Genomic DNA, 288,358 nt, shown 5'->3' on the forward strand with positions numbered 1-288,358 from the left:
GCGCCTCGTTCATGCACTTCGTGAAAGTGTGGGGAGCTAGAGACAGCCCAAAGGGAAGGACTGTATATTGGTAAGCCACACCCTCGAACACGAATCTCAAGAATCGTCTGTGATGGGGGGCTATCTGGATGTGAAAGTAAGCATCTTTCAGGTCCAGCGAGAAGAACCAGTCCTCGGGGCAAATCTGCGTGAGGATCTGCTTCAATGTCAACATCCTGAACTTCCGTTTCATGAGGGAGAGGTTCAGGTGTCTGAGGTCTAAGATGGGTCTGAGACCACCATCTTTCTTGGGGACAAGGAAATAACGGCTGTAGAATCCCGATTCGCTTTCTGAAGGAGGAACTATCTCTATGGCTCCCTTCCTTAACAGCGTCATCACTTCGATGCGGAGGACCTGAGTGTCGTCCGGCTCTACCAAGGTGGGAATCACCCCGCGAAAACGCGGGGGTGTTCGGGCGAACTGCAGTGAGTAGCCCAACACCCACTTGGACACTCCGGGGATGGCCTGCCAGGCCTCGGCCCGCGTGACAAGAGGCTGGATGGTGTCGGATGGCAGGCCGCTGATTAGGGGCCTGAACACTGACGAGTGTGGAAGAGGAAAACTGCTCTCTTTTTGAAAATGTGAAATATTCATTGTGTTCGCCATAACAATGGCACTTTGCGTGGACGCAACAACGGTGGGCCCAGGTCGCATAGCAGGCAGGCGAAAGAGCTTCTGGGGTGGTCCGGCCGTGGCAGGACTTTGCCCCTTCCTCTTTCTTCCCCAACGATCAGGAGGATTTAGAGGGCATCGGGTCCAGCACAATCCTTTGCCGGGGGCCCTGACGTCTAGGTGGTTTAGTGCGCCTAGTGGGGCGAGCTGGGTGCTGCTCCTCAGGGGGCGCCGCCTGGGGGGTAGAAGGGACAGGTTTGCTCTGGTGCTGAGTCGGCGCAGTCCTGGGGCGACTCAAGGCAGAGGTGGAGCGCTTGGGCAGGAAGTGTCGCATGGCTTGGGACGACTTCTGTGCTGCAGTGAAATGCTCTGTAAACCCTTCTACGGCTGGCCCGAAGAGACTGGATGGAGAGACTGGGGCATCGAGAAAGGCCACTTTGTCGCTCTCCTTAATCTCTGTTAGGTTGAGCCAGAGGTGGCGCTCCAGCACAACCAGGTTGGCCATGGATCGTCCGATAACCTGGGCCGTGGCTTTCGTGGCGCGCAGGGCCAAATCTGTGGCACTGCGGAGGTCGCAAAAAGCAGGGTCACTAGGACTAGACTCATCCAGGGAATGGAGAAGCTTTGCCTGGAACACTTTTAATATGGCCATGGTGTGTAGTGCTGAAGCGGCTTGGCCCGCAGAAGTGTAGGCTCTGCCAGCCATGGCAGAGGTCGTCCTGCAGAGCTTGGAAGGAAGGGCTCTCTTGTTTTTCCACCCCACAGCCGCGGGGGGACAGAGGTGAGAAGCCACGGCCTCGTCCAGGGGCGGCAATTGCTCATAGCCCTTCTCCTGAGAGCCATCTACTGAGCTGAGAGCTGCAGAGGAAGTGCGTAGGTGGGCCGAGTAGGGGGCGCGCCACGACTTTGTCAGCTCATCATGAACCTCAGGGAAGAACGGGGCAGAGCGCTGGCGGGGGGCCTGGCGGCGTCCTGGCAGGTACCACTCGTCCAGCCTGCTGCGTGTCGGCCCTTCAGGGGGGGGCCCACTCCAGTTGGAGTTCCTCAACGGCCTTTGAGAGGATACGGAGAAGCTCGGCATCCATCCCAGCTCTGGCGTCGATGGGCTCTAGTGACGGCAAGTGGGCGGGGTCAGAATCACCGGCCCAGTCCTCCATTTCAGAAGCCGCGAGTGACATGGAGTCGTCAAGCGGCTCGTCCTCCGATCCGCCAAAACAGACACGGTCGCTCGCTTCAGCCGAGGGACGCTGCTCTGGGCGTGAGAAGAGGACAGGGGACGGCTCTCTCATTGGAGAGGGTGGCCAGTTGATTCCTGATGTCATTGTTTGTTAGCTGGTTTGACCATTCAATCACCAGCTTCCGTTTCCATGTGCCTCTTTTCCTTGTTAAAGATAAAGAGTGCATGTTTGAATTTTCCATTAGTCTCATGCACCAAATGTGAATAAAACAAAATCAGTATTTGTGAGTAAACAGTATGAACCAGTGTTAAATGCCAGTCGGTCGTAAATTTTTATAATAATCATAACAATGTCTTAGAACATAATATGGTTTTGTGTGATTATGAAGTTACAAAAACTGTTTTCAGTTTGTTGGGGTTAGTAAATGCTGCTCCACACAAACTCCACTTGTGCTGTGCATCTAAGGCACTAAGAATCTGTTGTCAAATCTATCATCAATCGAAGAGAAACATTTCTAAAGAGAAGTTTCCCTGCTGCTTTTCACCAAAATAAATTTCTACGGTTTAACATTTGAAGACACAGAAAAACACAACAACACTACGAATTATTAGTAAATTTTATTTATTTATTTCTTTATTAGTTTTATCTTTACAGTTGTGCAAACAAATTCACTTTTCATTGATGATGATGACATGAAAAAATGTGCCAAAAATCCTTGTAGAAAAGGCTTTTGAGATGACAATCACATGAAATTACCATTATACCCACTAGATGGTAGCAGATGATCACTCATTAATGATTTAATTTAAAAACTAAATTATAAAACTTTGCCTTAAAAAGGACATATGTGAAAACAGTTTTTTTAAGTTTTAACTGTAGAAGCAGCTCAATACACTGAACAAAATTATAACACTTTTTATATAGCCCCCATTTTTCATGAGCTGAACTCAAAGATCTAGGACTTTTTCAATGTACACAAAAGGCCGGTTTCTCTCAAATATTGTTCACAAATCTGTCTAAATCTGTGATAGTGAGCACTTCTCCTTTCCCAAGATAATCCATCCACCTCACTGGTGTGGCATATCAAGATTCTGATTAGACAGCAGGATTATTGCACAGGTGTGCCTTAGGCTGTCCACAATAAAAGGACACTCTAAAATGTGCAAAAACATGTGAACATCACAACCCTTACAAAAATAAACCATGGTTTTATCCAATGCTTAATTTGTAAATTGCGAGGTACCGGAACAAAGCGGGGTAACGGATCCGGCACGCGATTACAGAAGGGAGAGGTAACGGGGCACTCGCGAAATCACATTGGTGGACCAGTTTAAGTGATTAAGAGCGTGCATCAGTTGCTTTTATAGGGTCTGTAAGGTCATGAATGACATGGAAATGCCATGCGATTTTAAACCAACAATTTCCAGGCCTAAAAACTTTTCTAAGGGGGACTATGTCGCATGGTTTTAATCGCAGCTTTCAAGTTTACAATGAGGGAAATACCTGCATTTATTCAACATAGCTTGTAGGTTTGAATAATACAATAAATCCACACAAATTCTACGATTAAATCAGTCATTTGAATCCATGAACTCTCTCAGAGTGCACTTCTCATCAGCGCATCAGTGACTCACTCGCATTTCAGGACAGCTGAAATTGACTAATCAACTTGACTAATCGGGTCATTGTTGCATTGTCACAAAAATGTATAATAATTTGTACACCTTTTTAAGAATTTTAAGCCATTTGGTACTCACGTGCTCCAAAGGCTGTATTATGTTCCCTCACAGTCACATCCAAAGCTGGTGAGTATAAAGCTTACTCGCGAGTATTATATAAGAGTTATTTTCCGTAGTTTGTTGAGTTTAAGCAACCAAATACAAGCAATATGATTTCTGATGGGTGTTGACAAATAAAACAGTTTCATGGCACACTCTACTAAAATACAGGGGGAAAAGAAAGAAGAGGGGGACAAATCAATAATTAAACAATGCGTCGTCAGTGTTGGTGTTGTATCAGACACGTGCAATTAACATCAGGCTATATGAAAAACAAGCTTATATGAAGTTAACAAGGTCTTTGGCCGGCGAATGAGGAGATCTGTGTTTTGTCCGCATCTGAGGAAAGTGCAGCGCATTATATGTCATTATCACCTTTTACAGGTTAGGATATAACGTTTATTTTTTATTTTTGCTGTTTAGTAAACTTGGCCAAAATCTTGATGATATAAACGATAAAGCGCTTATGCACAGGATATTTTGAACGCACAATAGTATATTGGCTGGATGGCAAAAACTACTTCTCCAGTCTTCAAACACACACAAGCAATAGCCTTTACAGACATAGTGTTTGAGTAAAGAAATGCTGTACTATTCAAAGTTATTTGTTTACCCTTGCTTTGGGAATAAGCGGAGATCTGTCTCCTGCAGACTGTGCGCGCGCGTCAATCTGAGTGGAGGGAGGGGGAGTGAAGAGGTTTCGCGAGAGATTGAGGATCCAATGGCGTTACGAAGTTTTACAAGCTCCTTTAAATACTTATCGTTGGTTAAATATTTCTAAAACCCTGTGATTTAAATAATAATAACTAATTATAATAGAGATATGAATTTTGGATAGTTTTTCATGGGCTATTCTGGCTATTCTCTGTCTGCCATACTGAAACGCCGCCCCTGGAGGAGGGGGATCCGCCAAAATGAGGTGCCAGATCAGATTTCGGAGGTGTTGTTGCGGTACAAATTAAGCCCTGGTTTTATCATATTAAAACTACTTAATTTTCTTTTGCATGATTTCTGTATGCTGGAGACTATAAAATAAGTTCATAATAAAGTTATAGCCACAGGTAAATGTTGAGAGCTACAATTGTAATTTGTAAATAATAATTATTATTAAATAATCATTTATTCATTTATTTACTTTTTTATTTTATTAAAGTTATATTTTCACCCTATTATATATTTTTTTTCTTCATCATCAAATTTGAGGAAAGGGGGCACAACAATACAATCCTGCTTAGGGCACCAATTTGGCCGACAGCAGCCCTGGCATTAATGGTACTGTAAAAAGACCTGGCTGGTCAATTTTCAAAGTCGTCCAGCCATTGGCAGATGTGGAAAAATATTAGTTTTAGGCACTGGTCAAATTTGTAACCATGTCTACTGTAGATTCAGAATGGAATACTATAAAACTGCTTTGTGAGCAGTTTGTACTATATAATGCAAATTAAAACTCAGTGAATTGTTTACTTGAGTGAGTTGTGTCCAGTTGCCATCGCAAAAAAAAAACAAATGTTGTATTTGTGATCCAGTATTATGACATTTGTCAGCTAAAAGAAAAGCCATGGTTGATATTACTTTGTATGACACTGTATATTCTGTAATATTCTTCAACAAATATGCTCTGGTTGCACATTACACCTTTTGTCAAATTTAGTAGATCATTATGGTATTCCTAGACACAGAATATCTCCATAGCGTGCACTGTGTACTTACTGCATCATCTAATTCACTACCATGATTAGCCCTAGAAACTGTACATGGATATTCTTATTCCTGATTGTCAACAGCACCATCAAGTGGCTTCATGAGAGCAGTTAAACTCCAACAATTCACCCAAAGATTAAATTTCTGTCACCATTTACTCACCATCATGTTGCTCCAAATCTGTACAACTCATCTTCTGCAGAACATTAAATAAGATATTCTAAAGAATGTTGAAAACCAACCGTTCAGTTACCTTTGACTTAACTTTGATATTGTATGGACAAAAAAAAAACATTTCTATAAAAAAGTCACCTTTATTTATATAATGCTTTAAACAAAATACATTGCGACAAAGCAACTGAACAACATTCATTAGGAAAACAGTGTGTCAATAATGCAAAAAAAAAAAATTGTCTATTATTTTATGTAAGTAGAAAGTAAGACTCATGAAGGGTTTTTTTTTTTTTTTTTTGCTGAACTGTCTGTTAAACATTTCAACACTGAACAATGTACAACAATTTGAGGCAAAGTTCAAAACTGCTGCTCATATAATTATCCAGAGCAGCCAATACTCACGTGAGGCAGCAACCTGTGCAAGATCGAAACCTTCCTCTGTATTTACTAAGAAAATGGTCTCGGTTGGGGCTGGACTGCTCCTACACTTTAAACAAGAAAGTTCATGGTTTCACAGACTCCAGCTCTTTGAGAAAATGACACATTGGTAAATGTGAACATTGCAAACAAAGGCCTGTCCTTAATTACAGATACAAAAAAAAGGTGTTAATATTAAAATTGTTACTGTACACCCATATAACCAATTAGAAATTAACCATTTATCATTTTACAAACTAAAGGTCCTATAGTAAACATGTAAAGTCCATATGTCTTTAGTGGTTTATTAAAATACATACAAAACACATTTATTATTTTGTTTTAAAGCTTCTGCGTGTAAGAATTGAAATATAATATCACTAGCCTTTTCAAAAACTTTGTATTTTCAAAGACTACAACTGCATTACAGAGAAAAAAAAAACTCTAGATATGCATATTGAAAATGTCATTTTTTTTACAATAAGACCTTAAAAGCCATAAAGTATTTTAGATAACAAAACAAATCATTGTGAAATCATTCCTTTTCATTGCTATTAATTGTGTGTAATTTCATGTGACCAAAGCTTTAACAATAATGAAATATGCAGATGAATAAACCATTACAGTTTTTGCCTATTGCTTACACACGTTTTGCTAAATTTGGCTCATTGTGTCAAAACTCTACACACAAGCAAATAAGACACAACACTGGGAAAAAAAAAAAAAACCTACCTATGCGTTCTATACTAGACTAACTGAGACTTGTCATGGCACTTGTATACTGTTGTTGTTCTCTTGTTGACCTGACTGCTTCTATTGTTCTCATTTGTAAGTCGCTTTGGATAAAAGCGTCTGCTAAATGATTAAATGTAAATGTAAATTACTTATTATTATAGTAAAATTTTTGCCCCCTTACTTGTATGTGATTTGAATAATCCCAAAACTGGGATTATGCTAAATTTTCATATCTCAGTCTATACAAACCACATAATATATTTAAGATTAAAATGAAACAACATAAAATAAATATTTTGGGGAAAAAACATACAAAGAAAAAGTAGGGGAGTAGGAGGATTTTATATCATTAAACCAAAATCCTCTTATGACTCCAAATATTACAAATTCCTCTTTAAAAATCACTAATTGTGGATGGATTTAAAAAAAATAAATTTATGAATATAACATTTTAGCAACAAATTATTTATTATATAAGATATATTTTTATCCAATAAACAAACCAAACTTAGTAATTTCCCATGAGTGGATCAGTCTTGCAGGTACAGGTATGCATTATTCCAGAATGCATGTACAGTAGGCCTACCAAGTTACAAAAGTGTTCAACCGTTTTTCTCTATTATTTGCACATGTATATATTTGAGTCACTTCTTCTTTTTGAATCTATTCTTAAAAATGTGTTTGCAGGGTATAATAATTGTAAAAAAAATTCAGACAATATTTTCTTTTCATAATGACGAAATATATAAATTCACTTTATGGGTCCTGAGACCTGTTTAAGAAAACAAGTTAATCATGGTCATTCATAATCTGACATTACACTACATTCCTTGGGTTACTGTTATTATTTGCACATTTGACAGTGTCAAAAGTGATGAAACACAAAACCACATTGGATAGATTTAAACCATTCAAGGCTTTAAAGTGCCCCTTATTATGCCATTTCCAGTATTGTCTTCCGTGCACTGTGTAATGTAGCTGTATATGAATATAAAAGATTAGCAAAGTTGTAAACCTGAAAGTGCACAATAAATTAAATTTATGCATTTAGCAGACGCTTTTATCCAAAGCGACTTACAGTGCATTCAGGCTATCAATTTTTACCTACCATGTGTTCAATAAAGTTATTGTCTCCCAAAATAAAGAATCGACTCTCTACAGCCTAAACAAGTGGTTAATAAATTTGAATCCCACTACCGTGGCAGCTACACATCACGATGTAACACATTTACATAATCCCCGCCTATGTTCTACATTGGCCAGCAGTGAACAACTTGACCCCGTCCACAAACACGTCATTTTACATATGACTGCTTCTCTATGGGGAGTAAAAAAAAATAAAAGGAGGGTTTTAGGCAGACTGAGTGTTAAAACTGCTTTGAAAAAATTGTTTGAGAATGGCTGGAAAATGAGGTGATATTTAAATACATATTTTGAGAAAACGAATGACTCCCAAAACAAATATTAAGGACCTTAAAAAATAGCATAATAGGGGCACTTTAAAAATGATGATTCCAAAAGAAAAGTTTACAGAATCTAAATTCATATTAGGATGACTTTAATTTTGTTTGAGTTACAACTTACAAGCATGCAAATTTTGGAAAATTAATATTTATGAAACTCAAACAGGTATGTCCTATACAACTATTATTTTATTTTGTATTTATTTTGATAGAGGGAAACAAAATACATTTCTATTTTCAACATGGCTTATTCTTCAGACATTCCACTTTAAATACAATAAGTATCAGCTGTATACAAAGTGACCAACATTTGGTTTTGAAACCTCTGAAAATTGGTATATAGTCAACAGTCTGTACAGTATATGTAGCCTATTGTTGGCACTGAACAACGTAAGGCCTTGAAAATTAAGATTTCAAAAGAAAAGTTATTAAACTTCAGTGAGATCATATTGTTTTAGATTTTTTAGATGTATGCACATTTTCTAAATAAATGGGTTAAAAAGTGCTGTCGTTAATCAAGATATATTACTATTATATAATTTGAATTGAATAGACAGTGAGTACTGTATGATATCAAACATACAAGACAGCTGATCCAAACCTCACAAACCTATATGGATAACATGGACACTAATTATTGAGTTTTAAAATGTTCTTTATTATACAGTAAAAACAAAAATGGAAGCCTTTGTGTTTACATTGCATGTGTAAATCTCAAAAATCAGACATGCCGATTGAACCCAATAGATCTCCATTCTCTACTTTGTCTACTTGTTTTCTCTACTTGTGTTTAAGACTGTGATTACATAACAGTGAAGGATCTAAACCAGAGTTTAAGAATTAAGCTGGCTTACTTTCTATACATAAAGACTACAGTCTAAGTCCTACTAATGGTTTGGGTATAAGTCTGAATAGATGTTTGAAAGTATGCTGGAGTGTTTTTTTGTGGTTGGAATATTATGACATAAGATTTTGGTATGAAATAACTGAAGATAATTCCATTTATACTGGTTATTTGGGCCACTGCATTAAAAATTATGATGTATTTGCTTTTGGTAGTGAGGTATGCTGTGAAATATGCAATCCAGGTCAGATAGTACAAAATGAGACTGAATGTTATTGATTTGGCCTCATTGTAATTTTTGGGCAGATCTCTTCCCATATAAGAAAACAGGAGACACAGGAAACCAAGAAACCAACTTATAAACATGTCTTTGGAAAAGGATATAGGGTTCTCTGTTTCACAGATGAGCATAATTTGGTCTTTAAAAGTCCACGAGTCAGCAATGACTTTGACAGGATCGACAGTCATCCATACCACACAAAAAAATAAATTAATGAAAGAAGAAAATGCAATGACAAGCCACTGGCCATTGTGTTTTACCCAAAGGCTGTGTGCTTTAGGGAACTGAGCAGCCATTTTAAAAACACAAACAATTTGAAAGGAACGGACAGTCAAACAGGAAATACAGACAGTGAAGAAAAAAGCAAATATGCCATTTCTCAGAAGGCAAAATACAAATGTGGGTTTTCCAAAGAAAAAGAACACACTTATGCTAGACAGAATCAAACTGGCCAACATGAGTAAACACAGGCTGCCACCAGCAGACTTTACCACTGGTGTGTTGTAATTGTATGCAAAAAGCCAAAATTCAGCAATTAGGAGAATAATTAGGCATGCGGCAGAAAACATGACAATGATGGAGGGGATTTCTGTGAACTGAGGATAGACAACAGAACGTGTCTTGCATGTCGTGCTGCCCTCATCAGACCATTCACTCTCTGCACATGGAAAACAGCTATAGGGGTCGCCTGAAAAAAAGTAAATAATATGAATGTTTAGTACTAGAATTTGCAGTAATTGTAACTGGTTGTTGGAAAATATTTTGTCGTCATATATAACACTTCAAATAGCACCAAAACTCCAGTAAGGCTAATTTCGTACACAATGGTAATTCAAAGTGCTTAACATAAAAGAAAGTAAAATAATAATTTCAGTCCTAGGTCATTGAGTGACTTATAGATGATTAAAAGTACTTTAAAATCAATCCTAAATGTAACTGGAAGCCAGTGTAATGACTTGAGGACTGGTGTGATATGCTCAGATGTTCTGGTTCTAGTCAGAATCCTGGCAGCAGCGTTGTGGATGAGCTGCAGCTGTCTAATGGTCTTTTTGGGAAGGCCGGTAAGGAGCCCATTACAATAGTCCACCCTGCTGGTGATAAAAGCATGAACAAGTTTCTCCAAGTCTTGACTGGATACAAAAGATCTAATTCTTGCATTGTTTTTTTAGATGACAGTATGCCGATTTAGTTACTGCTTTGACATGACTACTGAAACTAAGGTCTGTCTCCAGAACCACACCAAGATTCCTGACTTGATTTTTAGTTGTTAGACCCCTAGAGTCAAGGTATGCATTCACCTTTAAAAACTTCCTCTTTGTTTCCAAATGCAATAACTTCAGTTAAACAAGAAAAAAAACTGAAGAAAGTTCTGGCACATCCAACTATTAATTTCACCAATATATTGGCAGAGTCAATGGGGCTGTATTCATTTGGAGATAAGGCTAGATAAATCTGGGTATCATCAGCATAGCTGTGATAGGCAGTTTGGTTCTTTCTCATTATTTGACTTAGTTGGAGCATATACAGGCTAAACAAGACCGTTGCAAGAATTGAGCCTTGTGGGACTCCGCATGTCATGGACGTCCACTTAGACTTATGCTCTCCTATACTCACATAATAGCCCAAGTTTCTAAGTATGACCTTAACCAATTTAGTACAATCCCAGAAAGCCTGACCCAGTTTTCCAGTCTCTCTAGTAGTATGTTATGATCGACAGTGTCAAATGCAGCACTGAGATCTAGCAATACCAGCACTGAATTTAAGCGAATATCATTTATCATCTTAATGAGTGCTGTCTCTGTGCTGTGATGCGGTCAGAAACCTGACTGAAAATTGTCCAGGTATCCATTTGAGTTTTTGTTCAGCTGATTAGAAACTACCTTTTCTATAATTTTGCCTATAAAAGGAAGATTAGATATTGGTCTATAATTGCTCAAAATGGTGTTATCAAGATTGCTCTTTTTCAGGAGGGGCTTAACAACTGCAGTTTTCAGGGAGTTTTGGAAATGTCCCAGAAAGAAGTGAGACCACTTCTAAGAGATCTGCTTCTAGACAATTAAGCATTTTTTGGGGGGGTTTGTCAGTCTCTCAACAGTGGCAAAAAGTGTATGAGTGTTGTTTAAGTTACTGTTTATAAGGTTTGAGAAGAAATTCTGTCTGTCAGTAAACTATTGTTGTATTGTATAATGACAAAGCTTAAAGAGATCCTCAAAAATGTTGTTCTTGTTTATTTTTATAGCACATTTAAAGCAACCACTGTTGCGCAAAAGGCTTCACAATCATATACAACAAATGCATAGATAACATGAACCACAAAACTGAAAAAGACTAAAATACAGAGAGCAACAAACAAAGTTGTTGCTAAGGTAAACAATGAAAACACACCATCATAAAGATGCCCCAAAAGTATTTAAAGTGTTAGTTCACCCGAGAATTAAAATTAGTCCATCTTCTACTCACCCTCGAAGCATTCCAGGTGTATGTGACTCTCCTATTTCAGAATAATCCAATCAAAGTTATATAAAAATTGTCCTTGCTATTCCAAGCCTTTCAGTGGAGATAAGTGGGTGTTTGTTGTCAACTGTTCAGAAGACTTGAAATAAAGTGCGCACATCTGTAATAAAACATCCCTCACACAGCTCCGGGGGGGAAAATAGGCCCCCTGTAGCAAATCCATCCATTTTTGTAAGATAAATATCCAGATTTCAAATGTAATAAACACTTTTTTTCTCAGTTCTGCTGACTGTGGGGAACTGAAAGACATGCAGGCGGATGTTAGTTTGTCAGCACTGCATGGTTAGTGACGAGCGTGGAGAGAGAATAAAACAAAACGCTGGTCACGAATTAGAAGCACAAAACGAGAATTTGTAAAGAAAAACATTGGAGGATTTCAAATTAAGCCAAGAGAAGACTGGTTTTCCTTTGATTAAGTAAGGAAACTTTGTTTAGATTATTCTGAAAGAGGAAAGTCACATACACCTAGGATGTTTCGAGGGGGAGTAGAAGATGGACAAATTTTCATTCTCGAGTGAACTATCCCTTTAAAAGATATACTTTTAACATGGCCTTGGCAATTTCAATAGTGAATGTACTGAACTTACAAAAAGAGGGAAATCATTCCACAGTTTTGGCTCAACACAAGAAAAGGCACTGTCACCCTTTTGTAAGTATTTATTTCTTACAACAAAAAGAAGATTTTGATTTTCAGATCTCAAAGATCTAAAAGGATTGTAAAATGGCAACAAACTCGAAAGATAGCACCTTGTTTTATGTAGTGCCTGTCTCACTAGAAGAATACATTACAGGTGCATCTCAATAAATTAGAATGTCATGGAAAAGTTAATTTCAGTAATTCAATATGTATTCAATATATAATACTTATCTATTAAATAAATTCAGTGTACACAGACTGAAGTAGTTTAAGTCTTTGGTTCTTTTAATTGTGATGATTTTGGCTCACATTTAACAAAACCACACCAATTTACTACCTCAACAAATTAGAATACTTCATAAGACCAATAATAAAAAATAAAAAAAAGAATTTTTAGTGAATTGTTGGTCTTTCAGAAAGTATGTTAATTTACTGTACATGTACTCAATACTTGGTAGGGGCTCCTTTTGCTTTAAATACTGCCTCAATTCAGCGTGGCATGGAGGTGATCAATTTGTGGCACTGCTGATATTGTATGGAAGCCCAGGTTTCTTTGACAGTGGTCTTCAGCTCATCTGTATTTTTTGGTCTCTTGTTTCACATTTTCCTCTTGACAATACCCCATCAATTCTCTATGGGGTTCAAGGCCTGGTGAGTTTGCTGGCCAGTCAAGCGCACCAACACCATGGAAATGTAACCAACTTTTGGTGCTTTTGGCAGTGTGGGCAGGTGTCAAATCCTGCTGGAAAATGAAATCAGCATCTTCATAAAACTGGTCAGCAGAACGAAACATGAAGTGCTCCAAAATTTCTTGGTAAACGGGTGAAGTGACTTTGGTTTTAAAAAAAAAACACAGTGGACCAACACCAGCAGATGACATTGCACCCCAAATCAACTGTGGAAACTTAACACTGGACTTCAAGCCACTGGGGCTATGAGCTTCTCCACCCTTCCTCTAGACTCTAGGTTAAATGGAATACAAAACTTGCTCTCATCTGAAAAGAGGACTTTGGACCACTGGGCAACAGTCCAGTGCTTCTTCTCCTTAGCCCTGGTAAGTCGTCTCTGACGTTGTCTGTGGTTCAGCAAATTCCTTAACACGTCTGTGTGTGGTGGCTCTTGATGCCTTATCCCCAGCCTCAGTCCATACCTTGTGAAGTTCCCTCAAATTCAGATTCGATTTTGCTTGACAATCCTCATAAGACTGCGGTTCTTCCACTCAACTTTCTGTTAACATGCTTCGATACAGCACTCTGTGAACAGCCAGCTTCTTTGGCAATGAAGGTTTGTGAAGGGTGTCAATGATTGTCTTCGGGAAAACTGTCAGATCAGCAGTCTTCACCATGATTGTGTAGCCTTGTGAACCAAACTGAGAGACCATTTTGAAGGCTCAAGAACCCTTTGCAGGTGTTTTGAGTTGATTAGCTGATTGGCATGTCACCATATTCGAATTTGTTGAGATAGTGAATTGGTGGGTTTTTGTGAAATGTGAGCCAAAATCATCACAATTAAAAGAACCAAAGACTTAAACTACTTCAGTCTGTGTGCATTAAATTTACACAATTTCACAATTTGAGTTGAATAACTGAAATAAATGAACTTTTCCATGACTTTCTAAATTTATTGAGATGCACCTGTATATTAAAAAAAAATGGATCCTAAAGGTAGCAAATAAAAGGAAAAAATATTGGTGAAAGAACCGAACCCTGAGGTACCCCCAAGCAAGAGGCAAACTGGATAAATTTTGCAGACAGAGAAGGATATTTTCATGAGATATGATTTAAACCACTTAAGCACATTTCCCTTAAGACCAAGCCAGTGTTTCAGGCAGTCAATCACTATATCACGATATACCATAGTGAATGCCGCACTGAGGTCGAGTAGAATCAGAATGGCATTTTCACCATTGTCAAATGCCAGAAAGTGATTCGATACTTTCACCAACCAAGTGTGCCGCACCTGTCCTGATAAATGAATCCAAAACTTTTTGATTGCCCCCAGGTGGCTGGACTGAGTATAGGTCATAAATGCTGCCCTCTCCATGTAGTCTAATGGGACGTGAGAGAAACTAGAGAGTGACATCATGATTGACAGCCGAGATTGATAAATTAATCTGAGGTACCAACAGACTTTTTAGGAATCTTCAGGTGAAGATTTTAGTTTTATTTGCCTAATTTTAACAAGCCTCTTGTTTGGCAATCAGCAAACAAAAATTGGAGCATTCTAATTTAAAAACGATAATTAAATATTTTAAGGGTTTTGTGCTTTTGATAGACTCTGCAGAAGTGTGGGCGGGACCTATGAATTGATGGGCAGTGTTGCCAAGTCTGCAGTTTTCCCGGCAGAATTGAGCTACTTTTACACTGTTGCAGAGGTTTGTTTTTCATGTCTGCAGGTTGAAGTGACCCCAGATATTTAGCCCCTGAAATGCAAATTTTACCTGGGGAACCTTACTAATAACATGTATTTTACCCCCCAGAACACATTAGGTCTAGTTCTGAGTAGTAATTCTGCTGCACAGACTTGGGTCTCAAATCAGCACAAGATGTTAGCTCCCTATAAGGACACTGGCGGCTTCCCTTTTTTTCATTGGAGTGACGTCCATCTTTTTTTATCATCTATGTCACCAACACATCTCAGTGCTATGCAGGTGTAACGGATATGCAGGTCATCGATTCATGGGTTCTGAACTAATGAATCACGGTTCGTTGAATCTAAAACAATGTAAACCCCAAAGTTTGTAGATTTTGAATCCAAGCATATAAATGAAACCGCTTTAAACTAAATGGCCTGGCGCCAGCCTGGCTGGATTTAAATTATTTACGACACAGGATGAGACATTCCAAAGTCACGTGAGCAGCCTCAAAGGAGAAATTAACTCTCCTTTCAACTCACACACACACACACACACCCACAAATGTTTTATCTTACACTCATCATATAAATCCTTAATAATGTGTATTTTGAATAGGTTTGTGTATTGCATAAAAATGGTTAATCCTGTGATGTGAGGATTATAAGTATGACTTGTAAATAGGAAAGGTTTCTCCTCATTTTAACTTTCTCAAATAGAATCATGAGCTGTAACCCAACTCCTTCAGAGTCGTAAACTTTATGACTGCATCTGGTAGAAACAGGGAAGCCAGCTCTCGCTGGAATTTCTATAAGGAAAGAGAAAAGCACCCTTTTATGTGTATAAAATATATCGCTTTTTGTGCTTAGATGTCTCCCCATATCAAATTGGAGTATCTGCAATTTTATCATGTGTTAATCAAATTTTAAATGTGTTTAATTCTGCATTTGAATGTAATTTCAGGTGTTGAGCATTTACATATGCCACTCTTGGTGTCTTTATAATCGTCATGCTTTGACGAACTCCTTTATCTAAAGCAAATTAATGAAAAATGTATTTAATCTTGAATTACGAACTGGCAAGAGTATCACTGTTGAAATCTGATAAACCCTAATTTATTAGGGTGGGTGTTTCCACAGAGACAAAGGAACTTTTTCCCGCTTCAGATCGCGGACGTTCATTGGTTGTTCACGCGAACAGAGGCGTGAACCATTTCAAGCTATAAGGACTGACCCAGGAAGGTCCATCCTCTCTCTTCACTTCTTCGCTGGTCCGCTCTCTTCTGATCCTCGTGCTGCTCGTCCGTCCGCACGGCCTTAGGCCGCACTCCTACCGCCCTCCCCCTCAGCACATGGGCTGAGAGGACAGCCATTCTCATGACTCCTTCAGAAGCTTTCGTTTTCGTTGTTTTGTTTATTTTCTTTACTAAGTTTATTCACCTATTCGCCTCTCCACACGAGGAAGACGAACTCTGAAACATTGTTTTCTTTGAACTTTCAAATATCGCGCAATTCCGCAGCAGCCCGGACACCGAGAGGACAAAGCCCAGATTGACGCACGCTACGTGCATACACGGCTCCAGCACACACACAGAACCCCATGCAAGTATTCATTCTCTATGGAGATCTTAAATGCTGCTGAAGTGGTCTATAATCTGAGTTCTATGTTGTCTCTCAGGGGTTAATGTCTGTTGGTTTCTCTCATTTATCATGCCTTTTCTCTCATTCTCTTTCTCTCCCTCTCCCTCATTTAGATTTCGTTATGTCTTGTACAAAGTTTACTGTATATATTTGTCGTACACGTATTTACTCTGTATAAATCGTAGTTGATGTATTATTAGTTCAATTATTAAATTCCATATACTCCAGATTGTCTGTCTAAGTTGCTCATGTTACGAAGTCAATGAAATGCCGATCTTAGCTACAAAGCTCATCTGTTACTTTTAAGTAATATAAATTTTTATAAGGACAGGATAATGGTTTCATGGCCAGAAACTATTCGTCCTGGAATTATAGGAAGTGATAGCGTTACTGAGAATTAATAAAACAAATCTTATGGCCGTTTGCTGGACGAACCACGTTTGATTTACATTAATTTCTAGTAAAAGATATCACAATAATTGATATGAAGAATAGAATATTGAAATATTAATGAGTAAATTACAGTGCCTTGTGATGAGTTATTAATATATACAATTGACCTATTTTTCATCTTCAATAATTTGAATGCAACTGTAATATGATATATATATATATATATATATATATATATATATATATATATATATATATATATATATATATATATTAATCATATTTCTGATTAATTACCCAAATTCCCTTTATATCATTTGAGTTAATTATTATTTACGACCCAGTGTTGCTACACAGGGTTCGAAATGACTTAGGACTCTTGGGGGGTCCCCTAAAATTTAATTATTAAAGGTTCTGAAGACTACCTTGCTACACGATATATTGTAGGCAAAATTATATGGACCAGTGTTGAAGGTGGGATAATGGTCTTGGGATGTTTTCCCTTGCCCCGCTGCAAATATCTAGATACTTACATTGCCACCAACCCCTGCCATCCCACCCCTATAGGCACATAGATTAAAATGAAATTCTGAAAAACTATCACTTCTTTCTTTACTACTCCTTCCTCTTCTTCCTGAAAACAATATCACCTGATGATTTGAGTAGCTCTTTTTGTAAAGTTCTAGGATGATTGGGGTAATTTTGTAGGGTAGGCCTAGTGCCTCTGCATAGAAAATAATAAACCAAGTACAAGCATATATAAATGCAATAGAACAAAAAATACATGTAAAATAAAAGCAGTGCTTTTGGTTTATCAAGTAAATTAACTGCATTAAGTTACAGACATTGAATAATCAAATGTAAAATAACACTGCCTTCACTGTATACATTAAATATGGTTCATACTATTAATACAGTTTACCTTTAGCTATAAAAATGTTTTTTCTCTCTCTTTTGTTTTTTGATTAACTTTGGTGACACAAACAGCTGCAGGTATATTGGGTTGCTGTCCCTTTAAGACGAATGCATGTATCTATGGTAATGACACGCATCTTTTTTCTTTCTGTGACTGCGTTTACGGGGAAATTCGTTGAAACTGACACTTTGACTTATTTTTTCGAGCACATCGTAATTATTTTTTTTTTTCGTTCAAACACAAATTGATAAGAAAGACAAGGGAATTCGGTATTCACGAACTTCACATGCTGTCTGCGACTGCGTGGCTCTGTGCGCCGACAGACAGACCAGTCTAAATTTGGATGTTTAACATAAATATATAACCTACTGATTCTCATCCACATCAGAATGAATGTTATCATTGTTCAATCACCTTGGAAAAAACCTTTTGGCGTGGCGAATCCATGCTTGACATTGGTCTACACTGATTTCATCACATGCATCATCCATGGCCTGAAGGAGGGTAGCACGCTCAAGGGGTTGGTGATCATAGACCTTCCACCTCCATGCTGAAAAACATTCCTCAATAGGGTTGAGGAAGGGAGAGTATGGAGGCAGGTAGAGGGTCATGAATCGGGGATGGGCCTGAAACCATGCTTGAACTAACTCTGCGTGGTGGAACCTGACATTGTCCCACACAATTACATAGGTGACCCCTTCACCTTGATAGGCTGGCTCAATTTCATTGAGAAACTCAATAAGATATGCATCATTATAGGAGCCAAGTAATGGCCTACGTCCTACAATACCATCTTCAGAGATAGCTGCGCACTCCACGTTGTCCAGGCACTTGGACATAATTTATATGTTCGTACAAACATGAATTTTTATTTCTGTAGTTCTCAAAATCCATATACTGTATATTGCTGACAAACCAATTTAAAATCTATAGGTTTACCAAATGGTTCAGTGATTAACCATTAAGATCAGTTAGATTAAATAATAGACAAATGTATTAAACTGAACAAGAAGAGATGCAAATCAAAAGTTTGATAGTAAGAGATGTATGAAAGGTGGTTACTGTGAATGAAACATTTATAAAGATGAAACACTTATTTTGTGTAGTGAATAGGATACTTTGTGGCTTTGTGTATTGTACTAACACAATCGAAAATATGCTGAAATGTTTGAAAAAAAAGTGCACTTTTGATGATCTGTTGTGATATTAGTACTATGAGTTGTGAAAATGTACACCTTGCTTGTGAAAATAGTACCAAAGCGAATAAAAAAAAACTAAAGAATGCTGGTATTTGGTAACTAAACAGTTTTCACTGACTTTAATTGCATGGATAAAAAAATACAAATTAAAAATCAATAGGAACCAAAACTATTTGGTTACAAACATTGTTCTGAATATCTTCTTTTCTTGTGTTCTGCAGAAATGTATGTATGTAAAGGGAACGTAAATTATGACAAAATTTCAATTTTTGGGTGGACTATCTCTTTAAATTCCAAGCTGTCATTGTCTGCTGATGAAGGTACTTACGAGAAAAATCCACATAGGTGTTAGGTGGGCATTTTTCACATGAAAAGCAGCAACTATGAAAACCTTCATGTTTCCTTGAATATCCCGCCTCACACTCAACAGAGCAGTTTGAGAAAGGAACCTGAGAAAGGAATGAGAAAATGTGTAATTAAAGTTAATATTCATCTCAACTGATTTTAAACATTTATCCTAACTAAGATTGGTGTTCTCAAGCTTAACAAACTAACACATCCTGAAACCTGAACACAATACAAATTTAAACGCACATGCATTTCTTAGCTCTTGCTTTCAAAACAGTTAAAAGTTTGGCAGGCAATTTTTTCTGTATACTGAATACTGTTTGAAATCCTGATAATCCGGACAGCAATCAGTAATTAAAGTTGTCTTATAAGCTAAATCGAAGACAGACAATGCTGTAAAACAAGTGTTTTTTTTAGTTGTATTTATGTTTGTTTTTTTGTGTTAGGAAAGGCATGATGTGTGAAAGGGGTGTTTGAAAATAGGCCTATGCTTTATTTTTGTAGTTTCACAATGCGTCACTAGAATGGTACATTCAAGTCACTTAAGAAAGAGTTGATTGCACATGAAAACCGTCATGAAGTTATAATAATGAGTAGGAAACCGAATATTCTTTTTCATTTTATTTTAACTTTTATATTATTGACTTGAACACTTATACCCCATACTTATTATGCTTTGTCACTCATCGACAAACTGTCTGTTCTGTCTGAGGGCCACATATTTACCACCGGTACAGCCTGCTCTGCTCTGGTATCCACCTCAGTGCAGAACAGGAACGCTAACGTATTGCGATCCGAGGTGAAGAATTTACTGGTAAAAGGAGCCAATAGAGGCGGTTCCACCAGCTCAGAGCAAGTAAGGCTTCTACAGCCGTTATTTCCTTGCCCGCTACACAGTGTTCATTGCTCTCTACTCCCTGAGCAGGGGATATCTGTTGAAGTTTACCTCACTTCGGAACATTTATTTACGGATTTGCACTGTGCAATGTCTGCACACACGGACAAGCGTGACAATGCTTTCTCTTCTAAGAGAAGAGAAAGCATTTCTCCTGTCCTAGCATCTCTTCATTGGTTACCAGTGCAACATAGGATCCATTTTAAGATTTTATTATTGGTGTATAAAGCACTAAAAGATTTAGCCCAAGTATATATATCATACTTGTTGGAATTTCTCAGCTATCAGCAATCCTCTCGCTCACTCAGATCCTCTGATAAATTATTCTTGCATATACCTCTCTCTTGCTTGAAATATAATGGGGATTGGGCTTTTTCTGTGTCCAGTCCTAGACTTTGGAACAGCTTACCTCCAGATATTAGATCTGCGGCTTCCCTTCCTGTTTTTAAATCCCTCCTGAAGTCTGTATTCCTTGGCATTTGTGTTTGTTATTGTGTTTTTGTATTGATTGTGTTTTGAGTCATTTCTTTTTATTCTCTTAAATCTCTATATTTACTTCATTTGTATATGTACAGCACTTTGGCATACACTAGATGTTTTTAAATTTGCTCTATAAATAAACTGACCTTGTCATCATATACCTCTGTAAATAAATTCATTTTAAACTGACGTCTTGTACACTTCAATGAGCTTTGAATGGAACATATGATCTCTTCAAACCAGAATAATGGTTGAGTATCCTGTGTTGTCCACTTTGCAGGGCACTTACCATCAAATAGAACAAACATCTAAAGCCATAAAAAAAAAAAAAGTGCAGACTAGGGGACACAAGGGCTAGAATTGAGAACCGCTGCTTCACTCAGAGACAATGGCAAAGACATGGCTACTTATAGCAAACAATGAGGGTCACATGACAAAGACAAACCAATGGGAAACACGGCACATGATTAAAGCAACAAATGAACAAGTAGAACTCATAATCAAATGACAAGACAATAACCAATGAGAACATGACAATGAACAAGAGGAACCAATAGCATGAAGACAAGAGGGCAAGGGAAGCATGACAAAAACAGCATCAATCAAACTACAAAATAAAAGACATGAAAACAAGCGCATGAAACAAAAATCCCAAAACAGACATTACAGCTGTCCACCAGAGAGAGCTTGGCATGTCTGTTTTCCCAGATCTCATTGAAGATTGTGTGCTCTGAGCTCTAATGCTTCTTTAAGAAAGCCTGTTGTTCTTGCTGAATATTGTGTGCTCTGAGCCTTAGTGCTTCTTCAAGAAAGCCTGTTGTACTGACTGTAGGGACTGTGTTATTTTTGCCTGCAGACACCATAAGGAAGTGGGTGCCACTTTTATTTTATCAACATTTGCTTTTCTCCTGGTTTTGCTGGGACAACGTGGAAGTATTGGAAGAGACATGTTATTTGTTTTGATGTTTTGTTTGATAGGTAAGTTAGATAACCTTACTCCCAGGAAGCATCTTCCTTTGTGGGTTTTTTTTGCCTAAGCCCCCTCCAGAAGCTAGAAGCATCTACTATTTTCTTTTTGAATTATCCATACCATTTCCCCTTTTCTTTTTCCCTTCCCCTTAACTGGTGTACAAAGACTTTACATCGTTAATATCTTGAACATTAAAAACTTACAGAACCATTGTTATGCCAGAGAAGGAGAGAGTTGTCTATGGTGAAAGTAATTTCTGGATTATTCTCATATGAGCCCACCATCTCAAACTGTGGAGGATTCACATCAGTGCGCCAGAGAACAACTGAAAAACTGATGGTTGGATCAAGATGATCATCGTATTTAATGTGACGGCCACGGAGTGGAAAATCCAATTTCTTTATTTCTCCCAGAAGCTGTTGTGAATATATTTTAAATATTATATATTTCTATTACTTTTGTTAAATAATTACACAATAATTAAATAATAAATCAATCAGGTATAATATACTAATTTATCAAAATACAATATTATTCATTATTTAATTAATTCAAACTTTACTTCAACAATGAAAAATAAAATAGTTATTCAACTTGTCATGGATTCACATGAATTCACTTACCATGTATGGCTTGACCATTGTATTTTTGTTGCATTTATTCATATCACACTGCAGAACTTTATGTAATGCATGAGCTATGGTATATATAGCAGAATAGATGGCAAAGGAGTATGTGGGATTTTCATTTATAATCTCCTCTGCGGTCAACAATGAGCAGTAATCACAAACTTGATTACATATTTTACTCTTCCCCTGGACTTCATTCTCAGCTCTATCATTATGGCCAACATCAGTTGTTCCTTTGGCTTTATAGACAAATTCATTAAATCCAGGCAATGACAACAGGTTCTCCGTAATGCCAATGATTGTGCCAATTTTCCTAATTCCTGGCTCACTTGGAAGCTGTTTATTCATTGCCCAATGTTGACTTGCAATCCATACTTTGTCTTGGATGTTGTTTGCTATGGCTGCTTTGATTATTTTGTCTGCATATTGTGGCCAAGCAAAAATTACAATGACATTGATTTTGAGCTCATCAATCTTTTTAAGCGTTTGACTATAGTTTGCATTTAGACTCAGACCCTCTTGATAGGCCAAACAAATGCCAGTATTTCTTATATATTTGTTAAACAGATTTAGTCCATCCAAATCCTGTTGACTACTAAGAAAGGCAACCCAGTTCCATCCAAACCATCGTAAGATTTGAATAGTCATCTCTATCAGGTCTTTGTTGCTAGGAATTGTTCTTACATAAGAAGGATACTGAAGTTTATCGCTGAGCACATAGCTAGAAGCTCCATAATTCACCTTTGAAAGAAAAGAAAACACTTACAGTGGAGGTCAAAAGTTAACACACACCTTGCAGAATTTGCAAAATGTTAATAGGTTTACGAGTAAGAGGGACCATACAAAATGCATGTTATTTTTTATTTTGTTCTGAATAAGTTTAAAAAAAAAAAAAAACATTTACATATAGTCCACAAGAGAAAATAATTTAATTTCATTTAAATGTAAATTTTAATTTAAATGTTCAAAGGTTTCAATATGCTTGGTGTTATTTTTGTTTGTTTGTTTTTTGTTTAGTGATAGTTGTTCATGAGTCCCTTGTTTGTCCTGAAACGGTTACTGCCAGCTGTTCTTCAGATAAATACTTCAGATTCCACAAATTATTTGGTTTTTCAGAATTTCAGTGTATTTAAACCCTTTTCAGCAATTACTGTATGATTTTGAGATCCATCTTTTCACACTGAGGACAACTGAGGGACTCATATGCAACTATTACTGAAGGTTCAAATGCTCAGTGATGCTTCAAAAGGAGAAACAATGCATTAAGTGCCAGGGGGTGAAAACATTTTGAATTTGAAGATCAGGAAAATGGAACTTATTTTGTCTTCTGGGAAACATGTATCCTCTGAAGGGCATGCATTAAATTGATAAAAATAAATTAATAAAAAAAAAATAATAATAATTATATATATGTATTAGTTGTGGTCAGAATTACTGGCACACTTGGTAAATATGATCAAAGATGACTGTAAAAATATATCTGCATTGTTTATCCTTTTGATCTTTAATTTATAAAATGAGCAAAAATCTAACCTTTCATTGAAAAAAAAAATTGAAAGTGGGGGGATAGTCACATTATGAAATAAATGTTTTTCTCCAAAAAACGTTGGCTACAATTATTGGCACCCTTTTGTTCAGTAGTTTTTGCAACCTCCTTTTGCCAAGATAACAGCTCAGAGTCTTCACCTATAATGCCTGATGAGTTTGGAGAACACCTGACAAGAGATCAGAGACCACTCCTTCATGAAGAATCTCTACTGATCCTTCAGATTCACAGCTCCATGTTGGTGGTGCTTTTCTTCAGTTCACTCCATCATTTTCTTTAGGGTTCAGGTCAGAGAACTGGGACGATCATGGCAGAAGCTTCATTTTGTGCTCAGTGACACATTTATGTGTTGGTTTTTATGTTTGTTTTGGATCATTGTCCTGATGGAAGATCCAACCACGGCCCATTATTGGATTGCTAGCAGAAGTGGTCAGGTTTTTTTTCATATCTGTTGGTATTTGATAGAATCCATGATACCATGTATGTGAATAACATGTCCAGGACCTCCAGCAGAAAAATAGGCCCACAACATTAAAGATAGAGCAGCATATTTAACTGTGGGCATGGGGTACTTTTTATCTATGTGTGCACTAAACTCATCTGGTGGGTTTGCTGCTAAAAAGCTCTTCTTTTTTTTTTGACCTTAGAAGTCAGTCCCTTTTGAAGTTCCAGTCATGTCTGACAACTGAATATGCTGAAGATTGTTTCTGGATGAGAGCAGAGGATTTTTCTTGAAACCCTCCAGAACACCTTATGGGAATGTAAGTGCTGTTTGATATTTTTTTTAGGTTCTCTGAGACTCAAGACTCAACTAATCGCTGCAATTATCAAGCTGTGATCCTTGGAGAGTCTTTGGCCACTCAAATTTTCCTCCTCATCATGCATAAGGACAATTTAGACACACATCCTCTTTCAGGCAGATTTGTAACATCTTTAGTTGATTGGAACTCTTTAATTATTGCCCTGTTGGTGGAATTGGGTATTTTCAATGCTTTAGCTAATTTTCTTACATCCTACATATATTTTGTGAAGCACAACAATCTTTTTCTGCACATCAGAACTATATTATTTGGTTTTACTCATTGTGATGAATAATTAAGGGAATTTGGCCTTTGTGTTTCCTGATATTTATACTCCTGGGCAGAGGTGGGAGTAAGTCACACATGTGCAAGTCACAAGTAAGTCTCAAGTTTTAACCTTCAAGTCTCAAGCAAGTCCACTTCAATTTTTGGGAGAATCCAGCAAGTCAAGTCAATTCACTGCTTTTGTAAAGCAATTTAAGTCGAGTCATAGCTTGGGTCAAGCAAGTCACTGTCAAGTCATACAAATGTTTGATGACTTAACAGAATTTATATATTAAAATAACTTAAACCTACAATAGTTATGGACTATGTACGGTGCCCCGCACATAACATGCAAGAAAAAATAAATAAATTGTGTGCACAATTTACTAATTCGTTCACTCAATGTACTAAAACGATCAGACAATAACTATTGCGTTCTAACGACTGGGTGAAGGAGTGGCAGGAAGCAAGTGCGAGATTAATGAGATTTAATGAAGACAATGAGACAATACAAAACTGAGACACAAATAACGCTGGGAGGAATGCACAGTCCAAGATGGTGGTGAGGAATGACAAATCTGGAAGGCGAAGGAGAGTTGGCAGCAGGAGAGGGTGACACAGGAACTGCGGGGAAGCGAGCCGAAGGTAAATGGTGTTGCTTGGTGGTGGGTTGCATAGAGTGGACGGGGTTCCAGAGAGACACGGACATCCAACGCAGAAACACACAAGAAAGCAAGGCATAGGTTACAAACATGAAACAACGCTCTCACGAACACAAGACGCTAGACAAGCCAATATATAGGGATGAGTAATGAGTGACAGCTGTTGCTGATGACAATTAACGGAGACGCCCACAAACTAATCAGTGCTGACGCGTAACACACAGACTTCACCCACAAAGTGCAAAACCCAGAGATCACGGTTTACCAACTGTGACACGTTCCCTCTATTAACTATTCCGCACAATTTATAAATCGAGTGAACGAAATAGTAAATTGAAGGAATGCAATAGTAATCGTGTGCACGTTTTAGTACATTAAGGGAACAAATTAGTAAATCGTGCACACAATCATAGCCCAGTTTCCAGATCAGTCTAACCATGGATCCGTTCGACCAGCTGTTAAACCTACGACAAGGTAATCAATCTATTGAGGATTATGTTCAACAATTCTGTGAGTTAGTGTATCAAGTTCCTTTAAATGATGAAGCTTTGTTTAAGGACTTGTTTCGGTTTGGACTCAATGAACCTATTAAATCATGGTTACCTGGAGGGGAATTTAATGGCCGCCTAAGGGATCTCCTAGAATACGCTCTTTTGTTGTGTGGCCCTTCGTTCACTGTGGGTGAGGCCGAGGACAGTGTTGAAACCCCAGAGCCACTACACAAGATGGCCGCCAGCCCAGCGCCGCTGCACAAGATGGTCGCCGCCGTCGACTTTCCAGGGTCAAGTCAGGTCCCCGTTGATCAGGTCCCTGTCGATTTCCCAGAGTCTATTCAAGTCACTGCTGACCGTCCAGAGTCAGGTAAAGTCACCACTAACACCCATGAGACAAGTAAAACAACAGTTAAACTTCATGAGTCAAGCCAGGTCCCCATTGATCAGGTCCCTGTTGATTTCCCGGAGTCTAGTCAGGTCACCGTTGACCATCAAGAGTCAGGTCAGGTCACCGCTGACTGTCCAGAGTCAAATCAAGTCACCATTAACACCCATGAGTCAAGTGAAACCACAGTTAAGCTTCATGAGTCAAGTCACCGTTTATCTCTATGAACAAAGTAAAGTCAACCAATGATCCTTGCGAATCAAGCCAAGTCACCATTAATCTCCATAAGTCAAGTAAAGCCACAGGTAAACTTCATGAGTCAAAGCAAGTCACCGTTGGTTTTCATGAACAAAGTCAAGTCACCAATGATCTTCATGAGCCAAGTCAAGTCACCAATGATCTTCATGAGCCAAGTCAAGTCACCAATGATCTTCATGAGCCAAGTCAAGTCACCAACGATCTTCATGAGCCAAGTCAAGTCACCAACGATCTTCATGAGCCAAGTCAAGTCACCAACGATCTTCATGAGCCAAGTCAAGTCACTATTAACCTCCGTGAGTTAAGTCAAGTCACCAATGATCTTCGTGAGCCAAGTCAAGTCACCAATGATCTTCGTGAGCCAAGTCAAGTCACCAATGATCTTCATGAGCCAAGTCAAGTCACCAACGATCTTCATGAGCCAAGTCAAGTCACTATTAACCTCCGTGAGTTAAGTCAAGTCACCAACGATCTTCATGAGCCAAGTCAAGTCACTATTAACCTCCGTGAGTTAAGTCAAGTCACCAATGATCTTCATGAACCAAGTCAAGTCACCAATGATCTTCGTGAGCCAAGTCAAGTCACCAATGATCTCCGTGAGCCAAGTCAAGTCACCAACGATCTTCATGAGCCAAGTCAAGTCACTATTAACCTCCGTGAGTTAAGTCAAGTCACCAATGATCTTCATGAACCAAGTCAAGTCACCAATGATCTTCATGAACCAAGTCAAGTCACCAATGATCTTCGTGAGCCAAGTCAAGTCACAGTTGATCTTCGTGAGCCAAGTCAAGTCACCAATGATTTTCGTGAGCCAAGTCAAGTCACCAATGATTTTCGTGAGCCAAGTCAAGTCACCACTGATCTTCGTGAGCCAAGTCAAGTCACCACTGATCTTCATGAGCAAAGTCAAGTCACTATTAACCTCCGTGAGTTAAGTCAAGTCACCAATGATCTTCATGAACCAAGTCAAGTCACCAATGATCTTCGTGAGCCAAGTCAAGTCACCAATGATCTCCGTGAGCCAAGTCAAGTCACCAACGATCTTCATGAGCCAAGTCAAGTCACTATTAACCTCCGTGAGTTAAGTCAAGTCACCAATGATCTTCATGAACCAAGTCAAGTCACCAATGATCTTCATGAACCAAGTCAAGTCACCAATGATCTTCGTGAGCCAAGTCAAGTCACAGTTGATCTTCGTGAGCCAAGTCAAGTCACCAATGATTTTCGTGAGCCAAGTCAAGTCACCAATGATTTTCGTGAGCCAAGTCAAGTCACCAATGATTTTCGTGAGCCAAGTCAAGTCACCACTGATCTTCGTGAGCCAAGTCAAGTCACCACTGATCTTCATGAGCAAAGTCAAGTCGCAGTTGATCTTCATGAGCAAAGTCAAGTCACCATTAACCTCCGTGAGTTAAGTCAAGTTACAGTTGATCTTCATAAACTAAGTTTATCCTGTCCTATCCTGTCACGGCCATGGAGGCCGTCTATGAGCTCTCATTCGTTCCAGTCATGGCTACGGAGGCCATCCACCAACTCTCTCTATGCCCTGTCACGGCCACGGAGGCCAGCTACCATCTCATCATGGCCACGGAGGCCGCTATTAACCTGTTTATGTTCTCTGTTAAGCCCATGGCGGGCCCATGAGTTAAGCCCATGGCGGGCCCCTGTTCCCGAGTTAAGCCCATGGCGGGCCCCTGTTCCCGAGTTAAGCCCACGGCGGGCTCTTGTTTCCCGAGTCGGGCCCAGGAAGGGCTCCTGTTTCCTGTTTTCCCGAGTTGGGCCCAGGAAGGGCTCCTGTTTTCTGTTTTTCCGAGTTAGGCCCAGGAAGGGCTCCGGTTTCCTGTTCTCCAGAGTTAGGCCCAAGAAGGGCTCCTGTTTCCCAAGTTAGGCCTCGGTCCCAGCCCCTCATCTTCTACAGAGATCTGGGCCTCCATCCCTCCCCCTGTTACGCCTCCGCTCCACAGCCCTCCTAGATTGTTTTGAGTGCCTGGAAGCTGCTCCTTTGGGGTGGGGTGGGGTGGGGGGGGGGGCTATGTAACGATCATTAGCTGGAGTGCCCACAAACTTCAGTAGAGGGCACTCCACTCAGTACCATTCCACCCATCAACCACCGGATGTCACCATATCATCACTTGGACACTAGCACCTCTCATACTGTTGCATCACATCCGAACTACATCTCCCATGATTCTCTGCATCACAATAACCTTACCACACCTGCACCTCATTCAGCAGCCAATTTCCTTGCCACACCTGCACCTCATTTACACACACATATAAGCACCACAATCACTTTCACGATTCTGGGCCCGGTTCCCCAAAACGTTCTTATCGCTAAGTAGTTCTTAACCTATTCCTTAACCTCTCTCTTAACCTTATGGCACGGTTCCCGACACGTTCGTACGCTAAGTATATCTTATGTAAGTCACACTTTTGTAAGGTTGGTCTGGACCATTCATAGCTCTCTCTTAGCGTTATTTGAGCTCATGACGCTACTGTACAGCAGTCTTTAGAAACCAGCGCAGCGAAGTACAAGTCAAACTATGGTATGTTGACAATTTTGTGGCTCAACAATGATTTTCTGTTATTTTTTTAAGACTCATAATAAATTATGTTCGCAATGGATACAGGCCTATTTATGAAGTTGACTTTATGTGGTTACAGAACTAATAAGGTGGTAATTAGCCTAGGCTTTTTCGTAATGTAATTAAAGCAAATTGGCAATCATTTTTTTGATAATTAAAATCTGGCAAACAATTTGGCTCTAAATGGCTAAGATCTTTAAATGGGTAAGCATTGTGGTGTCCAGTAAGCGACCAACTATGGCAGCGATCCAACGTGTCCTTGTATTGAATCAAAGACGGAGCCGGACTCGGAGCCGTTTAGTCCATGTCAGTTTTTTTATTCGGCAAAACTTAAGCCCTTTTGACATTTTGCCTGACGTGGCTATATTAAAAAAAATCCCCTCCCAAGACAACTCATTGTGGAGCAGCTGGACCTTCCCAGACCTGCGCTGTCCAGGCTAACGCGGCGGAATTCTGCTTTAAGCCCTGAAGCCCAGCGCTACTTTTTTTTTTTTGCTACAGAGAGATTCATCGAGTTCGTGGGAGAGGGCTACAGCGTAATCAAGACCTCTGTGTGGAAGTGCGTCCACACTGTCACCAACGCCCTTCTGCGCCATGCCGGGGATTGCATCCTGGTGGATGGCACACTCATCCCTATCGCCAATCCATCAGTGAATGATCAGACGTAGGCTACTTATCATGAAAGGAAGACGCGGCCATAAATGTGCAGGTTATAGTGGACCATAGGGGTGTGATATCTGACCTGGTGGCAAGGTCCAGCAACACTTCCTCTGACGAGAGGCTTGGTGCCCTTTTTTTACATTGCTTCCCCAGCATATTTTGTATCTAACTCTCTCTCTCTCTCTCTCTCTCTCTCTCTGTTCATTGTAGATAGGTTGCTTTTTATAAAAACATAAACCATTTGCAATCAATACCGCATTAAACAGAAGTAACTGCAGCTGCTTGCCATTCAATTCTAATTGTGAAGTACCTTGCCATTAATATAAAAGTGTATTATATAATTTTTATAAGTTGTTAAACCCATGTCAAGAAGCGGCACAAGTGGCACAACGGGATGGATGATTAGCGAGGGATACCCGGTTTGTCTTACCGTCACAACATATCGTGTTAACATTACTGACCCTTTGATAATTTAATTTATAGTCTATATTTTACTGGTAACTTAAACTATGTTAAAATAAATGTTACTGTAATAATTTGAGGAATGTTTCATTTGCATAGAACGTGTTGTCTTTCTTAACGCTGTATTGCGCCTTCGCGTAAAGTGGAAAATTGATTCATGAGCAATCGATGCCAACTAATTCAGCACCCTCACTTTGGACAGCGCTCTTGTAACGTTGGACGTAAGAGGCAGCGATCTAAGAAGCTTCCTAAGGGACACTTCGGGGAACACACTTAGAAACATCAACAACTTTGGTAAGATATATCTTTCGATGTCTTCTTAGTGCGCTAAGTGTGAACGTTATGGGGGAACCGGGCCCTGGTTATCCCTGACACACCTGACGCCATTCCTGATCTCTGCCTGTCTGACCAATCTGTTTAATAAATGCTGCACATGGATCCAAATGCCTCTGACTCTCACTTCATAACATGTATCCCTTTAAGTTAGATCCTTCCTGTTTAAAAAAAATAATCAAAACAACAAGAAAAAATATGAATAATTGAAATCACACAAACCTTACACCGGTTTATAATGTACATTATTAGTCTCTCTCTGTGTGTGTGTGTGTGTGTGTGTGTGTGTGTGTGAGGGAGAGAGAGCGAGAGATAGGTGATTTGAGCGAGTGTGATTTCTTAATATTTGTGAGTGAAGGTGTGTACACGTAAGTGTGCATGGTTGTGCTTGCAAGGTTTTTGTTGTTGTTGTTGTTATGGTTAGTACGGAGACTGAGAAGTCACCTATAGGAGAAGAAAAAAAAAATTCAGTCGCCTCAGTTTATAAACCATACTCACAAATTCTTATATTTCACAAAAATGTTCCCCGTCGTTTAATAAATCGTACCCAAGAATTTCCAATCCGTGCGCTCAGATTTTGTAAACCGTAGGCTACTTCGTTTTTTAAATCCGTACCCATTGAAATAATTACACATGCTAAAAAAATGAAACATATGGTGAACATATGACATTTCATAGGGCCCTAAACATGTAATTTTTATTAAACTTTTAATAAATTGCTGTGAAAATGTATAAGTGTTATGATTTTAATTAATTAGACATTCTTTTTGATGAATACAATTAAATTTAACCATTAAAAAGGAGTAAAAAATAAAGCAGATTTTATAGGGCCCTAAAAAAAGTAAAGTAAAGTAATAAGTAGTGAAGTTACTTTTCAAATGCAGTTACTAGTAAATTAATCTCATTACAATTTACAGAAGTAACTAGTAACTAGTAACTAATTACCTTTTTTGAGTAACTACCCCAACACTGTCCGAGAGCTCTCAGTCCCTCCATTGAAACTGTATGTACGGTATACTGTCCATGTCCAGAAAGGTAAGAAAAACCTCATCAAAGTAGTCCATGTGACATCAGAGGGTCAGTTAGAATTTTTTGAAACATCGAAAATAAATTTTGGTCCAAAAATAGCAAAAACTACGACTTTATTCAGCATTGTCTTCTCTTCCTTGTCTGTTGTGAGAGAGTTCAAAACAAAGCAGTTTGTCATATCCGGTTCGCAAACGAATCATTCGATGTAACCGGATCTTTTTGAACCAGTTCACCAAATCGAACTGAATCATTTTAAACAGTTCACGTCTCCAATACGCATTAATCCACAAATTACTTAAGCTGTTAACTTTTTTAATGTGGCTGACACTCCCTTGGATTTCAAACAAACCAATATCCCGCAGTAATTCATTTACTCAAACAGTACACTGACTGAACTGCTGTTAAGAGAGAACTGAAGATGAACACCGAGCCGAGCCAGATAACGAACAAAAGACTGACTCGTTCACGAGTCAAGAACCGTTTCTGTCCGATTCGAGAACTGATGATACTGTGCATGTGTGATTCAGCGTGAAGCAGACTGAACCAAACTGATTCTTTTGGTGATTCATTCTGAACTGGTTCTGTGCTAATTTTATGAGCCCAGGTAAACCGAAGGGCAATCATTGCCAATGACGCCATTACGTAGAGCGCAAGAGAACCGGTGAACCGTTTTCTTCAACCGGTTTATTGAATCGAACTGTCCGAAAGAACTACTAGTGATCAGAAAACCGATGCAACCAGTTCTTGACTCGTGAACGACTCAATGTTAACTGATTCCATTCACAATGCCATGTTTATTTTACAATAATAATCAAGTGCTAAGATTATCACAAATTAAACAAGATTTTGATGCACATCTTTCTTAATAAATCGTTGTATTCCACCTCGTACTACACTTGATAGAGAATCACTTAAGACACTTTGCTTTAGGCCTTTTCCACATAATAATATTCAATAAAACTTTATGTTAACATGGAGGAGCTTGCTTCATGAATCCGTTAGTTTACAAATCCGAGGGAACAGATTGCGAAAGCGTGTGCACGGATTATGAATTTGTGGGTATGGATTCAAAAACCGAAGGTACAGTTTACATAATCCGAGTGTACAGATTAGAAAATTCATGGGTATGGTTTATTATTCCGTGAGCACGATTTGTTAAACCAAGGGAACTGTTTAAGTATTCGTGAGTACGGTTTACAAACTGAGGGGACTGATTGTATTTTTTTCTCCTGAAGGTGACCTCCCGGGCTCCGTAGTGTTATGGTGGGGTTCGCAACAATATGATTTTTTTGTCTTCTTTTATGTATCCCTATAAATTATCCATAGGCTTTTCACTCAAAGATTAACACTGAAGACCAGTTATTAGACAATGTACTGTACACGTGATACTGCCAAAAAAAAGAAAAAAAAAGGCTGACATTTCCTTATAAACAGTGAATAACCATTTACAATGCATTCCACTTGCAAAAATAAATACATTTGATGGGTCATTCTTCAATTATGGTGGCAGGTGGTGTCCTTACTAGAGTTGAAATAAATTATAAAACGTATAATTTTATTAAATTGTTTTAAAAAATACATATTTTGTTATATTTGAGAAAAAAGTTGTGTCCCCCAAATTCATGTCTGTGGTGTTACCACAATGGATTTTGCCCCTTTAAGAAAAGGGGGAAATCTATTTAGACAACTTTTTTGTGCAAAGGTTACTGCAGGTGCTGGTTGATCTGAGGGGTGCATGGTGATTACATTCTTTCTTATTAGTTTTCTTAAAGTTAGCTAAATGTCTGACAATTTCATGTATTGCACTGTATTAGTGTTATGTTGATAACTTTCAGATTTTTACATATATTAATAAAAATTGATAAATACATACTTATTAATATTTCCAAAATATCCCCTGATCTTGAAAACCTCATAATGGCAGCCTCCATTTTAGAAAAGTCTGGATTAAAGCTGATTTGTCTGTGGTGTTACTGTCTTTTCACCACAGAGCCTATAGTAACTTGCAATATAAAGTCTGTGGTGTTATAATTACGTCTGTGGTGTTACTTCAAGATGACATAGACATAAGTGGCTGTGTCACCAGTGTTTGATTGAAATTATTTAAAAATCACTAAATATATTGACAAAGTCACTCTGCTTGCCTGCTGAGTCATTCGGTTAGGTTGCAGTGCGTACAAAAACAAACATTTATTGAACGAAAGACTTGTAGTTATTTTAAGTCATTTAACTCAAGTCCGAGTCAAGTCTCAAATCATCAGAATCAGAATCAGAATCAGAATCAGAATCAGAAAGAGCTTTATTGCCAAGTATGCTTGTGCATACAAGGAATTTGTTTTAGTGACATAAGCTTCCAGTAAACAGACACACAACAACACACAGAAAAAAAAAAAAAAAAAAAAAAAATAAAAAAAAAAATAAAAAAAATTACGGGAGAATTACAAATTGGCAAATAAATAAGTGTATAAACAATTGTGCTATAAATGATAATGGGATAGGATCGAGTGAGATGCAGGAATGTTCTAGGATGGAGGGGTAACAAATAAATATAAGGATATTGCACATTTTTGCATAAGCATAAGTTTAAGTGGGAAACATTTAACTGTTCATGAGGTAGATTGCCTGGGGGAAGAAACTATTCTTGTGCCTTGCTGTTCTTGTATTTGCGGCTCTGAGGCGCCGGCCAGATGGCAAAAGTTCAAAGATGGGGTGACTTGGATGTGAGGGATCCAGAGTGATTTTCTGAGTCCTTTTCCTCACTCTGGATGTGTACAGTTCTTGGAGGGTGGGCAGGGGAGCACCAATAATCCTTTCAGCAGTCCGAACAGTTCTCTGTAGTCTTCTGATATCTGATTTTGTAGCTGAACCAAACCAGACAGTAATTGAAGTACACAGGACTGACTCAATGACGGCTGAGTAGAACTGTTTCAGCAGCTCCTGTGGCAGGTTAAACTTCCTCAGCTGGCGAAGGAAGTACAACCTTTGTTGGGCTTTTTTCACAATGGAGCCAATGTGATTGTCCCACTTCAGGTCCTGAGAGATGGTGGTTCCCAGGAATCTGAATGACTCCACTGCAGCCACAGTGCTGTTCATGATGGTGAGTGGGGAAAGTGCAGGGGGGTTTCTCCTAAAGTCCACAGTCATCTCCACTGTTTTGAGCGTGTTCAGCTCCAGGTTGTTAAGACTGCACCAGACAGCCAGCTGCTCAACCTCCTGTCTGTAAGCAGACTCGTCACCGTCCTGGATGAGGCCGATGACTGTAGTGTCGTCTGCAAACTTCAGGAGCTTGACAGAGGGGTCTTTAGAGGTGCAGTCGTTGGTGTACAGGGAGAAGAGCAGAGGGGAGAGAACACATCCCTGAGGGGCACCAGTGTTGGTGGAGCAGCTGTTTGACATGAATTTCCCCAGTCTCACTAACTGTTGCCTATCTGTCAGAAAGCTGGTGATCCACTGACAGATAGAGCTAGGAACAGAGAGCTGGGTCAGTTTGGTCTGGAGGGTTGTTGGGATGATGGTGTTGAAAGCCGAACTAAAGTCCACAAACAGGATCCTCACATAAGTCCCTGTTTTGTCCAGATGTTGCAGGATGAAGTGCAATGCCATGTTGATTGCATCATCCACGGACCTGTTTGCTCGGTACGCAAACTGCAGGGGGTCCAGTAAGGGTCCAGTGATGTCCTTCAGATAAGCCAGAACCAGTTTTTCAAACGACTTCATGACGACAGACGTTAGAGCCACAGGTCTGTAGTCGTTAAGTCCTGTTATCTTGGGTTTCTTTGGAATGGGGATTATGGTGGAGCGTTTGAAGCAGGAAGGCACTTCACACAACTCCAGAGATCTGTTGAAGATCTGTGAAAAGATGGGGGCCAGCTGGTCAGCACAGATTTTCAGACAGGCTGGTGTAACGCCATCTGGGCCTGGTGCTTTTCTTCTTTTGTTTTTCTTGAAGACCTGGCGCACATCATCTTCACAGATTTGAAGAGCAGGAGGTATGGAGAGGGGGATTGCAGGAGGTGTTAATGGTTGTGCAGGGAGATGGTCAGAGTGGGTGTTGGGGGTTTCAAATCTACAATAAAACTCATTCAGGTCGTTAGCAAGTCGTTGATTAGCCTCAGTGCAAGGGGATGGTGTCTTGTAGTTTGTGATGGCTCTCAGTCCTCTCCAAACTGAAGTAGAGTCGTTGGAAGTAAACTGGTCTTCCAACTTTTTAGCATAGGTCTTTTTAGCCGCTCTAATCTCTTTGTTCAGTGTGTTCCTGGCCTGATTGTACAAGACCCTGTCCCCATTTCTGTAGGCATCCTCTTTGGCCTGACGAAGGTGTTTGAGTTTTACTGTAAACCATGGCTTATCATTGTTGAATGTTAAATAAGTCCTGGTAGGAATGCATATATCCTCACAGAAACTAATATAGGATGTTACAGTCTCTGTGAGTTCGTCCAGATCGGTGGTAGCAGCTTCAAAAACGCTCCAGTCTGTGATGTCAAAACAAGATTGTAAATCCTGCTCTGTTTCGCTGGTCCATCTCTTCACAGTCTTTACTACAGGTTTAGCAGATTTAAGTTTCTGCTTGTAGGTCGGTATAAGATGAACCAGACAGTGATCAGAACGTCCCAAAGCTGCTCGTGGAACAGAGTGATATGCATCCTTTATTGTGGTGTAACAGTGATCCAGTATATTACTGTCTCTGGTGGGACAGGTAACATGCTGTCTGTATTTTGGCAGTTCACGGGAGAGATTGGCTTTATTAAAGTCCCCAAGAATGATTAAAACAGAGTCCGGGTGTTGTTGTTCTGTGTCTGTGATCTGATCAGCGAGTTTCTGTAAAGCTGAGCTCACATGTGCTTGAGGTGGAATGTAAACACTGACCAGAATGAGCGAGTGAAACTCCCGCGGCGAATAGAACGGCTTGCAGTTGATAAACTGCGTTTCTAGATCAGGACAGCACATCTTCTTTAACACAGTTACATCTGTACACCACCGTTCATTGATGTAAAAGCATGTCCCGCCGCCGCGCGATTTCCCCGTTGATTCTGCGTCGCGATCCGCTCTAAACAGCTGAAAGTCCGGCAGATGGAGTGCGCTGTCCGGTATGGCGTCATTCAGCCAGGTTTCCGTGAAACACAGAGCAGCAGAGTGAGAGAAATCCTTATTTGTCCGAGAGAGCAAAAGGAGTTCGTCCGTTTTGTTGGGTAGAGAGCGGAGATTTGCGAGATGGATGCTAGGCAACGGCGTTCGAAATCCGCGCTTCCTGAGTCTGACGAGCGCTCCCGCTCGCTTTCCCCGTCTGCGCGTCCTGAAGCGCTTGATCAGCGCCGCTGCTCCTCCGATAACAATGTTCAGTAAAACGTCTGTATAATAGAAATCCGGAAAAATATCATGTGGTGTGTTCTGCCGAATGTTCAGCAGTTCATCCCTGGTGAAACTGATCGTGTTTGTTAAACAAAAAACAGGAAAAACGAACAAAAACAGTACAAACACTGGAGAGCCAAGCACTGAAGCAGCCATGTGCGGCGCCATCTTGGATTTGCCATGAATTCCAAGTCAAAGTCAAGTCTTTTATAAATATTTGTAAAGCAAGTCTCAAGTCCTAAAATTTGCGACAAGTCTGACTCGAGTCACCAACTTCTGCTCCTGTGAAACGAAGTGATATTTCATGTTCATGATCACCCTGGTGTGCTAAAAAATTATAAACATGAATGGGAATATACCTCAGAGCTATTTTTCTCATAAAAACAATTCTAGGAGTGCCAATAATTGTGGCCAACTGTGTTTTGGAGAAAAATATTTATTGCATAATGTGATTTTCTCCCCACTTTTAATTCTTTTCCTTCAATGAAAGGTTAGATTTCTGCTAATTTTATGAATTAGATCAAAAGGAAGGATAAACAATGCAGATTTATTTTTACAGTCATCTTTGATCATATTTACCAAGGGTGCCAATAATTCTGATCACAACACTTTGTGTGTGTGTGTGTATATATATATATATATATATATATATATATATATATATATATACATGATATTTTGGCGAAACTTCATTTTGTTCAAATGTTTGCTTATATATATATATATATATATAGACACTCATAGTAACTTGTTAGTCCTGAACAAAAGGTGGGGAAAAGGTAGTGTGTAAGTCTTTTGTTGTGTATACTGAATAATTTACCATTGGTATAAGGTCCATTGTGATCAGTGGTGCAACAGATATAGTTCTTGAGCTTCCATATGGTCCTGTTAAAGCAATCACTTTAGGCTGATAGTTGAGTTTTTGTTGAGGTTTTATTGAGCCATTCTTTGAGATAAAACTTAAGACTGAATGGAAATTCCTTGTGTTAGAACAATGGTCAAAAATGTCATAGCCCAGAGAAACATTAGGCAAAAGAGTTGTGGAATTATTAATCTCCTCAACAGCAAACCTCATTAATTGCAACATTTCATATCCAGATTTTGAGGTACTGTGCCTTAAAAACATCAGTGAGGAAGTTAATAGCATGTAACTGAATATTCAGTTCATAACTGAAATTTTAAATTATTTAAAATAATCTGTACTAATAACCCTTAAGTGGTAAAAGATCCTTGCTTACCTGAAACATTCAGTGGTCTCCGGGTTGAAAACAGGTGTCACAGTGTCAATTTCATGTAAAGCAAAAAGGCCACCCAATAAGTAATCTCCCTCCAATCTGAATTCAGATGATGAGCAAGAAACTTTGAAAAAGAAACAATTAGTAAAGCACAAAAGGAAATTGTAAATGCTACTGAGAAGCATGGTTAAAGATGGACTGCTGGTCATGAAGCAGAAATGTGCCAAGCTGTTTGAGAGTAGTCAGTCTAATATTATTTAATTATAACTTAATTTTCTTAAAACACTATTAAATTTGCTTAAACCACCATTTTCAAGCATGATACACATGTCAATTTCCATGTCAAACTCACAAAGTATATGTTAATCAGTTATTAAATAGAGCATTACACCACAACGGTCTCCTCATATAGCAAATTATACAAATTTTTGAATCTACAAATGAAACAAGCTGTAAACTTCTAAACTCTATGCAGGGCTTTACAGTTGGATTAGGATCACAAAGGTTTTCCAGTTTAGAGATAATTAAAAAAAAACAACCTGTGATCACTGTGTGAGGTGAAAATATGCAGCATCTTTTGGGATAAAAGTGAAAAATGTAATCATTTTTGAGTATAACTGTTAATGTTCTCCCTGGAGGCTGGAAACCAATGAAGCTGGAAACCAAGCAATAATTTTGCTTAACCTAGTTAGTGCATATATTTAAATGTTTTACATATCTGACATTAATCTAGATTTGTGACCTCATAAGTGTCACATTTAACCACCCCTGCCACATCCTAACACAGACTTCTAAAAAAAATTCTATCTGAACTGTGAAGCATCTGTGCTCTATTATTTGTAGCTACACCACTAGAAATCCTGGTTTGTGTAACAATCCTGAGACATAATTGACTTATTAAAATGTGCTGTGCATTACACAACCCTGTATGTATATCCCAATTTAATATACATTTAGTGGTTTAGGAGACATATATACACATACAGTGGGTACAGAAAGTATTCAGACCCCCTTACATTTTTCACTCTTTGTTATATTGCAGCCATTTGCTAAAATCATTTAAGTTCATTTTTTTCCTCAATGTACACACAGCACCCCATATTGACAGAAAAAACACAGAATTGTTCAGATTTTTGCACATTTATTTAAAAAGAAAAACTGAAATATTACATGGTCCTAAGTATTCAGACCCTTTGCTCAGTATTTAGTAGAAGCACCCTTTTGATTTAATACAGCCATGAGTCTTTTTGGGAAAGACGCAACAAGATTTCTCACCTGGAATTGGGGATCCTCTACCATTCCTCCTTGCAGATCCTCTCCAGTTCCGTCAGGTTGGATGGTAAATGTTGGTGGACAGCCATTTTCAGGTCTCTCCAGAGATGCTCAATTGGGTTTAAGTCAGGGCTCTGGCTGGGCCATTCAAGAACCATTTTAGCTGTGTGCTTAGGGTCAATGTCTTGTTGGAAGGTGAACCTTCGGCCCAGTCTGAGGTCCTGAGCACTCTAGAGAAGGTTTTTGTCCAGGATATCCCTGTACTTGGCCGCATTAATCTTTCCCTCAATTACAACCAGTCATCCTGTCCCTGTAGCTGATAAACACCCCCACAGCACGATGCTACCACCACCATGCTTCACTGTTGGGACTGTATTGGAGAGGTGATGAGCAGTGCCTGGTTTTCTCCACACATACCGCTTAGAATTAAGGCCAAAAAGTTCTATCTTGGTCTCATCAGACCAGAGACCTTCAGGTGTTTTTTAGCAAACTCCATGCGGGCTTTCATGTGTCTTGCACTGAGGAGAGGCTTCCTTCGGGCCATTCTGCCATAAAGCCCCGACTGGTGGAGGGCTGCAGTGATGGTTGACTTTCTACAACTTTCTTCCATCTCCCGACTGCATCTCTGGAGCTCAGCCACAGTGAGCCACAGGCTTTCCTAATCAAGTCCAATGAAGGTGTAGAACCATCTCAAGGATAATCAGAAGAAATGGACAGCACCTGAGTTAAATATATGAGTGTCACAGCAAAGGGTCTGAATACTTAGGACCAAGTGATATTTCAGTTTTTCTTTTTTAATAAATAGGCAAAAATCAACAATTCTGTGTTTTTCTGTCAATATGGGGTGCTGTGTGTACATTAATGAGGAAAAAATAACTTAAATGATTTTATGGCTGCAATATAACAAAGAGTGAAAAATTTAAGGGGGTCTGAATACTTCCCGTACCCAGTGTGTGCGTGTGTGCGTGTTTGTGCGTGTGTGTGTGGTGGTTTTATAGGCTAACATTAATGCCGTGAATTTTATGCGAGCAGATAATGGTAGCCAGTTGTCACAAACCAGGATAGAGACAGAGGGTTAGTGAAGCAGATGGTTTATTAACAGGATGCAGTATGACAACAATATGGAAAGTCACTGAATTGATGAAGCCCAGAGCTCTGGTGAGTGAAACAGGAGTAGACAGCAATGGAGATCTGAGGGCAGAGAAAGAGTAAGTTAGAGGAGATGAGTCTGGCAACAGTTCAGAGTAGTGAAGGTACACTGGACGCCAAAGTACTGGCGTGATGATGGCTTTATCCAGGTGAGTGATTGCTGGGTGCAGGGGATCAGTACTCTGGCGATTGGAATCCAGAGTAATTAGGATCAGGTAATTAGGATCAGGTGCTGGTGATGATTGGGGTGGCTGTGACTGTGAGTTCCTGACAACACTGCAAATTGATGAACATAGGTGTGATGTGCATTTCTTTCAGCTCATTAAATTAATCTTGTGGCATCATTTTGGATTAATTGTGGAGATTTGATAGAAGTGGCTGGAAGGCCTGCCAAAAAGCATTGCAATAGTCCAACCTGGATAGAACAAGAGCTTGAACAAGAGTTGTGTTGCATTTCCTGAAGGAAAGGGCCTGATCTTCCAAAAGTTGTATAAAGCAAATCAGCCAGACCAGGCAGTTTTAGTAATGTGGTCTGTGAAATTCAACTTATCAATCACAACTCCAAGGTTTTTAGCTGTTTTTGAAGGGGTTATGGTTGATGAGCCCAACTGGATGGTGAAATTTTGATAAAGTGAATGGTTTGTTGAAACCACAAGCAGTTCTGTCTTAGCCAGGTTGAGTTTAAGGTGATGGTCCATCACCCAAAAAGAAATGATTTTGCATTTGCATTGCGGGACTGCCCAGTTTCGGTCTGCTAAATAGTGATGCGTGGCCAGCTGACTTCAATAACAGTTAATCAGGCAAATATAAAAGTGGTAGTTTTCACCTCCGCAGCCCTTGTGTGTAAAGACCGATGAGTGTAAAGACCATCAACTCTACCTGCATGATTCCACCAAGCAAGGACACTGACAAGGCACTTGAGTATTGCTTTTCTACACTTTTTTTACTTTTTGTATAGCTTGTTCTCAAATACTTGGGTCATTTGTACTCACTATGCGCTTTCAGATCGCTACTATCACTACAAACACTCGGAGAGCACGCAATGTACGTCGAAGGAAGGCCTATCCGAAAAAACTACGGCCTGTCACTCTGACCTCTACTACTACTCTCTCTATTCCAGTTGGTCTCTGGAACTGGCTGTCTGCTGTTAACAAAGCAGACTTAATTTCTTCTATTGCTACTCATTCCGGTCTCTCCGAGTCATGGCATTAACTAATACTTGGATCAAATCTGAAGACACTGCTCCTCCACTAATTTCACTTGTTCCCACACTCCTCGTACGACTGGGAGGGGTGGAGGTACTGGTCTCCTTATATCAAAAGAATGGAACGATCATCTACAGGTAACGGTTCATTTGAATCACATGCAATTACTGTAACCCACCCTGTTAAAATCCACTTTGTGGTCATTTATCGTCCCCCAGGTCAATTGGGAAGCTTCTTGGAGGAGTTGGATGTGCTGCTATCAAACTTTCCTGAAGATGGTGGTAGTCTGGTACTGCTTGATGACTTCAACATCCACCTAGTTAAACAGGCTGCTGAATTCAACACTCTTCTCGCCTCATTTGATCTCAAGTGAGTGTCTACTACAGCAACTCACAAATCAGGCAACCTCATTACTGCTAACCTAGCACTTACTCCTGAAGCGGCACCAACTCCAATGCAGGTCACCTTTCGATGGAACCTACAATCTATATCTCGCCTATACTCTGTGGTTTCATCCTCGCTTCCTTCACTCTCTGTTTTTAGCTCTGGACATGAACCATGCTACTGGCACTCTTTGTTCCACTCTAACCTCTTGCTTGGACAACTTTTGCCCACTGTTGTCTAGACAGCACGCACCACCCTATCTGCCCCCTGGCTGTCAGATGTTCTCTGTGAACATCGCTCTAAACTCAAGGCTGCAGAGAGGTAATGGCATAAATCAAGAGACTCTATCGACCTCAGTGTGTATCAGTCTCTCCTCTCTTCCTTCTTTGCAAATGTATTCACTGCTAAAACATCATACTACCACAACAAAATTAACAACTGTTGTGACGCTCGAACACTCTTCACCATCAGTGACAGACTGAGGATTACTTCACAATGACTAATGCACACTCTCTCTCCTCCTTCTCTCCATTTTCAGAGATGGACGTTTCCAAACTTATCCGGTCCAATCATCCTACTACTTGTCCACTTGATCCAATCCCCACTCACCTCCTTCAAGCGATTTCTTCTTCAGTCATACCTTCACTTACTCACATTATTAGCTCCTCTCTTCACTCTGGAAAATTTCCCTCAGCATTTAAGCAGGCTCGGGTAAGCCCACTGCTTAAGAAACCATATCTAAATCCAGAAGTTCTAGAAAACTACAGACTGGCATCCCTTCTTCCATTCATTGCAAAGACCCTTGAGTGAGCGGTGTTCAATCAGCTCTCTGTTTCTTGTACAGAAAAACCTCTTGGACCACAACCAATCTGGCTTCAAAAGCAGCCACTCAACTGAGACTGTCCTGCTCTCAGTTACTGAAGCCCTGCGACTGGCAAGAGCAGCTTCAAAATCCTCAGTACTCATCTTGCTGGACCTGTCTGCTGCTTTTGACATCGTTAATCACCAGATTCTCCTGTCCACCCTCAGAAAGATGGGCATCTCTGGAATCACACTCCTGTGGTTTAAATCCTACTTCTCCGATAGATCCTTCAGGGTGTCTTGGATGGGTGAAATTTCTAAGTCAAAACAACTTGATACTGGGGTTCCTCATGGTTCAGTACTTGGACCACTTCTCTTCTCCATCTACATGACATCATTAGGATCTGTCATTCAGAAGCATAGCTTTGCCTATCACTGCTACGCTGATGACACTCAAATCTACTTCTCATTCCAGCCAGATGACCCGACGGTAGTTGCTCGCATTTCAGCTTGTCTGAGTGACATTTCTAGCTGGATGAATGACCATCACCTCCAGCTCAACCTTACTAAGACAGAACTGCTGGCACAGCACCAACATACCTAAACTCACTAGTTCAATCTTATGTGCCTTCCAGAAGTTTGTGCTCTGCAAGTGAACGACGCCTTGTGGTGCCATCCCAAAGAGGTTCAAAATCACTCTCATGGACCTTTGTGGTATGTGCTGTGTCAGGAACCATGTTGAGGTTAAGAGTGAGGAGGAAGTGATCCAAGGTGTGCAGTGGAGTAACAAGTACATGTGTAAATAAGGTCCAGTTGGTTGCCTGATTTCTGAGAAACCGTAGTTAAAGGAGTCATATTTTGCAATTTCAGTTTTTCCTTTCTCTTTGGACTGTTACAAGCTCTTGGTGCATGAAGAAGATCTGTAATGTGCAAAGACTAAAGTCTCAAACCCAAAGAGATATTCTTCATCAAAGTTAAGACTCTGCCATGCCCCCCTAAAATGGCTTATTCAAACACGTCCCCACATGTCTACGTCACTATGTGGACAATTTGCATAATGCCGCCCAAATGTTTATGCAAAGAAAGGAGTGGTTTCAGTAACCACAGTTAGTGTTGAAGCAGCCATGGCAGGGAGATGCTGTGTGTATCTAGGCGAAAACAAAAGCACTTTATTTGGCCTTCCAAAAGTAGATGCAGTTAGGAATCTTTAAGATTACTTGCAACAGTAATGCATATTATGGACAACCATTTTGAGAACCTAGGAGAGGAGACAAATCTGACTTTGCTATGACAGTCTGGTGCTTCTGAATCAGCTACTGTAAGTATGTTTTGTTATTAGTTTAAATATTTGCTATTGAATGTTGAAATGCTGAGTTTTCCGTGTTGTGAGCGACATAGAGATAGGGTCACACAGTGGAGTCAGTTGTCTTATCCGTCCATGGCTTGTGTACTGCAAACACATACAAGCTTCATCAATGTGGCGCTAACATCACTCTGTTCCCCTTTCGGGCTTGAACTGATGGTAAAACTAAGGACATTATTAACTGTCTTTACATTTATTTTGAAAGATGAAGCTGTTTGTTGCTGTCATGTGTATTGAGTTTGAGCTCCGTTGCATAATTTTTTTTATCTGGTCACCTCTTTATGAGGTCATCTCATTTATCACCAGTAAAATGTCTGTCCTAGGTCCTCTGCTATTTTCAATATACATGTTGCAAGTTTCCACTGTTATGCTGATGATACTCCACTATATATCTCAACAAGACCAGATTTTTAAATTATCTAAGCTAAAACTTAGTGTGTGAACTTGCAAGCAAGATGTCAGACACTGTAATATGCTCTGGTCCCCTTCCTGCTAACCGTGGTAATGAGATACCCCACATAGCCACCAAATGTGGCCTCAAGCTGACACTGCTGGCCTTTTGTTGGCAATGGCAGGTACCCTTTCAGCCAGAGTTGGGCCATGTGTGGCAATGATGGCACGGTGTGGATCACGGCAAACAATCTGAGGGCCAATTGTTGGTGGTAGAAGTGTGGCCCAGATCAATCCAGTGATAATGTGGCCCAAATCAGGCTTGTGATCTGAAAGCATATTATGTAAACCATGATAAACAAGATAAATACAATATTGTGTAAGGGAAACCAGTAAATTTAGCTCAAATGGAATTATTTAAGATTTTAACAGGAATTTGGACAGAATCACTGTTTTACGGCTTACGACCAGTGATTTCATTGAACGAGCTGTTTAACATCAACTCTGCGCTGGATATTAATATCAAAATATAGTGAAAACACTATTAATTAGCACAGTAACAAGATCGGCATTAACTTGTAAGCACAAAACACAAGATACTTATCTTTTCAATATGAATATGGCTTTATTAGATAAATCTAAGACATATAAACTAATCTAACACACAAGCACACGCACTCACAAATGAATACAAGTTGCAGGATGAGAGAAAGTAAGGAAAGAATGAGTTCAAGAGAATGAAAACGTGAAATCCCAAGTTTACAGCAATAAGTGAAATTGCATAGACATGAACAACCATCAATCACTTAATTAACCATTGCATTGTGTTCCTCAATGAAGTTAAAGTTATATTAGATACACCAGTACATATCAGTCGTATTTCTTATTAATATTTAAAATATGTATTTAAAATACAAAATGGTATTTTGTAATTTGTATTCGATAGGGTTGATAAATGGCTTCGTATTTTGTATAAAAAAATTTTGATTGTTTTGTATATTTGTAGTTTTAAAGTACTGTAAAATACTTTGTAAGAAGACTACATGATGACATAATTAAAAGGCACTGCACCGTCTGATTGGTGCCTACGCAATAGGCTAGTTTGCCCAGACTGGTTGAGATCAGAACAGAAAATTTATATATACTGTATGCAAGAATGTGGTCAAGGTAAGAAATGTGTAGAAATGTTTTTTTTTTTTACTTTTGCATAAATTGCTATAATTTTTAACAGTTCATGCAGTTCATGTCCAGTTTTCGTTTAAGTAGCCTAGGCTAAATAGTTTACCAATTTAAATGTTCTTAAACTATTATACAGTGCAGCAGCCCCACAATTTATGTTAGTTTGCTACTTTCAGCATATAAGTTCGTCAGTTTTAAATTAAAATATAATAATAGAGCTTTTCAGTGTTGTACAAGGTTACCGGTTAATGCCACAATATTGGTAAAATGGTATAAACTCGCATGGAGCAGCAGATTTTACTGTGAGCCGCTCTGAGAAACTGGTTGTGCTTAAAGGGATACTCCACCCCAAAATGAAAACCTGTAAAAGCTTTAACGCGGCTGACACAGAAGAGAATACACAGCATACGGTGACAAAATCATTATTTTTGTTTTATTCGCATTGTATTATTACATTAGACCACCCAATAAGTAATCTCCCTCCAAACTAAAGTCTGATGTTGACCAATACATAAAAAAAGCAATTAGTAAAGTCCACAAGCAAAATGTAAAATTCTACTGAGAAGCATGGTTTAATAGAAACTGCTGGTCATGAAACAGACTATGTGTGTAATGGCTGATCATTTGAAAAATGTCAGGCTCATATTCAAGACTTAATTTTATTAAACCACATTTCAATTTGCTTAAACCACTAAATTCGCTGATTCAAATGTCCATTTCCATATTTAACTCATAAAGCATGTCAATCATTTTTAAATAGAGCATTACACCACATGTCTCCTCATATATACTGTATATGTGTGTTTGTGTGTGTCACAAATGTTTGAATTTATAAAACAAACTCTTGTAAAACCAGCTTTAACCTTCTGAACTACCAGGGTTTTTACTGTTGCTTTAGAACCACAACGTTTTTCAGGTTTACATATGGTTAAACAAATAAACTCTGATGACTGTGTGTGTGTGTGTGTGTGTGTGTGTGTGTGTGTGTGTGTGTGTGTGTGTGTGTGTGTGTGTGTGTGTATTTAGAGATTTTATGAAGCATCTGTTGAATGAACGCTGAGGTGAACGCTGTGATGTTTTTATTTTTTTAGTATTCAAATGCTCCCCCCGGAGGCTTAAAACTAGTCAATAGGAAATTCATAGATTCCACATGGACCAGGGAAAAATCAGAAACATGCTGTTGTCATATACTTTACATTTTGAAATTTGCTTAACCCAGTTCATACATTTAAATGTTTTGCATACCTCATATTAATCCCAGTGGTTAAAGCAAAAAAATTAAAATAAAATTTCCTTGGCCAAATACCTGCCACACACTTAGTTTCAGAGCAGTTTTTTTCTTCTTCTTGTAATTTGGAGTATAGTGAGTGCATGCTTAACCTACACAAATTAAATACTATTAGAACATTGGCATTTAAAGAAAGGCAATTTTGAAATGCAATTCTATTATTTACACACTTTTGTGCAACCCAAGTTTTTATTTCTCAAATAATAAAAGCTGACAGAGAATGCTTTTTCTGCAAAGTGAGCTCATATCACAAACTATATATAATATAATTTAATATCTGTTTTTAACCTAGCCATTGTACCCTGGACATTATACTAATAATAATAAATTAAGTTTAAGCCTGAGCATTATGAAGAAATTATATCACATTGTTCTAACTCAGCCTGTTAACACTGAACAGAAGAGAGATGCCTTAGAGAACAAACTTCAGCTTGAACTGCACATGCTGGATGTATTTTGTTTCTTTTATACTGTGTTATACTGTATTCACAACCACAAGTACTAACAGTAAAAAAGTTTTCTTTGAATCTTGCTTTTGGGTTTACCATGAATATTTCAACTCTCTTTGTCAATTACTTTCAATTTTATACCGAACTGAACGCAGATAGGAGCTCATGAGAGATCTATAGTCTTAAAAATAAAGTTGTTTCCCAATGCCATAGAATAACCTTTTTGTCTAAATGGTTCCATTAAGAACCTTTAATAGCTGAAAAACCTTTCTGTTTCAAAAAAGGTTATTTGTGGCAAAAGAAGGTTCTTCAGATTATAAAACGGTAAGAAAGAGATGGTTCTTTGAAGAACCTTTGACTGAATGGTTCTTTGTGGAACCAAAAATTGTTCTTCTATTGCATAAGCACCTTTATTTTTAAGAGTGTATATGATATATCCAAAAATACAATATATTGGCAAAGGTGGATGCAATGTGATAAAAATTCTTCAATTCAATTGTCAATTCTTTGTCATCAGTTAGGAACCTAGGTGTGCTATTTGATAGCAATCTTTCCTTAGAAAGCCACGTTTCTAGAATTTGTAAAACTGCATTTTTCCATCTCAAAAATATATCTAAATTACGGCCTATGCTCTCAATGTCAAATGCAGAAATGTTTATCCATGCATTTATGAGCTCAAGGTTAGATTATTGTAATGCTTTATTGGGTGGTTGTTCTGCACGGTTGATAAACAAACTCAATCTAGTCCAAAATGCAGCAGCTAGAGTTCTTACTAGAACCAGGAAGTATGACCATATTTGCCTGGTCCTGTCAACACTGCACTGTGCTGTGTTCTCAAAACTCAGGCAATTTGATAATACCTAGAATATCAAAATCAACTGCAGGCGGCAGATCCTTCTCCTATTTGGCGCCTAAACTCTGGAATAACCTACCTAACATTGTTCGGGAGGCAGACACACTCTTGCAGTTTAAATCTAGATTAAAGACCCATCTCTTTAACCTGGGTTACACATAACATACTAATATGCTTTTAATATCCAAATCTGTTAAAGGATTTTTAGGCTGCATTAATTAGGTAAACCGGAACCGGGAACACTTCCCATAACACCCAATGTACTTGCTATATCATTAGAAGAATGGCATCTACGCTAATATTAGTCTGTTTCTCTCTTATTCCGAGGTCACCGTAGCCACCAGATCCAGTCTGTGTCCAGATCAGAGGGTCACTGCAGTCACCCGGATCCAGTACGTATCCAGACCAGATGGTGGATCGGCACCTAAGACCTCTACATCCCTGAAAGACAGCGGAGACCAGGACAACTCGAGCCCCAGATACAGATCCTCTGTAAAGACCTTGTTCAGACGACCACCAGGACAAGATCACAGGAAATGGATGATTCTTCTGCACAATCTGACTTTGCTGCAGCCTGGAATTGAACTACTGGTTTCGTCTGGTCAGAGGAGAACTGGCCCCCCGACTGAGCCTGGTTTCTCCCAATGATGAACTGCCTGCATTATTGACACACTGTTTTCCTAATTAATGTTGTTCAGTGCTTTGTTGTGCTTTGACGCAATCCTTTTTGTTTAAAGCGCTATATAAATAAAGAGTCCACAAATATTTGCTCTCAAAGCTTTGACTAAGTCCTCATCAAGCGTGTCCATTTTTATGTTCTTTTGTCTCGTCACGATTCAGAACTCTGTGTTACATTGAGTTGAAGGTTAGAAGAGTCCCAACAACACCACTTGTCACATCTGGCAATCACTCCCAAAATCACTGATATTGTATTAAAGCAATAAGGCAACCTGTGTGCATTTCGTTTTAACCTAGTATTTCCCATTAATGTGGCTATTGTGGTCATGCTGACTTTCCACATTTGACACTCACCCTTTGTTGCAGAGATTTAAGAAAATGAGAAATCGTACAAAATGGCATATAGCAGGATGACTAGGAAAAGCTCCAGCAGCATGTCATGTCAGCCAGAATTCAACCTTTCAGATTTATTGTAAAGAGATATCAAAGAAATCTCTGGTACCTCTGATATAAGATATCAGAGAAAACCTGTGAATATACACAGTATTTTACTCACAGCTTGTTGGTTATTGAATTACACTAGTGTTAATTTTGTCAGCCATTTTTAAATTAGTCTTAGTCCTTTGTTGAATACTTTTTAGTTATCATCCAATTAAATCAACCCTATCCTGTTTTTGTTTTATCAAATTTTTTGTCAACTAAATGTTTGAGCATTTTAGTCTAGTTTTTTGTCAATTAAAACTGTGACGATAACAATGGAGGACAGGAGGCAGATGCAAGTAAAGTTAGTTTATTGACAGGAGGTGTGATGGATGAATGCTGGAGAGTGACGCAGGGACCACGATGGCAGCACAGACAGGTGAGTAGGTGATTTGAGTGCATTGGTAGCGATGACGGTGGTGGTAGATCGGTGATAGGCGGTGATAATCCGTGAGTGACTGTGATAATCCAATGAAGACCGAAACAGGAAACTGAGCAAGGACAGGAACACAGGAACATGAACAGACATCAACACGAGGACCTCAAACAACGATCTGACAAACAGGAGACGAAAGACAGGGCATTAAATAGGCGGTTGGAATGAGTTGCACCTGCCGCTGATCAGACGATCAGCGGCAACACCCACATGAACCAATCAACATGACGTAACATGGCTACAGCTGGAGACGGTGCATTCGCAAACCGTGACAGTACCCCTCCTCCTAAGGACGCCTCCTGGCGTCCCCAGAATCTCTTACCTGTCGATTGTAATCATCGATAAGGGAGTGATCCAGGATGTCCCTAGCAGGTACCCAACTTCTCTCCTCCGGACCGTAACCCTCCCAGTTCAAGGGAGAACGTTGAGATAACACCGCTCCTACCCCCACCTCTGACGCGTCGACCTCCACCACGAACTGACGTGTAGGGTCAGGGGTAATCAGAATAGGGGCTGAAATGAAACGGCTCTTCAGTTTGGCAAACACAGCCTCAGCTGTGTCTGACCACCTGAAGGCAGTCTTGGCGGAGGTCAAGGCGGTCAGAGGTGCGGCTAGTTGGCTGAAGTTGCGAATGAAATGCCGGTAGAAGTTAGCGAACCCCAGAAACCTCTGTAGGGCCTTACGGGAATCTGGGCTTGGCCATTCTACCACAGCCTTAACTTTCTCGGGATCCATGCGTATTCCCTCAGTTGACACGATATACCCAAAAAATGGAATTGACTGTGCATGAAACTCGCATTTCTCCGCCTTGACAAAAAGCCCATTCTCTAGCAACCTCTGAAGCACTCGTCGGACGTGCTGCACATGTTCCTGGAGAGAGGAAGAAAAAATCAATATGTCGTCCAGGTAGACATAAATGAACTGATCAATCATATCTCGCAGCACGTCGTTGACGAGTGCCTGGAAGACTGCTGGGGAGTTGGAGAGCCCGAAGGGCATAACCAAATATTCAAAGTGCCCTCTGGGGGTGTTAAAAGCGGTCTTCCATTCATCCCCCTCCCTGATCCGAACCAAATGATATGCATTGCGTAAGTCCCGTTTTGTGAAAATGGACGCTCCCTGCAACCTCTCGAAGGCCGAAGACATCAACGGCAAAGGATAAGTATTCTTTACCGTGATGTTGTTCAGTCACCGGTAATCAATGCAAGGTCGCAGTGATCCGTCCTTCTTTCCCACAAAAAAGAACCCCGCCCCCGCAGGAGAAGAGGAAGGGCGGATGAATCTAGAAGCTAGAGAATCAGAAATATATTTCTCCATAGCCTCCCTCTCTGGAACAGAAAGTGAATAGAGTTTGCCCTTAGGCGGAGACTTACCTGATAGTAAATCTATGGCACAGTCGTAAGGACGATGCGGAGGAAGAGAAGCAGCCCAAGACTTACTGAACACTTCCTTCAGATGGAGGTACTCAGCGGGCACGTTAGACAAATCCACCGCCTCCTCCTGCAACACAGACACAGACACAGACGGACAGGCAGACACTAGACAAGACTCATGACACTTTTTACACCAAGACAAAACTGAGTTAGAGAGCCAGTCAATACTAGGGTTGTGGAGGATGAGCCATGGGTGTCCGAGGACAATGGGTGCCAGGGGAGAGTCAAGGATGTGAAAAGAGAGTGATTGCCAGATGTGATGAGTGTGATGTCTTCCGTAATGTATGAGATGGTAGGAAGTTGCTGACCAGTGAGGGCGTGAACCGTGATGTGGTGCGGAAGGGGTCTGAGGGGAATGTGGAGTTTGTGGGCTAATGTGCTGTCCATGAAGTTACCTTCTGCCCCAGAGTCCAGTAGTGCTTGACAGTGATGTGTCTGTGCTGACCACCGCAGCCATACCGGGAGGAGCGTAGAAGATGATGGTGATGATGATGATGATGAGGTCTTCTCGGCGGAGATCCCATCCGATAGTAGCCTCATACGTACTACCGGGCCTGGCCTTTTACCGGACAGGCATGGGCTTGATGTCCGGCTCCCCCGCAGTAAAGGCATAGGCCCAGGGACCTCCGCCTCTCCTTCTCCTCCCGGGAAAGCCGAGCTCGCCCTACCTGCATGGGCTCGTGATCGTAGACGGGGCTGGCCACGTCCCCGCCGCTGAATCGCACGTCTGCCGGTCCCCTGGATGGGGTGCTGAGTAGACCCCTCCTCTCCATCTGTGTCAGACGTGCATCGACCCGTAGCGCCAGCTCAATAAGTCCATTGAGGGACGGGGGAAGATCCAGGGCGTAGATCTCCCTCTGGACGCGGTCAGCCAGCCCATGCAGGAACATGTCCCACTGCGCCTCCTCATTCCAATGGCACTCCACCGCCAGGGTCCGGAACTCGATCGAATAGTCCGAGACGGATCTCTCGTGCTGGCGTAACTCCGCCAGCTTCCTGGCCGCCTCCCGTCCTGCGGCGGCCCGATCAAAGACCCGTCTCATCTCGGCGGAGAGCGCCTGAAACGAGGCGCAGCATGGGTCCTGGTTCTCCCACACCGCTGTTCCCCACAATGCCTCCCTCCCAGAAAGCAGGGTAAGTACAAAGGCCACCTTGGCCCTCTCATTGACTCTCAAGGGCTGGAGGGCAAAGTGCATATCACAATGGTTAAGAAAGGCTCTACAATAGTCGGGCTCACCCGAGTACGCCTCCGGAATCGGGAGGCGTGGTTCCAGCTGGGAGGGGGCCTCAGATGGTGCTGGTGGAACAGGCGGTGTGAGTGGCGCAGTGGGAGCTCGTAATAGCTGGAACTGTAGGACGAGCTCGGACACCTGCGTCACTTAAGCCTGAACCGCGCGACCAGTGTCGTTAAGAGTCCTCTCCTGGGAGTCCATCCTCCGAACACTGGCGCTGAGGAAATCTTCGAGGAAGGAAGGTTGATTACTCGCTGCCTCCATGTTGGTCAGATCGTTCTGTGACGATAACAATGGAGGACAGGAGGCAGATGCAAGTAAAGTTAGTTTATTGACAGGAGGTGTGATGGATGAATGCTGGAGAGTGACGCAGGGACCACGATGGCAGCACAGACAGGTGAGTAGGTGATTTGAGTGCGTTGGTAGCGATGACGGTGGTGGTAGATCGGTGATAGGCGGTGATAATCGGTGAGTGACTGTGATAATCCAATGAAGACCGAAACAGGAAACTGAGCAAGGACAGGAACACAGGAACATGAACAGACATCAACACGAGGACCTCAAACAACGATCTGACAAACAGGAGACGAAAGACAGGGCATTAAATAGGCGGTTGGAATGAGTTGCACCTGCCGCTGATCAGACGATTAGTTAGCGTGGTGCAAGGGGCACTTTATGTCATCACAGGTGACCTATGTCCCAGGCATTCTGAGAAGGGCTGCAGACCTGTTGGTGAGGGGAAACCCACTCTATGGAGACTGGCACCTCCACCCTCAGATATTGAGTCTGCTATGGAAGAGGTATGGCCAGGCAGCTGTTGATCTCTTTGGCACGCACAAAAATGGCCATTATTATATATATACTGTATATGGTCCTATGTTCTTCATGCCATAGGACGAACCCCCCCCCCCCCCCCCCCCAACCAGCCTTCGGCTTGATATCCCCACTATTCAGAATGTTAGAGCTTTTTCTACACAATCCTTATATGATTTGATTTCAAGTGGTGTGTGTTTGAGGAGTGGTGTGACAGGTGACGGCTGCTATCATATGAGTTCTCAGTCTCTGAAATGTTGGGCTTTTGCAAGACTTTATTGATGGTGGAAAATCTTCTAATATTAAGTTCTACCTAGTGGCTATCACTGCGTGTCATGCTGGGTTTGACAGCACTATGGTGGGGCATATGTTTTCATAGGTTTATAAAGGGCACCTGCCATTCCCTTCCAGTCACAACTATACTGATAGCAAAAAAAAAAAAAAAAAAAAGTATATTCTTTATGATGTCCAATAAAGCAGTGGATCTTGACCAGCTGAAAATCAACTGCTATGAACAGAATGATGTCGGCCTAAATCTTCTGTCTTTTGTATGTTTCAGTAAAAAAAAAACTTTATCTTAAATTGACTTTGTGACACACGACTTCAGTGTAACATTAGGTGACAAATTCTGGTCTTTCCCACAAGCCACACACAGACAAAAACAATGCTTTGACAAATGCAAGTCTTGTCAAATGTCAAAAACAAATAAGATGTGCACTCTAAACAAAGTCCTTGTTTTTCCATAAATGACACGAGGAAGGAAAAATACTGTGGTCACAAATACAATACAAAATAGATAAAGAATAACAATTCACATGGCTTTTGGGGGCCACATATTAATGTAAGTAAATGATGGCTACTATTAATTAGAATCTTTCAGTTCCCATGTGTCCCATGTGAGTTCAATTATGTTTAATGATAGATACCTCATAATAGACTAGCATATAATAAGACTAATAAATGAGCAGGCTTTTAGCAGAAATTCCCCATTTATTTAGAGTGCAAAGCTTTTCTGTAAATTGGAACTTTTTTTTTTATTTTTTTAATAATAATAATTTAAAATGGCATATGGCTGATATTTCTTAGGGATGGGTTGTCCTGGGATGCCTTGCAGTAAGGTTTGGACCCATAAGTTTCATTGTGCGTCGTCCTGAAGTCATGTTTGCTGTGCCGGGGCTTGATATGGCTGTCTTTAACCTAGTAAGAGATTAGTTAAAGGTTGAAGGTCAGCCCTCAAGTGGGGAAAATAGTTCAGAAATAGTTACTAGCATCAGGCAAAAATGCCTTATGTTGACATAATCATTGCAATTTAATGGACACTTAAATAGTGCTGTCAAATTATTAATTGTGATAAATCGCATCAAAAATAAAAGTTTTTGTTTACATAACATGTGTATGTGAACTGTGTATATGTGTTATGTTTATATAAATACACACACATGCATGTATATATTTCAGAAAAAATGTTATGTTTATATATTAAATATATTTATTTAGAATATAAATTATCTGAATGTAAATACAGACATGTAAATATTTTCAAAATATATACTGTATATGTGTGTATTTATATATACATAATAAATATACACAGTACACACACACATATTATGCAAACAAAAACTTTTATTTTGTATGGGATTAATAGAGATTAATCATTTGAACAGCACTACTTTGAAGTAAACTACTTGTCCACTATAGTTTTAATCAAATTTGGGTGGGAACAGGGTTAGTCTTATGGACTGGAGAATAAATGTAAAATGTTACCCGCTGAAGCTGACTAGGGCTCAGTTCCTGTCTTCTGGAGTTCATGGGGACAAAATCTTTTTGCATGGTTGTAAGCATCCGATCCGACTCTAAAAATACAAGAAGATTATGTGATAAAAATCAATATTATATTACAGAGACTAACAAAATTTACATTTTTATTTACATTTATATTTTATATATGTTTTTTTATAGAGTATTTGTTATGTATGTTTAGTCTTTTTTTTTTAAGTCAGGTGACCTAACAATGTGCTTTTTGTAGTAACATTTAAATGAACTGCTTTTATTCTACTCAAAAACATGACTAAACCAACCTGGACATAGGTCATTTTAGGTGTTTATAGTGAAAATACAGGTAAGCAAACCAAAAGTACCTTGCTCAAGCAGCACGTGGCTAGGTGGGTAAACCGATGGCTTGGGACAGAGCACTTTTTTTGATGGGAACTGCTCCTGTGATGTTGTGCTGTAGTATTTTCCTGCTAGATCAAGCCTCCCAAATGTAACATTGCTCAAAGTCCTGATACTGGGTCCATCCACATGCACTGGGAACTCTGAGCGGTGTATCTGATAAAACAAATATCCCTGAGTTAGAAACAACACGCTTTGTATAATTGTAATCTTTAGGCAAGAATAATTTGCAGTGGGTCACACCTCTGAGAGGAAGGACTGGTTCGTAGTTGACAGTGTCTCCTGGTTGCCTGCAAGGTTCTCTCCTTTGAACACAGAGCTGAGAGTCGGGCATCTGCGCTCCAGGTAAATAGGGCCTGGTAAAAAACAAACTTATTAAAGTGACACACTTGATACGCTTGATGAATATTTCAAATGTTTACGTTCTGGAAAACTTGTGAGGAGCACCCTTCAAAAAATATAAAGGTAGCTACAGATTTTAAAACACTTCTGAAGTTAAAATATTACATTTGATAAATATGTTCAAATATTGCATTCCATTGCTAACATTTAATTTAATATTTTAAGTTTTTAAGCTTTAAGTACTGTGGAAAAAGGGTGGATATTCTGCATTGAAGAACATTTTCTATGGAATAACGAAAAGTTATTTTCCATACTGCATTTGTGTGAAGGAAACTCCTCAGATGATATTGTAATCCATTCATCATTATGATGTTCCCGAAGCTTGAAAGGCTTCTTTCTCTTGTAAAGCAGACTTTCAGGGCTGTTGAAAAAATAAAAGTTACTGATTCTCTACATGGTTTCACATTTATCTCAATAGAACAAGGTGTGATAAAATGTTATTTCTAGAGCTTGATGCTGCATCAGTACCTGTGGTCACCTGACTGTCTGCAAAAGCTGGAATAAGTTGTTTGCTTGTCTTGTATTTTATCTCGGTCTCCCATTGGTATAGCTGAATACTGAACTCGTTGCTGAATGAAATACAAATAATACATTAAATTATTGAACTGCAACTTTAATGGCACTCTCTGAAACCACCACCATATGATTAATCTTTTTAAGTAATTAATTACTAGATAAATACATCTTCAACAGTGTAAGATTAGTGTACTAAATACTCTAAAAGTATTGGATTACTTATTACTTTCATATCAGCCTCAACCTGCTGAACAATAAATACAAGGATAGACATGAAACTGCTCTTTCAATTAATAATATAAAATGCATAAATTAACCAAAGGAAGATGGATGCATTACAAACATACATTTTAACATTAAATGCTACATTTTGATGTTAAATCCATTATTTCTATAAATAGTTACATAATTGTTTCATACTTTGCACAGTATTTATTGCAATTAAATCAGAAGTAACTAATTAAATTACTGACAAATTAGGAGTAATCCCTTATTAATTCATTCAATTACAGTAATGAATTACTTACAAATGCACTACACCCAACATTGCAAATGATGTATTTACCTTCTCTATGGACTCCAGAGGAGAAAGAGGAGGACACCCGCTGTAAAGGAACTGCTCTTGATAGCTACAGTCATATCTGTTCTTTTTCTCCTGCCTTAGACTTGATCCAACACCTTATTAATAAAAAAATAAACATCATCTGTTCAAAAAACAGCAAAAAACCGAAAAAGTCAATGGACAATGTGAGTGTGCAGTACTGACCTGCGCTCCCTGAATCCTTTGCGATAAGGATTGGAGACACCTCATGTTTGGTGTAACTGGATCTGTATGTCGGCTCTGGATATTTTCCTTCCGGCACACTTATTCTGACTTTGGTAACTGGTCGAACAAGTTTGGCTTTAGACATTGGCAGGGTCTTGAAATCAGAATGAGTGGTCACAAAGTCACCACTCCTGTCCACAGAAGTCATTTTAAAGTTTGTCCTTTGCATTGTGAGGCTGGTTATCTTAGGTTGAATGACAGGGATGGAGGTTCTGTCAATGAGTCTAAAGTGGCTCTTGGTGGTGGATTCACAGATGCCATCTGGTTTATACAAAAATGGCAAATTTGAAATTCTTGAGCAATACATCTTCACAGTTCTTTTTGCAGATTGAAGATAAAAAGTAAAAAACTTTGACTGGAATCTTTTGGAAGCTTTGAAGCAGCTGTGAATCACTGATCTCTGTAACCAATAATTCCAAATAGAACTGCAACGTCATAATAAGGCTGGTTATTTCTCGGAGTGGGCGGGGCGACACAACAGTCAATTTAATTGGCTTATAATACAGCAGATCCTTGAAAATGCGCGCATCCAGCATTTCATCTAATCTAGGCCTACTGGACCACTATAGCAAATGCCAAATATAATACAACATAAGCCTAGCGTAATGGTATGAAGAATATCAAAACAAAGAACTAGAATATTTAATTGTAGACTAGTAATTGGACAATAACACCTAAGGTAATTACGAAAATTAAAGGTTTGACATCTGGAATGTAAACTCCAGTCCGGGTTTGTCGCAGCGCCGATGACGCGGGACTCCAGCCCGGGGTTTCCGGCGTCGATCCGCTGTGGCGCGGTAAGAAAACAAAAGACAGTTGGCCATAGCTCAACCTGCATTACAGTGGATATTATTTTGTTGGAGTTTGTTTTCTCATCGCATAAACTCGATTTCCTCAGTATTGTCTGCATTATTCAGAAGACCGTTCTTTGGACCGAGATGACATGAAAGGAACCTGATACTGAGCAGTGAGTATTGTGAAAAGAGTTAGCCTCCGAGCTAATAGCCTGCCAGACCATATTATAGCACTGTAACTACTACACGTACACGTTACCGGTTTCCTACGCATTGCTTTATAAATCGAGCAATACAGGCGATATTTCAGGTAATTTATTGTGATTTAAAAGCTCAAGTGTAGCAAACTGGCATGGATGTGACGGACTGTGTAGCGCGGGCCATTAAACACGCCCAGATCACATCGCCACTCATGGCCCCCAGCTGAAAATATTACATTAAAACACAATTAACCGTCATTTAACTAAGCAAAGCGCTATAACAACAACCACCTGCGTATGCTGTGGTTTAAGAAACTACTTGAGTATTGTATGTTTCTGTTAAGAAACAGCATTTACCATGGTAAATTTGTTTCTGCTTTTGTTGCTACAGTAAACGTGTTAAGTTTGCATTAGCCACCGCTGTCATTAACAAAATGAATGCTAGAAAGATCTAAACAAAGATCTCAGTAATTTAGCACTTTACTCAAGTAGAAATAACTATTAGGACCTGTGGTATTTTAGCAGAAACGCTTATCGTGAAAATAGTGCCCTTAACTGTATTTAATGTGCACTTGTTGTGTAACGTTATTTTAAAAGGTAAACGTAGAAAAAAAAGTGTCTGATATCATTACATTCAGTTTACTTTGCACGTAAATGTTTTCTTTTATTTCCATAAGTATATTATTTCCATTATACCTCATTTGTGACACTGGTCATTACCAGTCATTTGGGTCAAATTATTATTGTTATTATTATTATAAATTAAGATTCATGGCTATACACATTAATCTGAAAGTAAAATAAATAAGTGTTCCATTGATGTATGGTTTGTTAGAATAGGACAATATTTGGCCAAGATACAACTAAGTTATTTGAAAGTCTGGAAACTGAGAGTGCAAAAAAAATGTAATTATTGAGAAAATTGCCTTTAAAGTTGTCCAAATTAAGTTCTTAGAAATGCATATTACTAATAAAAAAAAATGAAGTTTTTATATATTTACGGTAAAAAAAAATGTCTACATCTACATGGAAAATGATCTTTACTTAACATCCTAATTATTTTTGGCATAAAAACATAAAAATTGATCATTTTGACCCATATAATGTATTGTAGGCTATTGTTACAATTATACCCGTGCTATTTATGACTGGTTTTGTGGTCCAGGGTCGCATTTTATAAAATGCAGTAAAGTGCGTAATGATGACACTAACATCACACAAGTGCAAATGCTTTATTTAACAGGATGCTAGATATTGACATATTGTTTCATTGCAGGGTGGATGTTTACGGTGCAAGCATCCCATTTTTGTGGGAACCGCAGAGCCTCCGTGCAGGGCTAGAGGACCATGTTCCGTCCTGTAGGAGAGAGAGACTTTCAGACCTCGGCTCGAAGGATGGGGACGTCCCTGCTCTTCCAGCTGTCGGTTCATGAGCGAGAGTTGGACCTCGTGTTTCTTGACCACAGCTATGCCAAACCCTGGAACGCCCACCCAGACGCCAGCAGCGCGCGGCCCACCCGCATGCTGTTCGTCACCCCGCGGCGGCAGCCAGAGCCCTCTGTGTGAGTGAAGAATAGAAGAAGGATATCTTTTACCTTGTTTGCACTTGTAATTGACATCGGTTTTAAATGATGCGATCACAAGTTATCAAACGAGGCAGCTGTCCACACCTGGTATCAACATCTTTAGTATCTCAAGTATTCTTGAGCACAAATGTGTACAGACATTTTGGCAACTGAATTGCCATTGGCTAGTACATTTTTTAGTTTACTTGCCAGACTGATATACTGTACATGTTTGTAAAATGCCACAACTTTTTAGATATATGAAAGTACGCTCTTAACATTAGTCAGTCAAGCATTATAATATGATATTAGGATAATCAAGTATTATTTAATGATAGAACTTAAGTAATTAGAATTAAAATTTGGTAACCATGTATGAATGCATAGACATTTTAACTGAATTTAGTACTGGTGGTGGTGCTTTTTTGGTCATCCAATGTTTCTGTAAAAAAAAACTACCAATTATTCTGATAAGAATTGTTGATCAACAGTGGTTGTGCTGAAAACTGAAAAAGCTAGTTAATTCATCATAATTTCAAAATCATATTATATAATGGGTTGTGATGTTATCTGCTACAGTGATTCGGACATTTCCATCGACGTAGAGACGGTCACACCCACTCCAATGCCTCTCTATGACAATCAGAAAGCCCGCAGTGTGATGAAGGAGTGTGAACGTCACGTTCTGTTTGCCCGAACCATCGCTGATGGACCGCCTCCTCCCGATGATTGGGAAGAGCACATCAACAAGTAAGAAAAGCTGCTGACAAGATATACGAGAATGAGGGAGTTCATATAAAAGTATAGTTTTCCTCTTATGTCACAGATGTCTGTTTGTGATCAAATTTTCTTCAATCTGTTTTAGGACTGGCTGGTCATTGGCTCAGAACAAGCTCTTCAATAAAGTATTGAAAGCACTGCAGGCAGAAAGACTCAGCCGACTGGCCAATGAGGGTGTGAGTTTTCAAAACTGGGTTTAACTTGCATGCTCTTTTTTTTTTTTTTTTTTCTTTTTCTCAGTTAAATGTTGTTGTTTATCAAAGGCTGTTTCACTTGCTATAATAGTGATGGTCTCAGACTGACCAGGTGCATCTCAATAAATTACAATGTCGTGGAAAAGTTCATGTATTTCAGTAATTCAACTCAAATTGTGAAACTGAAGACCTTCATCACAACATGTCAAAGTTTAAATAAATCAGAAAATCCAGAAAAATAAAATATAAAACCAAGAACAGCTGCTGCCAGAACAGGCCTGTCATAAAACCAAATGAGAAACATGATGATGCATAGATGGTTGTTCTAATGCAAACGTTCTCTCACTCACTCTCTGTGTCTCTGCTCTTCATAGGCCTGTAATGAACCTGTCTTACGCAGAATAGCGGTGGATAAATGTGCTCGTAAGGTCCGCCATGCTCTGGCCAGCATCAACTGGGACATAAAGCTGACACATTGGCTTCACAGCACACTTGTGGAGTCTTTGAGTCTTGCTATGCTGGCTGCTTACCTTGATGTACTGCAGACACTCAAAAGCAAGGTGGGATGCCTTATTATTATATTACCACTGTTTGTGTAGAGTCCATAGTTACAGAAGATGGTTTTTATTTTGATTTTATTGTGACATCTCCACATTTACCCTTTTAGGTACCATCCCTGATCGACAGGATGTTGCTGTCATCCTCTGTAAAAACAGGAGCGGCAGGGGCTGAGGCTCTTTCTCTGCTCCTTAAGCGGCCATGGGACCCTGCTGTGGGTGTGCTTTCACACAACAAACCAGTATGTACTGCTCTTTTTGTTGCTTTAGTTCCTCTTATCCCTATACAGTATCATATTTGATTTTTATGGCATCTAAAATATCAACACAATCAAATTTTTCCTAATAAAACTGTGTAATATAATTTACAATATGCCTTCTGTCATCAGATTAGTAGTACATTTTTGGCAAATAAAAGGGATCTAGTAAGAGGTGTAGTTTCTTTTAGTATAACTGTAAAAATGTCCCCTTTCAGGTTGTAGTGCATTGGATTATTTGTTTGCATATGAATTTGTATCAGCATATGCACCAAATTGTTTATTTGTGGTAGGATTTCTGTAATATAAAAGACTTTAACTGGAAATGTCTGTTTTCTGAATATTTATGTTTATTTTTTCAGAGTAAACTTCCTGGTTCCCCCCTGATCCTGATCGCTCCATCAGGACCAACAAACCCCGCCTTCTCTACCTCTCGACGAATGAGATTCTGGCAATCTCAGCTGTCCTGTCTAGGAAAGGTATGCAAAATAACAGGCAAATACGGCTGTCACATACAATTTGATTTTGTGTACATCATAATTTTTGATTTAGGCTTGACTTCATTTAGATTAGCATCATTTGTAAATTAAAATACTTTATTAATGTTCTCATTCATAGAGTCACTTTAGGTTCTGATTCAAATAAAACTGATTTAGTGTTTTGTTTTTGGTGATTCAGGTCATTCCCATTAATGTTCATGTGGGCAGTGGAGCCAACATCGGAATCGCGCAGTGTTTAGAGCACATGATTGGCACAGTCAGAGGAAAAGTTATTGAGGTATAAAACAACACACAAGTCATTTATTTTAAGCATTAAGCCTCATGTACACTGGAACAATTATCACACACTCTTATCGTTAGCATTTTTCGAGACATTTTTCTATGCGTATTTGTATTAATACCCCGGTACACATTGAATCCTGTTTGATCTGAATTGCCAGTCTCATTGGTCGGCCAGTTTTTAATGCAGTGAGCCCGAGTCGTTTAAAAAAAATAACGCTTTCACACCTGCCGTCTTGCGTGTCAGTGTGAACACTCACATTGGCACCTTTTGTTTAGTCACAAGGTGTTAAACGTCGGCGATAATCGTTCCAGTGTGCACAAGCCTTTATTCGACTAATCGCATGTTTATTAACAAACCATTTAAATCATTATAATGTGCCTTTAATTGCCTACATAGCCTACAAGCTCTCAAGCACATGCATAAAGCTTGCCACAGCACACCGGCAGAGTTTCGTGCTCAAGTTCACAAAGACAGAGACGGCAGAATGCGCGTTCTGTTTGCTTTCATTATTTTACAAAAGCACAATGTTGTGTTGTTATTGTGAGTGCACTCAAATAAACAGTCTTTACAGATTCGAAAGATGTATTACTGTTATCTTAATGACTAAAACTGACAGAGTATTTTAAGAGCAAATGATCGCACTGGCACCTCCATCTGTCCTGCAGCGAGTACTACTCTTCAGCTTCCACTCTCCGCACAGACACTGAAGTGCACATTTCTCTAGGTTATCATTATATTGAGCGACCATGTAAAGTTGCTAATACTTACATATTTCAGATCATAAGCCATATTTAAAGTCGATGAATGATAGTCAAGAGTTTGGATGTCATGCCCAATGTACTGTATTACCATAGACCAGCCATTAATGATCTGTCCGTCATGAACTGCGTGACTTCGCCAGTGTTTTTTTTTTTTTTTCTTTCTGCGACTAATCAAATATTTGGTTGACCGAGCCTTTTCTGGACGACTTTTGGGGAGCAGCCCTAATATATATGTTGTTTTAATTCTTGTATATCATTTATCAACTAATTAAGTATATTTTATAAAAATGTCCTGCATTTAATTTCCAAAAAAATATATTAAGTAGTTTATATTCTTAAAACTCTGCACACATTTATTATTTGTCATTGTGCTTTAAATTATTCTGTTCTTGCCATAAAATTAATCTTGGGTGATGACATGGCAAATAATAAGCAAATCATGTGGTGTATTTAAAGATTTGTTTACTTTTTGCTCTAGGTTCACAGTCACTTTCCTCACAAGCCGATTATCTTGGTGGGCTGGAATGTGGGCTCATTGATCTCTTGTCATGTAAGTCTCTCTTAACATTAGTCTTCTGATTTGTTGTCTATGTTCTGCTGTAAACTGAGGAATTTATAGATGTCTGTGTTTGCATCCAGGTGTCCCTTATGGAGTACGTGACTGCTATTGTGTGTTTGGGTTTCCCTCTCCAAACCGTCAGTGGGCCCCGAGGGGTAAGAGGAAACAGTTCATAGTTTCTCACTGCTTTTTGCCATGATGAGCAGCATGAAAACATTTAACAGATACATTTAACATTGCTGGCTTAAGCATATAATTGAAGTATTGTGTTTGTCAGGATGTTGATGATCCTCTGTTGGACATGAAGACTCCAGTGCTGTTTGTGGTCGGTCAGAATGCTCTTCAGTGCAGTCCTGAGAACATGGAGGAGTTCAGGGAGAAGATTCAGGCTGATAACAGCATGGTAGTTGTTGGGGGGTCAGATGACAACTTGAGGTTTGTGTCTTCAGACATTCACAGGTTTTTATACATGTCTGTTTAGACTGGTTGAAAGTAGGGTTGGGCGATAATTCGATAACGATAATTATCTCAAATTTTTTTATTTTTTTATTTAACCTTTATGTAACCAGGAAAGTCCCATTGAGGTTAAAAACCTCTTTTTCAAGGGAGTCCTGGCCAAGAGGCAGCAAAATCACAGTCAATTACATTTATAAAAGTTATACAATACAAATAATTAAAAACATTTACAATTTAAACCGGTCATTTCAGGTTCTCTCAATCTGGACCTAAAAGCATTTAAGGAAATAAGTTCAGATAATTTCAAGTCTTTTTGCAAAAAGTTCCATGCAGAAGGAGCGGAGTAGACAAAAGCCCTTTTTCCCAGTTCTGTACGGGCAAATGGAACAGAGCAGCAAGTGATCATTTGATCGCAATGAATAAGAACCAACACTTCTCCATGTGATTAAACTACAGATGTAGGATGGCAAAAGACCAAGCATGGCCTTATAGATAAAAGTATGCCAGTGCCCTGATCTCCTGTTGGACAACGATGGCCATCCCACTCTGGAATATAATTCACAATGATGGGTCAAGTTTTTACAATTCGTAATAAATCTCAGAGACGCATGATAAACAGTGTCAATCTTATACAGACATTGTGCTGAAGCGGTCCTATACACCCGGTCTCCATAATCTAAGACAGATAAAAATGTTGCAGTGTCTAGCTGCTTTTTTTGCTTTAAAAGAAAAACTAAATTTATTTCGAAAGAAAAAGGACAGTTTAAGTTTGAGTTTCTTCACAAGGTTGTCTATATGAGGTTTAAAAGTGAGAGCATCATCAAGCCAGATACCAAGAGACTTATAAGAATGAACCACCTCTATGACACTTCCAGTCAAAGTGAACACGGGAGGAGGAGCTTGAGAAACCTTTTTAGTATTACTAAACGGCATCAGTTTGGTCTTATCAGCATTGAGAACCAGTTTAAGCTGCATAAGCGTACGTTGAACCAAATCAAAAGCTTTCTGCAAAGACTCAACCACTTTAGCTGGGGACGATCCAAAACAATAAATAATCGTGTCATCAGCATAGAAATGCTGTAATGAATTAAACTTCATAATCATCGGGAAGAAGGAGGCAGGAACCGGCGGACAATCAACATGCAACTTTAATAATCAAAATAAACACAAAACAGCGCACCAGCCCCTCACGGACGACTGATGCGCACAAAATAAAACCAAAACCTAAAATAAAGTCCAGGCCTAATCCTCTCTCGTCCTTCACTGTCGTCGCTCCAGTTTTATATCTTTCCATCTCCTACGTGGGACTCGAGACCGGCGGTGGGTCGCAGGTGTCACTGATTTGCCCAATCATTGCCGGCCTCACTCCTTGTTCCCACGTCCCTCGACCCCGCCCCACTCGCCACAAATGCATATTAGCATCCGACACATTGTGGCCTAGTTCATTTATATACATAATAAACAAGAGAGGACCTAATATTGAGCCTTGTGGCACCCCCTTGTGGACCTTCACTAATGCAGAACATAGACCATCACATTTAATGCACTGATTCCTGTCACTCAGATAATTCATGAACCAGGAAACTATACAATCAGACAATCCCAGACAAAGAAGCCTTTGCTTTAAAACAGCATGGTCCACTGTGTCAAAAGCTTTCGACAGATCAAGAAAAAGTGATGCACAGAATTGCTTTCTATCAAGAGCGACAAGTATGTCATTAATTACTTTTGTAACAGCAGTGATGGTACTGTGCTTTTTCCTGAAGCCTGACTGCAGTTAAGAAAGCAGTTCATTTGAGTATAAAAACTCTTTTATTTGGTCTGAAACAAGGGATTCAAAATATTTTGACAAAACACACAAATTGGATATAGGCCGATAGTTAGTTAAAACTGCTGGATCACCTCCTTTAAACAAGGGAGTAACAAAAGCTGACTTCCAAACTGATGGTATTTCATTGTTTTGAATTGACAGATTAAAAAGAATTGTAAGGGGCTCTGCAACAAAATCAGCCACCTTTTTCAAAAAGTAAGGCTGTATTAAATCTGGTCCAGGAGGTTTTCTGTGATCTAACGCTTTAAGAGCTCCATGCACCTGCTGCACAGTAAAAGAAACAAAATTAAAAGGCTCTCCAGAAAACACTGAGGAGTATGTGCATGGAGTGACAGCGACTACTCCTGTCGACTCGGACAGAGAACCAACTGATACAAAATGCTCATTAAAGCAATTTAAGAAATCAACTCTGTCGTAGACTGGGAGAGAGTTTTTTAAGACAAATTTTGGGAGGGCTTCATTACTTTTATTCACAGAAAGGGACTTGATGACTTTCCAAAATTTCTGTGGATTATTGAGGTTTCTGATTTCTATTGAGGTGGATTATTGAGGTTTCACTTGTGACTGATAAATAATATTCTGATTTAGCCTTTTTGATAAGAGAAGTACATTTATTTCTTAGTTGTCTGAAAATGGACCAGTCAGTGGCAGAATCACCATTTCTAGCTTTAGCCCATGCCACATTTCGCTGATGGATAATGTCTGACAACTCTGGAGAAAACCAAGGGTTTTCCCGTCCCTTCACTCTGTGCTTTGTCCAAGGAGCATGTTTATTTACAATTTTCTCAAAATTCTCCTTAAAAAGTGTCCAGGCAAGCTCAACGTCAGGCAACAGCCCTAGCTGTCCCCAGTTAATCAAAGATAGATCATGATGATAGGCTTGTTCATTAAAGTTTTTCAAATTCCTCTTTCTAATAATTTGCTATTTACATTTGGGTATTTTACTGCCTCTTGAAGTAGCAATAACACAATGATCACTTAGATCATCACAAAAGACACCCATTGATAAAAATTTATGAGGGACATTTGTTAGAATCAAGTCGATTAAAGTAGATTTTTCTGGATTTTTTAGATTAGGCCTTGTAGGTACATTTACCAACTGGCTAAGACTGACAGAATCACAGAAATATTTAAATTCATCAGAAACAACATTTAGCCAATTCAAGCCAAGCCAAGCCAAGTCCCAATTCAAATCCCCGGCCAGTAAAAGTTCCCTATAGTTTAATCTGAACAAAAGAAGCTTTAAAGATGATAAAGCCTCACTGGAGGCTGATGGAGGTCTGTAACACCCCACAACAGTTATTGAAAGGGACTTAAATATTTCAACATTTAAGGCCAAAAACTCCATTTGCTTTCAGAGAGACTCAGACAGAACAACTGATGCACCAAAATCTTGACTTAACATAGATAGCTACGCCACCACCTTTCTTCGGCCTGTCACTGCGAAAAACATTATACCCATGCACATTTATATCTTCATTAGTAATTGATTTTGTCAACCATGTTTCCGAAATTATCGCTATGTCTGCATCTGTAGATTCAATCCAAATTCTAACCATGTCCATTTTGGGTAGTAAACTGCAAACATTAAGATGAACAAATTTAAGTCCAGGCATTGATTTAAATTCAGCAGGGGTCAAGACACATTGCAAACAGGGGCCGGGATTGGGCTGCACATTTCCAGATAAAAGTAGGAGTAGTGTAATAATCAATCTGCATTTCACAGTATATTTTGAAGCCGGCCTATCATATGCTGAAACCAGGTAATGCCTGTCATTAATTGAGAGAGACAAATTATACAAAGCAAAAAAATTTTGCAGTTTAGGCAAATCCCAATACAGATTCATCCAGAAGTCCAGGTTCCAACAAAAGTGTAATGGTTCCTGGTGCATGTCAATACTGGTTTTTGTGCCACTATAGTAGGTATCCTGTATGCCCACCATATTATTAAAACAACTCACCCTAGGATCAGTGCCCGGTTTCAAGTTCCAAGTAACCAACAGGGATAAGAAAATTAAGAAAAATGCCATCGTCATTAATTTACTAATAGTAAAGTTGACTAATAACAGTACCAGTTTATCTTGTAGAGTATGACCCAGCTTCCACAATGATGTTGCAGGCTTAGGCTTGTTAACCCAAGCTCCAGAAGAATGTAGCAGGCCAGGCCCGTTAGCCTATCCTCCAGGATGATGGGTGAGACACAGGCTGGTTTGAGTCAGTATTTGCTAGTGTTGTCAAAAGACCCGGTACTTTGGTACCAAGTCGGTACTAAAATTTTTTAAATGTGACGGTACCAGGTTTCTTTAAGTACCGGTAGTACCGAGGATCCGTTCAAACCCGGTTCAGCGCTATGATTTCCGCGAAGCAGAAAACGAGGACGGAATCTCAAAATCCAGTCATGAAAATGAAACTTACATTTTAATATGGACAGTCATGGAATTTGTCAAATTTAGCATAAATAAATCAAATCTCCATATGGACCAGTATCTGTAAATGTTAAGACGCAAAAGTTGTTTGAAATATGAATCCGTGTTCTGCGCGTCTCTGTGTGAATTAATGAATGGCAGAGACGTGCGGGTTTGTTTACTACATAGACCGACGCGCATGACGCTTGCATTAATTTCAGCATCTGAGCTTCAGAGTTCTCTCTCCATCAAGCGATCTTTTCAGTTTCTCACACATGCAAAAGAGAGAGAGAGCGAGAGTCTTACCACGCTGAATCGACACGCTATATGTAAACTATTCTTTATTGTCTTTTCCTGTAATGGATCATCTGGTTCATTTCAGAATTATTCATATTCATTTTTGAACAAGCAGAAGACATACCGGTTTCTCCGGTAGTGGGCGGAGCTAATGCGCAAATGGCAATTTCATTGGCTGGGGCTGATTTAGTACCGTCCCTGTTTTGATTTCGTCAAATCAGTTTGACCGAACGCAGACAACGTGATTAATATTCATGAACCCAGCAGCTCATCAATTCATAGTGCATTGGATATACATTAGTATGATAGTAGAATTAGTAGTAGTATTATCTTTTAATAATAATTAATATGATCTATTACTATTTTTTTTTTTTACAGAAACCATCAATGACCAAAAATATCTTAAGCATCACCACCAGTCTTAAGTTCAGTTAAAATGACAAATATGCATTCATTAGGCCTAAAAGTTAATTTTTACATAAAGGCATAGTGCTAGAAATATTACTATTATTATTTTTTTAAAGAAATAAATCACAATATTTCTTCCATGTTTTAATTTGAATAGAAAATCCCTTTACCAGAAATAAAATGTTTAAATTTCATAAATTAAAAGACAAATTAAATTTGGGTGAAACTTGTTTACTGTTTTTCATAATTATATAACTTGTAGAAAAACTTTAAACACAATTGTAAATAAGTATAAAGAATGGCATTGGTTTTATTTTTAGTGCTAAAAAGTTTTTTTTTTTTTTTTAATTTGCATATTTTTGTGTTTTGCTTTGGTACCGAAATTGGTATCGAGAACCGTGGATTTTCACTGGTATCGGTACCGAATACTGAAATTTTGGTACCGTGACAACACTAGTATTTGCAGTGTTGGCCCTTCTTTTTCAGGACCTCTGCAATTCGACTGGACATGCTCTCAATCAACTTCTGGGCCAAATCCTGACTGATAGCAACCCATTCTTTCATAATCACTTCTTGATGTTTGTCAGAATTAGTGGGTTTTTGTTTGTCCACCCGCCTCTTGATCATTGACCACAAGTTCTCAATGGGATTAAGATCTGGGGAGTTTCCAGGCCATGGACCCAAGATTTCAACATTCTGGTCCCCGAGTCACTTAGTTATCACTTTTGCCTCACGGCACGGTGCTCCATCGTGCTGGAAAATGCATTGTTCTTCACCAAACTGTTGTTGGATTGTTGGAAGAAGTTGCTGTTGGAGGGTGTTTTGGTACCATTCTTTATTCATGGCTGTGTTTTTGGGCAGAATTGTGAGTGAGCCCACTCCCTTGGATGAGAAGCAACCCCACACATGAATGGTGTCAGGATGCTTTACTGTTGGCATGACACAGGACTAATGGTAGCCCTCACCTTTTCTTCTCCGGACAAGCCTTTTTCCAGATGTCCCAAACAATCGGAAAGGGGCTTCATCGGAGAATATGACTTTGCCCCAGTCCTCAGCAGTCCATTCACTATACTTTCTGCAGAAGATCAATCTGTCCCTGATGTTTTTTTTTTTTTGAGAGAAGTGGCTTCTTTGCTGCCTTTCTTGACACCAGGCCATCTTCCAAAAGTCTTCACCTCACTGTGCGTGTAGATGCGCTCAGACCTGCCTGCTGCCATTCCAGAGCAAGCTCTGCACTGGTGGCACTCCGATCCCGCAGCTGAATCCTCTTTAGGAGACGATCCTGGCGCTTGCTGGACTTTCTTGGACGCCCTGAAGCCTTCTTTACAAGAATTGAACCTCTTTCCTTGAAGTGCTTGATGATCCTATAAATTGTTGATTTAGGTGCAATCTTAGTAGCCACAATATCCTTGCCTGTGAAGCCATTTTTATGCAACGCAATGATGGCTGCACGCGTTTCTTTGCAGGTCACCATGGTTAACAATGGAAGAACAATGATTTCAAGCATCACCCTCCTTTTAACATTGTCAAGTCTGCCATTCTAACCCAATCAGCCTGACATAATGATCTCCAGCCTTGTGCTCGTCAACATTCTCACCTGGGTTAACAAGACGATTACTGAAATGATCTCAGCAGGTCCTTTAATGACAGCAATGAAATGCAGTGGGAAGGTTTTTTTGGGATTAAGTTAATTTTCATGGCAAAGAAGGACTATGCAATTCATCTGATCACTCTTCATAACATGCTGGAGTATATGCAAATTCCTATTATAAATACTTAAGCAGCAACTTTTCCAATTTCCAATATTTATGTAATTCTCAAAACTTTTGGCCACGACTGTAGAACATTCTCTCCTGCCAAATGCAGCGACTGGATGTCTATACAGCTGTATTATACAGCTTTCATTTGACTTCTTTCATTGAAATGCTGTCTCATTTTGGAAATTATTTGTACGTATGGCGTATTTACATCTACATGCATAACAATGGCTTCTTGCATGTGTGAACAACTCTGTGCAATTAATGCAGCCTTAAACATGAGATTTTGTTTAGTTGCATTTTGCAAACCACTGTAACCGCTGAAAATTTCCCACAACCTGGATGCAAATGCTAGAGGATGCTCTCCAATTTGCATTGTCACCACAGTTATCTTTTTCAAGTTAACCAAATTAGTCCCAGCAAGTTTAAGTAGAGAATCTCTCCTTGCACCTTTGTCTGCTCTTTTGTCACGAACCTCTGGTGAGAGAGCACTAGTTAATGAGCGAGGAATGCAGATCATAATAAGTCTACAAGCATCTTCATCTGACACACTTTAAACATCCACCGCCTTATCCAGTTTTGACAAAAACTCTACAGGATCCATGTTATCAGAGTCAAAAGTACCCACTGCTGTAATAAGACTTTGGAAGTCTATAAAAGACTTTTGTCTAACAGCTTGGCCATTGTCTTTTCTTTGATCAAGAACTCTCTCATTTCCAGTCTGTCTTGTTCGCACTGGTGCTATTGGGAACCTCACAGAATAATCTAAAGAATGATGTTATTGACTAAAGGCTTCCTTGCATTTATTCTCATCTTATTCAGATTTGGAATGGGCATGTACTAACTGTCTAGCTGTCCCTTCATGCAAACATCTAAATGTTTCGGACTTTGAAATTCCTTTTCTCAATTTCACTATCTGTTCCTTCAAAATGATCTCTTCAGCCTCAAAGTTTCTCAATGATGTGACATAGCCTCTGACTTAAGAATTTAGCCACTTGTTTTCGGTTTTCATTTTTTCAGATCTTTTCTTAGTTGCCTTGTATGAGGCAAAAAGTGCAGTAGCAACTTTTCCCTCTTTGTTTTTAGGTATTTTGGGATAATTTTTGAATTGAGATATAGCCCACTCATAGGGGTCATCTGTCTTCTCTATCCCACCAAACATTCCTACAGAGCTGTGCTTAGCTATGTATTTAACCATCAGCTTTTACATTTTCAATCAATTTTCAATCTTTTCCTTCACTGACTGAACTTTATCTAGCTACTTTTTTTTTATCTGTTAGTCTAATTATTCACAGTCCCTGTGCTTTGGACGCAAATGAATAAAACAGCCATGCTACATCGGGCTTCTAAACCAAATTTTTCACTTCTCCCGACACGGCCATGCTCCTTCGGGCCTTAAGGCCTTTGCATACGTCTGAGTCTGAAATTCGCATGCAAAATTTTTGCACGTCAAAAAATAAATTCAACCTCATGTTATGTCAGTCACGCTTGCACACTGCCTCCGAAACTTTTGTCCATCAAAAAATTTTTCGGAACATGTTCGATTTTCTGCGTTTTTCTCATCCGTAAAAACCATAAAATGTTAAAAAAACGCATTTTGGTGGTATAATATTATTATATCACAGCTATAATTATAGCACACCAAGTCCCTGTAAACCGTGTGTGTGTGTGTGCGCACGAGGGGTCCATACCTTAGACATACTGCCAGTCTCTGTTCAGGATTAATTGATTTTAATATGTGGCTCCAATATTGCTAGCAAAACATCAAACCGAGCCACTGACATTCTGAAGTAAACTTTGAATCGGTCTAGATAATCCCGCAGCTCCTTGATAAGGAGGTGGAACTCTCCTTCCTCTCTACGCGATTGCAGGAGTGGATGGACCCAATATTTCCTCTTTCTTTTTCTCTTTTTAAGAAGAGAGAGGACATAAAAATCATACTCACTACTTGAAGACGACATTTTGTATTGGTTTGCATTTTTTTTTTTTCGTAACGCATTCATTAATACGCATCGGACTCAATATGCAAGGTCTCTGTGCGTGACAATTTTTCGGATCACGAATACAAAAAAATGAATACAAAAATTTCGGACTCATTGTGCAATGACCTTTACACCTCTCAACACTAAACTGTTAAAAATGTAACCCTGTCACAGTACATGGACATTGGGTTTTATGTTATATTTTTCAAACTGTTTACTTTGCCACAGTATGTCGGGCAAAACAACACTGCTTCAGGTTTTAAACTTCACAGAGTTATGGTGCATCAGATACAATACTCTATAACACACAATTATATAATTTTGTGACCACACTAAATCGGGTCGATTCAGTTACTTTAGAATTTCATCAGAATTATCACAACAACTAACTCGGTTTCATTTACGTTAGAATCTTACAACTCTGTTTCAGTTACTTTAGAAACAATAGGTCTAATACAACTCTGCTAAAACACTGCGTCGGGCTGATTCAATTACTTTAGAATCTTAATAGAAATATAACAGACCAACAACACATTTCAGTTTCCTAAGAAACTTTAAACTCAAACACTTTACTTCAGTTACTTTAGAAACAACAATTCCAATACAACTCTGCTACCACACTGCGTCGGGCTGATTCCGTTCCATTAGAATCTTAAACAGAATTTGTACAGAATAGGCTTAAGAACTCCTCCTGTCTATACTGAATAAACTAGATTCTCTTCTATCCTTACAATTTCTTTTCTAGATTTATTTATTTTTTTAAACAAGGAAATTCCCTGACAACACCAGCAAAAAGAAAGAAACCGCTTTCATACCTTTTTCTGCTTTTTGGAAATCCCTCGGTGAGTGGCTCGCCAATGTAAGAAAAAGTGATGAGGATGTTGAAGATCTTGATAAAGATGTTTAATGCAGCATAGCAGTGACAAAGTACATGTAGTACCTTGGGTTCAACGGAGTCAGAATGAACCCAGAACATCCTAAGTTAAAACCTTTTATACATTTTCAGTTTACTATCCTTCATGTAAATGAAGTTGCTCCTGTTGTAACAGCTGTACTCTGTGTGTTAGTTAAGTTCTGACACCTCTTTGTCTGAGGTGGTTCTCCGTGTCCCACACCTGCTCCCATTCAACAATTGGTCACCAATTGCTCAGAATGTGATCATCCCAAATGGTCTACAAACAACATAACTATTGACTTTCTTCTTCACTATAATAATTAAGCCAATTTGGCAAATGAGCATGATCAAACATATTGTGGAGTGGAATCTGGGTCAGTGCAGACTATAGATTCTTACTATATCTATATATAATTCAAGAACTTTATTGTCATATGTACTACAGTACAATGAAATTCTTACTTTGCTCACATTATTGTGTATATATATATATATATATATGTGTGTGTGTGTGTGTGTGTGTGTGTGTGTGTGTATATATATATATATATAATAAATGTGAGCCAAAATCATAACAATTAAAAGAACCAGAGACTTAAACTACTTCAGTCTGTGTGCAGTTGAAATACTAAAATGAACTTTTCCACAACATTCTAATTTGAGATGCACCTGTACATATTGTATGTAAACAAAAACTTTTATTTTGGATGTGATTTAATCGCAATTAATTGTTTGAAATCACTAATTAAAAAGTAATGGAATATAATTACTGTATTTGTTGTAATTAAGCTACAGCATGTGTGAATTTAGCCGTTTAGACTACTGTTTTTTCATACAAATACCTAAAAACCATAGTTATAGTTTTACCATGGTATTAAAGTATGCTATATGTGTTGTTTTAACTGTTTGTCATGATTTTAAATTATGCTACTATAGCATCCTAACTCAAGCTGCTACTACTATCAAATGTGCATTCCTAAGAGACAAAAAAAGTAATATTAATATAAATATTATCACGCAGCACAAACCGGTTTCTTGATTTGAAATGATATTAAATACAGAAACTAAAAAATAAGTTTTTCTATTAAGATATTCATTTCCTTAAGGAAAATCAATGGTCTGGTTTCTACAAATTCCACTTTGGAGCAACAATCTGGCTTTAAACTTGAAAGAAATAAAGATTGACATTTATCGTGATTATCAATATCGACTGATATGAAAAAAAAATAGTGATAATTTTTTTGGCCATATCGCCCAGCCCTAGTTGAAAGCATTCTGCTTTCTTTACAGGATTAACTCCACTAAAATGAAGACCGAAGGCCTGACGCAGACCATGGTGGATCGCTGCATTCAAGTCAGTACTTCTCACTTCTCTTCGCCACATTTCTAGTATCCAAATCAGTTAAGCATGATTTCACAGGTCATCCAGAGTAAAAACATAGGCAAATTTCAGGGAAAGCTGAATTTAAATACGTGATACGTGATCAGTCTTGTGTGTCCTCTATAGTCTTAAGCCATAGTCTTTTTCTTTTCCTTTGTTTTCAGGATGAGATAGTTGATTTTCTGACAGGAGTTTTGACCCGTACTGAGAGCCATGGCCACGGCTCTGGTGAAACTCGAGATTTGGATGCTGAGAAGAAGAAGAAACCTCGCCGTGAGCTGCCTTTTGACCTTGAGAGGTCCCGACCCTCTTCACCTGCTGTGAGGGTACCTATCTCTCCATCTGGGTCAGAGGTGAATGTTGGATACATCAGGAGATAGGTGTAAACTTTGTCAGCTTTATCTTCAACTTCATAAATAACTTCTATTCTGTTCTGTTTGGCTTTATTTTCCCTGGCTTTATTTTTTATGACATTTTTCTGGTTTCCGTTTTAATGGTAAAATTAAGTAATAATAAAAAAATCTAATTAATTGGAAAAAAAAAAAAACAATTTATTACAAGTTTAATAAATAATACACTTGTGGAGTTTTTTTTTCCTCTAAATTCCATGTTTTCCATTTATTTTTTGGATTCTGTTTTAATGGTTTACTTAAATTGTAATAATCTAAAAGATTGTTTAATTGAGTTTATAAAGGCTTTTTAGAATTTTTATCTGGATTTATGTTTTTAAACAAATGTGTTTTTTATTTTATATTTTTGGCAAAAAGTGTTGCTGAACAGAGAATTGCACTTTAAATGTAAAACATTGAACAAAAAAAAAAGATTTTTCCTTAAAGTAATAATAATAATAAAAATTATTATTATTATTAGATTACAATTCTTTTTAAAGAAGTGTACAGCTCTGCTTTTGATTTATTCATCCAAAATTCGCCAATTTCTTTGGTATAAGGCGAAAATTCAGTGTTTCTCTCCGCCTTTTCCACATCACCGAATTCATAGGGCCCTACAAAAACTCTAGTAACCACCTGTGAACATGCCTAAAACCAATCAGACCTTAGTTTTAGTTCATACAGAGAGGCAGTGGATCATGTGAAGTAATTCAGACCTCTGCAATCATGTTTTCCCTGCAGGATATGTCCAGTGTCTGCAGCAGTCCTACAGCCAGTCCCAAACCCAAGATGGTGGGACTTTCTCCAGCTCAGAAATCCAGTCTCATTACTGCCACACAGCTGCTGAAGACCCACATGCAGCGCTCAGGAACTGTGCTCACACACAAGCAAGCACAAGGTGTGTAAACGCACAGATTCAGCCCCAGAACCCCACACACAGGATGCATTTTTGAATGTGCTGTTATTTGTGGTTATTTTTGGCTGGTGGGATACAAATCCATGAAATATAAAACTGGCAATCATTTTTTTTACATTACTCATAAAAAATCCAGTAGTAATGTCTCTTGTCCCCTTCCTTTAAATCTATTTTTGTATTTGAACGCGAGTTTGTCCTGTGTGTATCTGCATAACCGAGTCATGGTTACACCTGATGGGCCTCTTTTAACCCCTAGCTGTTCTGCCGATGCCTGTGCATGTTAAATGATGAGGGCTACGCAGTTTACAGTTGAAGAGCTAACGTTAACCCTCTGGGATTTACAGGCACGTCCTCCCTGTATTGAGGAGAATCTTAGATCCCATAAAGCTGTAATGTTGTGTGTGATTCCTGTCTTTTCTATCCCCTCTACTTTCGTTCTTCACTCTCTCCATCTTTGTCTTCCGTTGGCTACAGCTCAGTTCGCTGCTTTTATGAAACATAATATGCTGGTGAGGAAAAGCATTCCTCCTGGCAGCCCATCATGTCTCTTTGGTGAGTATCTATCAATCTCTTTTTCCTTCTATCGTCCATCAGTCTGCCCCTTTCATCTTGCCTTCTCTACTAAAAATTGTTTGTCTTGTCTGTGTCACATACGTCACTTTTACGGTTTCACCAGCTTGTGTTTGCTAAAGGCACTAACAGTAGTAAATGCTTAAAGTAATGACTGCTTGCAAACCTTACATTCTTGTCAAAATGCATCTTAAATCAAATCAATAAAAAAAATACAACTAGTCATTGTTTTTTCTTCCTAACAGAACGTGTGCATTGTTAGGCTTTTGACCCTTCAAAACATTTAAAGTAGTATTTGACTGATAAATCACATAGGCCTGTTTATTAATTTTTTTTTAAGCAGTGTCTATTTAAACTAAGTGCAAATAGCCTGCATTGTTGGCAGAAGCTAATCGTACCGCAGTCTTTTTGAGTTCGAATCCACTTTTGCAAAACTTTTTTTCCGAGACCTTTTCAAGTCTCGTTTCACTTCGGAAAGGCATTTATTTTCAATAAAAATGACGGAAATTATCGAAAAGTTGAAAATAAAGTATCGGGTCGAGTTAGGGTAGGTGTAGGGAGGGCTTTATTGTCCCAGTAAGGTGGCATCCATTTAATAATTTGACTTAAAATGATAATTTATACTCAACATTATTATTGCATACTGTTTTATTATGTATATTATATGTTTTATAATATAACTGTTTTATAAAACTGAGGTGCAGATCATTGCCGCTATTTGCAATAATTAGTATAAACAGCAGAAAATCCTGTTGTTTTAACATAGTGTAAATATAATCTATAGCTATTTGCACGAGTTAAAAACACATCACAAAAAAATGCTATACTCACTTAGTGCAAATAGCCACTGCATTTTTAAACCATTGCCATTGACCAAAATGTTTATCTGTTTGGCTGATAAGAGTCTAAAATAAGACTTTTATTTTGACAGTTGAAACCCCAGCTCTCATTCTCTCTTAATTAATGTCTTTGTTTAAAAGATCTGTCTAATAATTGAAAGGTATTCCCTATAGTACTTTTTCATATGTTTTCGGCATTCTCAAGTCTTTGAATATCTAATGAACAATAATGAACTGTTAGATCTTCTGGTGTGCATTGTAACCTGTATTAAATATGTGTTATGGTTCATCCATGCAAACGATCCTGTGTTAATTAGATGCAGACAGGAAAGTTCAAATGTCACTGAACATGCACATGCAAGCAACATTAAATCCTTGGTCTCAATCTATGCTGCGCTCATGTAGTTTGCCACTGTCATATTCACTGTGTGCTGTATGTAAAATGTCACCTGGCTAGTGCCCACCGATCAAGCAGATTACAGAGTACATTACTGGTTAGTGTTTACCTTGTTTTTATTCAGGTTTTTAATAACTTTTGTACTTGTTAAATATACTAATAAAATTCTATATAAAGTTAAAGTTTTTTTCAAATTAATCTGTACATTACTTGTAAGTATCTCAGCAATTTTTTTGTAAAAAAAGGAAAGAAAAGAAAAAATAAATACATTTTATATATATATATATATATATATATATATATATATATATATATACATACACACACACACACACACACACATATATATAAATTTAATTATTCATGCTATGATTAAACTATCTTTAAATTAAATATTGAGATATTGGCTTTATATCGGCCATTGGCCACCCTGCTCTCTAAGATATCAGCATCAGCCAACAGAAAGTTTATATAGCCTGAACACTTTTATGTTTCAGCTATTGTTTATGTTTTTATATTTGATTTAAATGCAATTTCCAAAATTAAGTTCAATTTCACTTTTCTCCACTTACAGCAACAGATCTGTCACACTGTATTATTTAGTGGTACAATAACTATGATGCACCAAAATGAAATTCCTTGGTCAAAATGTAAAATGTTAGAAACTAGACATTAAACATGGATCATTTCACACAAACATTTCTCCAAATCCTTTTATCAGATTTGAAGTTTTTACTACTTTGCAAGACGCTCGTCAAAAGTACAAGAGATGTACAGTACAGTATAATTTTGATTTACTTCTGCAAATAAGGCCAGATCATTTTCATATTAAAATTGTGAACTTAATGGTCCATAAGAACTATGCACCCGTTGTTAAGTTATCTTGAGTGCATTTCCATGTTTTTCAGTGGAGTTCAAAAAGCATCTTTCACACAAACCAAACCCTGTTGTTGAAATGACTTTGGTTCTGAATGCATTGGAAGCATCTTAATCTGTACCCACAGACCACTGCAGTATTTCAGATTGCCTGTATTGGCTCCTTCTGAACCCTCAGTGAGCTAGAGACTGTTGATGCTTACCCCTTCAGCATTTTTGGTTTCAGTGCCGGTGCCCAGTGAGCAGGTGGAGGGTTTGGACCGAGACGACCTGAGGCTCAACCTCAAGAGAAGACAGACTCCTAGTCCCACTCCCACCAAAGCCTCCAAAAGAGCCAAGATCAAAGTCACCATCGTCTCCCACGGAGACGCGGCGGGAAACACGGCTGGATCCACTTCTCAGGAAGGTAATGAAACCATTCAGCCCACTGAGCGCTGGTTACACTGTATGAGGTGTGTTGATTGGGCGGAATGAGACAATATTCATTTATGCAGTTTTCGGTCAGATTGATGACTTTATAGTTCACAGAAAAATGAAAATAGTAATTTACTTTTCCACATTTATTTTATTCAAAATATCTTGTGTTCAACAGAAGAAAGAAATTCATACAGGTTTGGTGCAACGTTGACGATTTTCGTTTTTGGGTGAACTATGCGTTTCAGGTCTGTTGTTAAGCCATTGTTTTAATCATTTTTGCTTGTGTAAGCTAGGCTTAGACATCAGATCCACACAACATACACGTTATCTCCTTTATGAGACAATGTCTCACCACTGTTTACTACTTCTAGTTTCCTGTACTAATACATTATTTGAAATATACTATATAGGGTCTTGTACCATTCACATTTTAACTCAAATTCGGTGTTGGTTCTCAACGGTCCCTTGTTTTGGTACTTTACACTCTGTGTAATAACAAAACATTTATTTTCCAAACCGCACAATTTAATTAAGTTACTTATTTAGAAATTTTACACACTAGACAAAATAATTCTAATGTCACAAATAATATTCTCATGGTTTACTGGGTTTCCTATGATTCCTATGATTTTTTGATTATTTTGTATTGTGCTTTTTGGTGAAGTCAAGTGTACTAAAAACAAATAAATTTCACAGTCTTCCAAATCGACCCACGACCTAATCAGTTTGTACATAAAGAAAGAAAGAATGTCATTCATCTACTCATTCATCACGTGAGTTTTGAGAGTTGTACTACTACTGTAGTTCTCACTTGATACCCGATGGTTTTAGAGGACAGTTACTCCTAGTTTTCCCATGTCATTTCAAAGAATAGTGCAGTGGCTAATGTAATAAGTATTAACAAGTATAAACATATTGCATGCGTACACAAGTGCAATCAGCTGAGGCTTGCGATGCGGAGCCAGACAAATGTATAAACAAGGCGGTAGCAAACCAGACGAGAAGCACCTAGGACAACTCGTGGGTATCCCAAACCAGATTCACATTCAGTTAAAAAAGACAGCAGTCCAAAACAGTGCTTCTAATAAGCAAACACGTGACTTGTGGCCAAGTATGGTGTCCCATAATTTGTGCTCTGCATTTAACCCATCCAAGTGCACACACACACAGTGAGTAGTGAACAAACACGCGCACACACCGTGAGCAGTGGGCAGCCAATGCTGCGGTCCCCGGGGTGCAGTGGGGGGTTCAGTTCTTGCTCAAGGGTCTCACCCCAGTCGTGGTATTGAAAGAAGAGAGCACTGGTTATCCACTATGGGATACATCAATGGGACTATTGGGATTAATCAATGCATGCTGATTAACTTTTATCGTAGTTTATAATTAACATTTAACACATTCATTTTCATCAATAGCATTATTTGTGATTTGATTTTGTGAAGGGGAGTTCCCCTTTTGCTGTGTTATAAGACTGGCTTCGGACATTTTCACTTTCGAATTAGCTTGTTGCGAAAAAAGATAAATGTCTGTTTTGCTCGCATCTTCACACCTTTCACTTTTTAAGACTAAAACAAAATATGGATTCATTGTTATTCTAAATTTTATAAAAACACAACTACAAAACAGTAGGATACAATGACAAACAAGCTTGCGAAATGTTTATTAGCAAAAAAGATTAAGATGTGGCATGGCATAATCCAAATGCTGTATTATGTACTGACTAATAAATTACCGGCAGAAAACACGGTGGTCGCAGTCTGGAGCCCTGAAATGACAATCAAAAAGCAGAAAAGCTGTGAAATATGATTAAACCTTTTAAATATCCTGTTTTATTTTTTTATATATTTTGAAGTTTATCATTTTCAGCATCATTACTTCAGTCTTCAGTGTCACATGATCCTTCAGAAATCATAATATGCTGATTTCCTTCTCAAAAAGCATTTGTTTGTCCTGCATGTTGTTTTTGGGAACCATGAGGAATTTTTCAGGATTCTTTGAATAGAACAGCATTTATTTGAAATGGAAATCTTTTTTAACATTATAAATGCCTTTACTGTTATCTTTGGTACCAATCCTTGGTAAAAGGAAAAAAGTATTACATAAAAAAGATAAACTTGTGAGAACATAAAATTAAGGTATTTACATTTGTATTGGTGTTCTGTGTGCAGTGGGTTTGTCAGGAAAGCCCCTCGGACTGACGGTGGGCCAGACGGTGTCGGGGGCCAAAGAGCTGTCGGAGCTTCTCAGTGCACAAAGGTATTTTTATCTCTTCACACCAGACTGTACAAGAGAAACAAAGACACTCGAGTCAAGGATCTTTACACCAACACAAATGCACAAAAATCTAGTTGAAATTCATATGCCATTTGTCTGTTCAAGAAAATGCATACAAAATTGAATGAAAATGCAGACTCCTTCTGATAATAGTTGGCACTTACAGAAAAGCAGAGATACCCAGGTTACTCTGGTACTCAAAATGATTCCATCAAAGTAGGATTTACATGCTTATAACAGCTGTTCAGATTTTTGTATTTGTGTCGGTCTGAACAGTGCATTAACAGCACTTCACTCAAATTAAAATGGTTCACAGCAAATTTTCCCACGGTACATTCCTGATGGTGTGAACAGGATTTTAATCTTAAGGAAATGACCAGTGCTGTTAGTGTTCTTGTGTAATGATGATCTTGATACATCACCTAATTGTTGTATTATATTTTGATAGCGGTTTTTCTTGTGACATTTGTGTGATTTATGTGATGGCATGAAATATGTGACCCTGAATCACAAAACCGGTCATAAGTAGCATGGGTATATTAGTAGCAATAGCTAATAATACATTATATGGGTCAAAATTATAGATTTTTATTTTGTCAAAAATCATTAGGTTATTAAGTACAGATCATGTTCCATGAAGATATTTAGTAAATGTCCTACTGTAAATGTATCAGCTTAATTTTTTATTAGTAATATGCATTGCTGAGAACTTTTTGGACAACTTTAACAAATTTAGAGGCTATTTTCTCTAATTTGGGGATTTATTTATTTCTTTTTATTTTTTGCACCCTCAGATGTTGTATTTTCAAATAGTTCTATCTCGGCCAGATATTGTCCTATTCTAACAAACCACGCTTATTTATTCAACTTTAAGATGACGTATACAGTCGTGGCCAAAAGTTTTGAGAATTACATAAATATTGGAAATTGGAAAAGTTGCTGCTTAAGTTTTTATAAAAGCAGTTTGCATATACTCCTGAATGTTATGAAGAGTGATCAGATGAATTGCATAGTCCTTCTTTGCCATGAAAATTAACTTAATCCCCCAAAAAACCTTTCCACTGCATTTCATTGCTGTCATTAAAGGACCTGCTGAGATCATTTCAGTAATCGTCTTGTTAACTCAGGTGAGAATGTTGACGAGCACAAGGCTGGAGATCGTTATGTCAGGCTGATTGGGTTAGAATGGCAGACTTGACATGTTAAAAGGAGGGTGATGATTGAAATCATTGTTCTTCAATTGTTAACCATGGTGACCTGCAAAGAAACGTGTGCAGCCATCATTGCGTTGCATAAAAATGGCTTCACAGGCAAGGATATTGTGGCTACTAAGATTGCACCTAAATCAACAATTTATAGGATCATCAAGAACTTCAAGGAAAGAGGTTCAATTCTTGTAAAGAAGGCTTCAGGGCGTCCAAGAAAGTCCAGCAAGCGCCAGGATCGTCTCCTAAAGAGGATTCAGCTGCGGGATCGGAGTGCCACCAGTGCAGAGCTTGCTCTGGAATGGCAGCAGGCAGGTGTGAGCGCATCTACACGCACAGTGAGGCCAAGACTTTTGGAAGATGGCCTGGTGTCAAGAAGGGCAGCAAAGAAGCCACTTCTCTCCAAAAAAAACATCAGGGACAGATTGATCTTCTGCAGAAAGTAAAGTGAATGGACTGCTGAGGACTGGGGCAAAGTCATATTCTCAGATGAAGCCCCTTTCCGATTGTTTGGGGCATCTGGAAAAAGGCTTGTCCGGAGAAGAAAAGGTGAGGGCTACCATTAGTCCTGTGTCATGCCAACAGTAAAGCATCCTGACACCATTCATGTGTGGGGTTGCTTCTCATCCAAGGGAGTGGGCTCACTCACAATTCTGCCCAAAAACACAGCCATGAATAAAGAATGGTACCAAAACACCCTCCAACAGCAGCTTCTTCCAACAATCCAACAACAGTTTGGTGAAGAACAATGCATTTTCCAGCACGATGGAGCACCGTGCCATGAGGCAAAAGTGATAACTAAGTGGCTCCGGGAGCAGAATGTTGAAATTTTGGGTCCATGGCCTGGAAACTCCCCAGATCTTAATCCCATTGAGAACTTGTGGTCAATCCTCAAGAGGCAGGTGGACAAACAAAAACCCACTAATTCTGACAAAACTCCAAGAAGTGATTATGAAAGAATGGGTTGCTATCAGTCAGGATTTGGCCCAGAAGTTGATTGAGAGCATGCCCAGTCGAATTGCAGAGGTCCTGAAAAAGAAGGGCCAACACTGCAAATACTGACTCTTTGCATAAATGTCATGTAATTGTCGATAAAAGCCTTTGAAACGTATGAAGTGCTTGTAATTATATTTCAGTACATCACAGAAACAACTGCAACAAAGATCTAAAAGCAGTTTAGCAGCAAACGTTCTGAAAACTAATATTCATGTAATTCTCAAAACTTCTGGCCACGACTGTACATTTCAATTTTTTTTTATTACCTTTATGACTGGTTTGTTGTCCAGGGTCAGATAATGTTCCAGCACTTAACTCCATTACCCTGCATCTGCTCTGTATTTTTTTAAGTTTCCACTTATACATACAACTCTTGTATAAACTTTTAGAAAGAAAAAAAAAATCATTCAATTGTCTTGTGTTCTTAGGTCAGGTTTGGCAGACGTGTCTGGAGCTTTGGGTTCAAGTGAAGGGCTGTTTCACAGCCTGCAGGGGAGCGCGATGTCCGGTTCTTCCTCTCCTGTCCAGGTTCAGGCCCCTGCCACTGCGCAAGGTGCCACCACCGTTACATTCTGCCAACAAGATCATCTCAAAGACCTTTGTTTCAATCAGTGTTCATTTTATGAAAATTATGATAAATATAGGTTTGTTGATTACCTAGACGAGACAACAGTGATATCATTAAACACTCTGACTATATCAACATGTGGTATTGTTGATGGAAAAAAGACAAGACAAACTTGATTTATCAAAAAATAAATAAAAAAAAAAAAAGTCAACAACAAAAAAAAAAAGTGGAAGTCAAAACAAAAAGCGAGCCTCTGAGAGTTGTATTGCTTGGGGTTGCCAGATGTCAGGAGTTTAAATCCATGTATCTTTTCTCTATGATGAATAAATACTATGATGAGTAAGCAAGTTGGATATGCCATGAGTTGACATCCTCAAAATTTGCATACAATATTGAGTAAAATTAAAAGTAAATGTGACTGCGCCTTAAATGAATAGCTCAACTTTGGAGAAACTAAGCATTTCATCACTTACTCACCAATGGATCCTCTGCAGTTAATGGGTGCCGACAGATTGAGTCCAAACAGCTGATAAAAACACTGCAATAATCCCCACCACTCCATCCATCGATTAAAATCTGACCGCAGCCATTCACTGCAGAGGATCTCTTGGAGAACAAGTGATGGAATACTTCATTAACACTAAATTTAAACCTCTCTGACTCTTTTTGTGTGTGTGTGGTGTGTGTGTGTTTAGCTCCCTCTGCCAGTAGTCTGCTGCAGGGCCTCAGCCTCAGTCTGCAGGAGATCAACACTAAATCACCAGGCGTCCCCTCCACCTCACAGGTGCCGGCCGTCACACAGCACACTGCTTCATAACACATCTCTGACTAATACCTCTATTGCTTTCTTTATAACACACTTGATCGTGTCTGTGTGTGGTGGTGTTCAGGTGTCGCTCAGCTCGGGCGGCAGCGGCACACTCGTGAGGACGGTGCCGATCGTATCCACAGGATCCGGGATGACCAAAACCACAGCCATCCATCAGCTCCTCACCAACGGCGGCCTGGCCAAACTAGCCCACAGCCTGCCAGGACTGGCCCACGTCTCCAGCCAGAGCACGGGTACGTCCTCGTCGTCACTGATGACACAGCGAACCAAACAGAGGCGTCCGCGATGAGTAGAGACACCAGAGTAGCTGCAAGGTCAAAGGTCGAGTCCATGAGAAGCATCTGAGCTGAGCATGTAAACGTACCATTAACGTTTGTGTAGATTTGTACTTTTTTATTTTAATGCATTTAAAGAGCTTTATTGGGTGATCTTCTACAATATCGAGCTGGTTCAGCTTACAAACTAATGTAATTTTATGCAAGTTGTTCATTTTAGGGGTCTGCCTTTAACTCAAACGGCTGTAACGTCCAGAGGACCAGAATATTTATATGGCAGTGCTGTTAAAATGAGAGTCGTGATCAATTCCCACATCAGCGGCTTGGTTCGTGCTTAATGTGACCACTTCACTGTTGTGTTTTATGCTCCATTTTTTCTGTTTGCTTCTGTTCTCAGTTTTGCTATTTGTTTACCTGTTGTTGTTGTTGTTGTTTTTTTGATGAGTATGTAAATCATAATGCTTGCTCTACTCACAAAGACATTCATTAAATCCCCAACAGCAAACCATTTTTTCTACCTCTTCTTTGTGTCATTATTTTTCTGTTTTCATCTCCCAACTGCATGCGTAAGTGTTCTCTATTTTTTGCAGCAGTTTACAATATCTAAAAACATTCCAAATAAATAACAAAAAAAACTAATTATGGATTATTAATACATAGTTGTTTGGTCGAATGCAATACAAAGTGTTGGACTGTGTACGGTATGCTAATATTTTGTATTTTTATGTTAGGCGGTGTATACTGTGCAGTATGCAGGATTGCTCTTATTGACAAGATTTAAGACAATTTGATTCACAATGCAAACTAAAGGGTATTTAGATGTGTAGCATTATTCTAGCATATAGAATATTTAAAAGTGATCGAATCATGTGTGGAGTATGTAATAGTATGCAGTATAGTGTTACTGTTAATACGCTCATTATTCAACTCTATCTCTGGCTCCTTCAGCTGTCCTCATCACAATGCGGTCACATCCCACAAACATACAGACATTGTTCACGAAATGGATTATACACAACATGAAAAAAAAATGGTATCATTTTATCAATTACTGGAATGTGTTGGACTAAACGCTACAAAATAATTAAATCAGCAAGGATTCATTTTTATGTGGTAAGTCGTGCGCATAAACTATGAAATGCCTCCACAAAGGAAGATCAACAAAAATGTTAGTTTCTGCTGTTATAGTTAATTGTACTTTTGTCTAGTCTTTATAGGCGGTGAATTAAAATTAAAATTGTTGCTCCTATGAGTTGCATTCACCTGCTTCATATATAACAACATGAATTTATTAATTACTTGTTCATGGTAAATGTGCTTTATCACATTACAAGTTGTTGCTGCTGAGGTAAACACTCGCTCTTTCTCTGCTGTCTCTGCTATATCTGTAAAATGGTTGTTAATTCTTAATTTGGGTACAGAACATGTTACAGGTAATGTAATCAAAAAAATCATGGCAACAAATAATGTAAGTCAGTTTAATAAGTCACAGTCAAATTGATTCAACTTAACTCGTGTTTAACCGTTGTTTCTTGTAATTGTTGGCTTAGGCTACTTTTTTTTAAATGAAATTTAATGAGTATACAAATTAATAAAACATGTTTTATTTTGATTAGGTTGTTCTTTAATTTATTTTTAATAGTACACTCCCATTTTTTCATGGGTTGTACCCCCTGGCGTGTTTCGTTTTCTTTTTATTATGATATTTCATAGTCTCAGATCCCTAATGTGAGGTCTTGTTATGCCCCCACAGGTATAATAATGCATGTTATTTTTATTAATTAATTTATGTGTAAACTGCTTATAAACCATTATGGTTTTTTTTGTTTTTTGTTTTTTTTTAAATGTAACGAAATGCGGGAAGTGGTTGAGTTTAGGGGTAGCCTATACTAAAACCTTATGTTTGTACGGTATAAAACTCATTACTGGGTTTCACAGACAGGGTTTCGACTAAAATAGGATTAGGCCATGGTTTAATTATGATACTGAAGTCATTTTTATAAACATCTCTTTAAAAAAAACTTACTGGTGTCCATCTTGAGACAAAACCAAGCCAATGATATATTTTAAGGTCAGTGCAAGTTTCTTTCAGTTGAAACAGCTTTTAGTCTGGGACTAGGTTTAAGCCTTGTCTGTGAAACCAGGGGATTGTGTCTATCGAAAGTCCCCATGAAACTGAAGTATGTGAGTGTGAGTGTGTGTGTGTAATGTTAATATGTGTGTGCTGTGTGCAGGACTGAAAGCCCCCACCACTATCACGGTGACGTTGCGCGGGCAGCCCAGCAGATTTCCCGCTCTGAGCCACACGGGGGCGCCAGCGCCGCTCGCAGCGCACCAGAGCACCAGGTGTGTGTGATCCGCCGCGTCAAAACGACACACACACGTTTCTTCTATTACTTTTATACTGGCAAAACGATATTTGCTATCCTCTAACCCTAAACCTACTCCTTACAGAAAACCTGTTTACATTGTTACAACTACACACACACACACACACACACACGAGTGTCTGAGTTGCAGAGCCAAACAGAACAGCAGGTCGCTTCACCGTGGGTTTAGGCCTCCCTCTGCTTTGACTCACGCTTGACAAATTAGACGAGCTCATCAAAGTCATTTAGAATTTTAATTAACATTGATTAGTCCGTTTAGTGGAGTTTTCTCCTCTCTCTCTGTCTGTCAGATGATGTTATTGTTTACTCGCTCTGCAGTGTGTCGTCAGAGCGGATGCAGTAGTAACCGTCTCATTGACCATGCAGAGAGATGTGCTGTAATTATTTGCTTAATCACTCAGAAGAGCATAATTATATGCTTGTCATTTTTGTTTTGGATCAGCTTAGGTATTCATAATGGTTTGTTTATGAATGCTAAAATACTATGGCTGGACTGACCACAGTGTACAGTCGTGGCCAAAAGTTTTGAGAATTACATTAATATTAGTTTTCAAAAAGTTTCCTGCGAAACTGCTTTTAGATCTTTGTTTCAGTTGTTTCTGTGATGTACTGAAATATAATTACAAGCACTTCATAAGTTTCAAAAGCTTTTATCGACAATTACATGACATTTATGCAAAGAGTCAGTATTTGCAGTGTTGGCCCTTCTTTTTCAGGACCTCTGCAATTCGACTGGGCATGCTCTCAATCAACTTCTGGGCCAAATCCTGACTGATAGCAACCCATTCTTTCATAATAACTTCTTGGAGTTTGTCAGAATTAGTGGGTTTTTGTTTGTCCACCCGCCTCTTGAGGATTGACCACAAGTTCTCAATGGGATTAAGATCTGGGGAGTTTCCAGGCCATGGACCCAAAATTTCAACATTCTGGTCCCCGAGCCACTTAGTTATCACTTTTGCCTTATGGCACGGTGCTCCATCGTGCTGGAAAATGCATTGTTCTTCACCAAACTGTTGTTGGATTGTTGGAAGAAGTTGCTGTTGGAGGGTGTTTTGGTACCATTCTTTATTCATGGCTGTGTTTTTGGGCAGAATTGTGAGTGAGCCCACTCCCTTGGATGAGAAGCAACCCCACACATGAATGGTGTCAGGATGCTTTACTGTTGGCATGACACAGGACTGATGGTAGCGCTCACCTTTTCTTCTCCGGACAAGCCTTTTTACAGATGCCCCAAACAATCGAAAATGGGCTTCATCGGAGAATATGACTTTGCCCCAGTCCTCAGAAGTCCATTCACTATACTTTCTGCAGAAGATCAATCTGTCCCTGATGTTTTTTTTGGAGAGAAGTGGCTTCTTTGCTGCCCTTCTTGACACCAGGCCATCTTCCAAAAGTCTTCTCCTCACTGTGCGTGCAGATGCGCTCACACCTGCCTGCTGCCATTCCAGAGCAAGCTCTGCACTGGTGTTACTCCGATCCCGCAGCTGAATCCTCTTTAGGAGACGATCCTGGCGCTTGCTGGACTTTCTTGGACGCCCTGAAGCCTTCTTTACAAGAATTGAACCTCTTTCCTTGAAGTTCTTGATGATCCTATAAATTGTTGATTTAGGTGCAATCTTAGTAGCCACAATATCCTTGCCTGTGAAGCCATTTTTATGCAACGCAATGATGGCTGCACACGTTTCTTTGCAGGTCACCATGGTTAACAATGGAAGAACAATGATTTCAAGCATCACCCTCCTTTTAACATGTCAAGTCTGCCATTCTAACCCAATCAGCCTGACATAACGATCTCCAGCCTTGTGCTCGTCAACATTCTCACCTGAGTTAACAAGACGATTACTGAAATGATCTCAGCAGGTTCTTTAAAGATTGCAATGAAATGCAGTGGAAAGGTTTTTTGGGATTAAGTTAATTGTCATGGCAATAAAGGACTATGCAATTCATCTGATCACTCTTCATAACATTCTGGAGTATATGCAAACTGCTATTATAAATACTTAAGCAGCAACTTTTCCCATTTCCAATATTTATGTAATTCTCAAAACTTTTGGCCACGACTGTAACTTTAGTTCAGTAAACTTTGTAGAGATGTATTTTAGTGGTTTTACAGGACAAGAGTCACCGCTGAATGGATTAAATGAATGAATGAATGTCATATTTCACCTAATGATAAAAAAAAAATAATAGACAAAAATCTAAAATTATTATTAAATTCACATCACTATATTTCCCCGTGGGTTAGCCTACTTTTGAGGGTTTATTTATAATTATCTTTAATTTTACAATTATTGTTGTGTGGGTCACCCGATGTTGTTATTATTATTATTATTATTATTATTATTATTATTCAAATAATATATTGTGTTTTTTAATTGCGTTATAACAATTAATCTAAAATCTATTAAAAATATATATTACTGGCTTCAGAATGTTTGGTTCCAGTAATATATTTTAATTAAATCAGTACTTTAAATCTGACGCATCAAAAATCACACATATACAAATTGATATTTATTAACTTATATAAATATATTTACATTTATATACAGTACAACATATTTAGGCTAAATGGCTTCTTATAATAAATGAATACAAAATAAAAAAAAATAAAAAAAATAAAATGTAAGTTGGTCTATGTTAAAAAAAAAAAATCTGTTGTCATTATAAGAAATATGATCACTCTAGGAACATCACTCATCCAGAGCACTGTATTATATAGTTATGGTCATGTGATCAATCAATATTTTATCTTGCAGTGACCAGAAACTCTGAAATGGACGATATAAAGCTGAAATCGGCATCATTCTCACTTCCAATGATCATCCAAAAGATGAACCAAGAGGAATCAAAAGCAGAAAGCGGGGCTGAAGAATAAGAAGACTGCTGATTTGCCTTTCAACCTGCAAGAGCGCCATCTATAGACACTTTCTTGCAAACATGTGACTGAAAACCTGACATTCATTTGTCCATTTTTTTTTTTATTATTTCCCTTATTCTGTTACACTCTGGCTGTACAACATGATGGGAAATTTTCCTATTGTATTTGTTATTATTATTATGTTTTCCAACATTTTAATATATATTATCAACACAGCAATTCTTTATGTGAACAAAATGATTTATTGGATTTATTCTTTAAAAAAAAAAAATTCCCATTCTATTTCCTAAAAATTTTGCCAATATGAAATGTTAGATTTGTTTGATTTTTGCCAGCAGAGCCTGTGCTTTATTTCCTCACAGCCATAAAGAGCCTGAGAGAAATGGATGTTTTAAACTGTCAAAATACTGATAATAAATTCAAGACGTTTAAAAGACATCATGAGAGCTTTTTAATTGATTTATTATATTTTTTCACATTTTGAATGTCATGCATCAATACATCAGTCTTTCCTCACGACATCAGGATGTAGCTGTCCTTCAAATAACTGTAATGATTATGCCAGTGGGGATAATAATGCGTCTGCCTGATTAAGTCACAATTGTTTTGATTGCTGATTGTTTTTATTGCCCCTTATGAGAGGAAACCAGTGGAGGTTGACAAGCATGAAACAGAATGATAGACACTGATTAATGCAGCAGTTTATGTCCTCAAAACATTATGTGAGATGGGATGATTGTGAAGCACTCAGACTGACTAGATGGCAGAGGGTGTCAAAACTGTTTGATGCCATGGACCCAGAAATATCATTATAGTCTGTGAACAACAGGACTCCTTTGTGGCCCAGTTGGGTGTTACTGGGATGTCCTGGGTGATCGTTCAACCTTTCGTCCCTGCATTCATCTCGTTTCTTCAGTCCACATGTTCCCGTGGGAATGCTACTATTAAAACCACCTGTCCTGGTTTTCCATCATGTCCCTCTTAACTAAATTGAAAGGTTATGATATAATGGTGCCATTGTTTTATTTCCAGTCTCAATACAGCTTGCCTGGAGGGCATTCCTGGATGATCGTGACACACTAATGCAATGTTTCTCTTCTGAGAATAATAAATCCAGGTTGACATCCAGGATTATTTCCAGAGTTGTGTACATCAGAATTGATGATACTTCCGAAAGTATTCCCAGTCGTGTTTCCAGTGAAGGATTTGCATAATGAAATTTGTTGTGCGACACAAACATGGTTTTAATCTCAGAAACGCTGCAGTTCTAGTATAATCTGTTGGCAGGAGACTAACAGGGCTTTCTAGACATGAGATTTCCACCTGAAGGATAAAGATGAAACTTAAATCAATAAAATCTTGAGGTGCAAATGCTTGACCCATAGTGGATTTGCATGAGAAACATAAAAAAAATTCAGAACAGAAATACTAATAATTCCCTTGCTTTAACCTCTGATTCACGTCAAACAGGATTTACACACTTCACTACAATCACAAAAAAAAAAAAAAAAAATTGTTCATGTCAAATTGGTTTATTGTCCAAACACTGACTCAAAGTGGGAAGTATGTTACAATCAGTGTGTCTTTCCACATCTTAGATTAATATTCACATTATGACCTCTATTTTCCCAGAATTCAAAATTTAAGCCGTTGTTTCAATATCAACAATCAGGACAGACACTCAAACAGTTATGATTAACAGGTTTCCCATATTCTTTATTCTACTAACTGAAAATGTTCACCACACTAATGGCTCTGAAATGTTTTTATAAAATATATATATTAAAAAAAATTATATATTAATTATATATATATATATATATATATATATATATATATATATATATATATGATGCCGTCAAGCTGAAGAAGGAGTCCTATCGGGCCTGGATGGCTTGTGGGACTCCGGAGGCAGCTGACAGGTACCCGCAGGCCAAGCGGACTGCAGCCCGGGTAGTCATGGAGGCAAAAAATCGGGCCTGGGAGGAGTTCGGTGAGGCCATGGAGAAAGACTATCGGTTGGCCTCGAAGAGATTCTGGCAAACTGTTCGACGCCTCAGGAGGGGGAAGCAGTGCCCTACCAACACTGTTTACAGTGGAGATGGGCACCTGTTGACCTCAACTGGGGATATCGTCGGGCGGTGGAAGGAATACTTCGAGGATCTCCTCAATCCCACCGACTTGTGTTCCATTGAGGAAGCAGTGGCTGGGGACTCGGAGGAGGACTCGTCCATCACCCGGGCTGAAGTCATCGAGGTAGTTAAAAAGCTCCTCGGTGGCAAGGCACCGGGGGTGGATGAGATCCGCCCTGAGTACCTCAAGTCTCTGGATGTTGTGGGGCTGTCTTGGCTGACACGCCTCTGCAACATCGCATGGCGGTTGGGGACAGTACCTCTGGACTGGCAGACTGGGGTGGTGGTCCCTCTTTTCAAGAAGGGGGACCGGAGAGTGTGTTCCAACTATAGGGGGATCACACTTCTCAGCCTCCCCGGGAAAGTCTATGCCAGGGCACTGGAGAGGAGAATTCGACCGATAGTGGAACCTCGGATTCAGGAGGAACAGTGTGGTTTTCGTCCCGGTCGTGGAACACTGGACCAGCTCTATACCCTTTCCAGGGTGCTGGAGGGTTCATGGGAGTTTGCCCAACCAGTCCACATGTGTTTTGTGGATTTGGAGAAAGCATTCGACCGTGTTCCTCGCGACATCCTGTGGAGGGTGCTCTGGGAGTATGGGGTCGGCGGCCCCCTGCCTAGGGCTGTTCGGTCCCTGTACGGCCGGAGCAAGAGCTTGGTTCGCATTGCCGGCAATAAGTCAGACCTGCTCCCGGTGCATGTTGGACTCCAGCAGGACTGCCCTTTGTCACCGGTTCTGTTCATAATTTTTATGGACAGAATTTCTAGGCGCAGCCAAGGGCCGGAGAGTGTCCGGTTTGGGGACCATACGATTTCGTCGCTGCTTTTTGTGGATGATGTTGTCGTGTTGGCCTCCTCAGACCAGGACCTTCAGTGTGCACTGGGACGGTTTGCAGCCGAGTGTGAAGTGGCTGGGATGAGAATCAGCACCTCCAAGTCCGAGGCCATGGTTATCAGTCGGAAAAGGGTGGATTGCCCACTTCAGGTTGGTGGAGAGTTCCTGCCTCAAGTGGAGGAGTTTAAGTATCTTGGGGTCTTGTTCATGAGTGAGGGAAGGATGGAACGTGAGATTGACAGACGGATCGGTGCAGCTTCTGCAGTAATGCGGTCGCTGTACCGGTCTGTCGTAGTGAAGAAGGAGATTTACCGGTCAATCTACGTTCCTACTCTCACCTATTGTCATGAGCTGTGGGTCATGACCGAAAGGACAAGATCCCGGATACAGGCGGCCGAAATGAGCTTTCTCCGTCAGGTGGCTGCGCGCTCCCTTAGAGCGAGAAGCTCGGTCACTCGGCAGGGGCTCAGAGTAGAGCCGTTGCTCCTCCACATCGAGAGGAGCCAGCTGAGGTGGCTCGGGCATCTATTTCGGATGCCTCCTGGACGCCTTCCCAGGGAGGTGTTCCAGGCACGTTCCAGGGAGTGGTCATCATTCTTCAACCGATTCGTTCGAATCACCGATTCATTCAGTGTGTTGAATGTGGAGAAGGCTTCAGAACGCATTCTGGCTTCACTTGGAAGTTATTATCGTGCTAAGAACTATTATCTATTATTATAAGAACTATATTCGTGGTGGATAAAAAATAACATTGTGGCAAAATTGTGCTTAATAATAAAACATTTTCATTGCAGTCATTCTTGTTCATTTTATTAATTTATTTTTTTAAGATCTGAGGTAAATTATCCTAAATCGCCAGCCATTATGCCACACAAAATGATATTCAAACTCATATTTTAAAGCATTCATGAACACAATCACTGATTTGACTATACAGATATAGAATCTGCTATTGTGTGTATTAAGGTAAGAAAACATTACATTAAAATAACAGACATTTGGCTACATTGACTAACTAATAGATGGATATATTTTTGATACATAAACAACCAAAACACTGATATATTCTAATAAAATATCAATTTCTTGATTATATTGGTTTCAAAGAGGCAACATACAACAACAGACCACTAAACATATGCAGTTGAGTTTATTTGCATTCATGAAAATGCTTTGTTCAGTGTATAAGATACATATTATGTTATTGAAACCATGACCTTGCTGTTGTGAGCATTTATGTCACAATAAAGTCTAGACAAGATGAACAATAAATGGGGAGTGGAAGACATTCTTAACTTGGAAAACGTAAAATTCACTCTACTTGACATGGACTCAAATGCAGGAGGGATTTTCCTTGAAGTATCATTATGATGAATTTATGTGAAGAAAGGAAGTGACTAAAGACTTATTAGATTTTTTGGCATCTCTAACAACAATTTTATGGGAACACAATGTCATCTGGGATCTCATATTGTATCAGATCCATTCAAACAGTACTGTGATTCAGTGTGGGTCAGATGTTAAGCATCATTACATACTTAATAAAGAAACAGCACGATCCCAACAGATGCATGTGAGGGGAATTCCACTATTCCACTTCACAGATGATTGTAACAATGGCTCTGAGGATAAAAATATATATATGGAATTCCCCTTAAATAGAAAGAAAAGAAGCAGGCACAAACATAGTACACCACATTTCACTACAAAACGGAGTTTTGTTATATATCTGGATTATGATGGTTTCGGTATATGATTTGAAACTTCCATCCAACATAAATCATTACACGAGGGATTTAGAAGAAAGAATACTATTCCCAGAGAAAAAGGGAATACTAAACTAGACAAATGGATCATGTAATGTCTGAACAACACAATTATTGATGGTGAAGACATTGTAAGTAATAGAGAACAATGCGCATCTGTTACAAATTACATGCTTGGACACTCTCACTCAATGAAAACCATGCCTTCGCAGTATGAAATGTGCTGTGAGTTTGTATGTTGACTTGGGACACATTTTTATGCAATGTGATGCCACCAATAACATCACTTACTGAGATGGATTTGCACTGTGATATAGTCAGTCTGTAGCAATGTGGTAGACTTGATGGCTTTATTCAGCTTCTATGAAGGTAAATTTATGACTTTTTGAAGACCTCATAAGACCAAATGAAGAAAATGTAAGGAATAAATGAAAGGGAACACAAAACCTTCCCTTTATGTAAATTAATCTTGAATAACTCTGCTCCCAAACACTAGAATACAGAAATAACTTCTACCTTACCACTTAAAAAAAAAAAGTCATTGTTTTCCAGTGCAAAAGTCTGAAGATTCATAAATCAAGATAGATTTACTTGAGAAGCGAAATGACACAAGATGAAGTCTTGATTTAAGAGAAATTGATCAAACCGGTTTGATTAGGATTAAAACAAGAACAAGCATCAGCCAATAGTCTCCGATAAATCGACATCATTCAAGTTTGCCTACTCCACTGACAGATGCTTTGTTCTGGTTTTGAGCATAAACTCACTTCATTTGGTTCAGTTTTTAAAACTTCATTTTACACTCAATACTTTTTTATGAGCTGCAGTAACCCTGTAAATAAATCAGACGACTAAAAATATGTAGAGATGAACATAAAAACAATAAAATCAAATCAAATAAATTCTAGCAAATGTTATCAGGATGCAATCTGAGATTAAATTACTGAGTGATACACTTGAAATGAATCTAGAATTGTATTGGAGATGGTTCAGATAAAGTATACAGTTTATTTGAAAAAATATTTACACTAAAAATACTTAATTGCAGATTAACTCAGAACTACAGCTATTCCAGAGAGACATATGGCTTGTGTCTAAACTTCTTTTTTTTCACCTATATATTAAATATGTATTCTCCATAATCTTTTCAGACAAACAGTGAACACTATGTAAGTGGCTCCTCGACCTCAACATGCTTTCATCATAACATAAACAATAATTCTGATATATTTCATTTGACCATTATTGATTTAGATAGATGGATAGGTAAAGAACATACATGGAACACTTTTCTGTAAAGACCGAAAACACACACAGAGAGTATTACTAACTGAACTTTATACACTAAAAAGTCCTTTTGAAACAGTAAAGTATACCTTACCTTACATTTTCAGAAGAAAAGTTACAAAAGCTGTCACTGCGGCGATACACTAAAGGTACACCTTTCTACCTTACTCTGGTACCTTGAAGGCACATAGCTCTAGTGTAAGCCTACACAAAAGTACCTAAATGGTACACATTAGTACTTGAAGTGTACATATTAATACCAAAAGTGTACATATTAATACCTCAAATGAACACATTAGTATATCTACTAGCAGCAGAATGTACCTACATTGTGTATATTAGTGCCTTTTGAAGTTTAGTTTTTTTCCTAAAAGTGTACTATGCACAGAGAACAGCACACAGTGAACGTAGCTATAGAAACACAGAGACCACACTGGAAACACAACATAGGTAGCTTACACCGGGATCTCTGCATACATACAGCAGAGGCATGTCACAAACCAGTGTGAGAAGCACCAACACCTCTCTCCTACAAAGTTTCTAAGCTATGCACTGGCACACAGCCCTGCTGCACAAATCACTTCACTGCTATGGGAACACAATGTGAGTGTGTCCCTGTGTGTGTGGAGGCAGAGCTGCGTTTTTAAACCCGCCCTCGAGAGGGATCTCATTTCCCCTAAAACCTCCCATTTTTCCTCCCTCCCTGTGCCGATCATCTCCGTCCGTCTGTACCTCTCTATTCCTGCTCCACTAGCCCAATCATGGACCTCGCAGCGAGGTGTGTGTTCCTGCTCTCCAGTTTCGCCGTGCTCGCAGCGCTCGATCTGGACGCGATTGACCCAGGCTACTATGTGGAGACCAGCAGCCCGTCAGATGTGATCGACTACAAAGATCCCTGCAAAGCTGGTGAGCCCGAGAGACATCTATTTCCCCTGCTTTGATAAGATGCAAGCTTTCGCGCAAGCCACGTAAGGCTGCTGTGATACTGTGCGAACTATAAACCGTAGATGACAGCGCAGAATAAACACGCGATCCGCGGCGTCAGTAAACACCAACATACTCTGTGCAAAGTGTTGTTGACACAACGATTTCTTAAAGATTACGCGATGGTTTTGACACCAGACACGAAAATATTTACCTGGCGGTGTTTTTTTTTCTGCTTCTTCTTTCCTCCTCCAAATCACAGCCGGAAAGTTTTCGTTTTGTTTACGAAAAGTTTCGCGAAAGTTTGAATTTGCGAACGGTGCGCCAACGATTGACATGCATTTATTTGTAAGTGTAAATTGCAGTTAGAAGTATCAGGAAAACTTTAATTTTTTATTATTGGATGGATTGCAGATTGGGTTGCTATAGCAATGCATTTTTATTCCTTAGATAGTGTTCTCTGTTTTTTTTGGGGGGGGGGGGGGGGGGTTCCGGAACATCCCCCCTTTGCCATGTCACTCTGTTGAATGACGTATTAACTGGCCGGCTTGGTTTTCCTGCACTACCTCATCCACTAGAGAAACTGCATTATGAGGTAGGGGATGTAATTTAACACCGACAGTTATTACTGCATACTTTTTTTCATTTTTGAATATGTGTTCAGGAGCAAGGACCACACCACAACCAAATATGTAATAGTATAGTTTATTGTTCAGAATTTTAGGGTTGAGTTTGAAGAGGATGGAAAGATAAAGTGGGTAGGATGATGGTAAGCTTGATCTGGGCGTCTGGAATTGATGGCCTGGAGAGACTCGAGGATGGGGATTTCATCTCATTTGTATATTTAGGCCAGACAATTAAGACCCCCGATGCAACCTGAAAAGAATAAGGATAGCTGATTTGATTAAAGGGGAGGGAAGGGTGGGTTCAAGAGAACGAGACAAATGGTGCGGTGTGAGGCGGCTGATATATGAAGGATTCGGGAAGTTAAAGTAAAAAGCGCTCAGCTGGATGTCCCCATTTTCATGGCTCGACCAGACTTGTATCATATCCACATATTCCAGAGGATAACTTTATCTCGACCTGAATTCAACCAATTATGTCTGATATAATTATGGTTTAGTAGCTCTAGGGAAGTAACTAATTCTTTGGGTCCCAAGAGAAGCACTGTCTATTTTCACATTCCGTGTCGTCAGGGCAAGCGCTCTTATTTTGTCGTTCGCCAAGAAGAGGTTAGAGTTTGAAAGCTGAAAATGTTTACTTAGAAGGAATGGTCCCAAATATGGCATGCCTAAACTTTGAGCATCTAACTAATACTTGAGATTTCTTAAAGGTGCCTGTCTAAATTTTATATTGAGGTGATGTTAAAGTACTTTCTCCAATCCAAGTTAATATGCGGAGACAAGTTGAAGTAATCCATTGGAAGGTTGATTTCCCTAAAGAGTCTAACACTGTGACTTTGTGGTGCTATAAAAACATTGCTGTTTGTTTGAACATCCTGACCCAACAGAGCAAAATTGGCCTAACCAATGGGGTGAGATTGGGGTGGCATTACTTTTTTAGTCAACCAATTACAGACGAGGGGAGTTTTTGGGAAACCAGTTTATTTTTGCAATATATGATTTAAGGCTGGACGATTATGGCCTAAAATCAAAACCTCGATTAATTGAACATTTTACCTCGATTACGATTAATGAACGATTATTTTGTTTCTGTTTTTTTTTTTTTTGCCCTCATAGTTCACTGACAAGGTTTGTACTGTAAGCAGGGCCGTAGCTGGGGTTTGCGGGGCCCCGGTGCAGGCTGTACCAGTGGGCCCTGTTTGAAAGTGTTTAAGTTGTATGTTCGTTCTGTTTATTTGTTTGTGCTATTTACACAGTGTTTAAGTTTTTTCAAGTTTGTAAGTGTCCAGGTACAGAAACCGAATAATTAAATGTAAAATAGCACTGTAAAAATTAAACATACAGTCAAACCAAAATTTATTCAGACACCTTCAATATTTCTCACATTATCAGTTTATTTGCTATAGTTTAGAAAATGGTAATAAAATATGACAAGAACTCAAGAGTTAAACTGTCAGAACAAATTCATATTGATAATATCAGATAACTTTGATAGAAAGATATGTAATGGATTACGATCAAACAAAACTTCAGACAACAGTCAATAATTTTGTTGGCCAATTACCAAGCAATGTTCAGTCTGTGGTGTGAAAAGGTTGCATTAGCTTTTCCGCAAAGGAGAGCTCAGTTCAGTGTTACTGTCTCTCTGTTACTCTCCGTTACTCTCTTTCTGCATGCGCACCGAGCACAGCATGAGTAACCAGCTGCTAAGTTCAGCTTTTTCGCGTCTTGTGTTTGAATGCTTTAAAGGTATTTTAAATGGTTAAATTGGCATGTGACAAGGCGTAATAACACGTGAAAATGATACGCTTTAATGACGACATGCAGCAGCTTTCTGTCAACCGTCTTGAACATCTTTTTAGACTGGCCTCAGCCAGACGGTTGAGATCGACTATTAAAGGTGGGATATTTTTTCCTATTGAAAGAACGATCACTATCAGCAGTAATTTTATCTATGTTTGTAACTTTTCTTATGGATTATTGCTCGGTGTAAGAGATAAATAAAGATCAGATAGAGATAAATTAGCACATTACCAGTACATGTGATTGCGTGTGTGAATTAGTCATACTGTATTGTGAAGCTGTGGGTTGTAAACAGCATAGTTCCTTCAAAAGTAGAAAAATATGCTATAATAAGTTTTGAGATTCTAAGCTACTTTAGTAATAAATCACAGAACAGTGCTGATAAATAGTTTCTGCGTTCCTCTGTGTGCGCGATCTTCAAAGCTACTATTTATATGAGTGTTCATGCCACAATGCAGCTGCGCGAACAAGGGAGCTCGAAATAATAATACACATCCTAGCGTCTAATCGCTTGAATATCCAAACCATAATACAAATACAACTGACAAAGTTTAGTGAAGACGCAAGGCTCACTGCTCGCGCGCCATCACTATGTGTTGAACCGGCATTCACCTCCGTGTTTTGCTTTTATGCCACTGACTGGACGGGACAGAGTCATGTGGCTACACACGCGCTAGTATGCTTTTAAGGGGGAAGTATTAACAGGATTAAAAAAAATACGATATAACCGACATGGGAAAATTACGTCGGTTAGGGGTTCTGAATTTCGGTTTCGATTACTTTTCGATTAATCATCCAGCCCTAATATGATTCTAGAATGGAACTTTATACTTGGTGCCGTAATGATGATTAATACAGGTTTGGAATGACCTGAGAGTGAATAAATAATGACAGAATCATCAAGGTTGAACTATCACTTGAAGAGATCAACCATTAACTGATCTAAAACTTGAATGTAGTTTCTAGGGATGAAAGCACATTAAACCTAATCTTCAGCTTTTGGTGGGATGTTACGGATTTCCTTTGTTTTGCCACCTGCAGGTTGACATTTGATTGGTTTTTACACCGTTAAGTGGATGGATTGAAATGAATCCAAGTTTCTTGAAGCTCACACAGGGGTCACTCCAGAGACGTGTAAAATCCCAGGGATCTTGGTCTCTATTAACTTGTCTGCAACTCCTCTCCACCTCCTTCCTAACTCCCTCTCTTTCATCTTCCTCTTTTTTTTTACTCTTTTAGGCCTGTTTTTTCTATGTCCTCATTTGCAGCTGAATGGGGCCCTTGGCTGTTCATTTTTACATTTTCACCCCTCTGAGAGACAGCCTTTCCTCTTAACCAGCAACTATAGGACAATAACGCAGGCCACCAGCTGAAATTGGTATTCCAGGCAGATTTGGCTGGTTGACCCGCAAAGGCTCAGGGGGCGTCGATCTCATACTAGGATTAACTTCCCGGATTGTTCTGTCACTCTGTGATTCAGGCTCTCCAGCGATGTTAAGCCAAAGCGATTCTGTTTTGGTTGGTGACTCCTCGCTATCCCATTTCATGCATCATTCAAGTTAGCTTAGCTAAAAGAAGTGGCCCTGTCTGCTCTTTCTCTAAATTTTTTATTTTATTTGGTGCGTGAACCAAACTTTTTGTACTTTTTGTAAAAAGGAAGTGATGTATTTACACAGGTTGTGAGTCAGAGTTCACTCGCGATACACCGAATATCTGTTCATTCACAGCTGTTTATCTCCTTCTTTTATAAACAGTTTAATAGCTCCATCACCACGGTTTTCGAACAAACAGATTTAATGAGTTGACGCCACTGTGGAAGTAATGCCCTTAATTTTTGTGTCAAAGTTTGTGCTGGTCAGTAGAGAGTATTGGCCGATCCTTCATTACCCCTAATACCTTAACTGTGATGTCAATACCCATAGTGCCTGGCTCTCTGACCTGATTGGACTGTTGTAAACACATCTATAACTTTGGAGAACAACACATGTGCACTCTCAGATCTGAGTGGTATAAGAGGACGGGGTTTGGGATTGGTTCTGGATGGGGCCCAAGTGGCCCAGCTGTAGCAGAGATTATGCGAGACGAGAGGCCTGCGTGTACAAGAGAGGAGTAGGAACACAGATGTAATGTGCCGTGTTTACACTTCATACAAATAGATGTGGTAGAATGATCAAGCTGTCAAACAGAGTTGCTGTTAAAATGCACTACATATTGATCTGCTTATTGAATTGCATTCTTAACACTAGCTAAATGAAATGCTTGTTTATAATTCAGGTTTTAAGGAAAATGGTGCACTGAATTTACTGCAAATATTTTCACCCGAAAATGGCAATTCTGTCACTTTTTATGACATTCTTCTTATTTCTTTTGTGGGACACAAACAAAAAGAAGGACATTTTAAGAACCATTTTTTCCATGCAGTGAAAATCAGTGGACTCCAAAACAATGTTATTTTGAACCCTCACTGGCTTCAGTGTAGAGACATAATAATAAAAATAATTAAATAATTATTATTCTTTTGTGTTCAAGTATACTTTTTAATTTTTTTAATAATGAATCTTTGCAAATTGCCTTTCCTAATAGCGTGCTAGTTTGCAAGTTTCACAATGAATGCGGCAAAAGTTATCCGTCTCTCAGAGAGCGGTTCGGAAAAGAGGTGCGGGATGAGCACACCTCATTTGCATTTAAAGCGGTAAACTGAAAAATGCGTGCTCTGAAAAGAGTTGTTTTTGACCGGGTAAAAAGGGTTTTCTTTTACACTTACATTGAAAAAAATTAACCAAAGTATGTTATAGACTTTTCATTAAGACCCTAAAGAATCATATCAACTTGTGGCATCCAGTGATCCCTTTAAATCCTGGCTCTTCAAGCTCACCTTCAACTGAATCCACTTTTGAGTGCAACGTCCACATCTCAACAACCAATCAACAATCAGTGCATAGAATCCGCCCTATTCCCATTAAGTCCCACCCTACATTTATTCTTTGTCGATAATCTGTTTGACTCACATGTATGGAAGAAAATATCTGTCTCTAATTCCATTCCATTGCGACTTTTTACAGCTCAATGCATGGCAAAATTATCATGAATAACTATTTAAATTTTAGGCATTGTTTTCATATATTCTAAGAAGACTTGGGGTATAATGTAGGAGTTGTATGGACCTCTTTTGTGATGGTTTATTTGCTGTTTTTTTGTTTTTTATTTGGTCATTTTTGGAGCTATTGTTATGAAGAAGCAACACTGTGTGTAGATTCTTTAAAATATCACATCATTGTCCACAGAAGTTGTACAGGTTTGGATCATGGAGGATATGATGAGTGCATTTTCATTTCTGGTTGAACTATTTCTTTAGGGAAGACAAAAGGATGAATTCTGATTTCATGTTGACTTAAAATGTGAAAATTTAGACTTAAACTGTAGCTTTGTCCTCGTTTCTCTAACGTCTTAAGTGGTTAATTCATAAACTGAAATCCACCAGACAACAAATATACAGAGAGGCTGCAAATCTCTGACTGCTGGCTTGCCCTCAGCTGTAGTTCTCACGTGGCAAATGTTGTTCCCTGTCTCTTTCCCCAGTATGGTTTTAATAAAGCACTCTTTGACCTGATTCCCTGTTGCACCACTCACCAAGAAATGTGGTGCTTGAATTCCTTCTTTTTGCGTCTTCAGAGTCTGTCTCATAGCTCTGCGTGGAAAACCACAAGCAAAGACGGTTTAGCTGGAGCTGCTGGCTGAGCGCAGAGCCTGTCATACATGCACAACTGGTGACATCATACACTCCCATGGTTCATTTTTCATTTTGGAGAAGATTAGTGGTTATTTAATGACTTTTCAAGTGATTCTGCCTAATTCCAAACAATTTCACTGTCGGAATGTGTTATTTGGCAAACCAATAGGAGATTGGGGGATTGCTTGTGGAAACCTGTTTGAAAACAGTTATTTATGCAGTTCTGTTTGGTGATGCTAGTGGCACAGAAATACACTTCCTGGAATCTTCACGTTTGTCAAGATTTAGATAAAAAGCAATTATATTTTAATTATTATATTTTGTTTTAATCAACATTATGCCAGAAGAGCCATTGATTGGGTTTAACTTGTAGTTGAACCTGGAATATTCCCTTAAATAAAATAATTTTTGACCCATGCCACATCTTTTAATTTTTTTTAATATTTGCCTTTGGTAAAAGATTTAAAGTGCTTTGCGACAACCGCTAATCTCAGCTAAAACACTGGGTCTTAATTATGGCTTTTACAGGACACCATGACAAATGCACTTGTATGGAGCCAAAAGAGTCTCAATAAAGATAAATGCACACACTACATTCACATATGCACACATAGGATTCATACATGCACACACATAATTCATAAATACACACACAGGATACACAAATGCGCACAAAATTCACAAATGCACACACAAAATTTAAAAAGCACAGAAGATTCACAAATGCATACAAAATTCAGAAATGCACACAAGATTCAGAAATACACACACAATTCAGAAAATCAAACAACATTGACAAATGCGCTCAAGATTCACAAATGCACAGGACAAGATTCAGAAATGTATTTCTGATGCACACACACATATATCTTGATTTACAAACTGCTTGCGGTCTGTGAACTTCACTGCATTTGTGTGTGAATTTTGAGACTCCCCTGACTTGGCTCCACACACAAATGCCTTTTTTTAAACAAGGAATGATCTGCAACCAATCAGATATCTCCCTTGTTTTATCCAATCACAAGAATGCACCCCACGTGGGGGATTGTTTACTTATAAGCCATTCAGCGAACGACTCACTTTCCTCAGCGAACGATTCACTTTCCTCACGCAGCGAAGACTCACTTTCCTCAGCGAACGACTCACTTACCTCACGCAGCCGGCGACCCACTTTGCGCAGCAGGAGACTCACTTTCCGCAGCCGGAGAGTCACTTTCCTCTCGCAGCGAACGACTCACTTTCCTCACGCAGCGAACGATTCACGTTCCTCACGAGTCATGCTGCGAACGACTCACTTTCCTCTCGCAGCGAACGACTCACTTTCCTCATGCAGCGAACGATTCACTTTCCTCACGAGTCATGCAGCGAACGACTCACTTTCCTCACGCAGCGAACGATTCACTTTCCTCACGAGTCATGCAGCGAACGATTCACTTTCCTCACGAGTCATGCAGCGAACGACTCACTTTCCTCTCGCAGCGAACGACTCATTTTCCTCACGAGTCATGGAGCGAATGACTCATTTTCTTCACGCAGCGAACGATTCACTTTCCTCATGAGTCACGCAGCGAACGACTCACTTTCCTCACGCAGAGAGCAACTCACTTTCCTCAGTGAACGGTTCACTTTCCTCACGCAGCGATCAACTCACTTTCCTAAGCGAACGACTCACTTTCCTCATGCAGCCGGAGACCCACTTTTCGCAGTCGGAGAGACCCTCTCGCAGCGGACCACTGATTCTCTCTTCATGTAGGGACCGAATATTATAATTAAAGTGACTTCTATATTGCATCCAAAATAATATTTAGATATATTTAAATATTTAAAAAGGTGTAATTTTTTTTTTTTTTACTTTCATTAAAATATTGCAATAAAATGAAATAATTGCCTATTGCAAATTTATGAATCCATGGTTAACTTTTTTTTCTGCAGTCACTGGGCTATATGTATTGAGACTTTTTTAAATTTATATTTTGTAAAAAATAATAAAAAATAAACTTGAATTGTAATCTAAACATCTGTATTTTCATACAATTTCATAGGCTATAATATGCCGCACCACAGGCATATCGCGCTGTGTGAACGCGTTCTTGTGATTGGCTAAAAGAAGGGAGATATCTGATTGGTTGCAGATCATTCCTTGTTTAAAAAAAGGCATTTGTGTGTCGAGCCAAGTCAGGGGAGTCTCAAAATTCACACACAAATGCAGTGAGGTTCACAGACCGCAAGCAGTTTGTAAATCAAGATATATGTGTGTGTGCATCAGAAATACATTTCTGAATCTTGTCCTGTGCATTTGTGAATCTTGAGTGCATTTGTAAATGTTGTTTGCATTTCTGAATTGTGTGTGTATTTCTGAATTTTGTATGCATTTGTGAATCTTCTGTGCTTTTTAAATTTTGTGTGTGCATTTGTAAATTTTGTGCGCATTTGTGTATCCTGTGTTTGTATTTATGAATTATCTGTGTGCATGTATGAATCCTGTGTGTGCATATGTGAATATAGTGTGTGCATTTATCTTTATTGAGACTCTTTTGGCTCCATACACTTGGCCTGATTGTAAGGAAAATCTCTCTCAGTATTATAGGAATCTCAGGAACTTAAATAGTGAATCTGGCTGCTTAAAAATATAAGGCTGTATTTCTACCCTGAAAGCCCTCCCGGGAACTTTCGGTGCATTCATCTAGATAAATTCTGCCGTTTATGGAATGAAAAATGAATGAGATGTAGTCACGCACAATTACTGTATGTCTCCAACTGCAGTGTCTTTTTCCTGAAGGAATTGGATAGCTACATTGCTTAACATTTGTCTGTCAACATTATTTCCTTAATCCAGCCTCAGGACAACAAATGAAAAAAAGTTTAATTTGTAAGACCTCATTTCCATGAGCTCCAGGATTCACCTAAACTCTCTAAGTGCTGTTGTTTCCTGGCTGGTTCATTGAGCCAGTCTCTGCTGCTTGTGCAATGGACGTTTATAACTGTAACCGAGCCAAAGTATCCTCTCTTTCCTCCACCTCATGCCCTCTGGGTGAGGATCACAGAAAATGAGGGCTAGATATAGGAGAGTGAGATGAGATGAGGTGAGCGTGCCTGCAGACTGTAGGTCATTCAGTGCATGCCAGCATGGCCTGGTGCTGCGGGTTTCTGCGTCTGTCTGCCAGCTGATGTGACTGCGGTGCATTCAGACCCCTCTGGCAGCTAAACCGTGAACCACACATCACCCCGCTGCATGTCTGAACCCATTTCAGATGCTGCTTTTTTTAAATGATTGAAGTTAGAACTGATCTGAGACCTGCACTAGTTATATGTCACCCCCAGCCATATGCATTGTTGGGGAAGCTACTTTGACATTGTTAAAGCTATAAGCTACTTTTAAAGGTCAAGTGTGTCCTTTCTGTGCCACTAATGTTATCAAATGAATCAGGGCCATGATTTAATAGAGATGTAAATGAGTTTGTTTCTTCATGGAAACAGATTTGGAGAAATGTAGCATTACATCACTTGCTCACCAATGAATCCTGTGCAGTGAATGGGTGCCGTCAGAATGAGACTTCACAAAAACATCACAATAATCCACAAGTAATCAATACGACTCCGGCCCATCAATTAACATCTTGTGTAGTGAAAAGGCTGCATCTTTGTAAGAAACAAATTCATTATGAGGTCGTTTTGAACTTCAAACAGTTGCTACCATCTAAAATATGAGTCTTTTATCCATAATAACACTTCCTCCAGAAAAAGTCCATCCTCTGTTGACCCTTTAGATCAAAATTCACGGAATTGTTTTGTTAAAAAGATGCTTTATCCATGCATATTTCTCTCCTGATTCAGATGAGATGACATATTCACTGGAGAAAGCAATATTATGGATAATGGACTCTTATATTAGACAGAAACAATATTTTGAAGTTAAATTCCTTAATGAGGGATTTTTAGTTTCACTCAACATTATTTGATGGACTGAAGTTGTGTGGATTATGTGTGGATTATTGTGAATTTATTTTATTTTTTTATTAACTATGGACTCTCATTCTGATGGCACCCATTCACTGCAGAGGATGCATTTGTGAGCAAGTGATGTGATTCTACACATTTCTGTTCCCATGAAGAAACAAACTCATTTACATCTTGTACGGCCTTAGAGTGAGTCCATTTTCTGCAAATTTACAATTTAACTATTAAATTGAAAATAGTTCACCCAATTTTGTGTTCCTTTAAGAAGGCAATATTTTGGAAACAGATCAGATTTTATCATTTCATTTTAAAGACCAGAAAAAATATTTATCTTGCACAAAACATAAATTTAGTTATTCATTTTTTTATTTATTTTTTACTAAATTAGAATAACAGCACCAATTTGCACACATACATTTACATAGAGTATAATAATATAACAGCCGTGGAACAAAAACTTCTTGATAAATGGCAGTTCCGTAAAATGTTCTGAAAAACAGTTTGCCAAAACAAACTGTCCAAACCAAGCGATTCGCTAAAATGAATATGACCTCCCAACCCTATACTAAAGAGACAGAAGGTGCATTCCATTAGACCGTAAGTTCTTCACAGGGTATTCCGCCATCTTAAGTGAGATTCCAATCCGAAGGGAGCGAACATGTTCAGTTCGAAGGGCACTGCGCACGCCACAGGGAATAAGGGAACATCGATACATCACTTCACAGGAAGTGGAGAGCGATTATCCCCAACTGTCATTGCGCGCAGCACGTCATCACCAGTCAGAACTGTCTATGGTCAGAACGGCCGTCTTCGCTGTCTTCGTTCATATTCATTACAGATTGTAAAAAGGTATGATAATGTAAAATCGACTAGAAGCAGATGAGGCTCTGCCATTTTTCTTTATTTTACTTTATTTACCTCAGTGTTTACTATACGGCTGTGCGCTGAAAGAAGGCGCACGAGACCGCTATGCAATTATATGACAATTTATTAAAAACACATATATACACAGTTAACCAAATAAAAGTTTATTTTCATATTTGCATGACAGTTACAGCAGGGCTTAAATTCTGTTAATAGTCAAGTAATAGCAGCAATAGTCAATTAAAGTGTATAATAAACATACGTTTTTCATTATATAGTACTCAATGTTTTTTCTCTTTTTTATTGTATAGTGTACATATTTTAAATGTGATTGTAAATAAAAATTAAAATATGAATGTAGTCCTATATATTTATGTTATATCATAATCTGTGCGACCCCATCGTTGACTTTCTTTGATGACGTTTGCAGGGCGTTCCAAATAAGCGGTTATTGTTAGTGAAGTCCACTTCAACTGATATACCGTGCTCAGGGAGTAGGGAGCAGTGAAGGAGGGACGCTGTCGAATGGAACGCACCTAGAGAGGAATCTTCCAGAAGATGGCGTTTGATTATTGCCTCAGGTTGCTCGGTTGAAAAGCTCTGCAATATAATGTAATAAACAGTGTGTGACAGGCTATAATCTTTGTCACGCTACTCTGCTACCTGTTACTGGAAATGCTTCACAATTTAAAAAACTGCTGAACTGCTGTAACAAAAATTTAGTTATCGGGATAGTTCACCAAAATATAAGCATTTTTGTTTACCCATACCCGTGTCATTCTGAATCTCTTCCACTTTCAAAGAGAACATTTTTTAAAGGAATTTTTCATTCAGTTACAGTGATGTTTTCAAGCTTCAGTAAGGATGAAAAAAACCCCATAAAGATATAATAAATGTGTTCCATATGAGTTGAAACTCTGCTTTTAGGTGGAAAACGTCCAGCATTTAAGCAATGCTAGCATGGGTGTTTCTAACCCAGCGGACTCAGGCTGTCAGCTGAATGTTAGCAAACAGCTTGAGTTTGATAAGAGAAGGTTTGAGTCAGATAAGAGAAGGTCAAGAGAGGTAAAAAAAAGAGCGTGGAAGAATCATGTGGAGGAGGAGGACATCTGGTTTTCATACATCTGCCATTCTAAGAAACTATATGTTGTGATACTGGTTTTCAAGTCAGGAAGTAACTTCCTGTTTCTTTTCTCCTCTCCCTAGTATGCTGCTTTCTGCTCAATGAGTTATAACAATCTAAATCCATTGCCCGGCAGCAAAAAAATCATCTGCCAAGCACAGTGAGGTCCAAAAGCCTGTGTCCTCTGGTTTAAATGCTTCTATTTGGCACTCTTTTTAAAGTTTTGAAAGAATAATAAATTATATTAACAGCATAACAGTTTGAGTAGAAATATTTATTTCATAACAGAAGCACTAAAGCTGTGTGAGCTCCACACGTTGATCGAAATATCATGTTCTCTGGTATGATTTAATAACGATCCAAAAAGAGCATCTTGTGCTTCAGTGGAATCCAGAACATCTGTCTGTACAAAGTCACATGATCTGTGTCCTAGAAATAGTGCACATCTGAAATGTTATTTTAAAAAGTTCTTTGAATTTTTAGTTATAAATATTATTGATGCTTTCTTGGACTTGGCATAACAATCATCGTAATTTTTTTTAGATCATGACAGAGATACACTCCACTTTTTTTAGGTTTAAATAGAACATTTTTGAGTTCTCCAAAGAACCTTTCTGTGAGAAGTTTGAAGGACATTTTAGTATTCTAAATAACCCTTTTCCACTATTAAAGAACCTTTTGTCCAAAGGAAAGATTAATTGATGTTCCTCAAGGAACCTCTAAAGAACCTTATGTCCAATTGTTTGGCTGTTAGTGTATTTTTGTATTTATTCCCCATTAAGTACTCACTCTTCCAATTTTCTTCCCAAGCAAATGAGCAGAGAACATGAAAGAGAGAAACTTCAGTTTGAAGATGCTCTTCACATAATTCACTAGTATGAGCCTGTTCACCACCTCCAGCATTGCACTCCATTTGTTCAAGTAATGACACAGCAGGATCTAACAAACAACGCGAGCCCTGTCGATGTCTTCAGCATGTGTGTACACAGCGTGAGCGAGCATGTATGGATGTTTATGTGTGTGAGCCGAGCTGATCTGAGCAGGCAATGAGTAATGAAGTGATCTGAAGAGTAAGGCATGTGTTCCTCGGGGAAGTGTTTAAGCAGGCTTGAGAGCTGATGTGGGTGTTATATGTGCGGTAAGAGGATTTCATTGTGTGTTCATTGGCATTCTGTAACCTTCGGTCACAGGTCAACTTTTATTTTGGTTTTGGCAAATTTGAGCTCTCAGCCAGAGATTTAATCTAGAGTAATGTCTTCCTAGCCAAGCAGATATCTTCCCACAATTTTATGCTGTTACATGCAAACATTACAGTAAGATACCGTTGTCGTCTGTTGTAATGTGCCATTCATTTCTGCTGTTTCTACTATTAAGATTTGTCCAGTGTTGTAGAGTAACATTTGAAGGAGTAGTTCACCAAAAAGGAAAATTTGCTGAGTATATTCTCATCCTCAGGCCATCCAAGAGGTGAATGAGGGTTTCTTCATGATAACAGATTTGTAGAAATGTAGCATTACATCACTTGCTCACCAATGGATCCTCTTCAGTGAATAGGTGCCGTCAGAATGAGTCCAAACAGCTGATTAAAACATCACAATAATCCACAACTAATCCACACCACTCCAGTCCAGTCCATCAAATTATGTCTTGTATAGAGAAAAGCAGCCTGTTTGTAAAAAACAAATCCATCAAGACATTTTAAATTTAAACAGTTGCTACTGGCCAAAGTTTATAATCCATTATAACATTTCTTCCAATGAAAAAGTTCATCCAATGTTGTCCTTTTACATTAAAATCCAACTTGTTTATAAATGTTTTGGACTGTTTTCACTTAGGGCTGGGCGATATGCCAAAATTTCAGAACACTTCACCGATTGTCTTTTTTTTTTCCTAGTCAACTTGAAAAAGTAACTACAAGATGATTCAAGTAACTATTTCTTTATTAACCCTCTAGCTACAAAAAATATATATTCCAAGTGCTTCACGCATGTTGTTAAATATCTTTGCAGAAAAGATGCATGAACTACAACTACATCTTGTACTAATGTGTCTTATACATATTATATGTTCAGAAATAATACAAGGAAAATGCTTTAAAAAAAATCTGAAAATTTCAAGGTAATTCAAAAATTACTAAATTTACTGATAAAGCCCCTTTCACACTGCGATTTGGGAAAATACACGTGTAATGTGTCCCAGCAATTGTTCCCGTGTTGCTAGATTTTGCCCCTTTCACACTGCCAGTGATTACCCGGAATATGTGCGTGCGTTTACACACAACCCGTAGAGGTCCCGTAAAGACACGTGACATCAGGGCGTGACGTGTAATGCACGAGTCGAAAACACTAGGCACGTTAACTTTCACTGAAGCTGGCGAATGTTCTTCGTTACAGTTTGCACATATTTTTTCCGTCGCAAACGTTGATCTGCCTTCAAAACACCCCCTAAAAGATTTGCACGATAATGTGCGTCATCACTACAACACATCCTCTACGGCATTAGTTCTGGCTTTTGTTCACACAGCTCTCGTTCTGGGACTAAACCCGGCAATGTTACTAGGTCCCAGACACGGGATCAATCCTGGAATCAATCTGGGGACGTGTTTGCGTTCACACTGAAGGCAATCCGGCAATTTTCAGACAATTTTCCGGGTCCAACGTGCAGTGTGAAAGGGGCTTATGTCCCCAACCCGGGATCGATCATGGAATCAATCCCGAGACGTTTTTGCGTTCACACAGAAGGCGACCCGGCAATATTCCGACAATTTTTTCGGGTCCAACGTGCAGTGTGAAAGGGGCTTATGTCCCCAACCCGGGATCGATCGCAGAATCAATCCCGAGACATTTTTGCGTTCACACAGAAGGCAACCCGGCAATGTTCTGACAATTTTTCTGGTCCAATGTCCAGTGTGAAAGGGGCTTATGTCCCCAACCTGGGATCGATCGCGGAATCAATTCCATGACGTTTTTGCATTCATACAGAAGGCAATCCGACAATTTTCTAACAATTTCCCGGGACCAACGTGCAGTGTGAAAGGGGCTTCTGAAGGTTTCATCTAATTAGCCTCACAAGAGTGTGTGCATTGTCTTCTAAATAAAGATGAGCCCTGCGTGATGCACTATAGGGAACAATATGCTTTGTTGTTGGTGTGAAACGATCACAAAAACCTTTGGAAGGTCTCTGTCCAACAATCTCGTTCACACCTAATTAGCCACAATAATGAGAATGCAAACTGACCATGAAAAGCGAGTGTTGGTTCGCTCACTATGTTAGCAACACCTCTGCCATGTTTATGTTGCTCTCTGAATAATTCATCCCGTCGTCCTAGCAGAGACTTTGCAGAGTATAGTAAATGCTAGTACTTAGTTCTTTACATAAGTTTGTAGAGTACTAAGGCTTACTAAGGTTTAAAAATGCAAATGTAATGAGTGGTTAAGTGTTTGGATGGTTAGAGGAATCATTATTCACACATTCAGATCTCGGATCAAAATAATGCAGCTAGCATATTGAGAGTGAGGAGTCACGTGCCAATTTGGGTTGATTTAGGCAGGGTCTGAGCCGGTCGGCCATGACGGTAGGAGACGCTATCGGTTGCCAGGGGCAACGCCTTCAGAACTTCACAGAGGTGCGACTAAACATTCCAGAGCTCTTAAATTTTTATGCATTCATTATTTCGGCGGGACAGAAACAGATCTACGAATACGAGAAAGAAAAGAAAGAAAGTAATGCAATGCAAAAAGATAAGGCAAAAGAAAAGGGACCTTACAGGAACAAGCTCACACCAAGCGCAAAACAGCAGTATTTGGAGAAGCTCCAGGCATCCAAAATATCGACCCATACGAGCTCCCTCGACCCATACGAGCTCCCTGCAGCGGAATGGCACAGAGACCTGGACCATTTACCTCCATGCACATATATGGACATTGTGAATTATCTTGTTTTTGGTGTAAGTTACTTCACAATGCAGGAGTTTAAAAGCCACAAGTCTTTGGAAAGTTACGAGGTTTTCTGTTGTGGCTGGGTGCAGGACTTGGCCATCTACAAGCCTCCAGGTGGTGAAAACAGCATTGTACTGGCCAGGGTAAGTTTATTCACATGCGTTTTAGTGTCTTGTAATTACGTTGCATTTAGCAGACACTTCTTGACTAAAATGACAAAGTAATGAACTGCGACTGTTTCGTAAACACTAGATTGTAACGAGATGTTCAATGTACACAAACGTTTCCAACATGATTTGATGTAGGATAAAGCTGTTTATGTTTAGGTATTTAGTTGTAATTTGATTTTAGCCCAATGACACATACTGTACCAGGTTTTTGTGTTGGGTGTTGGGGGCTGCAAAGTGGACAAACCAGTTCTGGGTTGGCTAGGGTAGTTAAATGTGTGATTGCAAGATGTAAATGTCCTGATGCTATGTCCAACATGGCGGAGAGGGGGAGATACCGTGATGTCAAGGGGAGGGGCTCTGTTCCAACTCCTCACTCTCAATACAGTGAAAATGAAAATTAAAGCAAAAATTGGTCGTACACGCCGACATTAATAGCTCTTTCCACTCATCAGGTGTCATTAATATTGGTGTGTAAAATGAGGGCAGTCTGGCTGATGGTTGGATCAATAGCTCTTTGTAGGCAGTAAATGGTTTGTTATGGTTAGACGGGCCGCAGCCACTGTTCTGACCCCCTGCTACCCTACAGCAACTGTTTCCATTTAACATGCCCACACACACATACACACATTTAAGTGTGTGTTTAATTGCACATGTGCAGTCGCACACACCCAACCTGGTGAAAATGCAGAAACCTTTTACAAATATTCACTTAAAAGACCAAAAGAAACACATTTTGGGTTATTTTACTGTATTTTAGACACACAGTTTGCATGATATATGTTTTTTCCCCATTGGTGTAGGTAGATATTGGGTATTGTGGCACTTAAAAATAATAATTTTGTAAAATTTTTACTTTGTATTTTTTTTCCTGTAGCTTGGCTAGCTACAGTTTCAAAGTTTTAAAAATAAATTCTATAGTTAAATGATTTATTAAAAAATATATTGACCCAACAGATTCGATTTAGTTAATAACTTTTTGTTATAAACTTTTAACTTTTAACACTGCACGTTGCTTACCACATTGAATATATTGAATATAAACTGGCAAGAAATAGTAAACTCTCTTTTATCTATCAGTCTAAAATAAGATTATACAGTACAAATATCAATATAAAATATGTTTTCGAAACTGTGATACGTTTATTTACAGACAATGTTCATGTAGTCCGGGTTGCAGATCGCCTGATGCTAGCAACAGCCAAATTATGGTAGAAATTTTGTAAACTATGTTATCATTGTTCCCCCCCAATTTTTTATTATTTTGAAAAGTAATACCACAGTAATATTCTGAAAGATTATTGCAATTTTTAAAAGTTTTAATATATTGTAAAATGTAAAGCCTTCAGTGTCACATGATCTTTCAGAAATCACTCTAATATACTGATTTGCTTCTCAAAAAAAAAAAAAAAAAAAATAATAATAATTTCTTGTTCATATCAATGTTGAAAACAGTTGTGCTGCTGCTTAATATCTTGGTGTAAATTTATTATAGGCCTACATTGTATTTTTATTTTTTTTATTATTTGATGATTAGAAAGTTTAAAAAACGGTGTTTATTTGAAACAAAATCTTTTTTATAACAATGTACTGTATTTGTAAAACAAAGTTTTTACTATAATTCTTATTCAGCAAGGGTGCGTTAAATTGATCAAAAGTTCTTAAGAAAACACCTTTCTGACCCCAAACTGTTGAATGGTAGACTGTACTTCAGAAACTAATGTGGAGATCAAGTACGACTGGGAGCACGATGAACGACCTGTTTGTTTTCCAAATGGCTGGCATCTCTTTGGTCGTGTGCCTTCAGAAGTCAAAGACTATCCCACGGGCCGTCTGAGAGTCTAGCCGTCTGAAAGCAGTCGCCCTTCTATCGCACTTTCTTCATCCCGGCCTCCCTCGGACAATCCCTGAAGGCGACACATAAAGCCCATTCCCCAGTCCGTGGCTGGAGTCTAGTCTGGGACACAAACTCTGATTAGGCCCTTCAAAAGCAGCAGCCGAGTGGGCTTCTGCTGCCTGATGTCCAAATTGCAGTGTCAGGAAATGTCAAGGTAAGCATTTGCTGAGGAAAAACAGCTGGAAGTGTTTTTACAGGAGAGACGAGTGAAGGGGTGCACTGTTTACAAGATTCCCTCATCCCGCGGTCCTAACACGAACGCTCAGCACCATCTGTGTCTGTCCAGAGAAGAAATGTGTTTAGAGATGCCGTTTTTCTCCAGGGAAATGTCAGTTTATTAACGGATTTGTACATACTTGTAAATATTTCCTTGACACTATTTCTTAATCGACAGCATTTTCCTGGAAATTATCTGAAGGAATCTCACTAGTCTATGTCCAGGTCACAGTTTCACAGTTCACTACAACATGAAATAATAATAAATTAGTTAAATAATACTTTACTTAAAGAAAAAAGAAAACGAGAATTTATATATATATATATATATATATATATATATATATATATATATATATATATATATATATATATATATATACACATTATGCCTTATCTGCCTCCCCAAATTCTCATTACTGCAATGCATCTGAACATTTTACTTGTGTTTTATTATTATTTACTTAATAGAGAATCAAGTATTTTTACTGCATTTCACTTATTTATGATCAGTATAAATATTTTTGTTGTAAAAATATTATTTTCATATAAACGAACGACATTTACAGTGAAGGGTTTTTAATAATTATATAATTTAATTATATACTGTGTGTATAACATAAAGTTTTTTATTTTATGAGATTATAATAAAATTATAGAAAACTTGAAATTTAATTGCATATAAATTATATCTATACATTAAGATGTAGCAGTGATCCTTTAATGTAAATCGTAAATGTCTTTATATTTATAAATAGATAATGAAAAAAATAAATGATATGAAGAGTAACTGACATAAGGAATACTTGAAATACTTAAAATATGTATGTATAGGTATGTATGTTAGTATTTTAAGTAGGTTAAGTATTCTTTTTTGGAGTGGGGAGGGGGGTTTAATGGTGTTGTAATAAATATTTTTACTGTAAAAAAAAAAAAAAAGAAGTAATTAACAGTTTATGTTCAATTTAATTTACCATAAATAAATATACTAAATCCCGGGCTGCTTGATTTTGCACCTACTGGTGACGTTAAGTGAAACTGGGATAGTGAACCCAGACCTGCCTAATAGCCGAGGTCCTGATGAATGTGAATAGTGCGTTTAGATTTCAGGAGGTGACAGCTATTCTCATGCGCAGCAGGCCTGTAGTCTAACGTGCGTCTGCCTTACGACCCCCAGCCCAGACGCTCCCACTGTTCACCTCAGAGATGCTGAAGGCCTGAAATCTCTGATATTGTGGGTGGTAACTTCAAGACCTGTCTAGACCTCACATGTGATCCCCTCGGGCTCTGAATAGAAACCAGTCTAGGTGAAACTGGTGCCAAACTGGCTTTTGTTAATGAAAGTGCTGTTGTGTTTGGAGCCAACGTGATCATCAAGAGAGGTCAGGCAATGAAAAACACATGAGACAAAAAGCTTTGCCCAGCTGGACCACAATTACATATCCTCTTAAAAGTATCAAATCTAGGCGTTCAAACCCAATCAATCTACGGGAGAGCTTGTGTTGTTCTTTTTAATGGCTTTTACTCTCTGTCTCCTCAGCAAATCTCTCTTCATGGGTGGTGGAGGGTGTGATCGACAGTCATAATTGTGTAGATTACTGCAGACAGACAATGAGTTGTGAGCAGGAGACCATGATTAAAAGGCCTTGCACATTTTGAGGTCTGCTTAGATGAGAAAAATAGCTTCCTGAGTGTCAGTTTTCGTGATAGACTGATATATTTGCTATTTTGACTTCAGTGGCATCAGATCATAACTGTGACTGATTAACACAGAAGAATGCTGCTCTTTTAAACTTTCTATTCATCAAATAGAAAAAAAAAACAATCACGGTTTACACAAAAATGTGAAGCAGCACAATTGTTTTCAACATTGATAATAATAATAAGTTTATTTTTGAAAGTTAAATAATATTTAATGATATTACTGTTTTTCCTGTATTTTTTATCAAATGCATGCAGCCTTGGTGAGCAGAAGAGTCTTCTTTTAAAAGCCTTACAAAATCTTACAGACACTTAACTTTTGATCAATAGTAAATATGTTTTATTTTTATATTTTTCATACAAAATCTTTGATTTTGCATTAAGCACCATCCATGCCACTGGTTGTCAGTATAGTCCAAGATTATTGTCATATCAGCTAGTGCAACATAAACAAGTGCACATTAAAATGGCAAAACGAAATGAAAACTTTCGAGCCCCAAACAATTGTGGTTAAATCAAAAGCATGCAGTGGGTTCTGAGCTTCTGCTGCAGCTGTTGAGTGTCTCTGTAATAAATGTGTCTGGATAAAGACCAGCAGCAAACCCCAATCTGCCACCACACTCCTTTATTCCACGTCCAATCTTTTCTGGTGTCATTTATAGATCCTCTTTTGGTACATTCGCTGCAGTTCATTAGTTCACAGCCATTGTGCTTCAGATTTGTAACGTGAATCCTTTTAGGCCTCGTGCTTGCGCTCCGATAAGATCTTTTTCATTTGGGTGTATAGAAAGCTGGAGGATTGGGATTTTGTTGGTGAGGATTTTGAGCTAGAAAGACAGAGGGGATTAAAACAGGAATCCCTTGAGGAAATTCAGATAAAATGCGTCGCTGGAAGAACTGGACGGAGAAATGAAAGAAGAGGGGCTGGGCTGCTGTTTGGGCACTTGTTCTCGCCAGTCCTGGCATCTGATGGAGCACAATTACACGCTAGATTAAGGGGCTTGTGCAGATATGGGGGATTGCGTCCCTGGGTTGGGGATCTCTTGCAGGTTTGGCTGTGTGTCGCTGGCGCTCTCTGGTGCTGCTGCTGTCGGTGCCTTTGGAGTCCAGGTTTGTGAGATCAGACACAGGCTGGTGGCCTCGCAACTGTTTGTTTGGGTTTTCAGTCGTGGGGGGGGGGGGGGGGGGGAGGGGTACTTTTTCATGTACAATTTTTGTGGGTTCCTTTATACACCCTATGCACTTAAATACTCTTATTTTATATACAGAATATGTATATGTGTGTGTGTATATGTATATATATGTATATATATATATATATATATTTATTATTATTATTATAATCTGTATGTATCATATATGTGTATACACACTACAGTTAAAAGGTTTTAATGGTATGAAAAAAATGCATGATGTATGATTTAACTTTCTATTCATCAAAGAATTCTGAAAAAGAAATGTCACGGTTTCCACAAAAATATGAAGCAGCACAACTGTTTTCAACATTGGAAAAGAAAATGTATTTAAAATGTATTTAATTATTATTTATTTTATTTTTTCACACAGAACTTGACTGTTTTATTACTTTTCAGTTTTGCAGATAAATACAGTGAATAACAATATAATTTAGTAATTTTATATATATATATATTATGTTGCAGTCATCAAAAGTTATGAAAAAATTAAATAAAATGAAAATGAAAAGTTAATTGCAACTTTTAATCTCACTTTTCTGATTTTCTTTCTTAAAATTCTAAGTTTATATCTTGCATTTCTGAGAAAAAGAGGTAAAAAAAATAAATAAATACAAACCAGTGAAGCAGCATGTTACTGTTAGTGTTCTCAGCGCTGGTCAGGATGGACCAATCACAGTCATTTGTGATTCCCAGATAAGGATTTATTTATGCATCATTTCACGCAGTAGAGAGTGAAAAACATCTGCCTGCGTCCACAGTCTCCAGAGTTCTCCGTGTACTCTCTGACATCTGGTAGCTGGCTCTTATGAGAGCATGCTTTGGAGATCTCACACTCTTATGGTCTGATCTATTAATGCCACGCTGTATGGCTTCATCAGTCGCTGTTAGCCCCTTCTCTTTCATCAACACTCTTTTATCTGTGTGTGTGTGTGGGCGCGCGCACATTTGCGAAGGATGTTAGGGTTAGTGAGAGGATCTTTTAGGTTCTGGCATGTTTCTCCAGAACCATCTTCTGATCTTGTCTGGTCTTGTCAGTGATAATTTACACCTTTGTTTTTGGTCAGTGTTAGAACGCAGCCTCATATAAAGTAACAAATCATATGAACTACTCTCAAACGAGAGACACAGAGAGATTGCAGTTCGCAAACAAAATCACATCTTCTAGAATTCCAGAAAAATATCTAGTGTCATCTTAAAAGCAAAATAGTCCAGTTAATTCAAGACGATTTACAATATCATCAAACTGTTCTTGTCGCAGCTGTTTTCTTTGGAGCTTCATCAGCATTGCCTCTCATGGCCTGTGGTTGTCTGTGGATGTGCTTTGAGAAGTACAACCCTGTCATTTCAGCTCTGTCGACTGTTTTTAGTTCTGTTTTTAGACCGGGGTTCAGTGAAGTTTGTCTGCAGACCTACAGAGCTGGCCAGATCCTCAGCACTGATCTTCATACTAGAAATGATTCTAACCAGTAACAGAATAGATTAGCAAAAAGCTGCTTTGTTGTTTATATTGTGTAGTTTTACACTCAAGCGTTCTAATCGTTTACAGTGACAGTGATTTGTGAAGGCAGCACAAATCTAGGTCTTTCAGTTTTCTGTGGAAATAAGGAAATTGAGTTGATTGTCAGAGACTGTTGGTGATCAAACAAAGTTGATCTTTTATTCCCACATGCTCTGTGATGTGATGCACAACTACCAATGAGTTCAGACAGCATTGCTCATGTGATGCTTCAGCTTGATTCAGATTGAGTAGGAACACCTGCTCGCAATAAGTTCATTAAAACAATTATTCAGTGAGTCATTTAGATTTCATTAGAAATCATTCTAATATGCTGATGTGCTGCTTGAGAAACATTTCTGATTGTCATCACTGTTGAAAACAGTTTTGTGGTAATTTTGTGGAAAGCGTGATGCATTTGATTTTTCAGGATTCTTTGATCAATGGAAAGTTCAAAAGAGCACCATTTACTTGAAATATAATTATTTTGTAACATTATCAAAGTCTTTACTCTAACATTTGATCAATTTAATGCATCCTTGCTGAAAATAATTATTAATTTCCTAAAAAAAAAATAATAATAATAATCGTACTGCCCCCAAACTTTTCAACTTTCCAGTTATGTACTTCTTTAGTGTTATATTGTCACATTGCAGAGCATTTTCAATGTAAGTGTGAACAGACAAAACATTTCCAAGTCTTTGGAAACTGGGTTAGAACAAGCTGTCTCATAGCTAGGCAAACAGCCGTTTCAGTGTTGCTTAATACTGTTACGTGTGTGACACCAATAAATAAGGTATCTGAATACTCTGACACAACCCTGCGGCAGCAGACTGCTACTCTAAAGAATAATTGGCTTGACTGTGCAGTGCAGGAAGCTGCAGGTCTCTGCCCCACTGCCCCAGGGTGGGTTAGAAGGGGGTGGACGTCCCGTTTGATCCTGTGCTTTCACATGCACACACATCTCCTGGAATACACCGTAAATCCAGAAAACATGCTAACGTTCATAGGCTTTTAAAAAACACTAGCCTTGGGCCTCACACACACACACACACAAATACACACTGCCACTGCACTGTGCATATAAAAGCAAATAGCCTGTGTTACGAGTCTTATAAAGTGTCTTTATTTTTTTTGTAACTTTTTTTTTTGAAACTTAAGAAAAAGATTGTGTGCTACTTTCCAGGTGTAGGCTAGCTAAACAATGTGTAGCATTGTCTTGCCCAAACAAGATATAGTACACAGATGTATTTGGATAACTGCGTTTATGACTAAGACACACGTTTTCTTTTCTTTTTTTTTCTTTTTTTTTTAAGATATCATTGTAATACCTTGTTTTTTTGGAACAAACTTTGAAGCACCTTGGATACGAAACATTGCTGATGCTTTAAAACTGATAACTTGTGAAAGCCTCATAGGGTATTAGAGGACATGGGAATATTATTCATTATGAATTTACATTAGTCACAAAAACTAGCTTATTTTTTTGATAGAAAATGTAATGTGGTCATTTGTTATAATGGTTAACCTTAGCAGACAAATTTGTGGATGACATGCACGTGTGTATGATCATGTAATCGTTCATTGAGCGGTTCTGGAAAAGCATTCAGTGTTTCTTAAGGCTTTGTGTGTTTTTTTTTCAGTGTCTTTTAACTGGCAGATATACTGTCATCTTTATCTTGCTGGCTGGGGATTTTAAAGCCATGTTCCCTGTAAAACCGCTTTAAGATGATTACAGTAACAGAAAACAGTAATATAATATATCATATTAATATGTAATATTATATAATAATATATATATTACACACACACACACATATATATATATATATATATATATATATATATATATATATATATATATATATATATATATATATATATATATACATATATATATGTATGTACAGTATGTATGTATGTATGTATGTGTTTACATATATTATATTATATTACATTACATTACATTACATTACATTATATTATATTATCAAAACAGGTGAAACCAAAAAAGGAATGCCACAAATGTGAAGAATATGCTTCCATTTAGTTGTAATTTATTGAATCATTGTTGCACATGTTAATTAGCTGCCCTTAAATCTGAAGATTCTGTTGATTCTCTCAATCCCAATCAAAGTGGCACTGCTTCTAAAGATGCAATTAGCTCCTGATGATTCTCATGTAGGTCAGCAGCATCCTGTTGTGTAGATCTTTAGAAGCGTGCAGTCATCGTCAACGTCGCTAATCAGCTTCTCTCTTTTGATGGATGATTTATCTATCATGGCATGAGTGATGACCCCAGCTATAATTGGCATCGTCGAGGATCATTTAAAAAAGATTTGTTGTCTATCAGCTCACTGGACTCTTGTAGGAAAAAGATTCTGGTAAATGTGCAATATTAGATTTCACACCAATCACTACTCATCAGTTAGCTCACATAAACAAATGCACAAATAATGTGAATGATGCAAAAGGGCTTATAGTTATTTGAAGTACAAAAGTTGATTCATACTAAAGCAAGCATCACTTGTACAATTGCTCATACTTGAGGTTAGTTATTTGAACTAACCAACCAAATGTACTTAGAAACGTACTATATATTATATGCAGCTCACAAGTTTGGGGTCAGTAAGATTTTTAAAAGTTTTTTGAAAGAAGTAATGTATCAATAAAATCTTATCCCTCTTAAACTTTAAACCAGTAAAGTATACATATATAATGCATATATTTGTGATTTATTTATTGGTTTCAAAACAATTTATTTATTTATTTTGTATTGGCTAACTAGATACCACAAAATCTGTTCCTTTTTTAAAAATTAGTGTTTATGATAATTAACATAATTGTTACTTTAAAAATGAATGGCTATGGAACCATTCTTGAGAAATTGATAGCAGTCTTCTCTGTGTTTGTTTCAGTTGCTTATCTCGGAGATATTGCGCTGGATGAGGAAGATATGCGCATGTTTAAAGTGGACCGTATTGTGAATTTAGCAGAGAGAACAGTCACAGTTCTGAATCCCACAGATGCGGGTAAGTGTGCATGTTTGAGTGCATGTGTCTGCTTTATATAAACTTTGTGTCAGGCTTAATTGGCTTAAATCAAAGACTCAGGAAGAGAACTTGAAACCATACGTTATTGAACCAAAAGAGAAAAGCCTGTCGAGAAACAGTTCCCACATTCCCAAACAGAACAACATGTAGTGGAACAGGCCCTTACAACTTTGCATAAGTGGGTTTGCATTTATTTAAATGTAAATGTAAGATTAGAAGGTGATATATAAGCTTTCTCTCTCTGAAACTCGAGATGATGATGTTCCAGATGATGGTTTCCTAATTAAACCCTCATGTTGGAAATGGTAGGTTCACTTTCCAATGAGACGAATACAAACAATACAGCTTCCCATCGCAAGAAGAGGGCAGCGACGTCCAGATCTGAGAGGGTTTGGCCCGAGGGCGTCATTCCTTACGTCATCAGCGGGAACTTCAGCGGTAAGTCATGTACACATGCACAGCTTTTCATGCTTAAGATTGAGTCGAAAACAACAACATGTGATTGATAACATCTGTTTGATTATTAAGTTCCATGATTATAGAGAGCTGGATAGATTACTCACAAACTGTAGTCTATTACTTAACGTAATCTGTTTATTTTAGGTAATGTATTCTGACTAAGTTTTAGATTATTTATTTATTTATTTATTTATTAATCAAACTTGTTTTGAACTTACCATACTGATATAAATAAAATAAAAATAAAAATCACAAATTCATCTTTTTTTTATTTTTTATTTTTTGGTTGACTTTGCGAAAAGAACCACAATATTATGACATATATTATTACAATATTGTTATTTAACTCTTTTCCCTCCAGAATCTTTTGAAAAAAGTTGCTAGTTATCAAACAACATTTCATTGCACCTGGAATACTTTGTTGATAGTATTTCTGAAGATGCAATATGTCAAAAGAAAGAACTGAGCCTATGGAAGTAAAATAATGACTTATGTCTTTGAAACAAAAAAGCATGCCGAATAGCACTATCTGAAAAAATAATGCATTGAATTAACAGTTCTTGCATTTTAATGCCTTGTATTTCCAGGGTTTTGCATCTTTAGGTCCTGAAATGTAATATAGTTGTTCGTTTAAGCTGTGAATATTTCAATTAAAAATATTTCACACACTTTTTCATAATAAAAAAATCAATAATTCATATTCACGTTCCAGAATTCACTTCCAAAATATTAAATCGGTTAAAAAATACGATGTATAATATTCAACAGGCAAATTTCGGTCCATTTTATTTCACTTTCCAAATTCGCTTCCACAAATTCAGTGGTTAAAATTCGGCAGATAATTCGCCCTTTCACATCCGGGAGCTGCAGGAATAGCAGTAGAGCACAGAGGCATGATCTCCATCTGCTGTCAGTCGCTCACCAGCAGGTGGTGCAAGCGGCTTCTGATGAAGACCAAAGCAACAGGTGGATTAAGTAATACAGTTACAAAAACTGATCTGCAGAAATTAAGCAAGCGCTAAGTAGAAGTTTTGATTATCGGGGCATGTGGAAAAGCTGATTGTGCGTATGTTTATTTCAACCTCTTTTCTGTTACCAAGTAAGCAGCATTCAAATGAGATTATTATGGTGTTTTACCCAACGCTGAATTACAGAACTAACATTACATCTAAGGAAGACATATATTGCTTTCGGTTGTTTAGTTTGCCTAACTTTGTGTCATGGCTTGTGAGTCGCTGTGCTGTAATACTGGGGATCCCCTCACGTCACACTCCAGAATTCCCCAATGACGAGTAATGCTTCTCAGTCAAATAATACTGTGATATAAGACCTCAGATCTCAGAAGACATTTTATTGATGATTATGCAAACTATATAGACAGTTAAGCAGATGTAAAATATGAACGAACGCTCAAGGTTTCACGCGGTTTCCCTCAGAAATCTGTTAAAGAAAAGAAAACACGTGGCTCAGCGCACTAACAGTGACAGCGATTTAAAGACAAACTCACATCTTACTGATGATGCAAACTATATACAGACAGATGTGGATATGAACGCAAGTTACGGAACAAGAAAAAGTGCATGTTATATATATAAAATAATTTAATTTATTTAAAAAATAATTAATGAATGAATAAGGGGCCATTCACATATCGCGCCTAATAACGCGTGGAATAGGCTATGTGCGCCGCTTTCTCCTTTTTTCCAAAGTGCTCGGGCAGAAGCGCTCCTGAGGCTAAGAAACAATGACGCGCTCTCTCCATGAAGACGCGGAAATTTCAGCAAAGGATAAATGGATTTGCAGCACAAAAAAAATCGCTTTCAGTAGCTCTGCTACTAAATTTATTTCAAAATGGCAATCCATTCAAAGGAGATTATAATGGTGTTTTACCCAACGCTGAATTACAGAACTAACATTACATCTAAGGAAGACGCATATTGCTTTCGGTTGTTTAGTTTGCCTAACTTTGTGTCATGGCTTGTGCGTCGCTGTGCTGTAATACTGGGGATCCCCTCACGTCACACTCCAGGATTCCCCAATGAAGAGTAACGCTTCTCAGTCAAATAATACTGTGATATAAGACCTCAGATCTCAGAATAGATTTTATTGAGGATTATGCAAACTATATACAGGCAAGCAAATGGGATCAAAAAGAATCCAATGCGCTGCATTTTCTTTATAATTGATTTCCATTACCACTGGTCTATAAAGTCGACAGTCACACAAAGATATCAATACCATGATTAGTTTTAACAATATGCAACCAATTTATATTAACATAAAAAAATGAGTTAAAAACAATCTAGGTATATTCTGAAAATGTAAACTGAAGAAATTATTGACGTGCTACCGCACCCAAGGGACCGTCTGACAATTCCACTGACTGGGTTAAAAGGTCCAATGTGTTTTAATTAAAATTCTAAATAACACAGTCAAATTCTTAATCTTGTATTTCTCATAGTGATTTTCTACAGGTGAGATTTTGCCAATACCTCCCTTCATATATTTACAGTATACAATCATTTACATATTAAAGATCCCTGGAAAGGGTTTTCATGTTCCAACAGTTGTAGTACATTGCTAGATACAAGACTGACTTACTAGGGATGGGTGTTTTCCACAAATATCACATTCGACTATTTGAGCTCACAAAAAAAGAATACTCGAATATTCGTTTATTTAAATTAAGTTTAATGAGTCAGACATTTTTCAGCAACATTTGTTTTCGTCATTTTGAACAAGCTTACACACAATAAGCTTGAACATTACACATCGTGTTTTGTAGCTGAAAACCTTTAACAATGCGTGCAAACAAATAAAAGTACAGATTAAAAGCAAAAAAATAATAATAAGTGAACAAAGAAAAAACGTAAAGCAGCCTGCAGCAATTAGGCTATTGTACACTTAACTTTTAAACTGTCAGCAAATCTTTTTTTCTTTTTTTCTATTCTTTCAAATGTTCTTGTTAAGAAATACGGGCATGTAAACATGATTGGGGGAAAGTCGGCTCCTTAGTCTGTTAACAATAAGGCCAGCCGCGGAGAAAACGCGCTCTGACGGCACAGACGTTGTCGGGACTCACAAATAACGGTGTGCTAAGCGAATAAGTTTTGTGAAGCGCTTCGTGTTTTCGTTTCACCACTGAATGGGATCCTCATCTGGTGGAATACATGGAATACATGGCTACAGCAAGACCTGTTCCCACTCGTCTCGGCTGGACTCTCTGTAATCATCGCTGAAGTACTGGCTCAGCCTTTTCCAGCCTTTTCCTACGAGTTGTTATTGCATCCTCTTCATCGTTGGTGATGGCGGCTGCATCCGCACCACTTGCATCAAGGAAAATGTTCTGATAATGTTCAAATAAAGTTTTTTTTCTTAATTCTCTCATGTTTTCATCGAGAAACCTGAGATGTTTGTGCCGAGGGTCTAGGGCAGACGCGAGAGGAGGAGTTTTCACTGTATTCTCCAAGTTAGCGGTGTTTATTCGTTGCATGAGAGATGCTGCAACAATGTTCTTGAATTCGGTCACTTTCTGTGATTCTCCACGGCATATTTGAAGTACTGTAGAAGACCGCAGTTCTTAGGGGGCGTTCACTTATCGCGTCTTTTGCATGCTCAAGTTCGTTATTTCCAATGTAGGCGCGCGGTATGCGCACTCATAATGGAAGCGACGCGGTCGCGATGCGCACGCGGTGCGACGCGCCCGTTTTTTCCAGGCGCGTCCGAACAGCATCGAGTTAAATACATCTCAACTTTCAGAATGCCGCAAGCGCACCGCAGGTCATGTGACAAGAACTAAACATTCAGCTTCATCCTTTCCCGTAACAACGTTGAAAGCTCAGCCAAGATGAAGGAACTGCTGAACATAGCTGCTTACTTGGTAACAGCAAAGAGGTTGAAATAAACATACGCACAATCAGCTTTTCCACATGCCCCGATAATCAAAACTTCTACTTAGCGCTTGCTTAATTTCTGCAGATCAGTTTTTGTAACTGTGTTACTTAATCCACCTGTTGCTTTGGCCTTATTTAACAGCCGCTTGCACCACCTGTTGGTGAGCAACTGACAGCAGTTGGAGATTATGCCTCTGTGCTCTACTGCTATTCCTGCAGCTCCCGGATGTGAAAGGGCAAATTATCTGCCGAATTTTAACCACTGAATTTGTGGAAGCGAATTTGGAAAGTGAAATAAAACGGACCGAAATTTGCCTGTTGAATATTATACATCGTATTTTTAACCGATTTAATATTTTGGAAGTGAATTCTGGAACGTGAATATGAATTATTGATTTTTTAATTATGAAAAGGTGTGTGAAATATTTTTAATTGAAATATTCACAGCTTAAATGAACAACTATATAAAATTTCAGGACTTAACAATGCAAGCCCTGGAAATTCAAGGCATTAAAATGCAAGAACTGTTAATTCAATGCATTATTTTTCAGTTAGTGCTATTCAGCATGCTTTTTTGTTTCAAAGACATAAGTCATTATTTTGCTTCCATATGAGCCTCTGCTTTAAACAAAACAAACAGAAAACTTCATGCATTCTTCTATCAACATTTGAAAAAAATCAATTGCGAAAATTGCGTTTTTGTCAAAAGACTGTCTGGATTAGATTCAGAATGATAATCAGAAAATATATGGAATAGATCAATTCCATCAACACCTCAAAGCTTTCACGGTCCTATACCATTTCCTGGATCAACATTTCATTCGGTAACATTTGGCCATTATGATTTATATGTTTTTTGATTGATCACATTATTTTACATAAGCATATGCTTACATATGCCATTGCTTGTTTCTACTTTTTCGCCATGTTTTGATCCAGGGATTCAATGTTCTTTTCAGAAGATGCATAATAGCACCTCCTAGTGTATATCAGTGAAAATACAGGAAGCTGGAGTATTCCATCAATTGCAGGGAAAGAGTTAAAATTATTTATACTGTGGGGTCCAGACAAATTCATTGTTGTTTGACAATTTTTGTTGCCAAAATTGCGTTACTTTCATAGGAATCCACATGAATTTGGAATTCTGTGTGGGATTTATATTTCGCAACAGCTTCAAGTCGTCATGCAAATTTGCTATCAACTATCTGAGCTCTGATTTATATAATAGCTACACTATTGACAACAGATAGTGGTTGTTTTTGTCCACAAGAAATCACAAAAATGTCTCAGTACCTTAAAGTTTGATCGCCCTGCTCACTGCTAGTCCTATGTGTGTTGTACAGGTAGCCAGAGAGCCATATTCAGACAGGCCATGAGACACTGGGAAAAACACACATGTGTGACGTTCATCGAGAGAACAACAGAAGAGAGCTACATTGTCTTCACCTACCGGCCCTGTGGGTAAGTGCATTGTTGGGAAGGTTACTTTGGAAATGTTATGGGTTACAGATTATAAATTACCCTGTTCAAAATGTAATGTCGCGTAACAATTTCAATTTATTTTTTAAAGCAATGTAACTGATTATATCTGCTAATTTTTGATTACTTTTTTCTAAATTTTGAACGTTTTTGTTCTCACTTTTCAAATGTTTTCAAATGTTAATCATTTTCAAACATTTAAACTATCCAGGGTTAACCTTACAGTAGTACTCAACACTAATTATGTGCGCTGCAAATTCAAACATGAAAACCAATCAATAGCATCACTTAAAGGGTTAGTTCACTCAAAAATGAAAATTTGCCAATGTTTTACTAACCCTCAGGGCATCTTATGCGTATATGACTTAATTCTCCTCAGACGAATCCAACGGGAGTTATATTAAACAATTATCCTTGCTCTTCCAAGCTTTAGAATGGGAGTAAGCAGTTTTTTTTTTCAACAGTCCAAAAGACATCAAATAAAGCCCACGCATTCATAATAAAATGTGCCTCACACAACTCTGGAGGGTTAATAACGGCCTCCTGTATCATATTGATGTGTTTTTGTAAAAAAAAAAAAAAAAAGAAATATATATATATATATATATATATATATATATATATATATATATATATATATATATATATATATATATATATATATATATATATATATATATATATATATATATATATATATATATATTTATTTAAAACGTTTTAATACTACAACCGCTACAGGGTCAATTTTACCTGTGGTTGTTTTTCAAATGTACATAGCAGATGTAAAATCTCCCAGTCATTTACTTTTACTAAAATTATACAATTTACAATTCAATTTTGTTAATTATTTAGATAAAACCAGATAAAAAAACTGGGCATTTATAAGCGCCAGTGGGTCAAATTTACCCGCTATTGAATGCACGTATTTTTGCGCTGTCGTTTACTTGCCACTTATGTTTTAACATTGTACATTTCTAGGCAAGTACAAGTACTGCATCTCATAAGATGCTATGGGGAAGGCTTTTTCTCAGATGACTAAAGCCTTTTCAATAACGCAGTGTAACTGCTTGGCCATTGGTTCGTGCAGTTAATTAAAAACAAACCAATGGCGACAAAGTCCTCCAGAGCCCGCCAGAATGGGAGGGGCCATCTGGCTATATAAGTGGGCTTTCCGCCATAGGATCCTCAGGTTACTTCGACTGAAGCAACGACTGAGTTGTACAGCTACATAGCATGGCCAACAATGCATTACTCATTTTCATATCTCAGGGAACCAAGGTTACGTTAGTAACCGAATACGTTCCTATCAATACTTCACTAGTACTGCATCTGCCCAGACGCTATGGGAACCAGTAGAATCCCGCCATGCTATGCTAGAGGAACGACTAATACTTTAACTTGCCTTAAGCACCAAAGGGGGCCCAGAGGGACCAGGTATTTTGTGGGCCAACGCATCCCTGTCCTTCCTCCCAGATTCTTTGAACCGCTTTTGAGCGTCTGAGGGGACATTGCTCCGAGATATTATGTCTGCACCTTGGTTCAACCTGCTCGGCACATGCGTTTCTCTCAGTGAACCCAAGTTGAGCTGAGCCCATACCAAGAGTCGCTCTACCAGAATAGCAATTTAAGCAGTGCCAATACCCAGTGCACGTTCTGGTGTGACTACCACCCTCATTTGGGCTGAGTCGAGAACTGTTCCCAGGAACAATATACATTGACTGGGGAACAGTGAGCTCTTGGCAAAATTGACCCTGAGTCCCAGGCATTCTAAGTGGCTGTAGAAGCCTGACTTGCTCTGAGCTGGAGGAACCATTTCTATGGCTCTTTTTACCAGAAAATTCATCACCTCAGAGTGCAGGACGTGTGCACCTTTAACTGAGGTGGGAACCATGCTGCTGAATTTCGAGAGTCTTCGAGTGAATTGAAGTGAATAGCCTTGTTTTATTATCCCCAAGAACCAGTCTATCACCCCGGGATGGCCTTCCAGGCCTAGGCCCCCGCCTAGGGGTCGTATTGAAGAGAAAATATATGCTCTCCTTTGAAAATTTTTGCATTTTTTTTTCCCTCTATCACAGCGGATAGTTGTGTGGGTGCATGAATGGCCCTAGTATTCACAACAACATATTGCCTTAGGCACCCAGAACTGAATGGGGTGCTTTCAAAAAAAATGCTTTGCTAGACTTAATGTTCATGCTGCCTCAGCGTGGGCATGGCCCAGACGCATCTATCTGAAGTTATCAGTGATAATAATAACTAGTAACAGGATTCTCCTTCAGTCCGCCTAAAAAAATCAAACCACTCATTAGAAGAGGGGTACTGATGATCTTTGTGTTAACACACAGGCAGATCAAAAGTGCTGCACGCATTCTCTCAGATCCACTCGTAGCAGACGAGGGGAGGAGTGAGGCTTCCTTCAGTGAAGAAGGCTAACCGTGAGCAAAGCAGATCAAGACATATACTCTTGTAGAGAACAGACGACTTTAGTAAGTGCTGCCTCAGAGTGGTCGTGGCCTAAGAGGCGTGCTCAAGTCGAAGCTGTCAACGATATGAATCATTGGTGACAGTGTTCTGTTACGATCCACTCAGAAGGATTAAGATGCTCGACAAATGGTAGATCAAAGAGCTGCGTGGAGAGTGATGCACATGGGGGCTTTGCCGGTGTGAAATTACTCAAGCCTGATCTCTCATCCCTGTGAGTTCACCTTTTCCTCCTCCGAGGTAACGCAGGAGAGAAACATGCGAGTGGTGGAGGCGGGGCCACAGACCATTTCCGATATGAATCATTGGTGACAGCGTTATGCTTCGATCCACATAGAAGGATTAAGCTGCTCGATGTAATGAGGGATGCTAATCCTCACATGTTTATTACAATTCCCCCCTTTGTATTGTATTTTATGTGTTATGTGTTGTTGTATTGATGTATGTGAAGCCAGAGACAAATTTCCACTACGTGGACAATAAAGTAAAGTAAAGTAAAGTAATGAGGGATGCTAATCCTCACATGTAAGACACAACAGCAGATCAAAGTGCAGCGGGGAGAGCGAGCATGCGGGCTCTAGGCCGGCGTGGGATCGCGTAGACCCTGTTGCATATCTTCCTGACTCTGCTGTTTCTCTCTCCAAGACTCGCTGAGCGAGGAGAAACAAGAGAGCGGGGCTGCCTTCATTCAAGGCGGACCACGAGCGAGACCCATGCTCTCAGTGAGAGCATTCCGTCTGCCAAGACAGGCGACACACTCAGTACTCCACTGCATCATGCAGGGTTCCCTGCACAAGCTACACTCGCCAAGTGACATTTGCAAAATCATTGCTAGAAAATTGCTCTTTTAGAACTTACCTACTTAGAAATAAGCTCTTTTAGGCTTGCCGGATGGTGGCAGGCGATCAGCTGAGACCGTTGCTGCTGCGACGCTGAAGGAGGCGGAAGGAGCAGCGAATTAACCATGCAGAAGGTCGCTGTTTCAGCTAAACCCACTGCAAGGTATTTCTATAGTGAGCAGGTTTTGAGTCTCATAGATCAACAAAGATCATCGTCGTCCCTGAAGTAGAAGAAATCTGAGGATCCTATGGTGGAATGCCTGCTTATTTAGCCAGATGGCTTCATTGCCATAGGCTCGTGCAGCTCTGCTGCCGAGCCATTGTTTCGTTTTTAATTCACTGCAGGAACCAATGGCTGTGCAGTTAAACTGTGTTACTGAAAAGGCTCCAGGCATAGAAGAAAAATGATTTTTCCCCATAGCGTCTTAGCAGACACAGTACGAGTGAAGTATCAATAGGGAACCAGTCTCCTCTTGGATTGTATCGGAATCCTCCAACATTATTTTTTACAAATCCTCATTTTGTTCTTCTAATTTGCTGTCTCTCCACTGTGCTTCCACGTTTGTCACTAAGCACCGGCGCTTATGCTACGCCTATGTACTACGTCAACCGAGGGAACAACTTCCTTGTATGACAGTTAACAGAAGTGAAAAACTTATTTATAACATTTTATATATGTATATTTTTTTCTACAAAAACGCATGGATTCGCTACAGGAGGCCTTTATTCATGCCCCAGAGCTGTGTGAGGCACGTTTTATTGTGAATGTGGACACTTTATTTGATGTCTTTTGGACTGTTGAAAAAAAAGTCTGCCTACTCCCATTCTAAAGTGTGGATCATTTTTTATATAACTCCCATTGAAATCATCTGAAACAAGAAAGTCATATACACCTAGGATGCCTTGAGGGTGAGTAAAACATGGGCTAATTTTCATTTTTGGGTGAACTAACTCTTTAACTAAGCAGTCTCTAAATGTGGGTAGGCATTGTGCAAAGTAACTAATTTATTTACACATTTGTTCTCAGTAACTGTAATGGATTAGTTACATTTATTTTGTAATTAAATTACATAAATGCCATTACTCTCCAAAACCGGTTAAGGGTGTATGTTAGCGGATATGTGCATGCTTCACATGGGTGTGTATGTGTCGGTGTGTCAAAGTGAGAGAGAGTTTCTGCAGCAGGAGGACGAAACCTTTGACACTTCCAGCTTCCTTCTTTCGCTCATGTGGAGCATGTGCTTTTCACTCTCTTCTTTCACTCCTCTTTCTTTTCGGTCTCTTCCTGATTTATTGCTCAAGTGGTTTTCCACCTGATCCGTTCCTCTGTTCCCACTTATTTGCTTTGTGTGCCAACAGACAGATTTGTGTGGTTATGTGTGTGTTGGCTCTCGTGCCTTGACCTTGCAATTTCCATATGCTTCGCTGAGGAAATACCAGCCGTTTGTGTCACACTGTTCACCATGGGACTGTCACCTGAACATGTGTGTTTTAGCAATGAACAATGGCTCCCCGTAGATGCTTCAGTGGTGTGGCAGAAGTTCAGAGCCCAGCTTGACGGTCACATCCGTTGGAGACAAATCAGTCCCCGGGATGCCATGTTAGCACATCAGTTGTAAGCTGCTTCTGTCTGCTGGAAAAAAGGATTTATTTTGCTCTTTTGAAATGTGCGCTTGATGAACGTTCACTACTCAAAGCTCCTCCACAGACCACATGCAACATTTAGAGAAAGTAAGCTGCAAAGATTACTGAAGCTTCTAATTTAATGTCCTAATCTCCAAAAATAAACCTACTTCCCCAATAGAAAGAAACAAAATCCACTGATTGCTAACCCTGGAACAACATATAAAACTACCAAATTTAGCTTAATCGCAACGTTTAATCGCAATTGCGAAGTTTAATTGCAATATACAATCATTCCAGTTAATGTTGTTCACCGTCTGTTTGATTACATGTAATTTGTAACTAAATGCATGAGTCTTACTGTAAATCTCTGCCATAGTCTCCACTAATAACTAAAGAGATTTTGAAGAAATCTCTACAATGTCTCTAAATTTCAAATTCACTAAAATACAAAATTCTGTAATCAGGTTTTACTTCTTCCACATTTATATTGACAATTTTGCTTTCTCGCAGAACAAACATAAAACAAATCACTGCTATGTAAGGTTAATATTGTACACTACAGCTAAAATCATAAATATTTCTATTACTTGTTAACTGAAATACAATAAAAAATATAAAAACTTTACTGTAGCTAGTTGTCTAACCAAAATTGTCATGCTCATTTAGTTTATCTTGATGTTTATCTTAGTTTATCTTGATGTACTGAAATAAACTATTAACTTAAATAATTATAGAAATGCTATTATAATGTGAAAATAATGCTGATGTATTTAAAAAGATACAAGATGATAATAGATACAAGTCAGGGGTTGTAATATGACAATTTTATAATTTTTCAAAACCAGATGATCAGAGCTGTGCCATTCATATTCTGTTAGTGTGAGATGTAATAATATTACACTACTGGCTCTACACTGTCTCAGTGGTGTACATTTTATTGCTCCAAATGAATTTTAGGAGAAACAAAGCTGGTCCCTGAAGTGAAATGTCTGTTAAAGAGCAATAAATACTGTCTTTCAGTCTGAGCGATGAAAGCTTCCTTTGGCAAATTATCCAGAACATACAATATCTCATACTGCCTAAATTTATAAGCGAGACGAACACAAAACCAAACCAACTATTTCTTCAGTGAACTTGTTTACAGACGAAGGAAGAAAGTCATACTGACAGAGACAAATGTAACAGACTGTTTGCTTTCTCACTGTTTAAGCAGACGTGCCGTTGCGGTTGGGAAGCGAGGGGAAACTTCAGAAAATATAGCACTGTGCAGTCTGTGCCAGGCATTTCGGTTCTTTGTGGAAGTACAGGCGGCCTTTATGTCCGACTTTAGGCCATGATGGGCACACAAACAGTGTGTGGAGGTGATGAAACATTAAGATTTTTTCCCCCTTTGTATGCAACAGTAGTTGCCAATGGGCAACCCATGCTTTGATTGAGCCCCAGTGTGTGTGTTTGTGTGTGTGTGTGTGTGTGTGTGTGTGTGTATGTGTGTGTGTGTGTTTGTGTGTGTGTGTGTGTGTGTGTGTGTGTGTGTGTGTGTGTGTGTGTGTACAGGCGATTCCTGTCATTCTGAGCAAAGTTCAAGGCAGAGTTTGTGGAGCAAGCCGCTGGCTGCTCCGTAATTAAAGACTGATCTTTTGCACCCACACAGGCTGCACATGTGGCTTTATATGTGTGTGTGTGTGCAGATCAGCAGATTTTCTCCCGCATATCCTAGTGCTTTGAAAAAGGGATCATTTGATTGTGTGTTTAGTGTGTTGGTGTGTGTCTTACCCCTGTGTTATATCGTGTACAGACTCTCTGGATTTTGCAACACGTAGCTCTAAGCAAACGCACAAAACAAACGATGCGTGACATTTTGTTCGAGTTCACGTTGTGTTCTGTTTCAGTTTGTGACTTTGCTTGCTTTTATTTCATTAAGAGTCGACAAAAACATATTACATGATGCAAGATAAGAAGGGTGTTTCATATAAATAAATAAATTAAGACTTATTTTATTAGTATAATGTGAAAAAAAGTATTTTTATACATTGTAGTATTCCTTGTTTTACTAAATTTAATGTATGCAAAGTGTGTTGAAAGATATCAAACATCATTGTGTAATTAAATTCGATGTTGTTGTTTTACAGTAATTATTAATGGAAAATGTGCTTAATTTTCATGGAGATAATACAAAAATATGAAATAAAGATATTTAGTTTATATTTAGTGTGGTATTGTAGATTTAGTATATTTTCTAAATTATTACACTTTCTTTATTATAAATATTATATTTATAATTAACATTTTTCATGTCTCTGACTTTGACAATGATATAGCCTATATATAGATATATATATATATATATATATTTGTTTTTAGTTTTTAGTTTTTTAGTTTTTTATAGTGGTTTACCCTCTATAACATAGTAAATATTTTAAGCACATTGTTGGAGTGTCTTTTTTATAATGACTAAATATTAATTATTATATATCATATTATATATTTTAAAAGATCTGTGATGTTATAATTGTGTACAGGTGCTGTTCATATGTGGGCCGGAGAGGAGGGGGTCCGCAGGCCATATCCATCGGAAAGAACTGTGATAAGTTTGGGATTGTGGTGCACGAGCTCGGTCACGTGATCGGATTCTGGCATGAGCACACGCGACCCGACAGAGACGATCATGTCAGCATCATACGGGACAACATTCAGCCAGGTAGGAAAAACAACAGCGGCAGAATATCACTCATTTTTGTGTGAAATGACTGTATTGAAGATTCTGTGTGCAGATTACATAACATGTATTGCTAACTGGAAACTATCATGATGATGCATAGAAAAGTGGGGTCAACAATCCGGCAGCAATCATAGAAGACGATTTCAGTTTTCACAGAAGCAGCTGTTACAGCATTTGCTTGGAACGACACGGCCCACTTTATAAAACAAACTCTTGACTGCTGAGCTCAGCACAAATCCACCGCTGCACTCGTTTCTGATCAATGCTGGGCAAAACAGTGTTACTTTCACCTAAGACCTCATAACCCCTGACTTAATGTACAGTGGCCTAAAACATATCGACACTGAAGACAAGTGCTTTTGATAGCAAAAAAATCACAACATGTAATTCATTATTTACTCACACTCGTTCCAAACCGGTTTTCTTGTACAATTTGTGATGTTATGAAACATTAGTGGATCATGTTGGTATTTAATATGATTCTGTTCACCTGTGCTTCCTCTGAAAGAACATCTGTGTGCACTTAAGCAGAACTGACATCATTCCTCCTCTAAAAATCACCAAACACCAGCCAAAACACTAGAGAATCTCTAGCGCTTGATTGCAGAAGGCATTTGTTGTATGGTATTTTATATCCAATAAAATGTGCGCCTAGAAATATCTCGGCCATGGCATATTTTGACTCCCGACCAGCTGTGCCTCCGAGAGCGCGACATTTTTCACAATTTTTAGCCAGCATTAATGAACAAGATATGCTTAAATAATGGCTGTCGTTAGACATCTGTGCAAATGGAGCTCATTACAGACTCATTATATGGCACAGAATGGTTCTCAGCAGAGAGTAAGATTCATAAATAATGTCTGTGACTTTAAAAATGCACTGATGATAGAGGCTGTAAAAATATTATTTGTAACCGTGTTTTGCCCTTTCATTACATTAAATATTTTGAACCACAATATTTAAGAGTCTTTCATAATAATTAGTGGCAGCAAACAGGAAATAAGAGCGTGTGTGGTGTTACTATGGGATCCACTCAGGAATACTTGGGGATTTTCCCAATGCATGCTGGACACACATTGCTCTGATTTACTTGAACATACTCACTGATATAATAATACATTTGAAGTATAATATATCATAATGAACAGAATAAATATGATAGTAATTAATTAGTAAATGTGATACTGCAATGATGAAAAAACAACCTGTTTTGTTGAATGATCAGTATGGGCTCTTACTGTTGTCATCACTTCCTGTCTAAGTCTCATTCTGGGTTTCGTCTCATAGGACAGGAGTACAACTTCCTGAAGATGGAGCCTGGTGAGGTGGACTCACTCGGAGAGGTCTATGACTTCGACAGCATCATGCACTATGCAAGAAACACTTTCTCCAGGTAAGAACCTCTTAAGTATCGTCACATTTTTTATAATTTCCCTCCGTATACCAAATTATGTCCACCCCTTAATTAATCATAATTAATATAAAACACACACACACACACACACACAAACGTTTGTTTCTGTGAACTGTGGGGAGATAGACTTCTATTACTTTTATACTGCCCAAACAATATTTTCTCAACCCTAACCCTATACTTACCCCTTATAGAAAACCTGTTTGCATTGTTACACTTTCAGATAAACATCATTTACTATACATTGGTACCACAGGCCGGTCCCCATAATGTCGAAAAATTCAGGTTTTACTATCCTTGTGGGGACATATGTTCCCAACAGTGTAGCATATACAATTTTACACACACACACACACACACACACACACACACACACACACACACACACACACACACACACACACACACACACACACATACACACACACACACACACACATAATTTTATCATTGCATTTAATTTTAAAAATATATAATTAACTAAATGATCACAACTTGGAAGTATTAATTGCATATATTGTATGTACATTATAATTTATATGCAGAAATGTTATACATAAATATATACATAATATGTAATGTAAATTAAATGCAAACAACATCACTCACACTTAGCAAATATGAAACTTTTTTTCTGGCAGATAATAAAACAGACTTAAATCTCACTGACTTATAATAATAATTACAAATAATAATAATTAAAAAATCTATCATTATTTACTCAGCCTTGTTCTAAACCTATATGCTTCGTGAAATATAAATACGGCTTTTGAAGAATATTTATGCAACTCATTTATTGCAATATAACAGTAACAATATAACAATATAACAGTTCAGACGAGTTGGACTTCACTGCACTTGCAAGGTGAATGTTTTTAACCTTTGCATCCGGTCTCAAAACAAAAAAAAATTACCGTATTTTCCGCACTATAAGGTACACTTAAAAGCCTTTAATTTTCTCAAAAAACGACAGTGCGCCTTATAGTCCGGAGCGCCTTATATATGGATCAAGGCGATCTGTCAAAACGTTGACATTCCCTTTAGCACAGCTCCATCTAGTGGATGCATAACGCAAACCCAGTCAAAGCTTGACTGCAGTATCTTCTATTCTATGCGCTTTATAATCCGGTGCGCCCTATATATGAAAACAGTTCTAAAATAGGCCATTCATTGAAGGTGCGCCTTATAATCCGGTGCGCCTTATAGTGCGGAAAATACGGTATTGCAAAAATTTTTTATTTTATTCTTGTTATAGCCGTGATTCGAACAGCTCAGTTATTCACATTGCTTGATTGTTGCTTGTTTTTTATGAGGATTCTTCTTAGAGGTCGACCGATGTATCGGTTTTGCTGAATAATCGGCACTGATAGTTGTTTCCTTGTAATATCTCTATCTTTAATTCTATCTGTCATTGTTAATGTATTGAATGACAACCCTAGGCTGCAAACCTTTGTCTCTTTTCCTTTTTTCAGCGAAATGCTTGTCTTTCTGTGTATCTAATAAAGTATTCCTCATTTAGAGAGCTATAATAAAAGACTAGCTATTTGCTATAATATAGATTGCACTTTCTCATTCCGTTTGCTCATCTAAACTCATCTATGCCACTTTGTTCATTCTTAAAGTGAAGTTTTAGACCGCCCCTTCAGTTGAACATTAAAAGTTTCTTGTTTTAACAGTAGTTAATATACTACAAACTAGCTTTAATGATCAATATAAAAAAATATATGAATATTTTATTCATTTAGAATAAAGTATGGTTCAGTAGTGTTTAAAAAAAAAAAAATTTAATTAATTAAATACTAGCGGTTGATTAATCGGTATCGGTGGTCCAACCTAGCGTGGTCCAACCTAGCTATCGGTAAAATCTATTATAGGTCTGCATCTAATTGTACTTAAATGACAGTCTTTAATACTGAATGATGCTGTATTCGGCGGAGTCTCTCCGCGCTTCTTCTCATTATTCTCAGGGTGACCTCTGAGCGAGGCATCAGCAGTTCTGAGGCGGGAGGCTATCTGAGCATCTCTCTCCTCTTACACTCTTTCTGCTGAGCATTCACAACACCGCTTTTGTGCTTCTCAGTGCCTGTCAGTTGTTCACAGAGCAAACCAGTCAGTTTCCATGTGTGTGGATAGGCTCGGTTCAGATATCATCTAACCGTTCTCTCAGTGTCAGATCAATTTAATTCACTTCCTGATTCTCCTCATGCCCCATGATAGGATTTTGGATCACAGTAACTGTGTAATGCAAGTTTGTGTTTGGCCAGATTTGAAACGTTTTATTTTTTTATTGCGAAAACATTTTATTGCAGTTATTTGCCTAAAAGACACTAATGGAACGGTTTTCTCATCTCTGTGCCCCAGTGGACTGACTGACCTCTTTTTTTCATTCTCAGATGAACAGACACACACACACTAAAACAATTCATTTCGGTTGATGACGTCTGTGAAACCACACAGTTATCCTGTCATTTAGCGAAGTGTACTCTGTTATCACTGTGGTTCTGGATTTGAGCAGGAAAAAACTGGCTAGCTTTATGCTAAACACTGTTTGAGACACTTTCATTTTGTCTTTTTTGCAACAAACCGTTGTTGTTTTTTGAATTGGCCTTTTCAGTATTGTTTCAATCACGTCAGTGCTCAGCTATGGCAAAATCTTACTGAAAACTAACCCGGATAAAATTTTACCACACTTTTTTTTTTTTTTGCTAATGATTATTTAAGTATTATTTAATATAATCCTTAATATATCAGTATAATATACATAATATAAGTATAACTTAAGACTACAACCTTTTTTTTTTTAACTAATAACTTAATTCAGGATGGATGAGTTAAATTGATCAAAAGTAACAGTAAAAACCTTTTACATTGAATATTTTCATTAAAAAAAAGAAAAACATAGTTTTCAGCTGTTTTCACTATTGATAATAATAAATGTTTCCTGAGCAGCAAATCAGCAAATTAGAATGATTTCTGAATGATCATGTGACACTGGAGTTATGTTGCTGAAAATTCAGCTTTGATCACAGGAATAAATTACATTTTAAAATATATTCAAATGGAAAACCGATATTTTAAATCGGAATATTATTACACAATATTACTGTATTTTTGGTCAAATAAATGCAGCCTTGGTGAGCAGGAGAGACTGTAGAGTTTGTTTAAATTTGAATTTTGGTTTCAGCCTTCATTTAATCTTGAAGAAACTCTACAGCGTGCTATATACGAGGAAAAGAAATGTTAACTGTAGATTGAGACGTCTACAGGAACTTTTGGATCGTCCTCAAAAGGCTTTGCTGATGGGATTGTAGAATGTTATTCTCATTGCATGTATTTATCAAAAGTTTTTCCTGACTAGTTTTGACAGCCTACAGGCAACATTCCCCCAGAGCGAGCGTAACACGAGTCGAGGCACACGCAAACACATGTCTATATGAGAAGAACCATCTGTTTCCCCTCCTTTTGTTCTCCTTTTCCTTTTTTCATGCTCTTCTATTTTATTTTGGCATCCATATTGCTTTTTTTGTAACAAATTGCTGTTTTTTCATACCTGTAGGGTTCTATGAAGAATAGGGCTTTTATTTCTTTTTTTGATAGTACCTGAGTTGCAGTGTTGTGAGGTGAAAATCTCTCTCTGATTATTTTTACCCAGAATTTAACTGTTGAAATGGTTCCGCTCGAGTGAAAAACCTGCCTGTTTAACCCATTTCAGAGTAAAGAGAGGAAATATGGAGGATCAGTTTTTAGTAATGCCGTACGTATTCCAGGTGTTTGTTTGGGAGGTTAAGTGAGGATGGAAGTTGTATTCATTTGTTAGCAAGGACACTAAAGGACTGGTTTCTGTGTCTGTAAACGTCTTCTGGGAGTGCTCTGGAAAACTCAATCCCAGAGTTAAGTATAGGAGAGCAGATATAGACACGGTGAACTCATCCAGGGCTTCCTCTCATTTCAGAGCCACCCATGATTATTAAATGATTACTAGATTCTCTGAGTTTATCATATATTCCTCCTCTCTTGACCCTCAGATGTTTTTACCCGGAAATGAAAGGGTAAGTTAGATGGATTTATGCTTCTTGGCTTTGTAAGCAGGACATTAGAAAGCTCGCAGGAGCTTGAGAGAAGCTAACAGTGTTTGTGCACTGTCCTGCTGTCTTTTTTTCCCATCATTCCTGCTGTGTTTGAAGAGTACTCATACTGTAAATCTCCGTGGGAAGATGGGCTCTTTGATTGCACTTGTATCAGGAGGATTTCATGGCTTTCCCTCAGTTTTTTTTTTCTCAAACCTTTCTCCCGGAGAAGCGGGTGAGCCTCCTAGCTTTTTGTCTGGGGCATGTTTTCCGACCTCCTCCTTTGTCTCCTGGCCCCCGTTCCACCCACCCTGCTCACAGAGCTTTTTCTTCTTCAAACTGGTGCTGGTGAGCTGAGCCAAAAGCAAATAAAGAGCTTGCAGTATGTCTTCAGTGTGAGATGACACCAGCCCACACATCTACTGTTCAGCCCTGGACTCACAGACCCAAAATAAGGTCCCATTTCACCACAAAATCAAAAGATAAAATAATATTTTGCATAAATAAAATACAGTTTTAAGAGCATGAAGGTTTATTTTTTTCTTCATTATTTCCAAGTTTGTGCCATTGTTTTCATGAGAATTAACCAATTTTTTGTAATGCAATACTTTTAAGCTTTTTTACAAATCTTATTATAGTGAATCTCAGTCTTTTTGCTGTAAAATATGTATACACACTAAATATAGTTATTTTTTTATTTTATTTTGATTATAGCATTAACATTTTTGATTAAAATTATTATGCAAAATAATATTAAATAGCCCTTAATATTTTTTAATTGCCTTTTATTGTTTTTAGCATCACAATAATTAAAATGAGATTTTTTTGTTATTGTTGTTGTTGTTATTTGCTTTTCAGATATGCAAATTTGTAGAGGAAAATATGCATAATTGTTATTGTAAAAAAACAACAAGAAAAATTATATTGTAATAAATTAATTGTATTACTATTTCTAATTATAACAATTATGAAAAATATATTGTTTTTCGTTGTGTGTGTGTGTATGCCTAAAGATAAATTATTTAATTATTTACATTTTACACACAATATTTTTTAATACAGTGAATATGGGAATATTATTATTTTTATATAATATACATTTTAATATAAGCTCTGTTTACATTTTATAGTAGTGATACCAATATTTTTGCCAATATTAAAAAATATATAGCAGAAATAGCTATAAACAACAAAAACAACTACAATAATAATAATTAATAGTAATAATAAAAATATTTTTAATAAAATAAAATAAAAAATTACAATTAAATTAGTATTTTATAATTGTGTATGACCTGGAATTCCTTTTAAAAGCTTTCATGAGATGCACAGATAGAGTGGTTTTTATCTTTCTTTCTTTTTTTTGTCTCTTGTAGCTGTAAGTGTCTTAGATCTTTCTGATTTCCACCTGAAGACAGGACATATTTAATTAACTGCACTGTTTATTGATTTGAAATGTGGTTTGCATTTCTTTCATTTAAAGCTTGTAGTTGAGCCTTATTTGAACATGCCTGCTGTTGACTGGAAGGTTCCCATGGGAACAAACAAATGAGCAGACCCTCGCTGGCCACCGTCCAGTGAAAAGCTTGACGATAAACTAGCAAAGAGTGTCAAAGTATGAAAAGAAGGGCGAGAAAACAGACAGGTTTTTGACACTGAATCACTCTTTGCTACTCTTTGCTAAACTGTGCAAACATTTTTCCAGCCTGAGCTAGTAGGACTGTAGAACAGGATGTGTTGGAAAGCATAAATCTGTTTCATATTACTCAATATTTCTTTTGTTTATAGCTTGCGTACAACCAAATGATGTCATGACTTTTAAGGAAGCATCAGGCCTGGAGCGGCCAATCAGGAGTGTCGTGATGTCATTTAGGAGGTTATTGTGCCGTGTGAGGTTGTCAAGTAGAACATGAATTCAGGTCGTGTTGGGTGTGCCAGTTTAGTGGGAACTCTCTGTCTCAGGCCTGCCGGATTTAGTGACTGTCCCAGAAAGGGTCATTGTTTTTCTGTTGGTGCTGTGGAGTCGTCAGACCTGAGGGGTTTTTATTATGCTTTGTGTCATCATCATCCAGACTTCAGTTGATTGGTTTGATGTAACACAGTTCTACTCTTCTAGCGTTGGAAAATGTTGGTGATCTGCTTCCTTAAACCACATTCAGAGGTGGTCCAGGACAAAGTCTGGTGCAAAACAAATAATCTAAAACAAAGCAAGCTAAGCCATTTTGGACATGTTTGGAAAAGGCTACAAATATACCTGAAACGTTTGTGGTCAAAGACTCGTTTGAGACATATTAAACCAGATGTAAAGTGCAATCCGTCTGAGCTGATCGAAGCACCTGAGACAAATGTTAGTAACCTAGCATTGTCACAATACTGTATTTGTGTCTCTTGGTCCTTAAACCAGCTAAAGAATAATCATGTAATATCATAATACCTCTGTTACTGTGTGGATATTTAAGAATATTGGGACTTTATTACACAAAAAATAATCATAAGTTCTGAATGCATGTTTTAATGTCTTCAATTTCACAGAAAACTGATGAAGTTATTGTCCATTTTATCCTTAATTGAAGTATTTGCCAAGAAAGAGTGCCATTTAATCGTGTCAGACAGTGTTCACATTGTGAATAAGCTACAACATGTAAGCATGTGAGCTGTCTGGATGCACTTCATCATGACCAAACATCATGCTAGAGTATAGTGATGCACCAAAATTTTGGCAGTGGCCAAAACAGTTTTAGAGGGCTGAAACCATATTTTATTTCTCTGATTGCGTGTTTTCACGGTCAGCATTTATTTTGTCACCCTACTTGAATAAACTACAACAGATAAACATGTCAGCTGTGTGAATGCTAATGCTAGATTAACAATATCTGTTTATCAAGTTTTTGACTTTGTAATTTGTTTGCAGATATTTAAGAAACATGCTAAGTTAACCTGGTGAAAAAACACTCTCCAATATTTCGAATTTGAGTTGCAATTCCAAGTTGAACCACTCGGTGTCAATCCTACAAACAGCACCTTTAATCGATATTGATATGGCTTCTTAAATCTCAAGATCGCTCTTTTACTCTGTTCTCTTTTCTGTTGCGTGAACTTCATTAAACATTATTTGCAGCACACCTGCCATGCAATAATCACAATAAGCTGTGTATTACTTTAAATATGAAACAAAATCTAAGCTTTCAAATTCTGTCAGTTTTATCACAAAATACAAGCAATAAATATAGTTTTGACGCTTTTTGGCATGATTGATTGCTGTAGCAGCTTTAGTTCAATCAAGAGGTGAACCGATCATTTCTTATACTTGTCTACTAGTTATAGCACCAAATAAACATGAATAAACATCAGAAAGAATGCTGAAAGAAGCTTACTGAAATTTATCATGTTTAGTGCTGGGCAGTATGACTAAAAAAGTTATATCATGGTATTTTTCAAAATTATACTGGTTTCACAGTATATGGCAGTATTTATTTATTTCATGCATGAACACATTTTCTACTGATTTCATATTGCAACAGTGAAAAGAGACCCCTCTCAAATGGTGTTGTGTTTCAAACGTGGTTGTGGTATTTAAAAAAATGATATCATAAGAAAAATAAACACCGGTATTTGGTATGAACCGTTTTACCGTCGAGCACTAATCATGCTTTTTAAAACACTGTCAGACTACAGCACCTGTAACGTTGGACTAAAATAATGCATGCAAATGCTGAAACTGAGTCATCAAATTTTTGCAGACCAAGGTAAAGCTCTCAAAGTATACTCAACATTTGCATAAAGTGTTAGACAGAAAACAAAAACAGAAGAGCAGGCGAGCCACAGGCCGCAGCTTCCATGTCTGCTTTCACGGATAACACGGCTTGGCTTGAATTCCCTTCGGATTGGTGTCTGCTCCACAAATGACTTTACAGCCTGTCGAGTCCTAACCACCACATTCTGTACATCTGCTGAAACTTGCAGTATCTTAAAGTGTGAGATAACATTTGTGTTTATAGTACCCATGTTTCTTTCTGTGGGTGTGGAGAGTTTTGCTAGACATTCCAGGAAACGAGGTAGTGAATAGGGATTAAAATAACAAGACTGGTTTGTCTTTATGCATCTGTTCATTTTGATTGAAGTCATGTATTTTTTCCTGACAGAGGGATATTTTTGGACACCATTCTGCCACGATATGATGTGAACGGAGTTCGGCCGCCCATCGGTCAGAGGACCAGATTGAGCAAAGGAGACATCGCACAGGCACGCAAACTTTACAAGTGTCCAAGTAAGAAAATGACACACACAAACTGTACAGAATTACAGAATGCTAAAGTGTCACATCATCATCTTTCTGTAGAAATAAGTCTGTCAGACTCAACAAGAGTAAAAGATGGTGTAGATAGAAAAACTGGGTCATTGGAAACCGTAAGCATGAAAACATGTCTGACCGCAAACATCACAGGTATCCAGGTCTGGACAACAAAATCATGCAAAAACAAACATCTCAGTCAGTGTTTTGTCTTGTTTTCCAGTAAAAAAAAACCACACAAAAAAATATATAATTAACAATTGAACTATACAATGATAGACATGAAAATGCTCTTATAATTCTTTCAAATAAATCATATCAAATTGCCTGAATTATTCTTGAACAGAACAACGTATTTAAAGGGAGAAGGTTACGTTAAAATTATTAGATGTCATATTTTTATGTTAAATTCACTATTGTTTTGTAGAGAATTTTTCTAGGCTTACATTTAAAAAGTAATTAAATTACAGTAATTAATTGCTTAGTAATGCATTACATCCAACACTATATATATATATATATATATATATATATATATATATATATATATATATACACACAGTACATACATAAGCAAAATCATCAAAATGTCCAGCAATGACAAATTTTGTTAAAGGATATACATATTAGACCCCCCCCCCCCCCCATTTCCTGTCTTGGGTGGGACACGCTGAGATTGTTGTTTGGAAATCGCATGGTATCCACAATTGATGTGGTGTGGTATCTTGGCAACGGTCTCGGTGACTCCTGGCTTGGGTAAACACTGGTCAAGCACAGGAAGTTTGTAATTTGTCTTCTTTCCCTGATAAAACATAGGAGAGAACGCTTGCTTTCTAGGAGACAGCAGCTAAACGCAGTACAAGGAGGTCAAGACATTTTTCATTGAAACTTTACAGAGATGTTCAAACACACACTACCAGAGAGTCAATGAGTGTAAACCGTCAAGCAAATACATCCAAACCAGTGGTACTTAAAAGCTTGGTTTTGTCAAATTTAAGATAAAAAAAAATCTTTCAAAATTAAATAAAAGCAGGAGAAATAAGATTTTACTTTGTACTTTTAGAACATACAAATAAGCACAACCCCACAACGTAATGTATATTAATAATACATTATTTTATTTTTTTTTGTTTTACAAGGTAATCAGTGTAAAGCTGACTGTACATTATCCATGACATTTTCTGAATATATTATGAAACTGCTGAGATTTTGACATTCACAAAGCAATGCTGGTTTGTCATTATGACCATCAGAGCGTTTAATTACCCAGCTCTTGTAATACAGTATTCTGCCCATGAACTGTTTCATTTTAATTGCACACTGAATATAAATGAATAAAAACAGGAACCGCGATGCAGCCTTATCTGATTAATAAGCTTCAAAAAGCTACAATTGAATTGCATATGTATTTATTTAATTAAAACTATTTAAAAAGTGTCATTAAAACAAGTTCAAAGTAGAAATAAAACCTTTTTTTACTGGCTTCTGGTTTCAATTTGCAATTAGTGAATACCGCACATTTACGCCAAACGATTGCTGTTGATGAATTATGGCAGTGTTTACATTATGTTCTTCACATTTTCTTTTTATTTTTTTTTTTTTGCAGATGGTTGCATGGGTGCATATTTTTGAAATGAGAAAATGTCCAGGTGTATTTCTGCCTGAATTATAGCGTATAATTACAGTATATAGCATATTGAATTATATTTGTCATATAGAAAACAAAATAAAAACATACGATTTTACTTGGTATGTTGGGGAAGAATCAGTTACCTGCATCGTATGTTGATTGCGGCATCGGAGGGTGAGCCAGACTTCTCCGGGGAGGAAGATCCATCAGCGCCGGATTCGGATCTGGAAATTAAGGGTTATGCTTTCCCAGACCACTTGGAAACCGTTGCTTCCCTCTTGGGCCTGTAGGCATTCATCGGCTCTGATCAGCAGTGCTTATACGGCCTGTGGAGCTGCCTCCGCTTTACACGCTACAGCGTTGTTGCAAGTGCACCAGGCAAAGGCACTGAGGGACTTGCACGAGGGTGGTCATGACCCAGAAGTTCTCAAAGAACTCCGTACCGTTACGGACCTCTACGAGCAACGAGGTTACGGCGTGGTCTCGGAGTCGTGTGATGTCCACTATGGTGGTCCTGGAGTGCCATTGCTGTGTCTGGCCGACATGCGGGAAACGGACAAGACACAATTCTTGAACACCCCTATATCCTGGTCTTCTTGTGCTGAGCCCTGGCCTGCGCCAGAAAATAGGGGCACATGTGGCTTTCACAGGACTCTGGAAGGGGCAGTCGCTGTGGCCCTTTGGTAGGGATCCCAATTCATCTGTCATCCGGCGTGACGTCAAAATTGACCAACTGAAAGGGAACGTCTCTGTTACATATGGTAACCTTCATTCACTGAAGGAGGGAACAGAGATGTCACGTCCTGTCGCCATAGCTCCTGCCCCACCGATGAGTGGCTGGGTAACCGGCTTGGCTCCTCAGTGAAAACCTGAATATGTGTTGCACCTGCTGCCTGATTTAATCTCACGCCGTGATCAGCAGCATCTGGCTGCAATAATTGCATGTCAATCTGCATTGGCTCATTTAGTTTACACTTGAAGTAGATTGGTCTGTCCAAGCAATATCCCAATTCGTTGGTCATCCAACGTGACGTCTCCGTTCCCTCCATCAGGGAATGAGGGTTACCATATGTAACCAATATGTTTGTAATGTTTTATTTTATTGTCAGTATTGTAAGTGTCATTATTATTTTCTATATTTTTTTATTTTTAATGTTTATTTTATTGTCAGTATTGTAAGTGTCATTATTATTTTCTATATTTAATTTAGTAATTTTAAATTTTAATGTTATTATTATTATTATTATTATGGTGATCAAATATATATGTTGTTATTGTGAAGTGTCATATCAAAACAATTATTATTATTATTATTTATTTTATTTTATTTTACTGTTGTATTTTTTTTATTTTATGCAAATCTTACTATTTTATATATTATTTTATTATTTAATGATTTGTTTAATTTGATTTTTACTTTGTATTGTTTTGTCTTTTTCTTAGATAAAATAATACTACATCAATAGTTCATATCTATTTATTTAGTCAGTTAATTAGTAGTTGTGTGACAAGCAGGATAATATACAATTATCTGTTCATTATCAGAAAATAATGAGCTGAAAGCGTAATCAGGACCCAAGCGTAAAGCAGGCTGTACATTACTGTACATGTTATTTTTTATTAATATGTTTTGAAACTCCTGATATTTTGACATTTAATGAAGCAATGCTGGTTTGACATGTGCATTTCCACAGTGACCACCAGAACGTTTAATTACCCAGCACATTTAATACAGTATACTGCCTGTGAACTGATTGATTTTAATTGCACGCAGCACCATATAAAATGGAACTCTTTTGATTTGAATTTTGCAGCACTTTTATTTCCTTCTCTTGCTCTTTGCTGTGAATATCAGGCAGGTGTGGAACATTAGAAGCAGATGTGCTTCATAACAGGACAGTGCTCAAGGCGCACACTGTGAAAGACAATCCAGACTTTTTTGTGGTCTTTTGTCTTTGTTGTGTTTTGTGACGCACAACAAAGTTTTATATACAGGCAGTCTCCGTGGACCATTGTGTAACTGATCGCATCATGTTTATGTGTAATGAACTGTCCACCTTAACTCTTCTTGAACACTGACAGCTTATGACCTTTCTTTGTTTCTTTCTTTCTGTCTCTCTTAGAATGTGGAGATAGTTTGCAGGAGAGTAGTGGAAACCTCTCTTCACCTGGTTTTCCCAATGGTTATTCAGCATATATGCACTGCATATGGAGAATTTCAGTCACACCGGGAGAAAAGGTGAAGAAGCGCTGGTGAATCACTCTGATTAGCTGCCATAAGAGACGTTTTAGGCCTGTGGACAGTTTATGGAATTGAGTAAATTGTGATATTGGTCCCACGTAGAGTTGGGAAGTCCAGTTCATTTTGGTTACTTGCAGTTGTTTTCAATTAATCAGTTTAGAAATTCAATTCACTTATTCTTTGAGTCATTAATGAAATCTGTTCACAGAGATTGGAACAAACCATTTTTCAATATTTTTTTTCACACACATTACCACATTTCACGGTTTCCAGTGAAAAATAATTGAAGTTAAAACCATGTTTTACTTAGACGTTGCTAGTAAATTGCACAATTAATATTAAGGAAATGGCAAATAAACAGTGTTGGGGTAACACATTAAAAGTAAAGTGAGTTATGTAAAAAGATTACTTTTTAAAGTAACTTTACAATGGAATATCTGAGTTACTTTTTCAAATTTGTAACATTAGTTACTTTGTTTTTCCATTTATTTACTGACAGCTCTCCTGTCCCTGTGTAGAGAGGAATTGGGAGTGAGGTGCTAAAGATTATTCATTTAACTTTTGGTGTTAAAGGGGCTTTACAGTTTTTGTAATTTAAAAACAAATAAGCAAACCTTGCCAAGGTGACAAAAGGAAGCAATTAACATAGATGTGCAAATAATGCAATTGGTTCCTTTTTTTATGGAGTAAAACAATAATGCAATGCATTACTTTTCATATAGAGTAACTTAGTAACATAATTGGTTACTCTTTTATGGAATAATTCAAAAATGTAATGCAATACTTTCCATAAAGTGTAACAATGTAATGCATTTGGCTACTTTTTTTAAGGAGTAACAAAATACTACAATGCATTACTTTCCATAAAGAGTACCTAAATAATTCAATTGGTTACTTTTTATGGAGTAACACAATGCTGTCATGCATTACTTTCCATAAAGAGTAACTAAGTAATAATTTAGTTGGTAACTTTTTTTTATGGAGTAATGCAATATTGCAATGCAATACTTTTAAAAGTAACTTTCCCCAACACTGCAAACAAAAACCTGTTAAATTAAACATGAAATTTTAATGTCAAAATTTTATTTATTTATTTATTTTTGGTAAAGCATTCTCCAATAATCTGTTTTATTATATATATATATATATATATATATATATATATAATATATATATATATATATATAATATATATCGTATTTTTCGGACTATAAGTCCACCTGAGTATAAGTCGCATCAGTATAAAAATACGTCACGACGAGGAAAAAAAAAAACACATATATAAGTCGCACTGGACTATAAGTCGCATTTATTTAGAACCAAGAAACAAGAGAAAACACTAACGTCTACAGCCATATATATATATATATATATATATATATATATATATATATATATATATATATATATATATATATATATTTATTTATTTATTTATTTTTTATTTTTTTACAGTGTAATACCATTTTAGAGGCTTGATTGTAAAAAATATTGTTATTTATGTTTCTCACTATAAAACAAACATCCTGATTACAGTGGATTAATTTATGCTCTGCAAAATGGTTTGAATTGTAAAAAAGAATAGATTAAAAAAAACAGACTTATTAATGAATCTGACAACCAAGTGTAAACAAACAAGTAGATTGTCTAAAATGAAGATTTCTGAATTGAATTCCTGGTTAGAATCATTGCATTTGCACAGTTATTAAGACTTTCGCAGATTTTCAACTTTCCTTCAGTAACAATTTACTACTTTTTTCGCCCTAAGATCATTCTGAACTTTACATCTATGGATTTATACCGGAGTCATTTGTGCTGGTATGATCATGTGGAGATCAGAGATGGATATTGGAGGAAAGCACCACTGAAAGGTTTAAGATGAACACCTGACATTTCAAAAGAACAATATGAACAAGTCGAAGTGAAGCTAAATTAATGTTGAGTTGTTTGTTTGTACTTCTGTATGCAGGTCGATTTTGTGGGGATAAATTACCAGAGCCAATCGTCTCTACAGACAGTCGCCTTTGGATTGAGTTTCGCAGCAGCAGCAACTGGGTGGGAAAGGGCTTCTCTGCTGTTTACGAAGGTACCAATTTCATGGCTACAGTGGAGTTCTGTCAACAAGGCTGGATTTGCTGCTAATAGGGAGTGCTAAAAAATAGCATGTCAACAGAAAACACTGTCAAATTTGTTTGTAATAAGTTTTTTGCCCCATAGAACTAAATCCAACCATAGCGGAATTACTGAATAACTGAGTTTCCATTAGGTGAACACCTACTGTAACAATATCCATTTCCAGTAGTTCATATTGTAAAAGAAGTCATTTTCATTCTTCACTATCATGTTTCACTGTAATCTTTTATCTTGTAGCTATTTGCGGTGGGGAGGTGAAGAAAGACAATGGTCAAATTCAGTCTCCGAACTATCCAGATGACTACAGACCTAACAAAGCGTGTGTGTGGAAGATAGCTGTGGCTCAGGGTTACCATGTAGGCCTTACCTTCCAGTCGTTTGAGGTATGATTAAAAATTATTATTAAATTGTTATTACTGCATTATAAGCATGTGATTAATTGCTAAAGTGTGTGCTAAACAAGAAAAGACTGTGTATATACAGTTGTATACAGTTGCACAATATACAGTTGCACTGTGCACAGTAATACACAAATTAATAAAATGATTAATTGTTTACTTTCTGTTAGAATATGTTATACTCTTATATTATATTATATTGTACTTCAGAACATGCATGCATTAAAGTAATTTTTTTTTTTAACATTGACTCTAATGGCATTGCTAAAATGTAAAAGAAAGACCCTTACATCATTATATAATTATTTGATTATATAAACAGAGTACACTTAAAGGGATAGTTCACCCACAAATGAAAAATTTAATGTTTATCTGCTTACCCCAAGGGTATCCAAGATAAAGATGACTTTGTTTCTTCAGTTGAACACAAACAAAGATTTTTATCTCTAACCGTTGCTGTCTGTCAGTCATATAATGGAAGTGAACTGGAATCATGGCTTTGAGAGTCAAAAAAAACAAAACACATGAAGACAAAACTATCTGTCTGCGCAAGAAACTGAACAGCATTTATATTGCTTTTTAACTCTGATTCACAACAATGTCACACTGTCTTTAGCACGTTCTTACTAGCCATCACATGACGCGTCTTCTTTTATTTATTGCGGATCACAGACTTATAAGTGCATTACTGCCACCTATCTTTCAAATGGACCATTGACACTCTATCTACAGTCTCAATTAGGAGTGTCAGTGGTCCATTTGAGAGATAGGTGGCGGTAATGCAGTTATAAGTCTGCGATCCGCTGTAAAGCCGCCATTCGCCGGCTATTGAGAACGTGCTCAGGACAGTTCGGACATTGTGTGAACTAAATACTGTTCAGTTTCTTGCACAGACCGATTGTTTCGAGTCTTTACACATCAGTGTATTGTCATGAGCCACAGGGTTGCATTTGTTTTTTTTGTTTTGTTTTTTTTTTGGCTCTCAAAGCCGAGATTCCCATTCACTTCCATTATATGACTGATAGACCACAGCGGTTTGAGTTAAAAATCTCTGTGTGTGTTCTAGTGAAGAAACAAAGTAACCTACATCTTGGATGTCCTGGGGATAAGCAGATAAACATCAAATTTTCATTTTTGGGGTGAACTATCCCTTTAATACTGAGGATCTTTTTTTTTTTTTGTAATGACTATAGATTGTAACTTTAACTTAGTGCTTGTGTCATTCGTCTAGCTGACTCTGATTTTGTCATGTCATTGCATTGGCTCTGGGTTTGGTTTAGATTGTCTCTAAACAGCTGGTGTAAATAAACCCAAAACTCCCCATGATCTTTGTCTTTGGAAAGAAGAGATGTTGCAGATCTTTAAAAGAAAAGGGGGAAAACATTCCGCCTTGTTTCCACTTTATTTTTTTAAGATGTTCTAGACCTTGATGAAAAGGTTGGTTATGGTCACAGCTGGATACTATCAAATTTTAATGGCATGTCTTGCATTGAAAGAAAAGAAATGTTTTTCAGGTCTTTCAGGTTTAAATTTACTTTTTCCATTTCCTTTTTCTCCATTATCTTTCCTCTTTTTAATCCAAGATCGAGAGGCACGATAACTGTGCCTACGACTACCTGGAGGTTCGAGATGGGAACTCAGAAAACAGCCCGCTGTTGGGCAGATTCTGTGGTTATGACAAACCCGATGATATTAAATCCAGTTCCAACCAGCTCTGGATGAAATTTGTGTCTGACGGTTCTGTCAACAAGGCTGGATTTGCTGCTAATTTCTTCAAAGGTGAGGTGAACGTTTTTTGCTTCATGGTTTCATCTTGGATTTGATCTATGGAAATTGATTGGAGTGATGATTGGCATTATAGTTCAAAATTTAACATTATAGCTCAACATTTTTTTAAATTCAGGAATGCACATAAAATATTTGGACAGTAACCAACATGATGAAACATTAAAGGGAAAAAAATAGACTCCCTGATACTCAGAACTCAAGTTTTGATGTTCTTGTTGTTGCAGAAATGGACGAGTGCTCCAGACCCGACAACGGTCGCTGTGAGCAGCGCTGTGTCAACACGCTTGGTAGTTACAAGTGTGCCTGTGACCCTGGGTACGAACTGGCGGCAGACAAACGGAGTTGTGAGGGTTAGTATGTGAACAGTGCTGGATACAGGCCAGAGCCATATTTAAACTGTTTATGGCAGTATTGCGGGAAAGCTGTACATTCTCAGAAAAGTCTCAAAATAGGGCCCAATATTCTAATATAAAGTAATATAAGTGGTAGCATAAAGGAATGTTTTACCCATATTTTAAATTATGAATTGCGTTATAATTGTAATTGCATTTTAGGCTTAAAAAATGTTCTTAAACTTAATGGATAATACCCAGGCAGAAAATAACCTGTACATTTAAAATTTTTATATGGATTTGTCTTGCAGTATACAAACAAATAACGCTAACTCTGTGTTTGGTAATAAAGGCAAGTTTTAAGGCCTGTTCACACCAAGCACAATAACTATAAAGATAACGATAAAGATATAGTTCTAAAAATCGTTCTCAATATTACAGAATAGCAGAGTCCACACCACAACTATAACGATAAAGGCACAGAGAAACGATATCGTTGGAATCACTTTCAGAACGATTTTTTTTTCCCTGATGAACGATAAAACATTGCCAACCAATCAGAATCAATCCTGCTGTAATGAGCTCGAGAATTTAAAGCAGCAGACGCACGTCCGCTTAGAATACACAGACAATATCGTTCGCTGGTGTGGACGCTAATATCGTTATCTTTATAGCTATCTTTATAGTTATCGTTCTTGGTGTGAACGGGTCTTTAGGGCAAAGAAAGTTCAATTTCACATACATCTTCTTAAAAGGAGTCAAGAAATTTCTAAGAAACTAAAGTTCAATTCCTGAAAAATTCTTAAGTTCTCAAATATTTTCTTAAGAACGTGTATTTTTTTCATATGAAGAGTAAATGACAGGCTTTTGTGTTATCTGATTGTACAGCGGTTCTTGACAAAGACTTGCTAAACATCTCAAAGGCCAAGATGCGCTGGTTGCACATTAGCGTAATGATCAAAATCCTGATGAAAATTGTTGTAATTATAAAATTAAACACAAGGTCTGTTTTCAAAGTGTTGTTGAATTTCAAATTTAGCAAAAGGCACATTACACATAATTAACCAATCTTTCTTTACATTACTGATCAATAGTTTTTAGAGTATTTGTGCAGATTCCTAGTAATAATGTATTCTATAAGTAATGTTATGTTAGAAAGCTTAATATTTGAAAAGGCCCGAAAAATACATTCAATAAATCAATCAATTCAATTTAATATCCTACCTATGGGAATTTAAGACAATTTGAATGTTATACTAACATTAAGAGGTTATGTACAATAATTTTTTTAAATTTTTCACAAGAATTCAAATTTGTCATACAATATTCTGTATATATTTTAGTTAATTAGTTTAGCAGTTAAGAAGAATTTCGTTTTTTTAAGAATGTTTCGTGAATCATACTCTGTTTGTAATGTCATCACTCGGGATTGTAAAAATAAATAAATAGATTTCCAGAACTCATAGCCCCGCCGCAAAGTCACACCATTGGTTGAACCAGGGGAACCAGGGTTCTCAAAACAAACATCACTTTGATAGTTTTGATAGCATATTTACACTTTTTGGGGGAATCAACCTACAGAATGCTTACCTATGCATATTAGTCTGAGATAAAAAAAAAAAAGAAGCAATTATATATATATAAAATCACACTTTGCCTTAATTACTGAGTGCATGTTTTGAGCAGCCAGCTACACGGCCTCATTCTGCCTCTAGTGGACAGTCTGTGCTACTGCATCCTCTTAATTACTACCCCTGCTTGCGCTGTTGACATACCGCCGACATCTGCTTTGTGCTATTGGCTCGGGGCTGCCAGCAAGTTATGAGCACCTTCCTCACATTGACAGCAGGCTTGCCTGGCTTTCTTTGCCCTCCTCCGCACGATACTTACAAAACGCTGCTCTGTTTTCTGAGCGGATGGAAATTCTGCTGAAGTTTGAATCTTTTTATATCATATTCTTCTCAAACAAAGTGCTACAATACAGTTGGGGTTAAGGGTCAAAGCATTCTTAGGTACATTGTTGTCTCTCATTGTATCGTCGGCTAACGTCTGGATGTGTGAGGCAGTTGGTAGGACACCACGTACCCTGCGGCTGCTATATTGAGCAAAAGTGTTTTCGTTCAGACATGCACTGAGATGACTCAACAGCTCAATCGTGACAGACTGGAGCGATCGGAAAATGATTCTCCATTAGATAAAAGAAAGATTGGCCCAGCAAAGCTTCCCGGTGGCTATATTCATATCAGCAGTAAATCCCACATTATCATTATGACTGTGCTGCTTGTTCTCACAGAATAAATAGAGACTGATAGGGCTTAAATGTACATAAAGCTAAAACTTCAAGGCAAGTGCTGTCCAAAGGCTTCATGTGGGTAGCCATGGAAACATCTCTCCCCAAGCGCATGTGTTAGGTGGAAATCGCTGTAGGGAATCTGGTGAGTAATTTGGATAGTACTGAAAGTATGAAAGTAAACTACTCTTTCTTTCTGCTCGTGTTTGATTAGATACTAAGCCTGGGGTTGTTCCCTGTTTATTTTAATTAAAATGTTCTTGTTATTTTATATGTCAGCTTGATTAATTGAAAGTTTAAGAGTGCTTTGTAACCCAGGAATTTTGTGCATCATAAATGTAGAAGCTTTAGGGATTTTTTTTTTTTTTTTAAGGAGCTGTGTTGTACATTTTTTCATTTATTTTTTTAAACTCTTAAAATAGTGCCAACACCTTGTCACTGGGATAGTATCCTCAAAGAGACACTTTTGTACCAACAAAGGGTGCATAATTGTATAATAAGAGTAGATATTAATGCCTTAAGGGTATGTATTACTACTCTGACTTATTAATATGCACACTTTAAGGGTAAAAAAAAAAATTGTACAAAGGTAAAAAAAAAAAAAAAAAAAAAAAAGTCATTTCACCTACTGTATGAGACTTTTGTATGTCAATGAGCTCTGGTATAATTGGATAATTGCTTTGTATGTGCGGGGAAAAAAAGTGACAGCTCACACCAAAATGAAACTTCTGTCATCATTTACTTATTTAAGTCGTTCCAGACCTGTATGACTGTCTGTCTTCTGTGAAACAAATGTTGACAAATGTTTTATTGTTGTTTTGCACGTGCTACAATGAAAGTCATTGGAGTTCGATGTTGTTTAGACACCATAATCCTTAAAATCCATAAAATCCATAAAACTTTAGATGAGAAATGTTCAATTTTTGGGTGAACTACCCCTTTAAATATATATGCACAGTGATAGTGATCAGAGGGTATAAAGTATATTTGTTGATGCATCATGATTCCTTCTCAAACGATTCTTGATCGATCCACAGAAACAAAATAAACACACACGAGTGCCTTCAAATGAAGTTTAAAGACCAGGACAAAAATACTTTTTAAAGAAAACAACAACCGAACGTTCTACATAATAAACTCTGTCTATAAAGAGAACCTGAAGGGACAGTAAGCCATCTTAAAGTCACTTTTCTTAATCTGTTATTTGAAGTTATTAAGAATGATCAATCCAAGCACGTTCCTTTTTTGACCATGTACTTATCAAAATGTCATAACTTGATCTTCATGTGATGCTCAAATTCAGATCTGCTAATCAATAAATAGAAACAAGTATCCACCCCCCCACCCCCTTGAAAAGGCTTAGGAATCAGATCATTTCAAGAAATGTTGCGTGTGGACTGATGAACTGAAGTATTTCTTCATAATACATTAGTATCATTTGTCTTACAGTTCTTTTCTGTTGTCTTCTTCTCAGCTGCCTGTGGTGGTTTCATCACCAAGCTGAATGGGTCCATCACCAGTCCAGGCTGGCCCAAAGAGTATCCACCCAACAAGAACTGCATCTGGCAGCTGGTGGCGCCCACGCAGTACCGCATCACGCTGCTCTTCGACGTCTTCGAGACGGAGGGGAACGATGTGAGCACTAGGTTTTTGCCTCAGCGTGGGGTGGGTTTGTCTGGTTCATTTCAGCTCGATCTGTGTGAATCACCAAAGGGCTTTAGGGACTGACTTCTCCAAATTGCCTTCATGGTTTCTCACTTGTTCTTTGTTTATAGCTTTCGGCAGTTTTGCCCGGTGCAGCTCACGTGACTGAAGGGTAGTTTTCTGGCTTCGTGCATGTTTATCACAAAAAAAAAACACTCATAGTTTATAACAGAGCTATCCTGTAAGAGTTGCCATCTGTCTTTTTATACTTCATTATTTTAAATGTCACAAACTTCAATAGAAGCCGGTTGTATTGCATTAAAATAACAGCAATGTCATTACATCAGTGCTAAACAAGAAAAGTGATTTTGAGAAAGAAAATGATGCTGTTGGCTTAGGCTGGGTTTTTTAAATAGTTGTTAGACCTCTAAATTAGACGACACACTAAGACATGTTTAAAGCAGCTGTATGCTCTCCTGAGCATTTTATAGCTTTTGCCTTAATGGCGTACTATATAATTGCTGTATAAATTAAAGCTAGGAATGATTTGGGTTCATACAGGTTCTGCATCAGTGACGTTGCCAATTACCACTGAAAGTAATTATGACCACAAAAACGAATCTGTCTGCAGTAATGGATTTATATTGAAAGTCTACAGGGCAAGAACCTGCACAAAAATAACTTTTGCACAGTATGTGAAAGGATTACTTCTGTTTACATGGAGCAAACTCCAGCCACAGGAGTTGCGTTGGTATCATTTAACCAGACATTCATCCACTTACAATAGCTGCCCCACCATTAAAAGCATGATTTACGCACCGTATTTTTCGGACTATAACTCGCACCTGAGTATAAGTCGCATCAGTCCAAAAATACGTCATGATGAGGAAAAAAAACATATATAAGTCGCACTGGACTATAAGTCGTATTCATTTAGAACCAAGAGAAAACATTACTGTCTCCAGCCGTGAGAGGGCGCTCTATGTCTTCAGTGTAGACTACAGGAGAACTGAGCAGCATAGAGCACCCTCTCGCGGCTGTAGACGGTAATGATTTAACTAATAATGATTCATTTTTAGTTCATTTCTCTTGGTTCATGTCAAATTAATTTTGATAAATAAGTCGCACCTGACTAGAAGTCGCAGGACCAGCCAAACTATGAAAAAAAGTGTGACTTATAGTCCGGAAAATACGGTACTTAAATAGCACGTTTCGGTATAAGAATGCATGCAAGTGCTTCTTTTAAACTACAAGCCACCCCATAGACTTCTATTGTCAAGTGCATTACTGTGAATATGATTTATGTTTGTTTTGTCGATATTGTCTGTGTTAATGCTGTCAGTAGAGCTTAAATTTTATTGAACCTAGAACATTTCTTGTACTGGCTCTGCTTTAATAGAGGGAGGTGAGAATGGCTTCAGCTTTGTTGACTGCCAAAAACAACATAAGTGTAATGCTATACACTCATGTGTTGCAATCAAAATGAAAAGCTGTGAAAAGAATCAGTGGACTATTTAGAGCATTTTGTTCCACTTAAATGAAGGATCCATCCAGTTTCTCATCAAAACAAACATGACACTATTTTCCCATCTCTATTTTTGATTCAAACATTTACATTTATCAGATGTTTTTATCCAAAATAATAAATGCGAAAGAGAAAACAATACAGGTTATTCCACTATTTTATTTCCTTTCTTAAAAGAGCGTCATATGCTATGTTTTGATGCTGCTGACCAGCAGTGGTGGAAAGGTCTGACCCGTGTGTCGCTCTCTGCTGTGCAGGTGTGTAAATATGACTTTGTTGAGGTGAGAAGTGGTCTGTCTGCCGACTCCAGACTGCACGGGAAATTCTGCGGAGCTGAGAAACCAGAGGCCATCACCTCTCAGTACAACAACATGCGCATTGAGTTTAAATCTGACAACACCGTCTCCAAGAAGGGCTTCAAGGCCCAGTTCTTCTCAGGTTAGTTTATGCTGTGAAATAAAAATGTTAAATGTATAATATATACTGGAAAAAATATCTGATTGTAGCCTTTACTGAAAATGCATTTTGTTAGAATGCGTATAAAGTGTAATGCGTATAGGATTTATCTCATTAAAGTAGAATGATGTTCTTTTTTTTTTCCTAATCATCATGGGGGAAAAAGATTATCTGTGTGTTACTGAGATCTGGTGTTTTGTTCTCTCAGATAAAGATGAGTGCTCTAAGGAGAACGGTGGATGTCAGCATGAATGTGTGAACACCTTTGGCAGCTACAGTTGTCAGTGCAGAAGTGGCTTCGTCTTGCATGAAAACAAACATGACTGCAAGGAAGGTGAGAAACACACACACGCTTATATGTGAATATACACTATAGACAGTGTACCTTTGAAGTAACAGGCCATGTAAACTTGCTTAAAATCATGCCATATTGTTATGTAAAATGGTAGCAATATGATAAAATACGCCAGTGTTCAGTAAGTGATGAAATATGTTATTATTAACTGGATAACTCATCCAAAAAATTTAAATTGTCATCATTTACTCACCCTCGTATTGTTCCAAACCTGTGACATTTCTCTTGTGTGAGACACAAAAGGAGAGATGATGAAGAATGTTCATTCTGCTCTTTTCAGTACAATGATACTTCATTGTGTTCACAGCTATCAAGATTCAAAAAGGACATATAAGCACTATAAATGTACCAGAAATATGACGACATGACAATATAAGCTTCTTCTAAAGCAATATGATAGGAGGAACAAACTGAAAAGTAATAGTTTATTCCTTTAAAAATCTTTCCTTGAAGTAGCTCTCAAATCTCGTTCTTAATTCCACACATTCAAAACACAGCACATTTGGTAATGATGCACTCAAAATCCAGTGGCATTTTGAGATTTTAGCACTTTGAGCAACATGAGGAGAGTGAATAGTGACAGAATTGTAATTTTTGCATGAAAAATCTCTACTTTTTATAGCTTGACAGATATCCATAAATATATTAGCTTTGACTATGTTTCAAGTTAGAGTTGAAACTCTATTTTATAAAGAAAGAAAAAAACACAATCCTAGATTAGTTAGCCTATGTAAGCAGAAATTCTCTGTAAATTGCTTTAGGTTAGGTTTTGGCCAGAGGTGGAAAGTAACGAATTACATTTACTCGCGTTACTGTAATTGAGTAGCTTTTTTGTGTACTAATACTTTTTAAAGTAATTTTTTAAATCTGTAATTTTACTTTTACTTAAGTATATTTTGTTTGAAGTATTGTACTTCGCTACATTTTAAAACACATTAATTACTGAGTAAAAAAGAAAAAAAAAAATCGCTCCCTAGAAACTACGGCAGTAAATAATGGACAGGAGGGCAAACTGGCGCTAAAATCACAAGAAAGATGCAGACGGACAAAACAGGCGTTAGTGGTGCAGACACCGCAGAAAACGAAACCCCGTCACATTCTGAAGTTGAACTCGAAGGAAATGAAGTGAACCCCTGGCCATATGTATGCTCTATTATGCAGTGTAAACTGTACTTGCCTAGGAAGACCAAACTAGCAGCTTATAAAATCTCGACAAGACATCAACCCTTTGCAAGAATGTAGAGGTAAGCTAAATAATTGCATCGTTGCATTGGTGGTTAAAATGAAGCTTTGACATTTTAGCAAGAGGTTTTGCACAAATTAGCCAAAAGGACAGTGGTGAGGAGTGTGCTATTTTTGTTTTAATGATGTGCGCCCATTTATAGTGCGTTCTTTCACTGTGTGATTCAGTCTCCTAAAATGCATTTAGCATGATCACAAAATTGAAGATATAGGGGCAGAAAATTCACATATTTATATAATTTCATATATTAAATGAAAATCACACAAATAATGCCATCTTTTCCTCCAAAAATCATCATGAATATATACATACATATATATAACAGTTCAGTAAACATGTTAATTAAGAGACTTGCGTTTTAGACACCATATTGCCTTTTTTAGCTCTATTTCTACAACAGAAAATAATTCCAAACACAGCCACCAAACCACAGTTTTGCGTCTCTGAGCAACGTGACAGTGTTTCGTTCCTGAATGAATCAACCGTTTAAATGATTCGGTTCAATCGCAATGACTCACTTATTAACAGTGACTTGCTGACACATACTGGCCATTTTAATTTCACATTTAAAGTATCTTTTGATTTTTTTAAATAATTAATTTCTTATCATTTCAAATGATTATTCAACATTTTATGTCGTGTATATCAAAACATTATTCATGCATTTGTAACTGCAGGTTAAATGCATTCTTGTCCTGCACTAAACAGTGTAATACATCTAAATGCCACTTCCAATGAATCTTCTGCATTTCCTCTGCATTAAAAGATGAGTTTGTTGATACTGATTTGCCTGGTAACAGCCCAAATGTTTTATTATTCTAAATTACTGATTCCTTTAATTAAAAACAACTAGTTTGAGATTAATAGACCTATCCCAGGGGTGTCAAACTCAGTTCCTGGAGGGCCGTAGCCCTGCAGAGTTTAGTTCTAACCCTGCTCCAGCACACATATCATGTAGTTTTCAAATAAACCTAAATGATTAGATTAGCTGGATCAGGTGTATTTAATTAGGGTTATATCTAAACTGTGCAGGACTGTGGCCCTCCAGGAACTGAGTTTGACACCCCTTGGCCTGTCCCATTTTTGACTCCCTTCCACTGTTAAAATGTAACTAAGTAATTTTTACTCTGAGTAAATTTTAAATGAGCTACTTTTTACTTTTACTTGAGTAGATTTTTAGACTGGTACTTTTACTTGTACTTAAGTAAAATTTCATTAATGTAATGGTACTTTTACTTGAGTAGAATATTTTTGTACTCTTTCCACCTCTGGTTTTGGCAAGAGTTTTCTCAAATATATCAGAATTATGTGCTGTATGCCTGGAAGGTCACAGACGAACAGCAGTCTGGTTGTTTTATTTTCCCTATTAGCGCACAACTGCTCAGAAACCTTCACCATCGATTTCAGCTCACTGACACTAACTAGAGTCTGGATATTTTTAGAGAACGCCTTCCTCTTGTGGGCAGAAATAGAAAGAGAGTGGCAGTGCTTGGGAGAAACGAAAAAAAAAAGTTGTTTGAGGAGGTTGGGAAATGCATGGATCTGCGTGCCAAAAACGATGGTGATTCTCGTTGTCTGGAGTTTGAACGTTGCTCATATGATGAGTGTGAGCATGGGGCTGTTTGTATGGGTTTTTGAGTGCTGGACATCACGTGTTATTGGTATCTCTTTCAGCTGGCTGTGATCACGTTGTGAACAGCGTGAGCGGGATTATCACCAGCCCCAACTGGCCAGATAAATACCCCAGTAAGAAGACGTGCACCTGGGCCCTCTCCACCACCCAGGGACATCGGATCAAACTAGTATGTAATAGTACATCCCCTCTCCAGTCATATTTACCATCGTTGGGTAATGTACCGTCCAAACGGTCATTAGTTCAAAACAAAGCCCTGCAGAATAAGCTTGACCCCAGCATCAAGCCTTGCATCACCCTGTAAGGGTTTATTTTGCTATAAAGACCTGTAAATAAATTTAATTATGTCATTTTAAATTATTTATTTTAAGAAAAAAAGAGTCTGTGTATTGTTTGAGGTATGTAACTAGCGCAGCTTTATAGGAAATTGGTTTGTTTGGCACGTTTATACTCTATAGCATAATTATATAAGAATATTTGACTGCAGAATGCTGCGATTGACCAATCAGGATCAAGTATCCCTGAGAGCTGTGAATGAAAAAATCGTGTGTGCACAAATATTGTTTAGTAGCCCGATGTCTTCCTCAGCACTATTCTGTCATCAGTAACTCACCCTCCACTTATTCCAAAACTGTATGAGTTTCTTTCTTCTATTGAGCGTAAAATAATATATTTTGATGATTTTTTGAACAGTTGGCGGTAGCCATTGACATCAGTAGTATTTTTTCCCCATACTATGGAAGACAATGGTTGGTGACCAAAATGTTTGGTGACCAAAATGATAACCAAATAGTTAATGGCAACAGTACCAACATTTGAAGAGTATTGGTAAGCATTGGTAGCCATTGACTTCCATAGTATGGAAAAAAATACTATGGAAGTTAATGGCTACTGTCAACTGTTTGTTTACCAACATTCTTATAAAATACCCACATTTGTGCTCAACGGAATAAAGAAATCATACAGGTTAAGTACAAGTGAAGGGTGAGTAAATAAAACACAAAAGCAATGTCTATGTGAATGGCCCTTCACACAACACAGTTTTATATTCCACTTTTCTGTTTTTCCGTTTGTATTTCTATCTGAACATGCACTAGATGGACATGTTTGTTGCATCATCTCATGCATGCTCCACCGTCCTAAAAACACTATATTTCAAATTTTAAAAATGACTCCAGACAATCCTTTTTTTTAAAGTCCACTTGCACTCGGTCTCATGTTTTTAAATCCAAAAAAATATTCTTTTTGAATGGCCACTTAGAACATAACTGTCTACATAGACAACGAAGCAGCTCACTGGAACTCGATTTCAAAAGAAGTCTTGTTTCCCTGTTCACTATAATAGTGTATGGAGTGTCTGCCGTTCAAACGTTGACATGAGCCGTATTTTTCAGGCTTTCAATGAAATGGACATGGAGCCTCATCTGGAATGTGCTTATGACCATATTGAGATTTATGACGGTCGTGATGGGAAGGCCTCTAGCCTCGGACAGTACTGTGGCACAAAGAAGCCTCAACCGATCATATCCTCCGGCAACAAGATGTTCATCCGCTTCTTCTCTGATAACTCAGTACAGAAGAAAGGCTTCGAGGCTTCCCATACTGCAGGTGAGCACATCCATCTGTTAAATAAAGTACCACTAAATACTGCAATTACATGAAGTCTCATTTAATAAAACAATAACCTTGCAGCACTCTGTTGTGTCATTAACAACAGGCCATGGTAAAATCACTGAAGCACATGGTTCAAATGGCTTATTGCTTTTTTAAAAATGACACCAACGTTCAATAAATAATGACTTTTTCTAATATTAATAATTAAACCATTTCTGGTTATTAGGGACTATTGACTTGCAGTGATATGCTGAGATGCTGAATGCGCTGGTGAATTTCTTTCCCACGTTTTTTTCTTTCTCTTCTCCAGAGTGCGGAGGCCGTCTGAAAGCCGAGGTGAAAACTAAAGACCTCTACTCTCATGCCCAGTTTGGTGACAATAACTACCCCGGGGCGTCAGACTGTCAGTGGGTGATCACAGCAGAGAAGGGCTACGGCGTGGAGCTCATCTTCCAGACCTTCGAGATTGAGGAGGAGGCCGACTGTGGCTATGATTACATGGAGCTGTTTGATGGGGCGGACACCAAATCACCCAGACTAGGCCGCTACTGTGGATCAGGGGTAAAGCACAGGTTTAGATTTGCTAGATAAAATCACAAACATCAAAATGCTTCTGCATTTCATGTCAGAACCTGTAGAAACAACTTATTTCAAGGGGTATTTCGACGAAAATTAACCCTCATGACATTTCAAACCCATAAAACGCAAGTCTTTGAAACTCAGTTCATGATATCGTGAGAGATTTCTGCCTCTTCATTGAAAGTCACTTCTTCCTAAATTTTGACGCTCCAAAAAGATAATAGATCTTAAATGTCATCCATATAAATCAAGTGGTTCAGTCCAAGTCCTCTGAAGACATGATTGCTTTATTATTTAACAGATTTAATTTACAACCCGAATTCCGGAAAAGTTGGGACGTTTTTTAAATTTTAATAAAATGAAAACTAAAAGACTTTCAAATCACATGAGCCAATATTTTATTCACAATAGAACATAGATAACATAGCAAATGTTTAAACTGAGAAAGTTTACAATTTTATGCACAAAATGAGCTCATTTCAATTTTGATTTCTGCTACAGGTCTCAAAATAGTTGGGACGGGGCATGTTTACCATGGTGTAGCATCTCCTTTTCTTTTCAAAACAGTTTGAAGACGTCTGGGCATTGAGGCTATGAGTTGCTGGAGTTTTGCTGTTGGAATTTGGTCCCATTCTTGCCTGATATAGATTTCCAGCTGCTGAAGAGTTCGTGGTCGTCTTTGACGTATTTTTCGTTTAATGATGCGCCAAATGTTCTCTATAGGTGAAAGATCTGGACTGCAGGCAGGCCAGGTTAGCACCCGGACTCTTCTACGACGAAGCCATGCTGTTGTTATAGCTGCAGTATGTGGTTTTGCATTGTCCTGCTGAAATAAACAAGGCCTTCCCTGAAATAGACGTTGTTTGGAGGGAAGCATATGTTGCTCTAAAACCTTTATATACCTTTCAGCATTCACAGAGCCTTCCAAAACATGCAAGCTGCCCATACCGTATGCACTTATGCACCCCCATACCATCAGAGATGCTGGCTTTTGAACTGAACGCTGATAACATGCTGGAAGGTCTCCCTCCTCTTTAGCCCGGAGGACACGGCGTCCGTGATTTCCAACAAGAATGTCAAATTTGGACTCGTCTGACCATAAAACACTATTCCACTTTGAAATAGTCCATTTTAAATGAGCCTTGGCCCACAGGACACGACGGCGCTTCTGGACCATGTTCACATATGGCTTCCTTTTTGCATGATAGAGCTTTAGTTGGCATCTGCTGATGGCACGGCGGATTGTGTTTACCGACAGTGGTTTCTGAAAGTATTCCTGGGCCCATTTAGTAATGTCATTGACACAATCAAGCCGATGAGTGATGCAGTGTCGTCTGAGAGCCCGAAGACCACGGGAATCCAATAAAGGTCTCCGGCCTTGTCCCTTACGCACAGAGATTTCTCCAGTTTCTCTGAATCTTTTGATGATGTTATGCACTGTAGATGATGAGATTTGCAAAGCCTTTGCAATTTGACGTTGAGGAACATTGTTTTTAAAGTTTTCCACAATTTTTTTACGCAGTCTTTCACAGATTGGAGAGCCTCTGCCCATCTTTACTTCTGAGAGACTCTGCTTCTCTAAGACAAAGCTTTTATAGCTAATCATGTTACAGACCTGATATCAATTAACTTAATTAATCACTAGATGTTCTCCCAGCTGAATCTTTTCAAAACTGCTGCTTTTTTAGCCATTTGTTGCCCCCGTGCCAACTTTTTTGAGACCTGTAGCAGGCATTAAATTTTAAATGAGCTAATTAAGTGGATAAAAGTGTAAAATTTCTCAGTTTAAACATTTGCTACGTTATCTATGTTCTATTGTGAATAAAATATTGGCTCATGTGATTTGAAATTCCTTTAGTTTTCATTTTATTAAAATTTAAAAAACGTCCCAACTTTTCCGGAATTCGGGTTGTAGGTTTTTATCAAATATAAACTTTCATTACACACATATGGCACAGCAAATATGGTAAATAAGCTCAAAGGCAAGCTCCAACCTTGGTACTTTATAAGTTTGAGCTTATATTTAATGCACTATGTGTGTTTGTTGATCAGTTTTTTATATGAATAAAAGTTTAGATTAATTCTGCTCACCATATGAACTCCTTGATTCATATGGAATTATTGTACAATGTCTTCATGAACTATTTGAAGGATTGACGTTTTTTTTGTGGAATGGACTTTAAACGGAGAGACCGAAATCTTTACAGTTTTATAAAAATTTCTTCATTGGTGTTTTGAAGATGAATGAAATAATGACATGGAATAACATTAGGGAGAGTAATTGATGCAGATCTTTTTTATTTGGGGGGGGGGGGGGTGAACTATACCTTTAACTGGCTGTTGAAGTGCACAAAATCAAAACTTGAATGCAAAAAAGTTCGATCTAAGAAATTTCAAAGCAACCAATCACTCAGCACCAGCACTATTCTTTGTGAATTAGTGCAGCTAATCATGCAGAACCACATTTATTTGCCCTTTCTAACTCAAATTACTTTGTTAGGCTTGATTGGTTTCTACGAGCCATCAGACATTGTGTTCACTGGCCCTTACAGTCCCGTTTAAATTTGCTGTCCATGACCCTATTAGATCAGACATGTGGATCATTTTTGGGACACAATCCCTCACTTGAGAACTACTGCTTTACAGGATAAACGATGATCTTTGAAAGAGGCTGTCAGGGATGTTCCTAATTTCTAGTTCTGGAGAGAAACAAAATCTCTGAAACATACAAATCATACAAAAATCTCTGAAACAATAAGAACTCAGTGTGTTGTGTGTATGAATGAGATCAGCTCTGTAGGTAACAGAACAGCATGATTACATTTACTTCAGTTCAAAGAGAAGGACTGAGGCTGAGTTTAGACAAGGTATATCGGATGAAATTCTGATACTGAAATGGGTGTAACCTGCTTATCGCCTGAAAGGTTTTCTTAAATTGAACCAAGAGGATGTTTGACAGTGTGCATTTGTCTCAATCGAGTTTTGGTAGCTTGCCATTTAGAGCATGCTTTTAATCCAAAGCAACTGACAATTTACTAACAGCAGGGAATATGTCCCTCGAGCAACATGAGCTTAAGTGTGCTGCCACATTATGCTTTCACAGCCTAAAATAACCCATTTAAACTTGGTCAGAAAAGAGCCACTGCACAATGGAAACTACTCTGAAACCATATCAAATGCTTTGAGATTTAGGTTCTTATGTGAAGCACTTTTCACTATCTACATAGGCAGATACCTTTTAAAGCTCAATGTATACCTAATTTTCAACGCAGTGTGCACAATCCAAATTTGATCATCAACTGTACACACATACTGTTACATATTTTGCACCTTATTTTTTTTCTGCGATAATTAGTTTGTTCACAAAGTGGTGACACTTAACCAACCCATTGTTTCAAAATCAAAGAAGGAAAAACTGAACTTTTACAGGAAGAGTAAAAGGATGCTTTTATTGGTCAGAAATTTAGGAGAGGAAAAAGCCCCTGTGATTGTGCACGCTATCAAATTGAGTATATAATAACTGTGTTCCAATCTAACTTTATTTTGGAACAGCTTTCATCGTGTGTTGATGATTTTGGTAGCACTTTAGAACTTAGGTGAAAGACAATAGTTAGGTCTTGAATACACTACACATCTTTTAAAATCGGAACAGATTTTAAAATGGTAGCACTTCAGAAAGTTTACCCTACAGAGTGAGAGCTTTGTAGAGAAGAAGGGTGTAGGGGACCAAAAACCTGTTCTTTGGAACCCACTTCTGCGTTGTATTGCCAAGCCCATTAATGAGGTGCTATCATTGCACAATTAACCTGCGTAAAGAATCATGGGAGTTCTTACTTGTGGTCTTTCTGACTCCTTTTAACTCAATACTGGCTCACTCTAGACCAGATGTGTCCAATCATACTCATCAAGGGCCACCATCCTGCAGATGTTGGTTCCACCCAACTCCAGTACACTTGACTAGAACTTTCTAGTGAGTCTGAAGACCTTGATTAGCATGTCCGAGTGTGTTAAATCAGGGTTTGAGCTAAACTTTGCAGGACAGTGGCAATCCAGGAACAGGTTTGGACACCCCAAGTAGTTCCCAAACAGTGGTTCCCAATCCTGCTTGCAGAAAACCCCCTCATTTTACACACACCTGATTTAACTTATTAGCTCATTAGTGAAGATTCCAGGACCTCAAATGTTTTTTCAGATAAGACAGACATAAAAAATGTTCAGTGTTGGGGTTCTCCAGGACTAGGATTGGGAATCACTGCACTAAAATGTCAATCTGTAGGATTGATGAGGTTGTGTTGATGTGATGAAAGGGAATTTGTTCTATCTAGCCTACTCAAGTCTTCCTCCATCTTTGTGTTTCCAGCCTCCAGAAGAGATCTACTCCGCTGGTGACTCCATTGTCATCAAATTCCGCTCAGATGACACCATCAATAAGAAGGGCTTCCATGTGCGTTACACCAGCACCAAGTTTCAGGACACACTCCACTCTCGTAAGAAGTGACCCTTAGTGGCCGGGAGGGGCCGTGCAGGGCCTAGGGGGAAGCGAAAGGGCCCCAGGGGGAGGGCCTCGCCCATCGCTCGGAGCCCCCCGGCCGCCAAGAACACCCAGACTCGACGAACCAGCCGCAAGAACGCCAACCGCACCTCAGTAGTTCACAGGGGTTCTGGCATCCCCTACTGACTGTGAGGAGTAAAGCCATTCCACAGTAGACCTTGTTTTTACCTTTTTTTATTATTATTACATTTGGGGCAAGATGTGGATAGGGGAATGTATTCAGTTGCTGGATACCAATATAGGGGCAAAATCAAAAGGGGAGGGTGGGAAGGGTGGGCATAGCTGATCGGATACTGGAATCCCCCCGTTTGTCACCTTTCATGAGCCGAGAGTGCGTTGAAAAACACATACACTGAGGAACTCCTGCAGGAAAACCGAGCAAACTCACCAAACCAGTAATCTGTGCAACAGTGGGATAGAGGAAGTGAGAATTGAGCGAAGCATGGGCATTCAGGACGGTGTTCCTCGCATGTTTTCCAACCTTGCAACTTGAAATTTACCGCTGCTCTGTGGGAAAACAACAACTGTCTCTTCTTGACATTATTGGCATTGCTTGTTCATAAAGAGTATCGTAGGCCATTGTGGGCCTGTTTCTTTGTCGTTACTTGAGCAAATGACACTGTATGTCAAAGAGATGCATGTGGTACAGCTAGAAGGAAATGTGGATGTAATGGCACCAGCATTTGTAATAACTCGTTTTTTTTCCCTGGCCAGTAGTCCAGAAGGTGCCCTGTCCGAAATTATCACTCTCCAGGAGGTTTTCCAGAATCAGTTATCACATTAAAAGACTAATAAACAACACGTGGCCCATGTCTGATGGCTGTTAATTGCTTTTGCATAAAAAAACAGGATGGTATGGTGGAAAATGCTTAGCTTTTGTTAGATTAAGCAAACACTTTTTTCAAGGTCTTGATAATGTAGTGCTGTCCCCGTAATGTTCTCTCTGAGCTTCAACAAACATGAACAAATTAGGCACAATCACATGACAATTGGTGGGCCCTTTAGTGTCCTGACATCCTACAGCTGTATTCTTTTTTTCTTTTTCAGGCTCTTTCCTTGCAATCCATGACTGAAAGTTGTTCGCAAAACTAGCATCACTAGCATAAGGACCTCAGTCAGGGTAATCAATGTAAAAAATAAATAAATTAGACATGACCTTAAGGGGGTAGTTCAGTCAAAGATTCTGTCATCATTTACTTCAAATTTGAGTAAATTACTTACTTACTTCTGTGAAACACAAAAGAAGCCATTTGCAAGAATGTTTTTGTCCATACAGTGACTCCAAATCAACATAATGGACCCCATTGACTTCTGTTGTATGGACAAAAAAAAGTCTCAAAATGTCTTTCTGTGTGTGTTCTGCAGAAGAAAGAACGTAACAATGTCATTTGGGGTTGAGTAAATGATGGCCAGATCTTCAGTTTTGGGTGAATTATCTCTTCAAGACATAAAACCTATTGAGTGAACTATTTGCGTGTCTTGTTTTCAATACAATTTTGAGTTAATACCTGAAAGGACTGTACTTTTTAGCAGTCCTCAGATGTCCTATTGCTGGGTAGATGTTACTTTTACACCGCTGACTATGGGAAAACTGTAAAATGTTCATTTGTACCAATAATGTACCTCAGCATTGTGGGAGAGCGGTGGGACGGTGCTATTTCAAATGAGTCCTGCGCCCCAGTTCTTTCAGTCGCTCTTTCTCCATTGATTTTCAGTGTCAGTTGGGAAAAGAGCATGTTTGATGTCAAATCTGTGTGGAGCATGATCTCCAGGGTTGATCATTTGATCTGAAGTGTTAGAGCACTCCATTTCCAGGATCATCCCTGTGAAGTGTGCTGCTCCCTACCTCTCTCACTTTCCGTCTCCTGCAGAACTCCTTCAAAGGCTGTTGACTTGGTCTCCCCTGTCTCAACTGTTCTTTTCATCATATGATATCATTTCACACCTGTTTGCCTTTGTGGATTTACCTAAAGCTCTTTTAAATCTCAGGTTCAGGATATCTGATTGTTGTTTCCCACTGAATCATTCCAAGACGCTAGATTTTAATCGTTGCAGGTTACTGTTTGACTTGGATGTGTGAGATCCAGGAAGGCAAGTGATGAGGATTATGGGATTTAGAGGACACATTTTGGGGTTTTAAAAGGTTTTAGACAATGGCTTCCATCTGAACCTTGAATCAGTTCACCCCAAGCCACGAGTGCTGTGACCAAACAAGTTTCTCGATATACGATCTTGCAAGCAAGCATTACCCTCATGCTCAAGATCGACTAACTTCTATTCTAGTTCTTCAAATGGATTTTATTTTTGTGTTTAAGATACTGAGTTTAGCATCTCTGTATTTTAATATGCTTCCTAGCACAGCTTTTTAGAGTAGTGGAGCACTTGTACATTTTGCTAATCGAAGCACATCCTCCTAAGCATTATTAATGTTTTTAATGCCAATGTTATTTCTTGTTAGAAATAGTGTGTTGTGGGTGAACGGGGGCTTCAAATGATCTGTTTTAGCACGTTACCTCAGCATTTATTCACCCTGACTGGCCTTCCCACACAAGACTTGGTACATGTTTATGCATTTTATCATATGTATGTAAATATGTATTAATGTATTCAAAGTACACTAAACCATAGACAACTTGGAGAACTAAGGCTATGTATAATTGCAGACAAAAGATGCAATTTATTTATATTGTATAGCTAATTTTCACCTATGTATTGCACATAGTGTTAACAAGTGCATCAATTTCATAAAATGTAATTTCCATTTCGAAATGCTTCATGTCACATTTTGTCTTGTAGACTCAGGAATTATTGACTAACCATTTAATTAATTGAATAAAAGCCCAAATATACCAATTAAGCTACAGCAGTTAAAACTATGATAGAGCACATTCAAGACAAAGTGCTCTGTCATGTAATTTGGATTCTTTCTGTGATTTCTTTTTTCTGATATAACCTACATGTATTAAAGGCGTTTCATTAGTTGCTGATGGTTTCAAGGTCTTTAGCTCACATTGATGATGGACTTTTGCTCTCCTGCTCGTATTGATGACTATGGATTTCTAAATAAACCACATATCAGTATTGAATTTGCTATATAACAGATCATCAATTATGAATGGTCACCACAGTGCATTATTCATGCCTGTCTACCGTTTCCAACATTAAAAATTAAGCAGAATTGATGGGAAGAGCTAAATAAAGTCAAGCAAGTGCTTTGAAAATTTTGATGTTGGTGAGAAAACGTCTACCAATGAAAATGTGCACATTAAGTATAGTTAAAATATATTGAATTAAAAATTTTTATATATATATATATGTATGTATATGTGTGTGTGTGTGTGTGTGTAATTATATATACCTCAATTTATACACACACACACACACACACACACACACATATATAAAACTAAATTTTATAACTGAGGTATAAAACTTTCTATTTTTATTTGATTGTTGAAATGTAAATATAGTTTACTTATGATATACCCGTAAACAATCAGTTAATCATCTCTGTCAATAAGCCATTTTGGGGTGAATCTTGCCTAAACTGTCAAGAAATGCCAGGGACATATTTGACCCCAAAACTAAAAGAAAAAAATGACAATGTTTTGCATAAAGAAAATAGCCACTGTCAGTAGATTATGACTGTAATATGAATAAATTATCTATTTAAATTGTATATTTGTAATAATGTTTATTTGTACTAAATATTTTCTGATTATTTTACCACTATATATATACACACAGTAGTCAACATTTGAAGGTGATCAAAAAAGTTTAAGTTGTTCAAAGAAACGAACGCACTGACTTTAAGTAGCAAAAATGAAAATTCATAATCAATTGAAATGTAAATGAATTGACTGGATTTTTTTTTCTTCTGTGAATATTTCACCCTCTGATGCCAGCATGTATTCTGTGCAACTGTTAATGTGTGAATTTATCAGAAGAAGAAAAGCAGCTAGAGCTGTGAAGGTGAGCTGAAATCCTGCATGCGGAGGGCACTGGAGTGCAGCGGAGAGCTTTGGGGAGGACAGCGAGAGTCTGTGGATTGCTGCTGAAGTGCCGTATTATTTCCAGACTGCTGGTTAAGGGTCAAAATGAAGGTCGCCTGTGATCATTGTAACTTTGTGTGCGTATATGTTTTGAAACAGAGATAAATGGCAACAATCAAAAAAGATGAAGACAGACAAGAGTTAAGTGGATCCGTTTGGTGTGCAGAAAAACAAACGCAAAGAGTGGGTTTCACTTGGAATTTAACAAACCACATCAGAAACACAACATCACTCTGTAAAACTCAATATTTGTTTCACCAGAATCTTACAAAAGCCAGCATGAAATTCACCATGATTTACACTTTTATCTTATAAAAGTCCAGACAATACCCTTTACATTTCACCAGACAAAGAACAACTCTTTTTCACATGTTTTTATATACAACTAAGTGCATTAGCAGTATGATCTGTACTTTAAACCTCTTCAGTGTTTTTGGACAAAACCAAACAGTACAGTAGCCTCTTCCATTAAGGTAGGGAAATGTTGGCATGAAAGTCAACATGAAATCAGAAATAGATCCTATTTTCCTAGCTTGTGGTGTTATTGAGCATTTAATTACAAAGAACACTCGTAAAGAACATTAAACATTAAAGAACATTACATTTGGGGAATTTCCAGCAGCTTTGTATGTTTTTGCTCATACATACTTTTTCATATGATCTGCTTAGTCCCTCTGATGAAGAGGTTGAGGTTAACTTTCATGTTCTTTTTCCATAACTTTAAACATTTTATTCATTTTTTTTCCTACCAAGATTTTTTCCTATCGTCAAAAAATAAAATAATAATACTAATATATATATATATATATATATATATATTAGTATTAATAATATAGTATGTATACACTATTATATTATTTATTAACATTTTCAATTCTATTTTAATTTAAAACAATCAGTTTTAGATATTTTGTTTAATATTTTATTAATTTTAAGTGTTTGTCATTTTTTACTTTTGTAGCTTTAATTTAAATTTATTTCAGTTTTTGTTTTAGTAATTTTAGTACTTCCACTTATTTTCAGTTACTTGACAAGGAAATCGAAGTTATTTAATATATATTATATAATATATTTATTTCAGTTTTATTTTAGAAACAGTGTAATAGTTAACACCGTTTCTTTTCTCTTCCTTTTCATCTGATGTAACCAAGGCTGTGCAGACTTTTGGATAATGTTGAACAATAGCCAATTTGCTATTGAGTAACTGTTGTAGCTAACACAGCTTTTTAAAAATCTTTCAATCTGAAGACATGGTGAATGGTGGAGGATGGTGAACATGACATTTTACTAATCAATTCCAGATTTAAAAATGACAGTCTTGTAGGGAATTTGTGTGGTCTTTTTAGGGATAGATCATCATTACTTTTTTTTTAAATAATTCTACAAATCATGTATTAATTTACACCTGGTAAAAAGTTTTGAATTTTGGGTTACTTAAATCAAATATCCTGTTTCACTCAAAAATGTCACTTTGCAAAAGTAAAATAGATTGTGAATGCCATTTCATGTTGACTTAGTAGGTCTTCTAGATTTGGAAATCAAATAGTTAACTATTTTTTTATTCTAATAGTTAACCAGCTCTGTCACACGATCCTTCAAGGACTAAGAAAACGTAGCTTCATCTTACAGGTTCATTCTCCTCCAGTGTTGTACTGCCGTCATGTACGATATGAATTCACAGAATTCATGTCCTCCTCTTCTGAGACTTCAGGGCCTCATCACGTTTGAATCGAAAGTAGACACGTCCTCACGACCCTCTGAGTCACTCCAGTCCAGGTGTTGAAAAAAAATACAAAACACTGAGGAATAGTCAACACTTTCAGTCATACATTAACATTAAACACAAGTCCCTGACAGAGCGATCCTGGATAGTTAATTACCTAAATATTTCCGACATCATTTCCCACATCTGCTACCTTCATGCAGACTGTAAAGTATTCATATATTTAGGGTTTCTTATTTTCTAACAGTGTACCATTTAAATTGGTGGCCAGAATTATTAGAACACTACTATTTTCTGCAGCTAAAAATGGTTTTAAAGGGGTCATATGATGCAATTAATATTTTTCTTTTCCCTTTGTAGTGTAACAAGCTCTTGGTGCTTAAAAAAGATCTGTAAAGTTGCAAAGACTAAAGTCTCAAATCCAAAGAGATATTCTTTATCAAAGTTAAGACTGCCACGCCCCACTAAAACAGCTCATTCAGACACACCCCCACGTGTTTATGTCACTATGTGGAAATATTTGCGTAATATGTTCACACAAAGAAAGAAGGAGTGGTTTCAGTTAGAGTTGAAGCAGTCATGTCGGGATGCTGTGTGTTTCTAGGCGAGAGCAAAAGTACTTTATTTGGCCTTCTGAAAGTAGATGCATTTAGGAATCTTTAAGATTACTTACAACAGAACAGCAAAACATTTTATGGACGAAGGTTTTGTGAACCTACTGTAGGAGAGGAGGTCATTCTGACTTTGCTACGACAATCTACCGCTTCTGAATCAGCTGCTGTAAGAATGTTTTGTTATGAGTTTAAGTATTTGCTATTGACTGTTCAAATGCAGAGTTTTTGGGCGTCGCATGTGTGTGTGCGTGAGAGAGAAGGAGAGAGAGACATCACAGTGGAGTCAGTTGTCTTATCCGTCCATGGCTTTTGTACTGCAAACACATCCGAGCTTCATCACTGTGTCTGTCACGTGACTGATCCCCTTTTGGGCTTGAAGTGATTGTAAAACTAAAGCCATTATTAACTGTCTTTACATTTATTTTTAAAGAAGCTTGCGCTTATGGAAAGGGGCGTTACATTTCCGACGAGTGCTTGCGGTGTTCGGCCAATCACAATGCACTGGGTCAGTTGGCCAATCAGAGCAGACTGTGGTTGTCAGAAGGAGGGACTTTGTAGAAAACAACTTGTTTGAGAGAGATGGGGCATAGAGAACCTACAATAATGTACAGTATTTGAAAAATCATGTTTTTTTTTACATTAAAGCATGTCAACATATTCTATTACACCAAATACAAACAATAATGATCCTTAAAAAGCATCATATGACCCCTTTAAATCAGTTATTTCTATCTTTTGCTGTAGTGTGTCAGTAAAAAATATTAATTTATAATTCAGCCAGTGCTCCACACACAGATCTGATCTCACCATCATCAGTCTGTCTGGAATGTACTGTAAACTGATATTTCCTACTGACACACTACAGAAAAAAAAAGAAATAACTGACTTAAAACCTGGTGAAAATACAAGTGTTTTAATATTTTTGGCCACCACTGTATGTTAAATAATGCATTTTCCAAACTTGCTTGCCAAAGAGTTCACACATGTTGTCTAAAATAATCACACAGTCGCTCTCTTGAAATCCACCTGGTTCTTCGATTCAGATCAGTGTGTCTGGAGCGAACTGTGATGCGGTCCACCACAGCACACCTCCACAGACCCCCACGATCAGGACCAGCAGAGCGGCTTTGAGCACGGCTCTGGGAGGACGGGTGAAGTCGGCGGGTCCCATCGTGGCCAGCAGCGCGGTCGTGACGGTGAGCGTGAAGCCGATGGAAATGGCCGTGTTGATGGCCACAATCTGACCGAATTTGGCGAAAGGCACGATGACACAAAAAAAGAGTGGAACGGTTGAAATCACCGTCGTCACGGCACTGGAAACTACAGCAACGCCCACGTGATCGGCTGCTTCAAGGGTCCGTGTCTGCCGTTTGATGGAGGACTCCTGTAAGCCGAAGCAGAGGGAATGACTCGTGAAAACTCATATTAACATTCACCTCGCATGAAAAACGAAACAAAAAACACTCTGACTTTGCCTTTTTTCTGCTTCGCTACTCTCACTTTGGTGGTTTGTTTTTTTGTCTGGTAGATCTACTAAATGAAGAAGTGTGAATCGCCCGTCATGTTTACAGTTCATCTGTAGCGAGTTTTGGCAAATCTGTCAGTGATTAAATTCCCAACAGCAGAGAGATATATCCTTCATTCTGCATCCTCTGCTCCAGCTTCATGAGGATCAGACGTGTTTATCTCATCAGTATGCCTACATTTCTCCTCCTCACTGGATCTGTGCTCAGAAGCAGCAGGTTTTCTCCGTTACGCATCATGCGGGCCAGATGTGGGCCGGATCTGGGCCAAAACTTCTTGCTGTCTGGGCTGCTCATGTTTACACAGTTTCAGACTTACAGAAGATAGATGTAAATAAATAGAAAATCTATGGATGATAATGATTAAAAATATAATATAATATATAATACGTAATTTAAAAAGAAACTTAAGTTTGGATTTGGTCTATTTTAGATGCATCTAAACTTAGACTATATAAAAATTAAATATATAATATATCTGACAGAAATAATCTAATAAAAATGTATAATGTATTAAATAATATATTGACATTTAATAAAAAAAAAAACTAATATCATTAAAGCATCAAGAACACTATTATAATTCATTATTAAACACACCTTAAGTTAGTATTTAGCTGTGATATTACCCCCCTCATCATGTTTCCTTCAACAGTTTTAATCAAAATCTTTTAATTACTGGCACGAGTAGCATTTCTTGCCTTGTCTTCATTATCATTAACAAAAAATAATCAAATAAAATCCCTTCATTAACATCACACACGTGAGCAACACTTAGAGCTATAGATCTAATGATTACAAATTATGAATTAATAATATACTGCATCAAGAATACCATTATAATCCATTATTAAACACACCTTAAGTTAATATCTCATAACATGTGTCCTTCAACAGTTTTATTTAAAATAATTTAATTATAGCCATGAAATGCATTGTATTATTAATGTATTATAATATATCAACCATTATAATCCATTATTAATACAGGGCTTCACTGCCATATAAAAAAGATACCTGATCCTGAACATTTGCCACACACTTGTTTGTTTGTTTGTCACTCCCTGACTGTGGGTGTCTCTGTAGGACAGTGTTTTCTCTACTTCCTGTTGGCCTTCTGTAGCTAATCGTAGCTCCGTGTAGCTGTTTTTATTTTTATTAATTTTTTTCTCTAGAATCTTTATCTTACTATCACTCTCTGTTTTTTAAAGTGATAAAATATAACTTAATTCATACCATATTTCTGATATTATCGATCAATCTTATCAGATTAATTTTGATCGTTCACTTTTATTTTATATCCGTAAGTGCAGTACACCTGCAAAGCGTTAGCACTCGTTAGCTTGTCATTAGCGTTTTCATTCGAACCTATCGCTGTTTTCTTTTCTCCTCTCCTCTCTCTCGCTCCAGTTTTTCACAAGTTCATCAAACAACCGCAGTAAGAATATTTCATCAAGCACGGTGAGTAATGGCTTCTCCTGCTATTGTAATTTGCACCTCTTGCCACATGTACAGTTTATCTATCTCTGTCGCAGATGAGGGATTCACATGTGACAAATGCAGGGAAATAGTTAGGCTGACAGAGAAGATTTCAGAATTAGAGACACGCAGCCAAACCTTAATTGAGGACAGTAAGAATGTAAGGGCTTTAGATACGGCTTTGGATGCGTCTAGCTCAGGGATTCCTGTACATTGTTCGGTTTCGGCAACAAAGCCCCTGCAGCAGGGCAACTGGGTGACAGTGAGGCAGCGTAGACGTGGGTCAAAACACCGCTCTTCTGTTCCGATCAAAACATTAAACAGGTTCTCCCCACTCAGTGATGCACCCACTGAGAAACCTGATGAAAGTGCTCTAGTTATTGGTGATTCTATTGTACGGAGCGTAAATATAGAGACACCAGCCACCATAGTCAAATGTTTACCGGGAGCCAGAGCGCCTGACATCTTGGCAAATTTAAAAGTGCTGGCTAATGCTAAACGTAAATACAGTAAGATTGTTATTCATGCCAGCGCTAGTCGGAGATCACTAAAAATAACATTAAAGAGGTGTGTGAACTTTCAAGCATGATGTCAGACACTGTAATATGCTCTGGTCCCCTCCCTGCTTACCGTGGTGACCAGATGCATAGCAGATTGTCATCACTCAATGGCTGGATGTCTAAGTCGTGCCCACAGAATAACATAGGTTTCATAGACAATTGGACGAGTTTTTGGGGCAGACCTGACCTGTTGAAAAGAGATGGTCTTCATCCCTCCTGGGGTGGCGCCACTCTTCTCTCTAGAAATATGGCAAATAGTCTTAGTGTTTATACTTGACTAACTGGGGCCCAGGTCAGGAAGCAGACAGACTGAAAACACTTTTTGTAAATAATATGATCACTGATCATAATATGGATGTGCTCTGTTTGACAGAAACCTGGCTAAAACCTGATGATTACATCATTTTAAATGAGTCCACCCCCCAAGATTACTGTTATAAACATGAGCCGCGTCTAAAAGGCAATAGACCCCCTGAGGAACAGTTCCACTCATTCTCTACTATAGGAGAGGAAAAATTGTTTAAAGTTGTTAAATCATCTAAACCAACAACATGTATGTTAGACCCTATACCATCTATTCTCCTAAAAGAGGTGCTTCCTGAAGTCATAGATCCTCTTCTGACTATTATTAATTCCTCATTGTCATTAGGATATGTCCCCAAAACCTTCAAACTGGCTGTTATTAAGCCTCTCATCAAAAAAACACAACTTGACCCCAAAGAACTAGTTAATTATAGACCAATCTCGAATCTCCCTTTTCTGTCCAAGATACTAGAAAAGGTGGTATCCTCACAATTATATTCCTTCTTAGAGAAAAATGGTATATGTGAGGATTTCCAGTCAGGATTTAGACCGTATCATAGTACTGAGACTGCTCTCCTTAGAGTTACAAATTATCTACTCTTGTCATCTGATCGTGGGTGTATTTCTCTATTAGTTTTATTGGATCTTAGTTCTGCATTTGACACAATTGACCACAACATTCTTTTGCATAGACTTGAACACTTTGTTGGCATTAATGGAAGTGCATTAGCATGGTTTAAATCGTACTTATATGACCGCCATCAGTTCGTAGCAGTGAATGAAGATGTATCATATCGATCACAAGTGCAGTATGGAGTACCTCAAGGCTCAATACTAGGACCGCTACTCTTCATGCTTTATATGTTACCCTTGGGAGAAATCATCAGGAAACATGGTGTTAGCTTTCACTGTTATGCTGATGATACTCAACTCTATATTTCTTCACGGCCCGATGAAACACACCAATTTGAAAAACTAATGGAATGCATAGTCGATATAAAAAACTGGATGACGAGAATTTCTTAATGCTAAATTCTGAAAAAAACAGAGGTGTTAATTATAGGACCTAAAAACTCTGCTTGTAATAAGCTAGAACACTGTCTTAGACTTGATGGTTGCTCTGTCAGTTCTTCGTCATCAGTTAGGAGCCTAGGTGTGCTATTTGATCACAATCTTTCCTTAGAAAGCCACGTTTCTAGCATTTGTAAAACTGCATTTTTCCATCTCAAAAAATATATCTAAATTACGGCCTATGCTCTCAATGTCAAATGCAGAAATGTTAATCCATTGCATTTATGACCTCAAGGTTAGATTATTGTAATGCTTTATTGGGTGGTTGTTCTGCACGCTTAGTAAACAAACTACAGCTAGTCCAAAATGCAGCAGCAAGAGTTCTTACTAGAACCAGGAAGTATGACCATATTAGCCCGGTCCTGTCAACACTGCACTGGCTCCCTATCAAACATCGTTTAGATTTTAAAATATTGCTTATTACTTATAAAGCCCTGAATGGTTTAGCACCTCAGTATTTGAATGAGCTCCTTTTACATTATAATCCTCTACGTCCGCTACGTTCTCAAAACTCAGGCAATTTGATAATACCTAGAATATCAAAATCAACTGCGGGCGGCAGATCCTTTTCCTATTTGGTGCCTAAACTCTGGAATAACCTACCTAACATTGTTCGGGAGGCAGACACACTCTTGCAGTTTAAATCTAGATTAAAGACCCATCTCTTTAACCTGGCTTACACATAACATACTAATATGCTTTTAATATCCAAATCCGGTAAAGGATTTTTAGGCTGCATTAATTAGGTAAACCGGAACCGGGGACACTTCACATAACATCCTATTTACTTGCTACATCATTAGAAGAATGGCATCTACGCTAATATTTGTCTGTTTCTCTCTTATTCCGAGGTCACCATAGCCACCAGATCCAGTCTGTATCCAGATCAGAGGGTCACTGCAGTCACCCGGATCCAGTACGTATCCAGACCAGATGGTGGATCAGCACCTAGAAAGGACCTCTACTGTCCTGAAAGACAGCCAAGACCAGGACAACTAGAGCCCCAGATACAGATCCCCTGTAAAGACCTTGTCTCAGAGGACCACCAGGACAAGACCACAGGAAATAGATGATTCTTCTGCGCAATCTGACTTTGCTGCAGCCTGGAATTGAACTACTGGTTTCGTCTGGTCAGAGGAGAACTGAAGATGACATCACTGAATTCAATGATGAACTGCCTTTAACTATCATTTTGCATTCTTGACACACTGTTTTCCTAATGGATGTTGTTCAGTTGCTTTGACGCAATATATTTTGTTTAAAGCGCTATATAAATAAAGGTGACTTGACTTGACTTGATCTGATGCATACGAGTGAGAGCATGAACTTGTTTTTGGTTTTTATTTAGGAAATGCTGTTTTATCCAGGGCAGACCAGTTTAAATGAGTTCCCTGTAACGTCTCAGTGCTCAGTGTCTCGCTCTAGGGCACAAAGCTGGAAGAAAACCCAAGCGTCCGACAGATTAAATTATGTCCCTACCTGGGATTCAACAAAACTCCAGTTTCACAAACCCAAAACACAACCAATGGAGTGGGATGTGAACACATCCTGAAAACAGTCAGGAACTATCGTTTCATTTCAACGCTACGAGAGATGGATAAATGTAAATCATACCGAACTGTGATTAGCCAGTCCTGAGGTGTCAGTGTCCCCAGCCAGTAAATATCCTTCCACTAGATGAAGGCAATAGTCCACCGAAGAGCCCACCAGTATGGAGAGAGAGATGGCTTCGACTGCACCCATCTCCCATCCCAGCCAATACATCACCGCCACCACCAGACACACCATACCTGCCAAGAGTCATGCTTTTTATAAAACACTCGGTTTTATTATTATTATTCCTTCCCCTACCTGAATTCAAGCATCATTACACATTTTTGAAATCTATTTCCTTCTTTAGTTGGTCACATAGGAGTGGGATGATTTTCACAGTCTCCTCATTTCTCATCATTTGTATATTCGTTCAGTCTGAGTAATCACTTGTAGTGATAATATTCCCGGTTGAAAGCGAGTTAAATCACGCTCATGTCTGGCATATTGTATTAACATATAAATGAGATGGGAACAGAGCCACACATTTCAAACACAATGATTTTTACCATCAGAACATATTACACGAGTCAATTAAATTCAACAGAAAGCCTTAAGCAGGCATTTGATGCTACCGTCCAAAGGGAGATTTGATGCTACCGCCCAAAGGGAGACGCTGCATTTAAGTATCTTACAGGAAAATTAGTTGGCCTTAATAAATGGTGGTAAAATATTTCAAGGGTAAGAGAGTCAATAACACATTAGCATGTCCAGGTCACATTTCATGCAAAAATAAAATTACATAATTAACCAAAGAAATATTAAACAATTATAAAGACCTTTTTGATTTTATTGCTGTAATATATCCAAATGTTGTCCATTAATCAGCATTTAATTTGTATTATTTATACACTAGTACAGTATTTATTAATATTTTGAATGTGCTTTTTTATATTTTCAGTTTTCATATTAAAGTCATTTTGTTATTTGCTTTTGTCATTTTATTTGTTTTTATTTTTTATATTTCTATTTAGCTTTAATTTATTTCTGTTTAGCTTTTAGTCATTTTAGTACTTATTTGCAAACATCTGTACTTTTAGGATTTGTATTGTTTTGTAAAGGTTGTAATATATATATATATATATATATATATATAATTAAAAAATATATTTTTAATAGATTTAGTTAACAAACAACACCGACATAAAGGCAGTATTTTACTATATTTAAAACACAATTTATCATTTCAGTACAAATTCTACATAATGTATAAATATTTAAAAATGCTCCATTATGTATAAATATTTTAAAACATAATACAATTTTTGGAACCACAATAATGTTAAAACAAATTTAAATGACTAAAATAAAATAGGCTTAACTTTGTGCATAATAAAAAATTTCTTTGTGCACTTTTTTTTTTAGGCTGGAAATAATAGCTGAGATTCCCTCAAAAAGAACTGACAAAAATAAACAACAAAAGTTGTAACACATATAGTTAATATTTTGTTCAGGCATGACATACCCAGAATGCTCAGCAGGATTGGCAGCAGCAGCAGCAGATGAGCAGTAAACACAGCTACTGATGCGATGCAAATGGCAAGTGACAGCAGCAGACTGTAGAGGGCGCTCTCTACACCTGCAGTGCAGAAAGAGCAGTTCAAAGAGGTTAATACAATATAAATAGAGAATCTGACTGCAAATTCATTATTGTCAGTTGTTGAGAGTGAAGTTAATGAGCACTCATGTTAATGATGTCTGCGCCTCAGACTAATCGCTCTTAAATTGCTCATTTATTCAAGCAGGGCCATATTTATCAAAGCTCCTTTCTGTCTTTGCCACGTTCTATTTTTGCTCTCTTGCCTATAATTTCCATGAAGATCTGCTTCCAGTGTTGGCAGGTCTGGAAGCCTCGTCTCAGAGCCGAGGATGCTGGGAGTGATGCGAGCTGCTTCTGCAGGAAACTCTCCCATTGGAGGAAATCAGAGTGAGTCTGAAACGAAGACTTTCCCTTGTAGGTGGTCTGAAACCCAGAGACAGTGAAGGACCCTTATATAAAAATTAAAGCTGTCAAGCAATTAAACATTAATTTAAACATTAAACATTGCATGATTAGTTAATTTGGCTGAGGAATCCACCCAAAAAAAAATTCAAATTATTTTCCCTTTTAGATAAGAAAAGCATTAAATATTGAATAGACATAAAAAATAGCTATCAATTTACACACATATTAAGGCTATAATGCTACATAAGGGCATAAAATATCTATGTGTTGTGTTGTGTTGTGTTGCGTGTTTGAACCAAGAAGACCTTCTCTAAATAAATATATGTGATCTATGATTTAATATTTGTTTGGTAAAGCTACAAACCAAAACATGGCCTAAAATCTGCATGTGTATATACTGTTTACACATATTTACTATTGTTTAGTCTCTACCTGAAACAATATGCTTGTTGTATTCTGCTAGTTGAGACATTTTTATATTGTGACGAGTGGGGCGGGGCAGAGAGCCGTGGGAACGGGGCGAGGCCAGTGCAGTGACACCTGCTCGACCCACCTGTCTCGAGTCCCACGGAGGAGATGGAAGGATATAAAACAGGAGCGACGACAGTGAAGGACGAGAGAGGACCAGGCCTGGATTTAGTTTGTGTTTTGTGCTTATTTTGATTATTAAAGTCTTTATTGGATTGTCTGCCGGTTCCCGCCTCCTTCTTCCCGTGAATATGAAGTTTTGTAATGCGTTACATATATATTTCTAGATTTGTGTCTAAAACCCAATATTAACATCTTGTTTATTGCACTGTTCTATAAAATCAATATTACATTTGAAACCGTGCAGATATTCAGAGAAAAACAGCACTCTTGCTTGTGTGATATTGCTAAACACAAAGTCAAAAACTAATTTTTGCCATCATATTTTTTATTTTAGCGGCATGGACGTAAATTTTTTTTACATGCAAATGAATCCATTAAATTGACAGCCCCAATAAAAATGCATAACAACCATAAGTAATGAAGCTATTTTTGGTGCTGTCACACTCGCACAAAGGGTGAAAAAAGCACCATAAAAGCATTTCATGACACAACGACACATTTGTGCCAACTACTGAAATGCAGCAATGAACTCACTGATTCAAAAGCCATAGAGATCCAGTGCACTCTACCGCTCTGCATGCCCACTGCACCATGGGATAGCTGGCCAGGCAAGAGATTGGGCTCCGGAAGAGAGTGACACTCAGGATGCAGTAACGGCAGGATGGATGTGAGGCTGTTACCTGCAGAAGAGAAACACAACGTGACCAACTGAGAGCCAAGTCGCAATGCTTTATACAATACAGATAATTTCTAATCAGCTTCACATTAAGAAAACAGTTTAATGTTGTAATGTTGTAAAGTTAGTGTCATTATCCAGCTCTATTCAGTTCATATTTTCTTCTCATCTCTCATCTGGTGTCAATGCACTTAAATCAATAATATTATCTAATAATAGTTGTATTTAAAAGGGTTCCTCCTGACCTGATGGCAAACACTGAGCTCCACCAGGCTTCACCAGCTTGGTATTGGCGCTGATGGCTTTGCACAGCTTGCACAAGTTCCCGATCTCATTAAAAACATCAAAGTCTGGATCATAGATCACACTACCCTTTGAGGGAGAGGAAGGTCAATAATCATGAAATTAATCATTCATAAAACAGCTTCAAAGGAAAACAATCAATATACAGAGTAACAGACTGAGACCACATCAACAATCCTGAGTTTTTTTTTTTTAAACTGAGATGATGGAAGTAAAAGTATTACCCTTTAAAGTCTGACATATGAAAGATTCTATTCTTGAGCATCATAATTTATATTCGTATAGTAAGATATAAGAGAATATGGACATCATACTTAAGAGCACAAAACACCTCAGATTTATTAAGTGTCTCAAACTTAGCTAAAATATGCAGTTTGGTGCAGATGCTGTTTACATGGTTAAAAAGTAAATGTATTTTAAATCAGTTAAATCTTTATAACTGTTCAACAGACTAATTAGATCAAATGCATATAAAGATCAGTCATCATTATGTATCTCACAATAATATGTGTAAGTTGATACAATATTTAAATTATTAAAGCTCTGTAGCCCCAAACATGCATTGCAATACAGTGATGATTAAGAGATCAACAAATAAATGTTCCACAAAAGCCTGATGATCATATATTTAACACTCATGACTAACACAGATCTATGTATAATCATAAAGTAACCAAAAAGTTGATTCAGTCCAGAAAATTTTCATCTTAAGGCATAATTATTGATATTAAAGTTAGTCATGCATTTATCTGATTAAAATCAGCATGATTTTCATTGCAAAAAGGCATGTAACCACAAGCTGAAGGTAGACAGATTTTAGTATTATACTAAAAATGTATTTTACACGCTAGGACATATAAACTAAAAGTCAGATCATAAAAGGCATGTACGTAGTTGATTATGCTCAACAGGCTTTTCAGAAAAGTTTTCAGCAAAATGTATGTGTAAAATCATACAGTATGCTTCATAGGGTTGAGGTTTCAATCATGAATTGGATGAGGATGTCGATCAAAATATCATAAAATGACTTGCAGCAGTTTTGTTGTTGTTGTTGTTTTGGCACCTTGCATTGTTTTGTTGTTCATAGTAGTGGGAGTTGTGGAAAACTATTTACGAAGCACAGTATAGCAATTGGGATTTGATTCTATGATTCTCCCCCTAAAGGGGTAATAAAAAAAATGGAGAGAGAAAAAAATGAAAATTTGCTTTTAATTTAAATGCAAGTCAATGCTCTGACTTTGAGAGTCAAAAAAGCAACACAAAATGAAAACCTGTGGCTCCTGACGATATACAGAGGTATGATATATTTGGATGTTGACCATGATTAATCCATTATCCATTTTCATGAGGGTACTTCTCTTCTGCACTCAGTGTAAAGATTTGTATTGTGTCTCACCAGGTCTCCAATAACATGGTTGTCTGAGCGCTGAGTGCGGTTGATGCCCAGTATGCCGAACACCACGAACACCATGGCTCCGGTGTCCACTAGAGGACGCACGGCTGGTTTCCCACACTGACCTCCGCTGCAGGGGTTAAAGCCGGAGGTCCTGGAGATCTTAACCTGGGCAGGAGCTGAGCAAGATGTAGCTGACACTTATGAAAGAATTAAACGACAACTGACAAACTGACAGAAAAAGAAGCATTTAGTGTTTAAATGAGAAAGATTGCACGTGGGTATGTTTTAGAAGTAACATGTTGTTTAATTACTTTTGTTTTGGGACAGCCCAAAATGTTATATGTAATACAGTTACATGCTAATAAGAAACTAGTTTAATACTGAGAATTGGTCCCTGTACTATAAGTGTTACAGAGACTTCACATTAAAAAATATTAACAAATCTGACTAACCCCATACTTCTTATGAATTGTAATATAATTTGGTAATTTTTAGAAGTAGATCAGCAGGCTTCAAATCTAATAAACTTGGACTAAAGCCACAGAACTATAATTTTAGTTTCATTTGGGTCTTTTAAAGTTCATTGTTCTCACCACAGGACGGCAAAAAAATAAAACCTGAATAGAAAGTTGTGGGAAAGTCGTGGCCTAATGGTTAGAGAGTCGGACTCCCAATCGAAAGGTTGTGAGTTCGAGTCCCGGGCCGGCAGGAATTGAGGTTGGGGGGAGTGCATGTACAGTTCTCTCTCCACCTTCAATACCATGACTTAGGTGCCCTTGAGCAAGGCACTGAACCCCCAACTGCTCCCCGGGTGCCGCAGCATGAATGGCTGCCCACTGCTCCGGGTGTGTGCTCACAGTGTGTGTGTGTGTTCACTGCTCTGTGTGTGTGCACTTCGGATGGGTTAAATGCAGAGCACAAATTCTGAGTATGGGTCACCATACTTGGCTGAATGTCACTTCACTTTCACTTTCTTTCTGAAATGGCCAGCCACTACACCAGAATCATTACTTCATTCTACAAGTATTTACAGTTCGGTCAAAAATCTTGATGTTTGTCAGCCAGCCATTGCCCACACTACATAAACAGATTCATAAGGATAAACTTCAGTTGTACGTACTGTAGATACATTAAGGTCAATTAAAAGGTCACCCATGTGTAGACCCATGTGAGAAATGAGTGCACTTTAGCATACTTATTATAGAAATGATGTACTTTAAAAGAATATACTGAAGTGTGAACTGAATGTAATAATTTTAGACACTGCATGATATTTAAAATTAACTAAAATGTCTTATAGATAACTATAATTTCATAATTACTTCTTTTGTTTTTGAAATATGGCTGAAGTGTAACTGCTGAATGTACCGACTATGCAGTTGCAATTTAGTAGATTTAAAATATATTAACATTAAATGTATACTGAATATCACACTAGAGTTATAATCAAGTACTTTACATGTGCTTCAGTATTTTAGTCAACACATCAAAATAAATGCATTCTTTAAAGCAAAACCAAAACTGTATTCAATTTATTAAAGTGTAATTATGTGAGTAAAATAATCATGAATGTCAACTGTCTTTTAAGTTCACTTACAGAAAAGTGTTCATTGTTTCATTAATACTATATTATCTGCAAGTACAGTTTTTAAAAGTATACCTTTGAGGTATGATTTATTTGTTTTATTTTATTTTTTGTCCAATTCTTGCTATTAAAAACAGCTAGGGTTTGGGATTTAGAATATGGTCATGCAGCATATGTGCATTAATAAACAGCCAATAGGTTAAAAATAGGCATGCTAATAAGGAGCTGGTTAATATTGAGAATTGGTCCCTATACTAAAGTGTTACCGATAGATTTGGTCATCAAATTATCATTACTTACCTATAAGGCCCTAAATGGTTTAGCTCCTGCATACCTAACTAGCCTTATACCACGCTACAGTCCATCACGCTCCCTAAGGTTACAAAACGCTGGACTTTTGGTAGTTCCTAGGATAGCAATGTCCACTAAAGGAGGTAGAGCTTTTTCACATTTGGTATAATAATGTTCATCGTCTGGCTGACTACGTCTTGTATTAATTTTTCTGAAAAGTCCTGTCATACATGCACAAACTGACAGTCACCACTTATAAGCTACTACTAAATATTGTAGAAACGTAATTTTCTGTAAAGTTGCTTTGTAACGATTTGTATTGTAAAAACCGCTTGAACTGAATTGAATTGAATCATTTGCCCTCAAGTCGTTCCAAATCTGTGTGAGTTTCTTTCATTTTTTTTATACTTTGAACATTAATGGCTAGCAGCAAATGTTTGGTAACCAACCTTCTTAAAAATATATTTTCTGTTCTGTTCAAGAAATACATAAAAGTTTAGAACAACATGAGAGTGAGTAAATGACTTTATTAGTACATTTTTATTTTTGGGTGAGCTGTCCCTTTAAATGAAACGCACAACTTCAAATACATCAAAAGCCAGGCCTGTACCTGCAGGTATAGGTGCGTAGAAGCTGCCCTGAGTGGGTCCATCCAGTCCCGTGCTGAACACACACCCCGGCGGCCCCTCACACACACGACTGGAGTACGGGCTGATCGTGTGCTGGGCGAAGTACAGCTTCCTGCCCAAAATACAGACCAGATTCCTGTCATGCCAGCTCATTTCCAGACACTTTGCTATGCTGAAATGGGGCACTGAGTCACACAGGTTAAATGTTGCACAATGGAGGTGCAATAAAAAATGATTTTATCACATGTTTTTTCACACTCGCCTGCTGTGCTGCTGCTCGACCGACGCCACGTAGAAGTCAAACTCTGATCTCCAGCGCCGGCTGGCATCACATGAGCGCAGAGTCAGCATCCAGCGCGGCCGCGGGTGATACGCGTGAGACACGCACACGCTCATCCGCATGCTGAAGTTGCTATGGGGACTGCTGTAGGCCTGTTACCGTGACAACACATCCATTAGTGTTTGTCAGCTCAGATGGAATGGGCTGAGGTGATACGACATTACGCTGCGCAAACTCCTCTGAGGGTGATGGAATTCTGAGGGCTCCCTATGGACTGTGTACATGGAAAGCTTTGTTTTTTCACCGAGGCATTAGCAGACGGGTAGTAATGGCTTTTGTCTGTGTACTGAAGGTATTTAAGCGATGTGAAGAACACATTTGCTAGGCATAATTATGTTTTCAAGAAAATGGCTCATCACAGCTGTCTCTCGACACGACTGTTTGTGCTTTCCATTGTTTCTTTTCTTTGCATAAAGGAGAATATTAAACTGGCAGCCGTGAATGTCTTTGTGTTTGTCAGGGTCAGGCAAAAACAATTACGGTACTGAGTGTGAATCTGAATTGAACTGACCATGGCTCACAGGATGTTGAGCTGGAATGACAGGAAGAGGAATTGAATTGCAAGAAATTCAATTCAGATACGCAAATGAGGAATTTCATTAGTTAAGTTCATCAGTAGACAAAATATTAATGCTGTCATTATTAATTTCACCACATATTTGCCTATGTAAAATATATTTTAGTATTGCCATGGGCTATTTAAATACTGTCGAAATATTTAATAAAGCCATACAACAGGTTTTGTCTTTGCTGTACAGTCCCACAAATGTTCACCACAGTTGGGAAATTAATTGCATTTCCTGGGTGGTCACTAAAAAGAAAGGTATAAAAATAAGTAAGATATCAAATAAACAGGTTAATTTAAACAGGTGGCTAGCTTAAAACATTGGATATTTATAATAAATATAATATATAATATAATCAGAGAGGATTTGTGCTCCCAAGTAAGACCCCATAATGTCGAGTCACGACATAAATCGTAATGACCGACAGATAGGGAACTAGAATTTAAAAGGCATTCTAAATTCATTTCAGTTTATTGCACACAATCTTGGTGTTTATGTGTGTGATTATATGTGTTTGTGTGAGGCCAAACAGACCTGAAAGAAGGGCACATCCCCGTGTGTAGACGATGATGCCTGCCAGGGTGCAGGTACGCTGGCACTTAGTGAATAACGATATAGAGGAACAGCAGAGCCCAGCTCCAGTTTAAACACATAGACAGTAAGGAGACCACCTGCAGAAATTCATAGAAACAGTGGTTTACTACATCAAGGCAGCAGACATCAGATACGATTCAAAAGATTGGGGTCTTTATTATTTATGTATGCATTTATTTATTCATGAAATAAATAAATTACTACTTTTCTATTCAGCAAGGGCACATTAATAATATCAAAAGTGATAGGACAGACATTTATAACATTACAAATTATTTCTATTTCAAACAAACTTCCACTTCACTAAAGAATCCTTATATACATATTGTACATATATCTACATATTATTATAAATTGTAATACTATTCCACAATATTACTGTATTATCTATTTTAAATCAAATAAATTTTTTATGTTTTACCCTGGGTAAACATAAGTCTACTTTCAAAAACATGTATAAATATGGCTGCAAGCAACGATTACCAGGGTTCAAGCACCTTAAGGCAAAAAAGACATGATGTATTAATTTGCAAGCCTGTAACCACATAAATCAATGATTGAAAGAAGCATTTTGTCAATTCCAGGTAATTTACTTTACCAAATATTATGTTTTAAAACATTTATAGCTGTTATAGTACCACATATAGTCAAATCTCCTTAAAATTTAGATTGCTTCTTTAGCATCACATGCTGCATGTGCTCAACTTTTTTCATTAAGTTCTGAGTTTTCGTTATGTTATAATTTTGTTATAAATATATGCTTTTGGAATTATTAGGCCACACCCATTTTCTAAATGACTTTTTATAGCTAACCAAAGTCAAAGGTTCAACATTTATTTAATAATTATTGACTTAGTCCAGAGAATTGCACTGAAGTGGTTTTCTTGAGGTGCAAAAAACCTAGGACTAGTTCACTTTTTTTTTTTTTATCTTAATAATATTGAATACTTAACAAACAATTTAATCGACAGCAGTGGTGTTGTTCAGAATGAGGAGATCTATCATATGATATGAATAACGTTGCGCAATATATAATCATCCACGCACTTATAAATAGCAATATCGTCCCCCAGTGGCTGATTTCTTACAGATTTCTCACAGACCTTTAGGGGCATGAGTCAAACAGGCCCAATGAGGTTTATTTCCACTGGCCTCCATTAACCCCACTTAATAGGTGTTCAAACTTCATTGAAAGTGTCCACTCATCTTTCAAAAGTTTTGGCATCCTTTTGCAATGGTGAATTTGCAGGTGCAGGCCCTTGTCATTTCTAGGCTGGACTACTGCAATGCTCTTCTGGCTTCACTTCCATCAAGCACAATCATACCTCTACAAATGATTCAGAATGATCTTTTTATCTTTTAAGATCTTCAACGAGCCCAAAAAAGCCCATGTTACACCTCTCTTTATCTCCTTGCACTGGCTACCAGTTGCGGTTCGCATCAAGTTGGAGACATTGATGCTTGCATTTAGAACAGCCACAGGCTCAGCAACTGCCTACTTCCTCTTACTATTTTGAATCTACATTTCCTCCAGAAATCTGAGTTCTGCTAGTGAGCACTTTCCAGAACATTCTCTTTGTCTTTTTCCTTCCCTTTGTAGCTTGAACTTATTTGAACAAATGCCTGAAACGTAGCATTACAAGCACTTCCTATGTCTGTTTGCCTCTTTAAGAAGAATCGCTTTATGCATTCTATGTATTACATAATGTAAATTTAAATTAAATATTTTATTTTTGGGTTTGGTTCCGATTGGGCGGAAACCCTAGGAATAGTTATCAAAAGTAGATATAAAAAAAAAATCCCACATTTCTGTCATCTGCGTTTTGTTTTCATCTTGACCTGGCCTGCCCAATCACTTTTAGGTCTGAATGCTGATCTTTGAAAAAACAATTACAATAGGGTTTCAGCTCGCTTAAACGTCTAAATATTACCAACCCTAAACCTTTTAAAGGTAGCATATGAGATGCCTAAAGTAATATTAACTACTTTCCAAAGCAGACAGTTTCTAAATGCACTGTCAATCTAAACTTAGATTAAAAATGGATTTTCATGGTTTCTAGCAGGACATTTGCTTTTATACGATTACTGTAGTTTAGTAGCCAAATAATGACACTTTCATCTTATGTAGAACCGCTTTCTGAATCAAATTAGTTTCAAAACTGAATCTTTCAAAAATTTTAATGCTTTTTTTACATTTAGAAAGTCTTTCTGCTTTTCATCAACTCACAAACCCCATGTAGTTCCTGTTTGCGAAACGTATTGTCTAATACAATATATTTTAAGTCAAAGTAATCAGAAGGTAGTCAGAATGCATCACCTACTGTAATTTGGATCCAACAGATTACATTACAAAATATCACTTTTATAATGCAATTTGTAATCAGTAATGGACTAAAATTTGAAAGAAATCTACCCAGCACTGTATATAAATATAGAAACAATACACATTACTGGTCAAAAGTTTGTAATAATTAAGATTATTTCGTGTTTTGATATGCTATTATGTTCAATTTATTGCATTTATGGGTAACTGTTTATAATAGTTTTAATTAACATGAACAAACAACGAACAACACATTTATTACTGTATTTATTAATCTTTGTTAATGTTAGTTAATGAAAAAACAGTTATTCATTGTTAGATCATGCTAATTCACAGTGCATTAACTAATGTTAACAAGCACAACTTTTCATTTGAATAATGTATTAGTAAATGTTGAAATGAACATTAACTAAGTATAATAAATGCTGTAGAAGGATTGTTCTTGCTTAGTTCATGTTAACTAAAGTAGTTAACTAACATTAACTAGTAATGATACCTTATTCTAAAGTGCTACCAATGATAAAAAAATACAGTAAAAGCTGTCATATTATGGACTATTATATATATATATATATATATATAATGATTAACCGTGCTCTTAAACTAGTTTACCAGCTTGACAACCTTCTGCTGCTATGACCTGGTTTTTCCAGCAGGGACTGCATCAAAGACTGATTAAGCTTTGATAAAACAGGTGTCAGTGTTTTCCCACCCTTTCTTCCCAGCAAAGTAGAGAAACAAACCTGCGAGCATCTGTGTGCTGTTGTTGGGTGCTGGTTTGGTCTGGTTTGAGGGAATTGTGGGATGATTCCCTGAGGTAGAGCTTGTGAAGTCAGCAGAGCTGTGCAGATTATGAGGTCGCTCCATAAAAACACCTGTGAGAAACAGAGAGGTGGGACACGTCATGCTCTAACACTTTAGGCAGCACTTTATTTTAATATCCAATTCTCACTATTAGCTAGTTTTTTAACATGCATAATACTAGAATTCTGGCTGTTTGGTAGTACTATGTATATGGCTTATTCTGCATGACCATAAAATCCTTTAATCCACTCTATACCTAAACTTAACAAATGTCTTAATAATTATTAATAATCAGCAAATTAGGAGTTTATTGAGGCAAAATTCATAGTTAACAGTTAGAATTTATCCCCAAACTTAAGTCTGACCCCACTTTATTTATTATTTTGTTTTAAATTTTAGACATTTAAATACATTTTAATTTATTTTTTATTTAGTGAGTGAGTGAGTGAGTGAGTGAGTGAGTGAGTGAGTGAGTGAGAAAATTTTAAAAGTGAGTGAGTGAGAAAACTTTATTAATCCCGAAAGGGAAACTGGTTTGCCACCAACTTAAAACACACCACACAGCTAACACACATAAATTAATAATTCAACATTTAAAAACTATGAAAACATGATTAAGAGACCAATGAGACATGATTATAACAAGATACAGTTGCACAATTCAGAAATGCAGGGCAAAGAACAGACAGTTCAACAGTTTGACAGTCAACAGTGTTCATTAAAATATCTGACCGCTGCAGGAACAAAAGTCCTTTCTTAATCGCTCACTGGAGCACTGAGGCATAATTAAACGCTCGCTGAAAGAGCTTCTGAATCCATTAAAAACACTATATAGTGCATGGCCTTCAAAAAACATCCTCATTTAAATTATATTTTTTTTAGGCATGCACTACATAGAATAAAGATTAATATTAGCATTAATTATATTACTACAAGTATTTGAGTGTGCTTTTCTATGTAAATGCCATGGTATACAACTATAGTAATTATTTAGCAACATGGTATTTATCATAGCACAGCTTTTCTATTAAATTAAATTTATTCTTGTAATCAAAGCTGAATTTTCAGCATCATTACTCTAGTCTTCAGTGATCTAAAAGTAAATAAACTTTTAGATTACTTTATGGTCCTTTAGAAAGTACAATATGCTGATTTGATACTCAAGAAACATTTCATATTATTATCAATGAATATTTTTTTACAAATTTTATGAAAAAGGTGATATGTTATTTTCAAGATTATTTGATGAAAATAGTGTTCAAAAGAAAAACATCTGTCTGAAATATATTTTGTAAGAGGTTTAAAGTCTTTTCTGGTAACATTCCCTTGTAATAAAAGTATTAATTTCTTTAAAAAACAAATTACTCACCTCAAATAATTTTGTATAGTATAGTTTATCTTTTTGGGCCTTTTTGCCACTTTATTTGTGATGTTTATTTGTCCGGATATAAAGAGATGTGATAGAAAATTCTGAGGGGATCAAGGGATAGGCTTCATTATTTTTCAAAATTTTAATACCAGATTTTAAATCTGTTCTCAAACACTTATACAGTATGTATTCATATGTTTTGAAATATATAACCACTGCTCTGTTAAGCATTAAATAATGCTTGCTATGGCACACTCTCTGGGATACTTGATTCCAATTCAGTTGTAGCATTTTATGGTCAAACAAAACAATGTAACTGATAATGAATAATGTACTGATGTAGCAGATCAAAAATAAATGAATCCCTTCAGGGTGACACTAAACACTATCCCTTATGTAATGGCTTATTGATGAAAGTTGCCTGACACCCAAATATTGGCACTACTCAAAAGCAAATGTTAATTGCCCGCAACCGTCATCTACTGTATCTTTCCCTAAGCAGAAAATCTGTAAGCTAATTAAATAAGGCAGCGCAAATGAGTCAAGCAATCATTTTAAATGAGCCACTAGAGTGCAATACTCCAGCAGCGATGTTTAGAAGACCCACCCGAGCACATATGGCAGGCGATGCCCTGGGCGCTGAGGTTGCTGCGCAGGTCCAGCAGTCTCTGCAGGTTGGTGTCTCTGTGGAAGAGCACAGGCGCGTGACTCGCTGGTCGCAGGAGACAAGAGCACCACACCGAGCCCAGGAGAACCAGAACATACACACCTGAAACACCAGACAGGGTTGTAGTATGCAAGGAAGTTCTACCCAGCACTAACTATAATATAATAACTTCTGAAATCATTATTTTTTTTATTTTATTTCTTGCAAGCTGCAAAGGTGGGAATAACTGTCTATGTATTTATAATGCGATGACATTAAAGTCCCCGTTGGTATAATGGTAAGGTGTCCCAATACTTTTATCCATATAGTGTAAGCTAAGATTAGTGAGGCCTATGATTGATCACCTCCAAAACGTAATACAAAATCCTTGCTGACTGAAAGAAAACAAGTTTAGAAAAGGGCTGAATCCAGGAATGGTGATGACATAGCATATTGTGAGATTTACAAGAAATTTTTAAAAGACCAGCCATTTTTGCATAGCACAATGGTTAAATGCATCCTCCTACTGTCACGATCGGCGTTACAGGAAACACAGGAGAGGGAACCAATTGCAGGTAAGTCATTTATTTAAAGGGGTAAACAGTCCAGGCAGGGTATATAGCCAGACTAACAGAAAGGAACAGAAACAGGAGTGAACACAAAAACAAAAAGCAAAAACAACAACATGAAGCCCCCCAGGGCGGGGCAGAAGACCACCACATCCTTGTGGTCGACGCCAGAGTCCTCCAGGGCGGAGCGGAAGACCACCACGTCCTTGTGGTCAAAACCAGAGTCCTCCAGGGCGGGGCAGAAGACCATCACAACCGTGTAGTCAGGGCGAGAGCCCCCCAGGGCGGAGCAGAAGACCACCACAACATTGTGGTCAGGGCAGAAGTCCCCCAGGGCGGAGCAGAAAACCACCACAGCCGTGTGGTCAGGACGAGAGGCCCCCAAGGCGGAGCAGAAGACCACCACAACCGTGTGGTCAGGACGGAAGCCCCCCAGGGCGGAGCCGAAGACCACCACGTCCTTGTGGACGAAGTCAAAGTACTCCAGAACGGAGCGGAAGACCCCCACAACCATGTGGTCAGGGCAGAAGGTCCCCAGGGAGGAGCAGAAGACCACCACAGCCATGTGGTCAGGACCAGAGCCCCCCAAGGCAGAGCAGACCTCCGTGCGGCTGGACCAACGGGACGACGAAACTCTGGTAATCCCCTGGTGTCCTTACTGGATTCCAGAAGATTGGTGCTGGCCTGACACTGCTCATGAAGATCATTGGTGACTTGTATTTGCTCATGAAGATCAATGGTGACTTGCCTTTGTTCATGAAGATCACCGGTGACTTGACTCAGTCCTTGAAGATCACCGGTGACTTGACTCAGTCCTTGAAGATCACCGGTGACCAGCCTCAGTCCTTGAAGATGGAGGATCAGCGGTGGCCAGCCCTGACTCTGGAGGATCAGCGGTGGCCAGCCCTGACTCTGGAGGATCAGCGGTGGCCAGCCCTGACTCTGGAGGATCAGCGGTGGCCAGCCCTGACTCTGGAGGATCAGCGGTGGCCAGCCCTGACTCTGGAGGATCAGCGGTGGCCAGCCCTGACTCTGGAGGATCAGCGGTGGCTAGCCCTGACTCTGGAGGATCAGCGGTGGCTAACCCTGACTCTGGAGGATCAGCGGTGGCTAGCCCTGACTCTGGAGGATCAGCGGTGGCTAGCCCTGACTCTGGAGGATCAGCGGTGGCTAGCCCTGACTCTGGAGGATCAGCGGTGGCTAGCCCTGACTCTGGAGGATCAGCGGTGACTAGCCCTGACTCTGGAGGATCAGCGGTGACTAGCCCTGACTCTGGAGGATCAGCGGTGACTAGCCCTGACTCTGGAGGATCATCGGTGACTAGCCTTGACTCTGGAGGATCAGCGGTGACTAGCCTTGACTCTGGAGGATCAGCGGTGACTAGCCTTGACTCTGGAGAGTTCACTGGCACCTGACTCGACTCTGGAGAGTTCACTGGCACCTGACTCGACTCTGGAAAGTTCACTGGCACCTGACTCGACTCTGGAGAGTTCACTGGCACCTGACTCGACTCAGGAGAGTTCACTGGCACCTGACTCGACTCAGGAGAGTTTACTGGCACCTGACTCGACTCTGGAGAGTTCACTGGCACCTGACTCGACTCCGGAGAGTTCACTGGCACCTGACTCGACTCCGGAGAGTTCACTGGCACCTGACTCGACTCCGGAGAGTTCACTGGCACCTGACTCGACTCCGGAGGGTCAACTGGCACCTGACTCGACTCCGGAGGGTCAACTGGCACCTGACTCGACTCCGGAGGGTCAACTGGCACCTGACTCGACTCCGGAGGGTCAACTGGCACCTGACTCGACTCCGGAGGGTCAACTGGCACCTGACTCGACTCCGGAGGGTCAACTGGAACCTGACTAGACTCCGGAGGGTCAACTGGAACCTGACTCGACTCCGGAGGGTCAACTGAGACTCTCATCCTGTGCAGCGGCGCTGGGCAAGCAGCCATCTTGGGCCATAACTCTGGACAGGCGGCCCTCTTGTACTGTGGTGCTGAGCTGGCGGCCATATTGTACTGTGGCGCTGGACTGACGGCCATCTTGTGCTGTGGCGCTGGACTGACGGCCATCTTGTGCTGTGGCGCTGGACTGACGGCCATCTTGTGCTGTGGCGCTAGGCTGGCAGCCATCTTGGGCTGTGGCGCTGAACCGGTGGCCAATTTGGGCATTGGCGCTGGGCTGGCGGCCATCTTGTACTGTGGCGCTGGACCGGTGGCCAATCTGGGCATTGGCGCTGGGTTAGCGGCCATCTTGTGCTGTGGCGCTGGACTGACGGCCATCTTGTGCTGTGGCGCTAGGCTGACGGCCATCTTGGGCTGTGGCGCTGAACCGGTGGCCAATTTGGGCATTGGTGCTGGGTTGGCGGCCATCTTGGGCTGTGGCGCTGGAACGGTGGCCAATTTGGGCATTGGCGATGGGTTAGCGGCCATCTTGTGCTGTGGCGCTTGGCTGGTAGCCATCCTGGGCAGTGGTGCTGGACTGGCGGCCAACTTGGGTTGTGGCGCTTGGCTGGTTGCCATCCTGGGCAGTGGTGCTGGACTGGCGGCCATCTTGGGTTGTGGCGCTTGGCTGGTTGCCATCCTGGGCAGTGGTGCTGGGCTGACGACCACCCCGCCGGAAGAGACAGAAGTGGCTGGGGCATCCCACCGAAGCCGATGCTGCAGGTAGCGCACGAATTCCCAGAATTCCAGTGTCTCTAACTGCGCCATCTCCTCCTGAGACACTGGATCATCCAGCCCGCCATTGAAATAGTCCTTGAGGGCCGCATCGTTGTAGCCCATGCCCTCGGCCAGGGACCAGAACACCTGAGCCAGGGCACCCACTTCATTGCCCTCTTGGCGGAGGGCGATCAACCGAAGGTACTTGGTTCGCCGCTCCGCCATCTTGGCTGGGGAACGGAAAAATGACATACCGCTGGTTCCTACTGTGACGGAGTCCTTCTGTCACGATCGGCGTTACAGGAAACACAGGAGAGGGAACCAATTGCAGGTAAGTCATTTATTTAAAGGGTAATCCAAAGGGGTAAACAGTCCAGGCAGGGTCAAAACCAGAATATCCAAATCCAACATAAACAAGACACGAAGGCAAGGCAAGGCAAGGCAAGGCAAGGCAAGGCAAGGCAAGGCAAGGCAAGGCAAGGCAAGGCAAGGCAAGGCAAGGCAAGGCAAGGCAAGGCAAGAGGCGACGGACATGAATAATCATAGGACATTAAACAAGGCCCCCGTAACACAGACTCAGAGAGACCGGGTATAAATACACAGAAGGATAATGAGGGAACAGGAGACAGGTGGGGAACAATCAATTACTCAACAAAGAGGAAGGTGACCAAATAAGGGAACAGGAAGTGATAAGGTGACAGACACCGTGGGAAAGGAGGACACCTAGTGGAAACCCAGGGAACACAACCCAGACACTGTGACACCTACATTATGCATGACTGTAATTGTTACTGTCTCTAAGTCAATAATTATAGCACCATTGTATCAACAATGCTCAGGCTGCTCACCTAATAAGAGGAAACAGCAGTGGTGGCCTGGGAGAAACCTGGCTCTAATTTAGCTTATTGACATGTATGCAGCTGCATACATATGCATTTTCACAAAAGGCATTTCTTACTATGCTCCAACATGCTAATACAAGCTTAATTGCATTGTTGCAGACACATAAGGGATGCAGTTCATAGCTCCTTTGTTTTAACTGTGAATAGACTGACCTTGATACTAAGAACAAATTAAAAGAGAGTCTGAAACAAAACAGCAAGGACATTTTCATCTTACTAATGTACAAATTGTGTGTACATTAGCAGAAAAATCTGAATCTGATTAGCAAGAGTTCACTATTGTACTCTTTGTTCAATTGCAGATAATAATTTTTCAGCCATTACAGTACATAGTACTATACTATAATATACTATACTATGTAGAGTTATAATTAATTCATAATTTCTTTTCTTTAGCTTTAAAGAGGTAAACTTATTTTGATGTGTTGACTAACATGTAAAGTACTTGATTATAATTTTAACTGTAGTGAGTCATTCAATATTACACACAGTTAATTTATTTTAAATGTATAAAATTGCAACTTCATAATTACGAATGCATACTGTAACTACAAATACAAGTTTCAGTAAAAATGATACAAGCTGCCTTATATAAGTATATTATAGTTTGTTATAAATGCTTGTCAGGTACATTCAGCAATGTCACTAACCATATTTCAAAGACAATAGAAGTAATAGAATTACATATAAAGATATAATTAAGTCCAACTTTAGTTGATAAAAAAGCACTCTAAACGTCAGTTAATTGCAGTTAATATCAATTTAAACTATAATAAATTTTCATTTAATTGAAATTAACATACAGTTAAGTGTCCAAAACATTACATTCAGTTCACACTCAAATATATTCTTAAATATTTTATATCTAAAATAGGCCTATACCAAAGTGTACTTTATTTTCACAAGGGCAAACTAACAAAAGCTAAGTAAATCTGAAATTGGACGTTACAGTATCCTTTAGCAAAGTACTCAAGGACAGCCAGTTTACATGCTACTAAATGACTGAAATTCAGCTCTTACATGCTATTTTATATGAAGCTCACAAACACTGGCAAATCACCTTGATTACCTTAACTCTGTACCATAATTTGACATAACTTTGCATCCAGACAAGATGATAAAAATCTGTGCACAACTCCAGTAAGAAACTTAGCGTGTATTCATACCAGGAAAGTCCGCTAGTTCACTTGCTTTGGTCTGGACAAAATACAATATTAATTTTTTTTTTTTTTGGTTCGGTGCTGTTCACGTTCACATAGACCTTTTTGCAAGTGAACCAGAAACTATAAACAAAACCACATGTGAGCTTAAGGTCATCCATTCATTGGTTTATCCATTCAACCATACCATAGTTTGTTTGGAAGTGGACCGAGACCACCTCTTCAGCTGGGTCTCGGTGCGGTTGTTTGGTCTGCACCAGAGTGCGATTTGCTGTCTTCACACCTGCCCAAAAGATCCGCATCAAGGGGGCAAACGAACTTGAGTTCAATTTAATCAAACCAAAAAAGACAGGTGTAAATACAATTTTAGAAGCCTGTGAATCTGCCTGTGAAAGAGTGAAAGGTTTCAGCCAGCTCTTGTTAGTTTTGTGCGTGACTTACATCAGACAGTTAGCCAATGCTCTGTGGGCGGCCTGTGAGAGCATTGTCTGTGACTGAGAGCATATGAATAAAGATGCTTAACTAATGTGAGAATTATGAAAGCATCGTTATCTCGTCTTCTGAGATAAACCTCTAAACATTCCTAATCATGACGAGTTTTACTAACCTATAATGGTTTTCCGTTTCTCCACTACAGGTTCTGCGACCCAGTGTCTCAGGAGCTTCTGAAGGCAAGCGCTGACCACCCCTACACTGTCTTCAGAGGACACGGCCAAAGGAGCTTCAGCCGAGAGTGACAGCAGCACCGCATCGGATTCAGACTCATACACACCTGCGCAGAAATCAACAATACAAGGAGTGACTCGACAGCTGAATGTGATGATCTGAGATAATGCACCATGGTTTTTATCATGAATGATTCATTGGTAAACAGTATTCCAAAAGTTCCAATATTCCAAACTGTGTCAAATGTTTAATCAAAATAGCATTTGTGGTGATGGCATCATCATTACCTGGTTCCAATTCTACTGTTATTAGAGCAACATCATCTTCATCTGAGAGCGGACTGGGGCTGGTGGACAGTGTAGTCAGAGTGGTCCACCTGTTAGGGTTAACAGTCTCAGGGTTGAAGGCAAAATACACACACAAAAAAGCAAGTAATCGTATGTAAATGTCAATGTAATTGCTTGGAAAAGAGTGGCCAGCAACAAATTAATTTAAAAGATCCAATTCAAAATAAAGATTCATGAATCAGACATCACTATTTCTATCATGGGTAATATCTGGACTGCTTTATGATACATTATGGTCATTTGGCATCATTTTTGAATCTTGAAAGGTTATATATATATTCAGTAAATCTGGAAAGAGTGACCAGCATGTTGAAAGGAAAAAAAAAAGAAAGTCTTACAGGGTTAGAACGACATGATATTATTGATAAAAGAATTAGTCTTTGTTCAAATAAAAGTTCTGTCACCATTTACTTATTTTCAAGTCATTCCAAACCTTATGAATTGATGTCTTCTGTGGAGCACAAAAGAAGATATTTTGAATGCTGTGCTTGTCAGTCTTTTCTATAAAATTACAATAAATGGGCACTGTAGCTTTCAAGCTTCAAAAGCAATGCCAAAGAACCATAAAAGACATGTATCTGACTTTTACAATAGCTTAATGTGAGACATTGTACACATTATTCACTAATAACTGTCCCCCAGCAATGAGCTGTTAACTTTAAAAATACAAATCAAATACTTACTAAAGTCTTAATAAAATACCATTCATTCATTCATGCAGCATTTTCTTTTTTAATCTTGAAAGGTTTCTTCTCCATTCAATGTAACTGCAAGGAAAAGAGTGACCAGCACAATGTAAGAAAAAAATTGCAAAAAGGTTTGGAAAGGCATGATGTTAATAATGACAGTATTTGTTGTTCTGGGTGAACTGTAACTTTAACCAGATAATTTACCCAAAAATTAAAATTCTGCCATCATTTACTCTCTTTCATGTTCCAAACAAGTTAGGGTTAGGGTTAGGGTCCTCTGTTAAACACAAAAGAAGATATTTTGAAGACTGTGCTTGTCACTCTTTTCCAAGCAATTACCATGAATGGGGAATAAGGCTTAAAAAACAAAATAATAAAAATAAGCATAAAATTCCATCTGACTTGTGCGATAGCTTTATTTAAGAAACGTCTTGGTTACGTATGTAACCCTCGTTCCCTGAAGGAGGGAACGGAGACGTTACAAACGGGATCTCGCCCGAGAGCCCAATCACCTTTGAGTGGTACAAAACGAGCCAATGGTACACAAAGTACCTTGGTCTACGGGATTTGCAGCGCGAGCTCTGCCCCGCAGAGCGGGTATATAAGGAGCAACGCGAGCAACTCGCATTCAAGTCTTCGCTGAGGAGCCGAGCCAGTGACCCGGCCATTCAGCGGAACAGCAATGTGGCAAGGGGACATAACGTCTCCATTCCCTCCTTCAGGGAACGAGGGTTACATACGTAACCAAGACGTCCCCTTTCAGTCGGTCAGGTTCGACATTACGAATGGGGTCCCTTACAAAACGCCACATGGCTGTCTTCCAGCGACCCGTGTGAGTGATAGCACCCTGTCATAAGGCCAGCACGAGTGAGGGCCTATAGCTCACACAGAATACACTGGGTATCATATTCCAGCTGGACGTATGCTAGCAGGCTGTCTGCCCGTGGGAGGACTTACAGAAGGCAGGTATCCACCAAGGTGGTGATACATAAGAACTCTGAGGTACCCAGCCCGCAGGGTGGAAGTTTCAATGACAGAGCTGGCAAGGGGCTTGCCAAGGGAAAGACACATGCTGCGGAGAGACTTACTGTGGACATACACACGTGGGATTGCCCAGAAAAGGGGAATCACAACAAATGGAGGCACCTAGTCCCACACAGGGCTGACCAAAGGGTATGTACGCAAGTGTTGGACATTAACAGTGCTGCCCAGGGTTCTGACTGAGCAACTCACCTGAGGGGAATAGCGCACACATCCAGTCCGCAGAGTGGAATGGCGCAGCAAGCGGATTGACACTGAGCAGGTCCTTACTGGCCCGAAGGGGCGAATACCCGGGAGGACATGGGCTCTACACAGAGATTATAAAATCTCGCAAATGTGTTAGGTTTCGCCCAGCCTGCAGCTCTACAGATGTCTGTTAGCGAGGCGCCATGCTCCAGCGCCCAGGAGGAAGCTACACTCCTAGTTGAGTGAGCTCTCACCCCTAGGGGGTATGGCAGGTCTTGAGCCTGATAAGCCAGGACAATAGCATCCACTATCCAGTGGGATAACCTCTGCTTGGAGACAGCCTTTCCCTTCTGCTGGCCTCCGTAACAGACAAAGAGCTGGTCTGAGGTCCTAAGGCACTGAGTTCTGTCCATGTAGGTGCGGAGTGCACGTACTGGACAGAGCAGCGCCAGGGCTGGGTCTGCCTCCTCCAGGGGCAGCGCTTGCAAGTTCACCACCTTATCCCTAAAAGGAGTGGTGGGAACTTTGGGCACGTACCCAGGCCATGGTCTCAAGATAATGTGAGAGTTAGCCGGCCCTAATTCCAGGCACTCTTCGTCAACTGAAAATGCCTGCAGGTCCTCGACCCTCTTCACTGAAGCCAAAGCCGTCAGGAGCGCAGTTTTCAAAGATAAAAACTTTAGCTCTACTGAGAGCAAGGGTTCGAAGGGAGCCCTCTGCAGTGCTGATAGAATCACTGGGAGGTCCCAAGAGGGGACTTGCTGAGGGCGAGGTGGATTGAGCCTCCTTGCTCCTCTCAGGAAGCTGATGATCAGATCGTGCCTCCCAAGAGACTTACCTTCAACAGGGTCATGGTGAGCCGAAATGGCGGCCACATAGACCTTGAGGGTGGAAGGAGACAGCCTTCCTTCCAACACCTCCTGAAGAAAGGAAAGCACTGACCCAATCGGACATTTCCAGGGGTCCTCACGCGTGAAGAACACCAAGTGACGAAGAGGTTCCACTTCAAAGCATGTCAAAGCAGGCGTGTCTGGTGGACATGGCTCTAGCTGAAGTGATTGTAGCTACCACCTGTGGTGGCAAGGTACCTAAACCTTCAGTGACCTGTCCAGAACCCACACATGTAGCTTCCACAGATCGGGACGTGGGTGCCAGAGGGTGCCCGTCACTGAGAAAGAAGGTCCTTCCTCAGAGGAATTGGCCAGAGAGGGGCTGTCGCGAGGAGTATAAGTTCGGGTAACCAGGTCCGGCCAGGCCAGAAAGGCGCAACCATGAGGACCTGCTCCTCGTCTTCCCTGATCTTGCACAACATCTGTGCAAGAAGGCTCACTGGGGGAAACGCATACTTGCGCAAGCCCAGCGGCCAGCTGTGTGCCAGGGCGTCCGTGCCGAGAGAGCCCTTGGTCAGGGAGTAAAACAACTGGCAGTGGGTACTTTCTGGAGAGGCAAACAGGTCTACCTGAGCGTCTCCGAAGCGTTCCCAAATCAGCTGAACTGACTGGGGATGGAGTCTCCATTCCCCGGGGCGAGACTGCTGCCGTGAGAGCTCGTAGGCTGCACGATTGAGCCTGCACGGAATGTCACGAATCGACCTCAAATGCTTGTGACTCCACAAGAGGAGATGGCGAGCGAGTTGCGACATGCGGCGGGAGCGTAGACCACCCTGACGGTTGATGTATGCTATGGTCGCAGTGTTTTCCGTAAGGACCAGAACGTGCTTGTCCTTCAGCAGGGCCCTGAAGCGGTGCAGAGCAAGCCGTACTGCTAGCAACTCGAGGCAATTGACATGCCACTGAAGTCAGGGTCCTGTCCAGGAGCCCGACGCAGCATGCCTGTTGCACATGGCACCCCAGCCCGTGGCAGAGGCATCTGTTGGCACAACAACATGTCTGGACACTGGTTCTAGGCGCACGCCGGCCCATAGAAATGAGGGGTCCAACCACGGGGTTGAAGTTTCGGCAGCAGGCCGGATTGATGGTCACTCGGAGCGTGCCCTGTTGCCATGCCCATCTCGGGACTTGGTCGTGAAGCCAGTGCTGAAGCGGTCTCATATGGAGTAACTCGAGCGGTATGACCGCCACCACGGACGCCATATGCCCCAGGAGCCTCTGAAACAGTTTCAGTGGAACCACTCTCTTGCCCTCGAATTGTCTCAGGTAATTCAGCAGTGACTGCGCGCGCTCGTTCATAAGCCACGCGAACATGGCGACCGAGTCTATTTCCATACCGAGAAAAGAGATCCTCTGCACAAGGGAGAGATTGCTCTTTTCCCAGTTGACCTGAAGACCCAGTCGGGCGAGGTGTCTGAGCACCAGATCCCTGTGCTCGCACAACCACTCTCGAGAGTGAGCTAGGATCAGCCAGTCGTCGAGGTAGTTGAGGATACGGACACCTTGTTCCCTGAGAGGAGCCAGGGCTCGCTCCGCGACCTTCGTAAAGATGCGGGGAGACAGGGCCAACCCGAATGGGAGAACCTTGTACTGATATGCCTGCCCCTCGAAAGTAAACCGAAGAAACGGTCTGTGTCGAGGAAGAATGGAGACATGAAAGTACGCGTCCTTCAGGTTGATCGCTGCAAACCAATCCATCAGACGAATGCATTCGAAAATGTGCTTGGGCATTAGCATCTTGAACGGGAGTCTGTGCAGGTCTCGGTTCAAGGCAAGCAAGTCCAGGATTGGCCGTAACCCACCTGTCTTCTTGGGTACTATGGAGAAAGGGCTGTAAAAGCCAGACCTCATGTCAGCTGGAGGGACCGGCTCTATCGCGCCCTTTGCCAGCAGGGTCACGACCTCCGTGCGCATGACAGGGGCATCTTTGCCCATCATCGTTGCGTGGACACCCCGAAACCTGGGGGGACGTGGGGCGAACTGAATCGCGTAGCCGAGCCTGAGCGTCCGGATGAGCCAGCGGGAAGGCCTGGGGAGCTCTAGCCAGGCTCCCAGAAACCGAACCAGCGGGGTCAAGGGGACTACAGGCGTACCCACGGTGGGGCAGCGTGGTGCAGCAGACAGCCCCGGCATGGGAGGCATAGCGTCCCTTAGCGGGGGCGGAGTGCGTGCACTCGTCCGACTCCAGTAGCAAAGAGGGCATGAGAAGGCGAAGCGTTCTCGAGCCGGCTTTGCATGGAAACTGGCAAGGGGAGAGGAGAACAAGAGCGGCGAGGAAGCACGTCGCCAATGGTCGTTCATGGCCTCTTGGGACCCGGAGGTAGAGGAAACAGCTCTTTTAGTGAAGGTTTGGGTACCACCGGCCGCAGGGCCAATGGCGGAACAAAAAGAAAATGAGAACTGTGTCTAATGGCCTCAGACTGCTTCTGGGTGGCAGAGAACTGCTGGGCAAAGCTCTCTAGAGCTCAAGAGGCCATCCTGGGAGACCGGGGAGTTGAGGAGCTGAGCCCGATCAGACTCCCTCATGTCTGCCAGGTTCAGCCATAGGTGGAGCTCCTGGACCACCAAAGTGGACATCACCTGACCCAAGGAGTGCGCAGTGACCTTCGTCGCCCGGAGAGCGAGGTCGGTAGCAGTGCGCGCCTCCTGCAAAACCCCTGGGTCAGCACTGCCCTCGTGCAGCTGCCGGAGCAGCTTGGCCTGATAGACCTGAAGAGAGGCCATGGCATGCAGGGAAGAAGCGGCCTGGCCCAAAGCTCTGTAAGCCTTGGCCACAAGCGTGGATGAGAACTTACAGGCCTTGGAGGGCAGCTTGGGACCGCCACGCCAAGCGGAGGCGCTCTGTGGACACAGTTGCATCACAACAGAACGCTTCACCGGGGGAATCCCAGCATACCCCTTGCCCGCCCCGCCATCGATGGCAGTGAAGGTGGAGGAAGTACCAGAACGGTTTTGGGCAGTTAAAGGTGCCTTCCATGAACTGGTTACTTCCTGGTGCACTTCCGGGAAGAAAGGAACCAGAGGGGGGTGCTGGCGATCCTCATGAGCAGCCCCCAGGAACCAATCATCCAGCCTCGAGTGCTCGGGACAGGGCGGAGGATTCCACTCATCTCCCGAGGACTCAAGCCCGCCCTGTGATGCAGTGATCGACATACGGTCTTCTTCGCGAGCCCCGAATGAGATGTCAGGAGCCTGAGAGGGTCCAGCAAACTCATCCGGAAACTCAACCGGCTGCGGCGTATGTGAGGGGGGGTGTGGCCCGAGGAGGTTGGCTCGTCGGGGAAGCCCACACAGTAACCCTCAGATCACCCTGGCCACCAGCCGAAGTAGCCCTCTTACGAGAAGAGCTAGAACGGGGTGTGGCAGAGGGGACTCTATACCTTTTAAGGTAATCGAGTCTCGATCTCAATGCCGAGATGGTCATGTCCCCGCAATGAGTACATGAGCCATCCACGAACGCAGTCTCAGCGTGCTGGAAGCCCAGACACGTGACACAGCGATCGTGGCCGTCACGAGGAGCGATGTATCGACCACACCCAGAAACACACGGGCGAAATGACATCTTTAAAAAGACGCAAATCAGCCCGTATCTCTTTTGTGAAAGAAATTTGCTCTTTCAGAAGTGTTGAAGCGCTCAGGGGAACGCGGGAGCTGTCGCAGGAAACCCAGATGAACCGCTGAATCGGGCCGTCACACCAACACCAGCTCTTGCTTGTAGCACTCCGGTGAAAACAGCACGCGATGTGCTTGGCTCCGAAGCGAAAGCTTGAATGCGAGTTGCTCGCATTGCTCCTTATATACCCGCTCTGCGGGGCGGAGCTCGCGATGCAAATCCTGCAGACCAAGGTACTTTGTGTACCATTGGCTCGTTTTGTACCACTCGAAGGTGATTGGGCTCTCGGGCGAGATCCCATTCGTAACGTCGAACGTGACCGACTGAAAGGGAACAGACAAATCTCTTAGTTTTCCCATGAGAAAATGTTGAGGTATTTTGACCAAATTTGGTAACCAAACAGTTTTGGTGGATATTGTCTTCCAATGTATGCACCCAAAAAAGAACAAACAAAACAAAAACACTCAAATTCTCCAAAGACATTTTGGAAGAAATAACACAATCTACCATTTGGGACAGGTGTTGGCATGGGCAGCTCCACACTGGCTCCAGATGCAAAGGGCAGCAGGCATGAGAATGGACACCCAAAGCCAGCAGCAGCTCACAATAAGAGACATGAACAGACCGAAGTCATGAACCGCTGGGATCTAATGATACATGCAAAACAGATAAAGGTCACACGTAAGGTGTTGTCCGAATTTTTTCACTCCATTGCATGTTTTAAAATAAATTAGTGGGATCCTCATCACGCCAGACTACGCTACTAAATAAACATGAGTCAGTGACAGAAACATAAAAGCCACATGGGTACAAAAGCTACCGTGAATAAAATAAGACCCTCTTTAAAGATAAAGCAATGTTCGACTGTCTACTCTACATGTTCTTGCAGCTTGTTTCATCATTTGTGCTCATGGTGTTTATTTTTTGATTGATGTTAGATCCTGAGCTTCAAAGTAGGAGGTCACATACAAATCCTCAAGTTCACTCAGAACTTTAGCTTGTTTTATCATACCACTTAAAGCTTTGATGACAGGAAAGTTATAGAATGTAGAAGTCGCAGGTCGTAACTGAAAACAGAATTTATTTTTAATTTTTTTTTCATTGTGTAAAATTGACAGTCATAGAAAAAAACTTGTCAGGGAATTGATGTCACGACCATGAGCACATTGACATATGCATGTGTAGTATTTAGCAAACAACCCTGATGATCAACACTGTGAATTACATTAGTATGTTGAGGTTAGCAAATCATAACAGAGTTCATTTATACAGTATAATACTTACTGGACTGAAGCAGCTTAGGTTCACTTAATACATACAGTTGAAGCCAGAAGTTTACATACACCTTGCAAAGTCTACAAAATGTTAATTATTTTACAAAAACAAGAGGGATCATACAAAATGCATGTTGTTGTTTATTTAGTACCGATTTCACAACAGAAAATAATAGTTGAATTTATAAAAATGACCCCGTTCAAAAGTTTAAATACACTTGATTCTTAAGCTGTCAAGTGAATGACCTGAATGATCCACAGTTTTTTTTTTTTTTTTTTTTTTAGATTTTTTTGTGATAGTTGTTCATGAGTCCATGGTTGTCCTGAACAGTTAAACTGCCAGCTGTTCTGCAGAAAAAAATCCTTTAGGTCCCACAAATTCTTTGGTTTTTCAGTATTTTTTTTTTTTGTATTTGAAGGCTTTTCAACAATGACTGTATTATTTTGAGATCCATCTTTCACACTGAGGACAACCGAGGGACTCATATGCAACTATTACAGAAGGTTCAAACACTCCCTGATGCTCCAGAAGGAAAACCATGCATTAAGAGAAAATTTTTGAACAGAATGGAGAATGGATTTTTTTTTTCATTTAGTACTGCCCTTCAGAAAGGCTATTATATCATATGTGAGGTTTAAAAGTACAGCAGTAAAAACAGCCTGTGCAAAATTGTTCAGAAAAACTACAATACAACTGATTTTGCTGCAAGAAACCTTGACTAGCATGCTTATTCTGCTCAGCTGACTGCACCTGTGAGAAGGTGTTTGCAGCATATGCTGCTGCTGTTGTGAAAGACGTGAGGAACGTGGCTCGGCCTGCTGTCTTTATTGTGTAAATCATACGCTGCAGTGAGCAAGTCAAGTGGGCTGACTGTCTGAACGTGCTGATGAACACAAACACGTCATCCACACCTGGAAGGAAAGAAAGATAAAGATTCAACTTAAGATGGTACAGTAGGACCAATCTATATGTTAATTTACAATGCTCATAGGTTGATGTTTTAGTATTCTCACCAATGCCTATGATGACGAAAGCTGCCACTCCATTGAGAATGCCGAGATATTTCACTCCAAACACCACATGATACAAGAAGAGTGCCATGAGACAGCTCAGACCAATACTGGCCAAGCCAAAGAACGTCAGAAACACTGCAGAGAAATTAAATGGACAGTGAAGCTTAAATTCAAATCAAGAAATTACTGTGCTTCCAGTGCTGGAAAAAACTATTTTGGGAGTATATCTTGCCAACTTGCTACTCAGTTCAAACCACAGTAAATGTCATCTTTGGTTAGCTGTTCCCACCAAGATATAAAAAATCAGCTAAATGATTCTTTAAAAGGGTTGCATTGCAATTTGATAATTGCACGTGCAATCGGAACAGTATTATCAGGCACTGAACTTATATAGATAAGTATAACTTACTTCTATTAGTTTCTAAAGTCTTTTAATTTTCACTAAAATAATTAATATAACTAGAAAACATCTATATTATATGCACTTAAAAATTATTTTATTTTTATTTAAGATTTTATTAGGTTCACCAAGGTTGCATTTATTTGATCCAAATACAGTAAAAACAGCAATAATGGTGAAATATTATTACAATCACACTTTTCTATTTGAATATATATTTCTAAATGTAATTTAATCCTGTGATGAAATGCTGAATTTTCATCATTATTACTCCAGTCTTCAGTGTCACATGATCCTTCAAAAAATCATTCTAATTCAGCAGCATTTATTTAAAATATAAAGCTTTTTTGGCTATATGAAAATCTTTGCTGTCACTTTTAATTATTTATTCAGTGTCCTCACTGAATAAAAGTAAATCTTTCTGACATCAAACATCTTAATGGTAGTCTAACTTAGTCAAACTCAGTAATAGACAGCACAAATTTGAAATTTTGCTATAGATCTTTCACAGAGAATCAGTGAACATTTCTAGTTCTTTTAATAAACCATCCAAATTGAGCGAATAACTAAAATGAATGGCTGCACACAATAAACTGCTAGCAAAAGTACCACTAAAACATTAGCCTGTTTACCATAAGAATTACATTATTTTGATAACTGAGCTACAGTAATGCTACAGTATTCAAAAATGTAAGTTTGCATCAGTACATCAAGCTAATTGCTCCAACACTGAGTTCACCAAGGCTTTACTGTCAAGTTTGAAATACGTCACCATTTTACAGCACAAGATGTTTTATGTGCTTTCACGCTTTTATCCCTGAATTAACAAAAAAGTAGCACTCTCTGTTCTGTGGCGAAGAGAGAGTGCTAAAGGTTTCGTAACAAACATTCCCAAGCTGAGTGGAACAACAGCATTTGAGAGCTCTCTATTGTTTCTCTTACAAGGCAGCACATTGTAAATGCAGCTGACATCAACGAATTTTGAAGGCTCAGGGAAGGTTATATGATATGCAGATAAAGCACAGAGGTCAAGTTACCTAATGTGAAAAAGCGTCATTGAGTTTTTTTTTGTAAAAATGTCAAATGGAAAAGTGGAGCTCCATTTTCCATTGTCCAGACGGTTGTTGATGCAGCAGCTGTGAGAAAATAAGCCTCATTTTAACAATGTTCTGACAAAAATAGTATAATGACCTGAATATACCAAGAAAAGCAGCTGTGGAGCTGAGAGACAGCCAAATCAATAGGATTTACTTGATGAATTTGCACAACAACCAGTTTGTACACCTTCAAGCCTGTATCGTCTTGTGCATTTAATAGATTCCTAGCTGAAATACATGCTTACTGCTGTGTCTAATTAAGTCATCCGGCACAAAGTTGTAAACTCCTGCTGCTGCATGTGTGGGCTGTCTGTGCAAGTTCAAGACATCAGTCAGATTTCATTTCAGAAAGATCTGTTGACACATATGTTGACTCAAAGCATACTGAGGCCTTTCTTCACACTAGAAAATGAAATCCAGTTTCAATTTCAATGAAAAAAAAATCATAAAAACATTGAATCATATCTGCTACAATATTTCAGCAAGGCTGGAACCATGTATTGATCAGTCAGTATCCATCGGTATCCATCAAATATACATTTTTAAATTGTACAGCACTTTACAATAAAAAACAACACAAATTGGTAACAATATTAATACATTTAGTATCGAGAACTAAGCATTTTTACAGCATGTATTTTTAAATGTATTATTGTTTATTGATAATTACTTTTTTCATAATACATAAGCCACTCTTAATTTAGACGACTTGAAATTAATGAGAAAAATAAATAGTAGTATGTAGTAGTTATGTGCATTGTTAGTTCGTGATTAGCCTGATTATATCAGACTTCGTACTTCCGCTCAATTTCAGTTTGCTTCTGTACTCAGTCTGAGATAGCGAACAATCTCCCAGTTCTCCTCCGGCTCCAAAACAGCCGGCCAATCAACGAACAGAGGGCGGGCTGAAAGCTGTGACGTAGACGCTAAGCGCCGAATATAGGATAGTAGTTTAGGTTAGGGAAATCGAAAACGGACACGGAGACACAAGATGCTATTCGCTCTGTTGTGGAGAATATTCCCGGCATTTGCCAACTGAAGCCCAAACAAGAACCGTGTTTGTTTCACATTTTGAATGGTGGTGAAGTTGTGGCCCTACTCCCAGGTCCTGACAGGTTTTGGAAAAAGTTAAATTTATCAACTGTTACCGATCGTTAGCGAGAAACTGGGGAGGCCAAAGTCCGGCAAGGCGATAATTGTGATCTGCCATTTTTTTTCGCAGCATACTGTACCTGTGTTTACAGTGGAAATTTGAAGCGGCTGAGCCGGCAAATAACACACGTCATAACCAAACATTATATGATTGGCTTATAGGTAACCAAAGATTTTAAACTTCAGACAAGCATGCCCCCACGAGACTCTGACTATGAAGCAAAGCGAAGTAGCAATGTTTGGTATTTCCAGGCTAGTTCATGATTCCTAAAATAAAAAATACAATAGACAGTATGCACTCATCAATTAAATTCTACATTCAAGAAATCAATACTAATGTGGATTGATTCTCTCTTCACAGCAGTTCAGTCAGTGTACTGTTTGAGTAAATGAATTACTCCAGGATATTGGTTTGTTTGAACTCAGAGGGACTGTCAACCACATTAAAAAAGTTAACAGCTTAAGTCATTTGTGAATTAATGCGTATTGGAGACGCGAACCGTTTAAAACGATTCAGTTCGATTTGGTGAACTGGTTCAAAAAGATCCGGTTACATCAAATGATTCGTTCGCGAACCGGATATGACAAACTGCTTTGTTTTGAACTCTCTCACAACAGACATGGAAGAGAAGACAAAGCTGAATAAAGTCGTAGTTTTTTCTATATTTTAGACCAAAATGTATTTTCGATGCTTCAAAATATTCTAACTGATCCTCTGATGTCACATGGACTACTTTGATGATGTTTTTCTTACCTTTCTGAACATGGACAGTATACCGTACACACAGCTTCAATGGAGGGACTGAGAGCTCTCGGACTAAATCTAAAATATCTTAAACTGTGTTTGGAAGATAAATGGAGGTCTTACTGGTTTAGAACGACATGAGGGTGAGTTATTAATGACATAATTTTCATTTTTGGGTGAACCAACCCTTTAATAATATTATTTAATGGACCTGAGCTGGCATAAACTGACAATGAAAAGTTTTAAAACTTTAACTTTAACTAACGTTGACAAAGATGGATGAATCCTATAAGAAATTAACAGCTCACCGCTAATTAATTTTAATGAACACATTAACTAATGTTACCTTATGGGAGCTTATTATAATGTGTTACCATAATAACAAAGTACAATAAAACAATTTGTGCTATTTGCTCCTGGTTGAATTAAATTATAATGAATTTAAAAGTGAGGAATTAAAAGTGATTATGATAATAATTTAAAATAACTTGATACCAGTCTGCAATATCAACCAGCATAAATTAGCAGTACCTTTTCATTAAGTGAGACATTTTTCCTTTAACCCTATAATGCAATTCAATCTGATTTGTAATTCAAAATATGGGCAAAATGTAAAAAATCCATATAAAAATACATTTGTATTAAAACAGCACATAAGCCTTGTATTATGGAGTGTACTCCTGAAATAACTGCAAGCAGCTTAAAAGCCCTGCACATTCAAGTTCAAAATGGCTGCGCCAGCTCTTGCATTAAAAATAAGCTTCATAGATGTAACCTGCAAAAAGACTCGCTGAAAAATCCTGACAGCAAACATGCAATAAATATAAGTGCTCAGACTTAAAAGTGCATTACCGCCACCTATCTCTCAAGTGGACCATTGACACTCTATCTACAATCTCCACTTGAGAAATAGGTGCCGGTAATGCACTTTTAAGTCTGCGATCTGCCATAAAGCAAGAAGAAGAAGAAGATGCCTCACACTCCTGCTGCTGAGAATGCGCTCAGGAGGATGCACTCCGGGGAGTTCTAACAGTTTGGACATTGTGTGAATCAGACGTAAAAATCTATATAAATACTTTTTAAAATACGTTTTTTGTCTTTACACATCAATGTTTGTTTGTGTATGTTTGTGATTCCCATCCCATTCACATCAATTATAAGACTGAGAGACTGCAACGGCTTTTGTTAAAAATCTCAGTTTGTGTTCTACTGAACAAACAAAGTCACCTACATCTTGGGTGCCCTGGGGGTAAGCAGATAAACATCAAATTTTCCTTTTTGGGTGAACTATCCATTTAACTACGCTAAAATCACTGTGGTGTCTGCAGGTTTATTTGATTAGAATGCTTGGGCAGTGTCTTACCAGAAAATGAGGTGAGAACGTACACAAGGACAGTAATGCATCCCCCACTGAACAAAGCCAGCAACATGTCACTGTGAAAGGTCTTCCGCACTTCATCGTCGAATAACTCCGTACCCCCATACAACACCTTCACTTTACTGAGAGAGAATCAAAAAAAAAAAAGAGATGAGAGAGAAGGATAGTCAAGATGGGTTATGGCTGACATCAGTCAATATGTTACAATAGAAGGACTAGATGAGTGGGATGAGAGACAAAATGGAGATGGGTACACATTAGTAGATGCAAAAAGATTATCTAAATTACTTTGTGGGGCTATTAAAGGAGTTATTACAGTATCAGAGCTTCAATGAATGCCTATTCTGCATCTGGCCACTGGCTTATTTCTAGGCCTACTACAATTATTGTCATCCTGCGGTAATGGCTGTCATTTGAATAGCATCTGTTTACATTCACTGTCTTGACAGCAGTAAGAATATTAGGAGTGTTTTGCAGATGTAATAAAGCTTTGAGTCATTGTCTCTGATTCATGGCAGGTTTCGTTTCAAAGTCTGATCATCCTTCTGGGGTTTCATTTGCATAAACGACTACAGCTAAAATCGAAGCCTCTGACTTTTGTCACTCACACTATAAGGAATACTTTTTGACTTAATAGTCTCCCATTGTGTGTTTAATAATTTATCTATAACTCGTTAGTTTTGTGTTATTAAAGCGAACAGTATCTTCAGCTGCTTCACAGAAGAGCAGGAGGACTGGGCCATGATTCATTACTATTATGCCATTGAGGTGGTCCTCGTAAGTTCATGGAGCCATTATGGATGTCAAATTTATGAAAGCAAATTTTGCCTTATGACAATTTTCACACACACTTTAATTTTAATTTAATACATTATATCACTTTTAGAATAAAATGCCATGAATGGAGTTGAGGAGTTTATTCATGTTACAAAACTGATTTTGGAAGAGATTTTGCATGGCAGGGAAGCCTCATGTTTTTAATTTATGTGTGTAATCTGAATTGCATGAATATATTTTATGAAGAACAACATTATACAGACTTTCACACTGAACCGTAGCCCTGATTGCAATTAAAACACCATTCTCTGCACAATAACATTAATCTTCTCCACTTTGTGAAGTATATTTACTATATTTATTGTGCTTCCAAAAAAAACCTTCCTTAATACAATAAATTAACCTGCAGAAATTAAACTTGATTTATAGTATAAACAAATATGAATTTCCCAGTGGGATGAAAAAAAGAATATTTAAAATATGTTGTCTGAAAAAACTAATGTTTTGTAATTATATCTTTAAGAATTCTTTTTAAATGTTTCTTAAAAAAATATATATTTTTTTAGCAGTGTAATATGTCACTTATCAACTTGGCAATATGCATATGGACATTGCAGATATATACAAGGTGGGGAATAAAGCTTCCACCAACTGGGATCTAAGTCAATTTCACACATGTTTCTATTCAATATGGACTACATTCTAATCCTCAGTGAATTTCGACAGATAGCATCATTTATTAAAAGCAATGGTCCAACTTTGTATTAGGTGCCCTTAACTACTATGTATATTACATTTAAACTAACAGTTTGGAACAACACACTTATTGTGTACCTACAGTACATGTTTTTACAATTTACTTAAAAAAAAAAACAGAATGTAATTACATCTGTAATAACTTTCTGTAATTACATGTATAATTACACTGTTACACCTTAACCCACCCTTAAACCTACAAACTACCACCAAATCTGTCCCTAACCTTACCCGTATCCCACCTCAATAGCAGAAAAAAAGTTTTGCAATACAGTATGAACACAATAATTACAATGATAAATGTTTGTTTCACGACAAGCTCTAGTATCCAAGCACCATGTATAATGCTCCACAAGCAATCATGAATCTCATGCTGAATTCCCTGGTTTGTATGTTTGTTAAATCGATTTTGTTTTAATTGACCATTCATGGTATTAGACCAGACAAATAAACAATAAGCCTTCTTGTTTAAGTGATCCCAACACCAGCTGTGATCGGAACACCCACCTGGTGGATTGTTGTGACAGTATGTCCGCATACTGCACCACAAAGTCTCTGAAGAGACATCTCTGTTCGAGAGGTCTGTCTTGAAGAGAGTAGAAGGAGGGAAGAGGAGCTCCAAAATGGATCTCACTGCGAAGAAGAGAAGACTGAAGCTTGTCCGGTGTGAGTGTCTCATCAACGTACCAGTAAAATTGCGGATGAGTGATGGCCAAGCTCAGGGCACCTAAGAATAGAGGATATTACAATCAAAAAAGATTTCAGTTTTCATTGGATCAAAATTGTGAAGGGGGCATTGACGTTAAAAAAGTCACTATTTGTGGTTACTCTTTACAATATATGTAGATGGGTGTCCAGTCCTGCTTCAAAAGGAACACTTTCCTGCAGAGTTTGACACTTCGCAGGAAGTGTTTTTTTTTTTTTTTTGGCATGCAATGACCAATTATAATGCCGAATCTGCCATTTTTGTCTGACAAACAAACCAGCCTGGAGAGTACATCAACGTCGGTGGACTTGAACTTGAAAAATAGTGTGTATTGAGGTTTTTCTTTGGTTGAAATAAGATACCTTCTGATTTTCATTCAAGTTTTTGTCATGCTATAACTAATAAAGAAAAAGAGATGATTGGTTCACATGCCGCTTAAACTGAGGAATTACAGTGATCTGTCATGACACATTAAAGCTACAAAACAATATTTATTGTTTTAATTTCTTTTAAAAAGACAAAATTGAAAGCCGGGACTTGGTTTTATACCTAAAGTAACCTGCTCTGTCTTGTCTGTCAGCGTGTTGTCAGATTCCTCTTTGCTCTGCAATGTTTTTTGCACTGAAACAATTAATAAAGGTCTTTAGGATCATTGGAAACTTACAGGTAAGTGTGTATAGGATATAGGTCTATAGGATATTGGCCAACCAGGAGCAATATTGGACTCCCCTGTTATATGTTAACAAAGGCTAACCCTACTTGCAAACCAGGCCATTCCAGTTTAACCTGGTACAGCTGGTGTGTTTCTGCTCCAATATGTCTCTTAGATCAGCAAAGTCCAACTTTTAAACCAACTTGGACTAGCTAGAAACCATAAAGAACCAGCTGCAGCTTATCTGCTGTAATTAAGCTTCATTTTACTCAATATGCCTTCCAGCATTCAAAAGTATTCAAGTGAAAAATAAATGAGGATTACTGAATTGTTAATGTGGAGTGGGATAGTTTTGCCCCCAATGACTTACCATGTATATCGGCTAGATCAGGTCCCATTCCATCATAGTAGATCTTACCCCCACGCTCACTGGGAAAAAGGTAGGACAGGAGGGAGCTTGGAGGGGAGCAGAAGGAAGGTCCCAAAGGCAAGTCTCGCAACATTTCCAGTGGCTTCCAGCAGAACTGTTGAAACTGAGGGTGCTGCATTAGAAGTCTCTCTATTTGGTGAATGGTGTGAAGGCGTTCGGGGGTGAAGATGTTGTTATCCTTGTCGCCCTGGGCCACGAACACTAGCTCTATCCTCCACAGAGCCTGGGACTGGAGGTAGGAGTATCCCGCAAATCTTTGCTTCCTTATTAAGGGTGAGTCTGGTTTCCCATGATCTCCAGCATCACTCGAATTGAGGTCTACTGCTATGTTAGGCTTTACAGATTCCTCTTTAGTCTTGTTGTTTTTCTCATTTCCAAACTGTCTGTTGTCATTGTGTGCCCCCGGCTCAGTCTGTCCCAAGATCCCTGCAGGTTCTGTGACATTCACCACTGTAGAGACGTCCTTCCCTTTTCTGTTTACCATGAGCAAAAAAAGGTCCCTCAGAGCATTGGCTTCAAGGTCAAATCCCTCTGCGTCCCGCCTGTGCCTGTCCCAAGACCCCAACTGACTTTTCACGGCAATGGTGAGAGCGTCAAAACGTTCTGCCGAGGCATGACTCCTGACCTCGAATGCGCTGTAAGAAAGGTCAATGTCTAGGGGTTCACAGCGAAGGAACATATAAGCCGAAATGGTGAAGGGTACCAGAAATCCCATGGCCAGAACCAGTCCGCTCACCCAGGGTTGCGTGTACACCCACCCAAAAGCCCACCACAACCCTTTACAGACCTGCTCATTTCCAGCTGGTTGTTCTGTTTCTCCTGCTCCTTCCTCTTCCTCTTCCTCCTCTTCTTGCTCTTCAAACTCACTTAGGTTCCAGGTACCTTGGAGCAACAAGGGTTCATCTTCTGAATCCATGGCAGTCACTATAAAAAAGACATAAAACAACTACATTAATGCCTTTTGGCCTTTTGTGTGCTCCCGTTTGCATCTGGACAGGTGAATACAACGATAAAATGCTTTTGATTTACGGAGCATCCTTAAGAGTGTGGCAGGTTATTCTCAGCAGGCCGCTGCTAAGACAAGGACACAGCCGTTAAGGCTGTCATTCTGTTAATGTAATCGTGGAAGGTTTTGGCCTCTGGGTAGTGAGTGGTGAAAAGAAATGAAGGAAACAGTGAACCGAGTCTCAAAGGCCAGCGATCAGGCTGGCAGATGGTTTGGCCTCTGGTATGAGATGCTGAACCCAGAGGAAGTATGTGTGTGTGTGTGTGTGTGTGTTTGTGATAATATATTCTTCTCACCAAACTGTTAAGAGATTTCATGGTAGTGGACTGTTGTGAATACTATACGGCCATATCTGCAGGAAACATTTTGATAGCATTACTGTTTTCTGCATTGTGAAATTATTTACATCATAATTTAGCACATTTAAACCATCCTTCCACAATTATCAGTATTCTACTGTGGAAAAAAACTAATTTGCAATCCTCAAAAAAAAAATCCATCCAATATGAATTACCTTGAAACAAGATATTTATTCAAGTACAGATCATATTTTAGATCTAGCAGCATTTGGTTTAGGGCTGCACGATAAATTGCATGCGATACTTAATGCGCATCTTGTCAGTTAAGCCGGTTCTTTAATCAGCGGTAAATCTCCATTACCTGCACGCTTTCACATGGAGCAGAATTAACTACACAGAGGTGTTGTTCACTGAGAAGCTGCTCAAAACATGTGCAAAATATGATCATGGTTTTGCACAGCTCTTCAGTGAACAACGTCTCTGTTTATTTAATGCTGCTCCATGTGAAAGCGCACGGATGATGGAGATTTACAGCTGATTACAGAACCGGGTTTACTGACAAGATACGCATTGAATATTGCATGCGATTTATTGTGCAGCCCTAGTTTGACTACAGATGCCTTGCTGATATTTGCTAAATATGCAGTGAACTCAAATGCTCCTCATTGTCAAACAAAATATTCAACTTTTCCCACCATACAGGCAAATATATTTTTGGTATTTCTGCTGTTATTATGACAAAATTTGTTCTCAAAAATAATTTCTTAGTATGAAATTAATTATTGACAATTTATTTTGTGATTTCAGAAGTTCAGGTGTTATCTAATAGCAGTTTCCTGATTGTGTCTGTTGTTGTTGTTGTTGTTGTTGTTATTCTTTTAAGTCCTCCTGTGGCTCCCTTGGATGTTTTCTAAGTCCCTTGGATGTAGTGGGCCCTAGCCCCCAGTTGAAACCACTAATTTAATGCCATCACATTTTGTGGTGACTCAGCATTTATAACCAACAACACAACACAAACTATGAACAGTTTTCTTAAATAAAACATCAACTGACAAGACATAAAATCAGAAGTATTTATAAAAGGTTTTACATATCTTAATTGCCAAATAATCTATTAAGTTCTGACAAAATAATATCTGCAAGCTATTTTATTGCATTTAAACTACAAAACAATATGGATTCATGCTGATATTGTCAAAAACCCGAATTTGCTCGGAGCATTTCTAAACTTCACACACAAGAGAGAGAGCGAACTAGTGAGAGAGAAAGCAGGGACAGAGAGCCAGAGATAACATGCTATCAGCAGCTGACACACAGTAGGCAGCATCACTGAAAATTAAATCATTCAACTAGTCTAAGCCTGGCCAAATGCTGACAGAGAGACAGCAGTCCAATGTAAGACCTGCCTAATGTACAATACAGCCCGAGGCACTGTGAAACTGATCTTGTACCATTTCATTTTCAACACAGATTGCCCCCAGAGCCCAATGTGCATGCACAAGGCTAGGGAGTCATTGACTTTTAGCAGAGTGTAGAGCCCAGGGGCCGAAAGAGAGAGAGAGAAAGGGGGGAGACAGAAAGGTACAGATGCTTCATCCCCGTATCTTTGGCCCACAGAGATTCTGAAGATTTTTCCTGCTGGGATCAGATGGTCTATGGTGGATCGATGCTTGATTTAGGCATTAAATAAACCCTCCTGGAAAGCTGGTAAGCTGTTGAGGTAGTAATTAGCATTCTGAGATAGGAGCCATTTAAAAGTCACCTTTCAATGCACAAACACCGTCGGCTAAGCTCAGGTGTTCATCTAGTGTAACCTCTATGGGCTCTTATGAGATGGATGCTTCATTTGAAGTATTTGTTTGTTGTCTTAAAAGACATTTACAGCTCATGTTCAACAAAAAGTCATAATTCACCCCCAAAATAAAATCCTATCACCATTCACTCCCACCTGTGCTGTTCAACAAAATTACACCCATCAAAACTGCTTGATTGATTGATTGGTTTTTGTCTTAGTAAAGCTTTTGATTTAGATATGATGACAGCATATTGTGTTCCACAGGAGAAGATGGTTATTTTGAGCAGGATATTTGGTTGGTGGCATCTCAAGAGGATGAGAACCAACATTTGTTTTCTCAGTATGTAAAGAGCTCAACGTCTGCCTCAGCAGAGGACAAATTCATTAGGTTGAGAATAAATTTTTGGAAAATGCGAAAGAGACAGACATAGGAAGAGAGACGATATAAAGCTACTTCCACACAGTCAGTGGACCTTGAAGTTGTAAAATATATGTTAAGATATATCTTTTTATTACAAGATAAATGCTCCGGGTGTGTGTGTGTGTGTGTGTGTGAGTGAGTGTGTGTGTGTGTGTTTGTGTGTGTTTGTGTGTGTGTGTGTGTGTGTGTGTGTGTGTGTTCACTACTCACTGCTGTGTGTGTGTACTTGGATGGGATAAATGCAGGGGACAAATTCTGAGTGTGGGTTAACAATCTTGCCACATGTCCCTTCCCATCCTGTCACATCATATCATGTCACTTTATATAAATAATAATTATTAATATATAAAATAAGTATATTATTTTAAATATTTTATAATATAAAGTATAGAATGTAAATACCTTTTAAGTTTGTGATGTTGCAACACATGACATTTTACCAAGCGTGCCGCACAAGCCCTGAAAAGTGAAGCCAAAACGTTTCGATCGCCCCCTGGTGAGTGGTCCTAGTATAGGTCATAAACCCCGCCTCCCCATGTTATTCAATGGGACGCGAGACCAACTAAACAATTAAATTACCCTTCAAATATCTTTTTTCCGAAGCTGTTTTTTGTCATTTACTGTAGTTTGTATCACGCTAATGTAAATTCAAGTGTTCGTTTTTAAAATAAGTTGTTTTTTAGATTATTTAGTTATTTAATGCTCTAAAAACGGTGGTGTGACGTCGTGATTGACAGCTGTGATTGACAGCTCTCTGGAGGAGGCACTGAAGCATCAACAGGCTTTTTTCATGATCTTCGGAGGACTGAGGAGATTGTATTTACCTTATTTTAATGAGATTGGAGTGGAACGGAGCAGACAGAGTTCACAGGAGCAGGACTCCACTTCCAAAACAGTGCAGATTACGGTATGTGCATTCTGCGAGGGAGAGTGAGGGCGGGGCACAGGGGCGGGGCCGTTGATTTCGCGGCTTTAAGGCTTTACTTCCTGCTTGCTACTGCGCATAGCTACTGCGCAGAACTGGTCCCTAGATCGCTATCTGCGCAGGCGCAAGTCCAAGATGTCAGCGCCATAATGGGACACTGGCGGCTTCAGTTTTGACCAATGGAAGAGAGCGAAGGCGAGTCGTCCATCTTTTTTTTACAGTCTATGCATTTTACAATCTTACCTTGTTTTACAGTCATGAGGCTCTCCAGGGGCTTTCTCTTCAATTACTGTTTTTATTGTTTTGTTTTGTTCTTTCATGCCAAACCACCCCCCACCCCCTGCTTTTTGTTCTGTTCTTTGTTTTTCTTTTGTGTTTTGTTCTGTATTCTGTTCTATTCTTTGTTTTTGTCTGTTTTGTTTCTTTGTTTTTGTCTGTTTTGTTCTGTTTTGTTGGTTTGCTTTGTGTTTTTGTCCCGCTACGCTGTTTAGGGAGCATAGAGGAGGCACAAGTAATCCAAGGAACACGGGATATCCACACAATAGGCACTGGAACAAACACACATACATAAAAAGGTAGAAAGCAAGCACAGAACGCAAAGGCATATACTTAAAAACAAGGGATAATTGGGGAAAACACGAGCTGCTCTTTGTTGTTGTTTGTGTGTGTGTGTGTGTGTGTGTGTGTGTGTGTGTGTGTGTGTGTGTGTGTGTGTGTGTTTTGCATGTTCTTTGGACCACATGATCACACCCCTGAACTGATATTGTCACACCCCTGGACTATTTTAGTTGTGGTTTTTCTCCCCATGTGTTCCATGTCCCTGTTAACTAGTCATTCCATACACCTGTGTTCCCCTGATTGTGAATTTGATTCCCTGGTGTCTTGTTCTTCCCCATTATACTGTGTTTAATAGGCCCATTCCTTTCAGTTTGGGTTTGTCGGAGATTGAAAATGTCAATCCCTGTGTTCCAGTCTGCCAAGTGTTACTTCCTGGATATTTTGGATTAAAAGACTATTGACGTGACATGACATTCAGCCAAGTATGGTGACCCATACTCAGAATTCGTGCTCTGCATTAAACCCATCTAAAGTGCACACACACAGCAGTGAACACACACACACACTGTGAACACATACCCGGAGCAGTGGGCAGCCATTTGTGCTGCGGCGCCCGGGGAGCAGTTGGGGGTTCGATGCCTTGCTCAAGGGCACTTAAGTCATGGTATTGCCAGCCCTAGGTTCAAACCCACAACCCTAGGGTTAGGAGCCAAACTCTCTAACCACTAGGCCACGACTTTCCGCCTCGGCCCGTTGACCCATGGACTCCACCATCAGTCCTAGCTCCCTCCTGTACATCATGGCCCTGTAGTCCACAAGCTCTTCCAGGCTCCCTTGTCCCTCCGGCTCCACCTTGATCTGGTGTCGACCATCTTGTGTCTTGGGACTCCACTCCTCTGGCTTCGCCATGTCCCTCTGGCTCTGTCAGGCTGCATTAGGCTCCTTCATCCCATCGGTACCACCTCAGTCCTCTGTTGCTCTGGCTCCACTGCAGCCTCCCAGATGCACATCTTCGCGTCAGTCGCCAGTGCCATCTGCTCCACCTAGGACCTCAGAAACATCTCCGTAGCCCTGGCTTATCGGCTGTCCGCCTCTGCTCCTACACCACCTGATCCACCACCGTTGGTCGCCCCCCTTGATTCGGTGGCCATTTCACCTCCATGGCTAAATCATCTCCTCCCTGGTCCTCCTCCTGAACCTCCTCCTTAGTTCCCACCCATCCCCCCCACCTTCTGTTTTATCTACAGTGCGAGGTCACACCTTCCGGGAGGGGGGAGTAATGTCATGCCCCTGGATTGTTTTTGTTTTGGTTTTGCTCCCCATGTGTCCCTGTTAACTAGTCATTCCATGCACCTGTGTTCCCCTGATTGTTAGTTTGATTCCAAGGTGTGTCTTGTTCTTCCCCATTATCCTGTGTTTAAAAGCCCCAGTCCTTTCAGTCCTTTCCTGTGTTCCAGTCTGCCACGTGTTACTTCCTGGATATTTTAGATTAAAAGACTATTGTTGTTCGTGTACTGCTGTTCTCCTCGCTCCTCACCGCAGAACCTGATTTTACCAAGTGAGACATGTTCCTGGGACAACATCTTTGTTGACCCTGGAACAACATTGTGATTAACCAATCAGACTTGAAGTACCAGTTTATAGATTTTGTGAAGTTTCCGCTTAAAATCACTTTTAGGTGCTTGTACATCAAGGTCATTCATCTATCATTTCCTCTGATTTTAAGGATCACTCATGGTTAAGGTTAGGTTTAGGTGTAGGGATATGGTCAAGACTACATTTTTTGAGTAAAATGTTGTTCCAGGGTCAACAAAATATGTTGACCTAGGAACACATCTAACTCAGCAAAATCAGGACGTGCCTCCTCACCATAGGAACGTTTGATATAGCGACAGTTGTATCACCCTGACATTTAGTGTTTATACCACAAAATAGTATGAATTTAATTTAAATGAAATAAAATAATTTTACTTCAGAAATTAAAAACTTGCTGATCATAGAAGTGGTGTATTCAAGCAACTGTATATATAAATTGAATTTTCATGTATACTTTAATAAATTAATCGATAGACTATGGTTTCATTCATACAGCAGATATCATCCAAGCCTATTCCCAAAATTTGGATATGAACAATGAGTTATAAAATGCAATTGTTGATCTCATAAACATTCATAATCAATTCATATTCATAATCAAACCTTGTGTGAACAAAACCATACTGTACAACTCCAAACTGGACTGACAATTGAATTCTTCCACTGTTGTGAACATATCCAATATGCTGAGTTGTTACTCTGCGATCAAATTAATGGCCACATGATATAACTATTTTCAACATAAGTGTGCGCTGTATGCCAGGTGATTACAGGTGGTTTCGCAAACCTAAAACATCCTCAAAGGCAAAAAATGGTCATGGTTTCCTAGTCTGTCACTGTCAAACTACAGGCTAATACAGTTCATTACAGCAATACAGAGCACTATGACCATCTACACCACAAAAAATAAAAATAAAAAATGAGCAACTACACATCTTTGTAGCTTGTGTAATTGCCACAAACCCTGTCCTGCTTTGAAAATCCCACTTCCTATTCCAGTTCTGTCACAAAATGATTTGTGAATCTTTCTTGGAGTGTAAAATGTGGTTGCACCATTTTCTGAGATATATAGCTGTAGGTTGTTGTGGAAATCCTAGAGACTGAGAGTAGTCATGATTAATTCAGTGCTCCCTGATGACCTGCAATCCATTTGTTGTATCAGCCGTGATACTAAACAGTTTAAGAGACAATGTAAGATGTTGCATTCTGACACCTCAGTTAATGAGGCCCATTATTTACAGCACAGCACCATTATGCATGTTTTGCACATTTGCTATATCACTTAAATAAACATTAGTTGTCCCCAGATCGGAGGGGTGTAATACCTCTTACGGCGTCAAATACACCAATTTATCATTCACACCAAATTCACATAACTGGTGCTGACCACAGCAGCTTTACGCAATTCAGGCTAATGATTCGTTTTGACAGCTGAGAGTCATGATGCTTTGCTAGGGCTGTATTTTGATGCTGAGAAGACAGAAAATATGCTTAAATGTCAACATGCCAGTTCTAATTTGTTCTAATATTTGCTTATTCGGTATATTCCAAAATAACCTGGTGCGATTTCATAAGAGCAATTACAGCAGGTGCTGTCAGAAATATTCTCTTGTACCATCTCGTAAAGATGCAATATGTATTTTCCCATTTCAATGATGTTGTACATCAAAAGAAATTAACAGTACTTTTGTCAGGTTTTTTTTTTTTAATTACAAACAATTGGCCTAGAAAATCTGTTTTATGCTCCATAACCCTTGTGAAATACTGCTAAACCCTTGTGAAATACTGCTAAATTCTGAAAAAACAGAGGTGTTAATTATAGGACCTAAAAACTCTGCTTGTAATAACCTAGAACACTGTCTAAGACTTGATGGTTGCTCTGTCAATTCTTCGTCATCAGTTAGGAACCTAGGTGTGCTACTTGATCGCAATCTTTCCTTAGAAAGCCACGTTTCTAGCATTTGTAAAACTGCATTTTTCCATCTCAAAAATATATCTAAATTACGGCCTATGCTCTCAATGTCAAATGCAGAAATGTTAATCTATGCTTTTATGACCTCAAGGTTAGATTATTGTAATGCTTTATTGGGTGGTTGTTCTGCACGCTTAGTAAACAAATTACAGCTTGTCCAAAATGCAGCAGCAAGAGTTCTTACTAGAACCAGGAAGTATGACCATATTAGCCCGGTCCTGTCAACACTGCACTGGCTCCCTATCAAGCATCGCATAGATTTTAAAATATTGCTTATTACTTATAAAGCCCTGAATGGTTTAGCACCTCAGTATTTGAATGAGCTCCTTTTACATTATAATCCCCTACGTCCGCTACGTTCTCAAAACTCAGGCAATTTGATAATACCTAGAATATCAAAATCAACTGCAGGCGGCAGATCCTTTTCCTATTTGGCGCCTAAACTCTGGAATAACCTACCTAACATTGTTCGGGAGGCAGACACACTCTTGCAGTTTAAATCTAGATTAAAGACCCATCTCTTTAACCTGGCTTACACATAACATACTAATATGCTTTTATTATCCAAATCCGTTAAAGGATTTTTAGGCTGCATTAATTAGGTAAACCGGAACCGGAAACACTTCCCATAACAACCTATGTACTTGCTACATCATTAGAAGAATGGCATCTACGCTAATATTTGTCTGTTTCTCTCTTGTTCCGAGGTCACCGTGGCCACCAGATCCAGTCTGTATCCAGATCAGAGGGTCACTGCAGTCACCCGGATCCAGTACGTATCCAGACCAGATGCTGGATCAGCACCTAGAAAGGACCTCTACATCCCTGAAAGACAGCGGAGACCAGGACAACTAGAGCCCCAGATACAGATCCCCTGTAAAGACCTTGTCTCAGAGGAGCACCAGGACAAGACCACAGGAAACAGATGATTCTTCTGCACAATCTGACTTTGCTGCAGCCTGGAATTGAACTACTGGTTTCGTCTGGTCAGAGGAGAACTGGCCCCCCAACTGAGCCTGGTTTCTCCCAAGGTTTTTTTCTCCATTCTGTCACCGATGGAGTTTCGGTTCCTTGCCGCTGTCACCTCTTGCTTGCTTAGTTGGGGACACTTCATCTACAGCTATATCGTTGACTTGATTGCAAATAAATGCACAGACACTATTTAACTGAACAGAGATGACATCACTGAATCCAATGATGAACTGCCTTTAACTATCATTTTTGCATTATTGACACACTGTTTTCCTAATGAATGTTGTTCAGTTGCTTTGACGCAATGTATTTTGTTTAAAGCGCTATATAAATAAAGGTGACATTGACATTGACATTGAAAAAGACATGCTTAACTGTTCTGTATATATATGCAAATAAAAAATAATGAGAGTTAGTTGTTTCTTAAAACACAAATATACTTTTAGAAAGAGCACTTTATGATAATAATATCAAATTAAATGTTTTACATTAAAGGCCATTTTAAATAAGTTTTAATAATATTTTGTACGCTTGTGATTCACTTATGACTTGATTATAATTTTAAGTGTAGTGTGTCATTTAATGTTAAATTTAAAGCTAATATTTTAATGTATTAAACTGCAACATCATCATTACAGATGTGTAATTACAAATATATTTAATTGTATGGCCTACACATTTCAACAGAAATTACTTTAAAGTATATTTTAGTTTATCATAAATGCCTGTGAGTATATTCATATGTTCAATTTAACCATACCATTAATTATGAAATTAGATAAAGAAACGTACCAATAAGTACTAATTAAATAACTCAAAAAGCACTCTTAAATTCAACACATCACAATTAATATAAATGTAAACTATTTTCATTTAACTTAAATAAAGTAAGTAAGCATCTGAAAACAGCACACTCAGTTCACACTAGTATAATTTCTTTTTTTATAATGGAATGAAAAAAAGACATAAAAAGCTGTGATTCTGCTCCCACAATATTAAATATCAGTACAATGCACCAGAATTGACCAGCAAAACAATAACAAATTCTTAGCCCACCTACTGTATTTTATATTCTTTACACTATTCTTCCAGTACTTGCAGTCGTTTTTTAAAGTAAGTATGAAAGGCATTTCCAGACTACTGAACAATATACAGTCGTGGCCAAAAGTTTTGAGAATTACATAAATATTGGAAATTGGAAAAGTTGCTGCTTAAGTATTTATAATAGCAATTTGCATATACTCCAGAATGTTATGAAGAGTGATCAGATAAATTGCATAGTCCTTCTTTGCCATGAAAATTAACTTAATCCCAAAAAACCTTTCCACTGCATTTCATTGCTGTCATTAAAGGACCTGCTGAGATCATTTCAGTAATCGTCTTGTTAACCCAGGTGAGAATGTGGACGAGCACAAGGCTGGAGATCGTTATGTCAGGCTGATTGGGTTAGAATGGCAGACTTGACATGTTAAAAGGAGGGTGATGCTTGAAATCATTGTTCTTCCATTGTTAACCATGTTGACATGCAAAGAAACGCGTGCAGCCATCATTGCGTTGCATAAAAATGGCTTCCCAGGCAAGAATATTGTGGCTACTAAGATTGCACCTAAATCAACAATTTATAGGAGCATCAAGAACTTCAAGGAAAGAGGTTCAATTCTTGTAAAGAAGGCTTCAGGGCTTTCAAGAAAGTCCAGCAAGCGCCAGGATCGTCTCCTAAAGAGGATTCAGCTGCGGGATCGGAGTAACACCAGTGCAGAGCTTGCTCAGGAATGGCAGCAGGCAGGTGTGAGCGCATCTGCACGCACAGTGAGGCCAAGACTTTTGGAAGATGGCCTGGTGTCAAGAAGGGCAGCAAAGAAGCCACTTCTCTCCAAAAAAAACATCAGGGACAGATTGATCTTCTGCAGAAAGTAAAGTGAATGGACTGCTGAGGACTGGGGCAAAGTCATATTCTCCGATGAAGCCCATTTTCGATTGTTTGGGGCATCTGGAAAAAGGCTTGTCCGGAGAAGAAAAGGTGAGCGCTACCATCAGTCCTGTGTCATGCCAACAGTAAAGCATCCTGACACCATTCATGTGTGGGGTTGCTTCTCATCCAAGGGAGTGGGCTCACTCACAATTCTGCCCAAAAACACAGCCATGAATAAAGAATGGTACCAAAACACCCTCCAACAGCAACTTCTTCCAACAACAGTTTGGTGAAGAACAATGCATTTTCCAGCACGATGGAGCACCGGAAAACTAATATTTTGGCCACGGCTGTATACAGAATTCTTAACGATAAAGGTTTTTCTTTTTCCACTGATGCCAAAGAATCAGTTTTGAGACCCTAAAGAACCTTTCAGTGAGCAGTTCTCTAAAGAACCATTTTTCGTTTAAAGAATCTTTTAATGATCTCCTTTGTGGAATGGAAAGCTTCCATGGATGTTAACGGTTCTTCATGGAACCATTCATGTCAATAAAGAACCTTTTGTATTTAGAAGTGTAGAACATAAAATAGCTGACCGTGAATGTGTATAAAAACAATTAATCACAGGGATGTGACTGAAGTCAATTACTTCATTCAGAATAGCACAGATAATGACTTCAAAACTAATAACCAATTTTATAAAAAAAAATACATATTTTTTAAATCATTAGAATCAGTTACTCCTTGTGCTTGCTGGATAACAGAGTCAGGAGATAACCTGTTTTTGTAGATAAACCTCTAAAATTACAATGCAATAATGAGTGTTAAGTGAATAGGTGTATGAATGACAATGAGCAGGATGCAGTATGTGCAGTTCTGTATATTGTGCACCTTTCAGAAATCAGAGCTTGGCAAGAGTGACATCAAATAAGATGTGTATTTAAATATAATGAAATACAATGCAGTGCTTCTCTGTTTTACTCGCTCCCCGAGCCGATGAGCAGACGTGTGATGTAACACTATGTCTACATCGAGTGCGTTGCAACAGCTCGAGGCTGTCTGTACTGGACGCGTCTGAGGAATAGAGCGAGAAATCACTATACTGACTCGTCCCACATTAACTGTAGACAGTTTCACTGATTATAAGGCTTTCTGTAGGTCTTTGTCCAATTGGAGTGATTCCTTATTAAAGCCGAATTGTTAAAGAGGGAAATCCATAGGAAAAAATATACTACTATATAGTGTAACATTTAGTATTGTTGTTTGAATGATAAAAATATATATATATATTAATGTTGGCATATTTGCTACAAGTTAACTATAGAATGAACAAAATTACATATAAAATGGGCTTTTCATTTTTAGTTTAGACAAACATATGCTTTAGGCCACGTCCATATTTGGTTTTATCTGAATACAGATACAAGTACAAATAATTTTGCCAATGTTACAGATACACGCCGCTAGTTACCAGGGTCTATTTGGATTTGATGTTGATATTAAAACTCCCTTGCTGTGAGTGTGGCTGGTTAAAAGGGTTAATAGCTGGTGGAAAACAGTCCCCAATAAACTCCTGCTGAACGTGGCCTGATACTTCATCCATTTACTTTAAGCATGCATGCTTGCAGAACTGAAACAGTGGCAGATATAGCATATCATGAGCACATTAATTATGGCTGCTCTTGTGCTGTTGCTGTGCTGTCATTGCTGGTCCCCATGCGTGAAAGACACCGGGACTCTGTACTCGCAGCTGAGAAATGGGCCAGACCTGCTCTTTTCAACCTGCTTGGGTTTTTCTCTCTCCCTCCTGACTCTTGAAAATGAAAGACTGGGAAGAAATGTCAGAGTTACTTAAGTAATGTTAGGTTTAATTTCAAACAAAGATGTCTGTTACATTTTCGAGCCACATGATAGTTTTGTGTGATTAACAGAATAAAATGTAAATAAATGATTCATTTTAGGTCAGATGTTCATTTCCCAAAAGCATCTTTAGCTAACTCTTGTTGAAAGTTGCATGATTATAAACCTTCAGCGATACAGTTTTTCCCGAAATCACAGTTCTGCGTAACATTCACAACCAGCATGGCAAAACTATATGTTTGGAACTACAGCTCTCGAATTGTGGTAGAAGCTGCTTGTTAGTAAGGCATGTGGACTTATGTAGATCATGCACTTAAGATCATTGAAAATAAGCAAGCTGTCATGCAGTATGTTCTATATGCACCATTTTTGGGTGAACTTTCCCTTTAACATCTCTAAAACATAAAAAAAACTGGCCATTTTGAACATTTAGAGTAGTAATGTGAACTTTAGAATTACGTTCTTAGAACTTGGAATGTTTTGAATGTTTCGAATGATTTTGTATTTGGTTTACTTTGCAAGCGGTTTACTTTTCTGCTTCAGTTCCATGGTTTGCGATTTCAACAGCAAACCAAAGTGAAGATTCAAAGCCACTGTTAAATTTTACACTATTTGCCTCGATGCTGCAGTCGTGATCCACTTTATGGAGCTATGAAAATACTCAGCTGACCTAAATTGACCCAAAAGTGCTGTTGCCAAACTATTACGAGAATGTGCAGACCGTTATTTGCACTGTCTGTGGTTTCATCCAGAACTCTTTACTGTGTGTTTTAATATCCTTCTCTATCTGAGAAATAAAGGGAATGTAATATTTATGGTGCAGTAGCTTACAGCTGTAGTTCAATACAGTGATAAAAAGCCTTCATACTAAGCGTGGTGGGATTCTAGTCATTTCTTTTTCCCTGGGAGCCGTGCAAGTGGCGATATCTAAATAGATTCAGCTGTTGATTGACAGTGCGGGGATGAGCTGTTATCGGCTGGACCACAGTGTTGTGTTTGCGAACTACATCTCCCATGGTATTGTGTTTTTTGCCACACTGTGGAAGCTCAGCATGCTCTCTGCCTGTCACAGAACTACATTAGCATCCATGATTGACAGAAAAGGAAAGAGACTTGGCAGATTTTTGAAACATAATGAGCCTAGATATTTTAAGGTAACAGCCGCTCCCTAAAAGTGTGAAGTAAGCAGTCCTACATTTCTGTCATATTTTGTTGCTTCTTTCAGTATGCTTAGTATGCTGTCTGGTATGGCATTATATCTTAACCGACCAGTCACAAAAGTGGTCTGTTCTGAAAGCAAATAGTAAAAGAAACAATGCTAAATGCAATCAATTAATTGTTCAATAAACTTTTCCAAGTTTCAGTCTCTCTAAATCCTTGCTTTCTGTGAGCCTATATACTCTGCTCTGATTGGTCAGATGGCCAGGTCAGTTGTGATAGCTCTACTACATACAGCATGTATCAGAAACAATAGGCCCATTGCCATTTTGAACGCTCAATAGAAAATATAACCATAATTATTTATCATACATGTAGCTTGTGATGCAGTGAAGCCAGCTGGTCCAAAAAAACTGGGTACTGAGACACTTTCAAGAACTTTTCAAGTTAGAGAAGCAGTTGTCAGTGAAATTACGAGAAAACAAAAAAGATGGGGGTTGTACTGCTTTGGTACAATGGGAATTTTTTTTGTGCACCCTCATCTTTTGGAAGTTAAAATTTACCAAATTTACTTTCACAGCATAGGACAAGATGTGTTCTCGACATGATGTTTACCACACGAACAAGCTACAGTGCAGTTTACATATGCATACAGCTACACACTGCATGAAAGGCAATATTCAAAACTGCATAATCCATAATGCGTCAAATACTTACTTGTAAATTTGAAAGTATAATTCTCTTGTCCACATAAAAAACTGAAAAACACCCCGACTAGACCTGATTTGCTGACAGCACATGTGACATCATTTTCATTATTATATCGCTCACTTGAATACTTAATTCTGATTGGTCAGTCATGATTGTTTAGTAGCTTGAATAAAGGTGTTAATTAACGACAACATCATTAGTAGCTCTGAATAACATACCACCTTGTATTTAAGGCTGGCACTCCTTTCACGTCTCTCATACGACAACACCACAATCTCGCTCGTTTCATTCAAACTAGGGCTGTCAATGTTATTTGTGTGACTAATTTTGTTTAACACATTAAAAATATTTAATACAGCAATACTTTTTTGGGGGGGGGGGGCAGATATGTGTCATATCTGCATCGCATATATCAGGTTTTAAAAAGACAGCGCTGCTGTGATTTGTCAACTTTTGTATCTTGAATAAAGATTAATCTATGTTCAATTCATACTTTCTGCATATATATTAAATGGCTAGAATTAATGGCTAGAATTAAGGTAAATGTATTGAATAGAGACATCATTAGCAGTATTGGTATCAGTGATTCTGGCCTTCATTAGTTATAGACTACTTAGTAAACAGATGCCTTACATAGATGTGTAGCATGTAAAAACTGAAATATACTTTGGTTTTAACATTGCCTTAAGTAGTGCAAACAGGAATGGCTCATCCAGGGCCATCCTTTGGGCAATGCAACTGCTGTGGTCACACTGGGCCCTTCGCCCTAAGGGGGCCCATCTCCCTAACTTGCACCAGCTAAGGACAGCCCATGGGTTCATCTGTCTGATCTGTCGTCACTGCTAATCAACAGTAGTGATAAATTGTTTATTAGCACTGTTGATCTGTCTCAGTAAACTCAGTGGTGCACACAGTACAATCAAACCTCTATCTGTGGACATGATACTTCAGCACTGTGTGTAAAGTAATGCTTTTTAATGGATTTTTATAGACTGCTATTAATAGACACGTCCACCTTGGTTTTCCAACTGAAATGTGGTCAACTTGGGTGTGATGTCAATCCCAGCTCCGACATTTGACTTCAAAGGAAAGTGGAACGCAGCATGGAAATCACTGGAGAGGAGCAATGTTTCTTGGACACTTTGCATCTGGATACTTTAGATCAACTGTGGGCCCTATGTCTCACCTGATTGCCCGTTGAGGCATAGTTGCTTGGCAACAGTTGCCCTGTGTACTGTATCATCACCTTAGGTTTTTCAGGTTTCAGGTTTTTTGAATTGGTCAACAATGAATCCAAGATGAAGAATGTATGCAAGACAATTTCTGTCTCTGGATAAAAAAATAACATAAATGGTAATTAGGAGTTTAGATTGCAGTATTCTGAGAAATAAAGTCAGAATAGCAGGATATAAACTCACACTGCCTTATTTTTCATTATAAAGTCAGAATTGTGAGTTTCTATCTCTAAATTCGGAGAGAAAAAAAATCTAAATTGCAAGTTTGTATCACGTAAACCTGCAATTGCGAGAAAAAAATAACATTTAGGTTTGCATTTGGAACATGGTTCTCCCTTTGGAAGCACTGCTGCAGCCTCTGCACTTTTGTTTCTCGATGAACCAATAAACACCTGTGAACATCAACTCCCAGAAATTGCATTAAGCCAGCAAATCAGATAGGGGCATATCATTTTGAGTCGACTGCTGTGATTTTTGAATATGCATCAGACATAACGTGGGCGTGCCGCCTCAGGCCGTGACTAACAATGCTGTAACAGCTCTCTGTTCCAGCTGGAGACTCTCAGGCTGTTTTCAGAGGAGTTTGCTGGAGTGTCCCACTGCATCAGATCTGAGAGCTCTAGTCGTCTAGTCGATTCTCCAAAAGGTTAAAATGAAACTTTCAACATTAGAGAGAAACCTCAGGCCATAGCCAACTCATGGATGCTCTCGAATCAAATCTCAGTCAAGGTTGGCGGCCCCGCCGAGAGCCCTACGCTGACATACTGAGCATATTTTTTCTTTCATATCACAAGTTCTGCTTTTGAAGAGTTTGTTTTTTAACACGTGATAAGGTTATCTGGAAATTCACTGTTCACTACTGCAGTGTTTTAAATAATTAAAGCAAAGCAAAGATAACAGAGACACAGCCAGAGCTGCTGAATCAAACATGATGAGACGGCAACATGATCAATGTCTGATAAAAATGTAGACCCTCTGCAATGTTCACAAGTATAAAGTTTGTGAAACAGAATACATTATGCAAAGATACATGTATAAAGTAGCAGTATGCTACACATGAATTAACTATGTTGCTTGTTTTTTTCTCAATATACAATTCTCTCCTCTAACATAAAAAGACATTTTGAATTCTGAATCTATTTTTAGTGTAAACACATCTTAACTTTTTAAAATCTAATAATGAATCAAGAAAGAGGTAACAATTGCAGCCAAGGTCAAGTCAGCAGCATTATGGGATACAGGAACCAATGCAATGTGCTCTGTTGCATACTGCCTGTTTTGCATCGTGTGCACTATATATTATATTTTGCAGAAATAGTACGTTAATAGTATCCTAGTACAGAAGCTGAACAGAATATTATAAAGGAATTAACGTGGGCGAGATCCTGATTTTAATGGCATGTGAAATTTTAATATTTATTCATTCTAAGGGAATCCGATTTCTTTCTTCTTCTGTTTTGCCTCTCATGTCCCACAGGATGAGTATCAATAACCAGCTAAACTAATCACCTAAAACAGGATCACTTCACTTTAATTTGCCATCACAGTTGAAGGCCAAGAACACAGTTGAACCACCCATAGGAATTAAAATAACAAACATGCAGATATTTAGATTAGGTGTAACTATTATAGTCTGCAAACAAATATTAACCAGGGATTTTGTTGGCATTTTCAAAAACAGAGGTGGGATTACTTCCTGGGATTGCTGTTAGCTCAGAGTATTAAAACACTGTTATTGTGTACTTTTCATTTATAACGCTTATCCTCATTAGCATAATTATTTTATTTAAACCTCTTTATATTGGAGAATGCATTTCTAATTCTGTTCATGCAGAAACGTATTAATGTGTACAGGATTCTCAAAGGGCCACACAAAGGGTTTTGTTTACTCACCCTCATGTCGGTCAAAACCTGTATGACTTTCTTTTTCAGAGAAACCCAGAAGGAGATATTTTGTAGAATGTACAAGCTGTGCTTTTCCATATGTTGAAAGACAATAGTAATGAAATGGGAACTCTCCCATAAATGTAAAGCACTATAATAACATTAAAAGTCTTTTAAAGCCATTAGACATATTCATCAAAAAAATAAAATAATAATAATTCCCTTTTTTAAAGAATGTTTCTTAAATTTCTTAAATTCTTAATAATTTAATATTATAAAATAATAATTTTCTCTACAAATATTTCATCGATCAAGTCAAGTTTGTTCAGTTGTTCAGAAGCAAAACTAGTGATGGCAGATTTGCAAAATAATCGCTTTTTTGAAACTAATTGTTAATATTTGTTTGCAAAAAGGTCTGAAATGGTTTGGGATTCAATTGGATTCTTTCAGACAGTTCACTCATGCACTGAATCTTTTCCAGAAGTTTCTCACACTTAAATAATTATATATTTTATATATGGCCACAAAAAGAGGTGGCTATTTATTCATTGTAAGAAAACATGCAAATGTCCAACCCGATCTCACGGCAATTCGTATACATATTTTACAAGGTGGCTTATTTGTACGAATTCATACGACCACACTCGTACAATTTCATACTATTTTTGCCAAATCGTACGTATTTTACGAGTTGCACAATTCGTATGAATTTGTACGAATGACCTACACCTAACCCCTCCCCTAAACCTAACCGTTAGACAAATCGTATAAAATAGTACGAGTGAGGTCGTACAAATTTGTACGAATAAGCCACCTCGTAAAATACGTACGAATTGGTCGTGAGATAGCATTGAAATGTCATATTGTTTGTTAACGATGAAATCAACTTTTTTTTTGCATATGTAGTTACTCTGTAGGTAAACATGATTTTAATAATTTACTGTATATATGGACTCGTTCATCACCCAAGCTGAAGTCACCGAGGTAGTCAAGAAACTCCTTGGTGGCAAGGCACCGGGGGTGGATGAGATCCGCCCTGAGTACCTCAAGTCTCTGGATGTTGTGGGGCTGTCTTGGCTGACACGCCTCTGCAGCATCGCGTGGCAGTCGGGGATGGTGCCTCTGGGATGGCAGACCGGGGTGGTGGTCCCTCTTTTTAAGAAGGGGGACCGGAGGGTGTGTTCCAACTACAGGGGGATCACACTTCTCAGCCTCCCTGGGAAAGTCTATGCCAGGGTACTGGAGAGGAGAATCCGGCCAATAGTAGAACCTCGGATTCAGGAGGAACAGTGTGGTTTTCGTCCAGGCCGTGGAACACTGGACCAGCTCTATACCCTCTACAGGGTGCTGGAGGGTTCATGGGAGTTTGCCCAACCAGTCCACATGTGCTTTGTGGATTTGGAGAAGGCATTCGACTGTGTCCCTCGCGGCGGCCTGTGGAGGGTGCTCCGGGAGTATGGGGTCAGGGGCCCTTTGCTAAGGGCTATCCGGTCCCTGTACGACCGGAGCAGGAGCTTGGTTCGTATTGCCAGCAGTAAGTCAGACTTGTTCCCGGTGCGTGTTGGACTCCGGCAGGGCTGCCCTTTGTCGCCGGTTCTGTTCATGATTTTTATGGACAGAATTTCTAGGCGCAGCCAGGGGCCGGAGGGGGTCAGGTTTGGTGACAACACGTTTTCGTCTCTGCTCTTTGCGGATGATGTTGTCGTGTTGGCCTCATCAAGCCAGGACCTTCAGCATGCACTGGGACGGTTTGCAGCCGAGTGTGAAGCGGCTGGGATGAGAATCAGCACCTCCAAATCCGAGGCCATGGTCCTCAGTCGGAAAAGGGTGGCTTGCCCACTTCAGGTTGGTGGAGAGTTCCTGCCTCAAGTGGAGGAGTTTAAGTATCTTGGGGTCTTGTTCACGAGTGAGGGAAGGATGGAACGGGAGATTGACAGACGGAGCGGTGCAGCTTCTGCAGTAATGCGGTCGATGTACCGGTCTGTCGTGGTGAAGAAAGAGCTGAGCCGCAAGGCGAAGCTCTCGATTTACCGGTCAATCTACGTTCCTACTCTCACCTATGGTCATGAGCTTTGGGTCATGACCGAAAGGACAAGATCCCGGATACAGGCGGCCGAAATGAGCTTTCTCCGCAGGGTGACTGGGCGATCCCTTAAAGATAGGGTGAGAAGCTCAGTCACCCGGGAGGAGCTCAGAGTAGAGCCGCTGCTCCTCCACATAGAGAGGGGTCAGTTGAGGTGGCTCGGGCATCTGTTCCGGATGCCTCCTGGACGCCTTCCCCAGGAAGGTGTTCTGGGCGCGTCCCACTGGGAGGAGACCCCGGGGAAGACCTAGGACACGCTGGAGAGACTATGTCTCCCGGCTGGCCTGGGAACGCCTCGGTGTCCCCCCAGAAGAGCTGGAGGAAGTGTCTAGGGAGAGGGAAGTCTGGGGTTCTCTGCTTAGACTGCTGCCCCCGCGACCCGGCCCCGGATAAGCGGAAGAAGATGGATGGATGGATGTATATCCAAAGAGAGTAGCAAAATATGGACACACTTTTGCAGTACTGATGAAAGCTTAGAAACACGGCTGAGATTATGATATCATTTTTATTTCCTCGCAAAAAAAAACTACTGTATGGCTTCAAAAGAGTCATATGCTGTGATGTAGGCCTAAAGAAAAGAGCAGTAAATCACTGTTGATGACTGTCACTTCTGGGTGAAGTATATTTTCAAAAGGGCACACTTACAGTACAGTCAGATGAAAATGCATGAGTCTTATCTTCCCTAGGTAGATGGTCATTAATAACATTTCAGCCAAAGTTTCAACATGTGGATTTGCACATGATCAAATTCAAATATCCCATCAATCCATCAGACCATGCATGATGCAGATATCAGAAATGACCCTCACAGGGCATTCATATTGAACTGGTTCAGCGTAAAAAAAAGTATCAACCTTAACATGCGCCACACTGGCACTGGAGTTTATGGATGCTGATGTTTTAAACATTGTTTTTTGCCCACTGAAGTCCCTTCATAAAGCAAATTCAATAAAGCAGCATCAGCGATCAATATCAATATAATAAGACTCATGCAAAACCCCCTTTGTTTTGAATTATTCCAAATGTTTAATTATATTGTCAGGCATTTCCAAGGTACTGTTTATATCTCAGGTTTATGTGGCAGACTATATAACCTTCTCATCAGATGGAAGTTAAAAATAGTCGAGCCCCCCGCCCCTTCCTTGTTTCTTTCTTTCTTCACCTGCCTCTGCTCACCTTTTTCCTCATCCTCCTTCACCACCTCATGTAGTGTGGATCCCACCCTCCGTTTCTCCACACGCACTGAAGAGTGAAGTGTGCGACACCACAGTTTAAACAAGCACCAATCTCGACGGTAAGCATCGTTTATGACTGAACAATGGTGACGCACTCCATTAGTCATTCTCCAAAGTTCACAAGTATCAATAACCTCCCGTCTGTTTCCAAGACACAGCAGAGATGCACTGGAGGCAAAGCAAAATTACACTCCTATAGGTCTCTTAAATATATCATCGAAGGCAGTGTGAGAGTGTGAATGTGCGTGTGGCAGCAGGGGAATGAGAGACGGAGCGATTGGAGCGCAGTGCCAGCGCTTTCTTACAGATGTGTCCACTAGCAGCGCTCCTGGTTGGCACGGGATGAATGATTCTGCACTCTTAAAAATAAAGGTGCTTCAAAAGGTTCTTCAAGCGATGCAATAGAAGAACCATTTTTGGTTCCACAAGAACTGTTCAGTCAAAGGTTCTTTGTGGAACCACCTCTTTCTTACCTTTTTGTTATCTGAAGAAGAACGAAAAGAACCTTTTGTGAAGCAGAAAGCTTCTTCAGATGTTAAAGGTTCTTAATCGAACCATAGACAGAAGGGTTCTTCTATGGCATCGTGAAGCACCTTTATTTTTAGAGTGTGGTGCATGAGAGTTTGCACATCTGGAGGTGAGAAGTGTGTGTTTTTAAAGACTTGACACATCCACACAAAGATAAAACGGCAGATGCATTATGAGGGCATTTTGTCAAAAAGGTATTGTTTATGAAAATATAGATAGGGTCTCTATGAGGGTTATGTTTAGGTTTAGATAATAAAAACAGCACTGTCTCACGATAAAATAATAGAAGTTAATAGAAAGTAATAGAAAAATAAACATGTGCATGTTTTTGTTTATTAGAAGCAGCTTTGGAGATGCTGCATGAGATAAAAAGATCACACCTTAATGATCCCAGTTTGAGAACAACTGACACTTTCTTTACTCTTTTATCTTGACTAATGTCTGTGTTTTAATTGATAACAATCATTTCATCCAAAAAGCCTCTTTACTTTTAGACTGAATGATGCTGAAGTGAATTAGAAATAAAGAGTCTTACCTTACGTGAAGGTTAGCACTTCCTCTATATGCCAGAGAGTCAGTCAGCGATGCAGTCAAAGCACTTGTCTCTGTTTCTTAATGTAAACACCGCAAACTACTTCATGAAATCTTGGTGTACCACAAGACTCCTTATATTTCAGTCACTAAGAGATTTTTTTTTGGCTTGCTTTGCGTTATGCCAGCAGCTGTTTGTTTGCACTGCTTCTTTTGTGTGTCTGTACTGTATGTTGACAGCTTCACTGAGTTGAGCGTGCTCTTCCACTCTCCTCAGCAACACTCGCTCTCTTGCTCGCTCTCGGCTTTGTTCATTCCTCCATCTGAGACGATTCATCAGCGTGAGAATGAGAGGGGGGACAGGAGAGACGGTTGTGTGAAGGGGGGAAGACAGAACGACACAGTTATGGTTCGTGTTACGTTCGTTGAACGCACAGGAGAGTTTTGATGCATGAATGAATATTCAGAAGAAAAAAAATTGCGGCCAATATGATGCTGTTTTATTAAAACGACATGTGCACCCCTGTACAGATAAGGATGGTATATTCTTACCTAGAGAGAGAGAGAGAAAGAGAGAGGGAGAGAGAGAGAGAGGCATACACTGGAGGAGATACTGTATATAAGATAAGAAAAATCACTTTCAAGTAATAATAGGACTGGCTACAACAAAGAACATTTCAAAACTCAATGTGAACAAATGACAATAGCAATAAAGTGAATCTCACAAACCCTGTCCAGAACACACAAGTTAAATTGCACTCAAATCCAAAGAAAATGAATCATAGCTATATGAGGAGGAACATAAGGGAAGTCATTGTGACATTATTTTCAAGAAAAGACCAATTCTATAGGCTGCTCACCCTCATGCTGCTCATGCCTGTGGAACATAAAAGTTATTGTGAAGAATGTTGGTTTATGGACTATTGAAAAATAAAATAGTTCTCTCATGAACAAACAGAACATCAAACTTGACACAATGCCTCTGAAGGCATATTATTTGACTGGAAGGCTAATCGAGGGGAATACTTTCAGTGAATAACAACTCAAATACCTTTTGTTTCTCACACAAAGCTAGAAGACTTAAATATAGGATTTCACATGAGCCACATGGACTTTAATGATGATTTTATCCCTCTTTTAGCGCTTGACAAACATGCTGTTGTGACAAGAAGTGTTCTTAATTGTATTGAATATGCACTTTGTACTTCAAAAAATACTTTTACTGGAAGGGAATATAATATTAATTAAAATCCACTTAAGTGTACTTATACTTGAAAGTTCATTTGAAATCTTTACGTTTTTTTTTCGACCATTCAGTATTATACAACACTTAGTTCAAATTTGCTGAATGTAGTAAATTGCAACTACATCATTATAAATGTGCAATTAAAATATATTTAAATACCAGCTGATACATAAGTTTCAATACAAATGACATTTAAATGGATTTCCGTTTACCATAAATGCTTGCCATTGCATTTGCAGCCCCCTTAAAAATAGTTCAAAGACAGTATAAGTAATTGCTTGTAAAGATAGACTTAAGTCTTACTTAAGTGAGTTCAAACTAAGTCCATTTAATAAAAAACTCAACTATAATACATTTTCAGCTATTTGTCATAATTAGTTTCAGTTTGCACTTAAGTGCATTATTTTAAAGCACCTTATTTCTATAAAAAGTACTCTTTAAATTAAAGTGTGCTTCTTTTCACAAGAGCGACATGAGGATGAGTAAACAATGACAACATTTTCAACATGCAAATTTTCATACTTTATATATGTTCAAGTATTACTTACTAACCATGTGAAGTTATTGCTAATGTAACAACTATGTAAAGCAAATAAACCTTCTGGGTTTCATTTGATACTTCATTCCGAGACTGTTTAGAGAGGACAATCCACCCACAGGAATTACATCAGTATCACATAACCAGGAGCTCATCCATCCGACCCATCTCTAAAAGGACGATTAAATGAAAAGCATATTTTTAGGTAAGACTTGCATAATATAAGCACTTAATAAAAACACAAGCTGCATATTACTGCTTTTAAACCCGCTCAATAACCTGTCTCGAACCCTTCAGCTGTAAATGCATCACCATAAACACAAATCTTTGTATTTATAGAGCTTATTTGGAACAGAAAACACGTATATCAGAGAAGCACACCCACATGCAGACACACGGTATCCATCATGATGCTAAACAACAGTATTTGGATGACATTTAGATCCCTGCTGGCTTTTTAATTAAAGAAACTGCCATTGTGAAGAAGGCGAACGCTGCAGATATAAAGATCCACAGGCATTTCTTTTTTTAGAAAGGATTTTGGCCCTTCATCTCGCAGTTAACCTTCACATTTACCAGCTATAAGAATGATTTTTAATTATGCCTTTAGGTTTCGGGATACACACGTTTGATCATTTAAGCGCAAAAGACTGTTGCGTAACAAACCAATGGATGCATGTTTAATCATAAAATCGCATTATGAAATGTTTCCATGCCGCACCTAATATTTGGAAAATGATAAAAAGCGATGAGCTCCATTATGACACTTCATCATGTTATCTTAGAGAAGCTGCATGTGTAATCACTTCCTTTGCTTGTTCAGTGCCTCCACCGAGCACAAATGTCTCATCTCTCCGGGTTTCATCATGTTTAGGCACTGGAGTGTGTGAGTCTCGGATGATGATGATGATGATGATGATGATGATGGATTTGCTATTAGGTCTGTGATATTGCATAGAGAGTGGAAACCAGAGTGGAACTAGAATAGAGAAAAACCGAACACTTACTCTATTGTGTGATTGGGTGGGGTTGCAGGATAATTGCATCTTTCCATTGCTGATATGATGACAAATAGAATTGGTTTGAATAGTAATAGACCTATACATCATCCAGGCTGATTTCCTGGCCAATATTTGGCTGTTATTGAATTAAACGAATTGATAACTTGGACCCATTTGTCAATTAACATGGTTTTTTTGCTTTCTACCAGCAGCCTTCATGTGCATTTTATGTAATATGTAAAATATATACAGTACAGACCAAAAGTTTGGACACACCTTCTCATTCAAAGAGTTTTCTTTATTTTCATGACTATGAAAATTGTAGATTCACACTGAAGGCATCAAAACTATGAATTAACACACGTGGAATTATATATGGAATTATATACATAACAAAAAAGTGTGAAACCACTGAAAATATGTCATATTCTAGGTTCTTCAAAGTAGCCACCTTTTGCTTCGATTACTGCTTTGCACACTCTTGGCATTCTCTTGATGAGCTTCAAGAGGTAGTCACCTGAAATGGTCTTCCAACAGTCTTGAAGGAGTTCCCTGAGAGATGCTTAGCACTTGTTGGCCCTTTCGCCTTCTGTCTGCAGTCCAGCTCACCCCTAAACCATCTCGATTGGGTTCAGATCCGGTGACTGTGGAGGCCAGGTCATCTGGCGCAGCACCCCATCACTCTCCTTCTTGGTCAAATAGCCCTTGATGCCTTCAGTGTGACTCTACAATTTTCATAGTCATGAAAATAAAGAAAACTCTTTGAATGAGAAGGTGTGTCCAAACTTTTGGTCTGTACTGTATATATTTACAATATTCAAAAGAATATGCAAACTGAATCTAATGTTTTCTTTTCATGATAATTGCAATTAAATATTGGTTATATTTATATTAAATGCAGTTATTCAAATGAAGAGTGTTGTGACTCACTTGAATAGGATGTTTATAGGCCTATGTAATGTCATAAATCTCTTGATATGAAATGTGATTGTGCACTGCTGAATGCATTTCATTTCTATTGAAACTTGCACTTACATCTATTAGTAATTACACATTCATAATGATAAAGTTGCAATTTAAGTGACCTTATATTTCATTAACGTTATATTATCCTTTAAGTAAATTTTATTATTATTATTAATATACTTTTAGGATTTGCAGTACACTACAAGTGCACATTCCATACAATTAAATGCACTTCTTTTTTCCAAAAGGCAAATTTCAAAATAACATAATTAAACCACAGCCTCCAAAATATCATTATGTTTGAAGCCTATGCTTCTAGGCCTACATTGTTCTGTCTTTCATTCAATCATTCATTAATTGTTCTTTTTTTTTTTAAATAAAAGTTGCAAAAACCTTTTTTTAAATCGAAATGTAAAAAAAAAAAACTGTTTATTTACAAGAAAATACAATGTCAGTGTTTCTGCTTTAAAATTGCACTGTTACATGCTGTTACCTACCTTTTTATTTTATTTTATTTTACAAACAAACTAATAAAGAGTAGGAAAAAACTCAAAATCATTTGCTTAGCCCATGTTGTTCTAAAAAAAAAAAAAGTAGTGAAAAAGAAAAGGAGATGTATTGTGGGTGAAAGGATGTTGATTACAGCTGTCAAGCTTCAAAAAGCACATTTAAAAATGTTGTAAAGTTTTTAAACTATATCAAGATAAGTCTACAGCTTTGCAAGAACAGACTGATGTGTATTCACCAATGTTAGTTTAAAACATCTAACTACTAGCGAGCAGAAGGTGAAATCCAGGCAGCTTCTTTTACTTTATCTGCCAAACACACTTAGTCTGCATCCTCCTCCTCATACGTGATTACGGAGACGCTGTGTGAGATGTCACCTCCAAAACTCTTCACTTTGACTTTGATTCTGTTATAAACTGCCTATCTTTGCATATTAGACAAGAACTTTATTGGCTTACCTTTATTTGCCGGACATTTCAGTTTATCAGAGATCGGTTTATTTGAAAAATATGCTTCAGTGTCATTCCTGCATCCCCCAGAATGTTCCTGTAGTAAACACTGTCTTTGGCTGCTCTGCCTTCAGATCACTGGAACCAACAGCAGAATATTCTGATAGGCTAATTATAGAATTACATAGTCATATCCCAATTATAAAAAGATTTTATTGCTTAAAACCCTTTCATGCATGAATTATGATAACCTCAGTCAGGATTTTTTTCCTATGTGTTTTTATTGCTCTTAGGGCATGAAAAACAAGAATTGATTTTTATTTTATTTTTTTACAAATTTTTCAAAGAGATCTTCAGATGTCCACTTGAGTAGACAGCATGCGGTTGGTTTAAACTGAAGATATACTGTAATTAAATATAAGACAATAATCAAACAGATAAAGTATGTGAATTTAACAAACTAATCAATGCAATTATATCAAATAATGTGAAAACTATAAAATATATGCAAAAAATATAAATGCAAAATATTGCAATGGCTTCATACAACTTCATACAAGTTGCACTTTGCGTATCTATGATATCAGAACATGAGGACGTGATTCCATTAGAATTTTCTACAGCCTGTCAAGGTACAACTGTGGAAACCACTCGATGCTCCCTCCAGTGCACCAGAGTATGGAGATTTACCCTTATTAGCTGATAATTATGATTATGTTCAAGATGGACATGCACATTTCTATCATAGCCCTCCTCTGAGAAAACCTAGCGATATGTTTTTTCAATCTCATCTGAAATGATCAGTGTCGGGGGTAACGCATTACAAGTAACATGCATAACCCATTCAGATTACTTTTTTGATGTTCAACTGAACAAGCAGAAGAATAAATACAACCCGAATTCCGGAAAAGTTCCGTATGCACTTATGCACCCCCATACCATCAGAGATGCTGGCTTTTGAACTGAACGCTGATAACATGCTGGAAGGTCTCCCTCCTCTTTAGCCCGGAGGACACGGCGTCCGTGATTTCCAACAAGAATGTCAAATTTGGACTCGTCTGACCATAAAACACTATTCCACTTTGAAATAGTCCATTTTAAATGAGCCTTGGCCCACAGGACACGACGGCGCTTCTGGACCATGTTCACATATGGCTTCCTTTTTGCATGATAGAGCTTTAGTTGGCATCTGCTGATGGCACGGCGGATTGTGTTTACCGACAGTGGTTTCTGAAAGTATTCCTGGGCCCATTTAGTAATGTCATTGACACAATCATGCCGATGAGTGATGCAGTGTCGTCTGAGAGCCCGAAGACCACGAGCATCCAATAAAGGTCTCCGGCCTTGTCCCTTACGCACAGAGATTTCTCCAGTTTCTCTGAATCTTTTGATGATGTTATGCACTGTAGATGATGAGATTTGCAAAGCCTTTGCAATTTGACGTTGAGGAACATTGTTTTTAAAGTTTTCCACAATTTTTTTACGCAGTCTTTCACAGTTTGGAGAGCCTCTGCCCATCTTTACTTCTGAGAGACTCTGCTTCTCTAAGACAAAGCTTTTATAGCTAATCATGTTACAGACCTGATATCAATTAACTTAATTAATCACTAGATGTTCTCCCAGCTGAATCTTTTCAAAACTGCTTGCTTTTTTAGCCATTTGTTGCCCCCGTGCCAACTTTTTTGAGACCTGTAGCAGGCATTAAATTTTAAATGAGCTAATTAAGTGGATAAAAGTGTAAAATTTCTCAGTTTAAACATTTGCTACGTTATCTATGTTCTATTGTGAATAAAATGTTGGCTCATGTGATTTGTTTAGTTTTCATTTTATTAAAATTTAAAAAACGTCCCAACTTTTCCGGAATTCGGGTTGTAAATCAATCATTATTTAGGTCATACAGTAGATGCACAGCACCCCAGAAGTGTGTATATGACAGAGAGTGAACTGACTGAAAGTTAGCGGGAAAGTGTGTGGATGAAAGAGTCTAGATGCTGTAGAAAGAAAATGCTGAAGTTTCCAGCCTGCAGTTTTACTGAGATTGCCTTTAAATCTCTCTTCTCAGAATCTGTCATCTGCTCTAATCACTAATACCTGGAATCCAGTGCGACTCGGAGCTGATAGATGGAGGTAATTTGAAACAGACCCATATGTGACCTCACCTTCACAAGGCTGTGTGTGCATTTACAGAAGAGCAAAATTACCTCCAGTCAGGATAAAAAGTTAGCTCACTCAATGCACTGCAGAAATAAATGGCTTTTATTGGCAGAAATAAGTCATTTAAGCACATCAAGCAGCATATATTGATGCTCCATCGATTTGTTGCCACATGATTCAGCTTCATCATCAACAATTAGGCTGTTAATTACACTTTAAAACTCTTATCATGTTTCAGAGAGTTGTATTTTTATAACAAAGTCTTACTGCTTCTATTATTCCCATACAGAGACATAAGTACAGTCTGCGTTATTCTTGTGATGCATTAGCACAGCTATATTGATTTCAGCAGTCGTTGCCTCTGGAGGCAAATGTGACAGCAAACGTTCTTCAGTCAGATGCATAGGAGCCCCAGATCTGAGCTGTTCCTTCTGCATGATCATCACAAAAAGAATTCAAATTCCAGCATTGTCTGAAGTAAATGTGAGCGTGGCTGCCTGTGCTCCGGCACTTATTTGAATTCAGTTTCAATTTATCTGCAAAGTACTTTTCAAAATACACATTGTCCCAAAGCAGCTGTGAAAGAATAGTTCCATACTGCAGGAAATCTGAAATTGGTTTTCTTTCCTTAAACTGATAGTCCAATGAATCATTTAGTCACCATCATATCATACCAAACTATAAAAAAAGATGCTGAAAAAAAAAACATTTAAGGATCTTTCTTTCTCTCATTTGTGCACCCACTTTCTTTCCTCCCGTGTGTTTTCAGTATGCTTCTGTTGTCTCTCAACACTCTGTGAGAGAGGATCCGAACGCAGATTGACCACTGACAGGGTTTATTAACACAACAGACAGTGGAAACAGAAAACGGTGAGGATGAGAACAGGTTGGAGAAGTGCAGGACCAGGCAGATGGTGGTGGTGGAGAGCAGACAAGACACAATGAAGCAGACTGGAGAAAATAAAGAACCAATCAAATTAAAAGCAACAAAATGAATAGTAAATGGAAAAGAATGTAAACAAAACTAAAGTAAATCAGTAAAAAAATAGCAAACAGAATACAAGACAAAAGTACAAGGCTACAGAAATTGTTAGAGAAAAGGCTAAAGAGAATACTGAAAATGAAACTTTAAAAAAAGAAGCTTTGAAAGCTACTGAATCAAAAGCAACGAGGAGCAAAACCTTGACAAGGAAATGCAAGAAACTAGCAAAAGCTGACGGTTTGTCTAAATACCCAAACTTGCAGTCTTGGCCCCTTGAGAATATGTGCATGCTACAGGAAGTAAGCCTGCAAGACTGTCCCAGGCTTTAAAAACACCAAAACGTAGTGCACTAAATGCACACTAAATCCACACTATCAAGCTCTGGAGCGGCATTCAAGGCTAAGTGTATCCCATCATGCATCACGTTTTTTAAAATAAATTGTGAAACTTTTTGCCAATATCTTGCAAGAGGTTGTGGAATCCTTTCCACCGTGAGATAAATATTTATAACGTAGATATTAGCTATAATCTGAAAGTAAAACATGATGTGTTGTGTGCAAAGTTGATAATTACATGATGAGAAGCACAACAGTTATTAAATTGTGCCATCTGTTATAGAGACTAGCCTACTGAAGTTTATTTTAAAATGCAATCACCATAAAACCTAGTGAAAAATAAATATACTAAAATGTGTTTGAAATGCATTTATTTCATGCTAAGTACAAATACATTTAGATATGTGCTTTGCTTGAATTAATTAACAACTAATTTTATGCTTAATGCACTTTAATTGTGTTTAAGTAGTGCTGAGGTCCAACTAAAGAAGTTTCAATATTACTTTTTTACTGGTGAACACTTGCATTACAACACTATAAGTGTGTCCCATCGAGTAATGAAAAGTTCTACACACTTGAATGCTTGGGCCAAATCTGGAAATATGTCAAGTGGTCGAGTGGTCAAGTTCAAAAAACACAAGTGTGGTTCATAGAAAATCAATTCTTAAAATTAATAAATTAATTTGTTAACATTACAGTGCATATTTAAAATGTTCTAAATCATGTACTATGTAGTGTTGTTCAAATACTGTTGACATGGTTGCCAGGGTGCTGTTAGATGCTTTTTTTATTTTTTACTGGCCCACCCCCAAATTGTAAAAAGGGATAGTTCACTAAAAATGTAGCTCATACTATGGAAGTCAATTGGGTGAAAAACAACATTACACTGGACCTCACTGATTTTCAATTTATAGACAAACCAAACAAAAACAAAAAAACAAACAAAACAACAACAACAACAAAAAACACCAACACAAAAAACCAAACAAAACAAAACATCAAAACACAGGAAACAAAACAAGACAAATCAAAGACGAAGAAAAACAAACAAAGGCAAATAAAGCAAAACAAAACAATGATTCATTATTCAAATCTTCTTTTATCTTCCACAGAGGAAAACATAATCATACAGATAAGACTTGAGGCTGAATAAATGATGACAGAACTCTCATTTTTGTGTGAATAAATCCCTGTAATAGAGGATGTGGCCTCAGATTGGATCAGTTAATGAAATGAACAGCCAACAACAGACTCCAGTTAATATATAATAATGATGATACAAATATTTCCTGTTCTGGTGTTCTTACTGACACACATTGTTAAAGCACTCAAGCCCTTCTAACCAGGATCTTCTCAGGCAAAACAAGTATTTTACTTTATAAACCCCCAGTGAGCAAAGCCAAAGGCGAACGTGAAGATCTTACTAAGATGTTGAAATAGATGCGGAGGAAACCTTGGAAGTTACAAGCACTCAGCTGGGGAAACCCTTCTTGATGGCACATTTAAACACATGCAAAGCATACATACAAATATATCACGCAGTAATAATTATGCTAATGATTAATTTAGAATCTTAATCTAGTAGAATCTTTTAGGAGAATTCTCTAATAATTCTCTACTAGAATTAGTAGTGAACCTCAGGATGGGCAAGACATGAAAAGAACGACAAAAGATGTATACAAAAAGAATAAATGTGTAAAAAAAAAAAAAATGTTTAGTCTATGCTTTTCTGTGGTGTTTTATTGTCCACTAGGCAAAAATCATTTGGAAAAGAAATACTATCTCTTCTCAACAAGCAATCTGAGGAATCATTTATATCCATTGCAGGATGATTTATGCATCGAGGGGTTCGTTCAAATCCCTTACCTTAAGTATGAGCAATAGTAATAGCGATGCTTGCCCTCGTAAACATCATACTGAATAACAAGAACAAGAGCATCAGCAGAGCTTATGGCACAAAATCAATAGGCAAGAAAAACATAAACTACTAACTTATTCTACTTCTGTGAATTAAAACAAGAACTTTGTATATAAAGATCACAAAAGGGATAATAAATCACTGTATATATTCCAATCTAATATGACAAATGTTGGAAACAGAAGCCTGTGAATAAGCCTTCTAATGCATTTTACTTTATACAGCACTTCGGGTCCTTTAATCTGATTGGACAAGCAGCGGTGCATGAGTGAGTTCTTCAGATCTGCAGCATTTGCATCTGCATCAGTCAGTCTGCGCATTTGCTCAGAGATGCACAGTGCTGACAATGTAACAGGCAATGCATTACAAGTAACGTGGGATATGTAATCAGATGACTTTTTAAAGTATTGTATTACATTTTCATTTACGAAAATATCAGAGTTACTTTTTCAAATAAGTGATCCCATTTATTGACTGACAGCTCTTCTGTCCCTTTGCTAAGAGAAATCATGAGTACGTGTAGAGGCGGTGTGTGCACTGCATTACTTTTAAAAGTAACTTTCCCCAAAACTGGTATCAAGCAATATTAAAATGTAAGTTTCTCAATATTAACCTCTGGTTTATTAACAAGATGATTTGAGTGACAGTTCATCCTTCAGTTCATACCTTTAAGCTCTGTAGATTGATTGATTGATAGACTGATTGATGTTAAGAAAGCATTTATAGTTTATATAATATATTAAAATAATAAATACAATAAATTGCTTTATACTCTAAATTTATATCAAATGCATTTGAACTAATTAGTTGAATAGTTGAGAGATTTTCAGACCTACTTCAATTAACTTTAATACTTTACATTTATTTCATGATGTCTATTGACTTTGGTTACTGTGATGCCTTGTTTGGTTAATATTACATCAGTTAAATGACTTGAATGAATGATCAAATTCTATATTCAGTTGGGTATTAACTCCATTCATTAATATACAGTAGTAAAAGCTGTTTTCTGATCTTATCAGTATTTAATACCGTGTTTAGTGAACATGAGGGAGAGGTTTAAAGTAATGAGGTTTGTTGTTGTCATGCAAGGTTATATCAGTCCAATTGCTGTACATCTTCATTGTTTCATCCTGCAGCATCAAACATTTATTTTCAGTAAATAAACGGAAGGCAAATATGAGATTGACATTTACTGGCATATTACTGATGTTAGTTGTCATAATGGGCACCTCCCAAATCCCAAAAGTGTCTGCAGAGCTGAAATAACTGCTACTCTCATATTCCCATTCTAACAGAAATGAGGTCAGAAACTGTCAGGATTTACTGAGACAAATACCAAACAAACGCCTGCCTGCTCAAATACACTTCTACAGAACACCATCCATCCATCCATCCATCCATCCATCTATCTATCTATCTATCTATCCATCCATCCATCCATCCATCCATCCATCCATCCATCCATCCATCCATCCATCTATCTATCTATCTATCTATCTATCTATCTATCTATCTATCTATCTATCTATCTATCTATTTATTTATCTATCTATCTATCTATCTATTTATTTATCTATCTATCATCCATTATCCACCCATCCTCCCATCCATCCATCTATCATCAATTTCATCATCCGTCTATCAATTTATTATTTATCCATCCATCCACACATAAATACATCCAACCATATATAATTAATACATTCCATCATCCATCCAACCAGCCATATATCATCCATTCCATCATCCATCCCTCCACCTATCCATCCAACCAAACATGTATCATCCATCAATCCAACCATATATTACAGTTTTTCTCGATTGGTTTGGCTCATTTCTTGAAACCGAGATGACATTCTCAAAATAACATGGACAAATCTCCAAACCACCTTGCAATTGTTCACAACAGAATGTCATTTTTCATTGGTTTTATCAAATTGCAAATGCTTTAGTACATGTCTCAAGTGACTCTGTGCTTTTTTTCAAATGATTATGTACAAGTAGCTACAGTTAGCACAATGAGCCCACATTTAGCACATTTTCCAAATAAATAGATCTTGCTGATCTAAACTGATTAGTTGATTTTTCAGTGAAATGGTTACTCTCCCCAAAACATATCAGCATGGTTTCATTGTGTAAGTCATCATATGCACAATTGTCTGTTCAACTGTCAAAATTAGTCAAAGATATAATACCATGAAAGAATTTCTTGGAACATTTGATAAATTTATGACAGTACTTGACAATCAATCAGGTGAAATTAGAACTAACGAAGGAGCAGTTTCCCACATCTCAGATGACCAATCAAACAGTTTGTTTAGTTACCTGACAGGTGTTGTCTATGATTATGACTGCTGCCAAAAGTATATAGACAGAGCTTGGCCCGGGGCCAGTTTCATTTGCAGTGTGAACATGGAAGCACCTCGCCAAGTACAACAGCAACTTCCTGCTCGAGGAAGAGGAGGAGTGAGAATGCGTGGAGGAATAGGGGGAAGAGGCCGAGGAGCACGGAGGCACCATGATGTCCCAGATGAAATCCGGGCCACCCTTATTGACCACGTTATAAACCATCGCCTCACAATGGCAGAGGCAGGTCGCCGAGTGCAGCCTAATGTGCCTCGGTCTACAGTCTCCTCCATCATCCAAACCGTTCGCAGGGAAAACAGGTACAGAACTATTCTATTGAACTATTCAGTGTTGGTGTGTGTGTGTACTGTAATATCTTCATGTGATGTTATATGATACTATAAAAATGACAAAGAAAAAAAATGGAGAAAATACTGTGAATAGTATTCCAGTCACTGTGCAGTGCATCACACTTTTAGTACCATAAAACAGCAGTACAATTACATTGGTAACTCATTTTGTAACAAATTTACAGTGATGACCTTTGACTTGTATGTCTAGGATTGGACGACAGCCTCAAGTGGGTGGCAGAAGAAAACTTCTAAATGAACAACAAGAACGAGAAATATGCAACATGGTCATTGCAAATAATGCCATCACACTGAGACAGATTCGTAATGCAATCCTTCTAGACAATGTAATGTTCCAAAATATAAACTCTATCAGCATCTCCACAATAGACCGGGTATTGAAGAAACATCAGATGACCATGAAACAGATTTACAGGGTACCATTTGAGAGAAACTCTGACAGAGTGAAAGAGCTGCGGTACCAGTATGTGCATGTAAGTCAACTACTGGTTGTCTATCATTGTAACACTATTACAGTAAGACATGGTTACCACTTTTTTTTGTTTTGCTTTATCCTTTTTTCCTTCAGAATCCAGCTTTGTGTGACTAGAGCATTTTGCCTAGAAATTGTCTTCAGTTTTTCACTCCCTCTTTTTACAGTACTTTAGATCCTCCCTGCAGTATCTGTCTCTACTTGACTGATTAGATTTATTTTTATTCTATTGTAGAGAATAATGGCATTAGAAGGCAACGAAACCTCTCACATCCTAGTGTTCGTTGATGAAGCTGGCTTCAACCTGGCCAAAGGTCGAAGGCGTGGCCGTAACATCATTGGCCACCGAGCCACTGTGGATGTCCCAGGCCAGCGAGGAGCAAATATAACAATGTGTACCGCTATATCAGAAAGAGGTGTGGCCACACACATTCCCAGTTTAGGGCCCTACAATACACAAAAGCTCCTCAATTTTTTGGACCACCTTTATACTGATCTGATCCCGGAAAATGAGAGAGGTGAAGAAGGACCTCAGCTACCACATTATGTCATTGTGTGGGATAATGTGAACTTCCACCGTGGCCCACGCATCAGAACCTGGTTCACCACCCATCCCCGGATGCTAATGGAGTTTCTTCCACCTTACTCTCCTTTCCTTAATCCAATTGAGGAGTTTTTTTCAGCTTGGAGGTGGAGGGTGTATGAGCATCAGGCTCAAGACCAGAGGGCCCTGCTGCATGCAATGGATGCTGCATGTGAGGACATCACAGGGGATCAATGTAGGGGATGGTTGAGACATTCACGCCGTTTCTTCCCTCGCTGCATCGCAAGAGAAAATATCGGTTGCGATGTGGATGAGAATTTATGGCCTAACAGAGAGCAGCGCGTCGATGGCCAGGAGGATGAGGATGGTGGCCAGGAAAGAGAGGGTGACAATGGCGACCACTGAAAATATTACTGTACTATAGTTCTGAAACTTTATTTACAGTATGGTAGGCTAGAGTTTTTTTTGTTTTTTGTTTGTGTTTATAACTGTTCACATTTACAGAATCCTGTATATGTTTTCTTTTCACAGTATGTTCTCTAATGTTAACATTTCTTTGTACGAATAAAAATGTTTACAGTTTCCTTGAGTATGAGTGGTTTATTGGAGGCTGATTTTACTGTAAAATCTTTTAGTTTTATTCATAGTGGTATTCTGTTGCTAGACCTGTGCCTCAGTGACAAAACGTCTAAGCATTTTGACTTGCAGTGCTTAAACAATGCCAAAGGTATAATGCATTTTCGGGGCATTGACTATTTATATGAGAAGGATATTTAGTTTTGACACATGGATAAACTGTTTTGGGAGAGATATGAGCTTTTGCAGGGGATCCATGGTGTTGTGCTAAACCATCCAGGTTATTTTGACAAAAGCACTAAATGAATGCACATGTGCCAAGGCAATTGAGAAGGATCTGTGCTATTTTGACTGTACTGACCTTTTATATGGGAAAGGAATCTGCTTTTAAAGCATGGAAGAAGAGTTTGGGGAAAGATATTTGATTTTGCTAGTGAGCTATAATGTTGAGCAGAACTGTAAGACTGTTTGGCCAAATGACCTTATGGTTTTGAGAATGTCATCTCGGTTTCAAGAAATGAGCCAAACCAATCGAGAAACTGTAACCCTCAGTTCCATCATTCACCAATCCTCCCATTTATCTATTCATACATCCGTCCACACATACATACATATGCCATCCATTCCATCATCCATCCATATATTCAATGATCCATCCATCCTCCCATCCATCCATCATACCAAGTATGCCAAAGCAATCATGACTACTCTATGTTTTTGGCCCGTTTATAAATGTGATTTGATTAAGTTCGGATCTCACTGGAACATGTTGGCTCCACTATTAGATCTGATTGGCTTTGTGTGGAACAAACTTCTCTCAGTTTATACAATATCAGGGACAAGCAGCCAAGATAATAATTATCCATAATTACATGTTATTCTGGTGTGAATATCAGCATTAGAATGAGCTGTTATCTTCTTAGATATACAGCAGATCTCCTCAACATCTGTGCTGGCCCTGTCTGCTCTATTGATTCTTTATGTTATTTAAATTCTATATTTAATTAACAAAACTTGAATAAACATTTAATTTAGCAATATTACATGAGCATGAAACAGAATTAAGTGTGATGTGAGTTTCGTAGTGGGCTTAAAGGGTTAGTTCACCCCAAAATTAAAATTAGCCTATAAATTACTCACCCTCAAGGCATCCTAGGTGTGAACAGACTTTCTTCTTTCAGACGTATCCAGTCTGAGTTATATTAAAAATGGTCTTTGATCTTTCAACCTGTTTAATGGCACTCAGTGGGTGTGGCATTGCATCAGTCCAAAAGAAGTGAAATAAAAAGTGGTCATCCATAATAAAAAGTGTCTCACATGGCTCCGGGGGGTGAACAAATAGCAAATTGATTTTTGTAAGAAAAATATCCAAAATCAAAACTTAATAATCACGTTAATGTAGCCTGCGCCAACAGATGACATATAAGGTCAGAATTGCACATGCACAAGTGAGTCTCCTGAGATCCAGCGTTTGTTTACAGGAGCAAAGGAAGCAAAGTTTTCTTTCTTTTGCAAAGAAAAAAAAACAGTCTCCTCTTGGCTTATATCGAAATCCTACAACATTCTTCTTTACAAGTCCTCATTTTGCACTTCTAATTAGTGACCCGTTGTTTTATTTTGATCTCTCCCATGCACTTCGATGTTCATGACTTTTGAGCTGTGCATGCTCAACACTGACCTCATACATCATCCGCCTGGAGCTGCTTCTGTGTACAACTGTTGGCGCAAGCTACATTAAAGTGAATATTACATTTTGAATTTCTTACAAAAAAAGCATAAATTTGCTACAGGAGGCCTTTGTTCACCCCCTGGAGCCATGTGAGACACTTTTTTATTATGGATGGGCACTTTTTATTTCACTTCTTTTGGACTGATGCAATGCAACACCTGCTGAGTGGCATTAAACAGCTTGAAAGATCAAAGAATTTTTTTAATATAACTTCGACTGGATTCATCTGAAAGAAGAAAGTCATATACACCTAGGATGACTTAGGGGTGAGTAATTTATGGGCTAATTAAAAATTTTGGGTGAACTAACCCTTTAATACTAAATGTACTTTTGCAGTGTACAAATTTATACAAGTATATAAAAAAATCTGTACTTGCAGATATTATAAATATAAGATTAATGAAATAAAAGTTTACACTTTATCAAAAAAAGAGTCTTAAAAAGAGTTCACTTTCATCACTATGTGTCTTAAAACAGTCCTGTTTTGTGTTGAGACTGCAATAAATCACCAGTTTTCTGATGATGGGCAAAAAATAACCTGCATGCTCACGGCCTTGACATGAGTGCTGACAGAGCGATTTTTGTTGTGTTTGAATGTTTGCACAATTCCTCAGGGAAAGATCTGTGATATGGCGCATCTTCCTATGAGGGAGGAACGGAGGAAGAAAACCGCCACAGAACCAGCTCTGTTTTCTCTTTGATTTCTAATCTAATTTTAGCTGCTAAAAACTCCAGCACACATCGAGGAGAAGATGACCTTTTATGCTGGCATATCAAATGGCTGTTCCTCAGTATGATATCCAGTGCTGGGCTTTTACCTTTCTTTGCCTCGCGGGAATGTGACGGGCCTCTGCGTGAAGTCCATCTGACTGCAGCCTCTGCCTTTCTTTTGTGAGTAGTAACTCCAGCGTCCTGAGACAAACAGAGCTATACTGCATTCATTAGCTCTGGACTCATGGACTACCTTCATTCTCATAGTCAGTTGTATTGTGAAGTGTTTTTGTTCGTTTCTGTAGTGCAATACAAGGATTGTCTCATTTATTAGGGTAATTTGTCAGACGCTGGTATGGTGGAATAATTTACAGAGTCTGTTTGTTTCCTGGGAATTGAACTCATGACCTTGACTATGCTGTTAAACTACAGCAAGGTAAATGGGAGAAACAAACTATGCACTCCAATATAAATTAATATCACATTATGTTTACCAAGGGTTAATGCAGGTGTTAGGATGTTTTAATGGACCTACACTTTGGTAGTGCATTATCTTTTTTCCTCATAGGTCCAGGTATAAATGTTAGTCAAGGTTTCTTGCACTAAACAATTTGTTATTTATTTTTACATGTCTCTCTGGATTGTAGAATTAAACAGTCTATTTTTATTTTTATTTCTATGGAAGGCCAAACAAAATAGTTTACTTTCACAATGAAACACACAGCTTCTCCACAAAATGGCGCTGGCAGCAACATTGAGAATAAAAGGTATGCCTTCTTTTTTTGCATGAACATTTGAACCTTCCCACAGAGTGACATAGACATGTGGGGGCGTGTTAGAATGAGCCATTTTAGTGGGGTGTGGACGAGTCTTAACTGTTATAAAGAATATCTCTTTGGATTTGAGACTTTAGTCCTGTAACACTCAAAAAAGGGAAAGGAAAAATTTAAATCGCATCATATGACCCCTTTAATATTAATTAACAAATCAGAAATAGAATTGAGTTTTAATTTATATATTTATTTATATCTAATAATTTAGATATTTGTAAGACAAGTCTTTTTGGAGCTCATTGAAGAATGAAAATATATTTCAATACATTTATTGGAAATGTAAAAAAATAAAGTATTTTCTCTAAACAATTACATTGTGCATGTAATAGTAATAAAATAATTAAACTTTATATAAAAGGGGCCTAAAGAGTAACCTTTTGCTAGTACATAAATTATTTACTATTGTTATTATTATTATTACAGAAAAGGAACATATTGATGAAAAACTTTCTAATTTATTTGTTAATAATTATGGATAATAAAAAAGAAGAAAAAAAAAATTCAAAAACTTTGTTGGGAAGATATTTTTCTCACTTTTTTCTGGTTCTGTCACTGAATGTATTATTCTGAAAGAGTATAAAAGTAGGAAAAAAGATCTGAGAATCTGAATCAGCCAAAATATTGTTTCCATAAAAGTGACCTTGAAAGTGAAGTTTCATATCCATCATAGTCTTCAAATAACGACACAGTACTTTTTAATGGAGCAGAAACTTAGTCACAAATTCTGCCACTTAAGTTTGCCACAGCACAATAAATCAAACTTTGGATTTGTACAGTAAAAATAAGAAATGCACCTGAACTGTTCCAAGTTTTAGCAGGATAAATCATCAGCAGCTGACCCAGATCAGTCACATATGTACATATGTTTTGTGAAAAAACACCATTCTCCCTCAGTCAGCTTATCATAATTCATGACAGCTTTCCAACATATTTGCTTTGTTGCAATTATTTCTACGTAAGAGCTTCTGGAAAGTGATAGTGTGTAATTCAGATGTGATTAATTGCTGCTGTCTTTTCAGACATGGCGGCGCAATTACATTTACATGGATTGACACTCGAGGATGAGTTTTATAAGAACACTTCTCCAGGTTAACCTGATACTGATACTCAAGTGGTGAATTAATATAATCCAATTTGCATGTTCAGTTTGATGATAAGATGTTTCCTCTGAAAGACAAGCAGTTCCAGGTATGTAAACCCTTGAATGCCTGCATAGGGTCTTTAGAGACCCGGGATGTCCACTACCCTCCACTTCATTTTTTTTTTTAAATTAAACCTCCACCTTCTTAAGCCTGTGTTATACATTCCATGTGCGCAATCCGGACGTGTACATGGACTACTTGTATTGATACTAACGTAAAAGGGTGTTCCATTCATGCACAGTAGATCGCCTTGAACTGTAAACAAATGTGAACAAACAATTGCCCGTAGTTATTGCAAATCTGTCTGTCTTTATATTGTTTTATCGACGGATTGTAAGAGTGTGGGTAACGATGGACTTCTTCACACAGCCTGCGCATTTGCGGTTAGTGCTTTTGTAGCCTACTGATGGCACAGTCACAAAAAATGGAAGGCATGCGGATGTCCGCAAAGAGCCTCAGCATACACCCTCCGATGATGATTTTTTATGTCACGCATACCCTAGCGGACCCTAGCAAGCTTGCACAAGCGGAAAGTATAACAAAGGCTTTAATATTCCACAATCTATTCATTATCAACAATACTACAAGGGGAGAAAATAATTGTACAAGAATGCCTATGGAAGTCTGTTTCTGTCCCTGAATAAAAAATATGGTAATTGTGACTTATCTCGCAATTCTGACCTTTTTCTTAGAATTTTGAGATAAACTTGCTATTGCGAGTTATAAAATCCAATTCCGAGAAAAAAAAAATTGAAATGTGATTTATATAATGCAATTCTGACTTTATAAATGGTAATTGCGACATTTTATCATGCAATTCTAACTTCATAACTCGCAATTGTGACTATATAACGCAATTCTGACTTTATGACTGATAATTGCAACTTTATATCACGCAATTCTGACTTTATAACTCACAATTGCCTATATAACTTCCTGTTTGTTGTTGCCATTTGACCTGCGTTTGAGCTCCATCAATATATTCTTTTTATTAACTATTTTTTATCTTAAAATCTATTTTATACACCATCATTTTCATTTCTATAACATGTGAATGTATCCTCTATCGTATTCTACAACTAAAACAATCAGAGTGCCTCGTTATCACTAGTTTTATTTTGATCTCCCGGGTCCGATATTAGCTTATAGCCCGTTGGCATCGGCAGCGTGGTTGCTGCTAACCGCGCTTGCATTGCTAATACTCTATTCACACAAATCACCATTGCTTTACTCACTGTTACTTGCTTTAATGGCAGATGTATGTCTACCTTTGATTGCAGGTGAGGACATGTTGCACCGAATGCAGCTCGAGCTGGAGGCCATGGAGAAGCAGATTCGCAACCTGGAGGTGAGGTAGGCCCAGCTGATAGAACGGACAGTCGCGCTGGAATCCTCCCAGGCTGATGCTCAAAAGTCTGGGGTAAGTATACAGCACGCTGCTAACAGTCCCACTACTTCTACTCCATGTATTTCTCTGCACAGGCCCGGTGCACCCAGGACGTGATCCTCCCAGATGTCCTTCAATCCGGCGCTGGGACACCACGGACCCTTGGGGCATCCACAGTGGAGGACGCGAGCCAAGCCCCGGGCGACGACTTCTCCCCCTCTGGTCTTCGAGATCTCCTTCCGGAACTGCTTCGCTCCCCTCCACGAGACGGGACGCTGTGATTATCGGAGACTCAATCGTCCGACACATCTGTGCTACGTTAGCCGAAGGTAAAGTCCACACTCACTGTTTCCCTGGTGCTCGTGTTCTCGATGTGTCTGCACAGATACCCGCGATTCTGAAGGCCGACAAGAGCCCAAGAGTGGTCGTGCTTCACACCGGGGTTAACAACACCATGTTGCGGCAGACAGAGATGCTGAAGAGGGACTTCAGGAGCCTGATTAAGATGGTTCGCAGCACGACGCCCGCGGCGACAATCATCGTGTCAGGACCACTGCCCACGTATCGACGAGGACTCGAAAGGTTCAGTAGACTTATTGCTTTAAATGAATGGTTGGAATGAATGAATGGAACAGAAACTGCTATTTGTTAATAATTGGAATCTTTTCTGGTAGCGTCCTAGGATTTTTCGCGCTGATGGCCTGCACCCCAGCAGAGTCGGAGCGGAGCTGCTCTCTGACAACATCTCCAGGACACTTCGCTCCATATGATTAGTAAACTAATTCTTAAATAACTATTATGATGACTTTTCTTCTACACGCTCAAATGCTAGAAGTACTTGCGCTGTCCAATCTATTAAGACTGTTTCCCGAATAGTGAGGTCAAAATATAAATTTAATGTAGGATATAGAAAAAATATTGTCGTGATTAAACCAGAAAAATGTTAAATAAATTAACAAAAACAATATTTTAAGTCAGACTGGTCGTGGCGGAGGATTTGCAACAATATATAATGATATTCTCAATGTTACCCAGAAAACAGGATACAGGTTTAACTTATTTGTAATTCTTCTGCTTAATCCCACATAGCAAACGGACTTGGCCCAAATGTGGCCTCAAGCTGGCACTGCTGGCGTCCTGTCGGCAATGGCATGTACCCTTTCAGCCAGAGCTGGGCCATGTGTGGCATTGACAGCACGGCGTGGATCAGGCAAACAATATATGGGCCGATTGATGATGGGAGGAGTGTGGCCCAGATCAGTCCAGTGATATGTGGGCCAAATCAGGCTAAGATCTGGCAGCATATTATGTGACCCATGATAAACAAGATAAATACAATATTGCATGATAATGTTTAAATGATAACAAACATTTTAATGAAGTGTAGTATTGTTAAAATGTAGTCGTTGAAATGGCAAGTCTAAACAGAATGAAACATTATCATTTCAAAATTAAGCAAATCAGTCAAGTACTCTAAACTGCACTTAATTATAATTTTATAAAATTATATATTATTATTCTTGGTACAAATAATCTTAGAATCCTTACATGAAAAGAAAGAGAGAGAGAGTATTTAACCGTTGTCATGTTATATTTATTTAGTTTACTATTGGACACACACTGATCTATAATAGAGAGTGGACATCAAGTTTTACAGCAGCGATATAAAATTGGTTCTTGCCGCTTTCGTCATAGATTGCGACATGCCATGTTTCCGGTAATGCGTGTTTTGAATGAGAAACACGCGCCTTGGGGGAGTTTCAGGTTTCAGGCCCCACCATAGCACAGAAACTGCGTTTGTTAAAATTACAAATGACCTGCTTCTTGCGTCAGATCAAGGCTGCATCTCATTGCTAGTTACTTGATCTTAGTGCTGCGTTCGACACCATAGATCATCGATTACAAAACTATACAGGTATTCAAGGGCAGGCTCTAAGATGGTTTAGATCCTACCTGTCTGATCGCTACCATTTTGTTTATTTAAATGGGGAGTCATCTCATTTATCACCAGTAAAATATGGAGTGCCACAAGGATCCGTCCTAGGTCGCCTTCTATTTTCAATATACATGTTGGCCCTTGGTAATATTGTTAGAAAATATGGGATTAGTTTCCACTGTTATGCTGATGATACTCCGCTATATATCTCAACAAGATAAGATTAGGTTAAACTTCTAAATTATCTAAGCTAACAGAGTGTGTTAAAATTTAAACGATTGGATGACCAATAAATTTCTCCTATTAAATTCAGATAAGACAGAGATATTAATTATTGGATCAAAAAACAGTACACAGAATCTAGTAGACTACAGTTTGCAACTAGACGGATTCACTGCTACTTCCTCTACAGTAAAAAATCTGGGTGTTATATTAGACAGTAGCTTGTCTTTTGAAAACCAACATTTCCTATGTTACAAAAACAGCATTCTTCAATCTATGAAACAAGCTACGAAACATGTTACCTGTTTCTGATGCAGAAAGGCTAGTTCATGCATTCATGACCTCTAGACTGGACAATTGTAATGCACTTCTAGGTGGCTGTCCTGCATCTTCAATAAACAAGTTACAGGTAGTCCAAAATGCAGCAACTAGAGTCCTTACCAGGTCAAGAATATATGATCATATTACCCCAATTCTAAAGTCTCTGCACTGGCTACCTATTAAGTTCTGTATCAGTTACAAATTATCATTACTTACCTATAAGGCCCTAAATAGTTTAGCTCCTGTGTACCTAACTAGTCTTTTACCACGTTACAATCCATCACGCTCCCTAAGGTCACAAAACGCTGGACTTTTAGTAGTTCCTAGGATAGCAAAGTCCACTAAAGGAGGTAGAGCTTTTTCACATTTGGCTCCCAAACTCTGGAATAGCCTTCCTGATAATGTTCGATGTTCAGACACACTCTCTCTGTTTAAATCTAGATTAAAAAAACATCTCTTTAGCCAAGCATTCAAATAATGCATCTCATAAATTGTGACTGCAGTTGCATCTGATCAAATGCGCATTCTTAATCTTTATCTTTGTTTAAACTAATTTATTTTACATTGTTGGAACAGCAGCTACGCTAATTATGTCTCTGTTTGTTTCTCTGTTTTGCGTAACTAGGATTTACACAAGCTCCAGTCTGGATCCAGAACACCTGAGAAGAGATGATGCCAACCCCTCAGAGGACCCCAGATGATGCTAACCCTGAAACAACAAACAGAATGTCTTGGTTACATATGTAACCGTCGTTCCCTGAAGGAGGGAACGGAGACGTTACGAATGGGATCTCGCCCGAGAGCCCAATCACCAAAAAATGAGCCAATGGTACACAAAGAACCTTGGTCTGCGGGATTTGCATCGCAAGCTCCGCCCCGCAGAGTGGGTATATAAGGAGCAACGCGAGCAACTCGCATTCAAGTCTTCGCTGAGGAGCCGAGCCAGTGACCCGGCCATTCAGAGGAACAGCAATGTGGCAAGGAGACGTAACGTCTCCGTTCCCTTGGAAATAGACTGGGAGGCATAGCGTCCCTTAGCGGGGGTGGAGTGCGGGCACTCGTCTGACTCCAAGTAGCAAAGAGGGCATCGAGCCAGCTTTGCATGGAAACGAGAGCGGCGAGGAAGCACGTCACCAACTGCAGTTCGTGGCTTCTTGGGACCCGGAGGTAGAGGAAACCTCTTTTAGTGAAGGTTTGGGTACCACCGGCCGCAGGGCCAGTGGCGGAACAAAAAGAAAACGAGAACAAAGGATTCTCCCCCGGTCCTCCTCCTGCTACCATCTCCTGACGAGCTGACGTCTCCCACTACGGGTTGCCAGTCTCAGGAATGCCGCTTGGCCTGGCGTTTGGCAGGCTTAGGGGCAGAGACAGGTTGCGCCGCCCTTCTGCAGGGGGGCGCCCTCGGCGACGAGCAGGCTGAGGCGGTGGCGGGTGGAGGCAGCAGTGGGCCGCCGGGGCAGGATGTGTCTGATGGCCTCAGACTGCTTCTGTGCGGCAGAGAACTGCTGGGCAAAGCACTCTACCACGTCGCCAAAGAGGCCATCCTGAGAGACCGGAGAGGTGAGGAGCTGAGCCCGATCAGACTCCCTCATGTCTGCCAGGTTCAGCCATAGGTGGCGCTCCTGGACCACCAAAGTAGACATCACCTGACTCAAGGAGCACGCAGTGACCTTCGTCGCCTGGAGAGCGAGGTCGGTAGCAGTGCATGCCTCCTGCAAAACCCCTGGGTCAGCACTGCCCTCGTGCAGCTGCCGGAGCAGCTTGGCCTGATAGACCTGAAGTGAGGCCATGGCATGCAGGGCAGAAACTGCCTGGCCCGCAGCTCTGTAAGCCTTGGCCACAAGTGTGGATGAGAACTTACAGGCCTTGGAGAGCAGCTTGGGACCACCATGCCAAGCGGAGGCATCCTGTGGACACAGTTGCATCGCAACAGAACGCTCCACCAGGGGAATCCCAACATACCCCTTGGCCGCCCCGCCATCGAGGGCAGTGAAGGCAGAGGAAGTACCAAAACGGTTTTGGGCAGTTAAAGGTGCCTTCCATGAACTGGTTACTTCCTGGTGCACTTCCGGGAACCAGAGGGGGGTGCTGGCGATCCGCATGAGCAGCCCCCAGGAACCATCATAAAGACTCGAGCGCTCGGGACAGGGCGGAGGATTCAATTCAAGCCCGATGCTCTCTGCTGCTCGGGAAAGCACGGCCGTCAGCTCGGGATCGGACTCGGACAACGCTGGCACTCCTGAGTGAGGCGACGCAGCCGAATCCTCATCTCCCGAGGACTCAAGCCCGCCTTGTAATGCGGCGATTGACATACGGTCCTCTTTGCGAGCCCCGAATGAGATGTCAGGAGCCTGAGAGGGTCCAGCAAACTCATCCGGAAACTCAACCGGCTGCAGCGTATGTGAGGGGTGTGTGGCCCGAGGAGGTTGGCTCGTTGGGGAAGCCCACACAGTAAACCTCAGATCACCCTGGCCACCAGCCAAAGTAGCCCTCTTACGAGAAGAGCTAGAACGGGGTGTGGCAGAGGGGACTCTATACCTTTTAAGGTAATCGAGTCTCGATCTCAACGCTGAGATGGTCATGTCCCCGCAATGAGAACATGAGCCATCCACGAACGCAGTCTCAGCGTGCTGGAAGCCCAGACACGTGACACAGTGATTGTGGCCGTCACGAGGAGCGATGTATCGACCGCACCCAGAAACACATGGGCGAAATGACATCTTTAAAAAGTCGCAAATTGGCCCGTATCTCTTTTGTGAAAGAAATTTGCTCTTTCAGAGGTGTTGAAGCGCTCAGGAGAACGCAGGAGCTGTCGCAGGAAACCCAGACGAACCGCTGAATCGCGCCGTCACACCAACACCAGTGACTTTGCTTGTAGCATTCCGGTAAAAGCTTCACGCGATGTGCTCGGCTCCGAAGCGAAAGCTTGAATGCGAGTTGCTCGCGTTGCTCCTTTTATACCCGCTCTGCAGGGCGGAGCTCGCGATGCAAATCCCACAGACCAAGGTACTTTGTGTACCATTGGCTCATTTTGTACCACTCGAAGGTGATTGGGCTCTCGGGCGAGATCCCATTCGTAACGTCGAACGTGACCAACTGAAAGGGAACAAACAAATATTGTGATTGCATCATATAATAATTGCTGTTAATAATGTTCATCATCTGGTTGACTACGTCTTGTATTAATTTTTCTGAAAATTCCTCTCATATGCACATAAACTGACAGTCACCACTTATAAGCTACTACTAAATATTGTAGAAACGTAATTTTTCTCTAAAGTTACTTTGTAATGATTTGTATTGTAAAAAGCGCTATACAAATAAACTTGAATTGAATTGAATAACACAATTCTGACTTTATGACTGGTAATTGCAACTTTATATCATGCAATTCTGACTTTATAACTCACAATTGTGACTATATAACACAATTCTTGTCTTATTGTGACTTTATATCACACAATTGACCTATCAGTAAGCCCCGCCCTCTTAGTTACTGTTGCTCTCACTAAAAAAACAAATGGAGTTGCTCCCAGTCTCACAGTGACAGCTGTCAGTGTGAAAACCTTGTGGCAGGAAGTTTTTGCACAATTGTGGACACAGAAGGGCCAACATTAAAGTGGGAATGAAATATTCCATGGAGGGATATATAAAGTATTTTAAAATAAATATGGTGGGTAACACGAAACAAAGGGTTTTCAGATCACACTGCAAGCGGGAGCTGTCTTATATTACGGTCGTCCCGAACGCAGATGACAACATGCAGGATCAACACTGTTCATAAATCACAGTATATAGTATGATTAAATTAATGTACATTTAACCAGTTTAATATGGAGAGGCACTGAAATGTAAACCTTCATTTACTTGTCCTGTACATGATGTGAGAACAGTTCACTATTTATGTTTGTAATAGAATTTACTCACTAACCTTAATGTTATCTGGTTTTAGCCAGAGATACCTTGCTGAAACACAATATGACAATATGAAAATTTTAACTTAATGAGAATATTACTACCAGAAAATGAATGTTTTTGTCTTAATTGGGATTGGGGTTGAATGCTTAGGGACATTTTGCTCTGTTTTGTTTGGGTTTAGGAAATGGAAAAAAAAAAAATTATATTGCCAATCCTTTCAGGATACCTGGAATCAGTGTTACAAGTATCTTAGGCACATCGTTTTTCCATTTTCGTACCATAAACACCATCAAACTGATGAAAGCTTTGGATCTTCCATTGTTTTTCTATGGCGCTGACTATAACTTTCTCTAATTCTGACTATAACTCGTTATAGTGACTATATCACACAATATAGTGACTATATCACACAATTGTGACTTTATAACTGCTAATTGCAACTTTATATCATGCAATTCTGACTTTATAACTCGCAATTCAATATAACTCGATATAACTCGGGAATTATTTTATCATGCATTACTGACTATTACTCGCAATTGTGAGTTTATATCTCATAATTTAAATAAAAGAAGAAAAAAGTCAAAAACTGTTTTCTTTAAATGTCTGTTTTCTAGAAAATATTTGATATGAAATATTTCATAGACATCACCGGAATCTTGGCCTTCTCCTTTGAAATGCAATTCCACAGCCTTTAATGCAGCTCAGTTCCAACTGTCGCTGTCTCCTCTTCAGCTGTTGAAATTAATGTTCAATGGGATTTAAATCTGGAGATTGATTTGGGCAATCTAAACTTTACATTTCTTTGCCCTGATATAGTCCTTGACTGAACTGGCAGGGTGTTTTGGGTCATTGTCCTGATCCAATATGAAGTGCTTTCTAATGAGTTTGGTGGCATTTTCTTTAATATTGGTAGCCAAGATGATTTTCTACCCTTCCACATTCATTCTGCTACTACCATCATACATTAAGTAATCATTAAAATGAAGAGGTCCTGTTCTAGAGACAGCCATGCATGCCCATGCCATGACACCACTTCCACCAAGCTTGACAGATGAGGTTGTATGCTCAGGATCATTTGCAGTTCCCTTTTGTCTCCACACTTTTGCTTTCCAATCACTTAGATAAAGTTTAATCTTTTGTTATCAACTACTGTTGTTTTTCTCGTCGTTGGTTGCTGATGTCACCGGTAGTTTCCAAACTATTAATTTCTCCATGCCCTTTTTTTCCCTATAGTTCTAATTGACTTCCTCTTTTCTTTTAGCATCCAAATTGCTTGCTTTTCTTTCAGAGTTGGCTTCCTCGTCTTCATCCTGGTTTGTGTGTGTCATTATCGAATGCAAGGCTTAGATTGCAGAAGCAATGGATATAACTGATAAGACACATTCCCTGAATTTAATATCTGAAAAATGTATTCAACAGGAACACTTAGAAAGACCTGTGAGGCAACTGTTCAAATACTTATGCTCACATCAGATAGGGAGATGAAACTCTAAAAGTGCTGATCTTCTTAGCTGGTAAAACATCTTTGTGTCGAATCACCCAGTAATAAAACGTGACATTCTGTAGTTTTGTGTCATATTCATCTTTTAATTATATTTGCAAATGTCTTGACTACACAGCAAACAGAACAATTTTATCTTTACTGTTACAATACTTATGGAGGGCACTGTATATATATATATATATGTATATATATATATATACATATATATATATATATATATATATATATATATATATATATATATACACACACACACACAAACCCGATTCCAAAAAGGTTGGGACACTGTACAAATTGTGAATAAAAAAGGAATGGAATAATTTACAAATCTCATGAACTTCTATTTTATTTACAATAGAATATAGATAACATATCAAATGTTGAAAGTGAGACTTTTTGAAATGTCATGCCAAATATTGGCTCATTTTGGACTTCATGAGCTACACATTCCAAAAAAGTTGGGACAGGTAGCAATAAAAGGCCAGAAAAGTTAAATCTATATATAAGGAACAGCTGGAGAACCACTTTGCAACTTATTAGGTCAATTTGCAACATGATTGGGTATAAAAAGAGCCTCTCAGAAGTCAAGATTGGCAGAGGATCACCAATTTCCCCAATGCTGCGGCGAAAAATAGTGGAGCAATATCAGAAAGGAATTTCTCAGAGAAAAATTGCAAAGAGTTTGAAGTTATCGTCATCTTCAGTGCATAATATCATCCAAAGATTCAGAGAATCTGGAAAAATCTCTGTGCGTAAGGCTCAAGGCTGGAAAACCACACTGGATGCCTGTGATCTTCGGGCCCTTAGCCGGCAATACATCACATACAGGAATGCTACTGTAATGGATTTCACAACATGGGCTCAGAAATACTTCCAGAAAACATTGTTGGTGAACACAATCCACCGTGCCATTCACCGTCGCCGGCTTAAACTCTATAGGTCAAAAAAGAAGCCATATCTAAACATGATCCAGAAGCGCAGGCGTTTTCTCTGGGCCAAGGCTCATTTAAAATGGACTGTGGCAAAGTGAAAAACTGTTCTGTGGTCAGACGAATCAAAATTTGAAGTTCTTTTTGGAAAACTGGGACGCCATGTCATCCGGACTAAAGAGGACAAGGACAGCCCAAGTTGTTATCAGCGCTCAGTTCAGAAGCCTGCATCTCTGATGGTATAGGGTTGCATGAGTGCATGTGGCATGGGCAGCTTACACATCTGGAAAGGCACCATCAATACTGAAAGGTATATCCAAGTTCTAGAACAACATATGCTCCCATCCAGACATGGTCTCTTTCAGGGAAGACCTAGCATTTTCCAACATGACAATGCCAGACCACATAATGGCTGAGTAGAAGAAGGATCCGGGTACTGAAATGGCTAACCTGCAGTCCAGATCTTTCACCCATAGAAAACATTTGGCGCATCATAAAGAGGAAGATGCGACAAAGACCTAAAACAGTTGAGCAACTAGAAGCCTGTATTAGACAAGAATGGGACAACATTCCTATTCCTAAATTTGAGCAACTTGTTTCCTCAGTCCCCAGACGTTTGCAGACTGTTATAAAAAGAAGAGGGGATGCCACACAGTGGTAAACATGGCCCATGTTGTCCCAACTTTTTTGAGATGTGTTGATGCAATGAAATTTAAAATCAACTTATTTTTCGCTTAAAATTATACATTGTCTCAACTTAAACATTTGATATGTCATCTGTGTTGTATTCTGAATAAAATATTGAAATTTGAAACTTCCACATCATTCTGTTGTTATTCACAATTTGTACAGGGTCCCAACTTTTTTTGAATTGGGTTTGTATATATATATATATATATATATATATATATATATATATATATACATATAAATATATCTAAACTTAATTTTTGATTAGTAATATGCATTGCTAAAAATTCATTTGGACAGCTTTAAAGGAGATTTTCTCAAGATTTTTTTTTTTCAGATTCCAGATTTTCAAATAGTTGTATCTCGGCCAAATATTGTCCGATCCTAATAAACCATACATCAATGGAAAGCTTATTTATTCAGGTGATGTATAAATCTCAATTTTGAAAAATGTACACTTAAGACTGGTTTTATGGTCCAGGATCACATATAAGAAGTAAAAGCATCTCTGGTTCTCTCACACACAAAACAGAACATTCAGTGGGAAAAAATACATGCTACTGTTTTCCTGCTTCACTAATCTAAAAGAATATATTTAGTTTTTACTACATAACGTGCTTTTTCCTTTCTGCATTTGGTTTTATTGCCTGTAGGCAGAAAAAAAAAAAAAAATCAGAGCAAGCTGATAAAATGTGTGACTTTGTAGAAATGACTTTTTTTTCATTTCAGCACAGATAAGTGCATTTATTCGGTGTGACCATAACAGGAATAATATGCGATCTGCACAATATTGAAAAATCTGTTCTATTGCAGCTTTCAATAAGGGCAAAGGAGAGCTTTTCATTTAATTTTAATGTAGTTCTGAAGAGTGAACGGCACATCAGCATGTATCACAAAAATAAAATGGCAGGCAGGCGCTTACAGGCATCTGTCAAGAAATGGCAAGTTATTTAAAATGATTCACAGCAAACTCCCACACGTACAATTACTTTTTTCCGCACACACATATGAATGCAGGCACATGCTCAACAGGAAAGCTAAATGAGTTATATAGTTAAAATACACTTTTCTTTAGGCACACTTATAGACTATGAAAGAATGCTAAACACACAGGTAGTGGAGACGTCACTTTGGACTGGACAGCGATTAACAGTGTTTTATAACCTATCCCGCTCATATTTCACCACCAAATCCATAAAGAAATTAGAATTTAAATTTTGGTTAAAGAAAATTTAGCCTATTTTGGACTAAAGCATAGCAATTAAACACATTTCCCCCAAAACTGCATTTCTGAAATGTGAAATTTTAATTGTAAAGCATTTATATGAGTTCAAGGTAGGGTGGTTTAAATGTATGGGGATTTTATTAAAACAGCATTTTGTTAATGTAGCAAAAATGTACTGTATCAGAAATAGAAATGTATCGTATTAACCCATTTATCAATCATATAATAATGAGAATTTTTTAAAATAGAGTAAAACAATCAACATAATGGTAATGAGTAAAAAAAATTGACAAAAAGAGATTTTTTCTTACATTGATGTGATATATATATTTGTATTGCAGAAATGGGAGTAAAAAAAAGTTTGTATGGTAATGAGAATAAGCTATTTCTTTTTCTTATATTAATGTAAATAGAATTAAAATTTTTGCAGTATTGTGGTAATTAGAGTAAGACATTTTGTTATGGTAATGAGAATAAGATTTGTTTTTACATTAATGTGAATGTTTGTGTTGTGGTAATGAGAGCCAATTTGAGGAATTTCTGTACTTAACAGTGCAAAATCTAAATGTTTTTAGAAATAGGCTTTCTAGATTCTAAATAAGATTTTCATAGTTTCATTTAATTTTAGTGAAGGATATGACCTAAATATGTTATTGACAGTTTCCATGAGATTCACAAAAATGCTAGAGACACTTTAGGATCAGATTGCAGTGCAGATTTTTTAAGATTCAGGAAACATACATCATGTTATTAGGGCCGAGACGGCAACGGGGTTCATTAAAACCCATCGACCTCTGAAGTGTTTCTACAGATCCTACTTCAGTCCAGCAGAATAATGAGTAAACTGCTTACACCTCTTGATATTTACAACACCTCTACAGTACATCTTAACTGTGTTACACATATCCACTGAAATATATATAAAAAAATTTAAATATGAGGCAGGACTCAATTTAACAGTCTAAAGATTGAGGTCAACGAGAAATGCATGCTTATTAACTTTCAGTTATTTGGCAATGTATATAAATATGCTTAAGTTGATTTTATTTCCCCCTCTCTCAGTCTTCCTGACATGTCTATTATTTATGATTGATTGTTTGGTAGAGATTCACAAAGTTTGAAGCATAATGTGTCCCCCATCACAAGCAATAAATTAAAAAATATGCAACATCATCCCCAACATAAACACCCACACAAATTAATATTGGTTTTAGCAGGCAATACAATAACTACCAACTCCTCTACAGCCCCACAGCCCACATTTGTGCTGGGCATTCATTTTGCACTGTTTTTATTTGACACTGAACACTATTCATTCTTGGTGTTCAATGTTTCAAACAGCCAGTGTTTTCATATCTTAGTTTGTTCTTCCTCATTTGACCTTCTTTGACACAGGTGTGCTCAGTCTCACAATAAATATTCATACAACCATAAATATTACATGGCAGTCAAATCAAGCACGGTTTGAAGTGTTTGTTCTGTGGCTCTTCACGCTGAACTACTATTTATTTGCACCACGTCTGGACACCAGTCACGGGTTAAATCATTATTTATTCTAAATGTAAAATCATATTTGAGTTTCATTCACATTATCAAATATTAGCACTGCTTTTGTTTTCAGCCCATATTGGCTGTGATAACCTAAGCTTATATGTAAGATACAACTGTGCCAACATGGACAAATTCAACCCAATCTAATAAAGGGGGCATATTTAAATTTTTTGTTTGTTTCTTATACTTACTCATTGTCATGTCATTCCACATCTATATTCAGTAAATGACAAATTTTCAGTCTGTTCCTCACATAAAACGAGTCACATTAGCTACTTTTATGATGATTTATGGAACATTTATGTTGCTTTCAGTCCATTTCAGAGCTTGAAACTCAATGTTTTCACTGAATGAAAAAAATATTTTTCATCTCTTGCATTCTAGAGTATCACACAGTTTGGAATGACATGTTGAGTAAATGATGAAAAAATTACTACGTTCATTGTTTTCAGTCAGGTGAGCGTATCAGAGCTCAATTGTTCTTAGGATGCTCTAAGGAGCATTTGAGACATTAATTCTTATAACACTAAATGAAAGAGTATTTATCATAATGGCGAAAAACCATTACGAAGCATTTATAATATTGAAGATAACGACGCACTCACACTTTTGACCAAACACTCAGTTATGGAATCAGTGCATATACAGTAGAAATAAAGGCTATTTGGAAAACTGTACACGTTTTGTTGAATGTTCATGCTGGCAGAGGCATTGAATTTCTTCTTCAGATGATGTATTTGAGCTGTATGTCATACACTCACACACATACAGCATGCACAAACATGTAAACACTTTCCTGGACAGAATGTTCAAGAGAACGTTGAGCTACCAAAGATGAGTCTCCCGGATCTCTGAGATAATGTTACTGGCTTTCTTGAGAGCCTAAAGGAGAAACCAGAAAGAGCAGAATTAAGAAAGAGCAGTTTTTTTGCCTGTTCACTCACCATCAGCTGAGAAACACTGCTTTTAACTCAACTTAGTTTCCATCTCTAATACTATACACAAATAAACACCAGTACTAGTATACGCCATTTAAAAAAAGAATAAAAATAACTGGCTTAACTTATTTCTAAGACCAGTGTAATGCACACAGCACAGCAGACTCTCAGCATGCGAACTGAAACACTGCTGCTAAATATAGAAAACCACAAGTACTGTAGTAGTAATGCTTTCAAAATATGCATTTGATTTCAGAAGCCATTAAACTTATAAACTACACGTACTTACTCTATGGTAAGTGTTATGATTAGGGGTTGGTTTAAGGTAACTTGCATGTATTTATGTATAATTTATTGTTATTATAATAGTAAGTACATGTAACATGTAACAAGGGCACCTTAGAAAAATCTTTCAAATTACAAATTATACATCAACTACAGCAAAAGTGTGTTTATTTAAATTTATCATTGTATGACATTTATAAAAACATGAGAATGACCAGTATTAAATGAAATGGTTGATCAAAATCAGTAGAAATTTGTTTTTAAGTCTACATATTAATTGTTTACCAAAACAACATTGATATTAATCTGGAGTGTATTAAAACAAGACGTATACATATTAATGACTTATTTTTTTTACTCCTTTTCATGCAGCAGTGGTTTCTCAATAGGCATGCATATTCATGTTTACCAACAAAATTTAGTCCCAAAAGTGTTTGGGGAATAAGAGAGAAAAAAATATACTATTTTTGAAAGAAACTCATAATTCATAACTATTAAATAAATAAACAAATAGAAAGAAATAAATGAATTATGTGTATTTTGATAGTATTGGCCTATTTGCACAGCCTGATTCCTATTCTAAAACCAATAATTTATTTTGTATGAATTTCTTCCAGATCAAAGGTTTAAATGTCCTTCAAACACACACAGACGTACCTCCAGCATCTGTGCGACCTCTGTGCGCTGCTGAGCAGTTTCTTGAGACTCGATGAGCAGCTCCTGCAGCAGAGGCTGTTTGTAGAGCTGACCCACCAGCTCACTCTGCAAATGCTCCTTCACAAAATTCACCAGGAAGTGCATCACCGTCTTTGGCACACTACAGAAAGCAGAAAAGACCATCGGATGCGAAGTGACTCCTGCTCATCCAGTTATGTGGCACTCTGAAACTGACCTGTCCTGGATGCCCTTGCGCACGATCAGGAAGTAGCACTTGATGAGCCGCTGGATGACCTCACAGTCCCTCTGCTCTCGAGTGCTCAGCTTGCGGGATACTGGCACGGCCTACACAAACATTTTCAGTAGTTGTTAGTCTTTCACGCTTTTCTCTGAAAGTGCAAGTATTGTTGGCTTCTGATAGTACCGTGTCCAGCAGGTTGATGGCTTTAGTGGGACTCCCAAATCCTGGCACGGGACCTTTGTCCTCTGAAGGCATCTTCTCATTCTTCCATCGCTTACCTGCATCCCCAGCCTCCGCCTGTGAAAGAGAAGATCAAACAAAAGCTAATCCTGTTTGGATTTGGAGAGAGAGAGAGAAATACGGAGAGACAGAGAGAGAGGTTCAATACCTGCTGGCTGTTGACAGATGCAGACACTTGGGCAGCGTCTGTGAAATCAGGATGTTTGGTGTTTATGTAGGCCAACTCGATTGCAACTAGATTATGAACCTGAGAAGATGCAAACAGAAGAGTTAACATGACGAAACATTTTCCAAGAATTAGCCAAAACTGTGCTCTGAACGTGTCATACGCTCAGGATTTGTATATATTGTGTGTGTGTTTGCAGAATTCAAATTCTGCCTGATATCAGTATGCCCGATGATCATTTTTTCATGTTAACACGAATATGCAATGAATGGCTGATATTACATAATTACATAAAGAAATCACTATACTACTGACAATAGGCAATGGACTTTTTGCCTATGGAATTTTGGCAGTAATGGCAAAATGGCAGTATCTTAAAATAGACATGGATCTTATTATAATTTGATAAAGATTACAATTAATGGTGCTGTTAGACTTAGTGTTTGATGATGGCAAAGCTAAATGATATGTAACAATAGGGGAAATAAGCATGCACACAATTACATATCTAGACTGAAAAAAAAAATATAATGTTACCACTGATAGCTGATAAATGGCCAATATTAACATTATACAATTATGACATGGTCACACGATTTTTGGGTGAAATCCAGTTATTTCAAGAGGAATCCACATGACTACTGGTTTCACCTTGACTTTAACTCACCATGTGAATTTAGACCTTACAACAATATAATGTTTTGTATGAAAAATGCACATTTATTTTGTTATGATTTTATGAAGATTGTAAAAATTAAAAATATGGGACATGAGCATATACAATTACAGTATATAATCCAATACTAACCATGATGCTAATAACCTCATATGGTCACAATTTATTTTAAGGTCCAGTTCTCACTATTAACTATGACTTTTGCCTCAATAAACTCCTAATTACGGCTTATTAATAGTAAGGTAGTTGTTAAGTTTAGATATGGGGTAGAGATTAGAGATGTAGAATATGTGCTTTATTAAGTACTAACAAACAGCTAATATGCTAGTAATACGCATGCTAATAAGCAACTTGTTTATAGTGAAAACTAGTCCCTAAACTGAAGCATTACTATTCATACATATGAACATAAAGAGTGAAGTCTTTGTCCTCTCATTTCAGATTATAATTAATAAATGTAATAATTTATTATTTATACATTTTGGTCTTTTATCATTTTGATGTTTCTACTGTTTTATAAAAGATTGCATGCTGTCTAAGAATCCTGATTAAATGACTGTAACACACAGTCTCCAGGCAAGTGTACGTGTAAGCTACAGGCATGTGCTCCTACCATCTCATTGGTTATGGGCAGGCGTTTCCTGAGTAAGCTGGTAACCACCTCCACAATCGAGTCATGCAGTTTGGGAAACCGCAAGAGCTCCTTCGGACATAAACACATGCATACCATAGGTCAGCTTTCAATTATTCACAACATTTTTACACTTCCTGTGTGGAAGCATAATATCCACAGAACACATTTCTGCATCAAAACTGTTCTCAGCTTTCCCTCCAGCACACATTCTGACATTAAATTTATGTATATAATAAAGGAAACTGAAAAAATGTTTAATGTAAAACAAATGTACACAGTGAAGGCAGCAGGACAGAGAAGATAAGAGCAGATTGAGGAGCAGAATCCTAATGCAGGCTGTTCTGAGTCTCTCTGTGTGTGTGTGTTCACATTTCATTTTGTAGAAATGGGAAACAGAGTTTGTCTTGCTTGTTTGTAATAACAGAGTTTGATGGACTATGCAGAGAACTGAGTCACACAATGCACTACTCAAAAATGGTCGGCACAACCACATTAAAGGAATGGTTCACCCAGAAAATAAATTAGCTTGAAAAGTACTCATCATCAGACCATCCAAGATGTAGAGGAGTTTTCCTCATCAGAATAGATTTGAAGTAATGTAGCATTGCATCACTTGCTCACCAATGGATGCTCTGCAGGGAATGGGTGCCGTCAGAATGAGAGTCCAAACATCTGATAAAAACATCACAATAATCCACAAGTAATCCACACCAGTCCTGTCTCGTGTAGTTTGTGAGAAACAAATGCACACATTTTTTTTTCTATTTTTGCAAAAACAGATAACTCCGTTTTTATTAATTTTCATAAATCATGTTATTATTGTGTTATCCTGCTTTTATTGTGTTTTATTGTGTTAGTTAGCTGTTTTTTTGTTGTTGTTGTTGTTGTTATTATTATTTATTCAAAACAACCCAATCGCAGTTTGATTGATATTAATTACATAAAAAATAAAATAAAAAAGAACATGATTTTTGAACATTTTTAATAACAGATATCTTTAAATAGTTTTTTTTTTACTTCAAACCATTGTTACTATTAACATAAAATTGCTCTGTCCATAATAATGCTTTCTCCCATAAAAACTAATTTCATTTGAATCAGGTGAGAAATATGCAAAGAACAAGCACTGTTTACAAGCCAAAACAGTTCAACACGGTTCTAAACAAACATGTACTTGGATTTCGATGTGAGAGGACCACAAGCAAAGGACTTTTTCACTGAAGGGAGTGTTATTATGTATTCTGGACTCGTATTATGGGCAGAAGCGATGATTTAAAAGTTAAAATGCCTTAATGATGGATTTGTTTCTTAAAAACGCAGCTTTTGGCTTCACAAGACTTTACTGATGGACTGCAGTGGATTATTGTGGTGTTTTTTATCAGCTGTTTGGACTCTCATTCTGACGGCACCCATTCACCGCAGAGCATCCACTAGTGAACATGTGATGTAATGCTACATTTCTGCAAATCATCAACATATTGGATGGACTGAGATATATATATATTTTTTTGAGTGAACTATTCCTTTAACATCTAACTACACGTTATATAAGCGTGGATGCTGTGCATCAAATATTAATAGTCAGTGAAGCACCTGTGTGCTGTAGGCAGAGCAGTGCTGGATGATTCTCTGAAGTTCCTCGTGTACGAGCTCCACACAGCGCAGGCTGGGCTCCTCCAGTCTCTTGATCTGTTTCTTCACCAGCAGCTCAAAACTGACCTCAGGAACAAACAGCGCCGGCCGAGGACCCTACATCCATCACAACAACCAAATACACTCAGCCCACGTCTAGTCTGCTTCTGTTATATAAGTGTTAGAGTGTGTGCACAAATTCTGACCAATTATCTTCCAGGGCTTCACAGCTATTCCTGATAATCATAATGTAATAGTGATTGCACACACAGAAAATCACTTCTACCAGGAGAAATATTTCAGACTTGAAAGAAAGAGATATACACACTACTAGTCAAAAGTTTGGAATAATTAATTATTAAGACTTAAGCATGTGTCATTTGATGCACTTATTTAATAAAAAAATACAGTAAAAACAGAAAAATTGTAAATTATGAATAAAATTATAAAAACGGTTTTCTATTTTAATACATTTTAACTGTCATTTATTTATGTGATGTAAAGTTTACAGCATCATTGCTCTGTCTTCAGTGTCACATGATCCTTAAGAAATCATTCTAATAAGCTGATTTTCTACTCAGTTATCATCAGTTATTATTGGTATTCAATTATTGTTATCAATGTTGAAAATGCTAACATTTTTGTGACATTTTTGCAGGGTTTGTTGATAAATTAAAAGCACAATGAACAGCGTTTATTTTTAAATCTAAATCCTTTGTAACAATTTAAATGTCTTTACTATAACTTTTGATCAATTTAATGCATCATTTTTTTTTCTGTAGTGTATTAACAGTTTTCACGAAAAAAAAATCTTAAAGGCATAGTTCACCCCAAAATGAAAATTCTGTCATTAATTACTCACACTTATGTCGTTCCAAAACCAGTAACAGATTTGTTTACCTTCAGAACACAAATTAAGATATTTTTTGATGAAATCCGAGAGCTCTCCGATCCTCCTTAGACAGCAATGCAACTCAAATGTTCCCAGACATAGTGCAGCAAGGACATCGGTAAAACAAAGCTCTCGGTATTCATCAAAAATATCTTAATTTATGATCTGAAGATGAACGAAGGTCTTACAGGTTTGGAATGACATGAGGGTGAGTAATTAATGACAGAATATTCTTGTTTGGGTGAACTATCCCTTTAAGCTGCAAAGCTGTTTTCAACATTAATAATAATGATCAGAAAAATCGATTAGAAAGCATCAAATCAGCATATCAGAATGATTTCTGAAGGATCATGTGACACTTAGGCCTGGAGTAATGATTCTGAAAAATCAGCTTTGCCTCACAGAAATAAATTACATTTTACAATATGTTCAAATTGCTATAATATTTTACAATATTACAGTTTTTACTGTATTTTTGATCAAATAAGTGATCATAAAAGCCTTCACTCAAAAACATTAAAAACATCTTACCAATACCAAATATTGAACAGTAGTGTATTTATACACCTCAGATATTCCCGTCCATTTTCAATGACAAGATTTTATTTAAAAAAATTTACATTTTTGGAGGCCTGGAAATTTGTTAAATTCAGCATCTATTTGAATTTGAATTATTATTATTTATTTATTTTCAAAACTCATCAGGATGCTGGCCTGAATAATATGCACTGTACCATTAAGTCATTTATATGCATGCATAAACATTTAAATATCATACCGTAGCGTTTCGAATAGCTGTGAGAACGTCTAGCTCATTGAGTCCTCCAAGTGGGTCAATAGACTGCAGGGTTCTTCCAAATGTCTCATGGAATATATAACAGATACGAGCTCCTCCACACCTGCAATGAACAAATTCACACACAATCCATAAAAAATTTAAAATCATGCAACTCGTTTGGGATTCACAGGCACGTTGGCACACAGGCCTGGAGTCGGACCCAACCGTCCAGCCAGAAAATGTCAATACGAGGCACTTAATTAATCAATAGCTGGTGTGGACTGAGCCAGATATGAGAGATGAACAGCATTTCATCCAACAGTGAACAGGGTGTAAATAAGGAGATGGACAGACTCCCGGATTATCTGCCTGTCAGGTTTAGTCAAGCAGACAGAGTAAACATGGTGTGCTTGGTATCTGTTTCGGTGTGAAAATGACAGACTGAGACGCTGCCGAAGTCACAGAAAAAAGATTTAGCAGGAATGTAGCCTCGGTAATGACAATATGTCAAACTCAAATAGTATGGTGTAAGAAGGCAATCTTTAGTGAGTGGCTCCACAAATAAAAGTCATGAGGAGTTCTTTGACTGTCTGATGATCATTGCGCTCATAAATGGCAAGAGCTTTCTCAGATCACAAGCTCAAGCCTAATTGACTGGTTTTACTAAACTTTTGAATGGGATTCCTGTTTTTCAGTTCCCAAGTTTAAAGGGACAGTTCACCCAAATATGTAAATTCAGCCATCCTCCACTTGTTCCAAACCTGTATGACTTTTTCTTTTGCTGAACACAAAAGAAAGATATTTTGAAGAATGCTGGTAACCAAACAGTTGACGGCAGCCATTGACTTCCATTCTATTGAAAAAAAATCAAATCAATGGCTACCATCAACTGTTTGGTGGAGGGTGAGTAAAATTTTTTAATTTTCATTCTGAGGTGAATGTCCTCATAAAATGGTAATAAAGACTTTTAACTACTATTAAGACTTTTTATGCCCTTAAACTCGATAAAAATGAATTTAAAGGGGTACTCCACCCCAAAATGAAAATTTTGTCATTAATCTACCCCATGTTGTTCCAAACCCATAAAAGCTTTGTTTGTCTTCAGAACACAATTTAAGATATTTTGGATGAAATCTGGGAGGTTTGTGACTGTCCCATTGACTGCAAGTAAAATACACTCAAGGTCCAGAAAAGTATGAAAGACATCGTCAGAATCTGCCATCAGTGTTTCAACCGTAACGTTATGAAGCAACGAGAATACTTTTTGTACACGAATAAAACAAAAATAATGACTTTATTCAACAACTGATTTGTCAACAGTCTCCTCTGTCTCTTCACATCACTCAAACTGCCTAAACTCTTCTGTGTCAGCCGCTCCACAAGGATGCGCTGTTTCTACGTATTTATGCAGAAAATTATCGAGATATAATTTTTTTGTCAATATCGCACACTGCTAATGTATGTATGGGTGTAACGATTCATCGATATGGATCGATACATCGATACGATGTCTGACGTTACGATGCATCAATGTCACACAGAAAATATCGATATCTGTAATATAAAAAGTCACCTTATTTGGCACTGTCCACATTTTCACATAATGTTTGTCTATGCATTACCGCCAACGCGTGCATTCTCGCTCAAACTCATGTTTCAGGACTCTGTATAAGGACTGCCTGAAGGCACAATGTGAGAATAAATGATGCTCGGGATTGTTTGCGGAACAGTTGAGCACTGTGTGAGAAGTTTTAGGCACTACTAAATTGAGCTCTCTTTTGCTTTTTTTGTGCATGGATGAAGAAATACAGACATCAAAATGCACGTTTTGGTGAATATCCTAGTAAACACAGTCGGTTAGGCATGTCTTAACATAAACAGTTCAGAAAGAAAAGGCATGTGTATCAGTATATTAAATCTGTGCTTTGTTCTTAAAGTGAAAGCAAAGTAATAATAAATCTAATACTGTCAAAGAAAAATACAAGTGCTCAATGCTCCTGACTAAATAACCGTTGTAACATTCAAAATTATTAATCCATATTTAATTTTAACAGTGAAGACTGTGCAGTTATTTTACGTTACATTTCTGTAGCGTACCTTAAAATTTAGATTAGACTGAGCTGAAAAACCTGAAAAGCACTGTTTATTGAACTTGTGTATTTGTTGTATTGTATTTATTTTCTGCTATTGCTTGTAATTTGGTTATCTGTATAAATATATATAAATATGTTTAAAATATATATGTTTAAAATAGATATATAATATGAAAATATCTATATTTCCATCGATATACTCCTGTATCGAATCGGATCGGAATCGTATTGTAGAATTTTTTGAGGTATCTGCAAATATTGTATCGCTGGTAATGAGAATCGATATTGTATCGTATCGTATCGTGATGAACCATCCGATTTACACCCCTAAATGTATGTTATTTAATTGATTGATTATAATTTATTGATAATAATTTTTTTATTAACATAATAATTAATACTTCTGACTCATACATTTTTTTCAATGGTTAAAAGGCTGAAATGTAAAGTTTATCACAACTTTTTGTTTTTGTGAAAATTCTTATCTGAACTGTAAATTATGCTTTTAACAGTAATTTTACAGTTAAATATGGTACTACAGACATTGCCCTACCTCGTATGTCTTAAAAAAGGTCTAAATTGGAGCTTAAAAATATGTTACAGAAAATGAAGTGCTATATTGGTTATCACTAGACAGCAGATGCTTGACTTCTCTGCTCCTCAAAAAAAAAAAAAAAAAAACATTTACCTTTAATGTTTTAGTGTTTCCCGAGTAAAGAAAAAGCTGTTCTTTCAGATGTCCGAGATGCTGCTGCAACGAACGTGGCATCTGAGGACTGCTTCACTAGTTTTTGCTTTATTTGATGTTTCATTCGTCACATGATCCCTCTCAGGTCAGCTTGAGAGCTGTAGTTATGACCATTTGAGTTTGTGATGCTGTTTGCGTAGAATATAGTATAGTATATAACTATAGTGAAGTGAAGGCTGGATAAATTATAATAGGATTTTCATTTTTGGGAGAACGATGGCTTTAATGAAGAAAGACCTTTAGGGGCAACAAGAAAAACAACTTGTTTTGCAGAAAAAAAAAATCCTAAAGCATGGTGGTGCAGGAACTCACAATTCAGAGGTCTGGATGTGTCTGGCAGTGCCTTCGATGGTGTTGCAGTAGTCGGTGGCAAACTTAGTGACGATCTGCAGCAAGGTGGCGCTCTGGTCTTCCACTGGCTGGCCATAGCTGTTGAGTCGGGACTGGTACTGCACCGTGAGCACCGTGACTCGCGTCTTGAGCTCTGGGAGACAGTCTCTGATGTGATGCATGAGCAGTCGGCTCAGGGTGCGAGCCAGGTAGCGCGAGCCGCAGCGGGAGGCTAATGACGGGTAATAGCGCTGCAGGAACACCTGCTCGTCTTTGCAGGAGTCTGCGACACTCTTTTGGGTGTTCAAGTCATGTTGGCTCCTGGTAAAGTAAAAAAATTAATTATTATTATAGGACTGGAAAGTGAAAAGTGGATCGAAGCCTGAAAAATTCACCACAGTGCATCCCAGATTCACTGTTTGCTCAACATCTTGTCTGATAAGATGCTTTAATCATGTAGGTTTTAGGGAGTATCCATTGCTTCTTATAATATCCCATAATCCTCTGTGTGTGATTCAGTGGTAGGGCACAAACATAAAACTGTATCTATTTACTAGGTTATCTCTAAAGCTCATTTGAATTTGTTCTAGATCATTAAACATGATGTTATGCAGCCTTGGTCTCTTCCTTACAGGAATCATGAAACTTTCAAAGGAATCTTTCGAGAAATGATAATAAATAAATGAATTCACAGTGACAGTGAAATTGTTGACTGAGCAGCAAGGACACTAGCTTGAGTTTGTACAGTTTTTGAAAAGTCTCAGGGCTGCATATATTTAATTCAGTTTACAGTAAAAACAGTAACACTGTGAAAAATTACTATAATTTAAAAGAACTGTTTTCTATCTTAATATATTTTAAATGTAATTCATTCCTGTGATGGTAAAGCATCATTCCTCCAGTCTCCAGTGTCACATGATGCTTCAGAAATCATTCTAATACACTGATTTGCTGCTCAAGATACATTTCTGATTATTATCAATGTTGAAAACAGTTGTGCTGCTTCATATTTTTATGCAAACTGTGATTGCCCTTTTTGACGAATAGAAAGTTCTAAGCAAAATTTCAAATTTAAATTTACATTTTATACCATTTTGAATATCTTTAATATAAATTTGA

The 288,358-nt window shown here is 38.5% G+C and overlaps 6 protein-coding genes across 12 annotated transcripts in view; 2 read left to right on the top strand and 4 right to left on the bottom strand.

The window, feature by feature from the left end:
- Nucleotides 1–770: 770 nt before the first annotated feature.
- Nucleotides 771–39,804, bottom strand: LOC132098212 (taste receptor type 1 member 1-like). The gene is made up of 5 exons (XM_059504404.1): nucleotides 39,795–39,804; nucleotides 38,262–38,382; nucleotides 37,844–38,138; nucleotides 22,191–22,937; nucleotides 771–1,760 (listed from the first exon to the last, which is right to left on the bottom strand). Exons 1-5 carry the CDS (start codon nucleotides 39,802–39,804, stop codon nucleotides 771–773), a joined length of 2,163 nt encoding a protein of 720 aa, XP_059360387.1.
- Nucleotides 39,805–54,428: 14,624 nt separating this feature from the next.
- LOC132097086 (uncharacterized) lies at nucleotides 54,429–58,197 on the bottom strand. Its single transcript, XM_059502717.1, has 8 exons — nucleotides 57,524–58,197; nucleotides 57,323–57,435; nucleotides 56,710–56,810; nucleotides 56,496–56,602; nucleotides 56,083–56,195; nucleotides 55,806–55,995; nucleotides 55,432–55,520; nucleotides 54,429–54,861 (listed from the first exon to the last, which is right to left on the bottom strand). Exons 1-8 carry the CDS (start codon nucleotides 57,888–57,890, stop codon nucleotides 54,721–54,723), a joined length of 1,221 nt encoding a protein of 406 aa, XP_059358700.1. The 5' UTR covers nucleotides 57,891–58,197; the 3' UTR covers nucleotides 54,429–54,720.
- Nucleotides 58,198–58,344: 147 nt separating this feature from the next.
- Nucleotides 58,345–91,270, top strand: kansl3 (KAT8 regulatory NSL complex subunit 3). Of its 3 annotated transcripts, XM_059503129.1 has the most exons (22): nucleotides 58,345–58,550; nucleotides 59,854–60,139; nucleotides 60,722–60,892; nucleotides 61,008–61,098; nucleotides 61,491–61,676; nucleotides 61,784–61,915; nucleotides 62,293–62,409; nucleotides 62,609–62,707; nucleotides 63,953–64,024; nucleotides 64,114–64,188; nucleotides 64,311–64,468; nucleotides 75,355–75,418; nucleotides 75,610–75,798; nucleotides 76,576–76,732; nucleotides 77,225–77,302; nucleotides 79,659–79,838; nucleotides 82,018–82,105; nucleotides 84,753–84,877; nucleotides 85,588–85,693; nucleotides 85,761–85,954; nucleotides 88,231–88,342; nucleotides 91,146–91,270. In XM_059503129.1, the coding sequence occupies exons 2-22, from the start codon at nucleotides 59,925–59,927 to the stop codon at nucleotides 91,159–91,161; spliced, it is 2,625 nt and encodes an 874-aa protein (XP_059359112.1). In that variant the 5' UTR covers nucleotides 58,345–58,550; nucleotides 59,854–59,924; the 3' UTR covers nucleotides 91,162–91,270. The 3 variants fall into 3 exon arrangements, with proteins under 3 accessions (XP_059359112.1, XP_059359110.1, XP_059359111.1); XM_059503127.1 differs by lacking the exons at nucleotides 85,761–85,954; nucleotides 88,231–88,342; nucleotides 91,146–91,270 and having other exon boundaries at nucleotides 58,348–58,550; nucleotides 75,610–75,771; nucleotides 85,588–85,729; XM_059503128.1 differs by lacking the exons at nucleotides 77,225–77,302; nucleotides 85,761–85,954; nucleotides 88,231–88,342; nucleotides 91,146–91,270 and having other exon boundaries at nucleotides 58,353–58,550; nucleotides 85,588–85,729.
- Nucleotides 91,271–97,990: 6,720 nt separating this feature from the next.
- On the top strand, nucleotides 97,991–172,458 carry LOC132097426 (bone morphogenetic protein 1-like). 2 transcript variants are annotated; one of them, XM_059503130.1, is made up of 20 exons: nucleotides 97,991–98,193; nucleotides 123,840–123,953; nucleotides 124,284–124,412; nucleotides 129,670–129,787; nucleotides 137,271–137,449; nucleotides 138,759–138,864; nucleotides 147,095–147,219; nucleotides 150,997–151,112; nucleotides 152,884–152,986; nucleotides 153,085–153,201; nucleotides 153,486–153,631; nucleotides 155,230–155,425; nucleotides 155,659–155,784; nucleotides 159,531–159,721; nucleotides 161,483–161,663; nucleotides 161,890–162,015; nucleotides 164,954–165,081; nucleotides 166,307–166,520; nucleotides 166,837–167,087; nucleotides 171,466–172,458. In XM_059503130.1, the coding sequence occupies exons 1-20, from the start codon at nucleotides 98,049–98,051 to the stop codon at nucleotides 171,601–171,603; spliced, it is 2,949 nt and encodes a 982-aa protein (XP_059359113.1). In that variant the 5' UTR covers nucleotides 97,991–98,048; the 3' UTR covers nucleotides 171,604–172,458. The 2 variants fall into 2 exon arrangements, with proteins under 2 accessions (XP_059359113.1, XP_059359114.1); XM_059503131.1 differs by having other exon boundaries at nucleotides 97,992–98,193; nucleotides 159,531–159,691.
- A 6,410-nt stretch (nucleotides 172,459–178,868) lies between these two features.
- Nucleotides 178,869–222,659, bottom strand: LOC132097427 (protein dispatched homolog 3-like). The gene is made up of 20 exons (XM_059503132.1): nucleotides 221,680–222,659; nucleotides 220,459–220,678; nucleotides 218,404–218,540; nucleotides 213,647–213,781; nucleotides 213,384–213,544; nucleotides 211,866–212,005; nucleotides 204,880–204,968; nucleotides 204,534–204,698; nucleotides 198,592–198,753; nucleotides 196,555–196,686; nucleotides 193,429–193,565; nucleotides 192,247–192,420; nucleotides 191,970–192,096; nucleotides 189,484–189,659; nucleotides 188,030–188,156; nucleotides 187,643–187,788; nucleotides 186,376–186,535; nucleotides 186,038–186,151; nucleotides 184,597–184,772; nucleotides 178,869–179,430 (listed from the first exon to the last, which is right to left on the bottom strand). The coding sequence occupies exons 1-20, from the start codon at nucleotides 222,653–222,655 to the stop codon at nucleotides 179,086–179,088; spliced, it is 3,999 nt and encodes a 1,332-aa protein (XP_059359115.1). The 5' UTR covers nucleotides 222,656–222,659; the 3' UTR covers nucleotides 178,869–179,085.
- Nucleotides 222,660–277,645: 54,986 nt separating this feature from the next.
- The window catches only part of LOC132097428 (dynamin-1-like protein), a 23,677-nt gene continuing 12,964 nt past the window's right edge, over nucleotides 277,646–288,358 (bottom strand). For all 4 annotated transcript variants that reach the window (XM_059503134.1, XM_059503135.1, XM_059503136.1 and 1 more), the window contains 9 exons: nucleotides 287,222–287,560; nucleotides 284,069–284,189; nucleotides 282,360–282,515; nucleotides 280,746–280,835; nucleotides 279,439–279,537; nucleotides 279,234–279,347; nucleotides 279,045–279,154; nucleotides 278,810–278,969; nucleotides 277,646–277,811 (listed from right to left, as the gene is read on the bottom strand). In XM_059503134.1, coding sequence (XP_059359117.1) covers nucleotides 277,755–277,811; nucleotides 278,810–278,969; nucleotides 279,045–279,154; nucleotides 279,234–279,347; nucleotides 279,439–279,537; nucleotides 280,746–280,835; nucleotides 282,360–282,515; nucleotides 284,069–284,189; nucleotides 287,222–287,560 — 1,246 coding nt within the window. In that variant the 3' untranslated portion in view covers nucleotides 277,646–277,754. The remainder of the gene's footprint in view (nucleotides 277,812–278,809; nucleotides 278,970–279,044; nucleotides 279,155–279,233; nucleotides 279,348–279,438; nucleotides 279,538–280,745; nucleotides 280,836–282,359; nucleotides 282,516–284,068; nucleotides 284,190–287,221; nucleotides 287,561–288,358) is intronic.

The sequence above is a fragment of the Carassius carassius genome, chromosome 21 (assembly GCF_963082965.1).
Source record: "Carassius carassius chromosome 21, fCarCar2.1, whole genome shotgun sequence".
In the NCBI taxonomy this organism is placed as follows: domain Eukaryota; kingdom Metazoa; phylum Chordata; class Actinopteri; order Cypriniformes; family Cyprinidae; genus Carassius; species Carassius carassius.

Excerpts from the sequence above, each read along its gene's own strand:
- LOC132098212 (XM_059504404.1), bottom strand. Across the intron at positions 22,938-37,843 it reads CAATGGACCTTATACCAATG|GTGAATTATGGAGCTTCTAG; the intron begins GTAAATTATTCA and ends TTTCTTTCAAAG. Across the intron at positions 1,761-22,190 it reads CAATGGTCAAGCCATACATG|AGCCCATCGACGCCAGAGCT; the intron begins GTAAGTGAATTC and ends TGCCGTCACTAG.
- LOC132097086 (XM_059502717.1), bottom strand. The coding sequence starts at position 57,890 with ATGTATTGCTCAAGAATTTCAAATTTGCCATTTTTGTATAAACCAGAT. Across the intron at positions 57,436-57,523 it reads AAAGGATTCAGGGAGCGCAG|GTGTTGGATCAAGTCTAAGG; the intron begins GTCAGTACTGCA and ends TTTATTAATAAG. Across the intron at positions 55,521-55,805 it reads CCACGTGCTGCTTGAGCAAG|AGTCGGATCGGATGCTTACA; the intron begins GTACTTTTGGTT and ends TTGTATTTTTAG.
- kansl3 (XM_059503129.1), top strand. The coding sequence starts at position 59,925 with ATGTTCCGTCCTGTAGGAGAGAGAGACTTTCAGACCTCGGCTCGAAGG. Across the intron at positions 61,677-61,783 it reads TGCAGACACTCAAAAGCAAG|GTACCATCCCTGATCGACAG; the intron begins GTGGGATGCCTT and ends TTACCCTTTTAG. Across the intron at positions 85,955-88,230 it reads CGTCTCCAGCCAGAGCACGG|GACTGAAAGCCCCCACCACT; the intron begins GTACGTCCTCGT and ends TGCTGTGTGCAG.
- LOC132097426 (XM_059503130.1), top strand. The coding sequence starts at position 98,049 with ATGGACCTCGCAGCGAGGTGTGTGTTCCTGCTCTCCAGTTTCGCCGTG. Across the intron at positions 161,664-161,889 it reads CAAGGCCCAGTTCTTCTCAG|ATAAAGATGAGTGCTCTAAG; the intron begins GTTAGTTTATGC and ends TTGTTCTCTCAG. Across the intron at positions 167,088-171,465 it reads GCCGCTACTGTGGATCAGGG|CCTCCAGAAGAGATCTACTC; the intron begins GTAAAGCACAGG and ends TTGTGTTTCCAG.
- LOC132097427 (XM_059503132.1), bottom strand. The coding sequence starts at position 222,655 with ATGGATTCAGAAGATGAACCCTTGTTGCTCCAAGGTACCTGGAACCTA. Across the intron at positions 213,545-213,646 it reads TTTCGTCATCATAGGCATTG|GTGTGGATGACGTGTTTGTG; the intron begins GTGAGAATACTA and ends CTTTCCTTCCAG. Across the intron at positions 196,687-198,591 it reads CGCCTGCCATATGTGCTCGG|GTGTTTTTATGGAGCGACCT; the intron begins GTGGGTCTTCTA and ends TGTTTCTCACAG.